This window comes from Adiantum capillus-veneris, chromosome 24 (genome assembly GCF_014529385.1).
Source record: "Adiantum capillus-veneris isolate H3 chromosome 24, ASM1452938v2, whole genome shotgun sequence".
Classification (NCBI taxonomy): domain Eukaryota; kingdom Viridiplantae; phylum Streptophyta; class Polypodiopsida; order Polypodiales; family Pteridaceae; genus Adiantum; species Adiantum capillus-veneris.
This window is the reverse complement of record NC_140954.1, coordinates 4,527,385-4,771,177: the sequence shown is the minus strand read 5'-3', so window position 1 is coordinate 4,771,177 and position 243,793 is coordinate 4,527,385. Positions and strand designations below refer to the sequence as shown.

The 243,793-nt window shown below is 43.6% G+C and overlaps 1 protein-coding gene across 1 annotated transcript; it reads right to left on the bottom strand.

Moving 5' to 3' along the window:
* Positions 1–6,817: 6,817 nt before the first annotated feature.
* LOC147425867 (4/1 protein short form protein) lies at positions 6,818–127,421 on the bottom strand. The gene is made up of 9 exons (XM_086498443.1): positions 127,269–127,421; positions 127,074–127,179; positions 73,667–73,722; positions 8,307–8,384; positions 8,163–8,236; positions 7,851–7,984; positions 7,615–7,743; positions 7,304–7,538; positions 6,818–7,149 (listed from the first exon to the last, which is right to left on the bottom strand). Exons 1-8 carry the CDS (start codon positions 127,365–127,367, stop codon positions 7,393–7,395), a joined length of 822 nt encoding a protein of 273 aa, XP_086354569.1. The 5' UTR covers positions 127,368–127,421; the 3' UTR covers positions 6,818–7,149; positions 7,304–7,392.
* Positions 127,422–243,793: the final 116,372 nt, after the last annotated feature.

Genomic DNA, 243,793 nt, shown 5'->3' with positions numbered 1-243,793 from the left:
CCCAATACCCAAAGTTAGATCTTGGGCAAGTCACCAAATCATCTTGAAGAAACATCCTACATGACTCAATTACCCTAGATTGAGTCCACCCAAGGGTAAAGCGAATGAAGATTACGTGCTAAACACTCTCACAGAGGCTATTGATATCTTCAAGAGGATTCCATATATCACCTGCATTATGTTCATAAAAATAGCCAAAATGATTCTCACATGTATCTAGACATTTCACCAAGCATAGCAAACAGATGCTCCGTGGATGCTCCGTGGATGGCATTCCTCAAAGGAAATCAAGAGCTCTACTATGACTTGTTAGGTCAATCGTCTGATGAAGCTCTCTATGGTTTCTATGGTAGAGTGATGTTTCTGTCCTCCTTTTTTTTTTTTCTGAGAAAAAGATCCTTCTATTAGTTAATGAAACTGCCCATAGGGCTACAACCGCCTCTTCGAGAGAGGGCTACAACAACCATGAAGGGGAGACTCTCCCAATGCAAAAACAGCATATGTACAATCGGGCTAAATCAAGAAATGGGAGGAGGTATAAGCCACACAGGTGCACGGTAGTGCCATCTGAGTACACCCTGCACCATGGTGAAAAAAGGCCCACGACGCCAGAGTCAAAGGAAGGCCTCTCTACGCTCCCACATGCGGTCGGAGCTGCCCTGGAGTCTCTCTAGCTGTCCTCTAAGAGTTTGTTTTAGCTCTAGCCAAAGATCGCGAACAGTCTCTGCTAGTGGTACAGGGCGAGCCTCAAAGGTGCGGAAACAGCGGGCCCGCCAGATGAACCATAGTGTCAGGCCACTGATGAGCTCCCAGCACTCCTCTCTCTCACTGCACCACTCTTGTGGAGTAAGCTCTGTGGCAGGCTGGAATGTAGGCTGCCCCCCCTGCATCACTATCATCCTGCTGGTGGAAGATAGCTCAAACTGAAGTGCCGGGCCCGTGAGTGTGGATTAAGCGGCTGCCCCCAAGTGTACTGCCGAGCCGTGGAAAGGGCAGGCATCAACCGAAGAACATGAAGCCACACCTGCTATGCCAAAGGGCAGTCCCAAAGACAATGACGCTGACTCTCTACAAGGTGGCCACCAGCTATACATGAGACAGAGAGACCACTATGCACCAGCCAACTCCCAATAGCTGTAGCTCTGTGTGCGACCAACCACTGAAACAAAGTGACTCGCCTCGGCTGTCTGGAGTCCCACAACCTCTCCCAAAAAGCTGCCAAAAACTCAGCTGTGAGACCCTCCTCCTGCCAATGAGGTGCTGCAGCGGGGCGAGCCTCTCTCTGTGCTGCCAGTATGTGACGTCCCAGTCGAACAGTGTACTGAAAGAAGGGGACGCCTGGGTGGTCTGCAGAAGAGAGGGTCCCTCCAAAGTCACTCACCAGGGTCCTACTGTACTCGTGCCAGTGGACAACACTCCCAGGCCCACAGCCTCCAATGTCCACTCTCAAGAGCTGCTGAGTCAGGATCGATGACACAAGTCCTCCCACAGATGCCCACCACTCACATCCTCTGAAAGCAGCACTCTGCCACCTGCAGGGCCTCTACTGCAACTCGCTGTAAGAGTCCCTCTCCCTGCAGCTCGAAGAACAGGGAGGGAACAATCTCTGAGCAAGCCTGAATAGAGATGAGAACCTCCAGTCGCATAAAGGCCCCCATTCATTTGGGCGCTGCTGACTCGAGAGGCGTGAGCTACTCAGCTGGTACTGCCTCTGAAATGTCCTGACACATGCTCTGCACCCCTCTCATGCCTTGTAGAGCTGAAAGCTCTGTAGCTCCTCTGACAAGCCTGAAAACTGTAACCAGTCACCTAAAGAGCGTGCTGGACCCGCTGCCATGGAACCCCAGGAAACCTGAGGCCGACTACCAACTAAGTGCTCTCTTTGAGTGCTAACGATGGGGTTCCAAACAAGTGGCTGTCGCGCAGGCGCTCCTCCGTGCAAGTAGGCTGGAGCTGCTCCAAGCCTCGCCGCAAGTGCTCCCAAGATCGAAGCAACCCCCCAACAAAGCGATCCTCCAGTCTCCTGCTCAAACCAACTCTACGCATCTCTGTGAAGATCCATCTGGTTGAAGGTTGCCAGGGGCCTCCTGCTCGAGGCACCCTAGCACGAAGCCGCTGTAACAGGAGCTCCTTCCAGGGCTCCTCGCTTGGAAGAAGACCTCGGACGATGAACTTCCCAAAAGGGCTCTGCTCGGTTGTGCTGGGTTAATGATCCCAAGCCCTCCCTGCGAACAAGGAAGAGTGATGACCTGCCAAGCCACTTTGGCTCGGGCATTCAAAGTGTCTTGCCTTGACCAAGGGAAATTCCTGATCAGCCGCTCTACCTAGCTGATACAAGAACTCGAGAAGATCCAACAAGAAGTGATGTACCACATAGTAGCCAACATCACATGGTTGGCCACTACAACTCTGCCAGCCAAAGACAGTCGCGCGGAGCTCCAATGTAACAACTTCCTCCTGATGGACAGGAGGAGGGGAGCAATCTGCTGCTCGGGAGACAAGTCCAAACCAACCTGACAGCCCAAGTACCAAACTGCAGTCCTTGGCCACTCACCCGAGGCAGAAGAATGACCTTCGAGAGCGTGTGAGTGTCCCTAACCAGAACGCAAACTGACGGAATGCCAGCCGCCTTGGCAGCTACTAAGGCTGCCGTGCGAGGTGTCTCCAGGACAGTCCCAAAGGTTGAGCCTATCCTGGACAAAAGTGGTAGGTACTCCCTCCGCAAACCAAGAAAGAAGACGAAGATGGGGATGTCTGCCTCCTCTACCAGAACATCCGAAGAAGGGTCAAAACCATGTCTCCACTGTCGAAAGTGGGCTCGAACATGCTCGGATGGTCAATGGACTAATGGCGATGACCTTGGACGCCATCTCGGAGGTCTCAAACTCGATCTGATAGTAACCTCGTCTGAGTATCTGTACGTCCAAGATCTTGCCCACCTCTGCGAGAAGGCGGGCTTGGAGAAGGTCACGCAGCTCTCCTCTGCTGGGTCAGGTGCCGAGAATCTTGCAGATGACAGAAGTCGCTTGCAAGCGGTCTACCTCTGCGGCTAGGCTCGCTTCCTCTGTCGGTGAAAGAACAAGTCGAATGGTGGGCTCAACAGGGTCGGGCGAGGGGGCTTCGGACGAGTCTCTCTGTGGCGGAGCTTGAGCCTCCATCTTTGTCTGCTGCTGTGGCGGAGAAGCGGATGGAGGAAATTCTTTGCAACAAACTATGCCGAGCACCGTCTAAAATATCAGCAGTGCCAGAGCCAGTTGAAGGGAACCTTCGGGAAGAAAAAGGCGGAGAGCGACGTGGGGGGGGGGGGTGGCAGCGGGCGGGGGATGGCAGCGTGTGAGGGCAGCGGGCAAGCAGCGGATATGGCGGGCAGGGGCGGGCTGGGATGCCACGCGCGAGAGGTGAGGCAGGGGGGCAGCGCGAGAATAGTTGGGGGGGGGGGGGGGGGGGGGGGGGGGGGTAGCGAAGGGTGGGGGGGAGGGGGGGAGGCAACGATGGTGACAGGGGGTGGGGGTGCTAGCAGCAGCAGCAGCAGCGAGCACGCGATGTTTGAGAAAGTATTGTTTTCTCTGTCCTCCTATTATATGCAAACATTTGAAGAGGCTTTGTACACAGGTTCTTTACCTTCATATCACATATCTTTGGCCCCGTGGTAGAAAACCTACGTGCAAGATTTGTGGGCTATACCACCATGGAGCTCAAAACTCTCATTGACTTACAGTTTCTGGCAGCAGAGGCAAACAACAAGCTCTGCATCAAGTACTATGAAGAAGCAACGAAGAGCCCGGAAACCAGAACACTACCCAATACCATATGTCGTGGATGACCCAGCTAGAAGGGGGAGAAATGTCAGCCACCTTGCTAACAATGGAGCTTATATACAACCTATGATGTGATTTTTCATCTTTTTGAGCAATCTAGACGTCTCTAGCCTAAAGTCTTTGTAATTTTCACATTGAAAATGTAAAGAATTATGTGATTATGAGCCAGACAAAGTGGGGCTAAATGCTTCCAGATTGTATCAATGAATTTTTATGCTATGACAGTTATCATTCCGATTTTAATCCAAAACCTTTGGCTAAGATATAAAAGCCAACTTTTATAAAACTTAAGTTAAGTTTTTGGATAATAAGTGTTACGACATTTTTGCAGAGCTCTGTGTACTCTCTTGCTTTCTTCTCAAGCTCATAACTCCCTCGTGAAGTGTCTGTTTGAAGTGTCGTTTGATTCATTGCATTCACAGGTGAAAGCTCTTTGCGACATTATGCTTCTCTCCCGATAAAATTGTGCAGCTAACCTCCATTTGAATTTGCTCATAACTCAAGATTTACATAACAAAACTGCATTGAAGAGGTGTTGGGGCATCATTGCTAAGCTTTAGGGTGCATTTGGGGTTGAAAACAGTTAGGTCAAATCTGCCCTGTAGATAATAAGCGCGATTTTGAGGAGTGGTCAAAAGACCTATAAGTTTCGTTTCGCTTGGACTTCGTTTGCTTAATGAATCGACGAGATTTGCTAGCGGATGTCATAGTGCCCGACATACAGTTGAGTGTAGCTTTGAGTAGATAGGGATTGAGTGTGTTCTTCAAGAGCCTGACAACTACTTGTAGCCTCAATACACTAGTCGAGTCGGCTTGGTCCCATTGTATGACATTTATCTTCGCGGTTCTCATTGTCACTACAATAAGATAGCGAGGCTTGACAACAAGGGCGTGAGAAGCAGGAAACATATATCGACAGTCTCAACATTGTCCAATGCTATGACGTGGAGTAATAGGTGCTAGACTCCGCTCAAATGTCCATGATAGAAGCTAATCGCCTCGTTGTATTCCACCAAATTCCAACACTTCACTTGATTATCTACACCAACAAAAAACAAGCGAGGATGTATGGAGCTCATGGCGAGGCCATGAACTACAAAAACATGAAAGTTAGAGTTAGACTCAACCTCAACTATCCCAAGCCAACATCCTACATTTTGATGGTTTTGTCATCTGATTTCGTGCTGAATTAGTCATTTTCGCAATTTAAAGCGATGGACCTCATGCATCCCAAGTGGCCTAGGAGTAGTACATGGTGCCACCCTACACTTGCATGCCCTAATTGTCTTCTGCTCATGTTCGCGTGCTCATGCTGCATCATCTGGCAGTTTTTTGGTTGATTTGGGACTAAGCTGAAATGGAGGTAATTCAAGCCTTAGTTTAGTCAACTGTTCCGGCCCCAGCGTAACCGTGAAACGGGTGAAACGGCCGAAACGTTTCACCTGCAGGGTGAAACGCCTGAAAAGAAAAAAATCCCTTAAGAGAATTTAGTAATAAAAAAGTTATTTATTTATATGTATATGCTATTTCAAGGTTAACATAGCATGTATCTCTACTCACTACATTGTGAACACCTATTTTGTCTATACATAACTCTATATACACACAAAATTGGCGTTTCGGTCAGACGTTTCAGTGAGGTCTTAGCCTAGAGTGAAACGTTTCGGGGTGAAACGCCACGTTTCGGGTCTGAAACGTTTCGCGGTTACGTTGTCCGGCCCTGTTCCTGTTCCGGGCCCCCCTTCTCCTCCTCGTTCCCGTCCCGTTCCGGACCATCCCGTTCCCATTCCCCGTTCCTGTTTTTGGTAACTATGCCTGCCATGCATGCTGAGCTTCTTGAGTACTTTGTCTAAAGTTTGTACACAAGCATTCGTGTTGTTCTTCCTCCTAAAACCAAGATTGCAAACAAGGATAGTCACAAAAGCGAGCATTGATTCAGCCTTCCCGCTGCTTTCTGTCCGTGATGTCAAAGGGTGAAAAGATCTTCAAAAGGAGCTTGAGCATGAGGCTTAGTGGAAAGAAGAGGAACAATACAAGAATAGCGGTGACGGTAGATACAATAGCAGAAGTGAACGCGACAATCGACATGATAGCAAAAGTCGGAGAATAGGCACTGACTTAAAAAAGAAACAGAGCAATGTATGCCGCATTTTTGCAGCATACCTTGCTCTTCTCCTTTTGCCATTGCGTCTGCAACCTTCTTCTCTCCTTTTCTCTCTCAAAACTCACACCCCTCTCTCTTTCCTTCACACACACAATCAATCTTTGGTGGAGAGCTTGCTCGCTCGACAATCGTTGGAGAGGAGACGATGGACTGCAAGAGAGGACCGCAAGAGGTAAGCTTCTAACACCCCCCCCTCCGCGGCTCTTTCCAACAAACAACCTATTGTCTTACAAGTCCTTTTGGAGGGGGGACCAGCTCCAAGCAAATCCAGTCCTCATCGAGTTCTCAATCTTAATTGGGTATTCTCTTTGAATTATGTGCATGGTTATAGTGTTTTTAATGTGTAATTGTGTAAAGAAATCAGCCCGGCGCAACCTATAATCTCGTTGCTATCTTTATCAACAAATTGCAAGGACCCACTCTCCTGCTCTCCCTGAATAGGGTCTGCTGTGAGGGGCACTTGTGACCGAGTCTCCAGAAGATCTGAAGCCTGCTGGGGTCTCCTATTCTGGGGCAGCTCGATTTGCTCCTGAATTGCTATCGACTGCTAATCCTCCTCTATCTCTCTGTCCAACTGCCTAGGAGTGTCCTGTCTATCTTGGTCTGATAACCTTTCCTCTGGAGGTCTGTCTGGTGGCTGCTCTGCGTTTGTTAACCTCTGTCTCACTATCCTTTCGTAGACAAGAATAGGTTGTGCCTGTACCTGTCTCTGTCTCTGCATCTGCACAACACTGTGTTCCTGCTGAGCACTCTGAACCGGCTCTGATGATTTTCACTAAAATGATTTTGTAGAAGTCAAACACCTAATTTTATCAAAGAATACTCAAAACTTAAACATTCCTGAACATATAAACCTTATATTGCACATAACCCATGATATTTTTAGCATAGAAGCACTCTTTTTGGCCTACACAAGGCATTAAGTAGACCGTTGAATAAAGCTTGTCGATTAGTGCCACATGGCAAGTTAATGATGTGAAACCTTTCTTTTGCCTTTTTCTTGTAAGTGGGGTATTAACTTAGCATAGTCTTATCTATGCGTAGGCCACTCTAAAATATAGTTGACTCTTGTTTTCCTATTTGTATAAAGGACTTTCAGTAGTGGGTCACACACACTCTTCCTCATCTTCTTAAGTAGGGGTGATTGTGACTTTTCGGTACAAGTACCTGCAAAGAGAGCCCCTTATAAATTTTTCTCCAAGTGCAAAAAAGCCTCAGCCTTCTTACACAGATCACAAACTAAAAACACTTTTTAGTAGAAAACTTGAATTGATGCTGATGCTTGGAGTTGCTCTTAGCTTAATTAAGTCAGGTTAAGTACCTGTTATCATGCTTGCCCCAACCAAGAAGCTTTCCAAAAAAGCATCTGTTAGTCGTGGCACACCAACAAGCTTTTCAATGCTGACAAGCCTAATTGTGGACAACCCCTTGCAACTGGCGTCTCAGATCCTCATTCTCTTTCCGCAACCTCATGATTTTTTGCTTATAAACCTCTGAATGTCGACTGAAGCTTGACTCCCTCACACGTTTTTCAAAGTCTGCCCTTTCTGTTATGACTGTCAGCACAAGGTTTTTGAAGACGCTTACAAAACGGACTGTGGAGCAAAATCTAATGAACCACACATTACTTACCTTGTTTCTCAACACTCTGTAGCTGGCTCTGCAGCACCTTATTCTCTTGCAAAACACGATCCTCCAGCAAATTCTTGTCATGTGTCAGCATATCAAGCTTGTGCTTCATTTCATTCATCTCCTGTTGGTCTGTTCAGGTAAAGCAGACAGTAAGCATTTCCAAATGCATGCAGCAACACAAAGAGCCACATTACTATTTGCCAACAGGTTTGCTGAATAGAAAATAGGCATCCTACATTTCAATGTGGCACTCTGAAATTCCACCTCTGAACTTTGTTGCATCTCTTGCATTGAGAAGCGCAGGCATGAAAGCTCCTGCTCAAGGTGAGCAACTGCAGCATCTCTGAGCGTTAACTCATCTTGGCTCTGCCTGCTCCACAACAACTAAATTAGTTTGACAAGTATGCATCCCTATAACTACTTGCTGGATAATAAAAAATGTAATGTAACACTCAAAATTAATAAGCGATAAGGCAACCTCTAGCCTAAAAAGGACCAGTACAAGTAAATCATGCAGGTCTCTGCCATGCCACAGATGATGATTTTACCTGATTTGATTCTGAAGAGCATCAATTTCTGCAGAGTACTTATTGCTAAGTGCTCTCAACGACATTGTGTGTTCCTGAGATAAAATCATTGCAACAATCACGAGGTCTCTACAAAAGAATTCAACAGGCAGTGAGATAACTTACTTCCTCTTTACATCCTAGTTGCAATTTCAAGCATTTCAACTCATGGCGCATATCCTCAAACTGTGAACGACACTCCAGCTGAACATAAATAGAAAAAAACTGTCAGAGGATTCTTTCAGAAACTCCACGAAGCTTCTGCACCAAGAACTGCACGTCCACAAGAATCACCTTCAGTCCATCGACCAATTTCATCTTGGTAAATTTGAACCACATCGTGATAAATAGAGAAATCTATCACATGCACACTATTGGCAGAAAAGCTATGCAGCTGTCTTGGCTGCACATACTTCACAAGATTTGGTAAGCCTTGATGCATGGGAGCACAGAGACTGGGGTTGAATATTGGACCTCATGATTGATGTGAGACAGCCGACAAACTCGGGGACTAAATTTAGTATGAGGACAAATTATCATAGGATGGGCCTTCCTTGGTTTCAAATGTCATAGGATGGGCCTTCCTGGGTTTTGAATATAAAAGGTCCACAAAAATTTTCTTCATCTGATTTTAGGTTCATGAGCCTTTTCCATGGGAAGGGATCAACGATATTGCTGCATAATCATCAATCTTAATCCAATTTTAGGGGAGAACAACAAAAATTACTAGACTGTAACCCAAACTGAAACTTGTCATGAGATGGGCCCTGTAGCTGGCAGCTTGACTGTTCATCCATCTCAGTTGTGCAATCAAAATCTGCATTGACAGTTTATCCTTATGATTTCTTTTTTAGATTGGGGGAGAATCAGCAATACTTCAGACAGCATCGTGAGCACAAAAATAGACGTGTCATAAATTGGACCTAACTTTCATATTCGTTGCTTATGGTCACTCCATTATTCATCAATTTAGCTTCTTTTCATAACCACTAAATGAGAAATGCATCCAGCAGGTAGGAAATGCCAGAAGAGTAGGGGGAACTTCTACAAGCTTTTCTGGAATTGAAACGTCCTCAAAATGGCCAATTTTTAATGCCAGGAATCTTACAAAAGTGGAGGAAGTGGGTCTGAAGGGTAAATTACAGTATAGAGAAGTGACTAAGGGAGTCCCACCCATTCAATTCAGTCCTCCCAAAAACATTTAAAATGGACTAAGTGCTTCCACCAGTAGACTCACTCAAATGCATTTTATCCTTAACTCCTTGATTTCATAATTACACTGGTACTTGCCAATTGCTTGAAGTCAATTAGAGAGGCCGTCACAATGCAGACGGAGGTAATGCCTGTGGTAATTTTTAGTTCTCCAATAGTTGAATGAAAATGTGTGTATAGAATCAGACTCAGACGAACCGCTTAAAAATGACACAAACAGACCAATGGCTACATACAATCCAGTCAAAATTTGAGAAATATTATTAAGAAGGAAAGGGAATATATGCAACAGTAGAGGAATTATTTCAAAGCTTATTTAGGACTATTAAATGCCTTGGATCATAGAACTGCGGCTTTGGAAGGTTTGACAAGGCTGAAGAAAGAATTTAGTAGGGCCCCCCATTCCCCCCGTCGCTCATCCCTGCCCTCCCTCTCCACCCGCTAGCCCCCTTGCACCCTCACCTTCTCCTACTCCTGCCCTATAGCCGGCTCAGGGGGTAGGACCTTCATCGTCTGCTAGGAGGTCTCTTGGCAGTGCTTCTGCCACGAGCCGTCTAGTGAGAGAGGAGCAGACTTTCTTATGTACCCCCCTTCTGGCCGCTGTCCCTCAAGGGTTACGAGTTTCGACATCCGTTGCTGATGGGACTTCTTCGCCTACAATTTCACATGCTTCCTCGGCGACTCTTCACCAGACTTTGAGGCGGCTTGCTTTAGAGTCCATGTTTTGTTCCTTGTAGCTAGAGGGATAGAGGCCCTAGACACAGCGGTTGGCTTCTCTTTTCCTCTGTGTGACAGGGACCAGTCTGAGTGGACTCTGGACTCCGTGTTCCTTGCAGCTAGAGGGATAGAGGCCCTAGACACAGTGGTTGGCTTCTCTTTTCCTCTGTGTGGCAGGACCAGTCTGAGTGGACTCTGGACTCTGTGTTGGATTGGCTTCTACCTCAGGCTCTTGAGTTCTCTCACCACATGGGAGACTTGGGGGTTACAGATCTGGTACAGACCTTGTGGCCGTTGGCCAAGTTCTCGGTGACACCCCCCGATACAACAGGATGTAGACACATTATGGTACACTTCTTTGCTGACACCCAGAGCCCACTGTGCTATTTATATATACATGAGGACTCCCTGGATAGAGGAGGTAGCCCGACAAACGGTACGCTCTTCTTGGGCCTGGGTTGGACAATCTTTATAGTCACGCCTATCTCGGGGTCGCTTCGATGCGGATTACTCCCCATCCAAGCCGGCCACGAAGAAAAAATAACAAATTAATCTAAAAATCTTTGAGATAATTATCAAAGGTAAAACATATCTTAAGAAACCCGTGATGATTATCTTAACCACACATAATTAGTTTAACTAATTATCTCAGAAGAAAAACACTATTTTTAAGGGAAAGGAGAAAAATAGCAAATTAATCTAAAAAGATTTGAGATAATTATCAGAGATAAAACACATCTTGAGAAACCCGTAATAATTATTTTAACCACAAATAACTAGTTTACCTAATTATCTCAACAGAAAAACACTGTTTTTAAAAGAAAAGTGAAGGGAGAAAATAACAAATTAATCTAAAAAGATTTCAAATAATTATCAGAGGTAAAACACATCTTAAGAAATCCGTGATAATTATCTTAACCACAGATAATTAGTTTAACTAATTATCCCAGCAAAAAAACATTGTTTTAAAGAAAAAATAAAAGAAAGAAAATAGCAAATTAATCTAAAAAGTTTTGAGATAATTATCAAAGGTAAAACACATCTTAAGAAACCCGTCATAATTATCTTAACCACAGATAATTAGTTTACCTAATTATCTCAGCAAAAAAACACTGTTTTTAAGAGAAAATAAAAGAAGAAGAATAGCAAGCTAATCTAAAAAGCTTTGAAATAATTATCAGAGGTAAAACACATCTTAAAAAACTCGTGATAATTATCTTAACCACAGATAAGTAGTTTACCTAATTATTCTCAGTGGAAAAACATTGTTTTTAAGGAAAAATTAAAGGGAAAAAATAGCAAATTAATCATAAAAGCTTTAAGATAATTATCGGAGGTTTAAACTACTGTTAAGAACCCGAGATAAATAGATCATATCCAAATAATTAGTTTAGCTAATTATTTTAATTAATATTAAAAGATTTTGTATATAAATTAGAGAAAGGAAATTAGTAAATGAATTTATATAATTACCCGATAATTACTAGAGATAAGAATCAACTTTAGCCCCAATTAATTAGTATAACAAATTACCGTTGTCCAATATTGTGTAAATTAAACGATAAATCTAGAAGGAAAATTTATAAATCAATTTTATGAGTTAGCCAGAAAATTATTAGAGATATAACGTATCAAACTACATCTAAGATAAATATTCCACTAGCAGATAGGTAACTCATAATTTACTAAGGCCAAAATAGGATATTTTGAAACATAAATTAAAGGAGAATTTAGTAAAATAGCTCCAATAATTATACGATAATCATGGGAGAATACTAATAGTACCAGGAAGCTACAAGAGAAATATCTCATCCAAATATTTAACAAGGATACCTATTTACTCCGAAAATCCTTATTTTTGGATAAAAGGAATAAAAGAGATTATTCATTTAATTCTCTAATCGATTAAGTCCTTTTATAAAGGCTGGCTCCAAAAAGAACCAGAGGAAAATCCTCTTTCGGAGGAAGAGGATACAATCCACAAAAGGAATAGAGCAACTCATGACCATGAGGTTGGGCATAGTCATAGGCCTACGGAGGAAAGTCTGCAGGTGCCAGCACAGCAGCAAATGGCTGACCAGTCTCACAGGTGGATTTCCATTTGCTCACTTAAGTCTTTAAATAGATTAAAGTTCGTTTATAAATTAACATTTCATACGTAAGGACTAGGAAGGATTAACTGGCCGTAAATGGAAGGTGACTTCCAAGAAACCAACGAGCAATGGTTGTAAATAGGAAAGAAATGATTGGGCTATAACAGATTGACCTAAGCAAGAAATGTTTGATCATTCTTAAGACAGCTTGTCTCAAGACACCTCTGATTCCTTGGGATATTTTACTCCATGTAATGAGTAATGATGGCGACTCCGCCCTGGATGAGTCGGTTTCCTCAATGCACGTGGAGTCTTTACATGATGCTTGTCTGTGCTTGTGGATATTACTTAGGATATCGAGTTTATCCTAGAGAAACCGCCCGGCTGTATAGGCAACCGGGTGGCGTATGGGCACCCAGACTTTGGGTGATGACTTTTTCCACCCCAATTTTTATAAATAAGGAATGGGTGCCGTTTTTGAGACAAGCCAGTACTGGTCAGAGTTACTCCAGAATGACAGTACCTTGTCTTAAGACTAAAGATGTCTATTTGGTAAAAGAATGTTTTCAATACTATTTTCAAGGGCTGTTTTAATGAAATTCAGTTATGAAAGATAAAAGAAATCATTATTTTAATTGTGACAAGAATGTGGTAGTAATTAAATAACAAAGCAACATGTGTGAGTGCGGGATGGTAAGTGGGGATTGACTAAGGTTGCCAATCATGGACGGGTGGACCTGATTAGTCAGGTAACTATCCATTCCCGCGCACTGAAAGCGTCTAGAAACTTCTCCACTTGGAAGAGGAGCCCACCAGCGGCTGTGCCCTCACATATGTTAGCGGAAAAAAAGCGTTGGCTAAGGAAACCTTAATCCGCATGATGAAAGTTATACGGCCTGAATAGTTTTTTTTTATTCAACAAGTTGTCCCGTTTCCACTGTGAGACAAGACTAGGTCTCCTTCTATGGTTATAACCCTAAACCATTACTAATGGTAAGGGTGAATTCCCTGGATTCTTCTTGTTTAGGGACTCAGATTTTATTAGGCTTAGAGACCTGTCAAGGATCCCATCCCGTTTTTTAGTATCGGCGGGTTTGGGGACCTCACATAGATCACAACAAAATCGCTCTATTTGCTGCTTGAACGTAATTTCCTTGAAAGAAGAGGCCGGTGAGAAAGTGTCCTAAAATCTATGGCAGTAAGTATCTAGAGTGTCCTTCTTGGTCATCCTCAGATGATTCCAAGTGGTGATCACATCAAGTTCATATTCTTGAGTGAGCCATGAAGAAGAACTGAAGCCACTTTGTTGGTGCCTCCCTCCGTAGAAGCAGGGTAAACCACCAAGTCTGTGCGTTCCCCTTGAGGTAGAATGCTGCCCTCCAGACTTTGGAGTGCTCTGAATAGCGTCCTCCATAGTATGCAATATCAAACTATTGAATGAAAGTGAGGGCTAGGTAGGTATTCTTGAAGCTAGAAAAAGTGTCAAACTTTATTGCTTGCCCGCCCTCCTTAAAATCCATGGGTTTCTTTTTCCTATCCTCGAGGAAATCATATTGGTGGGCTTTGTAAAATTGCTTCCTCTTTGCAAACATCAACTCATCAGACTCTGAACTGTCCGAGGAGGAGGAATCCTCGTCTAAGCCGTCAAAGTACTTTTTGGATCTTCTATGGGATCGGCTCTTCTTTGCCTTCTTCTTGCGTATGCTATGCCTTTGGATCCTTCTCCTCTTCTTGCCCTTTCTTCCCTCGTCATTGGACTCGGAGGTGAAAGCACTGCCAAAGCTATCAGAAGAAGAAGAGGACGAATTGAAATCATCCTCAAATCGAACTCGTTTCTTTGCCTTCTTGGTATTTTCAAAAGTAGATTTCCGACCGAAGTAGCCTGGATGGTCGGCTGCTCTACTGTGCCTTCTGAGCAACTTCTTGGTCTTCATAGAGTCGACTTCTTCAGTGCCAACTTCAGAGGTGATGTGATGTCACGTGTAGCAGAAGTGTTTATGGATTTAGCTCGGATCGAGTACTCCGCACAAACACAAGGGACACTTTAGTTCACTTAAAAGAACTGAACTGAACTGAACGAGAGAGAGAGACACAAAAGAGAGAGAAAAGAGACGACACCGAATGTCGAGTCCCAAACCCTCAAGGGACCCCTTGCTTTGTTGCCAGAGCAAGTACTTTCTTTATTCTTGCACAATGCCGATACAATGATGCTAAATGTTGAGATGCTGATGTTAATGGTATTGATGCTACTGATGTTGGGTAATATTGGGTACTGATGGGTACTGAGGAGTGTTGCGGGGTACCAAGATACTGCGCGGTACTCAGGAGTGCTGATGTAACAGACTTGGACACCCCAAGTCGAAAATCTGGCACGACACATAATACTTTACAACTTTAAAATCATAGTTCAATTTGGTCAACACGGCCCGGCGTAGTTCCGTGCCCAGAGAGATTGGCCCCAAAGACTGTTGCCCCTTTTGGTATTGTTTTCATATTAATACTTGAGCAAAGTACAACTCCTAAGGGGACCTCTGCTCTCAGACTCTGCGTCTAGATGCTCTGAAGAGTGAGGCCTCAAGGGTCTATTTATTCTTACAAGGGATGCCCCAAAAGCTTCCAAACTTAAAAGAATCTGGTCAAAAATCTGCCGGTAAAAGCAGCCAGTGCAATATGTGGAAAATCCGTACAGTCTGCCATGTCACCAGCTGCTGGCAGCACAAATTGCGGAAGGTCGTACAAGCTGCTACGTCAGCATGTTAGCTCAGTTTTCGGAATTTCTGCCACGTCAGCATTTGTCCATACTCTCTACTCGGTGATCGTGCCATGTCATCTGTTTGTGACATACCTCCCCCCCTTGAAAGAATTGTAATCGCCCTCGATTACGCCTCCAAAATCAGACATAAGCCATGAACTAGTTCAATAGACACTGACTCTAAGTACCGACGCACTAGACGACACAAATCCAGCACTTGTACAAAGATGACAGTCACATCACATCACATTCAAATCTCATTCATATCACATTCATATCATATCACATAGAATCTAGGACCGTGACTCCTGGCAACGTATCTAGCAATCGCATCTAGATTCGCACCGTACCTCACTGATGTCGATTTAACTAATCCCATATTGCAATCACGTCCATAGAGTTTGTTCTGATCTAGGACCATGATTCCTAGCAACATATTTAGTAATTGCATCCAGATCTATCCCAGATCTCACTGATGTCGGATTGAATCCCATATTGCGATCATGTCCATTGATTTCCGAGACCTAAATGCTGCAGTCATTTGGTCAATCATTCCATTTGCACCCAAGCACTGTCACGTACGAGTAATCATTTCAGGGGATCCCAATCCATCAATCACACATTGAGTTCATATTGAATGATTGAACAGAGTGGTTCAATCATTCAGTTCTAGCTATATAGCCATAATCTCATCCCGCAGAAACTCTTGATGCGCTCACGGCAGTTCGATTGAATAATTTGTGATTCAAAATTAATGATTCGGTATCAGGTTCATTCGGGAGTTGTCATTGCTCCAAAATCATCACCATCTCATTCTCAATCCTGTTATCTATTCACAAATAACAAGTTTTTCCATAGAACATTAGTTTCATACATAAATCTGTAGCGCAGATAGTGTGTCGTGCTCTCTACAGTGGATGCTCCTTTGTGCGTGACAATCTCACTCAAAACAGACTGAAACAGGAAACAATAGACAACAAGACAACAATTGAGCTCACAGTGACACCCAGCAGCAGACCACAACAAATGACTCGACTATCTCAAATAACTGATACAGACTCTGGCGTGGCAGCACACTCAGCTCCAGCCCAAGACTCTCAGGTACAATGGGGTGTCGAGGCTCAAATGTGCAGGGATAGTGAAGACGTGCTCTGTGTATAGACTCAATCTCTAGACGACGATGCTGGACCATATATCTAGAAGATGATCCGATGACCCAACGGCCCATAAGTGTCAGCCACCTAAGCCAATCTCCAAAGTGAGTGGTGGTGGTGACCTGGCCATGATGTCCACTAGACCACCGTCTGTATCCTGCCACGTGTCACTGCCCAACCCAGAGAGTCCGTCCAGTGTGAACCAAACCAGACCAACTGTACTAATTGAGTGTCCTGTGAAAGTGACACTGTAGCCTGCTACAGCTTGCCCGCCACAAGACCGCTCACCGTCTCAGTGAGAGGATTACTGAAACTGTGAAAGAGAAGCACTAGGTACCGCGTCCGTACATCTTTCGTGAAGCAGGTTTTAGGCCCAACCATAACCTTATATGCCTCAAAAGTGGAGTTAAAGCACTGCACTGCTTGCAAACTCCTTAAGCCTTTGCATAGGCCAGAACCCAGTATGATTGCGTAGTCCAAGAATCCATATCGGCAAAACACAATGAGGCTCCACAGCAAAGAGATAAGCTTGGTTTGGATCATGCACATCTTTATCCTCCATAACCATATTGATAGAAAAATGACCTGGTCCACGCTTACAGATGAACCTTGCATCTTATTGCAACAACACTCTTCTCCAAAAGAGGACTAAGCCTGAGTAACGCCGCAATTAAGGTTAAGCTCCATAATGATTGCAGAACAAAAAGCATTCACAGCAATAGGATGACCGCGAGGTGGATGCTTGAAAGCCACAAGGAAATACAGAAAACGTGCTCTCCCCCTTTGTGTCGCTCTCCTGCTTCTGTGAACAAGGAAACAATGCCACAGGTCCGCTTGATTTTTAAATAATAGAAGGTTTGTCTCCTCAAGCTGAAGACAAGAGGTTACACACTGTGAAAGTACCCGGGGGAGAGGGTGATGAGAAGCAGCAAGCGATTTTTCCGGGCCATGTGTGGCAGGGGCGAGGTGGCACTAGGTAGGGACGAGGGCTGATGAGGGGGGACTAGGGGTGGGTAGGGGGTGAGATAGCACTAGGTAGGGGCGAGGGCTGATGAGGGGGGGCGAGGGGTGGGTAGGGGGCGAGATGGGAGAAGATAGGGGTGAGGGGTGGGTAGTAGGGGGTGGGTAGGGGCGAGGTGAGAGAAGATAGGGGTGAGGGGTGGGTAGTAGGGGGTGGGTAGGGGCGAGGGCAAGGGAGGGGGTGGGTAGGGACGAGGGATGAGTAGGGGGTAGGGGGCGAGATGGGAGAAGATAGGGGCGAGGGCAAGGGAGGGCTGAGTAGGGGGTAGGGGCGAGGGTGAGTGGTAAGGGGTGGGTAGGGGCAAGGGGAAGGGAGGGGGTGGGTAGGGGCGAGGGCAAGGGACTAGGGGGTATGAGGGGCGAGGGCAAGGGACTTAGGGGCGAGGGTGAGTGGGCATGGGGACTAGGGGCGAGGGGAAAAAATGTAGGCGGGCGAGGGGGTGGCAGATAGCAATTATTAATCACCCATGCAAAGTATGGCCGGAAGAGTCCGTGTTCCGTTGCAGACGAATTCCATGGTCCACTAATTGAAAGTTGAGATGCTACAGAGCGCGGCAGTTGATGGAGAGCAAGAGCTGAAAGTTTAGTTGCTACAAAGCGCGGCAGTTGATGGAGAGCAAGAGGAGGCACCATGAGCAAGACAACTATCAAGAGCAGGGAATTCATCAAGCAGGCTGGGCTCTGTGAAGGGAGAGCTTCGTTCTGGTCGTAGAAGCAGACACCACTGAGGCTGATGTTTGAAGGCGGGTGAACTCTTGTAGTGGTGATTTCTTCCCGCTTCTATGATTCTTCATAGGCGTACCAAATTCAAAGGCGTCCACCAAGGAAACATTGGAAGAGGGTGTACCTTCCGGCAAAGAGTGAATAGATACTCCATAACAAGGCATAGATTTGGTAGCATCCAACCACTCCAACAGATCCTCATCTGACCCTTCAGGTGTAGTAGGCTGTTCTTGTTTAGGGTTGGTTTCCATTGACAAAGAAACTTGCTGCACCATGGGATCCATACCTCCTTCTAAGAGAATGGGTTGCATCGGGGAGCCAGAAGTATGTATCCATATTGCATCGTTTCCCCAATCATGAAGTGCTTTAGTGTGTCGCAGCCATGGTCTTCCAATGAGCAAAGGAAATCCGCCCTCAACCTGGGGAAGACGAACCACAACAAAATCCAAGTTAAAAGTAAAGCCTTGTACTTGAAGAGGCACATTGTCCACGATGCCCACTGGGTATACTTTCCGTTGGTCGGCCAATGTAACTGTGAAGGGAGCAGGGCGAGTAGGCTGTTCACCTAGAGATAACATAGTGAATTCGGGCATCAGGTTGATGCCAAATCCACCATTCACTATCACTCCCGAGAATTGCCGACCCAAAACGGACACTGTCAGATGAGGGCTTCTATAATCAGCGAGTGGAGCAGCGGGATTGGATATCATATAGGACTCTGACGGTCGCACTGGGAGGTGCTCGCCACTAGGACCTGCCCCAGGGTAAAGTGACTGGATAACTGCAAGGGTGTCACTTCTGAAGCTCGCATCTAGCCGCAACATGTCATAGCGGGACACTTGTTGGAAGGTGTTCTTCAAGACTGTCTCTGCTGTAAGCTCTTCCTGTTCTACAAGTGGTTTCTCGGGTACCTTGATCTTTTGTAGATCCGAAACTCTTCCAAGAAAGCTTCATCCATATCGGAGAGCAAAGATTTGGATTCTTTCATGGCACTGGGGGATGGCTTGTTCACAGCTGAAGGCAAGGTATCCACTGGTGTCAGAATGTGTGGGGGAGTTGAACTTGCTGGCATAGAAGCTTTGAGGTGATGAGGGAGCATGGGTATGATAAAAGGTCTGAGACGGAAAAGTACTTGGCATACCTTGCATAGGAGGGGCTGTCAGCAAAGGTGGCATATGGTGTGGATGGCCACAGGGAGAAACCATGTTGGATGCAGGTGCTCGCCCTTGTTGAAGAGTAGGACCAAGACTCTGTTGTATTTTTCGCAATCCCTTGAGGTACTAGTAGTCTTTGTCCTCATGTCCAGATTTTTCACAGAAGTGGCAGTAAACCCGAAGGGGGCATTCCTGTGGAGTGTGCCCTGGAGAGCGGCATGAGCTACACCAAACCGTAGCCTTAGTCTCTTGCTGACACTTAAGCTCTTCTAGCTCGCGCTTGATCTGTTCCAATGCCTCGTGATGTGGAGGCTTCTCCTGTCTAAGAGAGAAGGACCTCTCCTCTTGAAGAGCTCGCTATAACTTTAGGGCTTCCAGTTCCCTGCGTAAAGAAGTTAATGGATCAACAGGACTTTTCGAAAACACAGAGGGGTTCTCTATGTGAGGGGAGTTGTTGAACAGCTTCCTAGCCCACTCTATCCTAGTAGCAACTGCGATGAACTCCTCCAGAGTGGTGTCGGGTCGGAGACTCTCTCGGAGTTTTTGCTGAGAAGTTTTGGGAAGCGCCTTCTCCATCCACTTCTTAACCATGAATTCACTGGGTTGCTAGGGAAGCTTGGCAACCAAAGACTTGGTTTTAGTCATAAGCTCTGCAAAAGTCTCCTCTGGCTGGAGCACCATGTTGGCCAACTCATCCAACACCTTCTCTTGGCCTGAAAGCTGCACATAACTGTTGTCTTAAGGCTGCCCAAGTTGCAAAATGGTTCTCTGCAAACAGGCTGTACCATTTGTCTGCTAAGCCATCCAAGGTGGATGGAAAGAGTACCAAATAAGCATTTTCCCTGTTAAGACCTCGACCCCTACAGAGAGATACAAACCTCCTTGCATGGTCGTCAGCATCTTCTTAAGAGAGTCCTTTGAAGGTAGGGAACTTTTTTGTTTCCGAGAAAAAGATCCTTCTATTAGTTACTGAAACTGCCCATAGGGCTACAACCACCTCTTCAAAAGAGGGCTACAACAACCATGATGGGAGACTCTCCCGCTGAAAAAACCAGCAAATGTACAATGGGGCTAAAGCAAGAAATGGGAGGAGGGAAAAGCCACACAGGTGGTCGGTAGTGCCATCGGAGTACACCCTGGACCATGGTGTAAAAAGGCCCAGAACGCTAGAGTCGAAGGAAAGCCTCTCTGCGCTCCCTCATGCGATCGGAGCTGCCCTTTAGTCCCTCAAGCTGTCCTCTGAGAGTATCGATCAGCTCTAGGAAAAAATCGCGAACAGTCTCTGCTGGTGGCACAGGGCGAGCCTCAAAGATGCGGAACCAACGGGCCCGCCAGATGAACCAGAGTGTCAGGCCACTGATGAGCTCCCAACACTCCTCTCTCTCACTGCACCACTCTCGTGGAGTAAGCTTTGTAGCAGGCTGGAGTGTAGGTCGCCCCTCCTGCATCACTATCATCGTGCTGGTGGAAGATAGCTCAAACTGAAGTGCCGGGGCCTGTGAGGGTGGACCAAGCCGCTGCTCCCCAAGTCTACTGTCAAGCCGTGGAGAGAGCAGGCATCAGCCGAAGAACTCGTAGCCACACCTGCTGGTCCGAGGGACAGTCCCAAAGACAGTGACGCTGACTCTCCACAAGATGGTCAAAAGCTGCACATGCGGCCGAGAGACCACTATGCACTAGCCAGCTCCCAACTGTTGTAGCTCTGTGTGTGCGAAGAGCCATTGAAACAAGGTGACTCAAGTCCTCCCACAGATGCCCACTACTCGGATCCTTTGAAAACAGCACTCTGCCACCTGCGGGGCCTCTACTGCAACTCGTTGTAAGCGTCCCCCACCCTGAAGCTCGAAGAAAAGGGATGGAATAGTCTCTGAGCAGGACCTGACTGAGATGAGAACCTCCAATCGTGTGAAGGCTCCCATCCACCTGGGTGCTACTGGCTCGAGAGGCGTGAGCCACTTAGCTGGAACTACCTCTGAGATGTCCTGGCACATGCTCTGCACCCCTCTCATGCCTTGTAGCTGGAAACCCTGCACCTCCTCTGACAAGCTTGTGAACTCTAACCAGTCACCTAAAGAGTGCGTTGGACCCGCTGCCATGGAACCCCAGGAAACATGAGGCCGACTACCAACCAAGTGGCCTCTCTGAGTGCTAACAATGGGGTTCCAGACAAGGGGCTGCCGTAGGCGCTCCTCCGTGCAAGTAGGCTGTCTCTGCTCGAGGCCTCGCCGCAAGAGCTCCCAAGATCGAAGCAAACTCACAGCGAAGCGGTCCTCCAGTCTCCTACTCAAACAACTCTGCGCATCTCTGTGAAGATCCATCTGGTCGAAGGTTGCCAAGGGCCTCCTGCCTGAGGCACCCTAGCACGAAGCCGCTATAGCAAGAACTCCTTCCAGGGCTCCTCACCTGGAAGAAGTCCTCTGACGATGAACTTCCCAAGAAAAGCTCTGCTCTGCTGTGCTGGGTCAATGATCCCAAGCCGTCCCTGTGAACAAGGCAGAGTGATGACTTGCCAAGCCACTTTGGCTCGGGCTATCTGAGTGTCACATCCTGACCAAAGGAAGTTCCTGATCAGCCTCTCTACTTGGCTGATTCAAGAACTCGAGAAGATCCAGCAAGAAGTGATGTACCACATAGTCGCAAACAACACCTGGTTGGCCACTACTACTCTGCCAGCCAAAGAAAGTTGTGTTGAGCTCCAATGTAACAACTTCCTCCTGATAGACAGGAGAAGGGGAGCAATCTGCTGCTCGGGAGACAAGTCCAAACAAACCTGACAGCCCAAGTACCGAACTGTAGTCCCTGGGGGAATCCACCTAAAACCCTCTCTTGGAATCCAATCGGGTGCAGGAGCACTACCAACCGAGAAAGCCACTGTCTTTCTCCAGTTGATCAGTGCGCCCGATGCACAACAGAAGGTCTCCAGAGCCTGCTCACACCAGTGAAGGTTGGCCTCCTGGCCATCTACGTACAAGGCTGAGTCGTTGGCAAACTCAGCGTCCAATAGCTTATCTCCCCGAATAGGGAGTGCTAAGCCCCGTAGACCAACCTGCTCTGCGACACCAAAAACCTTCTCATCGCCTCCGCATAGAACAGAAAGAGGAAGGGGGCAAGAGGACAGCCCTGTCTAACCGAATGTGTGAGCATGAAGCGATCATCTCTACCTCCTGCCAGTCAACTCTGTCGTATGCCTTCTCAAAATCGAGAAAAAGAATCACTAGGTCCTCACCACGGAGCCGTGCTAGAGCAGAAGCCTCCCAAAAAGTAAAGATGTTGTTAAGGATACTGCGTTCCTTGACAAAAACTGTCTAAGTCCCATGTATAAGGCTCTCTAGAAGTGGCTGAATCCTCAAATTCAAAGCCTTGGCAAGAATTTTGTAGGCTGAGTTGAGGATGGTGATGGGGCGCCACTGTCGAATCTCATCCAAGGAGCCACCCTCCTTGGGAATGAGGTAGATCAGGCCCTCACTCATGCTGTCAGGCATCACTCCTGTGTGCAAAATGTACTGAAAAGCACTACAGAGATCTGGGCCAAGCAGGTCCCAGTACTCCAAGAAAAAACTGGGAGTCAGCCTATCCTCACCTAGACAGCTATCACGGGGAGGACCCTAAGAGCCGTGTGCAGCTCCTCAAGCTGAAGTGGCAGCTCAAGCCTCTGACGCATCTCCTCAGTCACAAAACAAGGAATCTGTGCCCAAAGCTGCTCCTTGCATGCATCATGACGCTCTGACTAGGACTATGTAGACAGTAGCTCACGGTAAAAGTCAGTAGCAACTGCACGCATATCCTCAAGCTCAGAAGAAACTTACCCGTTGGGCCTCCTTAACTTACTGACCTTGGCATGCGAATGCCGAGGTCCCACTGCCTCAAAGAAAGCACCAATCACTCTGTCGCCCACCGGGATCCATTGAGATGCCAGTCGGTGGAAAGCAAACTCATGTCGCCTCTCCTCTGTGCTAACAAACTCGTGTCGAGCCTGCTGTAGCTGCTCCTCCAACCAAGGACTGTCTGGATGCTGCTCCTGCATCCTCTGTAACGAAGCAATGCCCCGTCTGAGACGCTGCGCCTCCTCTCGCGCTGCAGCCCCCGGCGAGCCAGAGACTCCCGGAGAAAGAATCGGCTAATCTGAGCTAGGCCTGAGGCCACTCTGTCAGCAGGAGAATCCTGCCTGTCCAAGCTCTCTGTCCAGAGAGCTTCTACCCGCTCTCTGAGTGATGAGTCCAACAAGACCCTATCTGGGATGCGAAGCATCGTGCTCCCACTCCTCTGCCTGTCTGCCACTGTGAGGGTCACTGGTGCATGGTCCGAGAAGAAAGTCCCTACTAGAATGCCCACTGTCCCTCCCAAGTCACTGAAATGGTCACTAGTGTAGAAGCGATCTATCCGCGATAGATTCACTCCTCCCACTCTGCGGTCGGAACGAGAGAAGGCAAGGCTGTCTAGGGGCCTCACAAAACCAGAGTGCTGCCAAACATCCGAGACCCTCAAAGTCATACAAAAGCTCTCCCAAGCTGCCAGCTCAACTCCATGCACAGTAGCATGGCTACCACCAATCCTGTCAGAAGGGTCCTCCAACATGTTGAAGTCCCCTCCTATGCACCAGTGTTCTGCCTGCGACAGACTCAACTATTTGTGACCAAAACTCTGCTCGAGCACTCGCCACTTTGGGTGCATAGATGTTCAAAAAGCCCACTAGGCAACCCTGAACCTGCATAGTAATCCACTGAGCCCTGCCTGGCACAATAATCCCTCTGCCCACAATGGCCTGCTGTGCAAAGAGTCCGTAATAGTCATACATACCCCACCCTGGATGCCTCCAGGTCCAAAAGCAGCTGACCAAAAAGTATCATATTGTCCACGCAAGAGCTGACCACAACGTCTAATGCGGCTCTCACACAGATGGTGCTCCTGAAGCATAAGGAGATCAATCTCTTCTCCCACAAGGCAGCGCTGAAGCTCTTGACGCAGTCGGCCCCACTGACACTGAAACTGGGGCCCACCTACTCCCTGCACGTTCCATGAGACGATCCTAATGGGGAGCGAGAGAGAACAGATGCTGCCGCAACAGCTAGACGGGCTATCTTCGAGGCTGGCTTGGATGGGGAGTTATCTGTATCCGAGCGTCCTCTAGATAGGTGTGACTGCAACGAGTGCCTGGCACAAGCCCAAGCAGAGCGAGAACAGATGCTGCCGTAGCAGCTAGACGGGCTATCTTCGAGGCTGGCTTGGATGGGGAGTTATCTGTATCCGAGCGTCCTCTAGATAGGTGTGACTGCAACGAGTGCCTGGCACAAGCCCAAGCAGAGCGAGACGTACGTAAAGCAACGTCCTCTGTCCAGGAGTCCTCATGAATGTATACATAGCATGGCAAGCACTGTGTATCGGCAAAGAAGTAAACCACAATGTGTCTACATCCTGCTGAATCTGGAGGTGTCACCGCAAACTTGGCCAATGGCCACAAAGTCTGAAGCATGTCTGTAACTCCTAGTTCTCCCATGTGGTGAGAGAACTCTAGGACCTATGTGTGCAACCATCCCAACACTGAGTCGAGAGTCCACTCAGTCTGGTCCCTACCGCAAAGGGGAAAGGAGAAGCCAATTGCTGAGTCCAAGGCCTCTGTCCCCCTAGCTGCAAGCAACAGAACATGGACACTGAAGTAGGCTGCCTCATGGTCTGCTAATGGGTCGCCGAGAAAACGAGTGAAGTCGTAGTCGAAGAAGTCCCATCGGCGCCGGATGTCAATGCTCGTCAGACCACGAGGGATAGCTGCAAGGGGAGACGTCTGTACCTGTAGAGGGGGCCGCAAGAAAGGCTGTCCCTCTCTCGCCAAGCGACTCGTGGCAAAGGCGCTGCCAAGAGATCTCCTAGCAGCCGGAGAAGGCCCTGCCCCCTGGGTCGACTGTGGAACTGAAGCGGGAGGGGAGGGAGGAGCAGGGGGAGCGGTGGCGAAGAGGGGCGGGGGGGAGCGGTAGAGGTAGAGGGGCGGGGGGAAGAGGCGGCAGGAGCAGGAGGCGGGGGGGAGGATGATGGGGAGGGGGGGAACTCTGGGGGGGGAGGGGCTGTAGAGGGTGAAGCTGGGGTGGGGGCTGGAGCAGGGACCTCATCCTGCTCAAGAGGACCAAACCGGTTCCCCGTGGGAACCCACTGCTGGTGAGTAGGCGCCTTAGGACCACTTTGAGTGCTAGGCTGTCGTTGTGGCCCCTGTCGTCGTCGACCACGGACCTGCTGCCATCCCTCCTCCGCTCGAGCCCCAGGCTTAGAGGGTGGCTCTGCATGTGTGTGCTGTGTCTCTGTCTATGTCTGCTGGAGAGCCCTTGCAGGCTGGGACTGAGGCTGTGATGTAGGTCGAGGCCTTCTCTGTGGACAGGCCTTCGCTAGATGGCCCATCTATCGACAAATGAAGCACTGGTTCGGGAGGCCCGAATACTCCAAATGAACCATTAACCTGAGGCAAAAGAATAACCTTCGGGAGCGTGTGAGTGTCTCTGACCAAAACGCGAACTGAGGGAATGCCAACCATCTTGGCAGCTACTGAGGCTGCCGTGTGAGGTGTCTCCAGGATAGTCCCAATGGCTGAGCCGATCGTGGACAAAAGTGGTAAGTACTCCCTCCGTAAACCCGGAAAGGAGACGGAGATGGAGATGTCTGCCTCCTCTACTAGAACATTCGAAGTAGGGTCGAAACCATGTCTCCACTGTCGAAAGTAGGCTCGTGCTACTCGGATGGTCAATGGACTCATGGCGATGACCTTGGACGCCATCTCGGAGGTCTCAAACTCGATCTGATAGTAACCTCGTCCGAGTATCTGTACGTCCAAGATCTTGTCCACCTCTGCGAGAAGGCGGGCCTGGAGAAGGTCACACAGCTCTCCTCTGCTAGGTCGGGTGCCGAGAATCTTGCAGATGATAGAAGTCGCTTGCAAGCGCTCTACCTCTGCGGCTAGGCTCGCTTGCTCTATGGGTGAAAGAGCAAGTCGAATGGTGGGCTCAGCGGGGTCGGGCGAGGGGGCTTCGGACGAGTCCCTCTGTGGTGGAGCTGGAGCCTCCATCTGTGTCTACTGATGTGGCGAAGAAGCGGACGGAGAAGAAACTTTGCAAGGACAGGCGGGCTGGGCTGGGCTGCCGCGCGCAAGGACAGGCGGGGGCAGCGCAAGGGTAGCGAGAGGGGGGAGGGGGTCTGCGATGGCGCAGCGGGGGGGGGGAGGAGGCGTTTAGCAGTAGAGAGCAGCAGCGCGCGCGATGATATAGAAAGCAATTGTATTTGCTCTGAAGGTAGGAAACTTGATGTTTACCTTGGCCAAAACACTAGCCAACGCCTCCATAGTCCCTTGCTGAGCATGTTGCTCAATAGCCTGCTGTAGCAGAATAGGAGAGACCTTTACTGGAGAAGGTGATCTCGAAGATGTGGAACCGGATCGAGGAATGGGTGATGTCGTATGTGGAGGTATGGGTGATGAGGTTGATGGACTTCTACTAGGTACCAAGGGTCATATTCTGTTGTAGTACTTCAGAGGGCTCAATAGTGCGCTTTGACGCTCGACTGGCCGCCTTGTATGTGTCATGCAGTGACCACCAATCCAACTAAGCTTTGGGCAAGAAAACCTTGAACTAGCTGAAGACTGGTCTAAACTCTACTATACCAGGCAAGTGACTAGACCAGGCTTGACCAGGGACGAGGAGGACTAGACCAGGGTCGAGGAGAACTAGACCAGGACGAGGGTCGAGGAGGACTAGACCAGGACGAGGACTGATTGGACCAGGGCGAGAGATGACTAGGGCGAGAGAGGACTAAACCAGTTGGACCAGGCGAGAGGAGAACAGTGCAAGGCAAGGTAGGCAAAGCTAGATAGACCCAACCAGCTTCAAGATTTGTACCTCATAGAGTGGGATTTCACTTGAGGTCCCACCGTGATCGCCAAAATGAGAGCACCTGTAGCGCAGATAGTGTGTCGTGCTCTCTACAGTGGGTGCTCCTCTGTGCAATGTGCGTGACAATCTCACTCAAAACAGACTGAAACAGGAAACAATAGATAACAAGACAACAACTGAGCTCACAGTGACACCACAGCAACAGACCACAACAAATGACTCAATTATCTCAAAGAACTGATACAGACACTGGCGTGGCAGCACACTCAGCTCCAGCCTAGGACTCTCAGGTACAATGGGGTGTCGAGGCTCAAATGTGCAAGGATAGTGAAGACATGCTCTGTGTATAGACTCAATCTCTAGACGACGATGCTGGACCATATATCTAGCAGATGATCCGATGACCCAACGACCCATAAATGTCAGCCACCTAGGCCAATCTCCAAAGTGGGTGGTGGTGGTGACCTAGCCACGATGTCCACTAGACCACCGTTCGTATCCTTCCACGTGTCACTGCCCAGCCCAGAGAGTCCGTCCAGTGTGAACCAGACCAGACCAATTGTACTAACTGAGTGTCCTGTGAAAGTGACACTGTAGCCTGCTACAAAATCAAAGTCATCTTCAAAAAGTCCTATTTCATTCATAAATTTATAAATTCATAAAGCAATATAATGCTAGTTCAATCATAGATTTCTATCTAATATGTGTTCTGGAACAAGTATCTCCTCGCCCCGTTCTATCTGTCAGTGATTCTCATTCTTGTGCCTTGTTGGGGCATTGTGCAGAAATATGTCCCTGTTCTGCACATTCAAAACACTTTCCTGCTTTGAAATATTCATCTCTCTGGTCTTCTATCAGTCGCGATCGTGTATCTCTTTGTCGTCCGCTTCTGTTTTGACTTGTTGAAGTTCATCTGGTGGGTAAGTCAAGTTATCGGAATGCATAGCCAATCCCCGCTTAGCATGTCTCATCAATGGTTGTATGGACTCTGACTTCTTCTCAAGACAGTAGTCTCAAGTTTCTTTGGGAAGTCCACAACAAAACCGCTCAATTTGCTCCTTAAAACTGACTTCCTAAAGGATGAAACAGGTAGAAAAGTATCCCAAAATCTCTCACAGTAAGTATCCAAAGGTTCTGGCTTGACCATCTGAATATGATTCCAGTAAGTAAATACGTCTCGTTGGTATTCTAAAGTGAGCCACGAAGAAATAAAGAGTTTCTTAAATTTTAACCACTTGTCGATGCTTCTTTTCTTAGCAAAAGAATAGACCACCATGTCCATGCATTGCCTTTCAAAAAGGATGTTGCCCGTCTACTCTTGGTGTGGTCTGTATAGCGGCCTCCACAAAATGCTATGTGAAACTGTTGGATAAAGGCTAAAGCCTTGGGAGCATCTCCAAACCCTGAAAAGTTCTCAAACTTCATTGTCTGTCCACCCTCTTTGAATTCCTTGGCCTTTTTGCCCTTGTCGTCGAGAACATCATACTGATTGGATAAGTAAAAGTTCTTCCTTTTTGAATGAAACGTATGGTCCTTTCGTCGTTTCTTGCCCTTCTGTCCTCATCACTCGAGTCAGAAGAGGATGAGCTGTCTAAACTGTCAGAAGAAGATGAGGACGAACTGGACAATCCTTCAAAGCGTACACGCTTCTTCTATTTTTTGGCCTTCTCAAAAGAGGATTTTCGGACCAAGTAACCAGGAAAGTCAGTTACCTTGTTGTATTTCTTTAGTTGCTTCTTCTTTACCCCCAACATTTAGTTGACTCGTCTTTCAACCACATCCTCTAGTTCATCTTCAGTAACATCCGTGGGGCAGGAGGTTTCTTGAGGGCTGACTTTATTGGGGAATCGATGGATTTCTACAAATGGGAATGCACCTCATCAATTGGGTGCCGGGTAAAAAAATTGGCATACTGGGGATCCTTTGCAAACTGAAGCATCTGCTTTGCACAATCATCCACCTGTTGTTGACATTGCATTTCCATCAATTGATATCCCGTAGGCCGAGGGGGCCCGTACTCTGGACCTCCTGGTTTATTCGAATTTCAAGTGCTGCCTCCCGTTTCAAAAACGTCAGGAGGGTTCGCCTAATTCTTGCGGGATCATTGTTTGAATCCACATGTGTCGCGGTAAGAGGATCGGATTTTCCGGTAGAAGAGAAATCGGTTGTGCTCTGATACCATTGTAACAGACTTGGACACCCCAAGTCGAAAATCTGGCACGACACACGAGGGAGAATCACTTAAAATACTTCACAACTTTAAAATCACAATTCAATTTGGTCAACACGGCCCGGTGTAGTTCCGTGCCCAGAGAGATTGGCCCCAAAGACTGGCGCCCCTTTTGGTATTTGTTTTATATTAATACTTGAGCAAAGTACAACTCCCGAGGGGACCTCTGCTCTCAGACTCTACGTCTAGACGCTCTAGAGAGTGCGGCCCCAAGGGTCTATTTATTCTTGCAAGGGATGACCCAAAAGCAAAGCCCCACAAGCTTCCAAACTTAAAAGCAAGAAGTCCCAAAAGCATCTGGTAAAAAATCTGCCAGCAAAAGCAGCCAACACAATATGCGGAAAATCCGTACACTCCATAGAGTCTGCCACGTCATCAACTATTAATGAGAATTGCGGAAGGCCACACAGGCTGCACGTCCACATGTCAGTACAGTTTTCAGAATTTTCGCCACGTCAACATCTTTCCGTACTCTACCCGGGTGGTCGTGCCATGTCATCTGTTTGTGACAGCTGAGGCATTGATGGGTTCTGTGTCGACGACGATGACAAGGTGCTGATGGGTTCTATGTCGATGAAGATGACGACGAGGTACTCCTGGGTTCTATGACGACCACGATGGTGATGACGATTTCGAAGCTAATGGGCTGAATCTGAAAATGCTCTTGATGCTCGTGGCTGAAACCTGGAATCGCTAGGAAACTGCTAATGCGGTGAGGCTACAGGCTGATCAGCCGTCATCGGCAACGACGATGGCTGAAAACTGAAAAATGCTAAGTGATCTGCTGGCTAAAAACTGATCCGCTGTATTGGGAGCAATGGAAAGGGCAACCACGACGAGGGAAAGGCTGATCTGCTGGGGTTCCGTGGCGATACAGCGGGGAAAGCAAAAGGCTGCTGCTGGCTGAAAACGTTGATGCCAAAACGCTAGGTAATGCTTGAGGAAACGTTGGTGATGCTGATGATCACCGGGTACTTGGTACTGCTTGATTCTTGAGAGGCTCCTTCACTGCTCCTCTACCTGATACAAGTGACCTAAGTGTTGTATTTATAGGTACAAATGCCTGGGTCGGGCAGCCATCCCAACATGGGTAAATGATAAGTCACTTATTAATAAAATGAACTCTAAGAGGTGGTTCACGCGCAGTAAATGCCGAAGTGCTAAAATGCGGTACTTTGCAAGAGAGGGTATGCAACTACCATTGGCCTGGACATGGACATCCTGCTAGAGGCTCACAAAGGTGCCAGGCTAGGTCCTAAACTAAAACTCATGCTAGACTGTAGCAGAAGCATGTCCACGTAGCGCAAGTGAAGTGCGCACGTGACACCCCCCCTGTCAAAGGTGAGGCACAACTGCCAAACTTCTATTCTTGAATTCTTTCTGGACTTCTGATGTTGACTGCTTCCTGACTCTGCCTTGCGAGCAAGTACGACCACTCAAATAGTCCTATCATGAAAACATTGCGGGTGAAGCTGAAAGGTAAGGGTCCTCAGAGGTATTTCCAAGGGTTGCTTGTCGACGGAAGTGGATGCATGCTACATGCGAATGCGAATGTAGAAGAGGATCTTTTGTCCAATCCCTTCCATATCCACATACAGGGCAAGTAGATGTTGGTACTCAAGATCTGGATTTTCATGTATCCGATATCGATCTTCCTTTCTGACATGGCAACGAAGATAGGAGCTGGTATTGGATGCTTGATACTCAGGGTGCTGAGAGGCTAAGAAGTTCGGGGTAGGGATGTGAAGCTTCTTCAAGGGAAAAAAAACCTGAGAGAGGTTCTTTGGGTTCTTGGTGGTTCTGCTAGGGTTCTTCTTTAGGTTCTTCCCTTGAGTTCGCGAAGCCAAAGCACGCACTGATCTCTGATACCAACGTCATGTGCAGCGCACAAAGAGCTCTGATACCAATGTCACGTGCAGCGGAAGTGTTTACGGATTTAGCTCGGATCTAGTATTCCACACAAACACAAGGGACACTTTACTTCACTTGAAAGAATTGAATTGAACTAAATAAGAGAGAGAGAGAGACACAAGACAGAGAGAAAAGAGACGACACTGAATGTCGGGTCCCAAACCCTCAAGGGCCCCCTTGCTCTGTTGCCAGAGCAAGTACTTTCTTTATTCTTGCACAATGCTGATGCTAATGGTACTGATGCTACTAATGCTGGGTATTGATGGGTACTAAGGGGTAATGTGGGGTACTGAGGTACTGCATGGTACTGAGGGGTGCTAAGGTACTGATGGGTTTTGTGCTGGCGATGACAACAAGGTATTGATGGGTCCTATGTCGACGACGACGACGAGGTATTGAGGGGTTCTATGTCGACGACGATGATGACGAGGTCTTGATGGGTTCTATGTCGACGACAATGATGAGGATGACGAGGTCTTGATGGGTTCTATGTTGACGACGATGACGAGGTACTGTTGGGTTCTATGTCGACAACGACGATGTCGAAGCTTGACTGCTCCATATGACACACGGGGAGGTTTATTGGAGTGTGTGACATATTTCGCACCTTTGTATGAAGCCTTTCCCTAGCCTCTTAGAGTGTACCCTGCTTGGCAATTGCCCTTGGGGAATAAAAGTTTTGTCCAAAAGCCTGTTCAGTGCTATAGAAGTAAGCATGTCTTGTCAGTTGTCAAGAGTACAACAATTGATTCTAATGAGTATATGTTGACGCATTTTTAAACTGCTGGTTTATTATGCTTGAAAGGATTCGAAGTGTACTAAAAGTTATGGACTCTATTAAAGCCAGTGGCACAATGTGAAAGCTATCCACTATATCAATGAAACAGTCTCACAGGTAGACCATGCATGAGTTAACAAGTGTTGAATACACAAGAGTGTTAACTATGAGCATGTATGTCTCGTACCATGTTAACCAGGTGTGTACACACAAAAAGATTGACAGCATGATACGGTGTCCACGAAGTGCTGTACACACTAATGGATTGATATTCATGCAAACGAGCATGTTCGCGATTTCAAGAGGGGGGTATGTCACGAGTCCGTGGCAACTTTACTTATTGATTTCTTTTTGGGGGAGTTTTATTTGACTTGTTTTAAAGCACCCCTCTGGAAATGCCAATGCCCGAGTTGCATGGTGTGAGGCGGACAGTGAGAGTCTAGGCTGGAAGGCCAGTGAGCACTGAAGTTGGGCAAATGGACTAAGGTTAGCCACGGTGGGGCTACGAGTGTAAATCACCTGATAGCTGGCCGACATTGCACTTTTCGATGTGGTTCCAGTGGTGATTGATGGTCAGATGACCAGTGTGAGTGCCATGGAAGCATCTCCTAAAATTTAGGGAATTGCTATTTTGGACGTGAAAATGTATTCGCATCATTACCTCCAGTATGACAAGGGGACATTTTATTAGTGTGCCGCGAAGTCAATTGGGCAACCGGTCGGGAGATTTTTAGGCGGCAACCCCAAAACGGGAAATGGCCTGTAAACGTGCCAAGTGGCACATTTCTGTGCACTTTCCTCATGCAAGAAGAAGTGGCGCTGAATTTATAGCTGGGAGGCTCATTTGCAAGTCTTTGTCACAGGTTAAGAGCTATGGAGTGCTTCCTTTCCCTCTTATGTACAGTGCGGTGCCAGGAGTGATGCCGTGCACGCTACGCATTGCTCTCTCTCTCTCTCCCCTAAGAGCAGTTATGTTATGCCCCACTAGTGGGTTTCTCATTTAACCAATGTACAGTTGTGTGGGTTCATGGGCAATTGCAGAGGGACTTCTCATTTAACCAATGTACAGTTGTGTGGGTTCATGGGCGATTGCCGAGGCAAGAGCCACTTGCATAGGTATTGGATTAGCTAGCGGCTAATCCCCCGTAGGTATAGGTGAATTCGGAGAGGTTTCACGTGCGAAATCTCGTCCGATTCAAAAGGGCAAGTAGCCCTACAGGTGCGGGAGCTCGAGGACTTGCTATGGATGCGACCGGCACGCGAAACGGAGCCCGAAACAGGGAATTACAGCCTGCTGTGTATTTTTGCAGGTTTAGGGTTTCGGCCCTAAACGGTCCCTAATACCCCCAGGAGGTTCGGGGACGCGAGGGGACCGCTGTAGAGGTGATCTGGTGCATTTTCGGAGCAGAAAACAGAGAATTCAGTGTGCTGCAGATTCTCGCCAAGTTTTGCAAAGTGTCCGTATGCGTCGGGAAAGCCCTCTATTGTGTGGGGATACTGACTGTGAAGTGACCTAGTACAGTTATGCTGCCGAGATCGGGTCAGAATAGGTGCAATTCAGCCCGGATTATGCGGGGCAGCTTGTAAGAAATTCACAGGTTTTTATTCCCTCTGTTAAAGAATAAAGAAATATCGAAAGGGGCGCCAACCTTTGGGGCCTACAGGTGTCGCTGTCTGCTTGGGAGCATTCTAGCTTCCTGGCAATGCTTTTGTTTCGAAGTGTAATCCTATCCCCAGATACAGGCTCCATTTAAGTCATTGCTTTGTGTCATAAAGTTAAGTGTTAAAGAATCGGGTGAAAGATAATGTCTACCGCCCTACGGCCCGGTTTCATGGTTCCGTTGCCGGGACAAGATCACTTTTTCCTTAAGAAGTGAGCCTTGGTTGGTTTGCGGCGAAGACACAAAGCATTGTAGCAGGCTACAGTGTCACTTTCACAGAACACAGTTAGTACAGTTGGTCTAGGTTGGTTCACACTGGACGGACCCTCTGGACCCTCTGGGCTAGGGAGTGACACATGGCAGGGTACCGACGGAGGTCTAGTGGACCTTGTGGCCAAGTCACCACATGGCTGACATTTATGAGCCGTTGGTGGCTCTTTATGGTGGTACATAGGAGTGGTAGCGGTGGGTGATCGTTATCATCTTCTTCACCTTTGGTCCAGCATTGTCCTCCAGAGAGTGAGTCTAGACACAGAGCACGTGTTCACCATCCCGGCACATCTGAGCCTTGACACCCCCATTGTACCTGTGAGTCCTGGGATGGAGCTGAGTGTGCTGCCACGCCAGAGTCTGTTTAGTCTTTGAGATAGTCGAGTCATATGTTCTGGAGCTCTGTTGACGTCTATTGTTTCCTTTCTGTTCAGTCTGGGTGAGGGAGATTCAGTCTGTTGAGTGAGATTGTCACGCACATTGCACTGAGGACCACCCACTGTAGAGAGCACGACACATTATCTGCGCTACAGGTGCTCTCATTTTGGCGATCACGGTGGGACCTCAACTGAAATCTCACTCTGAGAGGTGCAAATCTTGGAGCTAGTTGGGTCTATCTAGCTTCGTCGACCTTGCCTTGCACTGTTCTCCTCTCGCCTGGTCCAACTGTTCTCTCGCCCTGGTCCAACCTGCCCTCGTCTCTGGTCTAGACCCCCTCGACCCTAGTCTAGTCCTCCTTGTCCCTGGTCCAGCCTGGTCTAGTCACTTGCCTGGTCTAGACCATGGTCTAGTCCTAGTCCTCGTCCCTGGTCCTTGGTCTTTGGTCCTGGTCTAGTCCTCGCCCTGGTCCATCCCTCCTCGTCCTGCCAGCTAGGTGGTCTAGTCACTGGTCTTGGACCAGGTGGTCCAGTCACTATCCTCACTTGTTCTGTGGTAGACCTGTGTTGTTCACTGCATGACACATACAAGGCGGTCAGTTGAGCGTCAAAGCGCACTACTGAGCCCTCTGAAGCACTATAACACAAGACGCCCTGTGGTATCTAGTAGAAGTCCATTAACCTCATCAAACATACCTCCATATACGACATCCCCCATTCCTTCATCTGGTTCCACATCTTCCAGATCACCTTCTCAAGTAAAGCTCTCTTCTATTCTGCTACAGCAGGCTATTGAGCAACAGGCTCAACAAGGGGCCATGGAGGCGTTGGCTAGTCTGTTGGCCAAGGTAAACATCAAGTTCCCCACCTTCAAAGGACTCTCCTCGAAAGATGCGGACGACCATGCACGGAGGTTCGTATCTCTCTGTAGAGGACGTGGTCTTAACAGGGAAGATGCTTATCTGTTACTTTTTCCATCCACCTTGGACGGCTTAGCAGACAAATGGTACAGCCAGTTTGTAGAGAATCATTTTGCAACTTGAGCAGACTTAAGACAACAGTTCTGTGCAGCTTTCAGTCCAGGCTACTACCAAGAGAAAGTGTTGGATGAGTTGGCCAACATGGTGCTCCAGCCAGAGGAGACTTTTGCAAAGCTTATGACCAAAACCAAGTCTCAGGTTGCCAAGCTTCCCCAGCAACCCGGTGAATTCATGGTTAAGAAGTGGGTGGAGAAGGCGTTTCCCAAAACCTCTCAGCAAAAACTCCGGGAGAGCCTCCGACCCGACGCCACTCTAGAGGAATTCATCGCAGCTGCTACTAGGATAGAGGGGGCTAGGAAGCTTTTCAACAACTCTCCTCACATAGATACTCCCACTGTGTTCTCGGAAGGTAGTCCTGCTGATCCTTTGACTTCCTTGCGCAGGGAACTTGAAGCCCTCAAACTACAACGCGCTCTCCAAGAAGAGAAATCAATCTCTCTGAGACGAGAGAAACCATCGCACCTTGAGGCTTTGGATCAAATCAAGAGAGAACTAGAAGAGCTTCGGTCTCAGCAGGAGACTAAAGCTATGGTATGGTGCAGCTCTTGTCACTCTCCAGGACACCCTCCACAGGACTGTCCCCTTCAGGTTTACTACCACTTCTGCGAGAAGTCGGGGCATAAAGACAAGGATTGCTACTACCTCAAGAAGTTGCGACAAATACAGCAAAGTCTTGGTCCTAGTTTTCAACAAGGGCAAGCACCTGCATCCAACATGGTCTCTCCATGTGGCCATCCGCAGCACATGCCACCTTTATTGTCAGCCCCTCCAATGCAAGGTATGCAAAGCACTTTTCCCTCTTAGAGCTTTTATCACACCCATGCTTCCTCCTCACCTCACAGCTTCCATGCCTCCACCTCCAACTCCATGGAGCAAGGACCACCTCGTCCTTCGACTCGTCCATTGAATTGGCCCATTTTGTGCTACAGATGCGAGGAATATGGTCATTACCAAAGCAAATGCCCTTTGCCCGAAGGGTCCCCTCCCTGCCGTCATTGCCATGGTAGAGGGGCAGGAGCAGGAGGCGGGGGGGAGGATGAGAAAGAGGGGGGGAACTCTAGAGGGGGAGGGACTATCGAGGGTGAAGCTGGGGTGGGGGTCGGGGCAGGGACCTTATCCTGCTCAAGAGGACCAAACCGGTTGACCGTGGGAACCCACTGCTGCTGAGTAGGTGCCTGAGGACCATTCTAAGTGCGAGGCTGTCGCTGTGGCCCCTGTCGTCGTCGACCACGGACTTGCTGCCATCCCTCCTCCGTTGGAGCCCCACGCTCAGAGGGTGGCTCTGCAAATGTGCCATGTGTCTCTGTCTGTGTCTGTTGGCCAGCCCTTGCAGGCTGGGGCTGAGGCTGTGGTGTAGGTCGAGGCCTCCTCCGTAGACAGGCCTTCGCTAGATGGTCCATTTGTCGACAAATGAAGCACTAGTTCGGGACGCCCGAATACTCCACACTCTGTCTAAACCAACCCCCACTCACCCGAGGCAGAAGAATAACCTTCGGGAGCGTGTGAGTGTCTCTGAGCAAAACGCGAACTGAGGGAATGCCAGCCGCCTTGGCAGCTACTGAGGCTGCCGTGCGAGGTGTCTCCAGGACAGTCCCAATGGCTGAGCCGATCCTGGACAAAAGTGGTAAGTACTCCCTCCGCAAAGCCGGAAAGCAGACAGAGATGGGAATGTCTGCCTCCTCTACTAGAACATCCGAAGCAGGGTCAAAACCATGCCTCCATTGTCGAAAGTGGGCTCGTGCTGCTCGGATGGTCAATGGACTCATGGCGATGACCTTGGACGCCACCTCCGAGGTCTCAAACTCGATCTGATAGTAACCTCATCCAAGTATCTATACGTCCAAGATCTTGCCCACCTCTACGAGAAGGCGGGCCTGGAGAAGGTCATGCAGCTCTCCTCTACTAGGTCGGGTGCCAAGAATCTTGCAGATGACAGAAGTCGCCTGCAAGCGCTCTATCTCTGCGGCTACGCTCGCTTGCTCTGTCGGTGAAAGAGCAAGTCGAATGGTGGGCTCAGCGGGGTTGGGCGAGGGGACTTCGGATGAGTCCCTCTGTGGCGGAGCTGGAGCCTCCATCTGTGTCTACTGCTGTGGTGAAGAAGCGGACGGTGAAGAGACTCTGCAACCGAGCATGCCGAGCACTGTCTGAAGAAACAGTGCTGCAGAGCCAAGTGCAGGAACCTTCGGGAGCAACGAAGACGGGGGGGAAGAACGGATAAGGCAATGAGCGAGATTTCAAGAGGCAGCGGGCGGGGGGGGGGGGGGGGGGGGAAATGGGCGGCACGAGAAGGGGGCAGTGCAAGGTGAGGGCAGCGGGCTGATGCGCGCAAGGAGGGCGGCCGGGCTGGGCTGGGCTGATGCGCGCAAGGGCAGGCGGGGACGAGAGGCAGCAGGGGGGGGGGCCAGTAGCGAGCTCGTCCTTCGTGTCAATAACCTTGAGAGTTTATTTTGAATTGAACACTTCAAGAACCTTAGTCATTTTAAGTATAAAAATCACCTCAAGCTTTGGGCAAGGTTCCCACAAACATTTTAAGCACTTTCGTTAGCAAGCCGACAAGCACCTCATGCTTGGGTAGGGTTCCCACCTCAAGGTCCGCCCTAGCTTGCCTAAGGTCAAAGGACTTTTTAACACTAACTTTTGGAGGTCTTTAATGAAACTAACCCTAAGGTCTTTTAAGCTCCATTAGATGCACGTTGCTCTTTGATAGACTACCTCCTTTTGGACCCCTATTGAGATGTATATCTCTCCTCTTGGTCCCTTGCTGAGGTAAATCCAGAAGCACTTATTGCACATTGCTCTTTGGTAGACCATCTCCTTTTGGACCCTTATTGAGATGCAACAATTTCTTCTTTTGGTCCCCTGTTGAGATAGGTCTAGAAGCACATATCTCCATCTCAACTCTTGTTCCTCTTTTATCTTCCCATATTAAATGATCAGTTTAATATGAGAAAATCATTTGGTAAAGTTAGATATTATATTTTATGACATGACGTGGCATGGCCTAAAGGACAGAGGCCGGTCACAAAAGGGCCAACCCTAGTGAAGGAAGCAACAGAAGAAGTTGCCCAACATATGGAGTCTTGCCGAGTGGCCTAAAGCTATTTAAGAAGTTGTTCCAAGTTACTGTACCCCAACCAAGGGGCCTAAAACCTTAAAAATAACGCAGACGCCCAAAATTGTGTGCGAACTGATGATGTGACAGGCTACGGACCTCCGGCACAAATCGCGTTGACATGCTAACGTGGCACACCATACGGACAGCTCAAGAGGGCGCTAGCTTTTGGGCACCAACATGTGTTGTTTTTGGCCAAGGGCCTCTATAAGAATTGCTAGGGTCTTTTTTCCGGCAGATTAACTTGGGAGCACTGCGGAGAGAGTAGACCCTCGGACATTGTACTTGTTGAAGCATAATAATGAAGAATAAACCGCGAAGGGGCACCGCTCTTTGGGGCCAGTTCTTCTCGGCACGAAACTCTGCCGTGCCGTGTTGTCTCTCTCTCTCTCAATTTTGTTCAGTTCTTTTTGTTTCTCTCGCGTGTGTTGTACTAGATCTTTGGCTTGGATTGTCAAAATCTATTACAAGAACATAAGCTTAGAAAGCTTCGAATGTCATGTACAGACTTAATCTGGCCATGACTTAATTGCTTTCATTTTAGCAGGATCCATACGTACCCCATCCTTTGAAACAATGTGCCCAAGAAAGTGAATGTCTTCCAGAATGAATTCACTCTTCTTTGCATTAATGAGTAGCATGTTCCTTGTGTAGCTCATTGAAAACTGGGGTTAACTGATTCCTATTCTCCTCTTCAAACTTTGAAAAGACAATCATGTCATCAAGACTGTACCCACGAAGTTTCTATTTGGTCTAAATATTTTGTCAATCATTCTATTGAACGTGGCAGGAGCATTTGTGAGACCGAATGGCATGACTAGAAACTCATGAAGACCAAATGTTGTCCAGAAAGCAGTCTCGTCTAATGCGTATCAGATGGTACCTACACTTTAAATCTATCCGCTAAACAATGACTCTCCCTCAAGCCGACCAAGAATGTCATCTATCCTCGGTAAGGGGATCCTATTCTTGATGGTATTGTTATTCAAAGCGTAGGAGTCAATGCGCATTGCCATGAACCATCCTTCCTCTACACTAGGAGTATAGGCAAACAAAAAGGGGATGAACTTAGTTGAACCAGCGCCTTCTGTCACAAATTGCTGACGTATCAAGCCACTAAAGAACGGAGCCGACTTGCAGATCCCGGCCGAGGGGCCTAAAATCTAGAGGAAGCAGAAGCAACAGAAGAATTTTGACCAACACACAGAATTGCGTCAAGGCTGATGAAGTGACAGGGTTGTACGAAATCTCGCATTTTACGTTGACATGATGACTTGGAGACTGTATGGACGCCCGGATTTCGCGCTGACAAGTGCTGACGTGGCAATGTACGAATTTCCGCGTTTTGCGTTGACATGTGCTGACGTGGCACTGTACGGATTTCCGTAGTTTATGCTGGGCAGCTTTTGGAAAAGATCCTTTTGGACCACTTGCTTTTGAGTTTGAAAATTTTTCATGTAATTGCTTTTTATGGCCAAGGGCCTTAATATATGTGAAAAGGGCTTAGTCTCTGGCATGCTTCAGTTTGAAGGTGCAGAAGGTGGAGTACCGGCATAGTACTGAGTTCAAGTAATATAAAGAAATACCGAAAGGGACACCAAGGTTTGGGGCCAATACTCTTTGGGACGGAACTTCGCCACTCCCCGTGTCGTCTCTCTCTTTCAGTTCAATTGTTATTGAAGTGCTTAAAGTTGTTCACTCTGTTCTTTTCCGTTGGCAGGTGGTGCCCGTCCCGTGACACCTTCTCTAAAAGCTCACTGACCTGACTCTTTGTTGGGCTGCACTAACCCTATACGGTGGCCTATTCAGTGGACTAGAACCTAGCACAAGATCTATGCTATGATCCTCAAGTCTCTCAGGAAGTAACTAGCAAAGAGTCCAAAAAAACATCACTAAAACCACTCAAAAAAGTTGTTCTATCTTTTTGTAAAGTAGGCAAATTAGATACAGGTTCATGTACTTCTTTTGCAACGATCAAGTACGCAGAAAGATGATTCTTTATTACAGATGAAATAGCATAAGCCGAAACAGCTGGAACAGACTCACCTTTAAGCTATACATCAAGAACATAAGTCCTTCCTCTATGTAAAAGGACAATCTTTTTGTTGTAAGTATTCACCATAGCATGCAACCCGTAACACCATGGGATACCCAATAACACATCATAGCCCTCAACTGGCATGACATGGAACTCTTCCACATCCACATAACTCTAAATGTGCAAACGAAGCTTCCCTAAGATGGGAGTAACAAGCTTTGAATGACATGCACTTGCCAAACATGCTTCACCCATCATGCCCATCTCCTATGGATGACACGGGCTCCTAGATCAAAGAAAACCAATATTGCACATTTCCGTGGCATCTGTGTTTGATTGATCACCAACCAAATCTGGGACAAGTCCCGCACTGGGCTTTGGCTTCTTTCCTTTATAATCTAACTTGTCATCCTTATCCTGTGACTTCCTTATGGGCATCCATTTGCAAAATGTCCCTGCTTTTCACAAATGTAGCATTTCTTGGCCGCTCTTAGAGCTTTCCTTTCTTCAAAAGATTTGCTAGGAAAAATGTCTTTTCTATCCTTGTCCTCGCCCAGAAGAAGGTTTAAACTACTTCTTGGACTTGTTACCTACATTAGTGGAGGGTTTCCTTGTGATGAGCGTAGAAGGCTTTGCTACAACATTTCCCTTGGCTGAAAACTATTTTCCCTTGGACTCTTTCTTGTTGCCCTTAAATCCATCAAAATTTCCTTTCGACAAATTATTGGCCACTGTCGCATTTTCAATCAACTGCGCCATATTCATGACATTAGTCTTTGTACAATAGTCCCTCATTCCCTTGGGCAATCCACAACAATACTTCTCAATCTGTTCTAACAATGGCACAAACCTGTAGGAGCTTACTGCCGACAATGCGGCCCAGAACTGCTTATTGTACTCTTTGTCATAATAATCAATATCTAATTCTCCTAAATGATTTTCTCATGTTAAACTGATCATTTAATATGGGGAAGTGCCAAGGGAGAAAAAGCTAGAATATTGGTTAAGCTAGCAGACCGGCCACAGTAGGGATCCAAAGGGGGGGGCATCTGCAAAAGAGCCATGTGCAACAATGGGCTAAAAAGACCCTAAGGTTCAACCCATTAAAACTTCCAAAATGCTAAGGTTCCAAAATTCAAAGGTTGTGTCCAAAGGTCAACCATAGGGGAATTGGATGCTTTGTGTGTGTCCAAAAAAGTCTTTACCAATCCCTACTTAGGAGGGGGCGAGCCTTGCTTGTAGGGGATGAGAGAGAAAGCCACACACACACACACACAAGCTCCCTTTACACAAAGGGAATGAGGGACACATGTCAGCTCCCTAGGCCAGATGCCCACAAGGTGTACCCAATTCCTATTGGATGGCCTTGGAGGTGCACAATGAGAATTAGGCTAGAGTAAATCTAGTTTAATTAATTTAAAAACACTTAATAAAAGAACCAATGAGAATAAAGTCCTCTAGAAGACTATTGGACAGTCTCCCAAGGGGTCCAATGAGCATTCAGTAGCCCAATGGCTTGCCTGATTCCTATTGGCCAGGAGGCAAAGGGGTCCAATGAGAGTTTAGTTGAATTATTAAATTACCTAAAGCTCTCACAAAAGGGGAAAGGGGGACACATGTCAGAAGGCTATCACTTATGCTTCTTAATTATCATTGGCTAGCCCTAGGGAGGTCCAATGAGAGGATAGCAAGAGCAAATAGCAAGAGGGGTCGCCCAAGAGAGAGAGGGGGCTGATTTTTGCAAGGCATTATCACACACACACTCACACAATCTCATGTGTGAAGTAATGAAGACTCTCTCTCCTTCTCAAGCTTGTGAGAAGGGAGGCCTACACCAACAACTCTTGGCTTTGTGATGCAAATCCAACCAAGAGCCAGCTTCAATGCATGCTCATCTCCTCTACCATGCTAATTACTAAGCTAAGCTATGCTAATATGAGTGATTATGTGAGGAGATGTACATCTTTCTCGTAAGACTACTCCTTCCTCTCAATCTACTCTCATACCCTGCTAGCTCTCACCATCTTCGAAGGTGTGTGAGGTCTTGGGTCTGAGACCGGAGATAATTGATGTTGTGTTTGCTAAGTGTTTGCTTAGTGCATGAAGCTTTCATCTTCATTGCACTAGCTAGTCTTGAAGGAACACAAAGAATTGTATTGTACAATGTCTCTCTTGATGGGAGAAACCATAATACAAAGCCTTTTGGAGGGGGGACCGGCTCCATGCAAATCCGGTCCTCAACTGTTGTCAATAGCTTAATTTCTCTCTCTTTTGAAAGTATTGTTCATGCTATCTAACTAGGTGTTATGATTTTTGTTGCTCTCTCCACCCAAGCACTCTTGTAATTCTCATTAGGAATCTATTCTAATGAAATGCCCACTATGTTCATGCTAATTTCCGCTACACACAAGTTTTTAGGCCATTAAATGTTACACTCTTCAAGGTTCGCACAGTTTGCCGCATTTAACTCGTGCCATGCCATTATCACATCCACTTCAAAAGTGATTGTAAGCCACGTACGTGTGAAAAACTCTTTGAACTAGACCCGTGTTGTAGGTGTTTGAACAATGCCGTCTACAACTGCATCACGTTTCTTTTCAAGAAAGTAGTTGCATCAAACTGTTGTATGAAGGTCAAAGCCTTCACTTGGTCCTCTATTCCCTTGAAAGTTTCAAACTTCACTACCCACCCACCTTCCTTGTAATCCTTAGGTTGACTCAAAGGAGTCGAAATGTCATAAACAGGTGCATCACCTATTTTACCGGTCATACCTGCATTTTGGGCATATGGCTGTGAAAAACCAGCCACACCAAAGTGTGCTTTTAGGATTTCGAAAATGGCCATAGACACCCTGAAAACCTAGTTGGACACCTACGATTCCATATATAGGGTTAACCATGCTTGGTTGCATTGTCCCAAACACATTCCCTGGCATATAACCTTGCAAACCTCTGGAAGGTTCAGCCATAGCCTGAAACATTGAACCACCTCCAAAATAACAAGGATATGAAGTAGGCAATGGAAGGATCTCACGCATAGCCTATTCATTACTCCCTTGACCATTCACAAACAGTTCTTCTCCAGGTAGAGCAAGTTGCTTTGGATCAATGGACACTGCTCGTTGCTTAATCACATGGGTTTTCCCTCGAGCATCAATAGACTCCTCTACATGAGAAATCTCCTTTTTTTGCAACAGCTCAGACATACCCTGTGTAGGAGCCTGTAAACCTGTGTAAGAGCTTGTAAAACCTGTGTAGGACCCTATAGGAGCTCCTCCATCCTTGGATTCTTGACCAACTGCTGAAATATTTCCATGCAGCTAAGTAGTTGAGCTGCAAACAACCTGTCCTCTTCTTGAAGAGTTGTAGGAACTTTCTCCGTTCCATGTGAAGAAGATCCCTTTTAAGTACTTGGTCTCTCTTCTCTGCCGTAGTGATATGCTCTGTGTTTCTTTCACCTACAACAATCCACACTGTACTCTTTGGAAAAAAAGTGACTATCCCGTTGATGGAACCATGAAACTAGCCAATACACACTAGAGACCGGTACTAATACAATTACCTCTTAATTTCACATGGAGGATTGAGAGAAAGAGAGAGCACACATGCATCCGGCAACTAGATTGTCACTACACACACGAGGACTGACACCCTAAAGGCCCCAAAGACTGGTGCCCCTTTTGGTATTTCTTCATTCAATTGGAAACAAACGATCCGAACACTTAGACCAAACTCCCACCAAGCTGTCTAAACCTGTCAAGGGCTGAAATTGCAAGTTTTTGACCCAATTTTGGCAACATAACGATGCCAAAATCTCTGTAGGTCAAAAGTACAAGTTTAGGACGGATTCCCTTACATTTTAGAATCTTTCCAGTGAGTTGTCAACGTGCTATAATTTCTTGTTTTGGTCACTGACACGTGTCGAAACTCTTGTGTAACCACACCAAGGCTTATCCAAAGCTTACCATATTTGTAAGGGGGAGAGTGAAATCGGCCCGTGGGGCGGTAGGCATTGGCTTTCACCCGAAATTCTTTACTTTAAACACACAGAGAGAAAACGTGCGAAGGAAACCTGTGACGGGAATTAAAACTTGAATACACACACGGCTCGGAAGCTAGAATGCCCTGAGCAGACATTGACAACCTGGGAATCCTTTGTCTATATCCAACTAGATACCACTTGATTTGGCCAAATTTCGGCAGCATAATAACCCCAACACTTGTGCGAAACCAATTCCCCTGTTGGAACTCACTTTCATCGGCATAAACCCTCTGATTCTTGCCCAAAAACAGTAAATTCAACACGCTGTATTTACTGGTTTTTGCCCTGTTTTCAACCCCAAACAGTCCCCTAACTGTCCTTTGCCAGTGGGACACTATTCCCAATGGTTTTGGCATCCGTATGGCTGAAAAACAATCAATTTACAGCGCATACACGGCGCTGAAAACGCACTTGTACGGTGAGGTAATGACCCTCACCGGTGCCTGCTTTGGAGTAGCAGTTAGCTACCCCTGTTCCTGCTCAAGGAGGCTCTTGCCTCAGCACAAAAGCATGAAACCACACAACTGTACATCAGTCAAATGAAGAGCCCACTTGTGGGGTATCACATAACTACACGTAGGGGAGAGAGAGAGCAGTGTGTAGTGTGCAGGTCATCACTCCTAGCACCACACTGTACATAGAGAGGAAAGCAAGCACTCCATAGCTCTTAACCTCTGTGACAGGTTCTCAATTAAGCATCCCCCCAGCATAAATCGAGCGCCCCCTCTGCTGCCCTTGACCTGTAATGCATCTGTGAACAAATAGATGCAAAAAGGAGAAGATTTTCATGGCTGCCAAAACCTGCGTATCGCTGAAAACGCAGCAAAACAGGCCTTTAAACACGCATCTGATGCCTTCCAATGCTGAAAATGAGCTCCTTCGTCCAAGGTAAAGTCATGGGAAGCTCAAAAATGGAGAGAAATGGCTGAAAATCATAGTTATCAACCTCCAAAACTGCTCCAAAGAGTCAGTTACGAGTTCTATTGTCCCAAACTTGGTAAATTGGCCAAAAAGTGCCACTTGGCACTCATGCATGCAATTTCCCGCAGTGGGCTTCCCGCTTTAAAATCTCTCAACTGGTGCATCAGTTGACTTTGCAGCAGAGTACTAAAATGTTCCCCTTGTCATTCTGAAGCTAATGACGCGAACAGATTTCACGGCCCAAAATAGCAGTTCCCTAAATTTTAGGAAATGATTCCATCGGGCTCCCAATGGTCTTTTGACCATCTATCCTCATTAGGACCGCATCCAAAAATGCAATGTGGCCCAACTGTCGGATATTTTCTGTTGATAGTCACACCTTGACTTAAGGCCTTTATTGAGTTCACTTCCTCGTATCCACCAACTTGCTAAGTGCGACAGGGGGACCTATATGATCTTGTTCTGAGCCTAGACATCCTCTTACCATACAAATTCCAGTGCCGACCACTACCCATCTGCGGGTGAAACTACCGTTCACATTGGCCATACAATGTCCGACCATTTGCTACTTCAAGAAGAGGGTCTCAAAAAAAAACAAAACCCATTGGAAAGTGGAACCATGAAACCGGTCCGTGGGGCGGTAGGCGTTGGCTTTCAAAACCAAAATTCTTTACTTTAGACACACACACAGAGCACTTTGCAAAGGAAACCTCTAACGGAGATTAACACTTAAGTACACACACGGCTTGGAAGCGAGAATGCTCCGAGCAGACGCCGACAACCTATAGGCCCCAAAATTGGCGCCCCTTTCGGTATTTCTTTATTCTTTAACAGAGGGAATAAAAACCTGTGATCTCCTACGAGCTGCCCCGCACAATCTAGGCTAAGAAACACCTAATCTGGCCCGATATTGGCAGCATATCTGTACTAGGACGCTTCACAGTCAGTATCTCCACGTAATAGATTACTTTCCTGACGCATACGGACACTTTGCAAAACCTGGCGAGAATCTGCAGCACGCTGAATTCTCTATTTTCTGCCCCGAAAATGCGCCAGATCACCTGTGCAGCGGTCCCCTCACGTCCCCGAACGTCCTGGGGTATTAGGGACCGTCTAGGGCCAAATCCCTAAACCTGCAAAAATACACAGCAGGCTGTAATTCCCTGTTTTGGGCTCTGTTTCGCATGTCGGTCGCATCTGTAGCAAATCCTCGAGCTCCCGCACCTGTAGGGCTACTTGCCCTTTGAATCGGACGAGATTTCTCACGTGAAACCTCTCTGAATTCACCTGTACCTGCAGGGGATTAGCCACTAGCTAACCCAGTACCAGTACAAGAGGCTCTTGCCTCTGCAAACGAGCATAATTCCACAACACTGACGTACCACCCACGACCAAGGAAGCTCAAATTTCAAGATGATTTACCAATGCGTCATAGAATCCAAGCAATCGCCTCAGAGAATCGGCAAGCAGCGTGTCACCTGGCAGACCCACATCACTCCCGCAGGAGATCTAGTGGCCAATCTACCACCGTGAGACCTCTCCCTATCTCATCTTGGTTCATACTTGCAAACCCTAAAAACGCAACAAAAAATCAGCCCTAATTTGACTACTTTTTAGCAGGGCGTACGTGCGGAATTTCCTGTTTGTCCTGTGAAGAGGAACCCTCTTTCATAATGCCCTTGTCTTTGTCGACCATAGTGTAATCTCGCGTTCCTGTACTCTGTGTCTTTACCCAAAACAACCGAGGCTCACTCTTCGAGGAAAAAGTGATTGATATCGCGGCAATGGAACCATGAAACCGGCCCATGGGACGGTAGGCGTTGGCTTTCACCCGAAATTCTTTACTTTAAAGACACACAGAGAAAACGTGCGAAGGAAACCTGTGACGGGAATTAACACTTGAATACACAAACGGCTCGGAAGCTAAAATGCCCCGAGCAGACGCCGACAACCTGTAGGTCCCAAAATTGGCGCCCCTTTCGGTATTTCTTTATACTTTGAGAGGGTAAATTTACAAAGTAGAGTCGTGGGAATCCTTTGTCTATATCCAACTAGATACCACTTGATTTGGCCAAATTTCGGCAACATAATATCCCCAAAACTTGCGCGAAACCAATTCCCCTACTGGAATTCACTTCCACTGGCATAAACCCTCTGATTCTTGCCCAAAAACAGTAAATTCAACACGCTGTATTTACTGGTTTTTGCCCTGTTTTCATCCCCAAACAGTCCCCTAACTGTCCTCTGCCAGTGGGACACTATTCCCAATGGTTCTGGCGTCCTTATGGCTAAAAAACAGTCAATTTACAACGCATACACGGCGCTGAAAACGCACTTGTACGGTGAGGTTATGACCCTCACCGGTGCCTGCTTTGGAGTAGCAGTTAGCTACCCCTGTGAGACAGGTTCTCAATGAAGCATCCCCCAGCATAAATCGCCCCCTCTGCTGCCCTTGACCTGTAATGCATCTCTGAACAAATAGATGCAAAAAGGAGAAGATTTCCATGGCTGCCAAAACCTGCGTATCGCTGAAAATGCAGCAAAACAGGCCTTTAAACACGCATCTGATGCCTTCCAATGCTGAAAATGAGCTCCTTCGTCCAAGGTAAAGTCATGGGAAGCTCAAAAATGGAGAGAAATGGCTAAAAATCATAGTTATCAGCCTCCAAAACTACTCCAAAGAGTCAATTACGAGTTCTGCAGTCCCGAACTTGGTAAATTGGCCAAAAAGTGCCACTTGGCACTCATGCATGCCATTTCCCGCATTGGGCTTCCCGGTTTAAAATCTCTCAACTGGTGCATTAGTTGACTTTGCAGCAGAGTACTAAAATGTTCCCCTTGTCATTCTGAAGCTAATGACGCGAACAGATTTCACAGCCCAAAATAGCAGGTTCCTAAATTTTAGGAAATGATTCCGTTGGGCTCCCAATGGTCTTCTGACCATCTATCCTCATTGGGACTGCATCCAAAAATGCAATGTGGCCCAACTGTCGGATTGAGTTCACTTCCTCGTATCCACCAACTTGCTAAGTGCGACAGGGGGACCTATATGATCTTGCTCTGAGCCTAGACATCCTCTTACCATACGAATTCCAGTGCCGACCACTACCCATCTGCGGGTGAAACTACCATTCACATTGGCCATACAATGTCCGACCGTTTGCTACTTCAAGAAGAGGGTCTCAAAGATAAAACAAAACCCATTGGAAAGAAACCAACAACTAAAGTTAGCAGTTGCCACGTCCTCGTGACATAGTTAACAGGTGTCACGTCCCCGTGAAGAAGAGAGATGCACGAGAGCAAAATCATCATGCTACATGAGACAAGGGAGAATGAAAGCTTTCCATTAAAGCTATGAACCTGAGAATCCACTCACAAAGTGACAAATTCAACCCTCTCTCTCTGTTGGGCGTTGGGCCTGAGCTTTCGAGTGGAGAGTTGTCCAACAGGTAGCTCTCCGATTGACATGTGTCCATTATGCCCCTTATCGTTCAGTTTTCTAACCCCTCCCAACTAATAAAATAGTCAGTGACTTTCTGCGTGGCCCAAATTCCATTTAGGCACACACATGCTTCTGTACTTATCAGAATGCACTGCTAACTCACTCGACCAGTCACCGACTAGATTCTCGATGTGAGAAGCCTTTTTGGTTGCAACCGTTTCACACTAGCTATGCATTGTCCTCTTGCACCGTTTCACGGGTTTCAAGGGGAAACAAGCAAAAATAAAATAAATAAAAATATGTAATACATATTTAAAGAAGGCAGCAAGAAAAATACACCTCCTAGTGACTCTCTCTCTCTCTCTCTCTCTCTCTCTCTCTCTCTCTCTCTCTCTCTCTCTCTCTCTCTCTCTCTCTCTCTCTCTATATATATATATATATATATATATATATATATATATATATATATATATGTATGTATGTATGTATGTATGTATGTACCTACCTACCAAAAAGTGGGGCATGTGATCCTTTGCATTACATAAATCAACTATAGGTCCAAATACAAGAAATATGAAAAAAACCCTGAAAAATATACAATGAGATCATGGAGAAAATTCCCATACAAACCACAACACATGATGAAGCTCTTGGGCTGTAAGAGACCTACACAAATCTGCCAAAAGCTTTGTCTGCCTATGGCAATGTAGCAAAACCAACATATCCATTGCTATCTACGTGACTAATATAAAGTATCCATCGTAAGAAACCTCAGGTAGCAACTCGTCGAGGTCAAGGGACTGTAAAACCCCTAAGATATGTGTGACAAGTCAATGACGTGCACCACCAAGTTCCAACCAATGAAATAGATCTCGGCCGAGGGCCTAAACCCTAGAAGAAGAAGAAGACACAGAAGACTTTCCCAACTTATTAAAGATTATTGAAAGGCCTAAAAAAACAAAAGGGGTATCCTAACCCAAATAGCTTATAGAACCTTGGCCGAGAGGCCTAAACCATAAATAAAGTAGATGCTTTTAGACTTCAGTGCTAGTGCTTTTTATGTACAGCTTTTAATTTTGGGCCAAGGGCCTTTAAATACATAACTAGGGGTCTCTCTCCGGCATTGTTCTACCACATGAAGAAGCAGAGGAGAGGCCCAAAAATTGTACCTTCGCGAATCAATAATAAAGAAATACCTAAAGAGGCACTAGTCTTTGGGGCCAGTGCCGCCTAGGGGTGGAACTCCGTCGCTCCATGTCTCGCGTGGATTCTCTCTCTTTGAAGTTGTTTTGAAGTACTAAGAGTGTTGCCAAGTGTGTAGATTGCAATTCTCTCTGTGTTTCTGTCCGATCCATCATTGAAAGTGATTACAGTGGTATCATAGCTCAGCTTGCATCCTTGGCCTTTGCAAATCGAAGCACGATCCTAACAACATGAGCAGGAGATTCTACAGATTTTTTTTTTTCTTTCCTTTTTCAAGAGAAAAACCAATCCTGTATTAGCCTACAGATGGAAGCTATAGAGTTGGATGAAGAAGAAACGACAAGAGAACAAGGAGGAGAAGAAACAAGAGTTCATTTTTGCTCTAAAAAGCTCTAAACACATGCTTTTTAATGTTTTCCTGTGTTGCAGAGGCCTCTAAAAATCTCTTCAATGGTTGAGAATTTGCATATGCAACAGAAGTCAATGTTGATCCTCGCAATGAGCTCTACACAATGACGCGAACGGATTTTGATTCAGACAACTTTAAAAAATTAGGGTTTTCAGCATCAAAGTAGAATTTCTGAAAAAAATTCAGCATGTGTTAAATTAATGTTTTTGGAATCTCTTGTTATTTGTTTACAGCTAGGCACAGGTAATAGGAGTAAGGAACGTGCTTCTGAATGCGATTTAGAACGACGACAGCCTCGGAATGAATCCAATAATTTTTTGATTGACGATAAGAACCATGAATTTTGTTTTGTTTTATGAAATTTGAATGGATGTATGATGATAAGGAATGATGAACGATGGAATGAGATTCTAGTGCATCAAGATTCCTATTTGGATGGGATGACTAGATATTGTGGTCAGCGCATCAAAAGTTCCAGAAGGATGAGATGGTTGCACAGGGATTTAGGTGCATCAAGAGTTCTGGATGGGATGAGATGGCTACATTGAATGGTTGAAACACGGTGTTCAATGTGGACTAAGTGTGTGATTTGAGGACTGCATGTTTTGTGGATGTACTGTTTTGTGGACTCTAGTACATGGGTATATAAAGTCAGTGTCTAGTGAAGAAAGTTGTTGCCCTTTAGCTATTTTGCAAGTGTAGTCGAGGACGATAACTTCTCTTTAAGAGAGGGGTCTGTGAAAACGTCAATGACGTGGCACCACCAAGTTCCGACCAATGGAATAGATCTCGACCGAGGGGCCTAAACCCTAGAAGAAGAAATAAGACACAAAAGACTGCACGCTCCCCCCCCCCCCCCCTTGCGCCATCGCTCCCCCTCTCCTTCTAACCCTCGCGATGCCCTCAGCCACCCCCGCGCTGCCCCCCCCCTCGCCCTCGCGCTGCACCCCCTCCCTCCTCCCGCCTTCGCGCTGTTTCCCCCACCCTGCCCAGCCCGCCACCTCCTGCCCCCTGCTGCCCACCGCCCTCCCCCCCTAGCCCTCCCGCTGCCCCCCCCCACTCCTTGGCTGTTTTCTCCTGCCCCCCCCCCCCCCCCCCCCCCTCCCCGCAGCCTTTTGTACCCGTGCTCGCCTCCTTTTCCTTCCCTCCATCCCCCCCCCTTTTTTTTTTTTTTGTCCGCATTATCTCCGAAGGGTTTTCTGCGCCTGGCTCTGCAACACCTTTTCTTCGGACAAGTGTTCGGCATTCTCGGCTGCGGATTGTTCTTCTCCGTCCGCTTCTTCGACTCAGCAGTAGACACAGATGGAGGCTCCAGCTCCGCCACAGAGGGACTCGCCTGAAGCCCCCTCGCCCGACCCCGCTGAGCCCACCATTTGACTTCCTCTTTCGCCGACAGAGCAAGCGAGCCTTGCCGCAGAGGTAGAGCGCTTGCAGGCGACTTCTGTCATCTGCAAGGTTCTCGGCACCCGTCCTAGTAGAGGAGAGCTGCGAGACCTTCTCCAGGCCCGCCTTCTCGCAGAAGTGGGCAAGATTTTGGATGTCCAGATACTCGGACGGGGGTACTACCAGATCAAGTTCGAGACTTCCGAGATGGCCTCCAAGGTCATAGCTATGAGTCCACTGGCTATCCGAGCATCACGCGCCCACTTTCGACAGTGGCGACACGGTTTTGACCCGACTTCGGATGTGCTAGTAGAGGAGGCAGACATCCCCATCTCAGTCTGCTTTCCGGGTTTACGGAGGGAGTACCTTCCACTGCTCTCCAATATTGGCTCCGCCATCGGGACTGTTCTGGAGACACCTCGTACGGCACCATCAGTAGCTGCCAAGGCGGCCGGCATCCCTTCAGTTCGAGTTTTGGTCAGAGATACCCACACGCTCCCGAAGGTCATCCTTCTGCCTCGGGTGAGTGGGGGTTGGTTTAGGCTTCGTGCCAGGGTGCCTCAGTCAGGAGGCCCTTGGCAACCTTGGACCAGATGGATCTTTACAGAGTTGCGCCGAGTTGGTTTGAGCAGGAGACTGGAGGACCGATTCGCTGTGAGTTTGCTTCGCTCTTGGGAGCTCTTACGGCGTGGCTTAGATCAGAGACAGCCGACATGCACGGAGGAGTGCCTACGACAGCCCCTCGTCTGGAACCCCATGGTTAGCACTCAGAGAGGCCACTTGGTTGGGAGTAGGCCTCATGTTTCTTGGGGTCCCATGGCAGCAGGTCCAGCGCGCTCTCTAGGTGACTGGCTAGAGTTCACAGGTTTGTCAGAGGAGGTGCAGGGTGTCCAGCTACAGGGCATGAGAGGGGTTCAGAGCATGTGTCAGGACATCTCAGAGTCAGTTCCAGCTGAGTGGCTCACGCCTCTCGAGCCAGTAGCACCCCGATGGATGGGAGCCTTCACACGACTGGAAGTTCTCATCTCAGTCAGGGCTTGTTCAAAGACTGTCCCAGCCCTGTTCTTTGAGCTTCAAGGTGGGGGACGATTACAACGAGTTACAGTAGAGGCCCCGCAGGTAGCAGAGTGCTGTTTCCAGAGGATCCGAGTTGTGGGCATCTGTGGGAGGACTTGCGTCATAGACCCTGACCCAGAAGCTCTCGAGACAGGACACTGGAGGCTATGGGCTTGGGAGTGCTGTCCACTGGCACGAGTACAGTGGGATCCTGGTGAGTGGCTTTGGAGGGACCCCTTCTCTTCTGAAGACCGCCCAGGAGTCCCTTTCTTTCAATACACTGTTCGGCTTGGACGTCATATACTTCCAGCGCAGAGAGAGGCCCGCCCCGCTGCAGCACCTCATTGGCAGGAGGAGGGTCTCACAGTTGAGTTCTTGGCAGCTTTTTGGCAGAGGCTGTGGGACTCCAGACAGCCGAGGCGCGTCACTTTGTTCCAGTGGTTGGTTGCACACAGAGCCACAGCAGTAGGGAGCTAGCTTGTGCATAGTGGTCTCTTGGCCGCATGTACAGCCTGTGACCAGTTGGTGGAGAGTCAGCGACACTGTCTTTGGGACTGTCCCTCGGCCCAGCAGGTGTGGCTACGAGTTCTTCGGCTGATGCCTGCCCTCTCCACGGCTCGACAGTACACTTGGGGGGCAGCGGCTTGGTCCACCCTCACGGGCCCGGCACTACAGTTTGAGCTATCTTCCACCAGCAGGATGATAGTGATACAGGGGGGGGCGACCTACACTCCAGCCTGCTACAGACCTTACTCCACAGGAGTGGTGCAGTGAGAGAGAGGAGTGTTGGGAGCTCATCAGCGGCCTAGCTCTCTGGTTCATCTGGCGGGCCCGTTGTTTCTGCATCTTTGAGGCTCATCCTGTGCCACCAGCAGAGACTGTTCGTGACTTTTGGCTAGAGCTGATCCATACTCTCAGAGGACAGCTTGAGGGACTACAGGGCAGCTCCGACCGCATGCGGGAGCGCCGCGAGGCTTTCCTTCGACTCTGGCGCCCTGGGCCTTTCTACACCATGGTCCAGGGGGTGCTCAGATGGCACTACTGTCCACCTGTGTGGCTCTTCCCTCCTCCCATCTCTTGATTTAGCCCCATTGTATATATGTTGTTTTTTCATTGGGAGAGTCTCCCCATCATGCTTGTTGTAGCCCTCTCTAGTAGAGGTGGATGTAGCCCTATGGGCAGTTTTCATTAACTAATAGAAGGTTCTTTTTCTCGGAAAAAAAAAAAGACTTTACCAACTTATTGAAGACAGAGTTACCAGGGAACGGACATTTCGGGCCTTGGAACGTCGGAACGGCGTTCCGGCAAGCTGGGATTTTCTGGAACGCGTCGGAATGGAACGGCGTTCCGGCTGGAAACTGTCACCGGAACGAGACGACCGGAACGGCCATAAACGGCAGTTTTTGAAATTGAAAAAAATGACTGTTAGGCAGCCAACGGCCATTTTCAGCAGTCAAAAAAGTATATAATGCCCCCCTCCTCCCCCATTCTTCACACACTCATCAAGCCTCAAGGCCCATTCTCCCTTGCTTGAGCCTTGCTCTCAACTCTCAAGCCAAGCTCATTCTCCCTAGCTTGCTCTCAACTCTCAAGCCATAGTGTGGCGCTGCGGCATGCCTCAAGGCTCAAGCTCTCAACCTCTCTCTCTCTTGGGCTAACTTCTAAGTTCTAACCCTCAAGGCTCAAGGCTCAAGCTCTCTTTCAAGCTCTCACGGAATCAAGCGGCAAGCCTCTCTCTCTCTCAAGCCCTCTCTCTCTCTCAAAGTTCAAGATCAAGCTCTCTCTTTCACGGATAATCTATCATCCATGGCCTCTTCTTCTCGTTCAACCCCCTCCGTTCATGCGGGCAACACTCAAAAGGCGAAGGAATGGTCGTGGTGGGATGAAGTGACCTCGGAGGGCACCTTGTCAGCGGCGGGAGGTTCTCGTGCATGGGGATGCAAGCTATGCTCTTACACGCGGAAAGGGGGGCATGACAAAGTGAAGGCACACTTTCTTCGAGTGCAGGGACATGAGGTGAGATTTTGTGCCAACGTAACCATCGAGAAGAGGAAGGAGCTCGAGGAAAAGGATCGGCAATTCAACCATAAAGCCAAGCCGGCACGCAAAGGTATTGATCCAAAGACCCTCATTTTCCCTTCTTCCTCTCTACCCGGTGTAGGTGTTGGTGCATCTTCACAAGGTCCAATTTGTCGCCAAAAGACCCTTGCCACCTCTTGGGACCCAAAGAAGAAGGAAGAGGTGGATGCGGCCGTGGCCCGATTCTTCTATTACGACCATATCCCATTTGTCGCAGCGAGGTATGTTCATTGTTTTATAATTTATCAATCTTCTCTCTCATTTCTTCCGTTATCGTCGTTTCCACCTTTTTGATACTAACCTCTTCTATGTTTGATCGAAATAGGTCGGAGTATTGGAAAGTTATGGTGCAACGGATAGGAGAGTATGGCACCGGCTATGTGCCGCCATCTTCAGAGGCTCTCCGAACCACCTTGCTCGATCGAGAGAAGGCTATCGTGGAGCAAGCAACCCTCAACATTCAGCGTCTTTGGGCAAAACATGTCGTTTCCCTCATTGCCGACGGGTGGAGCGATCCAAGGAAGAGATCTATCCATGGTCTCGTCGCATACTCCAGTGGAGAGATGTACTTTGTGCACTCTCATGATGCCACTGAGAGTGGCAAGTCCGCCGATGTCCTCTCTGCAGAGTGGACAGTGGCCATAGAAACCATCGGTGAGCAACACGTGGTGGCCTTTGTCACAGATGGGGAGGCATCAAACAGGGCAGCAGCAGCTATCATAGAGGGCCACTATCCGCATGTGACAGTGTGCTTTTGCATGGCACACTGCTTGAACAACCTTCTAAAAGACATCGGCAAGCTAGACTGGATTGCTCCAGTCATTGCTGATGCAGTGAAGATGGTTACTTTCATCAACAATCACAACTTCGTTCGGAGTGAGTACCTCAAGAGGTCGGGCGGCAAAGTGCTTCTAAAGTGTTCAGATACCCGCTTCACATTCAACTTTCTTCTTGAGTGTAGGCTGTCTGAATGTCAAAATGCGGTCCGACAGGTCTTCATCAGTGATGAGTTCACCACCTCCCCCTATGCAAAGAGAGTTGCAAGGATTTTGTGCAAGGATAAGGCAGAGGATCTTGAGTTCTGGAAGGAGCTCAAGAGTCTAGACGCATAGGTAAAACCGGTGGTTCATTTGCTTCGAGTTCTGGATGGCATGGATCCTTGCATTGGCAAGATTTATGAGGCGATAGACCGCATGATTGAGCATCTTGCACAGCTTGATCCGAACGCAGAGCGATATGAGGAGATCCATGCGCTTTGCAGCTCGAGGTGGAATTCATATGCCTCTCCTTTACACGGGGCAACGTACATAGTGGATCCAGAGTTCCAAGGTGCAGGGCAAGAGACAGATAGGGAAGTCATGAACCAATTTACAGAGATCTTAAACAAGATGGTTCTAGACAGAGATGGGCGACGCATTGTCAGAGATCAGCTGAGACAGTACAGAGAGATGCGGGGGTCATTTGGCAGTCCAGATGCTCAGATTGATCGCAGGAAATAGGTTCAATGCTTTGGTGGGAGGACTATGGCTATGATGGCCCTGAGCTTCAGAGATTGGCGATCCGTATTCTCAGCCAGTCAGTTAGTACCTCATGCTTGGAGCAATTGTGGAGTACCTTTAGCCACATTGCTTCCAAGAAGAGGAATCGGCTTGGAGTGGAGAAGGCTAATGATCTTGTCTTCGTCAGCGCAAATTTGAAAATGCTTTGCAAGAGTACAGACAAACAAAAAGATCCTTTTACACAGTGGGAGATGGAGCAAGAGGCTTCTCAGGCAAGTGGAGATGCACATCCACCAACACCAGGTACTTCATCTGTGGCTGAGATCGAGCCGGACCTAGACCTCGATGATGAGGAATGGGAGGATGTGCATGATTTACAACCGGCTACTACGGATTCGGAGGCCTCTCAGGCTAGTGGCTCTTGAGTCTTGAGTCTTTGCCATTTATCCTTACCTTTTTGTATGGCTGCTTGAGCCTTTCCCTCTTTGCCATTTGTAGCTACTAGCATCTTTATGGTATTTGTCACCTTCAGTCTTTTGGTATTGTGGTCACTGAAGTCTGGTTTGAACTTTGCCCCCCTTTGGTTTTTTTGTAGCACCTTGGCCGCTGGCGGCCCTTGAGGCTTGTTACTATGTTAGCCATAATTAATTCCAAAGTGTTATCTCTGACTACTACTCTTGCAATTATTTGAGAGCATTGTGTATGTACTATGGGCATTGTGTTTGCTCATTGTTGTTCATCTGGCTATGTACTCTGGGCGCCGCACATCCCAATCAAGTCATAATAAGGTTAAATGGTCTTCGAATCGTGTTTTTTGTGGGTATTAGAGTCAAAGGACTCTAATACTACTTGTATTCAAACACATAACGCTAAAAAAAATAATATTTGGGTGTTTTTTTAGCCTCCCGTTCCGCGCCGTTCCCGTTCCGGGCCCATTCCCGTTCCCCCGTTCCGCAGGGAGGCCCGTCGCCATTCCCGTTCCGCGTTCCGGGTAACTCTGATTGAAGATGGCCGAGAGGCCTAAAAGATCACGAGGGGTTAGGATTAGATCACGAGGGGTTAGGATTAAAAATCGTAAGTTAACTAACTTATAGAACCTTGGCCGAGGGTCCTACACCATAAATAAAGTAGATGCTTTTAGACTTCATTGCTTTTCATGTACAGCTTTTTGACTTTGGACCAAGGGACTTTAAAAATTAAATATGAAACTAGGGGTCTCTCTCTAGCATTATTCTACATCGTGAAGAAGCAGAGGAGAGCCCCATAAAGAGGGGAGTTTGTGTCACCAACATGTGACTACTATCTATCCTTTTTGTTGATTTCTTTCTTATTATTTATTTATTTTCACTTTTTGGAAACACCCCTCTAGAAATCTAACTGCCCTACATTGCATAGCTAGTGTGGAACTGTTCAGAGGGAGTCCAGGCCTGAGGGCAAGAGAGCACTAAGGTTGGACAAGGACTATGGTTAGCCAAAGTGCGGTCATTGACTAGCCAAAGTGGAATCCTTTGCTACATAGGCTACATTTCAGTTCTTGGTGTGGCTGCAGTGTACAAAGAGGGTCAGATGACCTAGAAAGATACAATGGTAGCATCTCCTAAAATTTAGGTAACTGCTATTTTGGACCTGAAAATGTGTTCGCGTCATTAGCTCTGGAATGACAAGAGGAACATTTTATTGCTCTGCTGCCAAGTCAACTGACGCATCAGTGAGATATTTTTAGCCCAAGTTGGCCAAAATCGAAAACTGGGCGAGGTGTCACTCTGTGAGCACTTCTGCCACTCTGAGGGGAGTCTACAAGAGGAAGGGGGCGCCATTTTCAGCTGTAGGTGGATTGCAACAGGTTGCAAGAGCTACGGAGTGCTTCCTTTCCCTCTTATGTACAGTGCGGTGCCAGGAGTGATGCCCTGCACGCTACGCACTGCTCTCTCTCCCCCCTATGAGCAATATGTTATGCCCCTCTAGTGGGCTTTTCATTTGACCAATGTACAGTTATGTGGGTTCATGCGCGATTGCCGAGGCAAGAGCCTCTTGCACAAGTACTGGATTAGCTAGCGGCTAATTCCCCGCAGGTACAGGTGAATTCGGAGAGGTTTCATGTGCGAAATCCCGTCCGATTCAAAGGGCAAGTAGCCCTACAGATGCGGGAGCTCGAGGACTTGCTACGGATACGACCGGCACGCGAAACGGAGCCCGGAACAGTGAATTACAGCCTGCTGTGTATTTTTGCAGGTTTAGGGTTTCGGCCCTAAACAGACCCTAATACCCCCAGGAGGTTCGGGGACGCGAGGAGACCGCTGTATAGATGATCCGGCGCATTTTCGGGGCAGAAAACAGAGAATTCAGCGTGCTGCAGATTCTCACCAGGTTTTGCAAAATGTCCGTATGCGTCGGGAAAGTCATCTAATACGTGGGGATACTAACTGTGAAGGGTCCTAGTACAGGTATGCTGCCGAAATCGGGCCAGAACAGATGAAATTCAGCCCAGATTGTGCGGGGCAGCTTGTAGGGAACCACAGCTTTTATTCCCTCTTTTAAAGAATAAAGAAATACCGAAAGGGGCGCCTATTTAGGGGCCAATCTGGTGTCGCTCTTCTCATACAGGTGCAATCTAGCAACCTGTATCCCTTTCCCCTTTGTTGTGTCTTGAAAGTACAGGTAAAGTGGGCGACAAATTAAATGGGTGAAAGCAAATAAAGTTTAAGTTTAAAGTCTATCGCCCTTTTTGGATTAAACAGGCCGGTTTCAGTTTGAGACCTCCGAGATGTCCTCCAAGGTCATTGCGATGAGCCCCTTGACCATCCGAGCAGTTTGAGCCCACTTTCGACAATGGAGACATGGTTTTGACCCAGCTTCAAATCTTCTGGTAGAGGAAGCAGACATCCCCATCTCCGTCTGCTTCCCTGGTTTGAGGAGGGAGTACCTACCCCTTCTGTCCAGGATAGGCTCAGAGATTGGGACTGTCCTGGAGACACCTCGCACGTCAGCCTCAGTAGCTGCCAAGGCGGCCGGCATTCCCTCAGTATGGGTTCTGGTTAGGGACACCCACACTCTCCCGAAGGTCATCCCTTCCTCGGGTGAGTGGAGGTTGGTTCCGACAGAGAGTGGAGTATTCGGGTTTCCCGAATCAGTGTTTCATTTCTCGATAGATGGGCCATCTTGCGAAGGCCTGTCCACAGAGGAGACCCCGACCTCAAGGGCTGGCCAGCAGCAGCAGGCAGAGTCACAGAGTACACAGGCAGAGCCACCCGCCGAGCCTGGGACTCAAGCGGAGGAGGGTTGTCAGCAGGTTCGTGGTCGACGACAGCATGGGCCACAGAGCCAGCCTGGCACTCAGAGTGGTCCTCAGGCTCCTGCCCAGCAGCAGTGGGTTCCCACGGGGAACCGTTTCCGCCCTCTTCAGCAAGAAGAGGTCCCCGCTCCAGCCTCACCCTTGACAGCCCCTCCTCCCCCTGAGTTTCCCCCCTCTTCCGCCCCCCCACCTCCTCCTCCTACCTCTGCCTCTCCATCTCGCCCCCCTGGGACCTTTGCCGATCCCCATCGCCCCTTCTCCCCCTGCTCCCTCACCTCCTCCTGCTCCCGTCCCGCAGCCGTCCCAGGGGGCAGGGCCTTCCTCGGCTACTAGGAGATCTCTTGGCGGCGCTTTTGCCACAAGCCGCTTGGCGAGAGAGGGACAGCCTTTCTTGCGACCCCCTCTTCTGGTGCAGACGTCTCCCTTTGCAGCAGTTCCTTGTGGTCTGACGAGCTTCGACATTCGTCGTCGTTACCAGACCTTGAGGCAACCTGCTTCAGAGTTCATGTTTTATTCCTTGCAGCTAGGGGGATAGAGGCCTTGGACTCGGCGGTTGGCTTCTCTTTTCCCCTATGCGGCAGGGACCAGGCTGAGTGGACTATAGACTCAGTGTTGGAGTGGCTGCAGACACAAGCCCTAGAGTTGTCTCATTACATGGGAGACCGAGGGGTTACAGACTTGCTTGAGACTCTGTGGCCACTGGCCAAGTTTGTTGTGACACCTCCAGACGCAGCAGGATGTAGATACACTGTGGTTCACTTTTTTGTTGACACCCATGTTATGTACACATACATGAGGACTCCTGGACAGAGGAGGTCGCTTTACGCACAACTCGGTCTACTTGGGCTTGGGCTAGACACTCTTGCAGACACGCCTATCTCGAGGGCGCTCGGATGCGGATTACTCCCCATTCAAGCCTGCCTCGAAGATAGCACGGTTAGCTGCAGCGGCAACATCACTTCTCTCTCACTCTCCATGAGGATTGTCTCATGGAACGTGCAGGGATTAGGTGGGTCCCAGTTTCAGCGTGAGAGGGGCCGACTACGCCAGCAGCTTCAGCGATGCCTTGTAGGAGGAGAGATTGACCTTCTTATGCTTCAGGAGCATTATCTGTGTGAGAGCCACATTAGACGTTGTGGTCAGCTTTTGCGTGGACGATATGAGACTTTCTGGTCGGCTGCATTTGGACGTGGAGGCATCCAGGGCGGGGTATGTATGAGTATTGCGGATTCTTTGCAGCAGGCCATTGTGGACAGAGGGATTATTGTGCCAGGCAAGGCTTAGCGGATCACTATGCAGGTTCATGGTTTGTCTCCTGGGCTTCCTGACCATCTATGCGCCCAATGTGGCGAATGTACGTGCAGAGTTTTGGTCTCAGATTGTTGAGTCTCTACCGCAGGTAGAGCAATGGTGCATAGGGGGTGACTTCAACATGTCGGAGGACCCCTCTAACAGGATTGGTGGCAACCATACTACTGTGCATGGAGTTGAGCTGGCAGCTTGGGAGAGGTTTTGTATGACTGCGGGTTTCAGATGTGTGGCAACATTCTAGCTTTGTGAGGCCCTCAGAGAGCCTGGCCTTCTCTCGTTCGGACCGCAGAGCGGGAGGCGTGAATCTATCTCGGATACATCGCTTCTACACTAGTGCCCACTTCTGTGACTTGGGTGGGACAGTTGGCATTCTGGCAGGGACTTCCTTTTCGAACCATGCTCCAATGATCCTTACAGTGACTAATAGGCAGAGGAGGTGGAGCACGATGCTATGCATCCCTGAGAGGGTCTTGCTGGACTCTGCTCTTAGAGAGCGAGTGGAGGCTCTTTGGACAAAGAGCTTAGACATGCAAGATTCTCCTGCTGACGGAGTGGCCTCGGGACTTGCTCAGCTTAGTCGATTCTTTCTTCAGAAGTCTTCGGCTTGCCTGGCTGCAGCGAGAGAGGACAAGCAGCGTCTCCAACGGGGCGTTGCTTTCTTGCAAAGGATGCAGGAGCAACACCAACACAGTCCTTGGTTGGAGGGGTTACACAGGAGCTTGTCAGCACAGAGGAGAGGCGCCATGAGTTTGCTTTTCATCGACACGCATCTCAGTGGACCGAGGTGGGTGACAGAGTGATAGGCGCTTTCTTTGAGGCAATGGCACCCCGGCATACGCATGCCAAGGTCAGCCAATTGAGGAGGCCCGACAGATCAGTTCCTTTCGAGCCAGAGGACATGTGTGCAGTTGCTACTGACTTCTACCGTGATCTACTGTCTACAGAGCCTCAGTCAGAGTGTCAAGATACATGGAGAGAGCAGGTGTGGGCACAAATGCCTTGTCTTCTGACTGAGGAGATGCGCTAGAGGCTTGAGCTTCCTCTTCAGCTAGGGGAGTTACACAAGGCTCTTAGAGCACTCCCCCGTGGTAGCTGTCCACGTGAGGATGACTTGACTCCCAGCTTTTTCTTCGAGTATTGGGATTTGCTTGGCACAGATCTCTGCAGTGCTTTTCAGTTCATCCTGCACACAAGACAGACGCCTGACAGCATGAGTGAGGGCCTGATTTACCTCATTCTCAAGGAAGGTGGCTCCTTGGATGAGATTCGACAGTGCTGCCCCATCACCATCCTCAACTCATGTAGCAAGGCTACAGTGTCACTTCACAGGACAAACAGACAGTTGGACAGTTAGTTACAGTTGGTCTGGTTCACACTGGATGGACCCTTTGGGCTGGGGAGTGACACGTGGCAGGGTACCAACGGTGGTCTAGTGGACATCGTGGCCAGGTCACCACCACCACTCAGTTTGGAGATAGACTTAGCTGACTGGACATTTATGAGTCGTTGGTGGCTCTTTATGGTTGTACATATGAGTAGTCGTTTTGGGCCAGTTGCATTATCTTGTACGTAGTCGTCTAGAGTGAATCTATGCACAGAGCATTTCTTCACCATCCCTGCACATCTGAGCCTCGATACCCCCAATGTACCTGTGAGTCCTGGGCTGGAGCTGAGTGTGTTGCCACGCCAGAGTCTGTATCAGTCTTTGAGATAGTCGAGTCATATGTTCTAGTCTGCTGTTGTGTCTTTGTGAGCTCTGTTGATATCTATTGTTACTTTTCTGTTCTGTTTGTTTGAGTAAGATTGTCACGCACATTGCACTGAGGTGCAAATCTTGAAGCTAGTTAGGTTTATCTAGCTTCGCCGACCTTGCCTTGCACTGTTCTCCTATAGCCTCTAGCCTGGTCCCAACTGTTCCCCTCTCGCCTGGTCCAACTGGTCTAGTCCTCTCTCGCCCTGGTCCAACCTGTCCTCGTCCCTGTCTAGACCTCCACGACCCTGGTCTAGTCCTCCTCGTCCCTGGTCCAGCCTGGTCTAGTCACTTGCCTGGTCTAGTAGAGTCTAGACCAGTCTTCAGCTAGTTCAAGGTATTCTTGCCCGAAGGTTGGTTGGATTGGTTGTCACTGCATGACACATACAAGGCGGTCAGTCGAGCGTCAAAGCGCACTACTGAGCCCTCTGAAGTACTATAACAGAAGACGACCTTTGGTACCGAGTAGAAGTCCATCAACCTCATCACCTATCCCTCCACATACATCACCCATTCCTTCATCCGCTTCCACATCTTCGAGATTTCCTTCTCCAGTAAAGCTCTCTTCTATTCTGCTACAGGCTCAGCAAGGGGCCATGGAGCCGTTGGCTAGCGTTTTGGCTAAGGTAAACATCAAGTTCCCTACATTCAAAGGACTCTCTTCAGAAGATGCTGACGACCATGCAAGGAGGTTTGTATCTCTCTGTAGGAGTCGTGGTCTTAACAGGGAAGATGCTTACTTGGTACTCTTTCCATCCACCTTGGATGGCTTAGCAGACAAATGGTACAGCCAGTTTGCAGAGAACCATTTTGCAACTTGGGCAGCCTTAAGGCAACAGTTCTGTGCAGCTTTCACGCCCGGTGACTACCAGGAGAAGGTGTTGGATGAGTTAGCCAACATGGTGCTCCAGCCAGAGGAGACTTTTGCAGAGCTTATGACTACGACCAAGTCTCTGGTTGCCAAGCTTCCTTAGCAACCCGGTGAATTCATGGTGAAGAAGTGGGTGGAGAAGGCGCTTCCCAAAACTTCTCAACAAAAACTCCGAGAGAGTCTCCAGCCCGACGCCACTTTGGAGTTCATCCAAGCTACTACTAGGATAGAGGAGGCTAGGAAGTTGTTCAACAACTCCCCCCACATAGAGACCTCCTCTGTGTTTCCGGAAAGTCCTGCTGATCCATTGACTTCTTTACTGAGAGAACTTGAAGCCCTAAAACTACAACGTGCTCTTCAAGAGGAGAAAAATATCTCTCTTCGCCAGGAGAAACCCCCACATCTTGAGGCTTTGGATCAAATCAAGAGAGAGCTAGAAGAGCTTCGGTCTCAACAAGAGACTAAGGCTATGGTATGGTGCAGCTCGTGTCGCTCTCCAGGGCATCCTCCACAGGACTGTCCCCTTCGGGCTTATTGCCACTTCTGCGAAAAATCTGGGCACGAAGACAAGGATTGCTATTATATCAAGGGGTTGCGGAAAATACAACAAAGTCTAGGTCCTTCTCTCCAACAAGGGCTAGCACCTGCATCAAACATGGTCTCACCCTATGGCCATTAGAACCCGTTGCCACCTCTGCTGACAACACCTCCTATGCAGCAAGGTATGCACAATAACTTTAAATCTCCCATCTTTTATCATGCTAGTACTCCTTCAGTTCCCGAAAGCTTCTACACGTCAGCCTCCGGTCCCATGCAGCAAGGGCAGAGACCACCTCGCCCCTCAAATAGGCCAATTTTGTGCTACAAGTGCGGGGAGTATGGACACTATCAGAGCAAATGTCCCTTACCAGAAGGGTCCCCTCCTTGCCGACATTGCCCTGAAGCTAAGGATCACTATAGTAAGGATTGCCCAAAACATTGACCGTCCACATCTGCAAGCACAAGCCAGAACCAGCAGGAGTTTACATTTCCATCACAGTAAGCTCCATTCCACAGGCACCGCCTTCCACTCTTGTAGTTTCCTCTCAAGAAGGGTTGAAGCAAGTGGAAGAGCCGGCTGGGGTGCTCACACGGGCACAGAGAGCTGCTCTTGGCCTCAGCCTCCCTAGTGGTCCAATCTTTCCATCTCCTGTCACACAAATGAGTCAACCTCCAGTAGTAGCTGACAAACCAGCAGGTAGTGTCAAGAGCCAGCCTACCTCGCTTCTATCAGATATTGATGGTGCTTTCATCGAAGCAGTAGAGGACTTGCAAAAGCTTAACATACCAAAGCAAGCTCTAATAAAAGGAAACAAGCCCACAGCAGAGTCTATCTTAAAAAACACTTTTCAACAAGTGTCACTGTACGACATGCTTCAACTTGATGCAAATTTTAGAACTGACACCCTTTCCATCATCCAATCTCTGTACCCTGGTGCAGGGCCTAGTGGCGGGCACCTACCTGTGCAGCCCTTGGAGTCCTACATGATTTCATATCCAGCTGCTCCCCTCACCGACTATAAAATTCCTCGTCTCATTGTGTCTATTCTTGGGCATCAATTCTCAGGCGTCATAGTGGATGGTGAATCTGGGATCAATCTGATGCCAGAATTTACTATGTTGGCCTTAGGCCTGTAGCCTACCCCCCCTGCTCCATTCACTGTTACATTGGCAGACCAAAGGACAGTCTACCTTGTGGGCATAGTAGAGAAGGTGCCTCTGATGATACAAGACTTCGCATTTAGCTTGGATTTTGTGGTGGTCAGTCTTCCTCAGGTGGAAGGAGGATTTCCTTTGCTGATTGGTCGACCATGGTTGAGGCATACTAAGGCACTTCATGATTGGGGCAACGACGCCATGTGGATACATACTCCTGGCTCCCCCATGCAACCAATTCGGCTCGAAGGAGGTATGGATCCAGTGGTTCATCACAGCTCATTGTCAGTACAGTCCAACCCCGACCCTGAGCAGCCCATCCCCCCTGACGGGTATGACGACGACCTGCTGCAGTGGTTGGAAGCTACCGCCTTGATGCCATGCTATATGGTCTCTATTCAAAACTCACATGTGCCGGTAACACTCTCTCTTCCAACTCCTCAGGCGGACACAGATGTCACAAATCCTACACTAGACAGTAGTCCTACAACAGACAGTGGACCAGTCCAAGCAAGATTCAGATGATCCTCCTATGGAAGCCCTCGGCCTCGGGGAACCTATCACACATCACCGAAGGGGGAAAAAATCTCCTCTGCATGAACTCGCCAATGATTCCCCCCTTCCTCTAACATCTCCCAGGTCGGATGCCCCGCCCACTCTAAAGCACCCGGCTATGTCTGTGTCTGAAGATTTATCTTTCGATGAGCTTCCGCCTGGATGGTTACAAGAAGAGTATGCGGAATTTCCAATCGATCAAACGCCAGCACATGATTTCTCGAAGCTCCAAGAGGCAGCTCATGTTTCAACTTCTGAAGTACCCTCCACAGTTACACCTCCTGACCCTGTCAAAAAAGTCAACCTGGGTGACCCTGACAACCCTCAGCACGTCCTCTTAGCAGCTTGGTTATGGGAGCATCCCGCATTACTCAATCAGGTAGTCTCTTTAATACACTCTTTTAAAGATGTTTTTGCTTGGTCCTACAAGGATTTCGAGGGGATCCCACCAAAATTGGGTGTCCACACTATACCTCTTGTGGAAGGGGCTAAGCCTGTAAGAGGCCGAGCTTACAAGCTTAACCCGAAGTATGCCGAGGCGGTCAAGTCAAAGTTGGAAAAAATGCAACAGGCAGGGATCATTGTACCTATGGAGCACTCTGAGTGGTTATCACCCATGGTGATAGCGCCTAAGAAGCAGTCCAACAAAATCCGTGTGTGCGTAGATTACCGTGCTTTGAATAAGGTAGCTATCCCAGATGGTTTCCCAACACCTTTCACTGAGCGTGTGCTCGAAGATGTAGCAGGGCATGTATTGTACAGTTTCATGGATGGGTTTAGTGGATACAATCAGTTGGGCATCCATCCAGGTGATCAGCTGAAAACGGCCTTTGTGACTCCCTGGGGTATTTTTATCTACACTAGAATGTCTTTTGGGTTGAAAAACGCTCCACCTTCTTTCAATCGAGCGGTGTATCTCATCTTTTGTCCTCTGCTTACGGATCATCTTCGCATCTTCATGGACGATTTTTCGACCTTCTCAGGTGCTCAATGTTCAACCCCAGTGGAAAATTTAGAGGAACACCTCGCTCAGCTCTCTGCTGTCTTCCTCGGGTGCAAGAGAGGCACGGCTAAAACTCAATCCTAACAAATGTCACTTTTTGGTCACTAAAGGCACACTTCTAGACCATGTGGTGTCTGCCAAAGGTTTAGCACCAGACCGAGAGAAGATCGTGGCAATCTTGAAGTTACCACCTCCTATCAATCCGAAAGGTGTTCAGAGATTTGTAGGCCACACAGGATATCATCGTAGGTTCATACGGATGTATGCACAGGTGGCTCAACCATTGACCCGACTGACTAGTGCTACAGTACCCTTTCAATGGTCAAAACCTGAGGCTGAAGCATTTGAATACCTCAAAAAGCACCTCACTGAAGCACCTATTTTAGTATCTCCAGATTGGTCTCTTCCTTTTCATGTGCATACGGATGCCAGTCAGCTGGCTGTGGGGGCTGTGCTGACTCAGCCTAGTAAAGAGTACAACCTGGATCGCCCTGTTCACTATGCAAGTCGCCTACTCACCAAAGGACAGCGCAACTACAGCACCACAGAAAGAGAAGGTTTGGCTATGGTGTATTCTTTACAAAAGTTTCGTCATTACTTGTTAGGGGTTCACTTCACTATCATCACGGATCATCATGCGCTACGCTATCTTCTAAATAAATCCCAAGTTGCAGGACGAGTGTGGAGATGGCTACTCATATTCCAGGAGTTCGACTTCGAAGTAGTTCTTAGTCCAGGCAAGCGGCACGTCATGGCCGACCATCTCTCTCGCATACACACAGGTGAGCCCAATACTGGGGTTGATGATGATTTTCCTGACAATCATCTTTTTAAGGTGGACACAACCCCAGAATGGTATGGAGATGTGTTACATCTGCTCTCTACTGGCCTATATCCTGAGAATGCTTCTCCCTTGCAAAAAAGAAGACTCTTGTTGAAATCTAGACCATTCTCTTTGATTGGTGGACAGCTCTATAAATCAGAGCCAGATGGTGTGCTGCGAAGGTGCGTCTCCCCTCATGAGGTAGACCACATTCTAGAGGATGCACACAGTGGTCCTACAAGTGGCCACTATCCAGGTCACATCACGGCACAAAAAATCTTACGAACGGGCTTGTGGTGGCCCTATATATTTCGAGATGCTATTGCTCATGTCAAGATTTGTGATGTCTGCCAGCGATGTGCGCCTAAGCCTAGCAAGCAATCAAATCGCCCTCTCCAGGTATCTATGGCGTGGTTGCCCTTTGAGAGATGGGGTTTGGACTTTGTTGGTCCAGTTACTCCATCTGCTCAACCAGGCAATCGTAAGTATCTCTTGGTAGCAACAGATTATGCAACGAAATGGGCCGAAGTGGTGGCTACCATCGACTGCACAGCCGCCACTGTCGCAAGATTTTTGTATGAAAATATTTTTTGCAAGTTTGGGTGCCCTCTGGAAGTCACCGGTGATCGAGGTAGTCATTTTGTCAACGACTTGATCTCCACTCTCCTCACGAATTACAAGATTTTTCATCGCAAATCTTGCTCTTACTATCCTAGAGCAAATGGGCAGGCTAGAAGCACTAACAAAGTGCTAATCGCGCTTCTTAAGAAAGCTTGTCATCTGCATCCAACCTCTTGGGCTCAAGCTATCCTCGGCACAATTTGGGCTTATCGCACCTCCTTCAAGGCAACCACTAACTACACCCCATTCCAGCTAGCTTTTGGCTTAGAGGCAATTGCACCATATGAGTTCAATCCAGGTTCAGCAAGAGTGGGAAGCGTTCGTGTCACAGCTGGGAGTGCTTCAGCAAACCTCTCGCGACTCTCAATGTTAGAAGAAAGCAGGAGATTAGCTTCACATGCTCTCCAAGCGGAGCAGATTCGTCGCAAAGCGTGGCATGATCGCCATCTTCGAAGGACGAAAATAATGCAGGGCTCGTTGGTGCTACTCTATCAAGCTAAGTATCTGAAGAAAGCTAAGAAGTTGATCCCAGCCTGGCAAGGGCCCTTCAGAGTACAGGAGATTTTGCCACAGGGGGCTGTCCAGTTAGTCACTTTGGAAGGCATTCCTTTGCCACTGGTAAATGGCTCCAGAATCAAGTGCTATTACTCCTCTGAGTAAAGGGTCTGCAACTATTCCGCCATCTGTAGGTTCTATGTCCCATCTCTCTCCTCCCCACTATCTTTCCATCAGAACGGGTGTTCTGTTACTGTCTCAGTTTCTGCTATGTCTGTAACTTTCCGCCTTTCCTATAAGATATCTTTTCTCCACTAAGTCTTGGTAATTGGGTATTGTCGTGAACTTCTACAATCCAATCACTCCTCCTCTAATTGTTTCTATCCTCAGTGTTATTTGCCGTTAAGTACTAAGGTCTTTCTAGTTCGGGAGTCTCCAAAAGTTGTGGTTTTGTTCACTTTGAACAAGTGGAATCTGCTTAGATGGCGATTGAGACAGGGAACAATATGTAATCAAAAACTTGATGAGGCTCACAATGCAATAATGTCTATGAATGGAATATGGCAGAGTTTATGTCAAAAAAAAAAAACTTTTAATCCCATTAGCAGCAGAAAACCTTTGGTTCCATTAGCAGTGTAGCTAGTATTCTAGCTGCAGGAAGGGGCCATTAGAGTTCTGTACTTTTGTGCTCCAAAACTTGCTTGCGAACCTAAACTTGTCTTCTGTTTGTATCTGCCCACTGCGTCCTTCTCTTCCGGTTATCTGCACCCTTACTCTCTCCCTGTATTTTTGAAATTGAAAACAGCACGATATCAAGTTGAGACACATTTTTCCCGAATACTGCGCAGGCGTGATACATGCGTGATACAAAGAGAGAGAGAGAGAGAGTCTGAGAGAGAGAGAGAACCGGCATTTTTGAAATTGAAAACGACACGATATTAAGCTGAGAAGGAAATTTTAGAAAATTAAGTTTATTTTTCGGGTTTTTACACTATTTTTCTCTATTTGGGGGCAGAATATCTCCATTTCCCCTTGCCCTCAACTGGCATTTTTGAAATTGAAAACGGCACGCTATAAAGCTGGGACACATTTTTCCCGAAAACTGGGCCTGTGTGATAGAGAGAGAGAGAGAGAGAGAGAGAGAGAGAGAGAGAGAGAGAGAGAGAGAGAGAGAGTCTCAGAGAGAGAGAGAACCCGCATTTTTGAAATTGACAACGGCACAATATTAAGCTGAGAAGGAAATTTTAGAAAATTAAGTTTATTTTTTGGGTTTTTGCACTATTTTTCTCTATTTGGGGGCAGAATATCTCCTTTTCCCCTTGCCCTCAACCGGCATTTTTGAAATTGAAAACGGCACGATATTAAGCTGAGACATTTTTTCCCAAACACTGCGCAGGCGTGATAGAGAGAGAGAGAGAGAGAGAGAGAGAGAGAGAGAGAGAGAGAGAGAGAGAGAGAGAGAGAGAGAGAGAGAGAGAGAGAGAGAGAGAGAGAACCGGCATTTTTGAAATTGAAAACGGCACGATATTAAGCTGAGAAGAAAATTTTAGAAAATTAAGTTTATTTTTTGGGTTTTTACACTATTTTTCTCTATTTGGGGGACAGAATATCTCCTTCTCCCCTTGCCCTCAACCGGCATTTTTGAAATTGAAAACGGCACGATATTAAGCTGAGACACATTTTTCCCGAACACTGGGCCTGTGTGATAGAGAGAGAGAGAGAGAGAGAGAGAGAGAGAGAGAGAGAGAGAGAGAGAGAGAGATAGATAGATAGTTCTATTATCGTCCTGGGAGGTCAAATATGGCCTATGGGACCAAATGAACATGTCACGTGGTGTGAGTGGAGTTCATAAGTGACTCTCGATGCTCAAAAATGGCTGAAATGAGCGTCGCAATAGAGAGTCCACATCGTGGTTGGGAGAGGAAGGTATGTAGGGAGAGATCATGGCTGAATATATGGTGAAAAGAGGACCTAATGTGGTCAAAAGCTGAGCACTCAAGTAGTGTGTGGTACTCACTCTCTTGCGCTTGACGAGGGCATAAGGTGCAAAGTCTATGACACTCCTCGCCAGTGCCCCAACGTCCTGTCTCGCAACGTAGAGAATGGGAGCTAAGACGAATGGAGGCAATGGTGCGGATCGCACTCAACGGGATGGGCTCAAGGATGTAGGAATGGGTTCGGTTACCTCGTTCCGAGAAGAAGAGAGATTTGTAGTTTGGGGCAACGTGTGTGGTGTAATGGCTGAAGCGAGAACCTCCGGATTTCTCCCAAGCCGTGATACATTGGCGTTGTAAGAAGGCCTCATTAACTTGGGAGTCGATCGACGCATCCTTGACCAAGTGACATGCATCCCATCTTCCAAACCATTTCTTGATATCAAGCATCCACCCCGAGCTTAGTATTTTGCTCTTGCATGTCTTTTGAACCATTTGACTTGCTTCATATGCGATTCTAGGAAGTCGATGCAAAGGGCTACGTTGTGTCTTACACATGTACTCCACAACCCTTTGCACGCCCAAGACCTCAATGGGAAGCAATCCGGACTCAAGAAGTAAGAGCATGTAGGGTGTTTGTGTCTTGACTTGGAGAAAGTTGGTGAGAAAACGCTTTTGGACATTCTCAAACTCTTTCGAAGTAGACTTCCCGATGCTTCCACCCCACACCTCCACTCCATAAAGAAGCACCGGTGTCACCAATGTGTCAAAGAGGTACTTTTTGAGAGCCCAACACTTGATCTCTCCTGCATTGCACATGTTCTCAAATGCATAATAGGCCCTCTTTCCAGCTTCCAAACGACGCATTGCACAATCCTTCCATTTATGATTGGATGGAACCTCAAGGACAAGGTACTTGAAGTGATCTACCACTTCAAGTTTCTCATTGTTATATACAATGCATGGATTTTCATCATTGAGGGTCTTTACAAGCATAACCTTGGTTATGGATCCATTCACGATCAACCCGCTATGTACTTGGGAAGTTTATCGTCAGAGGACTTCTTCCAGGAGAGGAGCCCTGGAAGAAGTTCTTGCTTCAGCGGCTTAGTGCTAGGGTGCCTCAGGCTGGAGGCCCCTGGCGACCCTCGACTAGATGGATCTTCACACAGATGCGCAGAGTTTGCTTGAGCAGGAGATTGGAGGACCGCTTCGCTGTGAGTCTGCTCTGACCTTGGGAGCAACTGTGGAGAGGTTTGGAGCAGCGTCAGCCTACTTGCAGGGAGGAGCGCCTGAGACAGCCCCTTGTTTGGAACCCCATGGTTAGCACTCAGAGAGGCCACTTGGTTGGTAGTCAGCCTCATGTTTCCTGGGGTCCCATGGCAGAGGGTCCCGCACGCACTTTAGGTGACTGGCTACAGTTTTCAGGCTTGTCAGAGGAGCTTCAGGGCATTTAGCCTACAGAGCATGAGAGGGGTGCAGAGCATGTGTCAGGACATCTCAGAGGCAGTACCAACTGAGTGGCTCACACCTCTCGAGTCGGCAGCGCCTAGATGGATGGGGGCCTTCACGCGACTGGAGGTTCTCATCTCAGTTCGGGCTTGCTTAGAGACTATACCCTCCATTTTTTATTCGAGCTACAGGGTGAGGGACGCTTACACCAAGTTGTAGTAGAGGCCCCACAGGTGGCAAGTGCTGTTTTCAGAGGATCCGAGTGGTAGGCATCTGTGGGAGACTGTGGGCTTGGGAGAGCTGTCCACTGGCACGAGTACAGTGGGATCCTGGAGAGTGGCTTTGGAGGGACCCTTTCTCCTCAACAGACCATCCTGGTGTCCCTTTCTTTCAGTACATTGTTCGACTAGGACGTCACATACTGGCAGCGCAGAGAGAGGCTCGTCCTGCTGCAGCACCTCATTGGCAGGAGGAGAGTCTCACAGCTGAGTTCCTGGCAGCTTTTTGGGAGAGGTTGTGGAACTCCAGACAGCCAAGGCGGGCTGGTTGCACACCGAGCTACAGCAGTTGGAAGCTGGCTTGTACATAGTGGTCTCTCGGCCGCATGTGCAGCTTGTGACCATCTTGTGGAGAGGCAGCATCATTGCCTTTGGGACAGTCCTTTGGCACAGTAGGTGTGGCTTCGTGTTCTTCGGCTGATGCCAACTCTTTCTACAGCTCGGCAGTACACTTGGGGGACAGCTGCTTGGTCCACTCTCACAGGCCCAGCACTTCAGTTTGAGCTATCCTCCACCAGCAGGATGATAGTGATGCAGGGGGGTCGACCTACACTCCGGCCTGCTACAGAGCTTGCTCCACAGGAGTGATGCAGTGAGAGAGAGGAGTCTTGGGAGCTCATCAGCGACCTGACACTCTGGTGCATCTGGCGGGCTCACTGCTTCCACATCTTCGAGGCTCGCCCTGTACCACTAGCAGAGACTGTTCGGGATCTTTGGCTAGAGCTGATCCATACTCTCAGAGGACAGTTCGAGAGACTCCAGGGCAGCTCCGACCGCATGAAGGAGCGCAGAGAGGCTTTCCTGCGACTCTGGCGTCCTCGGCCTTTTTTCACCACGGTCCAGGGTGTGCTCAGATCCCACTACCGTCCACCTGTGTGGCTTTTCCCTCCTCCCATCTCTTGATTTAGCCTCATTGTACATATATTGTTTTTTCATTGGGAGAGTCTCCCCATCATGATTGTTGTAGCCCTCTATTGTAGAGGTGGTTGTAGCCCTATGGGCAGTTTCATTAACTAACAGAAGGATCTTTTTCTCGGGAAAAAAAAAATCAAGTTTTGATGACATCCCTGTTGCTTGCCAAAAAAATCCTTGCAAAAGACAGTGCATGACAACACTAGAATGCATGGCAAGCTATCGCAGCTTTTTCATCTATTGCAATCATAATGAACTGTGTCAATGCACCCCTCACATGGCTAAGATGCAAGCAGCTTGACTCGCCACAAGGACTTATGATGCAGACATACACTGCAAAAAATTAGCACTGACCTGTTGTACCATTTTGCTGAAAGTCTCCCCTTGTGCCTTTGACAGTCGATGGCTTTCTATCATAAGTCCACAAAACAAAGTTTCAGTCAAATGAAACCCAAAAGTAATTTGTTGCATCTAATGTTTGACTGCTGTTTGAGGACATTTGTAGAACTTTGACCATGCAATTTATCAATGGTTGACCAAATGCAATACACATCAGTAAGTTCACAGTTCACATACGATCCTATCGTTGAGAGGTAATGATTTGTAAACCGTCCAAACATAACAAATAGTGTAGGCATGAATCCAGGCACATGAGCATTCTGACAGAAAGTGAGCTCCTTAAGGCTTCTTACTCTAATAAAAAACCTCTTTTTGAAATTATTCAAGAGGTCTCACAAAACTACCAAACAATAAAGCATTCTTTACTCTTCTGCTCTATTTATTGATGTTTGCTTCTCTACTTGTGTGTGCGCGTGCGCATGCATCCCTATTTTGTGGCTTGCCTCAAGATGCACAAGTGTGTAATATTTGGCAACCGTTGCACATCAAAAGCCATAGATACAGACTTTGCCATTCAGAAGCAATTCAAACCTGCACTCGGACTTGTTATCTCATCATTATAAAATTGTAATCTCACTGACACATTTTTATTCCAATTTTTTGGGAAGGGCGTGCGCAAAAGGGCCTGCCACTGGGGATAGGGTTTGTTGCATTTTTTGGGGGGGCACCTTGACAAGGCTCCAAAAACAAAATGTGGCCATCTTGTTCTGACATATTTTTATATTGGACCTTTTTCCGCCATTTCAGATCTAAAATTGAGTTGCATGTGGCCGTTCTTTACCTCCCTTCATAATTTTATAAGCCCCCATCCTTTACTTTTAGGGTTTTCTATGAATAATTGTACTCGTGTTGATAACTCATCCATTTTATCTTTGTAAGAGCCATCGGTTTCTTGAAGGAATGAAGAGCAGCAAACGGACAGAGAAGACAAACAGTGATAGAGAAATGAAGTGAAATATTCATTTACGTTTGCACGAGGCCTGTCACAAGTTGCTGACATGGCATGGTTGGGCCCTCAAGGAACCCCCTGCTAGAAGACACGCCCTGCAAGTGGACCAAAACTCGATAAACCCTAAATTGGCGAAAATGATGCTGATGTCACATGCTGCCGCAAATCACAGAAATCTGCTGATGTGGCAGGTTTCCATATTGCCAGCTTTTGGGCAGGTGTTTGCACAAGTGTTTTAGAGTGCCAGCTTTTTGGGCAATTGATGTTAGAACCTGATGCTTTTCAAGGGCTCTGTTTTTAGGCCCATGTACTCTTTATAATAAAAACATGCCCTGGGGCCACTCTCAGACACAGAAGATGTGAGAGCTCGCGGAGAGTTGGACCCTCAGGAGTTGTACCTTTGTGATTGGCAATAAAGAAAGAAATACCGAAAGGGGCGCCTGTCTTTACTGCATCTGGAAGTGGAACTCCACCATTTTATTTCGACTCTCCTCTTCTCTCTCTTTTTCTATTCAAGTTCAGCTTGTTGTAGTTTTTGGTAGTGTGTTGCCATTCATTTCTCGCTTGGTTCTCCACGCCTGTTACTGTCTGGTGCAGCGGAATTGAAATAGTGAAGATCTAGGTTTCACACTTTCACAGATTGGAGAGGGAGAGAAATGATGAAATGAAATGATATATTAACGTCTTCAAAAGGCCAAAATGTATATATACTCAGATGAATCCAGGATAAGCCCAGATTCACCCTTGAAGGAAAGTGCAAGGTATAGACCTATGGTAGTCACCCAAATGACCTATGAGACCAAGCTGTTACAGCGTAGTGAATCTGATACCATGTCTAGAATCAAAAGGAACTGAAACAAAAAATACAACTACTACAAGCTGGAACTGTATGGATGTGCCAGCTAATACAAAAGGTGCCCAGTACAAATGTGTAGTAAATTGAGAGAAGGGAGTTGGGGGGGGGGGGGGGGGGGGGGGGGGGGGGGGGGGGGGGGGCAGGGGGGTGGGAGGGATATGGTAGAGATCCATCCTCATCTGCACTCTGGACGTCGAGAAAGTATGGCTCAAATCCTCTATTGTAGTCTCCGTCGATACTGTGTAGCTCCTCTCCTCAATCGCGGTCGTCTAGATCTCCCTAGCTCCAATGCTCGGTCTATGAGAATGCCAGTAGTGGTAGTATGAGTGCGGGCAGAGCTTTGCAATGGTGGCTGCTCCTCTGGGTGTCCAATATCTAGTGTAAAGAAATCTGTAATCTGTCTCTGGGACTCTCTCTCTCCAGCTCTCCTCAGTAAAGTGTCTCTATGCCTGTGTAACTCAAGTAGATACAGTCCAAGACGTCTCTGATCCTCATAACTCACGACCCTAGATAGAGGCCCAAAACCCTCTCTGAATAGACAATGAAAACAGCCTCGTATCTCATAGTACACTGTGCAATGACATATGTAATGTAACTCTGTCTCTCCTGTACCGACTCTATCCATGTCCTCCTCGTGTCCAGCTGGGTCAGATCCTGACAAATGAGTCTAGTAATCTCTACCCATGTCAGAGACATCAAGGGTGCCTGTAGAGAGTACTGAAAAGGAGGCAGACAGTCCATGGTGAATCCATGTGTCTGAAACCATGACATCATCTGTGCATACCAGCATGATGTATTCCCCTGTAGAGGTAACTGTCTGGAGGACTCTAGGGCCAACCTGGCATATCTATCTCTAGTAGTATCCCATAGGCTGTGTACAAAGGCGACTGATCTAGTAAGCAGCTCAATCTCCATAGGGGGGGCAGCTAACTCCCCTCGAATGATATCATGCGGTACGGAGGCCTTGGCTCTAATCAACCGAGAGATCATAGATACCAAGGGACTCTCCATATGTCTCCAACCATCCTGGCCTACAGAAGGTCCCCAAACCTGCACCCCATATAGCATAGTAGAGGCAACCAAAGTATCAAAGAGCCATAACTTTGCCCTAGGTTCTTGAAACTGAACCTGCGAACACATCCTCTCCAATCCTCCCAAAGCCGCATAAGCTCTAGTCAGTCTAGTCTCTGCTGCTCTTCTCAAAGAAAATCTCACCGCTCGGCCAAGTAAAGACTACCCCCAAGTAAGTGTATATACATTTGTATAATCCACAATCTTCTGACCATATGTGAAAGTAGGTGCTGATCTCCTCTGCAAAACTGTGTAGTGCATCCAAATGTCATTGCATACCCTCTGGTGAGTCAGATATCAGCACAATATCATCAGCGTATAACAACAATGGGATCCACGCCCCTGCCGGTTGGGCACCTCTGTCACCCTCTCTGTCAATGTAATCAGACACCTCATCAACATACATACCAAATAGAGTAGGAGACAATGGGCAGCCCTGTTTCATCCCAATAGTAGAGTGAACTAAATCAAATACCCCTTCCAGAGTGCGTACATGTCCCATCACTGATCTGTACAAAGCCATAATCCCCCAAATCAACTCTATGGGCACCCCCATCTCCTGCACATCAATCGAGCTCTCGGTACCATGTCAAATGCTTTGCAGAAATCCACAAAGATACAATAAATCCATCTCCCATGTGACCTGCCCTCCTCAATGATGGCTCTGAGTGTCAGAATATGATCAAAAGTGGAGAAACCCCTCCTGAAACCGGCTTGACCCTTTGCTCGTACACCCTCACCCTCTGCCCAATTACTCAAGTGTTGCTCAAGAATGGATGCATACAACCGTACCAATGTGTGTCCAACCATAATAGTGCAGTAGTTCCCAGGATCTGTAGGATCACTTGCCTTGAAGATAGACACAATAGTAGACAACCTTCAAGTCTCAGGTAAACCCCTCACACATGGCACCACCTCACACATGGCACGATTGAACAACACTGCAAGAACCTCCATCAACATATCCCTAGCATGTATAAATTACTCCGCTACTAGACCGTCATGATCATATGTCCTCTCGGTCCTCATCCTGTCAATGGCCCTCTGTACCATCCCAGTGGTAAAGAAGGTGCTCGTAGCTGGGCATGGCTCTGTAGGGTCTGAAAGGGGTTCCTGTCCAGGAACCGTATATAACGATGTCACATATTGGCCCCACACAACACGTGAGGTAATCACTGGGAGAGGGGAGTGCTCATTAAAGTGTCGCCATGCTTGTCCTGAGTCCCTACTCAAGAACATCTGATATAAGTCTCGCTCCATCTGAGCCAGATAAGCTCGCTTCTTCCGTCGCACAAGGCGCTGGGAAGCAATCCGAGATTGTCTGTAAGTGATGACTCCTAAAAGAAGATCCCTCTGAAGCTTGGCTCTCATCTCTCTACACTCCTCATCATACCAACTATTATGGGGCATGCTCCTAGAATGTCGTCTCTTGCCCGGCTGAGTGTGTGGGTATGCCACTGATGCAGCACCATGCAGTGTCTCAGTCAGTAGAGTGGTGCACTCCTCCACTGAGAGGCCTGTACCAGTTGTGCCTTCCCATAGACGGTCCCAAATCTCCTCTGTATAAACGGAATCAGTCTCTAGTGTAAATGTATAACGGGTGTGTGACCTGCCTCCTGATGTCTGGGCTGTACTATACTGAAATAAAACGGATAGTGGAGAGAGAGAGAGAGAGAGAGAGAGAGAGAGAGAGAGAGAGAAATGAAATGAAATGAAATGTAACATTAACGTCTTCAAAAGGCCAAAATGACCTATGAGACCAAAAGGATACATGTGGTGAATCTAATACCAGGTCTCGGTACAAAAAGTACAAAGAACTGAAACGAAAATAGTGGCTAGAGAGAGAGAGAGAGAGAAGAAGAAGAAGAAGAAGAAGAAGAAGAGGATTTTAACGTCGTAGGAAGCTATCCCAAGAGACCTCACATATCTATCTGACGAGAGTTGAACTCTAGACCTGTTATTCAAGAGGGAAATGGCATAACCAATCTACCACACTTGGGTGATATAAAGTTTACACCATCTTCCTCTTTTATTAACACACTCACACACACACACACGAGAAGAAGAGGATTTTAACGTCGTAGGAAACTATCCCAAGAGACCTCAAAGACCTATCCGACGAGAGTTGAACTCAAGACCTCAAAGATCTATCCGACCAGAGTTGAAGTCAAGAGGGAAATGGCATAACCAATCTACCACACTTGGGTGATAGAAAGGTTATACCGTGTTCCTCTTTTTATTAACACACTTACACACACACACACACACACACACACACACACGCACACGCACACACGAGAAGAAGAGGATTTCAACGTCGTAGGAAACTATCCCAAGAGACCTCAAAGATCTATCCAATGAGAGTTGAAGTCAAGACCTGTTATTCAAGAGGTAAATGGCATAACCAATCTACCATACTTGGGTGATAGAAAGGTTATACCGTTTTCCTCTTTTTATTAACATACTCACACACCCACACACACACACACAAGAAGAGGATTTTTGTAGAAAACTATCCCGACAAGAGTTGAACTCAAGACCTCTTATTCAAGAGGGAAATGGCATAAGCAATCTAGACACTTAGGTAATAGAAAGGTTATACCATTTTCCTCTTTTTATTAACACACTCACACACTTTTTTTTTTTTGTAAATCAATTTGATTTAACTATCTGTGGGAAACCTCAAAGAGAGGAAAACCCACCAAAAAGATGTACAAGGAAAGGAACAAAGAGTGTTCGGCTGTGTAAAATATCTAAAAGCATTCATAAGAAAGCTGATGTATCGTTGCCGTGATATCACCAACTTCCAAGGCAAACCGCAAAGACTGCCGAAGGGAAATCTTGAAGAAAGGTAGAGGATCCGTATGAATGGCGATGGAACATATAGCCATTACGCAGTCGCCACAGGCTCCAGTATGCCCAAAATCTGACCCACATGAAGAAGGCTGCAAAGCACTGCAACGCCGGCGAGAAGATACAAAAAATCCAAAACCGCTTATGGAAGACCGTCGTGGGAAAACGTAGCTGCATACACGCAGAAACCCGACAAAGGAATTCTCGAGTGACACAGCAATCCCACAAGAGGTGACAAACATCCTCCTCGGTAGACAAGCAACAGGCACATGATGAAGAGCGGATACGGCGCATCCTAAGAAAGGTACCCACTGGGAGCACACCAAGCAAACACCGCCAAAGAAACAAACGCTCTTTCTGTTCTATGCGGAGGCAATGAGCAGGTTTTTGGTGTCGCAACAGGTTGGTCTACGGGGCTTACCACTCCCTATTCCGGGAGATGAGCTACTAGACGCTGAGTTTGCCGACGACTCAGCCTTGTACTTAGATGGCCAGGAGGCCAACCTCCACAGGTGTGAGCAGGCTCTGGAGACCTTCTGTTGTGCATCGGGCGCACTGATCAACTGGAGAAAGACTGTGGCTTTCTCGGTTGGTAGTGCTCCTGTGCCAAATTGGATGCCAGGAGAGGGTTTCAGGTGGATCCCCCAGGGACTGCAGTTCGGTACTTGGGCTGTTAGATTGGTTTGAACTTGTCTCCCGAGCAACAGATTGCTCCCCTTCTCCTGTCTATCAGGAGAAAGTTGTTACACTGGAGCTCAGCAGGACTTTCTTTGGCTGGCAGAGTAGTAGTTGCCAACCAGGTGTTGTTGGCGACTATATGGTACATCACTTCCTGCTGGATCTTCTCGAGTTCTTGTATCAGCCAGGTAGAGAGGCTGATCAGGAACTTCCTTTGGTCAGGACGTGATACTCAGATAGCCCGAGGCGAAGGTGGCTTGGCAGGTCATCACTCTTCCTTGTTCACAGGGAGGGCTTGGGATCATTGATCCAGCACAGCAGAGCAGAGCCCTTCTTGGGAAGTTCATCGTCAGAGGACTTGTTCCAGGTGAGGAGCCCTGGAAGGAGTTCTTGCTACAGCGGCTACGTGCTAGGGTGCCTCAGGCAGGAGGCCCTTGGCAGCCTTCGACCAAATGGATCTTTACAGAGATGCGCAGAGTTGGTCTGAGCAGGAGACTGGAGGACCACTTCGCTGTGAGTCTGCTTCGATCTTGGGAGCACTTGCGGCGTGGCCTGGAGCAGAGACAGTCTATGTGCACGGAGGAGCGCCTACGGCAGTCCTTCGTCTGGAACCCCATGCTTAGCACTCAGAGAGGCCACTTGGTTGGTAGTAGGCCTCATGTTTCCTGGGGTCCCATGGCAGCACGTCCAGCGCGCTCTTTAGGTGACTGGCTAGAGTTCACAGGTTTGTCAGAGGAGGTCCAGGGCCTTCAATTACAGGGCATGAGAGGGGTGCAGAGCATGTGCCAGGACATCTCAGAGTCAGTTCCAGCTGAGTGGCTCACGTCCCTCGAGCCAGTAGCACCCCGGTGGATGGGAGCCTTCACACGACTGGAGGTTCTCATCTCAGTCAGGGCCTACTCAGAGACTGTCCTAGCTCTTTTCTTTGAGCTTCAGGGTGGGGGACGCCTTCAGCGAGTTGCAGTAGAGGCCCCGCAGGTAGCAGTGTTGTTTTCAAAGGATCCGAGTAGTGGGCATCTATGGGAGGACCGTTGTCATAGACCCTGACCCAGCAGCTCTTGAGACTGGACACTGGAGGTTGTGGGCTTGGGGAGTGTTGTCCACTAGCACGAGTACAGTGGGATCCTGGTGAGTGGCTATGGAGGGATCCCTTCTCTTCTGCAGACCACCCAAGAGTCTCGTTCTTTCAGTACACTGTTCGACTGGGACGTCATATATTAGCAGCACAAAGAGAGGCCCGGCCCGCTGCAGCACCTCATTGGCAGGAGGAGGGGCTCACAGCTGAGTCCTTGGCAGTTTTTTGGGAGAGGTTGTGGGACTCCAGACAGCCGAGGCGAGTCACCTTGTTTCAATGGTTGGTCGCACACAGAGCTACAACAGTCGGGAGCTGGCTAGTGCATAGTGGTCTCTCGGCCGCATGTGCAGCTTGTGACCACCTTGTGGAGAGTCAGCGTCACTGTCTTTGGGACTGTCCCTCGGCCCAGCAGGTGTGGCTACGAGTTCTTCGGCTCATGCCTGCTCTCTCCACGGCTCGACAGTACACTTGGGGAGCAACGGCTTGGTCCACCCTCTCAGGCCCGGCACTTCAGTTTGAGCTATCTTCCACCAGCAGGATGATAGTGATGCAGGAGGGGCGACCTACACCCCAGCCTGCTTACGCTTACTCCATAGGAGTGGTGCAATGAGAGAGAGGAGTGTTGGGAGCTCATCAGTGGCCTGGCACTCCGGTTCATCTGGCGGGCCCGCTGCTTCCGCATCTTTGAGACTCGCCCCGTGCCACCAGCAGAGACTGTTCATGACTTCTGGCTAGAGCTGATCCACACTCTCAGAGGACAGTTCGAGGGACTACAGGGCAGCTCCAACCGCATGCGGGAGCGCAGAGAGGCTTTCCTTAGACTCTGGCATCATGGGCCTTTCTACACCATGGTCCAGGGTGTACTCCGATGGCACTACCGACCACCTGTGTGGCTTTTCCCTCCCCCCATTTCTTGATTTAGCCCCATTGTACATATGCTGGTTTTTTCATTGGGAGAGTCTCCCACCATGGTTGTTGTAGCCCTCTCTTGAAGAGGTGGTTGTAGCCCTATGGGCAGTTTCAGTAACTAATAAAGGATCTTTTTCTCGGAAAAAAAAAGTAACTTTGTCCTTGTCTTTGAAGGAATCAAAAGAGAAAGTTACAATTACCGTTGGCCGTCTTGAGCTTACCCTTGTTGTGCTTCATCTCTTGGAGTTGAGCCAAGCGCATCGCTTCTTGCAATGTCATTGGATCACTGTCTTCCACGTCAAACTTGATCGAGTCGTCCAATCCAAAGAGAAAGGCCTCCAACCATTCCTCATCCGATTTCCTCAATTGTCCACCTAACTGAGACACACGGTTAGCATACGACATCACAGGTTTAGCTTGTTGAGACAAAATCCTCCTTCAATCGCTTCAAGTATTGTCGAGGTAAGAAGCGAGCCTTTGAATCCTCCGCACTCTGTCAAAACCTTTTTCCTCAAAGGCTGTGTAACACACAACATCGTTTTCCGCATCAAATAGCCGTCTCGTATGGAATATCTTGCAATTGTCTCTCCACTCTGTACCCGATGAAAGATATCTGCAAAATCAGGATCTGTGGCGTACTGATCTACCATATCCTCAAAGCTTCGATGATGTATCGCGGAAATAGCCAAAACCAAGGGCTTTCTAGACAACGCATTTGCCACTAAATTCTTCTATCCCTAAACATGTACTATTTGGAAATGAAACTGCAACAGATAAATATCAAAAGCTCTTTCTCATAAATATGTGCAACCCGTTGAGGAAGTGAAAATGTCGTGCTCTCATAAGCTATGACATGGCCTTCTTGCATAAAGACTGCTCCCAAACTGCGACCACATGCATCGCAGTAAACGTCAAAGGGCTTTGCAAGTCTGACAAAGCCAATACTAGTCCGGTTGTCAACTTTTCCCTGATAATCTAAAAGATTGCAATCTCTGACTATCCCCAAGTAAAAGAAACCCCTTTCTGAATCAACACATGCAAAGAAGAAGCTATCTCTGCAAATTTTCGAATGAACCGCCGATAATAGGAGCGGAAACCTAAAAAGCTTCGAACTTCATGAGCATTCTTCAAATCGGGCCAATCACAAATGGTCTCAACTTTGCCCGGGTCCATCTTTACACTTTCACTGAGACGATGTGTCCCAGAAAGTGTATCTCTCGCAAGAAAAACTCGCTCTTTTTCGCATTTCCAACCAGTTTATGTTGCCGCAGTGTCTGGAAAATTTGTAACAGATGGTGTTTGTGCTCTTTCTTACTCTTAGAGAAGACGATGATGTTGTCAAAGAAAGTGCCCATAAATGATCGGTACTCTCTAAAAATCCTATCCATCATGCGGTTGAATGTCACTGAAGATGTAAGGCCAAATGCCATCACCAAATATTCGTACAAACCAAAAGTCGTCTTGAGAGCTATCTTGTAGATGTCTCCAGGAGCAATTCGGATATATGATAACCACTCTTCGGATCAATTCAGCTAAAGCAAGTAGAACCCTGAAGTCTATTGAGTTTATCATAAATCCTCGGATTGGGAAATCTGTTCTGGTTCATTATTTCTTCATTTTGGGTTGGGCTAACTCGGTAAGGTGGCCGGTTCGGTGGTGTACTATCGAGAATCAAATCAATCGTATGATCTTTCGGACGTGCAGGAGGTACCTGTCCTAATAAGCCTTCAGGGAAACAGTCAGCCTGAGCTTGCACAATTCTTGTCGTTCTTTGTCGAGGTCAGACATATTTGACCTTTAATCATCATTCAGTTCTTTTTTTGTTTTGTTTTCGGAGTCCGGTAGGGCACACCCGGCCGCTCCCCTCATACACCAAAAAAGTATACAAGAAGAACGACCAGGACTATGCACCCAGAAACCGAAGGCAGACGTTTTTGTCAGTAGTTTCCTCTGGACTACGAGAGGTTAGAATTATCTACACTCTTAGGGCCATGACTAATCCCTTGAGAGACCCATTTCCCCAACTTGGTTTGGGAGTGACAGCGACCAAGTACCTCTTTTAGAAGCCCAGGTACTACCGGACTTGCTTCGGTCTTCCCTTTGGAGTTGCCTCCTCCAGGTAACTTATCGCTCACCTCACTAAACTGCCTTTGAAACCCGACGGTTTTCCCCTAGGAAATGCCATACCTGCTTGGAAGGGCGTCGGCTCATAGGTGGCGTCCGCTGAGGTTGGTGGTGTCTCCCTTTTGCACCTCCCAACCCCTTTTAGGTGAATTTGACCCCCCCCCCCCGGGGGGGAATGGCACTTGGGCGCTCTTGTAACTCATCTGGCTTCACTTGGGGAGAATTACGTCATTTCCCCCGGAAGGGATCGGATTCAAAATAACAGCATAGGAAGGGGAGCATTATCTCCCCATCCGCCTATGCAGAGCACCCAAATACCGGGGTACAACTTCACCGAGGAACTTCGCCACACAAGCACATGCCCTGCGGTTCCGTCCCTCGAGTGCCGATCACGGCGTACCCAGAAGGGCATCCGCTTCTCGCGAGCCTCCCCACCAAGGAGGATAACGGTCCTTTCTTCGGGGTCCAGTGAAGGGTCGATTACGTTGAAGGTGGAGTTGAATCAGTCCAACCACCTCCCCCTAGATTCATCAACCGCCGAACAGTTCATAAGGAAATGCGAAAGCGAACGACCCTCTAACTGGGAGCACAACATGCAAATGCTGTGTCCGCGCATGTAGCTATCCGCCAGTTTGAGCCCACCTATTCTCGCGAGAGCCGGCATTCTCTCCTCCTTCCTATTCACTATAGTGCTCCTATTGAGCTGCAGCACGTATCCACGTGTTTGTTCAAAGCCAGCCTCCTTATAGGGCTCCAACGCCAGGCACGAATGCCTCTCGTCCCACTTGTCCCATGTGTGGTAGCAAACTGAGCTAAAGTCAGCCGCTAGGATATACTTATTCATCCAGTTCTGGGTTCTTGTCGTCCAAGTCCACTTCTTGAACGGTTGGTTCTTAGGCTTCTTGTTTACCAAGGAGCCTATCCAGGTAGATGAAACCAAGCGGTACTTGTCAAAAGCCCTTGCTCGTTGTCCCCCACAAAAGGCAGGTATGGGTGGTATCTTAAACTTGTGATGGAGAGTTGCTGTCCCTACAGAGGTTGACCTTGCTCCCTTTCTGAGTAGCATTCGCATCACGATGGCGACAAGGCGCTGCAGAGAGTGAAGGACACGCTGATCATGGACCCCCATAATTTCCGCGCCATAACAAATCACTGGATATACGCACGCCTTAAAAACAGTCAGTCGAGACCATATAGGGATGACTCGGTTCGCTAGTAGGTGCTGACATGCGAATAGACTTTTCCTCCCCTTGTCCGCTCGCTCCTTGACGATGCGTTCAATGGAAAAGGTCGAGTCTACGTCGATGCCAAGGTACTTGTACGTTTCACCCACTGCAACCATCTCACCACCCAGAATAAAGATCCTCATAGAGAGATCCTGCAGGTCTCCGTGGAACACCGTGACCATGCATTTGTCAATTCCAAAGGTCGTGCCCCAGGTCTTTGCCCATTCACTTACCTTGTCAAGGCTCGTTTGTAGGCTTTCAGGAGAGTCAGCAAGTAGAACCAGGTCCTCAACAAAAAGGAGTCCTTTAATTCTTTTGAGGAGGTTAGGTACTTCCAGGCCCCATGTTTCCCCATCTGCGTCTAAAATATCGTTAATGTTAAAATTGAATAGACAGGGCGATCCCGGGCATCCTTGGCGGACTCCCCGCTGCACCGGAATCGAATCCGACAGTTGTTCCATGTGCCGGACTTTAATAGAGGTGGACCTGTAGAGCGCTTGGAAAAATCTAAGTGCTAGACCTTGCAGGCCAGCCGCAGCGAGCTTTAGGAACAACACCTCGTGCAGTACTATGTCGTACGCCTTCTTGAAACCAATGTAGGCCGCATAGGTTGGTTTCCCATCCTTATGACGGAGTTTCACGATCTCCTTCAGACACGCGACCTGCCCTATGCATTCCTCATTAGTACGGAATCCTGCTTGGCCGGGATTGAAGAAGTTCCTCTTTTCAAGTATCTTAGTGATCCGCCTAATCACGACAGTAGTGAGGACTTTTATGGCAACGGAGATTAACACGATCCCGTGATAGTTATCAGTGTTGGTCAAATCGCCCTTCTTGGGGATTGACACAATCACTGCGTCGCTAGCGCCGGCCGGGATGTCTCTAGTGTCGTAAATGCCCTCAATCATGTGCAAGTATGCCTTGCCCATCTCCGATAGTGGCTTACGCGTATCCGACCTAAGCCCCTTATCTTTCACAAGCAGCTTAAAGAATTCGGGTGGTAAACCATCGCCACCCGCTACCTTGTGCCTCTTCAACCGTCGACAGGCCTCCCGTACTTCATACCAGTTCAACGGGTCACACTTCAGGCATACCAAGCCAGATGTGCACGTGTTTGTCATACCATGCAAGCCGATCCTTGCTGGTACCGTCCATATCCGCGAATACCTTGGAGTAGTGACCCTCCCATACCTCTCTGGTTCCATTACTAGCTCCCCATTTGCGTTCAAAGGTTGATTGGCAATAGTTCCTTGCCCCTTCCCAACTATTTTCTTGAGGTGGGTAAAGAATTTCTTCATTTGACCCTCCCTGAGGAGCTCATTCCCTTTTTCCACAAAGCGCTCGAAGGATCTTTGGTTACTGTCACGGACAGCGGCCTTCGCACGAAGTGCTATTGCTTCTACTCTCTAACCGCTTGCCGGCCAGCCCCAGTGTTCGCAAACTTGTTCCTCACCTTATTCCAGGCTTTCCGGCGCGCATTAATGAGTTTCCGAGCCCGAGGTTCAAGTCGACAACCTGACCTTGGCCTCAGCGGGGGCTTCGTGGAAAGAGCTCCTGCCTCTTTGGCAATTGATGTAGCAACGGAAACAAACTTGTCATAGCACTGTTGGGTCGCACGTCCGTCCTCATGCTCGAGGTGCAGCAGAGTATTCCATCGATTGTCATCGAGGAACAACCTGCAATTCACATCCATCTTACATGCGTCCAATTTGGGTACGGACGGCAAAGTAGCTTTGGTTGCTACTCCCGAATCCACAGAATGTAGGTGGCACACTAGTGGCCAATGGTCTGACAAGTCTATCCCCCTCTGTACTGTATTGTTGAGAAGTTGTCTCGCGGCGGACTCGTTCAAGATAAAGTGATCGATGTCCGACTTTCCCTTCCCCCACTTGGAATGGTATGTGAGGTTCGAGCCTCGAACCTTTAAGCTCTCGAATCCTCTTCCGCATCTCAGTAGCCACTTCTTCAGTGCCCCCGATTTCATGTTGAAGTCACCTCCAACAATTACCGGTAGGTTTTTGTTCGAGATGGCCCCCAACGTTCGGGCGAGGGTCTTCAAAGCAACTGTCCTGGCTTCACCCAATTGGCGCTGCGGAATGTACACATTTCCATGAATCCAAGCCCCTAAACCTTTGGAAAAAAATTGTATGAAAATCTGATTCGGGGAAGAGAAGTTGAGCTCAAAGGGCCTGAGCTCAATTGCGACTAGAGACGCCATTCCACGTTGTCCTGGTTTTGCGGTGCCTAGGGCATTGAAGACCACGTGCCCGGGGAGTCTAAGAGGCCAACATCCTTGGAACATTCGGGGTTTCTTGCACCCCGACAATGTTCCATTTCCCGGTTCCCATCAATGATCCAAGCTCGCTCCATTTGTTTTTGAGTCCGTTAACATTGAAGGTGGTTACCTTAACGTGGTTGACGGACTGCTCCCCAGCGGCGGAGGTGAAACTTGGTCTACGGGCCCAGTCTCGGTATGGTCTCGACAATCTGCATCTCCATCTGCTGAAGCGTTGTCCTGCATCTAGCTTACCTACGAGCGCTTCAGCTGTGCTAAGAGAGTGGGTATAGAGATCAAAGCGTACCCTCCTACATTGCAAGCTGGTAACTTTTCTAACTTTGATCACACTAGCTCCCACTCTCGCAATCTCCAACTGCCTCCAAAAGCTGTGGACACTATGATTGTCCACTCCCCATACACATGCTAAACCAAATTCACCAAAGGCTACTCCACATTTCAACGATGCTAGTGTCAGACGTGTCATGCACACTCTTTCCATTTGCCTGATGTCACTGGCTCGGGCCTCGCAGGGTGGTCTATCCACCCCAAGCGTGGGGGGTCCAATCCCCCCACTCGAGGCAGCATCAACGAAGGCTAAGGTAAATTCCCCCACCCCATGCAGTGATTCGATCCCCTTGCTTGAGGTGCTTCACAAGGTAAAATCCCCCACCCCGCAGGGTGGTCTATCCACCCGAGGCGCAGAGGGTCCAATCCCCTGCTCGAGGTGCTTCGCAAGGTAATAGCTGACTCACCTGATTGTTCCCGGGGTTCGTGCCTCCCGGGTACCCTACCTGATCGCCTCTAAGGTTCGTTCCTCCCAGTGGGCATTGTCCGTGTTTGCCGCTGGACGTTCTTTCCAGTAGAGGTGTACAATGTGCTCATAGCACTCACTGAACACAAGTTCGTCATCGCTTTGAGAGTATAGTAAGCTTTGAGAGTATAGCTAGCTTTGAGAATAGTTGAGAAATTTGGAGAATTTGAAAGAATGAGCGCTAGAAAGCAAGAGCGTTTATATATATGGTTGTACTTTTCATTAAGGGCCCCTGAATACTCTCTCCCACGGGGCCTGGGAGAGAGACCACTTGCTTCCCATCCCCTCGTGGTGCAGGGGTGGGCGCCAATTATTTCCCCTCATCCCCGGCACAAGGGGAGGTTTACACAACATACCCCACTTCCGCACTTCAAAAAGTGGAGTTTGGATCTCACCATGGAGTAAGTCCTTTTAATTTTTATGGTTCATGATACACGCCCCTTTCGCACTCGATTGGGGGGTATTGCTCGAGACTCATCCCTTCGCAGCTCGAGGGGAGCCACCACTCCTTTCTCCCCCCCCCCCCCCCCCGCCCCGTGGCCCTAAGGGGGAGCGCCTCTGACCCAGGTCTGGGGGGAGAAAGGCTTTTACACCTCTCTCCCAAGTACCCTGTGGGGTGGGCCCGAGATGTCCAAACCCCCCCCCCCCCCCCTACGGGGCTCTTCGCCAACTTCAGGAAGGTGAGTTACCCCACCCTCCTGAAGTCCTCAAGAGACTTACCTTTAGCCCAGGCACAAGGCGTAATGCGTTCAATACCCATAGGACAAACATCGGGTGTAGTGCGTTCAAAAGCCACAAGGGGTGAGTTACCTCATCTGCTTGGAAGCTAGATCTTTACGGGTTGGGAATCACCCCATCCGGTGGAAGATCCCTACCTTTAGCCCAGGTACAAGGCGTAATGCGTTCAATACCCTTAGGACAACCTTTGGGTGTAATACGTTCATAAACACAAGGGACGAGTTACCTCATCCGCTTGGAGGTTAAATCTTCAAGGGTTGAGTATCACCCATCCGCTAGAAGATCCCAAAGAGGCAATGGAGAGTTGTCAGTTAGAATCCAGTCCCGCCATGTGGAGGCGACTCTCCGTAGGGACCATTCAGTTCTTTCAAGAAGATCGAATAAACAAAAAGACTAGATTTCATTAAGTGGGACGACTCGCCTTTTAGTTTTACATCAAGTACAATCTCTTTGCCCTTCTCATTCTTCAAGATGGCCTTAAGGCCTTGCCTACAATCGACCACGCCTCTCTTCTTGTGGGACCAAGGGATTCCTAGGAGGACGACACACCCTTCCTAAGGCATGATGTAAAAGTCCTCGTGCCCGAAATACCCCTAACAATGCAAATGTAGTTTACCAATGAATGGCCAACTTTTCAAGCCCACCGCATACATCCTCAATAGTAAAAAAAGACGGCATACATGGGAGTGAACCATAAAATGGTATTTTTTCAGTATTTGTTTGCTCATATAATTGCCTACAATGTGTGTACATATCCACTAGACTCAAGTTACCAAAATTCTCAACCCGCTTGCCTCTCAAGTTTCTCCAAAATCTTCCATATGCATGTGCCTTTTCTTGGACTTGAAATTCTTGTTGCTTTACTTCCCATTTTCTTCTCTTCTTTTGAATCAATGCCTTGTATGTATGCAAATGACTTTGATAGTTGTCTTTGTCCATAGTTGCATCAAGCTTTATCAAGAACTTTCAAGCATCTTCATATTCAAGTAAATAAGTTAGTTATTTACAAAGACTGACATTGTTACAATGTGCATTGACTACAAGGCTCTCGATAAAATCACCATCAAGAACAGATTCCGGATACCCAGGATCGATGATATACTGGACAGGTTACAGGGTTCTACTTGTTTCAATAGAATCGACCTGAAAAGTGGCAATCATCCAATAAGGATTGCTCCTAGAGATGTATACAAGACCGCGTTTGTACAAGTATTTGGTGATGCCTTTTGGTCTCACTAATGGTCCTCCAACCTTTAATAGAATGATAAACAGGATTTTTTAGAGTATGCATCATTCGTGGGCACCTTTTTCGACGACATCATCATATTCTCCAAGGATGGGGCAGCATTTGCTTCGGGTATCACACACACTAAGGAAACATCGATTGGTGGTGAATGGAAAGAAAAGTGAGTTTTTCTTACCAAAGATTCACTTTTTGGGACACATCATCTCTCCGGAGGGTGTCAAAATGAATCCGGCCAAGGTTGAGACCATCACAGATAGACCAAATTTGAAGAATGTTCATGAGGCTCGCAGTTTTATGGGCTTGTGTTCTTACTATCGACGTTTTATTTGAAAGTTTGCGGAGATTGCTTCTCCTTTACATGCTTTGACATAGAAAGGGTTCCTTTTACTTGGGGACCATATGAGATTGCAGCCTTCAAGACTCTCAAGGAGAAGTTGACGATTGACCCAGTATTGATTTTGTCCAACTTGCAAAAGACGTTTGAGATATATTGTGATGCATGTGGCCGCAGTCTTACACAACCGCACACTGCACTCAAAGCTGGCACCTACAGGAGAGGAGCACACTGCACTGTACCTGTATCTCTGCTAAAACCAATCGCTCTCAGCTGCAGCAAGGCGTTTTTCAAAAAGAGAGGCCTAATCGGCTGAAATAGAGCAGCCTAAGGGGAAAAGAAAACAAAAAGTGTATGGATCCTATCCGTACTGTACGGTTGTACGTACGAATGCAACCTTGGGACCGAAGAATATGGTGGCGGATGCATTGTCTCGTAAGCCTTTGGTTTTGGCTATTTCGGCAGTTCATCGTCATAGGTTCGAGGATATGGTAGATCAGTACGCCACAAATCCGGATTTTGCAAAGATCTTTAACTGGTTGCAGAGTGGGGAAGTAGTTATGGGCTATTCACTCAAGGAAGGCTATTTGATGCGGAAGAATTTGTTGTGTTACACAAGCACTGAGGAATATGGTTTTGATAGAGTGCCACTGTGCACCTTTTTCGGGCCACCGCGGCATAAAGACCACTTGAAAGGTGTGGAGCGGTTTTTCTATTGGCCAAGGCTCAAAAAGGATGTGGATGAGTTTGTTCGCAATTGTTTGATATGCTAGAAGGTCAATTTCGACAGGCATAAGGCACCAAGTCTTTTGCAACCTTTACCTATACCTAGCCTGTCACAAACTGGTGACGTGGCATGTCCGGACACACTCACAACAGGCTACAGACCCGGAAGACGTGGCGGCATGATACGTGGCAGACAGCCCAGAAAACCCGCTGACAGGCTGACGTGGCACCTGTGCGACAGCTCCATGATTTACGACGCAAAAAGCGGACAGGCTGTAGGGAATTCCTGCTTTTTGCGCTGGCTAAAACTTACACTGGCTAAATTGAGAAGCTTTTGGGAACATTGCTTTATTTTCAAAAAGCTTTTAAAAAGTTGATAGCTTTTGGGGCTCTGCTTTTGGGCATCCCTTATAACCTATAAATTAGTGGGCACGGCCTCACTTCTCAGAGCATCTGGACGCAGAGTCTGAGAGTGAGAACCCTCCCACTCTCTTGTACTTTGAACACAGATTAATACAAAAAGAAATACCAAAAGGGGCGTCAGTCTTTGGGGCCAATATCTCTAGGCATGGAACTCCGCCGTGTGAGAGTGCGCGTGTGAGAGAGAGAGAGAGAGAGAGAGAGAGAGAGAGAGAGAGAGAGAGAGAGAGAGAGAGAGCACAAACGCTATGTGTAGGAAAGGGGACGATCAGCCCCCCGCTGACTACCAGAGGAAGAGAACCTCCATACAACAGATGTGTGATCTCTATGAGATGAGAGATGTGGAAGTGGGTACCTCCTGGCCCTATAAATAGGTGTCCAAGGGGAGGTAGGGCAAGGCCTGATAAAAATCCCCACGACCCAACAGAAAAATGTTATATGGAAATATATGTGGGCACCCGGACAAAATGCGCGGCCGGCCCCAAAATCGGGTGGCCGGACCATGTACAACCTAGACTATGGGTGGCCAGCCCGTAGACATACTAGCCGTACAAGTATGCCCTAGACCTGTGAAGCAGCAGAGTGGTGTAAGTTTAAGACCCCCTCTCAGCACCTGATGTTGAAGAAAAAGCGTGAAGCCGAAGATGTGAGGCAAACGATGAAGATGTCTGCTGCGATGTCCACTGAAGGACAATCCTCCGGCGAAATCCACGAGTGTAGCAGCAGTCTCGGGTGTCACGATTGCCAAGAAATCTCCATGGTAAAGTGCCGTCACAAGCAGTGTAGCAAACTGATGTACTCCACTAATGCGGGGTGAAGATACTGCGTGAAGGTCTTGGACTGAGTGTGAAAACAACTCCTTGTCATGAAACTAGTGCCAATAGACCTACAAGTGTCCTACCCAATAGGATATGTGGTGTCTATAGTCAAAACCGTCTGGAGAAAATGGAGAAGCCCAGGAACCGTCATGAGAATGACCAGAAGCCTGTCAATGATCCTGCATCCGAGTGTGGCCAGGTGGCTAAGCTGTGTAAAACTACTGGAAGGCCAGATGTGGCAATCTGCGCCATAAACTCCTCCGAATCAAGGAAAGCTAGACTAAACAGTCTGCACTGTAGAAGCTACAGTAAGCCAAACTGAGAAGTCTGCGCTATGAAGATCCTCTGAGAAGAGGAAAGGCCAAACCGATGTGTATGCGCCGTCTTGTCTGCATCTCCTGCCTCCAATCCTTCGGTGTCAACCAGAACAGAATCGGCGCCAACAACGCCACCAAACCGCATCTCGGTGTGGCTCTCAATGTGAATAAGTTGGGAGTGGCCTACTACCCAGGTCAGGGGATAAGTCTGTTGTACGGTTACCGAGGGTGAGTGTAAGCAACTTTGAAGGTAGCAATCCAGATGATCAGGAGTGTAGAAGAGCTACTGCACTACCATCCAAGCCAAACTCTGGGTGACTCCGGAAAGAGAGTCCAAAGAACTGAAGTTCCACTCCAGTCTGTAGATCCAAGCAATGAACCTGTCCAAGAAGAGATCCAAGATCCTCTCCCTAAGTCCATGTAGATGCTCCTATATAAGCAAGTGATCTGACATGTCGAGGTCAAGTGGTAAGTGTCTATCCACCCATGATAGTGGTGTCCTCTCTAGGAATGTCGGAATCCCATATGCCATGAGCATGGCCATATCTCGTGTGAACTCCTCTGATGAGTGCATAGGTGTGTCGATAGCAAACCACAAGTCACCACCCCCTCTGGAGTGCGCAACCGCCAAATTATGGCTGGAATGAATGGATCTCCCAAGGATTGTACGCCCGTAGATGATCAAGCCGATGTCGAAACTACCGTGTACTGCAGCGGTCACTGAGAGACCGCACAGACCACCGAATGGGGTGTCTTGTCAGGAGGTAACTTCATCCTCTGTGAAAAACTCCAACCAAGTATTTGTTGTCCGCTGTCCAGCGAGTTTCAGCGTGCTTGTCCGCTCCCGGCAGGGTCCGGAGCGGTGTAGAGGGTGGAGGAAAGGATGGTGAATCAATGTCACTGCCCCAGATGGGCTGAAAACAGAGAAAACAGCAGGGCGTAATGGCTGAAATCTGTAGATTTGAAGAGGAACTTCGCCGGCAAGGCATCAGATGCCAAGGCCGGGTAGGTGGTGGCAAGATCCGGGGTCCAGAAGCTGAGCGCTGCCCTCCTGCTGCAAAAACGCAGGTCAATTTGCAGGCCACTTTTGCTGCACTTTTTGGCACCAAAAACCTTCTGTTTGCTGAAAAACAAAGGCTTGATGGGTACCCTAGGTGCCCAGCAACTTGTGGAAGGCGTCAACGACACAAAGTGACCAATAAAACCATCGAAATGGGCTGAAAACAGATGAAGGTCAAAAACACAAATGGATTTGGAGGGGTTTTCCGCGACAAAGATGTCCAGAAATGGTAGCGCTAGCAGGAAAATCAATAGATCTGATGTTTCTTGCAAAAACGCACGTGGCAAAGCATTCCTTCGCGATGGAAGCTGTCCAAATGTTGGCGCCACCCCCTCTTGCAGGCAGATTTGCAGAAATGTTGATGCTTTCCAAAAACGCTGGCTGTTGTGATCCCTTGGGAGGAGAACCTTTGCAGGTGATGAGGCGTTGGTCCCATGGAGAGCCTGAAGCTGCTGATACCATGTGCCCTGGCGACTGATACCATGTAAGAATGTGCGTGCACAGAAGCGTGTGTGTGTGAGAGAGAGAGAGAGAGAGAGTAGACCACAAACGCTATGTGTAGGAAAGGGGGCGATCAGCCCCCCACTGACTACCAGAGCAAGAGAACCTCCATACAACAAATGTGTGATCTCTGTGAGATGAGAGATGTGGAAGTGGGTTACCCCCTAGAAATATATGTGGGCTCCCGGACAAAGTGGGCGGCCAGCCCCAAAATCGGGCCGCCGGACCAGGTACAACTGTAGCGCGGATAGTGTGTCGTGCTCTCTACAATGGGTGCTCCTCAATGCAATGTGCGTGACATCTCACTCAAAACAACAATAGATAACAGCTGATCAACACAGAGACACAACAAAACATGTGGACTCGACTGTCACAAAGTGATGACATGGCTACCGACAGCAAAAACCCTAATTTCTGCCAAAAACCCTAAAAATCCTGCAAGTCCTAATTTCTGCCAGAAACCCTAATTTCTGGAAACCCTAACCCTAACTGCTGGCTAAAGCCCTAAGTGGCTGGAAACCCTAAAATCTGGCGCCAGTGCCACGTGGCAGTAGTGTACGGAGGTCCCACAAATTATGGAAGTTGAGAAAAAAGAGCAATTAGCGACGCAAGTCCTGCATGCTTTTTGCTACCCTGATTTGATGTGAGAGAGAGAGAGAGAATGAAACTTGCTTTATTTTATTAAAGCCACAGAGAGAGAGAGAGAGAGAGAGAGAGAGAGAGAGTTTGTGAGAGAAACTCTTTGCTTTTAATTTTTAAGCTTTTGGGGCTCTGCTTTTGGGCATCCCTTGTAATCTTTTACTAGTGGTTTAGGGCTCCCTTCTCAGAGCATCTGGACGCAGAGTCCGAGAGTGAAATCCTAACCGCTCTTTGTACTTTGACAATTGATTTAATACATAAAGAAATACCAAAAGGGGCGCTAGTCTTTGGGGCCAATATCTCTAGGCACGGAACTCTACCGGGCCAGTGCAAATCTATTGTGATCTGTGAATTGTTTTGAAGTGGTTATTTGGTGTTGTGGTGATTGATTCTTGACTTGGAGTGTCCAAGTCTGTTACAGTGGTATCAGAGCAACCCAGAGAAAAAGGATGCACGACCCAAGCTTACTCCTGAGGAGAGAGCTCGCTTCATTAGAGAAGGGAAGTGCTTTGGATGCGGGGAACATGGACATATCTTCGCGAAGTGCCCTAAACAGGCACCAAAAGAACAGAATGATAAGGACAACGACAGGCCTGAGAGTTCGAGAGCAGCTGAGGAACGTGGCAGAAAAGGCAAATAGAAAAGCAGAACTGATACCACATGGCGTGGCACCTGCACCGAATCAAATGAATGAAAGTACAAACTTTGCCGCTTTTTGGGGCAAAGTGAAGGATCAAGAAGCTCTTTTGAAGGAGCCAAGGCCAACTTCTTTTCACTTGGAATTGGCAACTCGATTTGGAATTACGCCCGACAAACTGACGCCACACGCAGAGGTAGTTCGACTGGCACCCAGATGGGATGTTGCCATTACACCGAGCATTGGCAAACTTCGTTTGCAATGACAGGGGTGTTCAGGGCACGCGAGTGACGTTCTATTCGGAATCCCTTGGTACCACAAGAACTACGCCGTGGTTGACTACCTGGCCGAGAACGCGACTTTGATAAATGAAGGGCTCAGAGATTGTACTTGATGAACTTCACTTTCTTTACTCATTCTTTTGGGAAAGAACTGAACGATGGATAAAGGTTGAATATGTTTTGACCTGAACAAAAGAACGCTAAGATTTTTCTCCACACCCATGCCGATTGCTTTTTAGAGGGCCTGAAGATCTGACCATTGACCTGATACCTGGAAGCACGTCACTGAACCGACCACCTTACCGTGTGAGCTCAGTACAAAATGAAAAGATTATGAACCAAGTGAAAGCCTCTGGGAAAAGGGTCTTGTCCAGCCTAGTACTTCACCATATTGCTCTCCAGTGTTGTTGGATTTTAAGAAAGACGGATCTTGGAGAATGTGCATCGATTATAGAACTCTCAACAAAATCACCATCAAGAACAGATTTCCGATTCCTAGGATCGATGATATACTCGACAGGTTACCAGGATCCTCATGCTTTAGCAGGATTGATCTGAAGAGTGGATATCATCATATCCGAATCGCGTTGGGAGACGTCTACAAGACAACCTTTCGGACTACTTTTGGGTTATTTGAGTTTTTGGTGATGCCTTTTGGCTTAACCAATGCTCCTGCGACATTTAACTGGATGATGGACGGGATTTTTTGAGAGTACAGGCTATTTGTTGGCACTTTCTTTGATGATATCATTGTTTTCTCCAAGAATGAGGCAAAACACAGAGATCATCTGCTTCAGAAATACACTTTTTGGGACACTTTATCTCAGCAGCAGGAGTGCAAATGGATTCGGCCAAGATAGTGACTATACGTGATTGGCCCGATTTGAAGAATGTCCATGAAGTTGGAAGCTTCTTGGGACTGTGTTCGTACTACAGGCGGTTCATACGGAAGTTTGCAAAGGTTGCTTCCCCTTTGCATATCTTGATACCGAAAGGAGTCCCTTTTCTTGTGGGGATCCACAGAGGTGAGTACCTTTCAGACATTGAAAGAGAAATTGACTACAGGACCAGATTTGACTTTGCCAGACTTGCAGAAGTCATTTGAAGTATTTTGTGATGCTTGTGGTCGTAGTCTGGGTGCGGTCTTGATGCAAGAAGGCGATGTCATTGCTTACGAGAGCCGATTGTTCTCTAGGCCGGAGATGACAGCACAGATTTATGAGAAAGAGCTTTTGGCGGTTACCCATGCTCTTACTCAGTGGCGGCACTACCTACTCGGAGCGGATTTTACTGTCTTTATAGACCATCAGAGTTTGCGCTACTTCTTGTCACAGAAGCACCTTCCGGAAAAGCAGATGCGACGGGCGAACATCTTGTCACAGTTTCACTTCCAGATTGTCCATGTGCAGGGACAGAAGAATGTGGTGGCAGATGCTTTGTCTCGGAAGCCGTTGGTTCTGTGTATTTCCGCGATACATCATAGGAGCTTCGAGGATATGGTCGATCAGTATGCCACAAATACAGATTTTGCAGATATTTTCACACTAATACGGGATGGGGAGATAGTAGCTCGATACTCCCTTCGGGAAGGCTACTTGATGAGAAAGACTATGTTGTGCGTTACACAGTCGTTGAAGGAAAAGGTTATAACTGAATGCCACTGTCCACCTTTTACGGGTCACCGCAGCATTGCTACCACCATGAAGGGGGTAGAGAGATACTTCTTTTGACCGAGACTCACAAAGGATGTGGAAGAGTTTGTGCGTAGTTGCTTAGTATGCTAGAAGGTCAAGTTTGACAGGCATAAGGCACAGGGATTGTTATAGCCTTTACCCATACCCACCCGCCCCTGGGAAAGTATTGCAATGGATTTCATTTTTGATCTCCCGAGAACACAGAATGATCACGATGATTTTCCAATTACATGGCACGTCTGAGACGATTGTCTCAGACAGAGACCCCAGATTTATGAGTGTGTTTTGGAAGGCAATTTGGGAGAACATTGGCACGCGGTTGCAGTTCTCGTCATCGTTCCACTTGCAGACTGACGGGCAATCTAAGATTGCCAATTCAATGGTTTTAGATTTATTGAAGTCTTGTATCTCGGATCAGAAGACTCAATGGAAAAGTACTTTGGAATTTGCCTACAATAACACGATACACTCTTCGACGGGAAGACGCCATTTGAGATTATTGAAAGTGCTGCGAAGGTTCCATCCTTCCTAAGCATGAAAGATTAGATTTTTGAAGCGGATGAATATAAGCGAGACTTGGATACGGCTTTTGCCAAGGTTCGCGAGACTTTGCAGAAGTCTCAAGAACGACAGAAAAAGGCAGCGGATCGCCATCATCGCGACTTGAAATTGAAGGAGGATGATTGGGTGCTCTTACGTTTTGAGAAGGCACGCCTAAGAAAGAAAAAGGGAAAGGAGAGGCTTTTTTTAAAGCTTAGAATGCGATACTACGGACCTTTCCAGATCACTGAAAAGATAAATGATGTCTCCTTCCGATTGAAACTGCCAGATACTTGGAGGATTCACAATGCATTGCATGTGAGTCTCTTGAAACCTCTTAAGGGTGATGTGCCTGATGATGGGGAGCCTGATGAGCAACCCGAAGTGGAAGAAAACGAGGAGATCCTTGTTCCTGAACAGATTTTGGCACATACGGAGAAGAAGAATAAAGGTAAAGTCCGAAGGCGGTTCTTGGTTAAGTTCAAGAACTATCCTGCATTGGATGCGAAGTGGATGGAGAAGGAGGACCTAGCAGATACTCCTCAGATTGTGAAACTTTACCTCGATGCTTTTGGTTTAGCATAGTCTATTCCAAATAGAACCCAGAATTCAGCTTGGCCGAAGATCTGGTGCAGTGGGATGCACAAGAGGGGAGTCACTCCGCTCCTTTGTCAACGGATGCCTTGATTTTGATACTTAAGTCATTGATGTCTCTTTGAGCTTCAGGGATACTAAGAGCTGACAGTATTCTGCTGGATGACTTTATGAAATGGAATTCCTGATTATGATACTGATTTGTTCTTGACTTCTTTTAAGTGCAGGAACTGATAGACGAAATGACTGCAACATTTTCGTCTGATTGATCTCGAATAGACATGGTTGCAATAGGGGTTAGTCAATCGGACATCGATGAGGTCCCGATTGGACCTAGATGTGATTGCTAGCTACATTGCCGATAAATCATGGTCTAAGATCCAAATGAATGTTGAATGTCCTGTGACGTCCTGTGATGTCTAGTGATGTCCTGTGATGTCATGTGATGTGACTGTCAATTTGGTACATGTGCTAGATGTGTGTTCCTAGTATGTAGGTACTAACAGTCAGTGTCTGCTAAGATGGTTTATGCTTTCTGTCGGTTTTGCAGGCGTAATCGCGGTCGATTACAATGCTTTCAAGAGGGGGGTATGTCACAAAGTGATGACGTGGCTACCGACAGCAAAAACCCTAATTTCTTCCAAAAACCCTAGAAATCCTGCAAGTCCTAATTTTAGCCAAAAACCCTAATTTTGCAAAAACCCTAATTTTTGGAAACCCTAACCCTAACTGCTGGCTGAAACCCTAAGTGGCTGGAAACCCTAAAATATGGCGCCAGTGCCACGTGGCAGCAGTGTACGGAGGTCCCGCAAATTACGTAAGTTGAGAAAAAAAAGCAATTAGCGACGCAAGTCCTGCATGCTTTTTGCTACGTCGATTTGATGAGAAAGAGAGAGAATGAAACTTGCTTTATTTTATTAAAGCCACACACACACACACACACACACAGAGTTTGTAAGAGAAACTCGTTGCTTTTAATTTTTAAGCTTTTGGGGCTCTGCTTTTGGGCATCCCTTGTAATCTTTTTATTAGTGGTTTAGGGCTCACTTCTCAGAGCATGTGGACGCAGAGTCTAAGAGTGAAACCCTAACCGCTCTTTGTACTTTGACAATTCATTTAATACATAAAGAAATACCGAAAGGGGCGCCAGTCTCTGGGGCCAATATCTCTAGGCACGGAACTCCGTCGGGCCAGTGCAAATCTATTGTGATCTGTGAATTGTTTTGAAGTGGTTATTTGGTGCTGTGGTGATTGATTCTTGACTTGGAGTGTCCAAGTCTATTACACGACTATCTCAAAGAATTGATACGGACTCTGGCGTGGCAGCACACTTAGCTCAAGCCTAGAACTTACGGGTACAATGGGGGTGTCGAGGCTCAGATGTGGAGGGATGGTGCAGACGTGATGTGTGTATAGACTCGCTACCCTAGACGACGACGCTAGACCATATATGCAAAAGATGATGCGACGACCCAGCAGCTACTACTCATATGTACCACCAAAAAGAGCCACCAACGGCTCATAAATGTCAACCATTTAAGTCTATCTCCAAACTGAGGGTGGTGACCTGGCCACTATGCCCACTAGACCACCGTCCGTATCCCTACCACGTGTCACTGCCAGCCCAGAGAGTCCGTCCAGTGTGAACCAAATCAGACCAATTGTACTAACTGTGTGTCCTATGAAAGTGACACTGTAGCCTGCTACAGGTTGCCCGCCACAAGACCGCTCACCGTCTCGGTGAGAGGAAATACTGACCACTACGTAGCCTATCTGTACGTCTTTCTTGAAGCAGGTGCTAGGCCCAACCATGACCTTACATGCCTCAAAAGTGGAGTTAAAAACACTGCAATGCTTGCAAACGCCTTAAGCCTTTGAATAGGCAGGAACCCAGTATGATTGCATAGTCCAAGAATCCCAATTGGCAAAACAGAATGAGACTTTAAAGCAAAGAGATATGCTCGGTTTGGATCCTACACATCTTTATCCTCCATAACCATAGTGAGAGGAAAATGACCTAGTCCATTCTTGCAGATGAACCTTGCAACACCTTCTACAACAGCACTCTTCTCGAAAACAAGGATGACCAAAAGCTCGAGTAACACCGCAAATAAGGTTAAGCTCCATCGTGATGGCAGAACGAAAAGCATTAACAGCAACGGATGGCAACTAGGTGAATGCTTGAAAGCCACAAAGAAACAGCCAAAAGGCTCTTCAGCAACCCAATCCAAAAATCTTCTGAAGTGCAGGGAAGTCAGATTGAGGAATAGGAGGGACCGTTATGCAGCTTGCTAAGGGGCGGATCAGCGGGTGGGGGGTGATCAGCTTGAGGCTGAGGGGGTTGGGGAGGCGGGAAGTTAAGCTAGATAGGGGCGAGGGGGCTAGGGGGCTAGATAGGGGGCGAGGGTGGGTAGGGGGGACGAGGGGTAGGTAGGGGGGCGAGGCCTAGGTAGGGGGTGGGGGTGGGTAGGGGGGCGAGGCCTAGGTAAGGGGTGGGTAGGGGGGGAACCAGGGGTAGGTAGGGGGTGGGTAGGGGGGGCGAGGGGTGGGTAGGGGGAACGAGGGGTAGGTAGGGGGGGAGGAGGGAAAGAGTGTAGGGGCGAGGGTGAGTAGGGGACGAGTGAGTGTGAGGGGGAGGGTAGGGTCGAGGAGATAGGGGGTAGATGGTGGGGGACCAGGGGTAGGTAGGGGGTGGGTAGGGGGGTAGGTAGGGGGAGGCGAGGGAAAGAGTGTAGGGGCGAGGGTGAGTAGGGGGCGAGTGAGTGTGAGGGGGAGGGTAGGGTCGAGGAGATAGGGGGTAGATGGGGGCGAGAGGGTGTGAGTAAGGGCGAGGAGGGAGGGAGGGGTGGTGAGGGGAGAGGGCAATCCAGCAAATAGATATCATGATCAGGTAATTCATCAAGCTTGAAATCAACATTGTTTTTGCTGTATCCCGTCTTGAGGAAGCTTTGTGAAGGGAGTTTGCTAGACACATAGGAGAGCTTTGTTCTGGTCGGAGAAGCAGACACCAATGGGGGTGATGTTGAGGGGGGCTGAACTCCTGTAGGGGAGATTCCTTCCCGCTTCTATGATTCTTCAGAGGCTCACCAAATCCAAAGGCTTCCACCAAGGGCACACGGGGCGTAGCTTCTGTGACCCTTACCCTTTGAGTTGGCTCAGCTGGCTCATTAGGTTTACATATTGTGGAAACATTGGAAGAGGGTGTACCTTCGGGCAAAGAGTGACTAGAGACTCCATAACAAGGCATAGATTTGGTAGCATTCAACCACTCCAACAGATCCTCGTCTGACCCGTCAGGTGGAGTAGGTTGATCCAACTCAAGGCTGGTTGCTAGAGACAAAGAACTATGTTGCACGACAGGATCCACGCCTCCTTCTAGGCAATGGGTTGCATCTGGGAGCCAAGAGTATGTATCCACATGGCATCGTTTCCCCAATTATGAAGTGCTTTAATGTGTTGCGCCCATGGTCTACTGATGAGCAAGGGAAATCCGCCCTCAACCTGGGGAAGACGAACCACAACAAAATCCAAACTAAAAGTGAAATCTTGTACCTGCAGAGGCACCTTTTCCACTATGCCCACAAGGTATACTGTCCTTTGGTCGGCCAATGTTATTGTGAAGGGGGCAGGTTGAGTAGGTTGCAAGCCTAAAGCCATCATAGTGAACTCAAGCATCATATTGATGCCAGATCCACCATCCACAATTACTCCTGAAAATTGCTGCCCCAAAGCGGACACTATCAGGCGAGAGCTTCTATAATCAGTGAGGGGAGCAACAGGATTGGATATCATATAGGACACTGATGGTCGCACTGGGAGGTGTCCGCCACTAGGACTTGCTCCAGGGTAAAGTGATTGAATAACAGCAAGGGTGTCACTTCTAAAACTCACATCTAGTCGCAGCATGTCATAGAGGGACACTTGTTGGAAAGTGTTCTTCAAGATTGTCTCTGCTGTATGCTTTTCTTTTTCTTCCAGTGGCTTTTCTGGTACCTTGATCTGCTGTAGATCAGCCACTGCTTCCAAGAAGGCTTCATCAATATCGGAGAGCAAAGATTTCAATTCTTGCTTGTCACTGAGTGAGGGCTTGGCGCCAGCTGAAGGCAGAGTATCCACTGTTGGGAGAATGTGTGGGGGAGTTAAACATGTTGGAATACTAAGACCGAGAGCAGCTCTCTGGGCCCGGGTGAGGACACCCGTTGGCTCCTCTACCAACTGCAACTTCTCTTGAGTGGTAACCACATGGAGAGAAGGGGGTGGTTGAGGAGTGGTGCTAACTGCTATCAAATTGAGCTTGGGAAAGGTAAACTCATTTTGGCTTTGACTTGGGTACGCAACGGTGGATGCACGAAGTTTAGGGCAATCTTTACTGTAGTGATCCTTCGTTTCAGGGCAATGACGGGAGGGAGGGGACCCTTCTGGAAGGGGGCATTTGCTTTGGTAATGACCATATTCCCCACATCTACAGCACAAAATGGGCCGATTCAATGGGCGAGTCGAAAGGCAAGGTTGTCCTTGCTCCCGGTGCATGGAGTTGGAGGTGGAGGCACAGAAGTTTTGAGGTGATGAAGGAGCATGGGTATGATAAAAGCTCTGAGACGGAAAAGTACTTTGCATACCTTGCATAGGAGGGGTTAGCAAAAGTGGCATATGGTGTGGATGGCCACAGGGAGAAACCATGTTGGATGCGGGTGCTGGCCCTTGTTGAAGAGTAAGACCAAGACTCTAATGTATTTGTCGCAATCCCTTGAGGTAGTAGCAGTCCTTGTCCTCGTGTCTAGACTTTTCATAGAAGTGGCAGTAAACCCGAAGGGGGCATTCTTGTGGAGGGTGCCCTGGAGAGCGGTATGAGCTACACCAAACCATAGCCTTAGTCTCCTGCTGAGATTTGAGCTCTTCTAGCTCGCGCTTGATCTGTTCCAATGCCTCGTAATGTGGAGGCTTCTCTGTCGAAGAGAGAAGGACCTCTCCTCTTGAAGAGCTCGCTGTAACTTTAGGGCTTCCAGTTCCCTACGTAAAGAAGTTAACGGATCATAAGGACTTTCCGAAAACACTGAGGGGGTCTCTACCTGAGGAGAGTTGGTGAACAGCTTCCTGGCTCCCTCTATCCTAGTAGCAGCCGCGACAAACTCCTCCAGAGTGGCGTCAGGTCGGAGACTCTCGGAGTTTTTGCTGGGAAGTGTTGGGAAGAGCCTTCTCCACCCACTTCTTAACCATAAATTCCCATGGTTGCTGAGGAAGTTGGCAACCAGAGACTTGGTTTTAGTCATGAGTTCTGCAAAAGTCTCCTCTGGCGGGAGCACCTTGTTGGCCAACTCATCCAAAACCTTTTCCTGGTAGTCACCTGGCTTGAATGATGAACAGAACTGTTGTCTTAAAGCTGCCCAAGTTGCAAAATGGTTCTCTGCAAACTGACTGTACCACTTGTCTGCTAAGCCATCCAAGGTAGATGGAAAGAGTACCAAATAAGCATCTTCTCTATAAAGACCACGACCTCTACAAAGAGATACAAACCTCCTTGCATGGTTGTCTACATCTTCTGAGGAAAGTCCCTTGAAAGTAGGAAACTTGATGTTTACCTTGGCCAAAACACTGGTCAACGCCTCCAAGGCCACTTGCTCAGGAGCCCGTTGCTCAATAGCTTGTTGTAACAAAATGGGAAAGAGATTTACTGGGGAAGGTGACCTGGAAGATGTAGAACCGGATGGAGCCGTATGTGGAGGTATGGGTGATGAGGTTGGTGGACTTCTACTTGGTACCAAGGGTTGACGTCTTCTGTTGTAGTGCTTCAGAGGACTCAGTAGTGTGCTTTGACGCTCTAATGAACCCCTTGTATGTGTCATGCAGTGACCACAAACCCAACCAAGCTTTGGGCAAGAAGACCTTTAACTGGCTGAATGAACATGGGTCTAGACTCTCTAGACCAGGGTAAGTAACTAGACCACCCGGTCCAAGACCAGGGCAAGTGACTAGACCACCTAGTTGGACCAGGGACGAGAAAGGCTAGACCAGGGACGAGGACTTGGAGGGATGAGGGCGAGAGAGGGACAGACCAAAAGGGCGAGAGACTAGGTCAGCTAGAATTAGCTGTCTAGGACCAACTGCAGGCTGCAGTGGGCAAGGCGAAGTAGGCGAAGCTAGGTAAAACCCAGCTAGCTCCTCGATTTGCACCTCAACAAAGAGTGAGACTTCAGTTGAGGTCCCATCGGGCATGCCAAAAATGAGAGCATCTGCAACGCGGATAGTGTGGTGCTCTCTAAAGTGGGTGCTCCTCAGTGCAATGTGCATGACATCTCACTCAAAACAGAATGAAAACAAAGGGAACAATAGATAACATCTGATCAACACAAAGACACAGCAATCTCAAAGAACCAATACGGACTCTGGCGTGGCAACACACTCAGCTCTAGCCCAAACCTCACAGGTACAATGGGGGTGTCGAGGCTCAGATGTGCAGGGATGGTGCAGACGTGCTGTGTACACAGACTCGCTATCCTAGACGACGACGCTGGACCATATATGCAAAAGATGATCCGATGACCCAACAGCTACGACTCATATGTACCAACATCAAGAGCCACCAACGGCTCATAAATGTCAGCTATCTAAGTCTATCTCCAAACTAAGGGTGGTGACCTGGCCACGATGCCACGTTTGTTACAGTGGTATCAGAGCACAGAAAGATTCTTCTTCTACATAGGATCCGATCCTTTTTGCAGCGCACACAGCTTTTGGGAATGAATCTTTGTGTCCCAACCCCGGACTTATTAGCAACTCCCACCCTTCATACATCGCGCATCGGGCGCGCTCCCGTCTTCATCGCTCTGTCTTACAGGGCATAAAGCCATAAAGAATCCTAGATTACACGTGGTTTCTCGTAAAGAATCTGACAGAGACGACACCTCTCAGTGGAAGGCAAAGAAAAGTTGAAGATTCAGCGCGGGAACTGAAGAAAAGAATGAAGATTTTGGCCAAAAAAAAAATCGGACAAGTTTGCCAGAATGGAGTACAACGTCAACTATAGATTGGCATATGAACAGATTGATTAAGTACTCCAGGGACCCGAGATTGGCGAAACACCTGAAGAATTACCCGATTGATAAGAATTACTCGAGATGGCGTGTGGCCATTGCTTCTCCTCTCAAGTAGGGAGGAAAGCCGAAAAGATAGACGAGTGCAGAAAAGTAGAACCTGTACTCGCAGAAGGACATGGACAAGCACTCTTGAAAAGAAGCACTTCTACAGAGCCAACCAGTATGACTTCCTCGAAGATAATAGTAAGGTAGAGAATTTAAAGAAGGTGGACAGTCAATTAAGTTTGACACTTTTTCTGGATTCCGAGATGCTTTGAGGGCTTTGGCCTTCATACAACAATTTGACATAGCTTTCTCTGGAGGGCATTACTCAGAGCACTCCAAGATTCGGAGAGCTACCTCTTTCTTCAAGGGAAATGCTCGAACATGGTGGTCCACACTTCTACTGAGAAAGGAAGCACCAGTTAAATGGCTGAAATTCAAAAGGCTCTTTAGTTCTTCTTGGCTGACTCGAGAGTACGAACAAGATATACGAACCGCTTGGAATCATTTTCGGATGACCAAGGCTGATTCTTTGGACGCTTATTGCGAGAGATTTTGGAACTCTTTTCTACCAACCCCTTCATTTACGAAGGTCTTGTTTAAGGAGCAGATTGAGCGGTTTTGTGTGCGGACTTCTTACACAGATCAGGGACTACTGCTTGGAACAAAAGTCGAATTCTATTCAAGAATTGATGGGTCATGCGAAACGGGGTTTTGCCATACACTCGGGCAATCTGACTTACCCCACTGATGAGATCTTGACTCAGAGAACCCAACAGACCTCCCACAATGAAAGTAGAAAGAGAAAGAGTTCTCAGGACAAAGAAAAGAAAGATACAGGTCCCCGACAAACTCTTAGAGAAAGGGCTATTAATCTCAAAGAGGGGAAGTGTTTTGGTTGCGGGAAATTTGGACACATCTTCACAAAGTGCCCCAAAAAGGAACAGGAAGAGCAGACTGAAGACAAGCCAGAGATTTCTAGAGCAGTAGAGGAATGTGGCAGAAAAGGCAGATGAAAACAAAACACATTGTGTGGGGCCCAAACCGAGTCAGATGAACGAAAGTACAAAACTTTGCCGCACTTAGGGCAAAGTGAAAGATCAGGAAGCCCTCTTTGTTTTTATGGAAGAGCCAAGGCCAATTTCTTTTCACTTGAATTGGCGGTTCGAATTTGGAATTACGCCCGACACGCTGAGGCCACAGGCGGAGGAAGTTCTAACGGCACCTGGACGGGACATTGCCATTACACCAATCATTGGCAAACTTCATTTGCAATGCCAAGGATGTTTAGGGCACGAGGACTTCTACGTAATGCCCTTAGGAGGTTGTGACATCCTCCTCAAAATCCCTGGTACCACAAGAACAACGCCGTGGTTGACTATCGGGCTGAGAAAGCGACTTTGACAAATGAAGGGCACAGAGATTGTACTTGATAAAATTCAGTTTCTTTACTCAATTTTCTGAAGAGAGCTGAATGATGATTGAAGGTCAAATATGTTTTGACCTCGAAAAAGAACGCCAAGATTTTCTCCTCGCATGTTGATTGTTTCTCCGAGGGCCTGCCAGGAGAGTTGCCACCATCTCGTCCTGAGGATCATACCATTGATCTGATACCTGGAAGCACACCACCGAACCGTCCACCTTACCATGTGAGCCGAGCCCAGAATGAAGAGATTATGAACCAAGTGAAAGACCTCTTGGAAAAGGGTCTTCTCCAGCCGAGTACTTCACCCTACTGCTCTCCAATGTTGTTAATTTTAAAGAGAGACAGATCTTGAAGAATGTGCATGATTATAGAGCTCTCAATAAAATCACCATCGAGAACAGATTTCCGATTCCGAGGATCGATGATATTCTTGACAGCATCAATATTTTTGACAGATTACAAGGCTCCTCTTGTTTCAAGAGGATCGATTTGAAAAGCGGATATCATCAAATCCGAATCGCACCGGGAGATGTCTACAAGATAGCTTTTCGGACGACCTTCGGTCTATATGAATTTTTGGTGATGCCTTTTGGCCTTACCAATGCTTCAGCGACTTTTAACCGAATGATGGACAGGATTTTCAGAGAGTACAGATATTTTCAGCATGGGCGAATCTAGTGCAGCGGGTATGCACAAGAGGGGAGTCACTCCACTCCTTTGTCGACAGATTGCTCCGATACTTTGATTTGATATAGAGTCACTGATGCCCCTTTGGGTTTCAGGGATAGTGTTGAGTTAACAGTATCCTGTTGTATGACTTTATGAAGTGGAATTCCCGATAACGAAAATGATACGGATTGTGCTTGACTTGTTTAAGTGCAGGAACTGATAGACGAAATGACTGCAGCATTTCGGTCTCATAAATCTCTATAGACATGATTGCAATATGGATTAGTTAATCGGGCATCTGTGAGGTCCCGACTGGATCTGGATGCGATTGCTAAATACGTTGCCGATTAATCATGGTCTGAGATTTGGAATGATATTTTGAATGTGATTTGTCATGTGATATCTTGTGATGCAAGTGATGTCCTGTGATTGGTACATGTGCTAGATGTGTTGTTCCTAGTGTGTCGGTACCAACAGTCAGTGTCTGCTAAGACAATTTATGGCCTATGTCTGTTTTGCAGGCGTAATCGAGGGCGATTACAATGCTTTCAAGAGGGGGGTATGACACAAACTGGTGACGTGGCATGCCCGGGCACACTCGCAACAGGCTACAGGCCCGGAAAACGCAGCGGCATGACACATGGCAGACAGCCCGGAAAACCCGCTGACAGGCAGACGTGGCACCCGTACGGCAGCTCCGTGATTTGCGGCGCAAAAAGCGGACAAGCTACAATGAATTCCTACTTTTTGCGCTCGCTAAAACTTACGTTGGCTGAATTGAGAAGCTTTTGGGAACATTGCTTTATTTTTAAAAAGCTTTTAAAAAGTTGATAGCTTTTGGGGCTCTACTTTTGGGCATCCCTTGTAACCTATAAATTAGTGGGCAGGGCCTCACTTCTCAGAGCATCTGGACGCAGAGTCTGAGAGTGAGAACCCTCCCACTCTCTTGTACTTTGAACACAGATTAATACAAAGAAATACCGAAAGGGACGCCAGTCTTTGGGGCCAATATCTCTAGGCACGGAACTCCGCTGGGCCGTGTCGAATCAATTGTGAATTGTGAACTGTTTTGAAGTGAATCTCTGCTGTGTCGCAGTAGAATCTTGACTTGGAGTGTCCAAGTTTGTTACATAGCCGACCTTGGGAAAGTATACCAATGGATTTTATTTTTTATCTTCCCAAGACTCAAAGTGGGCACGTGGCATCTGGACAGTCATCCGCAGATTTAGCAAGCAGGCTTACTTTATTCTAGCCAAGAAGACAGTTAAGCCATATCATTTGGCTAAACTGTTTGTCTCGCAGATATTTCGACTTCATGCCATGCCTCGGTCTATAGTTTCAAATAGAGATCCCCGTTTCACTAGCATGTTCCATGAAGCAATCTGGGAGAATACTGGTACTCATTTACAATTCTCATCCTCTTTCCACCCGCAGACTGATGAACAATTGGAGATTGCGAATTCAGTAGTTCTGGACTTGTTGAAGTCTTACATCTCTGATCAGAAAGCTCAGTGAGAGAAGTTTTTGCCCTTGGTGGAGTTTGCCTACAACAACGTAGAGCGTACGTCTACATGGAAGGCGCCATTTGAGATCATTGAGGGTGCTAAGAAGGTTCCACCTATTCTATAATTAGCAATCACATCCAGACCTTACCGATCTCTAGCAGATGTCGGGATTGACTAAATCTTGTTACTATCATATCCACATCATCCCTTAGGTGAATCAAGACCGAATTGCTGCAGTCATTTCGTCTTTCAATCATACACTCAAACATCACACAAATGAGAGAGCACATACATCAAAATCATTTAAGGAATTCCCATTACAAAGTACTTCATTTCTTAAAGTCATACAACAGGAATTCCCATTACAAAGTACTTCATTTCTTAAAGTCATACAACAGAATATTGTCATCCCATCAGTACCCCTGAAATCTGAAAAGAAATCAGTGACTTTAATCCATCTGGATAATATGTGACAAAGGAGCAGAGTAACTCTCTTCTTGTGCAGTCGGCACCGCACCAGATTCAACCCGCTTATCATCGGTAACTCTTGGAATAGTCAAAGCTAGACCAAAAGCTTCATGGTAAAGTTCTAATATCTAAGGAGTAATTGCTAGGTCCTCCTCCTCCATCCATTTTGCTCGCATCCAATGCCGGATAGTTCTTAAACTTGACTAAATACCGGCGTACCACTTTACCTTTCACTTTTCTTTCCTTGTGAGCCAGTATCTATTCTAAAACGAGAATCTCCTCGGTCTCTTCCACTTCAGGTTGCTCCTTAGGTTCTATGTTCATTGGCATCTCGATTCTCACCTTTGAAAGGTTTCAATAGACTCACATGAAATGCGTTGTGAATCTTCCAAGTAACTGGTAACTTTAGTCTAAAAAATACATCATTTATCTTTTCTTGAATGTGGAAAGGGCCATAGTATCTCATACTCAACTTTGGAAAAATTCGCTCCTTACCCTTTCGTTTCTGTAGGTTTGCCTTCTCAAACCGTAGAAGCACCCAATCATCTTCCTTCACATGCAAGTCACGTCGATGCTTGTCCGCTGCCTTGCTTGAGACTTCTCAATAGCCTCACGCACCTTTGCAAACGCACCTTTGCAAAAAAAGTCTCCAGATCGTAAATATATTGATTTGCTTCAAAAATCTTATCCTTGGTGCTCGTTATGATGATCATGATTCTTATTAAAGATCTCGACACGGATAGTGATGTGAATGTCATATGAATGTTCAGTGACTGTCGTCTTCGTGCAAGTACTGGATATATGTTGTCTAGTGCGACGGTACTCAGTGTCTACTAAACTCATTGTTGACTTATGATGAATGATAGTTCCTTTGACTTTCCCTAAAGAGAGGGAATGAGAGAGAGCCGTAGAGAAGTGTGTGTGTGTGTGTGTGTGTGTGTGTGCGCGCGCGCGCGTGTGTGTGTATAGAGAGAGAGAGAGGAGGAGGAGTGACACCTGATGGAGTCCCAACCAACCCTCTCAAGGGACCCCACACCGTTGCCGATGTGGTTATTGCTTTTGATTGTGTAAATGAAATGTACACACATGCAATACCTCAAGTGCAGACTCTACTAACTTTAATGAAGAATGTTGTCTCGGTAACTCTTCAAGATGAAGCACCTCCGGGGCTGATTGATGCACCTTTGGATCCATCTCGATGTGGGATTGCGGATGGCCACCAAGGGGTTGATCTGGGGCTGAATTGCGCTCCCAATGTGAGAGGAATGAAGGGCTGAAAATGCAGATGTCGATGATGCCGATGATGGACAGCAATGGGAGAACTCAATGCCGGTGAGGGAATGGCCAAGGAGAGGCTCGATGGGCTGCCGAAGTACCGGACCGCAATGGAGAGGCTAGCGAAGGCAGTTCCAAGCTACTCCAGCGAGGGAAAGGGCTGAAATCTGAAAATGCTAAGGCTGATCTGTTGTAGATTGCAAGCACTACCCTGATCTTGCGTTGCCAAGCAAAAACGCTTGGGCTGCCAGCTTGCTGCAAAAACGCCAAGGCTGATGTGAGCAAAAACTTTGGGGGCTGAATTGCTCCTCCTACTAGCGCTCCACATCTGATGCAAAACGCTAGCTCCCTGGCCTCCATTATAGGACCAAACTGCAAGTTATAAACTCCTTAAGGTGTAGGTAGGGCAAAATCTTTGTCAAACTCTTAAAAATAAATCCGTAAGATGATTTATTAATATGTTGACCGGGGTTCACTTTTGGATGAAATTGTTGCACATCTGCCTACCTGCGAATCAGATTGACGCGGGGAATGGCTCATTGGATTCCTCTAACCTAACACTACATGCACGTCATGTCAGATTCCCACCGTACTCTAATAGCATCCGTCAAAACGGATGTACAAACCAATTATGCAAGAGGGTTCAAAAACTAGAAAACCTAATCTAATGGATTCGTCCGGACATGCAGGTCCTGCGAACAGGCTCACAAAATTGCCGATACTAATCCTCCTAGGATTCTAGACAGCCCTCCTATCGGTGGAAAAATCGCTCTGGAAGTCGATGAAGCATGTCCATGTGGCACACAGAGCCATGTGCACATGACAGTTACAAAAACATTGGGCTTAATTGCTCCTCCTACTAGAGCTCCACATCTAATGCAAAAGGCTAGCTCCCTGGCCTCCTTTTATAGGACCAAACTGCAGGTTATAAACTCCTTAAGGTGTAGGTAGGGCAAAACCTTTGTCAAACTCATTAAAGTAAATCCATAAAATGATTTATTAATCTGTTTGACCGGGGCTCACTTTTTGGATGAAATTGTCGCACATCTACCCACCCACGAATCAGATTGACACGGGGAATGGCTCATTGGATTCCTCTAACCTAAACCTACATGCACGTCATGCTAGATGCCCACCGTAGTGTAATAGCATCCGTCAAAACGCATGAACAAACCATTTATGCAAGAGGGTTCAAAAGTTGAAAAACCTAATCTAATGCTTTCGTCCGAACATGCAAGTCCTGCAAACAGGCTCACAAAGTTGCCGGTACTAATCCTCCTAGGATTCTAGACACTCCTATCTAGAGATAGGTGGAAAACTCGCTTTGGAAGTCGATGAAGCAACACAAAGCCATGTGCACGTGACAGGTACAGTGATATCAAAGCTCACAAAAATCCGATCCTTTTTCTGTAGCATAGATGGGTTCTAGCAGTGAATCCAACAAAGGACAACCCCCCTCCAACTACGTGTCTGCAGAAGATGAAGAGCACTCCAATCCAATGAGGGGATTTCAATAGGAGAAAGCCTCCTTCCGAGAAATTGGGAGAAGACCATGGAAAGTTTCTGATGGGAGATCTCAACAAGACAGAGTACCAACATCTACTCCAGGTTGACGGGTGCGCGAAGAGAATGATCAAGTACTCCAAGGACCCGAAGTACTTGAAAGAATCGTCCACTTGATGAGGTTCACTCTAGATGGCGAGAAGCCCTCCACTCACCTCTCAAGTCGGCCATGAAGACAAAAGCAAAGCCGGGTGTACAAAACCAGAAACTATACTCGCAAGAAGACTTTGATGAAGCTCTTGAACCGAAGATCGGTCAGTTGATGAAAAGCAAAAATCACTCTCAGAAGAAAAGAAAATCAAAGGATTACCTCGGTTATCTGGGACGGGAATCGACTTTCAAGGCAGCTAGTCGATCCAAGAAGGTGTCATTTTGAGGATCACCCCAGTTCTTCTTCGTCTTCAGAAAGTTCCGACAGTTCCTCTTCCTCTAGTTCCAATGAGAACGAGAAAAGGCATAAGAAGGGGAGAAAGACCAAGAAAAGAAGACTGTCACGTGCACATAAAGCCTACGTGCATGTGGGACAAGCTAACCCTTACTTCTAGGGTTTAGGCAACCTAGGAAGTGCTTTGGCACCCTTGTGAGCCTATATGAAGGACGTGTATGAAGGACGTGCATGTCCCGGCACTTAAGCATAGTTGCATGCCCTCTGATTGCTTATGAGCACCGCCAGTGTCTGCTAGTAGGCACTCGGGAGTGTTCCCATAGAGTAGTATTAGTACCTGACCTAGGTAGTATAGCATAGGAAGCACCTCTTATCAGTAGGTTTATTAATGTATTGATAATTGACATTTATAAGGCTAGCATTACCAAGGCCTGGGGTTTTAAGGGCCTTTGTCCTACCTCACCTACATAACCTATATAGATGACCCTAGAGGTCATCTCTCATGGCATAAGTTAGTACCTAGTACCAGCACCTCAGGTAGGATGCAGAGCATGCCTAGCATTTTTACTCCACAATAGCAACCTTAGATTCCTCTTGTTTTTGCATTAGCACCCTCAGCGTTTTCAGCCCTAAAACCTCCGTCAGTACCTGTAGATCCAGATCAGCCGAAGCGTTAGCAGTTTTCAGCCATCAGCATCAACGTTTTGTACCACATCAGCTACCGCATCAGGTCAGCCAGCATTTTTCAGCCCATTCCTATCGTCATCATCAGCACCATCGACATCAGCATTAGCAAATCAGCCCAATGCCTCGTCGCAATTGCAAATCCCTAGTAGTTTCCCTAACGTTTTTCATTTTCAGCCCTTAGCCTCTTAGATCCAAACACCCACCACATTATCCCATTAGCATCTCAGCGACCATTGTATCAACATTTGTGCAATCTAAAGCAAATACCTCTCTAACGATAGAGAGGGGGGCCCTTGGAGGTGGGCTTGGGACCCCATCCGGTGTTAATCCTCTTTCTCTCTCTCTCTCTCTCTCTCTCTCTCTCTCTCTCTCTCTCTCTCTCTCTCTCTCTCTCTCTCTCTCTCTCTCTCTCACACACACACACAACCTTCACTCACAGTATCTGTTACACGCTTGGACACTCCAAGCAAGAAATTAATGGAAACACACGAATAAAATCTGCAAATAACTGAACTTGAATAGAGAGAGAGAGAGAGAGAGAGAGAAAGAGAAGAAGAGTCGACACGGAACGGAGCAGTTCCGTCCCCAGATGCACTGTCCCCAAAGATTGGCACCTGTTTCATTATTTCTTTATCATGTTAGAGTTTTGGCATCTCAAGTGAACTGCTCAAAGTGATCCCATTATTTATTTTGGCTTTTAGGTATTTATTACTTATTTGTCAAAGTCTGGGTAGGGCAATTTACTAAGGCAGCTATATATGCCAGAGTTACCCGGAACACGGAACGGGACCGGCGACGGGGACCCTCGCAGAACGGGGGAACGGCCAGGGGTCCAGAACGGGAACGGCGCGGAACGGGAGGCATAAAAAACACCCAAATAATGCTTGAGAAGGGAATGGGTGTGAGGGGGTGCATTTTAATTTTTGAGTCCTTACACACTAAAAAAACACCTAATGTTCATTGCAAATTTGCAAAAAACTACCTATTTCTTCCCATTTTTGAGAGTTGGCCGTTCCGAGGCCGTTCCGGAGCCGTTCCGGAGCCGTTCCGGCCGGCCGTTCCGGTATCAGGTGGTCACCCGGAACGGCAAAACGTTCCGGGGCGTTCCAGCTTGGCAAAGGGGGAGGGAACGGCGTTCCGGCCTTCTAGGGCCTGCGGAACGCGTTCCCCGGTAACTATGATATATGCAACCCCTTGCCTCCATTGTATACACATTCAGTTATCCATTGCTAAGGTTGATTGGTTCAGGAGAGTCTCTCTCGTGCTCACTCTCCTTGGTCTCTACGCTTCTGCATCGTCGACTTTGACATGGTATCAGAGCCTTGGCGGAGGAGGAGTTGCACTCGTGAAGAGAGCTCATGAGGAGCCTTCCCTCCCTTTGTCGCCGATGCCTAACCCTCCCCGCAGCGGCGTTCACACGACCCTCTAACGGGGCCGGATAGAACCCGCTGCTTCCTGTTTTGGAACCCCCTCTCCTGCCCTTCGCTCTCTTTGCGACGAGGCCCTACCTACAGTGTTCTGAAACGCTCGTCGCCCATTAGCGACAACCACGACAAACCCCCCCCCCCCCATTGTGCATAGCGTTTTAAAATGCTATATGCAACGGTGTACTAGGCGCCTTAGGGCTGCAGAGAGGGAGAAAGTGGACTTGTCTTGGAGGCTTGAAAAGAGGGACATTGGCACCCAAGAGAGGGGCATCGGAGGAGACTCATTGTGTGTGGCTTGGCGAACCTTTTGCTGCTTAAAAGAGGTGGAGGTTGGAGAAGGCAATAAAGAAGTTTTTGGAAAATCGGCTTGGAGTTTATTTTACGGCTTGGTTCATGCGGCCACCCTTGGAGTGCGAGAAGGATTACAAGATTTCCAGATCTTGCAACTTCAACATGCCCCCCCCCCCCTTGCTCGAGCGCCAGCGACAAATTGAACGGCAATAACTACGCTCATTGGAATTTGATCATGCGGCTCTGGTTCTCACAAAAAGGCTTATAGGATATTGTCGACGGCTCGGAGCCCCGTCCCACGAGGGATCCAACAATAGGTACACCCGCCTTCAAGATGACGAATATCTCAAATCGTGTGTCGATTGGGATGCGGCTAATGCGAAGGCATGTCAACCATTGCGGAATCTCTTACAAAGGACATTTCTCCAGCCATTCAGACTTTGAAGACTACCAATGATATGCGATTCAAGCTCGTTGGAATGTTTAATCGGGATTCTACGATGCGAGCAGTCACCCTTCTTGGACAGTTATTTGCCATCCACTTTCCAAGAGGAAGTTCCATGCAATCATTCCTTATGAAGGCTAAAGTTATTCATGATCAACTACCGGCTATGAAAAGTGCAGTGATGAGTACTCAGTTAGCTGCTTGGGTTCTCACGAAGTTGCCTGAGGCGTATGAAATGGTGGCTAGAAAAGCTGGAATTTGATGATCTCAGCTCTTTTCTCATTGAGGAGGAAGCCGTCTTGATAACTCAAGGCAAAATTCAGATTTCTAAGACAGGTGGGGTGTCACAAAGTGATGACGTGGCTACGGACAGCAGAAACCCTAATTTCTGCCAAAAACCCTAAAATTCCTGCAAACCCTAATTTTTGCCAGAAACCCTAATTTCCGGACATCGCGGTGGAAAAAAAAATTTTGTGGTTTTTTTTAGCGACGCAAATCTGCTGGCTTTTTGCTACGCAAGGATTTGGAGATAGAGAGAGAGTTGAATTGCTTTAATTTGCCCTCTCTTGAGATAGAGAGAGAGAGAATCTGCTTTTGCTTTTAAGCTTTTGGGACTCTGCTTTTGGGCATCCCTTGTAACCTTTAAATTGGTGGTGAGGGCCTCACTTCTTAGAGCATCTGGATACAGAGTCTGAGAGTGAAACCCGAGCCACTCTCTTGTACTTTGAACTGAAGAAATACCGAAAGGGGTGCCAGTCTTTGGGGCCAATATCTCTAGGCACGGAACTCCGTCGGGCCAGTGCAAATCTATTGTGATCTGTGAATTGTTTTGAAGTGGTTATTTGGTGGTGTTGCGATTGATTCTTGACTTGGAGTGTCCAAGTCTGTTACAGTGGTATCAGAGCACGGTCGATTTCTCTTCTACGGGAAATCCGATCCCCCAAAAAAAAAATTCGCGGCACCTATGGCTTGAGGCAAGGATCAGTCGTCTCCCTCTGCATCTGGAGATGCGGGCAGGGATCACAACAAAGATTCAGACAGAGTATGGCCCGCCTCGGCCTACTCAGGCGGAGCAAAGAGAGATGAAGCGTCGTCAATTGATCGGCGATGCAACAAAGATGATGCTCAATTTTGCGAAGGATCCGAAATTGGCAAAATATATGAGCGAGACTTCTTTTCAGGAAGTGCATGTGCAGTGGCAGAAAACCACTACACCACCCCTGAAACCCGCTCTCAAGAAACCTTCTGATCACAAACAGTATTCAGAGAAGGAATTACAAGAGGTGGTTAATGCATGGATTGCTCAGCATTTTGACGCGCAAAAGAAAGCCAAAAAGCACGGCAAAAAGCAAAAGAAAAGCACTGACTTTCCCGGGATATTTGGGTCGTTAGTCGACATTTTACAAGGCAAAGAAACAGAAGAAGCGTGTTCGATTTGAAGGAGTACCCAGTTCTTCTTCTTCTTCTTCTGACAGTTCTTCTAGCTCTTCAGATTCGAGCGAAGAAGACAGAAAATGCAAAAAGCGAAGCAAGACACAAAGCTTCGGAAAGGGCAAGAAAAAGGCAAAGAAGGATAAATCTCGCCCAGAGCCTGACAATTCTACTGAGGACTCGTCTACAGACAGCTCAGATTCTGATGATGGAAACTTTTATTCGAACAGAAGAATTTTTACAAAGCCAACCAGTATGACTTTCTCGAAGATAAAAGCAAGAAAGTCCGAGAATTTAAGGAAGGTGGCCACTCGATCAAGTTTGATACTTTTTCAGGATACTCAGATGCTTCGAAGGCTTTGTCTTTTATATAGCAGTTTGACATCGCTTTCGCGGAAGGACGCTGTTCAAAGCACTCCAAGATTCGGAGAGTTGCCTCTTACTTTAAGGTGAATGCTCGTACTTGGTGGTCCACGCTTCTTTTAAACAAGACTGCGCCAGTTAAATGGTTGAAATTTAAGAAGCTTTTTATTTCTTCTTCGTTGACGCAAGAATATGAACAAGATGTACGAGCTGCTTGGAACCATCTTCGGATGACCAAGAACCATACAATCAATGCTTACTGTGAAAGATTCTAGAGGTCTTTTCTACCTGCCTCTTCATTCAAGAAGATCTCGTTCAGAGAACAGATTGAGCGGTTTACCTTGGGTCTACCTACAGAGATCCGAAATCACTGCTTGGAACAGAAGTCAGCTTCTATTCAGGAGTTGATGAGTCATGTGAAGCGGGGCTTTGCCATTCACTCTGGCAGTCTGACCTACCCCAGAGATGAGGCCATGACACAACGAGGCGAACAGACTTCTCGGAATGAAAGTAGAAAGAAAAAGAGCAACCCAGAGAAAAAGAATGCACGACCCAAGCTTACTCCTGAGGAGAGAGCTCGCTTCATCAGAGAGGGGAAGTGCTTTGGATGCCGGGAACATGAACATATCTCCGCAAAGTGCCCTAAAAAGGCACAGAAAGAACAGAATGATAAAGACGACGACAGGCCTGAGAGTTCGAGAGCAGCTGAGGAACGTGGCAGAAAAGGCAGATAGAAAAGCTGAACTGGTACCACATGGCGTGGGACTTGCATCGAATCAAATGAATGAAAGTACAAACTTTGCCATTTTTTGGGGCAAAGTGAAGGATCAGAAAGCTCTCTTGAAGGAGCCAAGGCCAACTTCTTTTCACTTGGAATTGGCGGCTCGATTTGGAATTACGCCTGACAGACTGACGCCACAGGCGGAGGTAGTTCGACTGGCACCCAGATGGGATGTTGCCATTACACCGACCATTGGCAAACTTCGTTTGCAATGACAGGGGTGTTCAGGGCACACGACTGACGTTCTACTCAGGATCCCTTGGTACCACAAGAACTACGCCGTGGTTGCTACCGGGCCGAGAAAGCGACTTTGATAAATGAAGGGCTTAGAGAGTGTACTTGATGAACTTCAGTTTCTTTACTCATTCTTTTGGGAGAGAACTGAACGATGGATAAAGGTTGAATATGTTTTGACCTGATCAAAAGAACGCCAAGATTTTTCTCCACACTCATGCCGATTGCTTTTCAGAGGGCCTGAAGATCAAACCATTGATCTGATACCTGGAAGCACGTCACCAAACCGGCCACCTTACCGTGTGAGCCGAGTACAGAATGAAAAGATTATGAACCCAATGAAAGACCTCTTGGAAAAGGGTCTTGTCCAGCATAGTACTTCACCGTATTGCTCTCCACTGTTGTTGGATTTGAAGAAAGATGGATCTTGGAGAATGAGCATCGATTATAGCGCTCTCAACAAAATTACCATCAAGAACAGATTTCCGATTCCTAGGATCGATGATATACTCGACAGGTTACAGGGATCCTCGTGCTTTAGCAAAATTGACTTGAAGAGTGGATATCATCAGATCCGAATCGCGTCGGGAGATGTCTACAAGACAGTCTTTCGGACGACTTTTGGGTTATTTGAGTTTTCTTGGTGATACCTTTTGGCTTAACCAATGCTCCTACGACATTTAAATCGGATGATGGACAGGATTTTTCAAGAGTACATGCTATTTGTTGGCACTTTCTTTGATGATACCATTGTTTTCTCCAAGAATGAAGTAGAACACAGAGATCATATGCTTCAAAGATACATTTTTTTTGGGACACTTTGTCTCAGCAACAGGAGTGCAAATGGATCCGGCCAAGATAGACACTATCCGTGATTGGCCCGATTTGAAGAATGTCCATGAAGTTGAAAGCTTCTTGGGACTGTGTTCGTACTACAGACGGTTCATTCGAAAGTTTGCAGAGGTTGCTTCCCCTTTGCATATTCTTGATACAGAAAGGAGTCCCTTTCTCGTGGGGATCCACACAGGTGACTGCCTTTCAGACATTGAAAGAGAAATTGACTACAGGACCAGATTTGACTTTGCCGGACTTACAAAAGTCATTTGAAGTATTTTGTGATGCTTGTAGTCGTAGTCTGGGTGCGGTCTTAATGCAGGAAGGCCATGTCATTGCTTATGAGAGCCAATTGTTCTCTAGGCCGGAAATGACAGCACAGATTTATGAGAAAGATACAGATTTTGTAGATTTATTTTCACACGGATACGGGATGGGGAGACAGTAGCCGGATACCCCCTTCGGGAAGGCTACTTGATGAGAAAAACCATGTTGTGCATTACGCAACTGTTGAGGGAAAAGGTTATGACTGAATGCCACTGTCCACCTTTTACAGGTCACCGCAGCATTGCTACCACCATGAAGGGGGTAGAGAGATACTTCTTTTGGCCGAGACTCAAAAAGGATGTGGAAGATTTTGTGCGCAGTTGCTTAGTATGCCAGAAGGTCAAGTTTGATAGGCATAAGGCACAGGGATTGTTACAGCCTTTACCCATACCCACCCGCCCCTGGGAAAGTATTGCAATGGATTTCATTTTTGATCTCCCGAGAACACAGAATGATCACAATGATTTTCCGATTACATGGCACGTCTGAGACGATTCTCTCAGACAGAGACCCCAGATTTATGAGTGTGTTTTGGAAGGCAATTTGGGAGAACATTGGCACGCGGTTGCAGTTCTCGTCATCGTTCCACTTGCAGACTGACGGGAAATCTAAGATTGCCAATTCAATGGTTTTAGATTTATTGAAGTCTTGTATCTCGGATTAGAAGACTCAATGGGAAAAGAACTTACCTTTGGTGGAATTTGCCTACAATAACACGATACACTCTTCAACCGGGAAGACGCCATTTGAGATTATTGAAAGTGCCGCGAATGTTCCATCCTTCCTGAGCACGAAAAATTAGATATTTGAAGTGGATGAATATTCGCAAGATTTGGATACGGCTTTTGCCAAGGTTCGCGAGACTTTGCAAAAGTCTCAAGAACGACAAAAAAAGGCAGCGGATCGCCATCGTCGCGACTTGAAACTAAAGGAGGATGATTGGGTGCTCTTACATTTTGAGAAGGCATGCCTACGAAAGAAAAAGGGAAAGGAGAGACTTTTTCCAAAGCTTAGTATGCGATACTACGGACCTTTCCAGATCACTGAAAAGATAAATGATGTCTCCTTTCGATTGAAACTGCCAGAAACTTGGAGGATTCACAATGCATTCCATGTGAGTCTCTTGAAACCTTTTAAGGGTGATGTGTCTGATGATGGGGAGCCTGATGAGCAACCCGAAGTGGAAGAAAACGAGGAGATCCTTGTTCTTGAACAGATTTTGGCACATAAGGATACGAAGACTAAAGGGAAAGTCCGAAGGCGGTTCTTGGTTAAGTTCAAGAACTATCCTGCATTGGATGCGAAGTGAATGGAGGAGGAGGACCTAGCAGATACTCCTCGGATCGTGAAACTTTACCTCGATTTTTGGTTTAGCATAGTCTACTCCAAACGGAACCCAGAAATTCAGCTTGGCCGAAGATCTGGTGCAGTGGGATGCACAAGAGGGGAGTTACTCCGCTCCTTTGTCAACAGATGGCTTGATTTTGATACTAAAGTCACTGATGTCTCTTTGAGCTTCAGGGATACTAAGAGCTGACAGTATTCTGCTGGATGACTTTATGAAATGGAATTCCTGATTATGATACTGATTTGTTCTTGACTTCTTTTAAGTGCAGGAACTGATAGACGAAATGACTGCAACATTTTCGTCTGATTGATCTCGAATAGACATGGTTGCAATAGGGGTTAGTCAATTGGACATCGATGAGGTCCCGATTGGACCTAGATGTGATTGCTAGCTACATTGCCGATAAATCATGGTCTAAGATCCGAATGAATGTTGAATGTCATGTGATGTCCTGTGATGTCTGGTGATGTCCTGTGATGTCGTGTGATGTGACTGTCGATTTTGTACATGTGCTAGATGTGTGTTCCGAGTACGCAGGTACTAACAGTCAGTGTCTGCTAAGACGGTTTATGGCTTTTGTCGGTTTTGCAGGCGTAATCGCGGTCGATTACAATGCTTTCAAGAGGGGGATATGTCACAAAGTGATGACGTGGCTACAGACAGCACAGAAACCACCATAAACCCTAAAATTCTTGCAAACCCTAATTTCTGCCAAAAACCCTAATTTCCGGAAATCGCGGAGGTGGAAAAAAAAATGAGTTTTTTTTTTTTGCGAAGCAAATCTGCTGGCTTTTTGCTACGCAAGGATTTGGAGATAGAGAGAGTTGAATTGCTTTAATTTGCCCTCCCTTGAGACAGAGAGAGAGAATTTGCTTTTGCTTTTAAGCTTTTGGGGCTCTGCTTTTGGGGCTCACTTGTAACCTTTTCAAAAACATGTGACTCATTAAGCGTAAAAATGTGATAGCTGCATTGTTAAACCAAAAGGATGACAAGAAATTCATAATTACCAAATTACGTTCAAACTGTTGTTTTATGAACATCAATTTTTATCATACGTACTTGGTGATAACCCGATTTAAAATCTATTTTATTGAAAACACAAGCATCACGAGAAACTAGAAACTGATTCTTTAATGTGATTTTAGTGAGTACTTTATAGTCGATGGACATACGATAAGGACCATTCTTCTTTTTGACTAAGAGAACTAGAGTGCCAAAAGGTGAACTACTTGGCTTAATTATCATTCTCTAATTATTTGTTGAATTTATTTTTGTTCGATTTAATTTTGGGGATATGGTGCTCTACAAAGTGATGCACTACTACGTGGAATAAATTCCATACTATTGGTGGTGAGGGCCTCACTTCTCAGAGCATCTGGACGCAGAGTCTGAGAGTGAAACCCGAGCCACTCTCTTGTACTTTGAACTGATTAATACAAAAAAACATACCGAAAGGGGCGCCAGTCTTTGGGGCCAATATCTCTAGGCACGGAACTCCGCCGGGCCAGTGCAAATCTATTGTGATCTGTGAATTGTTTTGAAGTGGTTATTTGGTGCTGTCGCGGTTGATTTTTGACTTGGAGTGTCCAAGTCTGTTACATGAGGAAGCACTTGCTGCCGGATCCCAGAAGGAGGACCAAGAACCATTGTTACGATTGTGGAAAGCGTGGTCATTTGGCCAAGGATTGCAGATTAAAAGGCAAAGACAGAGATTCTACAAAGGACAAAGGTACAAGCAAGCATCATGAGGAAAGCAATGATAGTGATTCAGGGAAGGACAACAAAGAGATTGCTTGTATAGTGGAGTCTACACTAGCAAGGTCTTCTGCCTTCTAGTCACATGGAGATTAGTGCCACCACCAGCTTCAGCCAGAGAGAGGCTTGTGAGTGGCAGAGGGGCAAGAAGTGCTCCATATAGGTTATTGGTGTTTGAACCCGTAGGTCGGAATTCAAGGCACATGCAACTGGCAGGGAACCAATTAGACGTATCTAGAACACTATGGATGAGTGTACCAATTCATTGTTGTTGGTCGGATCATGGACAAGATGTGTTTCACAGTTCATTATCTTGGAATATTATATGTTGACGTGATGTGTTCACAGTTCACGAATGGGGATTCTTGGACGTAGTGTAGTCTACAGTTCAATTTTCTAAAAAGGAAACCGATGCTCAAGATGACATTCTTCTAAGGTACAACGTTGAGGGTACCAAAACCAAGGTGTATCCAGTAGTCCAAGGCCTTCTACTGGGGTGTCCATGGTAGCTTCTTCATCAACTTGGTCTCACTATTGATGTCCACTATGAGCTGCAGAGAGGGTGTTAAGAGTTTTGGCATCTCAAGTGAACTACCCAAAGTGATCCCATTATTTATTTTGGCTTTTAGGTACTTATTTTACTTATTTGTCAAAGTCTGGGTAGGGCAATTTGGGTAATTTACTAAGGTTGCTATATATGCAACCCCTTGCCTCCATTGTATACACGTTCAGTTATTCATTGCCAAGGTTGATTGGTTCAAGAGACTCTCTCTCTCTCTCTCTCTCTCTCTCTCTCTCTCTCTCTCTCTCTCTCTCTCTCTCTCTCTCTCTCTCTCTCTCTCTCCCTGGTCTCTACACTTCCACATCGTCAACTTTGACATATTATAGCTTCGCAAAGGTACAACTCCCGAGGGTCGAGACTCTACGTCCAGATACTCTCCGAGAATGAGGTCCCCAACGGTCCTTATAAATAATACAAGGGATGTCCAAAAGCAAAGCCCCAAAAGCATCTACTCTCAAAAGCTAGCACCTGCTAAAATCTGCAAACATAAATTGCGGAAATTTCGTACAGCAATGCCATGTGGCATGTCACGTAAAACACGGAAATCAGCTCCAGAGTTCAAGCTTTTGAGTTTGGGATTTAGGCCCCTCAGCCGTGCTCTGTAAGTTCTTCAAGTTGGAATGGGGTTAGGTTTTAAACCCTAACCCCTTAGGCCTCTCCGCCACATTTTCAAGGTTCAAATCTTCTCAATTGAAGTTTTTAACCTCTAGCCCCTTGTCCTCTCGGCTAGTCCTTCCAGTTGGGCACGCCACGTCACCAACTTGTGACATTCCCTCCTCTTGAAAGAATTGTAATCGCCCTCGATTACGTCTGCAAAACAGTCAAAGGATAGAAACTTCCTTCTAGAGACACTGACTCTATGTACCCATGCACCAGACTCCACAAATCCAGCACTTAGCTTACCTTTCTGTTCTTTTCTTGTGTCCCGTGACCTGTTGGTAGCCAGCTGACCTCCCCTATCCATTGGCACCTCATTCTGAATCGTCGAAATTCTTTGATGAACCATGAGCTGATTCCTTGCTTCTTCGGAACTCTTTGATAAATTATTAGTTGATTCCCTTACTTCTTCAGAATGCTTTGATGAACTATCATTTGACTCCCTTGATTCTTTCTTTTCCTTGGAAGACCCTTGCCCCATTGAGGTGGACACTCATTTGTCCGTAGGATAGGTCAATGAGCCGGCATGCATACCAAAACCTTCTTTGGCATGTCCCATAAGTCTTTGAACGGAGTCAGACTTCTTTTGCTCACAATACCGTCGAATCTCTTTGACAACAATCTTAGTCCTTCAAAGTGACCCTTCAAAACGAGGACACTCGCAAAGAGGTGTCACAAAACCTCTAGCAATAGTCACCCAAACTGTCTTCCTTATTCATTCTCAGATGATGTCAAGCCGTGATGACATCTTCCTCATATTCTTTCGTTATCGAGGCAGAAGTGAAAACTCTCTTGAATTTTACCCACTTCTTGCTCAACAACCGAGTAGACCACCATGTCCATGCGTTTCCTTTCAAGCAAGATGCCGCCCTTTGTACCTTGGGGCGTTCTGAGAAAACCTCCCAAGAAGGTGATGTTGTATGAATTCAAGGGCTCGATGGGTGTCTTGGTAGCCTGAAAATGTGTTAAACTTGACTGTTTGACCCCCATCCTTGAACTCCTTGGTCTTCTTGTTCTTTTTCTCACTGTCTAAACTGTCAAAAGAGGACGAGCTGAACTGCTAGATGGCTTACAGTGCCTTCTAGACTTTTTCAAAAATCTTCTTTTCTTGCTTTTTCTCCGTTTCTTCCACTTTTTCTCATCTCACTGGAACTCGAGGACAACGAACACAACGTTCCCTTCACCAACTAGGAGGCTCTCTCACGCTCATTCTGACCTAGCACTCCTAGTGGCCACAGACCATGCTACAAAATGGCAACTACTCGGAATTGCACACCTTCTACTTAGCAAAGTTCTTGTATAAGAAGACCTTTGCAGGTTTGGATGCCCACTAGAGATCTTGAATGAACCAGATCTTTGTCCACCATTTTCAGCTCATGCAAAAATTTTCATGGCAGGTCATGCTTCTACTACCCACGGGCAAGCCGACACCACCAGCAAGGTCTTCATATTCACCCTCACACCTAGGCTTTCTTTTTTGGGCACCACCTGGGCAATAGGACATCATTCAAGCCCAAACACAGACTATTACTCCATTTCAATCAGCCTTTGGCCTAGAAACCATTGCCCCACTCAAACTCAACTCAAACTCCCGCAGGTCAGCTCTTTGCAAATTGCCTCAACTACTGCCTCACTCCTTGGATAGTAGCTCCACTTGCATACTCAATTGATGTGGACTGTTGTATAAGTAGGACCTTGGTGTGTGCGTCACTGCCTAGAGGCTTGTACAAAATCGAGCTTAATGCTTCTTGTATGTGCATGCATTAGTCTCATGCCATCTATGTTGGATAAATCCTAAACCAAAGGTGCTCGACTCTTCTTCATTTTAACAATTTACATATGTCTATTCATTATGGTTTAAAAAAAGGGGAGAGAGGGAAAAGAGGGGCAATCAAAGCAAAAGAAACTTTACGTGCAATCAAAGATTACTGAGAGGCTCTCTCTGCAAAATAAAACGTATGTGCAATCAAAGCTTTGTAAGAGGCTCTCTCTGCATCAGACGTTCATAGTTCCCCGCGTGCAATACGGTGCTGATGGTTATTAGTCTCATTGCAAAAAAATTATTGACGGACCCCCATTGATGTGCATTGCCCTCCTACCCAAATGCTCTTTACTATAAAAGACGATTACAAACTGATGAACACTAAAAAAGTTGCACGTGCACAAAACGGTTTCAGAGGCCTCTTTACTGGTGTTACAGCATGTTATGATCTTCAATCAACTTAATATATTGGACCATGTTCGAGTCAAGGTATGCTCACAGTGACAAATTTCAAGGCCTGGCGTACATGACAACTGAAATAAACTAGCTATGTCTAGGGAGGATTTGCACATGCACGCAATGTTTGTCCCCGTGCCCGTGCATGTGTGCACAAGCACACACGCACATATGCCATGCAATTTGTAACGGTGCCTTGCTCAATCTGCGCGTGCGCATGTGGCATGGGTACACGTGCACTTTGTAGTCTGTTAAAGTACCTTGCTCCATGCTGTGCGCAAAGGCCTCCGCAGCTTCACGCTTCTGAGTTTCCATGGAAAGCTTCGCTTTAAGTTTGCGAATGTCAAGCATTGCTTCCTTGTAGCACTTGATACACAAGAACGATAAACACTTGCAGGTTTGTGAAGCGAATTGATGGGACTCTTAGAGGACGTCATGCTGGTAAAATCCCTCACCTTGTGCAAAAGATCAACTTGAGCTAGAAGAGAAACCATATCCTCGTCTAAAGCTTCCAGCGCTATGGATTTCGAAAGAGCGGGGTGGACTGCGGCCATGGTTGCAAATTATGTCGAGACCATGCAGAATTGACTGGCCAGCCTACAGTAAACACTAATATTCACTTTAATTTTGGATGAATCCCTCGAAGCAAAAAAATTTCAAAGTAGACGATGAGGGTTAGTAATAAGTTATTGGTTCTTTGAGGCATGGCGACAGATGGGTGTGACAGTCTGTGAGCAAACACATGTATGCACTTCTTCGACTTGCTCTAGGGTAAATGTCCCAGTTGGCGGGCGTGACCCAGAAAAGGGGCGTTTAAAATTTCAGGAGTGCTTGTATTGAAGGTTACTTGACGTTTAGAAAAGCACACCAAAAATCTAGCTTATTTTAGCGCCATCAATGCCATGTAGGTGGAAGAGTATTCGTCAACTGGAGCCTCAGGATGCACACAATCGGAGCATTACCATACGAACACACACACACACACCATAGCTATTGCCTGCACACAACACGGAGCATTTAGCTCTACACACTCATACGAACACACACACACACCATAGCTATTGCCTGCACACAATATGTAGAACTCCTTGGATCCTCCTTGAGGCCAATCAACTCCAAACCCTTCCCAATCAAGGGTCAGAAATCCTTTAGGTAGGATCAACAAAAGATCAAGGGCCTATTTCAAATGTGCAAAGCAGACTAATGGCTCACAAACCTAAATCTATTAAAGCATTTCTGCATACACAATGCAGCCTCTGTGTGTGCCTCTCCAACTGTATTAGCATTTGTACTAGCCTCTCTTCTATTCGCATTTGTATTGTTGCTGGTTATCCAATGTACAACATGCTTTGTGAGTGTAAGAGTTGCCTCATTGAACGCCATCCACAACTAGCCCCTTTTTTGTGTATTGCATTGCTAATAGATCGGAGAGGATGGAGAGTTTGCACTTGCGGTAAGGTTCATGTCGCACCATCCTTTGCGTGTGCCATAAAATCTGCCAAGAAAGAGAAAACTACCATACCCAAAGCCCCACTCAAGGAGGCTCCATCCAACTCACTCCAAGCTGGAGAAGGAAGCTGTTGTGGAACCACCTCTTTAAAAGAAGAAATTTTATTGTAAAGACTACGCATACTTGCTGAAGGAGTATGAGTAAGGTAATCTTCTGCGCATACTTGGTTGCATGCATTGATTCTTCATAATGCAATATGTTATTCTTAATGCTAATGTTTTGTGGGCACATGATTCCTTCAGCATTATAGTGTTTTTCAACACTAGGTTTCTCGTTTTTCGTCAACATGTAGCTCCGTGCAAGTGTTACATCCACACGAAGGCAGCGCAACAATAGAAAGTTTCTTCCATCACGGAGGTGCATAGCAGACACAACAACACCAACTCAAAGCAGAAAAGAAAGAGTCCCACGCAAGAACTACGGCCATGTAGTGATCTCTCGAGAACCTCGAGAACGTGATTTGGGGCCACCCACCTCAATGAAACGCACCACCTCAGTGAAACGCAAGCGGATATCTAAAAATTGGACAGAGGATGACATGAATGTTGTCATTCAAGCAGTTGAGGATGGAGTGTCTATTAGAGGAGCATGCCTACAGCAGGGAATGTGTCAATCCTCATTGGCAGCTTGGATTGAAGGTAGAACAACAAAGAAGCGGCATGGCCCAGCAACCATACTTACAACGGCTGAAGAGGGTGCCCTCATCCAATGGTGCTTCCAAAAGCAAGAGTCTGGTCATGGTGCAACTACTCAAGACCTTGTCTTGAAGGTGGCGGAGCTATGCCAAACTCGTCCTAATCCCTTCAACAATGGAATTTCCGGTCGAAGCTAGGTCGATGGCTTTCGAAGGCGCCACCCCGAACTTACAATTCGTGTTGCTGAGAACCTTGAACATTCCAGAGCAGTCCACCTAAGGCCTGATGTCGTTAAAAGTCCTATGACAACCTAGAGGCAATGTACAATTAGTGGCAATATGCACCTAGCAACGTATGGAATGCGGATGAAACAGGATGTCAATGCTCTCGAGATGGAGGGATGAAGGTGCTTGCCAAGAAGGGAACAAGGTATGTTTATGGTCTGACACTTGATTCAAGAGAGCACATGACTATCTTAAGTTGTATAAATGATGAAGGTAAAGCTTTGCCGGGCTATTACATCTTCAAAGGTAAGAGAGCCTTGCTAAATTACTTGAGTCAATGCGAAGAAGGTGCAACAATGTCGATGCAAGGTAAAGCATGGATGACAATGCAATTGTTTTCAGCATGGCTAGAGCACTTCAAGCAGATGGTACCTGGTGGTGTGTCACCTGAACATCCTCACCTAGTTATCTTGGATGGGCATGGTAGTCACACGGCTATCGAACTTGTAGAGAAAGGAAGGTCATGGGGCATAGCTATAGTGACATTACCATCTCATACCTCCCATCGTCTTCAACCATTAAACCATTCAAAACACACTTCAAGAAAGAGAGAGCTTTGTGGCATCTTCGCAACCCAAACTCTCATGTAGGGATAGCATCTAGATCATTAGGAATGGCCCTCATTGAAAACAACATTCAGTCTGGATTTAGAGCTACTGGGATATGGCCCCTAAATAGAAATGCCATTGATTTCAGCTTGCTGCCATGTGCACATATGGATGTGATGGTGAACGAAGGCTCTATAGAGATCAATGAAGAAGAATGTAGCCAAGTCCCGGAGACTCCAATGTCAGAAGACCTTGAGGGAGAAGTTGTACACACCCTCTCAAATCTTGTGGGTGTATCATCAGAGGACGATCAACATCAACGAACAATGGAGTTATTGAGGATTCCTCGAGTTGAAGTAAGTGTCCGCAAAGCTCCAGGTGAAGCTTTTGTAGATTACACACACTCCCTCATTCTCACATCCGAGCAATATATTGAAAGCATGAAGGCCAAAACTGCCAAGAAACTTTCTATTGAGGTAGCAAAGGAAGAGAAGAAGATCCAACAAGAGCATAAGCGAAGGGAAATCAAAAGTGCTACTGAAGAAAAGCGTCGACAATGAGATCAAGTAAAGGCAAATTGAGTAGCATGCAAGGAGTGGGAGCTACAACAAGCTGTCTTCAAGAAGAGATTATGGGGCATCTTGTGGGCAGGAGAACAACATCCATTTCTTGGGCATCAACTTTGCCCTTTGCATGTGTCAAACACTACACAAACGATGGCTAGAGCAAGTAGATTGCAAAAATTGAAGGCATCAAGAACTTGTGTTGCGAGCATGATGGCATGAGTGTTAAGAGGGCTCGCTCTATTGCCAGCATGAAGGTCAGTGACATGCTTGTTGTACTTTACTATTTGCAGTTTTTTTGTTTGATGTTTGCTGAATGGGTGATTGCAGTTTTCTAATTGTTGTTTGCATGTTTGCAGTTTGCTGATAGCAATTCTCTGATTGCTGATTATTGTTTGATGTTTGTTGTTTATAGTTATGCCTAGGCAACAACTATTTGTCGTTTGCAGCTTTCGATGAAATCCAGGAAACGACATGCTGATTTTTTTGTTGGATAGCAACGAGGTCATCAAATCAAAGGCACTCCTCATGCTGGAGGAATTTTGTATGCATTGGAGAAATCTTGTCTACTAGTAGGTTTTGTAGCTTTCGAGATGTATGCTGGAGACATTGTGTTTATTGTAATACATGGCTTGGAATTTTTACATTGTCTGGAAATTTTGTATGATGAAGTAATCTTGTATGCTCGGATCTTGTTTGTCCATCTCATTGGCTGAGCCTCTTATTTATATTGGAATGTGCCACTAGTTGGATTGCTCAGTCGTTTATGCACCTTTGCGAATTTGGTTCTCTGCCTTAGTGTTCTCTGAGTGTATTTGGAGATATAGAGACATGAATCAATGTCGCTAGCTGATGTGTGTGCGTGCGTGTGCGCGTGCGAATCTGGTTCTCTTTCTTTTTTTTGTCCCTTGACTGTATGTAGAGACATAGGTACACATGCACCCTCCTATAGGGTCATCATTAATGCTAAAGTAGAGCATATGCAGCTCATAAATCATAAAATTGTAAGTGATTTAAGACCCAAGTCTGCATGCTCATGCAACCAGATTTTAGGAACATAGCAAATAAAAAAATCTATTTTAGTCTGGTATTTTGAGAAGCTTTTACTCCCAAAGTTATTTTGCAAGCTCGCCTTGCAGTGCTAAACACCACAAGGTGTGTCATGTGCACTGCTTGCGGGTAAATTGGTCTCATGTTGGTCCATAAGTTAGTTGCACGCTAACTAGCACGTTTACCCTAGAGACCAAACTATCAAATCTCCCCTTTTTACCCTTGGGGACCGGGGCCCCTCCTACAACTGAGCTACTTCTTGGCGTCTCATAGTTGTTGTTGCTTCTTGCTTTGCTCCATGAACTAAAAAAGTTGAAAATTTTGAAGGTTTTGTAGCAAATCAAACTTGTGAAGGTGTCTAGCAATCATAGGCAATTTTGACTTCCGTCGATCACGAATAGTGACAATTTATGCAACCCGCTATGACAGGTCATCCTGGTGCATTGATAAGAACTCTAATGCATTGGACGTCCCTCAAGCACTTAGGGGGGTTGTAGCTCTTACAAGTGCTCATTTTCCATGCCTCTGCCGCCACCACAAGTAGGTGTATTAGATTCGATGAATTATGAACACATCTTAAAGGTTGAACACACAGAGTCTAATAAGCTCTTCAGGATTGGCTCTAGCAAAAGCATGAAACTAATGGTGGGGACCAGATTGCCCAAGGTAAGTTAGCTAGAAGAGCTTGGTATCATTCTTATTGTCATGCTGAGACGAGCATGTATGCTCACTTGCCTTTTCCTCTTGTGCATTACGAATGAACTCATTTGTCTATGATGATTGCATCACTTGTGCTTGTTGAAGAATGAACCGACGACTTGTAGGCGGTGACTTAGTTATGGGGGAGAACCCTGGGAGCCATAGCGAAAGACGTGCAAGACTCAAGCCTATTTGTAGAGGAGCACATTATTGCCAAACATTATATGTGTGTCATTCATATGTGTGTGGTGCCTTAGAGAGCCATAAGCCTACTAATAGCACAATTGGAGGGCCGTAACGTACAACCCCATAGTACTTTTGAATTTTGGAGGAGGCTTTGCAAAAACTTTGCAATTGGAAGGCCGTCATGAAGCCAAGGTGCAACCCCATAGTACTTTTTGAATTTTGAAGGAGGCCTTGGAGGGCCATAAGCCCGCTAACAGCACAATTGGAGGGCCGTCATGATGCCAAGGTACAACCCCATATTACTTTTTGAATTTTGAAGGAGCTTTGCAAAAACTTCGCAAACATACCCTGCTTTTTCGTTGACGGGTGCTTGAAGCACCCCTCTACATCAAAGCAGTGCCTTTTAGCAAGCTGAAGCCAGTTCATCATGAACTTTTTGACAGATTTAGACTCGTTTATAAGCAGCTGCAATGACACGATGCCACATATGGCTAGTTCAAGGACACCACCAAACAATTGAAGAAAAGAAACAATCAACAACAAATAACAATAACAACAACAACAAAAACAAAATGGCAAGGACAATAAAATGAAACCATTTGCAAATTTTAAGAAGGTAACAATCTCTCTAACACAAGCCAAAAACATGCAAATATATGTAGCTTTAGTTTTTTGCGTCACCATCTTTGTGTAGGGGAGGAGTGTGCTCTCAACCCTAATGTGTGTGTAGGGGAGGATTGTGAGTCCCTCCACCTACTAGTATGTGCTATATGTTTTGTGTGCCAACACCCATTGTGCTAGGGGAGGCAATTGCATATCTCATCCTTGTGTTTTTTGAGGAGAAGTAGTTTATGTGAGTGTTACTACCTACAACCATACCTTATGCAACAAAATCCAGAAGGAGAGGATTGTTGGCTGTTGAATTTGTTGCACCTTTAGCAAGTGTGAACCCTCTCTACATGTCATTAGTCTATGTGTCAAACCATGTAAGCAAACTAAGTCATATACCATTGTGTGTAAACTTCCTCTTCCATGTAGACAAGCCATGTGTAAAGCATGGACCTTTGAATCGTGCATGAGGAGCCACATGTATGCTATATGTGTCAATAGGCTATCCCTTTGTAAATGCCTATATAGAGACACATTATGCTTAAAGAATCAAAATTATTTTGTAGTTATTTCCTTTGTATATTGAGCTCTTAATTAATCTCTAAATTAACTGTACACTGAATATGTGTAAGTTATGAATCATTCATTTGTGTACCCAACATAGTCAACAGAGATAGTGTGATTGAATGTTTTTAGAAGCCATCTTGGATTGCATACAAACTTTTACAATTGTCCAATGGAATCCATAATTGGATCACAAAACCTTATGTATAAATATCAAATGTATGAAGAGACCCACACGTGTAAACTCCAACCATAGGACAAACATCCTTATGCATAGACTTCAAATGGACACCTATGTATATTGATATGGTTGAGCAAACATTACAAAAGATAAAGCTCCAAAGTGATCCAGTAATTGAATGCAAGTAGGAAGTTTTCAAGCAAGTGAATTTGTTTTGTGCAAAAGAATGCTTTGTTGTGAAGCACATGCCTTGCAAAGGTGTTAATAAACATAGCTATAAAAAAAAAAAGGTGTTAATAAACATAGCTATAAAAAAAAAGGTTTGATACAAAATGTAAAAAATCACAAAAGTATTTGATGATTTGGATGCAATCAAAGATAAGGAAGACTATCAAAAGCATTTTCATGTATGCAAAGCGCTTCTTTGAAACATAGCTCAAAGAAAAAAATGGTTTGATACAAAATGTAAAGAATCACAAAAGTATTTGATGATTTGGATGCAATCAAAGATAAGGAAGACTATAAAAAGTGTTTTCATGAATACAAAGCACTTCTTTGAAAAAAGAGGTGGGAAACCAATCTAAGATTTTTTTTCAAGCTCAAGAGAAGGCACAAGCATGTGGTAGACTTTGGAGAAATATAAAGGGCAAGCATCCCAAAATTTGAGGAAAACCACCAACAATTTTACCATTTGCATAAGATGTCTCTTTCTGGAGCCCCACAAGAAGTGTCACTTTCAAATCTCTTTGAAATAGGTCCCTTTCCCAAAAACTCTCCCTCTCAAAGTATCGGTTTTTCCTTTCCCCTACTTAGCGCTATCAAGCACCTTCCTTTTTACCATATCCAATCTCATCATCTTCTTCCTCATATCCAAGCTTTGACCTTGCTATTACAACCATGGACCCTCCTAGGAGATGTATTTATCATGGAAGATGAATATGTATCTCTTTGAAAAAGAAATAGGGTTTTTGAAGGTCCTCCATGTGTAGTTCAAGCAATGAGATCAATAGCATGAAAGGAGCACATTGAGTTAGGGACATATGGTAGGATCCATTGCATAAACCCATCACCAAAAGATTCCTACCATTCTTCACTTGTTCTTCATTGATGAGGTTTGTATGAGAATTGATATGGCATTAAAGGACTATTAGGCTACTCATAAAATCTTGTGGTAGAAATGAACATTCTTAGGCTATAAAATGATTCGATGCAATAATTTCAGGATTCTCTCAACCATTAACTTGAAGAAAGCAAGAAGAAAATAAAGTTTCTCTTAACCATCAGCTTAATTTATCATAGCTAGAATGATCATGGCTAGAATGCTCTCTACTGTAAGAGGTGAAAGTACTATAAATGTAGACATGTAGCTCAGTTGTCAATGAAAATCGAGTTGTCGTATAGCCAATAATTGTACCGGTTGAGCCTAAACTATTTCTTGATTAACAACTTGAGAATGTCATGTCTAACCTTGGGAATGAGACATTCATGTGGGCTAAACAAAATATCATGAACCATGCAAACCTGTCATTGCCACCCATTGGCTCCTTGTTTCACATGTTGTCTTCTCTAGCTTTAGCTGGGGCAAAGTGTAGGAGGCAATGACAAAGAGCCTTTCAACATGACGATCGAGAGCATGACACACATATGAAGGAGGGGGGTCATGACTCAGACCCCATAAGTCATAAGTTTAGAAATGAGTGTAGGAGGATTTTCCCTATCCCAATTTAGAAAGCTTGGAATCAGAGGCGGTGGGCAACAAGAATGAGAGACTCAGTATTGATTGAGCATTAGAGCGGAATGTAGTGCCATATGTATGTTGCACATCCATTTTCTTTCATGCAAGCTGCAAGGTGGAGAGAGAGAGAGAGAGAGAGAGAGAGAGAGAGAGAGAGAGAGAGAGAGAGAGAGAGAGACAAGTAATTGCATTTTCTATATATATATATATATATATATATATATATATATATATATATATATATATATATATATATATATATATATATATATAGAGAGAGAGAGAGAGAGAGAGAGAGAGAGGCTTGTAATGCGCTTGAATGGCAAGGCCCTTGCGGTCCTATTAGAGTAAAGAAGGCAGTCACACATAGATACAAGTGAGAAAGTAGAAGAGGAAGTGGAGCATGCATTCTCAATAGAAAGATGCCCAATCTTGAGAGGAGGATGGAAAGATCCCAGTGAATTTATTATTTTTTGAGTCAACTAAATGAACATAACGTCTTGCCAAAATCATACATTTTTATTTTTGAGAGCATCACCCACCACCTAAAGTCATTATAATCCTATCTCCAAAGCTTACAAAAATCAAACAAACAATAAGGCCTTTGGCACTGTGGACCAGAAAGGATCTATTTTCATTAGCAATTAAACAATCAACTAGAGAATGAATAAGAACCTAATGATAGACTTGGAGGAAAAAGAGAATATATCATTGTTGTAAGATTTTCTTCTCGAGTATGCCAATAACCCCAAGTGATGAACGTCCACAAACTCAGTAAATAAGCAACATGACTACCATTTCATGAATAGAGCATGAGGATAACATCATCATGAGATTACATTCCTATTAGTCCACAAACTGAATTCTTTTACTTTTGCATAAATCCAAAAAAATAACTAGTAAAAAGAGGGGGCAAAAAGAGCACCCACATCGTTTTTATGCATTTTACCAAATTCTCTTCTTTCAATTTTTAAATTGGGGGATTGGAACGGAGCGAGCTTTGGAACGAGTGTTTTTTCTCTTTTTCTTAGATTTTGTGTTTAACAAAAAAAGCTCGCTCCAAGATCTTTTAAAAAGAGTTTTTTCCCCCTTTTTTCTCCTTCTCCCTCTCCCTCTCTCTCTCTCTCTCTCTCTGACTCCCCTTCTGTCTCTCTCTACCTCTCCCTTTCTCTATCTCATTTCCCTCAATCCCTCTCTCCCTCTCTCTCTCTCTCTCTCTCTCTCTCTCTCTCTCTCATCCTATATCCCCCCCCCCCCCCAAGATTCCTTATAGTACATTTTTGGTAGAATCATAAAGTATGCATGATCCTGACATGGGGCATGGTGCTTATGAGAGGCTACAAGATCCTCATGAATACATTGTTTGAGAAGGGGCCAAGGTAGTTGAGATCCATACGTCTTTTTCTCAAGAAAAATAGAGTTTTGGGTTGACCATATGAAGGTGAGCATCCATGCTTGCATCGACAACAAGATAATCAAGAGGGCTGAATCTGCAACCTATATCGTTCCAAATGTAAGGTGATATTTAGTAACCTTTATTTGCCAGGCATTATTCCAAAGGTCGTGTAAACCAATCCATCATTGATGCACCTGAGGGAAATTCCATAGCATGTGTCACATGTTACCAGTTTCCCACATTGAGGGCAAGGCTCCATTCCATACTCTCCATAGAAATATTTTATGATGTAGAGGGTAAGGTAGTGACCAAACTTGAGACAATTTATTGAGCCACCACTTAGCAAGTCATTATAGACTCCACATTTGATTGCATTTATTGTGAATGTTGAAAGGGGGAAGGAGCATGGAGTAGAAATTGGCAATTTTACATGTCCACCAGTTGGCATTGGTAGTTGTGAGAGCCCAGTCTCTGTATCGCTGTGATCAATTTTCTATAAAAGGGACTTGGAGGCGAGATACATGCCCACAAATTTGTCCCCAGGTGGTTCAAAAGGAATTTCCCAACCTATATGTTTATCAAATCTGAAAAAAGGGAATACAATGGTTTTTAGAGTCCTTGAACACAAAAGTCCAGTACACATTCTCCATAGCTAAAGAGTTACCAGTGTATCGTAGATGACTGTTCCATATAAGATGAGACCATACCATTTTCCAATTGTTAACTAGTACTTGGGCAGTTTTAAAGGGAAGTTTGATGGGGATTAATATAAAAAATTTATCCCAAGATACATTCCATGTCCCGTGATAGTACACAACAGATATGTCGAGTAGGGCCCACACAATTTTGGACCAAAAAATATCTCTATGAAACACATGCTTCAACATTGTGGCACTTCTAGCATGTGTATGTGTGTGTAGATCCAAAGTGCCCATGCCTCCTCAGTTAACGCGCTATTGAATGTGTGATCAAGCAATTCATGCAAAGTTGGACTTCCCCCAAAAAATTGTGCAGGGTATATACATTTTCTCAAAAAAGGAGAGAGTTTAATGGCAAGGGTCTTATACAAAATTTTATTGGGCATCATAGTGGAAAATTGTGCAAGGTGAATACATTTTCTCAGAAAAGGAGAGAGATTAATGGAACTGGCCTTAGACAAAATTTTATACAGTATGGGCATCATAGTGATGGTCCTCCAAGAGCTAGAGTAGTACAAAAGATCTATTTGGGTAAAAGATTGACTCGAGAGATAACCCTTCCTAGTGGTCTATGCACAAAATTCACAATTTACACTTTTATACAATTCTCAATATACAATTTCAATATACATCAGACTTGCAAAAGCGTTTTCATAGGGGAGGAATTCTCAACGCCCAACCTAGCATGGAATTTTGGCCATGATCCAAATTGCATCCAGTGGCACTTAGCGACGACTAGTGCTACCTCTAAATGGGTGATATGAATGAAAGCGTACTCAAGAAAAAAAATGTGGAGGGTGATCATCAGTCTGGTTTACATGTCTACTTAGCTCACTGGCTTCATTGGCCTCTCTGACTTGTTTCCACAATTTGTCAAGACCATCTATTTCTTTGCAATCCTTAGGTATAGCTAGGTTAAATCCCTTGAAAGATTTATTTTTGGTATTCAACACTATCCTTGGTTCTAATGCTGATTCCTTGAGCTTTGGTACATGCTTGTGCCTAGAATCTGACTCTTTTTGTTCCTAGTTTGGTGGGACTACTGGTGTAGATGGGACAAGGATCACATCCTCAGGTTTTCCAATTGGTGGTTCTAGTAAAGCTTGGGCTGTTTGAATCACTGTCTTGAACATTTCAAGCCTTTGCTTTTCTAGCTCCCCATATGGATGTGTCATTCACCTTTGTTCTTGGGTTTTGTTGTTTTTTAGCCGTACTTCATAGGCTTTCAATAGGGCGTCTAGGGGTTCGTTGACTTTTTCTACCAAGATTGATCCTCCTAAACTAGTAATCCTTGATTTCTCCTCCATGGATGGTTCTTCTGTAGGTTGAGACGTCTGTATAAGAGAAGGTGCAATCCTTTCCTCATGTTGTCTTATCTTCTCTTTAGCTCGGGTAATCTCATCAAGTACACATTTTTGCTCTCGTTCCCTATGTGCTTTCATCTTAGCTATTCCATTTACTCTTGGTTTTTTTATTAGATGCCTTGGTCTTTGGCTCACCCATCTTTGTACTCACGTCTATTTCCATTTTCTCTGTCTCTGGGTTCTCATCAGCTTCCTTTTTGAGCTTGCACTCTCGTAACTACTTGAATGGGTACGACATTTTTGTTTTTCAAGCTACTGGGTAGCTGAACAATTCTTGAGACGTCTGATCTTTCTGATTTGGTTTGGGTTTTTTGGACAGTCAGTGATCTAGTGAATGACACCATAGTCAAGACAATAGGCATTCACTTGAGTGATCTTTGTCTTAGGACATTGTTTGACCAAGTGGTTGGCACGCCTCTTCTTGCATTTCCTCTTGGCTGTAAACAGGCTCTGACCTAGCTAAGCCTCTATTCACAATGAACCGCAATGTCCTTTTGTCCATCTCATACTTTCTTTCTTTAGGTTGGAACATAGGAGGTAGAGGTTGTACGAGTCTCACCACTCCATGTGTTTCTCTCATCTTCTATCACTTCAAAGGGCAGTACCCGCTTTGGTTGTCATAATACATTGTAGTTGATACTAGCGCTTGTTTATTAGACGCTTCCCTCATCGGCATGTATCTCATGTCTACAGGAATTCCAGTGGAGGTTGTTTTCCTAAGACAAGATGTGGTCTTGAAACTCCTACTCAACCTGGTGCATTTCCCGTAATGTATCTAGGTGGGGTAGGTGCTACTGGAATAAGTTGTACATACCTCTCCCTAGCATATTCCATGCTATAGTAACACTCTTCCCTCGTATGGTTTGTCCATTTTCTCTCAATTTCGCACCTTAACAGAGGAGTTAACCTCTTAACCATTTCATCGATAAGCTTTTCTTGATCGATAGGTGCCGCTAATTTTGCAATGGACTCAGTCATCTGTGAATCACTGTGCTGAGAGGATGTGTCGTCGACTCTTACAATCCTTTTCTTTATATTCCTCATCCACTAGATAAAGAGTTTCTTTGATCAATTCATTTAGCGTCAGGTCCCTTATCATATGCAAATCCTTCTGAAGACCCGCATGCCTCATTCCCTAGATAAAGATCATCATAATCATGCTTGTGTAGGTAGTTCTGCTCTTGGATAGAACTTGACATATCTCTTGAGTTGTAATACCGCTTTTCGCATTGATTCATCCTCTTTCTATTTGAATCCATGGATTTGTGAGATCGTATTGTGAGCTATGCCTTTTTGCAAGAATTCTTCGATGAATTCTTCAAACAGCGCATCTAGAGTCTCAAAATTGTGTCTTTCCACTGAATCAAACCATGTAGTAGCATCGTCTTCCAAATTTAGTACGAATTCCCCAAACTGTGTCGCAAAATCCAAAACTTCGTTTGCTCTAATCACTCTTCTGAAATCTACTACATGATCTCTCGGATCTTTATCTCCGAAGTATTTTATATTTACCCATTTTTGGACTTGGGACGGTCTAACTTGCTGATTGTCTACAAGTCTAACCATAGACTCTCCCAATCCTTCTCTTGTTATCGCTCTAGGAGGGAATCCAGGTGGCTCTCTTTGTGGAATTCTCATGTTTGGTAGAGGTATTTGTGGTCCTTCATTGACCAAATATCCACCTCTTTCTAACACGGTCTGTGGATTTGTGCTTTCTACAGTTCTATATTGTCATCCATACTTGTCAACAATTATAGATTTGCATTGACAATCAACTCCGTATGTATAGACATATAAGAGCTTGTAATCTGTCTGCTCTTCTGGGTATGGCTCTGAGCACTTATAAAGGTTGACCTCACTCCCGTCAACGTATCTATACAGTCCTTCACTCTCATGATCTTTCATCCAAACTCTCTCAACAAAATTGGTCTTTAAACTACAAGTTTGGAAATCCATTACGGGCGGATGCTCCTATATCGATGGGATCCCTAAGCTTGTATAGGTTGAATTTGAAGCTAGAGTAGACATGATCTCTGGGCTTAAAAACTCTAGCTTGACGTAAGAAGACTTATTCTAATATGTTCAAGTGCATTGGTTAGGGAAAAGTCGAAACTACGTCCAAAACTGCGATTGTTTTCTCACAATTCTCTCAAATTGTCACTTTTAGACACCCCTAACTTTCGGATGCATTTTGAGGCCTTAAAAAACGTTTTTTTGGACACTTACCAACAATGAATGACTCGAAGGGTCTTTCATTGTTGTTCAGGGGGTTACACTGAACCTTGTAGAGCTACTTTGGAGCTTCGTTTTGATAAAAAAAGTTTCACGCGTATGATGTCTTTTGTGGCAAAATGAAGTGACTTTTATCCCAAACACTCTTTATTACTCAAGCAACGCTTAGCAACTTTCAAAATTCAATTTGAACACTTTTTGTGCAAGCTATGGTCAATACAAGCATGAACCTTGCACAATTCTTGTCTTTTGGCACTTTTTAGCCCAATTGTGCTCCAAATGTAATGAAATTTTGGGTGGGGACTTCTTTTATGCCTTAGGACACTATGGTATACTCAAATGTCTGATTTGACCCAGATCTGTCCTCTAAGACATCATACACATATGATGTCTTTTAGCTCAGATTTCATTCTTATTTCTACCCAAGGTACTCCTTGATGCATACAACAAAAATATGTGATCACAACAAATTTTGGATGTCAAAATTGCTCAAAATCACTCCTTTTTCACCTTTACCTTCTTGGATCTGCAAAAATATTCTTAGACTCAAAGATATGTGTCCAAATGAGTTGAAATTTTGTAAACAAGCTTAACACATCATTTCCAAATCTCCTATGTGGTCAAAAGTGCAATTGGACCTTTAGATCTTGACCTGAGACATCATACGCATATGATGTCGATGTGCTCAAAATTAGCCCAAATTTGGCCTCTAAGCTTGTTTTGTGGTGCTTAACACCCTAGTATGCTCTGAATTCATCTTTGGTCCCTAAAATTGCCCTTTAAATATCATACACACATTATGTCTAACTGGTCAGAATGAGGTGAAACTCACTCCAGAGGTCCCTCACTATAATGGTAACCCACAACAACTTTTAGAATTCAAATCCAACACTTTTTGTGCTAGATATGATCAATTCAAGCATTCACTTTTCTTAGATCCACCTTGTGGCCTTTACAAACCCAAAAATGCTTCAAATTCAATGAAATTTGGCCTATTCGGTTCCTAAATGCTCTAGATCAGAAGGGTGCACTTAGATGTATCTTTTAACCTCAAATTTGGCCTCTAGGACATCATACACATATGATGTCTAGGTGGTCAAAGTAAAGTTTTGTTTCTACCCCAAGTGCCCCTTGGTATGTACTACATGCACATGTGCTCACATCAAATTTTGGACATCGAAATTGCACAAAATCACCACTTTTTGACAAGGAAATCCTCTCTCTCTGTGTAAAAGTATCTGACTGCAAATGAGGGTTACCTTGTCCTATTTGCATATATGTGCCTGTCTTTCCTCAAGTGCAATGTGAATACTAATCTTATTTGCCCACATTTCTCATGTTATATCACGCTTGGCTCAAATGGCTCATCATTTGGACACCTGGTCATTAATTTTCCTTGATTTTGCAGTTCTGGTCCGTTAAATTTTGACATGTGCCAAATCCTTCCTTATTTGAAATGCTCGAAGCTCTCACTTTGTAGATTCGGCGTTTGCTTTCAAAACTTGAATCCAAAGTTTTTTGGTTCTGTTTATTAATCTTTTATTATTGTTAGGTTAAAAAGGAAAGAAAATTATTGAAAATTATTATTAGTTAGCCAAATTTTTTTCCAAAATTATTCCTCACACTCATACGTACATACTCTCATCCTAGACATCTTGCCCGTCGAAATTTGTCAATATGGCTCAATACTATGCTTGATAAGAGAAAGATTTTGCTAAAAGGTCGACAAAAAGCAAAAACTAAAGTGGGAAAACACACTTAATACATTGTACACATAATCTCTCATCATCTTGCAGCTTAGGATCCTACAATATCTCTCATCATCGTGCAGCTTAGGATCCTACAATATGGTGCTTTAGCTACTATACATTGTACACGTAATATCTCATCATCTTGCAGCTTAGGATCCTACAATATGCTGCTTCACCTATTATACATTTTACACATAATCTCTCATCATCTTACTGCTTAGGATCCTGCAATATGCTGCTTCAGCTATGATTACTCCCCCCTTCCCATTTTGACTTGTCCCTTATGAATATTTGTGCAATGTGCATGGGTTGGTGTTTTGGCTACTTGGAAGCTTAGCTTGATTGATTTGGAAGACCGATTGGAAAGCACAGCTTTGGGTATCCATACCTGTTTTCAGTTTGGTTTCCATGATTGACTTTTGTACCCAAACTTACTTAGAATTTCTCCCAAGGATCCTTGTAGATTGTTTTGGGTGGATAGCTGACTTTGGCTCTTTGGATCCTCTAGCTCTAATGCTTCTAACTGAGACTATACATTCCAAATGTGATCTGTTTGGGCCAATGGTGTAACATATGCTTTATCCTTGAGGTTGTACTTCAGAGTTTCATCCTGTCAATTTGGTACTGCTTTGTAAGTGCGCATCCATGAAACTCCTAAGATGATTTTCTCATTGAGGTCCGTATCTGTCATGATGTGGAATTGATGTGGGCAATTGTTACCAACAATGTTGATTGAGACATTGGTTTGTCCCAAACTAACCATTGTTCCTTTGTTAGTTGCTCTAATCTCTATTTTGGTTGTTGTATCATGGAGTTAGATAGCTTGAGGTATGTAGAATACCTGTTCTAGTCTATCGAAAAACTCATGTCCAATCCATCTTAACTCTTGTGCAACGTGTAGTGTAGGAATTAAGAATTCCATAGGCAGTATGCTATTTATCCCAAACACCAAGTTGAAATGTGTTGTATCATGTGGCATTTTGTATGCTACCTGATATGCCCATAAAGCTGAGTGTAATTTGAGATCCCAATCAGCTCTTGAGCTAACAATTTTTGTGAGCACCGTGCACATAATTTTGTTTGTGCTCTCGGCTTGCCCCTCTGCGAGCCTGTTTTCTTGAGGGTGGTATGGTACTATTTTCAAATGAAGCACCATAAACTCTCTCAATAGATAGTCAACCATATCGTTGATGAAATGCATCCCTCGATCACTCAATATCTCAATTGGAAGCCCATATCTAGTGAAAATGTCCTCATAAAAGAATTGCAATGTCATTCTAGCATCAATATTTTGTGTCGCCTTGGCTTCTACCCATTTAGTCAAATAATCTATGGACACTATGATGTATTGAGCATGCGATCAATATGTCGGGGGTGAGATAAGTCCAACAAAATCTATTTCCCATTTGGAAAATTCTTTACCTCCATCATTGGTCTTAACAAAATTTCATCACGGTGCGATCGATACTTTGTTCGTTGGCAACCATCAAGTGTTTGACATATTTCTCTACATCCATGTACATAGTACGCCACCAGATTCCTGCAAGAAGTATTGATTTTGTGGTTTTGTCGGTTGAAAAGTGTCCTCTTGCCAATTCGGCATGTGCTTGCTTAAGAATTGTAAGTACTTGTCTTTCGCAGCACAGATTCACAAGTTGCTATATATCCCTCTCCGATAAACATTATTTTCAATGATTACATAGTTATTCGCTTCTCTATGAATTGAGCATATTCTGGATCTACTCATGTTTGTTGGAAAGGCAACCTGTTCGATATAATCCACGATGTATTTCCCACACTTGGGTGCTACTATTATCGTGAACAGTGTAGCATGTTCGATTGGCTTCTGAATGGCGCAAGTATCGCATGAAGTAGCATAGTCATGGCCACTCTCCTGTATATGAGGCCAATACACCCCAAGTCTCATCAGTCTTTGAAATGTTTGTGTTGTGAAATCCCATCGTTTGTATGTGAGCTTGTTTCAAAGTACAATTCTTTCTCGGATGGCTCTATACATAGCCTAAGTATTTTGTCCTTTCCTTGCTTATATAGCCATCCTGCTATAAGCAAAAGCAAGCATGTTTTCATTGATGATTAAATTTCAATCTGTAGAGAACCAATGGTGAGCAATGGAATCACATGTTTTCTCCATCCCGGTACCATATGTATGTTGAAAAGATACGAGTCTAGGAAGTCATCATCAACTCCAAGAGGTGCTTCCCCATGTATCAATCATGACAAATGGTATGCCCTCTAATGAGTAGGCCCTTTCTTGAACACTACGGTGAAATCAAACTCTAGCAGTATAATGAACCATCAAACTATGTAGCCAATATTGCATGGTTTGTTCACTAAGTACAATAGTGTCTGGTGATCCACAAAAATACAAATTTGTTTGTGAAAAGGTAATGAATAAAGTTTTTTACTGAATAGATCATTCCCAAGATCTCTCTTTCTGTGGTCGTGTAATTTTGCTCCGCATTATTGAGTTGTCTAGTGGAGTAACAGATTGGAAAATCCATAATGTTCTCTCTAGGTTGTGCTAAGTGCCATCCAATAGCGTATGCCCATGCATCTACATGCACATGTGGTCGTGTAATTTTGCTCCGCACTATTGAGTTGTCTAGTGGAGTAACAGATTGGAAAATCCATAATGTTCTCTCTAGGTTGTGCTAAGTGGCTTCCAATAACATATGCCCACGCATCTACATGCACATGGAAGATCTTGTTCCAATCAGGAGCTTTCAAAATTGGAGCAGAAAATCAACCTTTGGTTCAATTGTTGAAACAGTTTCTCACATTCTTCATTCCACTCAAATTTGTGATGAGAGCATCGATAGCTTGAGCAACAATTGCATACATGTAAACAAACTTTCAATAATAGCCGCAATGGCCCATAAAGGCTTGCACCTCCCTCACTTTGGTGGGTCTTGGAAGAGCAATGATCACTTGTATCTTCTTAATATCTATATAAATGCCATTTTTTGACAGAATGTATCCCAAAATCTTGCCTTGTCTTACCATGAAGACAATTTTTTAAAAGATTTAGGCAAATGCAATAAGTTTTGTACTTCTCAAAGATCTTTTTCAAGTGCTCAACATGTTCATCTCTTTGTTGAGAATGCACATACAAGTCATCCATATGAATCTCTAAGAATTGTCTTAGATACTCCTTGAATGCATGATTCATTAGCCTCTGGAATGTGGCAGGTGCATTGGTTAAGCCAAATGGCATCACCCGATAAGAAAATATGCCTCAGTTGTGGCAAAGTCCATTTTGTGCCTATCCTCTAGTTTTAAGGCGAGCTGATTGTATCCTGAAAAGCCATCAAGAAAGTTGTAAGCTTCCTTGCCCACGACTCTCTCAATCAAATGATCTGTGATGGGTAAGGGATAGTTGTCTCTAATCATGGTAGCATTTAACTGCTTGAGATTTATGCACACTCGTAATTTGACATTCTTTTTGGGTACTACCACAATTGGCAACACCACCTCCTAGTTTTAAGGCGAGCTGATTGTATCCTGAAAAGCCATCAAGAAATTTGTAAGCTTCCTTGCCCGCGACTCTCTCAATCAAATGATTTGTGATGGGTAAGGGATAGTTGTCTCTAATCATGGTAGCATTTAACTTCTTGAGATTTATGCACACTCATAATTTGACATTCTTTTTGGGTACTACCACAATTGGCAACACCCACTCCATGTGTTTGATCTCATAGATAAACTATACCTCTTTAAGCTTATCTATCTCCTCTTTGATTTTCTTCACAAATGTTTCATTGTATGTATAGGGACATTGTCTACATGACTTACCATCACTCTTAAGGGATATCATATGTTGACATATGTTTGGATCCATGCCCTTAAGATCTTTGCATGACCAAGCAAACACATCTCTATATTTCTTAGAGTAGCTATCAAAAGCTGCTCTTGCTCTTTCGTGAGATCTGTGGCTATGTAAGCCGGTCTTGGTTCTTCCCTTCTTGGTTCGGCTAGGCCAATTCTCTTTGTGTTCTTAGGCCCAACATACAATGTTTCCAATTCTTTAGGTTCTCTCATTGGTTGCTCAATCACAATACGTCAGTCTTGAATGTTGTAGTTTTTGTAGTGAGAGAGTGCGTCAAAATTTTCCATGCCAGAACCCCCTTCACTTTCCATTTCAATCGTCCAAACCTCTTTTAGCGTCTGTTTTATCTTTTGGTATTCGCTTTTTTGTTCATTTTTGGATATTTTGGTTGATGTTTTAGCTGTGCCCTTGGTTTTCTATTTGCTTTGTTTCTTTGGATTTGCTCAAAAAGTTGTCAATTTCAATGGTTTTCTAGTTATTTTGTCTTGGACACAGTCATCTACTCTCACAAGCATGAGATACTGCCTTTTGGTCATCAATCTTGGCATTGTCTTCTCGGATTTATTTTGTTGTTTTCTTGCTCATCTCATTTGATATCTCTTTTGTCTCGTCAATTATTGGTTAGAAAACTCGTAGAAGATTGGCTCATCTTGTTTGGGCACATTTTTGTTTTTTGAACCACTGGAGAGCTCGTCTTCAGCCTCGTTCTCAAAGTCATCACTCCGTGAATTGTGGAGTTCATCCTCGTCATTGTCATTGAGATCTCGTACAAAAACTTCGTTCATAATTTGTTTGCAATTGATGGTTTTGTTGGTTTTTGTTGTTTTAGTTTTCTCTTTTGGTTTCAAGATAGCATTGACCATCTAGAAAGGCATTATGTCATAGCCATCTTTGTCGCAAAATGTAGTGGGGTTTAACTCGTTTACTCAAACGTCGAGAGTTGCTAGTATTTGCTCCATCCAAAGGGTCCAAAAAACTCCTCTAAAAATGGCTCTTTCACATAATGATTGTCTTCTATTGGGTGCTCTAGGATGCAATCCTCCTTTTTGAGGCTCCCACACTAATGCTCCGCTCATCCAAATATGCGTGTCCTTCATAAACCAAGCATAAAATTGTGTTTCAAATCCGTAGTTACACCAAAGTCTTCTACTGGGATTCGGTTTACATCTTTGTAAAACTAAGATCCTTCTTGTTGACCTTGGTTGTGATACCCTTATGCCGTAAGTAGAGATGGTCATAGCTCCAATCTTGAACCATTTTGAGTTGACACATGATTGGCCGTCCCAAAATAACCTCAAAGTTGTTGCCTTTTTCGAAGTCAACTACAATAAAAGTGTGCTCATACTCTATTCTGCATGAGGACACATAATTTGTTCCAGCATTCCTAAGGGTCTCTCCACATATTTGTCTGCTAGTTACAACTTCATGCGCATTTTTCTTAGAGCTGGTCTTTTCCCATCAATTTTTAGCCACAATGCTAACCCCAGTGCCACCATCAAGGATTCCCTTCATAGTTAGTCCCTTGGTAGTGATTGTTATGGTCACATTGGATTCATCGCCTTCAACGTATTGTTCCAACTTGTTAACAGGTATTTCAACAAGAGAGTTCTCATGTAAGTTGGGTCGTGGATCTAAGTGTTCCTCCTCTATTGGCACCTCCCTAGCTCCATCCATCTGTGTGCAAATTGTGTCCAGCTTTTAGTTCTCCATTGAGGAAAGATCGAAGAGCTAAGAATACCTTGGGGTCTCCATATAATTTGGACATGATGGTGGTTCTAACTTCTGAAGCCATGAAATCATCTGGCACTAACATAATATGTTAATACTCAGGGAAGTGACTTAGATGGGGCACAGAGACTCTTTGAGGTTGTCAATCTCAAGAAGTGAACCTAACAAGCAAGCACACCAACTCAACAAGCAAACCACCACTCAATGATGAGGAAAATCTACATATATCCTTTCTCACCACTTTAGGTCATCACGCCGTTTTGACACTCGGACGAACTCGAAATTCAACAAAACTTTAGAAGGAGGTCTAAAACACCTAGGGGCACTATCCTACCAAGTCTGGTTTCAATCTAACAAGGTACCAAAATCACGATCCATCATGTAAAAGGTCCTAAAAATTGCAACAAAACTATCCAAAATGGTCTCCCTTGGTCTGGGAACACTCTCCTATGGTCAAAACATCAAAAAAAAGTGATTTAATTAAGCACTCAAATTGGCTATCATCAAATAAAGTTAGTGAATTATCCTAAAGACCACGTTTCGTACAATGTTTGGTCTTTATGAATATCTAGTCATGCCTTTTTGCGTGACTAATGCCTAACCCAAGGAATCTATATGAGCTAAGAAACTTTATTGGTATGTGTACATACTATAGACGCTAATTCTCTCAAATAGTAGGACCATTATATGACTTAACAAAAAAGAACGTTAAGTACTCATGGACTGCTAAGGAGAAAAATTCTTTTGATAACCTCAAAGAGAAGGTTACTTCCCAACCAGTTCTTATGCTTCCAGATCTCCATGGCAATAGGCTATGTGTTACCCACTCCCTTTGTGAGAAATTCATGTATGAATCCCATGATCCTCCCTATGTGGGGCATAGAGGCATTCAGCCTACTCGCTGAGGAGTACATACATACTTCTATTGGCCTACCATGAAAGTGGGCATACAAGAGTATGTTTCAAAATGTGTGGTATGCCAAAAGACTAAGTATGATAGAGGGAAGCAACTTGGATTAGTCCAACCATTGCCAATCCCTAATTCACCATGGGAGAGTATATCCATGTATTTTATCTTTGGATTACCCAATTCTATTAATGGGAATACACGAATATGGACAATAGTCGATAGGTTTAGCAAGCAAGCACACTTTATTCCTATCAAAAAGACTACTAAGGTACACCAAATGTCAACTCTCTTCATATCTCAGATTTTCAAACACCATGGATTTCAAACATCCATCGTGTCAATAGAGATCCTAGAATGACCAATAATTTTTGGAAATGACTCTTTGAAAATCTAGGTACAAGATTGAGTTTCTCTTTGGCCTATCACCCACAAACGGATGACCAAAGTGAGATAGTAAATCTTACAATACTCGATCTACTAAAGAATTATGCTATAGAAGTAGATCAACGCTCACAATGGGAAAAGTACTTACTCCTTGTAGAGTATGCTTACAATAATACTGTCCATATTCCTACAAGAAAAGAACCTTTTGAAATCATAGAGGGAAGACCTAAAAGTCCCTTCTACGTAAAGTACATGGGAAGATATTCGCTGCCGATGAGTATGACCTACAAAAATATTTCCAAAAGATTAAGGAGGCTATATCCATCTCTCAAAAAGGCAAAAAGCTGCTGCTGACAAGCACAGAAGGGCCTTAACATTTAAAAAAAATGATTGGTTCTTACTTAAGTTTCCCAAAGAGCGATTGAGGCAAACGAGGGCAAAAATCCTATGGGCCATCAAAAGTATTATGCTAAACTAGCAAAAAGATACTATGGTCCTTTCCAAATCTTGAAGCCAATCAATGAGATGGCTTATCAACTCAAGCTTCCCAACCATTGGCTCATACACAATGATTTTCATGTCAGCCTACTTAAGCCCTACAAAGGAGAGCCACCAAGTGAACCAATTATTGAAGACCCTCCCAAAATTGAAGACCAAGAAGAGGTGCTACAACCCAAAGCTATCCTTCGGCATGAAGACAAGGTACTACGACATGGTAAGATTATCCAACGGCATCTTATTAAGTTCAAAAATTATCCTTTTGAAGATGCTAGATGGATGCAAGGAATACATCTTAAGGTTTGTATGAACCTTGTCAATGTTTATAATGCTACATTAGAGTAAGCAAATGTACAAATTTCTCTTAAATGACCAATGTTTTTATCTTGTAAGACTAATTCTATTTTTATTGTGCACAAATTTAAGTAGTATGCATGCTTAGAATCATGTTTGTAATGACGACGTCTCTCAAACACCAAGTGGAATTTGTCACTCTACTTGGGAGAATGAAATGGACTAAAGAGTAGACATGCTTGCGGCAGCTATGTCTCCCAAGCACCAAATGGACTAGTCATCCTTCTTGGAATGATGTTGTAGGGTAAAAAGGGATCCTCTACCCACTAAGAAACATTGACTAAAAGGCTTTATCTCTTCTACCTCATAGTGGAGGACGACTACGATTTCAAGAGAGAGGTAATGTTATAAAATGTAATATCTAACCAACCCAAATAATTTTCTCATATTAAACTAATCATTTAATGTGGGAGAATAAACGGGAACAAGGGTTACAATATAGACATGTGCTTACGGGTCTATGTCAACACGGGGCCAATGGTAAAGGGGTCCAAATGAGAGATGATATGTCAAAGAGCAAGGCTAGCTAATGGAGCTTAAATACCTTAGGGTTAGATTCATTAAAGACCTCCAATGGTTAGTGTTAAAAGTCCTTTGACCTTAGGAAATCTAGGGTTGTGCTTGAGGTGGGAACCTGGCCCAAGCTTGAGGTGCTTGTCGTGCTTGTTGACTAAGGTGCTTGAGGTGCTTGTTGTGTTTGCTTACTAAGGTGCTTGAGGTGCTTAATGACTAAAGTGCTAAGGTGCTCCATGACTAAGGTGCTTAAGGGGCTTGAGGTGTTCCACAAAGTCAATATGATCCCTACTCATAAGGGGGCGAGCCCTCTTTGTAAGAGCTAGAGAGAGAACACACACACACACACACCCTCACACAAGGCAAGCTTGGTACAAAGAAAGCAACTAGGACACTTTTCAACCTCCTCTCCATGTTGCTCTCATGGTGTGCCTAAAGCCTAATTGTTGGCCTCCCAAGGGATCCAATGGGATCCAATGATAATTTAGCTAATTTAATTAATTGTTTTTGCATTTATCAAGTCCTCTCTCTTGAAGGGGAAAGGGAACACTTGTCCCAAGGCTACCCTTGTTGCTTGATATGCACTAGGCATGTTATTGCTTGAGGAGGTCCAATCATGTGCAAGATAGTGCTAGAAGAGGGGGTCTACCAAAGCAAGGAAAGGGGCTAGCTTGGGGGGTATACTCTCCCACACACACACACACACACACACTCATTGTGTGAAGTGCAAAGTGCAAAGTGCAAGAGCTCCATGTCCTTCTCCAAGCTAGTAGATAAGTTGAGAGCCTACACCAACACTCTTGGCTATGGAATGAAAATCCAACCAAGAGCCATACTCCAATGCTTAAGCTTGTCATCTTCTCCATCTTCATTACTATGCTATTATGTATGCTAGCAATAAGAGTGATGATAAGTGAAGAACTATTTATTTCTCCTATGAGTGTTTCTTCTTCCTCTTCCCTACCCTCATTCCCCGCTAGCTCTCTCCACCTTTGAAGGTTTTTGAGGCCTTGGGACTGAGGCTGGGGATGGTTAATACTTTTTACAAAGTCTATGTTATGCTCGTGATACATGAAGCTTTCCATCTTCATTGCATCACCTAGGTCACAAGGAACACAAAGATTATATTGTACCAAGTCTCTCTTGATGGGAGATTTTATAATACAAAGCCTATTAGAGGGGGGACCGGCTCCACATAAATTCAGTCCTCAACTATTGCCAAGTTCTCTAAACTCTCTCTCTTGCAAAATTATTGTTCATGCCAAGTTAATTAAGTACTATGGTTATGATACTACCGCTAATTAAGTGCACCCTTTATGTTCTCTCACAAAAATGCTCACTCTAATTCTCTTAATTCCGCTATTCTCAAAGTTCAAGACCCATTTCCATTACAAGAGCAAAGAGAGAGGAACACAATGCAAGTTTAAAAATTAAAAACTGATTACCCAATAATTAGAAAAGTTGATTACAAGTTGGAGCAGCTCACTCGCTTGAGCGTACATTTTACAGAGCTCCTTTCTTCTTCAAAGATAAGACTCCCATTTACATTAAAGATATTGACTTTTATACCTAGGGCTTTTTAAATGGCCATTGGCCGGCTCACATGGACCTTTACAAATATCATGATAGAATTAAAGCTCAGGGAATTGACTTGCTACTCTGGAATCAGGTGAGAGATACCCCTTCACCGGGGGTCTATGCACAAAATATACAATTTACACTTTTATACAATTTCTAATATACATCAGAGTTGCGAAAGCATTTGCATAGGGGAGGAGTTCTCAGTGACCTACCAAGCATGGAGGTTAGGCCATGAGCCAGACTGCATCCAGAGGTACCTAGTGACTAGAGCTACCCCTGAATGGGTGTTATGAATGAAAGCGTACTCAAGAAAATTATAACATTGTGGAGGGTGAATATTTGTGTACACTGCCTTGCGGGAGAGAAAGAGAGAGAGATAATATAGTGGAGGGTGAAATAGAGTGCACAGAGACATGAGAAAATGACAATAGAGAATCTTTAAATGCCCCGTCTAAAAAAAACAAGCAACCATGTATTAATGCAATGACAAAATCTGGGTATACCATAACATCAAAAAGTTTATGACAAAATAACTAGCAGAGCACCGGACCCTGTGTAGGGATCGACCAATCCACCCATCCACTTCCACTCTACTACGGACAGAGAGAATTTCACTTCACCAGGAGCAAGCCAGAACACCTCCAACCTACCTGAGCTAGCATAGGCTGAGGCCGCTTTGCCTCCCTCCATGAACCCAAGCAAGCTCTGAAAGAATCCCAAGTACCAGTAGGTGGTAGGGTATTAATGCCAACCATACCAATTTAGGCGCCATGTCTCTTCGATGCCCAACATCGGGTGTTTAGGCAAAGCCAAGGAAAAATCCCCGACCTGTTAGTCGTGTAGGTCATTTAACCCGCGACGCACTAATCGTGTAGATGAGCTTAACAAAAAGAAGAAGACCTAGGCAACGCCCTCGATCCAGCAAAGCCCCAGGTCAATGGCCCTCTTAGTCTAAGGCTAAGCGATGTAGGTGATCATAGTCTTGTAGCGATGCTGCCATAAAAAACATAACACATGAGTCCAATCACAATGGCACTTTCCATATGCACAAACAATCTTTTCCCGACTGTACAGGGTCTCTACCCTTACACGTCTACCATCAACCATCTAGATCACTTCATGATCCATTTCAAAAGACATAAACCATAATCCAATCATATCACACGGGTGAGCACTTCACCCAACTTAGGTGAGGCATGACCAATCCTGTATAACCACTTTAGAACATAACATGGCTGTAAAAATTTCGACAGCATAACCAATATCTAGGAAAAAAACCATGAGCTGCACCGGCTTCCACCATAAAATCACAACCATAATCCATGAGAGAATCTCAGTCCTTAACCATAAATCATTACCACACTGAACCAACTCCCACACTTGGAGTTTGACATATCCCCTGCAAATCAATCGGAGTCCACACACCTGTGACTCTTAAGACGTGATTCTTTCATGCATAAAAAGAGTCCAAATAGCAACTAATCATGATATAAAATTCCAATTTTTGACAACATCCAACTATGCAAAGTTGATGCATCACATCTGCACTTCACCTCCGTAGCACATAGAGCTAGTTTTGACCTAGGAAGGTGGAAAGCAATCATAACCATGCATATAAGGAATCCACATCAATCCATGAGTTCCCATACATCATATGATAACATTAGATTACCATAAACATGATGCAAAACAGCTCTGACCTTTAGGTCAACCATAAACCATATAACTTCATACATATGCAAAAAACAATTTTTTGGCCTTTTCGGGAGTATGCAAAACATGCAAATGAAAGTATTTGACATCAAACCAATGCATCAAGCTCAGCTCCATAATATAGAATATCACTCTATCATATCACTTCACCCATATGGTACTCACACCACAAACGGTAACCCCAAAAGAAAGCCACTTTAATCATATCCGCCTATGTGGTTCGGGATGTTTAACCATATACTCTCACATAAGTTTATGGTCATTTAATAGTTGAAATCAACTCACCAAAACAAACCATAAAATATATAAAAATAGCTCATTTAACTCACAACGTCATATGGTACCCCCCCCCCCCCCTTGGTAGCACCCCTACACGTGTAGGTAAAAACGGTTATAGAACGATTAATAACTCGCATTTCCAAGGTGATAATGGAGACCTAAACTCATTTATCATCAAGTTTCATCAAGATTTTTAATTAATCAAGTGGATTTTCCCATCCGATTAATCTATATAGTGGTTCTCCAAGGAGCCTGGACTCAAAAAAATTGGTTTGTGCAGTGGGCAACAAACTGTTTTTTGACCATATCTCTTAGCTTGTGCGTGTTTTTCACATGACACCTAAGAGACAAAATGTTCTAAATGATGTGTTTTATATCTGGAATAAAGGGTTTAGGCTGATTCATAGCGGTTTCTGATTTATGACGAAACCAATGTTCCTACCGCCTCTATGACGTGAAACAAGAAGCACGTTTTATGCACGCACGTGACCATAAACGCATCATGTGCATAAATCAACGTGTTAAACATGATAAAATAATCATGGAAAAACTTCATACGTACTCATTTAATCCATACATGCACTCGTATGCGAAAAAACAATCACTGAGAGGGTGACTACTCAGAAAAACGACATAGAGAGAGAGATGATGGATATGGAGTTTAGAGCTTCTCACCGTGCTTTAGAATCGATTAGGGGTTGTCGAAAGGCTCTTGCTTTTCCGCAAGAGAGTGGTGAAGAGAGCTACCTAAAGGTATTCACCACGAAAGCTTCCGGAGAGCGCGTACACCGTGAAACGAGAGAGAAGATAGTAAGTAAGTAGAGAGAGAGTGACCTGAGAGAGAGAGAGAGAGAGAGAGAGAGAGAGAGAGAGAGAGAGAGAGAGAGAGAGAGAGAGAGAGAGAGAGAGAGAGAGAGAGAGAGAGAAGAGCTTATGGAGATGGGGATGAAGAGCTTGCACCACTCCGTATAATAGATACGTATAGCCTTGGTAGTAAACACAGCAGACGACACTGAAAACTGAGCACTCTATACCAATTTATAGGTTTTGCAGAGCTGCCCAGAGTGTGCCCCAAGCTGAAGGTAGTGCTACCTCTTCTGCTTGGAATAGCTGCACAGCTTTTGGCACTTTTCTAAAAACAAGCCTTTGCTTTTGGTGGTCAACTCTCCCACTTACCATTCAATTTTTATAGCAAAATTGGCCAATTGAACAGTATCTGGCTAAGTAATGGAAACTGTAGCTCAACTATGCCGCACAGTAATGTCTTGACATAATTATGACTTTTCCGTACTACCACTGCGTATTTACGACACCGCTTTTTATAAAAATAATTCTCGTAAAAATCCTGTCTGGTCACGTTTTTACTCTGGGTGATCATTTTTAAATCCGACGAAGATTAAAATTAATATTTTTATGTTTAGGTCATCACGAAAGCACATTGCTTTTCAAAAAACGCCGAAAAGCACAAAAGCTAAAAATAGTGTAAAAAGCAAAAAAATAAAATAATAAAAATCTAAAATTGAACCACGGGTTCCCCTCGTCCATTGGAATAAGAAAGCGGACTCGCTTTTCACTAAAAAGCATCAAAAGCTAAAAATAGAGTGAAAAGCACTCAAAAAAAGCAATTTTTTATGAAATTGAACGATAGCTTCCTTGGAATACGTAGATTAAGGATCGGACCTTGCTTTTTGCAAAAAAGCACCTAAAAGCATAAAAAGCATGAAAAAGCTAAAAATATCGGATTTGTCCAAAATTAAACCAAACGTTCGTCTAACCTACTAAAACATGGAAACGACCTTGCTTTTTACTTTAGAACCTTCCAATACTGTCAATCAAGTATCATAAGTCAAAATTTGGCAAAATAGATATTGAAAGCTAATTTTCTTATTTCTAGAAGAGACCCAAAAAGTGGGGATCTTACATCCTCCCACACTTGAAAAATTCGAAGTGTCCTCACCTCGCATGAAATTTGAATTAATTTATTCATTACTCTCTCATCTTACCTTGAACTGTCTATTATAATTGGTTTAAGGACTTCAAGCGGATTAGAATACTTTACTAAGTGTGACCTTGGTTGATGTGGTGCAGTAAGTTACCATGCCTCCTAGAGGAAATGCGACTGCTGCTAACGCAAATGCATCTATTGTTCCTCAACACACCATCATCGATGTAAAGACGCTTCATTAACTTTTGAAAACGACCAAAACTCTAGGTTTACAGTTACTGGGAAACGGGGGAAACCTAAGCTCAGCCTAGTGAACTTTACCAAACTTATGAAGAGTCATAGGAAGAATGAGAGGATTTACGTAGTAAAACTTAATCCTTAGAAGAAGAAGATAGATTCACCTCAACCCAAACGGATAACAGAATTTGTATGATACCATGTGACAGATACCCCTCAACGCAGGTCTATGCACAAAATATACAATTTACACTTTTATACAATTTTCAATATAGATAAGAGTTGTGGAATCATTTGCATAAGGGAGGAGTTCTCAGCGCCCAACCAAGCATAGAGTTTAGGCCATGAGCCAGACTACATCCAAAGGTGCCTAGCCATTAGTGCTACCCCTGAATGGGTGTTATGAATGAAAGCGTACTCAAGAAAAATATAACATTGTGAAGGGTGAATGTATGTGTGCACCGCGTTGCGGAAGAGAGAAAGAGAGTGAGAATATAGTGGAGGGTGAAATAGAGTGCACAGAGACATGAGAAAATGACAATAGAGAATCTTCAAATGTCTCGTCTAAATGAAACAGGCAACCATGTATTAATGCAATGAAAAAACTGGGTATACCATAACATCAAAAAGTTTATGACAAAATAACCAACAGGGCACCAGACCCTATGTAGGGATTGACCGGTCCACCCATCCACTTCCGCTCTACTACGGACATAGAGAATTTCACTTCGCCGAGACCGAGCCAGAACACCTCCAACCTACCTGAGATAGACATAGGATGAGGCCGCTTCGCCTCCCTCCAAGAACCCGAGCTTTGAAAGGATCCTAAGTACCAGTAGGTAGTAGGGTATCAATACCAACCATACCAGTTTAGGCGCCACGCCTCTTGATGCCCAAAATCGGGTGTTTAGGCAAAACCAAGGCAAAATCCCCGACTTGTTAGCCATGTAGGTCATTCAACCCTCGACGCACTAACTGTGTAGATGAGCCTAACAAAAAGAAGAAGACCTAGGCAACACCCCCGATCCAGCAAAGCCCCACGTCAACGACCCTTTAGTCTAAGGCTAAGCGATGTAGGTGATCGTAGTCTTGTAGCGACGCTGCCATGAGAAACATGACATGTAAGTCCAATCACAATGGCACTTTCCATATGCACAAACAATCTTTTTCAAGCAGTTAGACTGTACAGGATCTCTACCCTTATACGTCTACCATTAACCATCTAGATCACTTCCTGAGCCATTTCCAAAACTATAAATCATAATCCAATCATATCACACGGGTGAGCACTCCACCCAACTTGGGTGAGGCACGACCAATCCTGCATAACCAATTTAGAACATAACATGGCTGCAAAAATTTCGGCAACATGACCAATATCTAGAAAAAAAAACCATGAGCCCCACCGGCTTCCACCATAAAATCACAACCATAATCCATGAGATAATCTCATCCCTTAACCATAAATCATAACCACATTGAACCAACTCCCACACTTGCAGTTTGACATATCCCCTGCAACCAATCGGAGTCCACACACCTGTGACTCTTTAAGACGTGATTCTTTCATGCATAAAAAGTGTCCGAGCAGCAACTAATCATGATATATGCAAAACATGCAAATGAAAGTATTTGCCCTAAAAAACAATGCATCAAGCTCAGCTCCATAATATAGACTATCACTCTATCACATCACTTCACCCATATGGTACTCACACAACAAATGGTAACCCCAATAGAAAGCCACTTTAATCATATCCGCCTACGCAGTTCGGGATGTTGAACCATATACTCTCACATAATTTTATGGTCATCTAATAGTTAAAATCAACTCACCAAAACAAACCATAAAATATATAAAAACAGCTTGGTTAACTCACAACGTCATATGGTACCCCCCCCCCTTGGAAGCACCCCTACACGTGTATATAAAACCGGTTATAAAACGATCAATAACTCGCATTCACGAGGTGATAACGGAGACCTAAATTCATCTATCATCAATTTTCATTAAGCTTTTCAATTGGTTAAGTGGGTTTGCCCATTCGGTGAATCTATATAGTGGTTCTCCAAGGAGCCTGGAGTCAAAAAAATTGGTTTAGTGTGCAGCAAACTGTTTTTTGACCATATCTCTTAGCTCGTGCGTGTTTTTCACATGACACCAAAGAGATAAAATGTTCTAAATGATGTATTTTATCTCTAGCATAAAGGGTTCAGGCTGATTCATAACAGTTTGTGATTTATGAACAAAACAGTGTTCCTACCGCCTCTATGACGTGAAACAAAAAGCGCTTTTTATGCACGTCCGTGACCATAAACGCATCATGTGCATAAATCAGTGTGTTAAACATGATGAAATAATCATGGAGCAAATTCATACATACTCGGTTAATCCATACATGCACTCGTATGTGAAAAAAAACACCGAGAGGGTGACTACTCAGAAAAATGAAAGAGTGAGAGAGAGAGAGAGAGAGAGAGAGAGAGAGAGAGAGAGAGAGAGAGAGAGATGATGGCTATGGAGTTTAGAGCTTCTCACTGTGTTTTAGAATCGATTAGGGGCTATCGAAAGGCTTCTTGCTTTGCAACAAGAGAGCGGTGATGAGAGCTACGTAGAGGTATTCACTACAAAAGCTTCCGAAGAGTGTGTACACCATGAAACAAGAGAGAAGATAGTAAGCAAGTAGAGAGAGAGAGAGAGAGAGAGAGAGAGAAGAGCTTATGGAGATGGTGATGAAGAGATTGCACCACTCCATATAATAGATACATATAGATACGTATAGCCTTGCGGTAGTAGACGCAACAAACGACACTGAAAATTGAGCACTCTATGCCAATTCATAGGTTCTGCAGCTGCCCGAAGTGTGTCCCCAGCTGAAGGTAGTGCTACCTCTTCTGCTTGGAATAGCTGCACAGCTTTTGGGACTTTTCTAAAAACAAGCCGCTTTGGTGGTCAACTCTCTCACTTACCATCAATTTTTACAACAAAATTGGCCAATTGAACAGTATCTAGCCAACTAATGGAAATCGTAGCTAGACTATGCCGCACCGTAATGTCTTGACATAATTATGACTTTTCCGTACTACCCAGCGTATTTACCATACCGCTTTTTATAGAAATAATTCTCATAAAAATCCCGTCTGGTCATGTTTTTGCTCCGGGCGATCATTTTTAAATCTGACGGAGACTAAAATTAATATTTTTATGTTTAGGTCATCATAAAAAGCACATTGCTTTTCAAAAACGTCAAAAGCACAAAAAGCTAAAAATAGCGTAAAAAGCAAAAAATAAAAAATAAAATTGAACCACGGGTTCCCCTTGTCCATTGGAATAAGAAAGCGGATTCGCTTTTCACCTAAAAGCACTAAAAAGTATGAAAAGCTAAAAATAGAGTGAAAAGCACTCAAAAAGCAGATTTTTACAAAATTGAATCATAGCTTCCCTGGAACACGTATATTAAGGATCCGACCTTGCTTTTTGCAAAAAAGCACCTAAAAGCATAAAAAGCATGAAAAAGCTAAAAATATCGGATTTTTCCAAAACTGAACCAAACCTCCGTTTAACCTACTGGAACATGGAAACAACCTTGCTTTTTGCTGTAGAACCTTCCAATACTGTCAATCAAGCATCTTAAGTCAAAATTTGGCAACATAGATATTGAAAGCTATTTTTCTTATTTTTAGAAGAGACCCAAAAATTGGGGATCTTACATTAGGATTTACATAGAGTATCACTAGCTAGCTCAGAAAAATAATAGAGCATAAATGTAGTGTCCGGCTACGTGTCCGTCCAGGTAGGCGTCTGTTCCATCAATCCGCTAACGTCCTCAAATAAAAAGAAGAAAGTCAGGTGTATTGATAACCCTTAACTGATCATACTCTATTGAAATTTTGGAAACACTTCAAAATTCAAAGAAAGGGGGGAAGGAAATGTGAATGGTCGGAAGAGCCTCCAAACAGAGATTCAGATGGGTGACTGAGTTGGTTGGAATGCTAACTATTGGGGCCAATTATTGTGGTAATTGGTGCAGTGTACAATTAGTCAGAGACCCAGTCCAAGGGTGATAAAAAGGACTCTACATACTACATTAGATATGCTTCGCTATCACTACTTTGTATCTTGAAGCTCCTTACGCTCTTGTAACTCTAATCAAGTCCAGAGCAAACTTGGCTCATCTTGTTGTACTTGTCTATACTGATCTAAATTTATTCCAGTTCCAATCTCCAATTTCAATGTTCAGTATCATTTTCTAGTTCAATCTATATTTAGTTGCAATCCTTACATTTCATTCCAGTCTTGTTTGATTTAAAGTCATGACCTGATTTGAATGAACTTTAAATACCAACCTGGAATAGCTATCATAAGTGTTCAATTCATTCTAGTGTCACCCAATCTTCCTTGTTTTGCATTTGTTTCTCCACCTCTCACCTAATTCTCATTATTGAAGTGAGTTCATTGGGCTGCACTGCCCTATTGATTGGCCATGTTGCCAAAAGCTCTTTCTGGCAATCCAAATTTTTGGTCAATTTCAAGTCCCATTCCCATGATCATGTCCTTAATCAAGTAGCCATAATATTTGGTCTGTTCAACCTCTTTTTAAGTCATCGTAACAAAGTCATTGTTATAGCGATTCCTAAAGAGGTATACAAGAAGGTTTGCTTCACCTTACTCCGTGATCTTGAAATATACATGATCTTTAAGGGTGTTAAATGCTCTAGTTTTTCATGAGCTATCCATAGCAAATCTATCACATTATTGTCCTCCCAGTAATAGCCTCCTAGTCTTGGGTTATCAATTGGTATAGCTTTAGAGTTACTCAACCTGATCATACCCTTCTAACTCTAACATAGGTGGTTCCTCTTTGGTAGTCATGTCTGGAATCAGTGTATTACCTTTTAGTCCTCATTTGTTCACAGTGTTAAAATTTATGATCTTTAAGTATTGCACTTTTTTTTGGTCCGTGTAGAAGGTTTCTTGCTTATTGTCTCTAGACTCATCTTCAAATTCAATAGTATGGTCATCAACTAACCACATTCTCCTCATTAGGATCAAAATAAACTTGAGTCCCATGCTTGTTGGTCTTATAAAAGATCAATATATGCATAAACTTGAGCGAGGTCCCAATACCCAAATGGGTGGAAAGGGAATACATCTCTAAAGTGGAGCGGTAGTAAGTGTTAGGCAATCTTTCAACTATGGTCTCTAATAGTCTTCCTTGGGTGACACTCTCCTCCGTGGACACTCTACTTTCTGTTTCTTGGTTAGAACCTTAATTTTCTAGTACATGGTGTGATCTAAGGTACGTAAAGACCAAAAATGCTAAATGAAATTGAATATCTAGCCTTTAGAACCAACACCAACCCATTTCAGTTGTCGTAAATCCAAACTAACTTTAAGCGCAAGTTTGGTCTCGATCAATCCTATAAAATCAACAATATACAAGTTAGTATATTACTTGCATGTATGTACATGAAGTGTTGGTAAAAAGAATTAGTTAATTTTGCAAAAATAGCAAAATAATCAATCTGCAATCTTCAATTCCAAACACTCAATTTCAAGTAGCAAACAATGTCCATATGACTCTAAATTTCTCAAGATATGTGTGTGATACATCTTCTACCGTCGGCAACCAAATTTTTTAAATATGACCTCTCTGACTTGCAAGATATAATAAGCACAATTTTTATATAATGGCTCAAAAAAGCATGATTTTGCACTCCATGATTCCCATTTGTTAGCAGGTCATCGCAACGGACGTTTGTAGCATAGCTATCTAGTACTAACGTAATGTCAATACTTAGGGAAGTGACTCAGATGGGGCATGGAGAGTCTTTGAGGTTGTCAAACTTAAGAAGTGAATCTATCAAGAAAACACAACAACTCAATAAACAAACCACTACTTCAATGATCGAAAAATTTGCCTATGTCCTACCTCATCGCTCTAGGTCATCACGTCATTTCAACACTCAAACAAAGTCAAAATGCAATGAAACTTTAGAAGAAAGTTTAAGACACCTAGGGGCACTATCCTACCAAGTATGGTTCCAACCTGACAAGGTACCAAAATCACAATCCATCATGAAAAAGGTTCCAAAACCTACAACGGAACTATCCAAAAAGATCGCCTTATAGTCTAGGAACACTCTCCTATGGTCGAAACGTCAAAAAATAGTGATCTAAGCCCTCAAATTTGAAGGTTAGGTTCACTAACTTGTAATCAAGAACCTCAACAAATTGACAATGCTTAGACTTGAATGAAAGAGCAAAGAGAGAGGAACACCATGCAAGTTTTGGAATTAAAAATGGATTACCCAATCATAAGTTGCAATGATTACAAGTTGGAGCATTGTAGCCGCTTGAACGTATGCATAGTAAGCTCTTTCTTCCCTTCAAAAGGTAAGCCTCCCTTTCACATTGAGGTTATTGACCTTTATATACCTAGGGATTTCTAAATGGCCAGTGGTTGGCTCACATGGGCCTTTACAGAAATCATGAAAGACTTACAACTCAGGAATTGACCTTTTACGCTAGAATCAAGATTTACACACAGAGTAGCTACACTAGCTTATAAAAATAGTAGAGTACAAATGTGGTGTCTGTCTACATGTCCGACCACGTGGGCACCCTTTTGGTTAATCCGCTAACATTCCCCCGTTCCTGGCTCATGGCGTCCCTTGAAACGACCATGTGCAAGCTTGTTGTTAGGGTTGTTGTCAGCTTTGCCTTCAAGGTTGGTCTTTAGCCTTGTATGCTTTGTCGTGGATGATGCTCCCTTGTTCCTTGAGTTCTTCATATCTGCTATGTTCTGACGCATGTGTTGGGCTTCAATTGTTGAAGCAATTTTACATCCTGTTGCTCATTCTTCTCTTTGTTTCCACTTTTGGCCGTGAAGATGGCTTTTGATGTGCCTCCGTTTATCAATGACTTGGTGATGGAATTGCTCTTGGTATCATATAATACTTCACTAACTTCAATATTATTGAGCTCCTTCTGCTTGTTGTTGAGAGATTTCTTGCTGAATTTGTCATTGTTTGTCCATTGTCTTTTTATGCCTTTCTTCATTTTGCCTGTGTTTCATGAAGCTTGGTTGTTGTCCTTGAATGTAAGATTTTCTATTGATAATTATGTTGGGATATGCACTTGTAGCTCTAAGTTGTTGTATAGTGATTTGGGTAGCCATTTCCTATTGTTGATGTAGAAGAAAAATGTACAAGAAGATGATGATGAGGGTTTCTAGATTAGGGTCTAAAACTTGGATGACCAAAGGGAAAAAACCCGAAGGAAAAAAAGTGCCTTTGGTATACACTCTTATTGGAGTTGAGCATTTGGACTTATAGTACATGTTCATGCAAGGTGAGTGTTTGGGAGAAACAAAGGAAGAGTGCTTAATGCAAGTGCCAATTATGGGACACCCTTTATGCATATGTGAAATTTATCAAACAAAAGCATGTAGTGTGAAAGATGGAGTTGATGGGTGCTTCAAGGAACAAATGTAGCACATGTGACATCAAAGGACGTTGCAATAGCTTTCACATTTCCAAAAAGGGTTTTCAATGTAGAAGCTTCTCCACTGATACCTCATTATGGTCAATGCATGAGTGTCTTTTGGATTTCCTCCTTCACTTCACGAGATGCAAAAAATACATAGATTTCGATTCTTATACTCACCTATACCAGCATGAGAGACACAATGTAATTATGCTCAACTCTTCTAGTTGAGCAGTAACTAGAATATCTAAGACGCTTAGAACAAAAAGAATATTACTTGAATATTTGGGACGAACGCCTGCTCATTTAGTGGCTTAGTTGCCCGACTCTGACTTTTATGCCATGTATTTTTAATGGCAACTTGGAGGTACCTGTTCAATGCCAAAAACCCAATTCCATAAGTTCTTGGAGATTTATGCCTCTTTCATTATGTTGGTCCATGGATGCCACCATTTTTTCTAATAGATTGGCATATTTTGGCTCCTCTTGACTTGCTTGTCGTATAATGACAGTGCTTTGTGGAACAAGTCCTAGGATTGTGGTAGGGACTAATGGATCTTGCGTTTTGAGAAGCGGTTGAAGATGTGTGTGGGTTCTATGTAATTGAGTTTATACTAGCAATTTTGGAACCCACCTTATCTTTGGTCCTTGTGTGACTATCCTTTGAATTTGCTCAATTTGCTTAATGGCTCGATGGACACTAGGCTTTGATATCCATATCGGATTATTAGAAGCCTTGCTTTCTCATAATTCACAAGGATTCAAATTATGTTAGTAGCATATTTCAATGGCTGCCTAGCACGATAGATATTGTAGGTGATATACTATAATTGACACACAAGGTTTTGTGTTGCATGAATGAGGAGAGAGAAGATTGTTCTTAAATCCCATGTCTCTCTTACTAAAGGACATTGTGCCATCCAAGCTACATTTAATGTTATGATGATAAGGTCTTAACTTGAAATACTTGAGAGCAAGACATATTCTTGAATATGTTTCTCAATATTTGAAGTATCACAAAGTGTACAAAATTTTCTACAGAAGAGTATGTGTGTGATCTAGATATTATTCTAAAGATAAAAGCACACCAACTACATGATAGCAAGGATAAAATCTTTGTCTAGAGCATGAGAGTTCTTTTTAGATGCATGTAGACGGTGGGAATAACCTCTAGATGGAAAGTCCAAACTGGCAACTGAACTGCTAATTACAGGGGCTCAAGAATACAATAATTGTACATGAGAAAATTAGTCAGAGGACCAATTTGAAGGCTATAAATAGGACCCACTATTCATTTTGTGGGTTATGGTTTCACTATTAAAAAGTCTAGTGTCTTGCAGCTCTTAATACCTACTCTTGTAACTCTTTTATCACTAAGTCCATAGCAGACTTTGGCTCCTACTATTGTACTATAGTTATACTGATATAAATATATATTCCAATACCAGTTCTAGTTTCCCTTTCATTTCCAATCTATTATCTCATTTTATTCTTTGTCTGTTATGATATCTAAAGTCTCTATCTGATTTTGCTTATCTGATTTGAACTAACTCTAATTGGCCAACTTGGAATAGCTATCACAAGTGACCACATAATTCCATTTTGGTGATCACGGTGGCTTGACCTAAGTTTCTCTTGACAAACGAACTATCTCTTAGTTGGTGTTAGAGCTAGCTGAAATTCCCCATGCCACCTAGAAGAGTTCCGCATGGCAAGAGGCCAGTGACAAGATTCAAGGATGATCCGGATTGGGTCAATACCCTCCAAGAGGAGTCAGAGCGAGGTGCTAATACTGAGAGAGAACCTGTAAGTGAGATAGATGTTCCTCCAGGTCTAGGGATAACTGAGGAATCCATGGATTCTCAGCACTTGACTCATTCCAGAAGGCGACATGCAAAGAGAATAGACCAACAAACTCAATCCAGTGGATCTCACAAAAGCAAACAACATATTGATGACAGTGAGGGCAATAAGTGGAGTCACAAATCCACAAGAAAGAAGCCAGCAAGGAAGCCTAAAATTGATACAATGAATGATACTAATGATAACAATGTTTGGGAAGCAAAGATAGACCATTACAATAAAAGACGGTCCAGAGACAAGAAACCACTTCAAGAAGCTAGATCTATTCATCACTACTAAGCTGAAGGTTTCTTTTCCAGTCTCAAAGGAAGAAGGAAAGACAACCCAAATATACACATTCAGGCAATTGAGCAGTACGCTGAGCTGAAGGACATATATGAGGATGAATGGGGAGAGTATTTTCCTCAAACTTTGAAGGAGGCAACTAGAAAGTGGTATTACTATTATCCAGTGTGCCACCTCAGATTGCACAACAAAGTGATTAAAGCATTTCGCATGGAGTATTTACACAACAGAGGAGATGATCACATTTTGTGCAAGCTGGACAAGATTAAAACAAGGCAAATTGTCAATAAGGAGCTATGTTAAGAAGATCAAAGATTTGACCACAAAAACGGCCATAACTTGCGCTTTGATTGGAAGAATTGAGCAACTTATGACTCAAAAGAAAGCTCTCTTTAAGCTCTATGTGTCTATGGTATTAGTTTCATGTTTTAACCGTGTTTAGTTTTTTTTCTTGCGATTTGCTTGCTAATTATTCTCACCAATTGCAAAGAAGATACTGGAGAAGTTATTTGCCATGCATGAACCGTGCATGGAACTCTATAAGTAAAATTCTTCTAAAGAGAAGCATGCACATGTTTCTAAGAGTTTTGTGTGTGTTTTTTTAAGCTTCTATAGGAGGAGGAAGAGCTATCGAGGAAGGAAGTAGATGATGCTTCTCCAAAGAGAGGAGTTGATCTATGAGTTTATGTTTCTGATAAAAAATTGTTGGCTTGATTGGAGAAGGCCGTTATGTTGGCACAATAAAAAGGCCACCTTATGTGAAACTTGATGTATCATGATTGTATTTAGCTTTGCTGAAAGCTTCTATAATACAAAAATCCCTATGGGTTTTGGCCATTCCAATTCTCAATATTGTGACGTCTCTCTCTCTCTCTCTAAGGTTCTACTTACGGTCATGTAATTATATTATAATTCTCTTATTTTTTTGAATATTTTCAAGTGATGGTGGTAGTCCATCTCTCCCAATTTCATTAGACTAATGCTCAAGGTCAACGTTAATGATTGCATCGTGTTGCACAAGCTTTCTGTGTTGCCTACACGAAAGCTAGTAGATCAGGTTTTTCTTGGAAGAGCATGGATTAGAAAGCACAATATCTATGTGAATTGGGCTAAGCAAGAGGTTTAATTCCATCATGAGTGTGAAAGTATAAAGGGAAAGTTTAACCACTCAAGAAATTCAAGGGTTTTCAAGGACACTATATTTGGTGAAGTTTATAGGACACGCCAATGGAACTACAAGCCAATTGATAAGACACTATCTATGCATAGTGTGAATGGCTACTCATGTACTGATACAAAAGTTTTGCGGCGGTACAGAATGCTATCATGCTTTTGTGACTTTTGTATCCAAAACCCATGGAGCAGGTGCGTCAATAAGGAGTATGTTGGGTAACGGGCCTATGAGAGCATTGTGCCTGTAGAGGATTGTCAGGGCGGCAAGGAGCATGAAGCTGTATAAAATATCATGCCCTCGGAAATGTAGCTCAAGATACAAATAGAAATTTAACATGGGTCTTTAGAGCTTCTCATGTAGCAAACAAGGAGTGAGTCAAACTTTAAAGCATGACATTCCACTTTAAAGTGTATGCACTATGCTTTAAAGCACATACAAAAATCAGTGAAGCGTGCAATGATTTTACACAAATTGGATCATACTTGTGCCATGGTCAATATTAGGTCCTTTGACCAAACTTACTCTCAAAAATTTCAATCTAAGTGTTGTAGATAAAATAATTACAAAACGAAAGCCCTTGGCCCCAATCTAATTAATAATTTCTCATATCTACAATCTTAAAAATTATGAGTAAAGTTGTGGGCACTATAAAAATATGGGACAACTCTACATATGATGAGGAAATTAGAAAATTACCACATGAATAGGCCTAGTTTCTACCTCAAGGGTGCAATAAAAGTAGAGCATCCCAACGCCTCCAACCTTGAAATCTCATATGCTTTTAAATTCAAGAGGCAACTCTATGTCAAAGGTTAGCACGATGAGAGTTTCTTCACTAGCTTCAAGGAACAAAGCACCATAGGTCTAGCATTACCCAGCGTTCCACATCAACCATCAATCTTCAAGCTCAATTACTTCATCTTTTACTCCATGGTAAGATCAATTTCAAAATAAAGTAAGTTTGCTAGTATTTCAATGAGAACCCTTTGGCATAGTCTAAATGAGGCAACTCAACCACCAAATGAGCAAAGTGTTAGTCCCAAACTTCAATTCATATTAAACTTTGTGCTAAGGGTCATAGATAATAGGTTTATGCTCAAGATAAAAGAATTAGTTGCTCATGGTTGAATAGGCGAACATAATAGTTCAAGGGTACTATCTTAGAGTCAACACATAGGACTTCAATACCTCTAATATGATTTTTAATTTGTAGAGTTGGAGTGTTGAGGAATATGGGAGTCACCTTGCAGCAAAAGGAGCTAGAAATTTCCATAGAAAGACAAGAATTTGGTGACCTCTTAAGCTAGGTTGGATTTTGTTTCAATTTCAAGTGTAAGCCAGGTTGGATTTTGTTCCATTGTCAACCATCAATTCTCTAAGAATATGATGATTATCTAGAGTGTTGCAAAATCCAAAATCATTCTAAGAGTAGAGTGTCTACTCTAAGGATCTTCTTCGCTTTCCTAGTCTATGTCAATAATTAGTTGTACCTCTTTAGCAAGCTACTCTTGCAAAGTAGAAATCATTCGATATTATTTTTTGTCTTGTCCTTGGTAGACTCCCTTTGGCATATGAGGATGATTGGTCTACATAGCCATGATCTTCTCAGAGGGAGCTCTACTTATTATAGCTATCTTCACTTCATGTTGAATACAGCCTTTTGGGCTCCTTGGTTGCTGTCAAGAAATACATCAACTCGGATGCACATTTCAAGCGTCCCATCTACCTTCAGCTTCTCATGAGTGAGTGTACTTTTTATCACAACACCGGCACCATCATGTTGTCCCTCTCCATGGTCAAAACCAGCAATTTCTAGCACGTCTCTTTGCCTATTAGTTGGAAGTACCTGATAAAAAAATAGAATGGCCGCTTTGGCTTGAATTGGGTGGTGCCACTGTTCGACCATACCCAATGACACTTTGGCCTCTAACCACTATCATTCAATAGAAGGCAGTGCTGCACAAACAAGGTACCATGAACCTTGTCATCTGAGATATAGAAATGGGTTGTCTTCAAGACCTCTCCTCCCAAATAAGCGGTAGTAGATAATGTGGACCAATGAAATAACTTGGCTGGAGTACAATTGCATGGACCATATTTCATGTTTCTCATTGAAGGAGTAATTTTCTGCAAAGGAATGTTCCAAGACACAACTTGAACTGTTCTTCTTGCCACATCTATAAGCAAGGTTGTGTTGTATGAACTGCTTTATGTGATCCTTGAACCAACATAGGAGTTTTGTGCAACGCATCTTCTTATGCAACACATCCTTTCTAGTCTTCTTCTTGCCATCTTCATCAATCCCTGACTCCACCTCGTGAAACACCTTAACGCTAACTTGCAAAATATTGTCTTCTGTCATTTCTCTTCGGCACACCTGAAATTTATGCATGCCACAATTCTTGTATTCTCCCATAAGACAAGGGTATGAGTGATACTCTGATCCCTACTTTTTGGGTTAAAGTATAGACTCCCAAATAGTCGTGACACTTGTGTATTTGTATTGCATACCGCCACACGTAATTGGCTATGATGCAATATGACAGACATGGCAAAAACACCCACATGATGCATTGTGAATCCCAAATTGAGGACGATGTACAAGTTTTAGTGCATCTTTCATAAACATCATCTGGACATGTGATGCACAACAACATGTTATATCAATCTTTCAGCTTGCGTATGAACAAGGGCTTTAAACTCTCAAGGTTCTGAGTGATTAATTTGTTTTCGTATGTACTTTTTGAAATCGATTGAAGATTTGAACCTACAGCAAAATAAATAGGTCAGCTATCATCTTACAACCACATTAAAGTAGTACTCTGGTTATTACTAGTAGTATGCTTTATAGTAGCGGAGAAATCTAATGTATTTTAGAGCAAGCATCTGCTATTTTTAAGCACAGGGCTTTAAAGCATCTACTACCTTAAGCATATGGTTGAGGACTTTAAAAGCATTGAAAGATCCATAGCTTTGTTGAAATCTATTGCTTGCTACTTTGATAATTTAGGGTTGTTCTTTAAAGCAAGTTAGCATAAAGCTCATTAATCTGCTTTAAATCAAACTATTTTCAATTAAAAGATTCAGTAGTATGCTTTAAAGCAGTGAAGAAAGCTAATGTATTAGACCAAGCATCTACTACTTTTCAGCATATTATGGCTTCAAAGCATGTACTACTTTTAAGCACGTCACACCATGTGCTGGGTTGAGTGCCAGTAATCTTTAAAGCAGTGGGAAAACTTATGTATTTTAGAGCAAGCATCCATTACTTTTAAGGATATGACTATAAAGCACTGAAAAGATCCATAGCTTTGCTTGAAATATGCTTCTTACTGCTTTGGTAATTTAGCTTGGTGCTTTAAAGCAGCAACATGCTTTAAATTGGACTACTTTTTAGCATAGGGCAAAGTATTATGCTTTAAAGCAAACTAATTTTAAGCATAGGGCTCAATAGTCTGCTTTAAAGCAGACTTCTTTATAACACAAGGCTCAATAGTCTACTTTAAAGCGGACTACTTTCAAGCACAGGGCTTTAATGTACAAAAGAAAATTATCAAAGCAATAAAAATCAGGTTTGAAGCAAAGCTATGTATCTTTCAGTGCTTCAAGGCCTTGTGCTTAAAAGTAGTAGATTTGATCTAAGATACATGTATTAGATTTCTCCACTGTCTTGTAACTCAATCATGACTTTCAAGCAGTCAAATAATATATCAAGCCTAAGTGCATTGTTTTAATGCAAACATTTGGGTTGCATACTTCACAAAAATATGGAGAGCTAAGTACATTAACAAACTCCATTACTCATTAGATTCACAAAACCATCAAAGCACTCAAGTAATAAGTAAAGGTAGCACCCACATAATTTTAAATAAGTAGGCAATATGGAGCAGCTATTTCTTTATAAAGTTGATTTACACATCTAAGCTTTGAACTATGTACAGTACAACACACATTTGGATGCAATGAAAATATACATGAGACTCATCCAACAAGTGGATTGGATGGATATTGCACATATGTGCATGTCCCAATCCTCATGTTGCATATGTCCTTCTTGTTGGGGGAAACCTCTGTAATTTAGAAGGAGGCAACAACATCCCTCATATCTCTTGCTAAACGGCATGTAGCCAGCCTCTCCAACACATGAAGATAGGAAGCATGTCTTCATTCTCGCTAGACAAATGTAGCTTAGCTTGCAACAACGTTTGCTGATCAACGCCAAGGTATCTTGCTACTTGAGAGAAGTTTATATGCTTGGGGTCTCCATCCCTGAGTTCATCAACATCAGAATTGCAAAACTCTTCACAAACATCTCATCTACTGAGTGAGGCTACTTAATGTGAGTTAAAGTGTGTTTCACATTTGCAAGTAATTTAACTTGATGCATCATGTAGCCTAGAGATACAAGGCTAAAGGATGAGTTGTTGGAGAACTTTCCTTTGGCTTGCTATGTCCAAAACTCATGTCTGCCTTCGAAAGCAAGTGACAACAGGCATGCACATCTTCAGCACTTTGGTCTCATCTGCTTCAACACTCTTTCCATCGACCTGCAATTTTTGTGTTGCTTCTCTTACACGATGCTCTCTTTTCTTGGAATCCCAATAAGAACGTAAATGTTCTCTAGTTTCCATGCTAGCAATTTGTGTGTTCCAGTTTGAAATTTTTCCATGGGGAGATTCTAACAAGGTTGAAAAACCACATCCTATTGAATTCATAGGGGTCCCATTGAAACCTGCGACCAACAACCATCTAGTTTTTAGACTTAAATGCGGAACAATTAAGAGAGAGAGAGAGAGAGAGAGAGAGAGAGAGAGAGAGAGAGAGAGAGAGAGAGAGAGAGAGAGAGAGAGAGAGAGAGAGAGATCTGTAGATTTTTTCATTTCATTAATACATGGTTGCTTGTTTTATTTTGACGGGGCCTTTAAAGATTCTCTGTTGTCATTTTCTCATGTATTTGTGCATCTATTTCACCCTCCACTATATTCTCTCTCTCTCTCTCTCTCTCTCTCTCTCTCTCTCTCTCTCTCTCTCTCTCTCTCTCTCTCTCTCTCTCTCTCTCTCTCTCTCTCTCTCTTCCCGCAATGCGGTGTACACATATATTCACCCTCCAAATGGTTGTTATTTTTTTCTTGAGTATGCTTTCATTCATAACACCCATTCAGGGGTAGCACTAGCCACTAGGTACCTCTGAATGCAGTTCGGCTCGTGGCCTAAACTCCATGCTTGGCCGGGCACTGAGAACTCCTCCCCTATGCAAATGCTTCCGCAACTCTGATGTATATTGTAAATTGTATAAAAGTGTAAATTGTATAATTTGTGCATAGACCCACGGGGAGGGGTATCTTTGAGTTCTAGAGGGTAATATGAATCAAGTGGAGTCAATGGGGACTCGCAACACCTCAATCGGAGCCCGGACTAGAGGAATATTGCACATTGAGGTTGGCGTTTGTTCCCAACGTCATGGTGCAAGCTTGATTTTGGCAATTTGGATGGCTTTGGGAGGAGGGCTCAAGAAATTCAAAGTGCAGCAAGCACGTGGAGGTTTGAAGTCAAGGACTGACTCTACCGGTCGGGCTTTGCGGCTCTAAGATCCAATGATTGAGTAGGACATTGGAAGGGGTTGAAAATAAAGCAAATCAAGGGTTTTTTTGGAAAATTTTGTAAAGCTTGGGGGAGTTTAAAGGGTGAGACCTTCACATGCTACCACGTGGTGCAAAGAGGAGTCCCACAGGTACAACATGGAGCTCACAAGGTGGTGTACATACGCTGGGCTATGAGGCCTTAGATAGTCACTTGAAGAGAGAGAGAGAGAGAGAGAGAGAGAGAGAGAGAGAGAGAGAGAGAGAGAGAGAGAGAGAGAGAGAGAGAGAGAGAGAGAGAGAGAGAGAGAGAGAGAGAGTGGCTCTTGGCAATGGCACCTCCTCGCTGGTGCTGCGCAGGTGGGGGTTGTGGCCAGTTGGGCGCACGACGGCGTTTGGGTGGTGGCGGCTCGCTAGTTGGCAGGAGTTGGTGTGGTGGTTGACGCTGGTTCCAACAGGTGATGATGTGGTGGTCAGAAGGGTTTAGTCCCACGACCGTCCAAGGCCCCTCCTTTTATAGGTAAAGTCAAAGCGCCCCCCCCCCCCCCCCCCCCCCCCCCCCCCCGAGGGAGGTCTTGAGAGAGAGAGAGAGAGAGAGAGAGAGAGAGAGAGAGAGAGAGAGAGAGAGAGAGAGAGAGAGAGAGAGAGAGAGAGAGAGAGAGAGAGAGAGAGAGAGAGAGAGAGAGAGAGAGAGAGAGAGAGAGAGAGAGAGAGAGAGAGAGAGAGAGAGAGATGGCTCGTGGAAGGTGGCAGTCAAGGGCCGGATAAAGTAAGCAAAGGGGCAAGTCAAAGGCCCATCAAAGGGGTGGTTCAAGGAGAATATGGTTGATCAAGAGGGCAAATCTAGGGTGGTTAGAGTTGGTTCAAGGGAGACTAGTGTCAAAGTGGAAAGGAAAGAGGTGAAAAAAAACAACAGCAACAATGGGCACTAGCGACATCGCTAGTGCACCCCCCCCCCCCCCCCCCCCCCCCCCCCCCCCCCAAAGTTCAAATGAAGAGAGCCGATGAAAAACAAGTCGGCTACCCCTCCCAAAGTTTCCAATTTGAGATGCCAAGTGGACCAATTGGGGTGTAGTTTCCAAAGTTGAAGGTCCCCTACTATAAAAGCCCTTTTTTAAATCAAAAGAAGGCCTTTTTTTGTGTCGTCTGAAACGTGCAGAGTGGAGTTTTTTGACATAGGAGTGTGCTTGTCAACCTCATTTGTAATTTTTCATGAAAATGGCCATTGTGATGGCAGTGCAAGCTTTGTATGTGCCTTCTGCAGTGTAATCAAGCACTATTGCCTAGTCTTGCTCTCGTTTCCCCTTCCCCCTTCTCTTTGTCCTGCTCTTATGTTTCTCCGCGGTGTTGACAATGTGGATGTGTGTGCCCCCCAGACCGACAGTGCTTTGTGTGAGAGAGTGAGATTGAGCGTCTGTGTGCCTGTGCAAGGGTGGAGATAGACTGTGGTAGTGAGTGTGCATTGTGTGGTGGTCTTGTGGAGTGCGTTAGGCTTGGGAAGTGAGCATGTGGTGGTCTACTAGTGTAAAGTGTGTTTTTGAAGGTGTTTTCTGAGAGGATAGGGGTGTTGTGATACCCTGAGCTATAGATAGGCCTTTGTTTGTGTGTCGGGTGTATTCCCCCATTCCCCTTTCCAATGCTGATTATTCAGGGGCCCAATAGGAGAATTCAGATAAAGATTGACAACACTAGAAGTTGGAAAAAGGCAATGAGGCCAGAAGAAGTCTACAGGAAAAGCAAAATGAAGAAGATCAAGCATATGATTGCATTGTGAAAAGCTCTCGAAACATGGATCGTGATCCATTTCCCCCTGTAACAGAATGAACCTAGAGTGATACCACACACACACACACACACACACACACACACACACACACACACACACACACACACACACATATAATCATAAGAATTGCATAGGTCTTCTCAAAATTGAATTGGGGCATCATTAGAGGGTTTTGAAAGCCAAGATAGATTTTGTGCAAAAAGTGCAATTGTTTGATCAATTCATGAATTTTTGACTAATAGAGTGGCTATAAGCTCATAGACATCAAGTGTTTATTGTGCAGATTGTGAAGGTTAGAGTGCTGCAACTTGAGGTGATTCCAATTTGAAGATTTTTGAAGGGACCGAAGAGGTAACAAGTTAGGATTTTTGCAAGAGTGATTATTTCTTGATGTATTTGAGATCAGGTATATCTTACCTGATTAGAAACCCAATTGTAGGAGACCAAGTGAGCATTATCTTTACTGAAGCAAGTGTGAATCAGGGACCTTTGGCTCCTTTAGAGCTGATCATTGAGGAAAGATTGTCTGATACATCATGAGAGAGATCTAACACCACCATGGCTGAGGGATTCAACAAGGTGAATTTTAAGGAGGGATCAAATGTGGAAGAAGGACCATCCCAACAAGCACCCAAAACAAAATTATTGCACTTAAATTATTAATTCAAAAATAATGAGTGCAAAGATCTACAAAGATGGCATGGATCGCTATTACATGAAATTATAGAAAAGGCCTAGTGAGTTTAAGGACCTAGGAGAAAGTTGATGTAGAGACAGAGGATGAGCCGTCTAAGTTGGACAAGCCAGATGCTAAACTAAGGTGTGTGCACGACTTGAAACGAGTCAACACTGACAATACCCACATAGGGATGTATAAATTCAATAATGATGAACAAATGCACTATGAAAAATGTGATGAACCCCCTACATAGGAGAGTTATCAAAGCACAAAAGGTTGTATGCTTTTACATACAATAAAGGGACATAGGTGCTCAATGATAGACCAAAAAGAACTTAAGAGATATACATTTTTTGGATGCCCACTCCATCAATATTATAACACTCCTAATGCAATCAGACCTATTGTATCAAATACCAGACTAGAGATAAGAAGATTGAGTCTAAAAAGTCTCTGTCTAGTAAAGAAATTATTTGATTGCAATCCAACTTTTGCAAGCTTTTGGGTGATTTTTTGTCAGGTGACCACACTCTGTGTATGTACACTACTGGAGTTATCTATGTTCCAGCTACTTCAGGTTTCTAGGGTACATGAATCGCGATATGTGTTCCAAGTTTGAGACTTTTTCAGTTTTTTTACTGTGTCTATGTTTAGAGAATCTCCAATGTTTCATGTCAATTTGACTCCCTACTTGTGGATTAAGCCAGAGTTCTAGGTCTACAAGGAGGCTTTTGACTTTCTATTGTATTTTTGGATCTTTACTCTATTTTTTAGGGTTTCTCTGATGACGAAATCCAAGCTTTGCTTTTTCATAGCAGCACTATGTTGTGGATGGCTTTTAGGCCCAAAGAAGTACATGAATTGCAATTCAGTCCTTGCAAGATTTGGACACCATATTTTAGTAGCAGCTTGGAGAGGCTATTTGTAAGCTATTTCCCTATTTTGTGTCTATTTTGGATCCCAAAATTGAATTTTGCTTTGTATTTTTCTATTTTTAAGCTATGTTTTTGAATTTCTTGATTTGATGGAGATTTCTTAATCTTTTTGGGCTCAAAATGTTGGTTTTGGTGTAAGCAAATCATTATGTTTTAGTATGCATATAAGTTTTGCATTTTTTGATTTGAGGTACATGAATCATGATTAGTGTTCCTCAATAGTTTGCACTAAGATTTTCCAATTCTATGCTACAGGGCCTTTGGAAGCTATATTGTATGATACTTTTAAATTTGGTCATTGTTTGTCCTATTTACCAACACTTCTTTAGATTTCAAAGAGTTATGGTCTCTTTGGCCCAAAGATGGTTTCTTGACAGATTCCTGACTTGTATATCCCAAAGTAATGGTTCTCTAGCTAGCTAACCTACTCACATGAATTGAAAATATAAATATAAAATAAAATGAACAAAATAGGATAATATGATTAATGGGATAAGGTGTACCACACTGTGAAAGAAACAAGAAATTTGATGATTGAAATGGTTTAAAGTCACTCAATCACAACACTCTTTGCTATCAAATGGAAATTCTAAATAGTCCTCGATCTCTACTAAGTGACAAAACCTTGTTCCACCACTATGTTGCTAGTGAAAAATAGGGTGGTTTTAAGGTGGCTCTTTTTGGAAAAAGAGAATACGGTCACAAAATCACTCAACCATCATAAGATCCAATCCCCAACAACGACACCAATGCCATGATGGACGTCTATAGAATAGTTATCTAGAACTAGTATACTCTATGTCAATACTCAAAGAAACGATCGAGATGGGGCACGGAGATGCATTGAGTGTCAAACCAAATGGAGCTACTATGAATAGACATACACTACCAAGAAATCACCTAATTATTTCAAACAGTCAATAACTATTGCATGCTGAATCCTCGCTCCTATTAACTAATTGATGATTTCCTCAATCGAATGAGCTCTGAGTGCTACAAAACTCTAGGAAACTATAGGCAAGGACTAATAGGGTCTATGTAGACTCTATTATTTAACTTTTGAAAGGTACAAACATCATGATTCATAGATTTATAGGTCATCAAAACACAAATAGAAGTGGTCTTATAGCATCACTCAGGCTTAGGGCTAGTTTCCCATAAAAAATCGCATCTAAACTTCATTATACCATAAAAAACCATCAAGTTTATGACCACACAACATTTTTACAAACTTAAAACAAAGTGACAATGGGTACAATCAAATTAAAAGAGCAAGAGGAGACAAACAAGATGCAATAGTCCAAACTTGATTCTGATTACCATAGAAAGAGTTATGTTGATTACAAAGTTGCTCCGAGTAAGCAACTCATTCATATAGTGCTATCTTCCAAAAAGATCCCTTCTTCACTTTTACATTTTGTCATTTATATCTAGGGTTAATAAAAATGGCTTAAGGTCATGTTCCCATGGATTACAACTTTATAATAATGAGAAATAGGTTTACATATCCAAAACCAAAAGTTGGGGCTTTTGCGATTTGATATTACAATGTGACTTTTACATGGGAATCTTAAATAGAAAGGATATCCGGGACAACATCTACAAACACTCCCCCCTTCCATGAAATGCTCATCCTTGACATTGTTTAATTGAGGTCACAAAACTTAAAGGCATCCAGTGTATCAAAACCATGTCCATACTTTGCATCCCTTACTTCTATGGTATGTGCTATGTACTTCTGTTCGTGAGATCCCATCATAAACCTTTATTGCTTTCAATAAATACCATCCAAGTGTTGACAATCAAACCAAACAGTCGGCCTTCAAGTCCACCCCTTCATTTTGAGCCCCAGATATCAAAGTTCACGACAATGCGTTAGTAGGCTAAATCTGCTGCATTGAGTGTGTCAATGATTCGTTTTTGACGTTCCATCCATAGGAGAGCATTCCTAAACCCTAGGGTGACCTTTCTGGTATGTTCTATTGCAGTTTATGTGAGGTCCCCAACCCATCAACACTTTTTTCTATGAGGTCAACCAACGCTTTCCTCCCCCTAATAGATTTGAGAGCACAGCCGCCGCTGATGAACTCCTCTTCCAATTGGAGAAGTTTTCTAAATGAATTTAGTGCGCAGGGATGGATAGTTACCTGACTAATCAGGCCCACCCATCCATGATTGACAACCTTAGTCAATCCCCACTTACCACCGTGCACTCACACACGATTCTTTTGTTTTCTAATTACTATCACATTGTTTTAACATTTAAAATAATGGTTTCTTTTAAATTTCCGTCACAATGATTCCTTCAATCAAGTATTAAAGACAGCATTGAAAAGCATTTTTTTAGCAAACAGACATCTTTAAACTTAAGACAGGGTACTGACCATCAAAAAGATTGACCATAATAACCATGAACAGTACTCTTCTTGTCTCAAGACCACCTAAGGGTGAAAAAACGGCACCCATTCCTTATTTGTAATCCAGGGTGGAAACCCATCACCCAAAGTTTGGGGTGCCCATACACCAAACCAGTTGCCCATACATTCGGGCGGCTCTCCTAGGATAAAAAACAGCATCCTAACTTATGTAGAAACATCAAGGCATGGCACGGAGTAGAAACTCATCGTTCATGGGGGTAACCGACTTATCTGTGGCTGGAAAGCCATCATTATTCATCAATCTATACCAAGGAGTCGGAGGTGTCTTGAGACAAGTTTTCTTAAGGATGATCAATCATATCTTTCCTAATTCAACCAGCCTTAAATCAAACAATTCTTTCCCGATTAACAACAAGTGCACGTTGGTTTCTTGGAAGATGTCTTTCGTTTTCGACTAGTTTTACTTTTCCTAATTTCTTACTCCCTCCTTTACATATGCAATGTTAACATTTAAAGAAAAACTTGAATTATTCAAACTTAAATTATTATGAAGACCCACTTGGGATTGGTCGGGCATTTACTAAAGTGTTGGGACCTGATTACTCTCATCAGTAGGCCTACTACTAGGCCCGGTCTCGTTGTCGTGTGACGCTCTATGTCTCTTGGGAATACTACCCTCATCATCAGATGGAGGATTGGCTTGGGTCCTTTTTGGTGTCATGACTTCTTAGAATCCTTATAAAAAAGGACGTCTATTTATTAGGTAAATCAACCAAAAACTTGACTTGACCTTTGTATTCAATCTAATTTCTCTTTTTTACCCCAACTAAGGTTAAATTTGTAGTCCTAGATGTTGATTGCCTGACCTAGTAATTTCTTATTTGCTTATATAGGTAAAATAACTTTATCAGAGCTTTTGTAAGGGTTTTCTAAGCTCCCTTAATTTTCTTATAAATTTTTGCATCTTTTTCCTAATTTCCCTATCTTTATTAAGCTTGAAATCTGCTTATTTTTGGCTTAATATTTATTAGATTCATTATATTTGAAAGGTTAAATTTCCTCCGCTTTCTATCAATGGTTTATACTTCTAGTAATTTTTTAAGAAACTTTTAATAGTCATTTGTATTTATCCCAATGAATTTTCAACTTAAAATAGGGTTTTTGATCTATTACAATTACTTAAACTAAATAACTAATTATGCTATAATTTTGACAGCTAGATGATAATATTTCCTAACTCTTGTAATTACCTTGTAGTTATTTAAATTAATATTATAATGTTTCCTTTTAGTTTTTAGCTAAAATTAGTCTATTTTGGCTTTATTAAATAGCTAGATTGACTTTTTGGCCATAAGCTAATTATTATGGTTTACTTATGATGTTTTAATAACCTTGAAAATTATCTTATAGTTATCTAATTTGATTAGCTAATTTCTCTCTCTTATTTTTAGCTAAAATTAGTGTGTTTTGGTTTAATTAAATAGCTAAATAAACTTTTTGACCATAAGCTATGTTTTCTAAGTTTGACAATTGTTTTTAAATTATCTAGCTTGATTAGCTAATTTCCCCTTTTATTTGATTTTAGTATTTTCAGCTAAAATCAATATGTTCTGGTTTAATTGAATAGCTAAGTTAGTTTTTTGACCATAAGCTAATTATCACGGCTTTCTTATGATGTTTACTAACTCTGATAATTATTTCACATTGTTTTAACATTTAAAATAATGGTTTCTTTTAACTTTCCGTCACAGTGATTCCTTTGATCAAGTATTAAAGATAACATTGAAAAGCATTCTTTTAGCAAACAAACATCTTTAAACTTAAGACAAGATACTAACATTGACCATAATAACCAGAACCAGTACTCTTCTTGTCTTAAGACCACCTAAGGGTGAAAAAATGACACCCATTCCTTATTCATAATCCAGGGTGGAAACCCATCACCCAAAGTTCGGGGTGGCCATATACCAAACCAGTTGCCCATACAACCGGGCGACTCCCCTAGGATAAAAACCGGTATCCTAATTGTAATGAAAATGGCCTCTGATTTTTGAGAATAGCAGAATAGTGAGCATTTTTGTGAGATCACTTTGAGAACATAGAGGGTGAACTTAATCTATGGTAGAAACATAAACATAGTACTTAATTAACTTGGCATGAACAATACTTTTGCAAGAGAGAGAGTATTAGATAACATGACAATAGTTCAGGACCGGATTTACTTGGAGCCGGTCCCCCCTCCAAAAGGTGTTTGTATTATAGATTCTTCCATCAAGAGAGACTTGGTACAATACAATCTTTGTGTTCCTTGTGACCTTGGTGATGCTATGAAGATGGAAAGCTTCATGCATCACGAGCATAACATAAAATTTGAAAAAAGCATTAAGTATCCCAAGCCTTAGTCCCAAGTGTTACCATATACATGTGGTAGTGATGTGTGTGAACACACTAGGACCGCCAGGGCATGTTTCCCCTCTTTAGGAGGTTTTCCCCCCCGTGCATTGTATAGATCTCCAAGTTGTGTGTATTTTTCTGCAACCCTAATTCCAACAATTGGTATCAGAGCAGGTTGGATCCTCTTGGGCTTAGTCGCTAGCAGCTCTAGTACACACCTGCTCACTTTCTCCAATTTCTGTGAGCTTTGGCGAGAGTTTGCAGGTCGACAAAATTTTTGGGTAAGCTCGTAGAGTTTAGTCTGCTAAGATTTTTGATTCGGGCTCATTTCGACCTCCGTTTCCACTACAACCAGGTCTGCATAGACAATTTTATCATTTTGTGCAGAATTTTTGTCAGCAGCAATTAGTGCATAACAGGTCCTATACAGTCTTCTGTGGGTTGTGCTATATAGCACGTACTGGTGCATGCATTTTCCATGGCTGAAAACAACACAGACATGTTCAAGATGTTTGCTGTTGAGGATAGATTGGATGGGGACAATTACCCTATGTGGGCTTACATGATGCAACATGTTCTTCTGTCAAAGGGCGTCTAGAATATTGTGCAAGTCATTGATGTACATCCTGGTTCTGAGGATGTAGGCGACGTTGAGGACGTTGAAGGTCTTGCTGCAAGAGTTGTTTTGCCTACTGCAAAACAAGCTCGTTGGGATATAAAGAATGATCAGGCTCATGCATTGATTGCATTGTCTGTGAAGCACACCATTACTCCTCACATTTGTTTAGCAAAATCTGTAAAACAGGCTCGGGATATTCTAGCAGGTCTTTATGCAAGCCACAATGAGGCTAAAATTGCATTGCTGTGTAAAGAGCTGGAATCGAGGATTATGCATGAGGAAGATGATATGGACACTTTCTTCGCCGGTGTCAAGGATATCAATGAGCAGCTTATTTTTGCAGGTGATCATTTGGACTAGTTCCCTTGTGCAGACTATTCTTGATGCCTTACCAAATTCTTACCAGACTTTTTCTAGTACTTGGAGACTTATGACCCAAGGAAATCCTCAAATTGTCAAGTTTGATGCATTATGCACATTGATGTTGCAAGAGTCACTTTCCAAAAAAAAACAGGACTAGGCAACGTGCAGTTGAACAGGCTTTTATTGTTTCTCAAAGAAAGGGTGGTAACAGGAATGCAGCCACTTCTTATGGTTCTGCTGCCAGTGGCAAACTTCTGCTCCTAATGCTTCTGCTGACAACAATTCGTCTGGAAATTCTGGTGATCAAGGCAAAAAGAAGATGTGTTGCCATTATTGTAAAGCTAATGATCACTTGATCAAACAGTGTCTTAAGTTGAAGACCAAAGAGGCTAAGAAGAAAGAGGGTGGTTCATTGCAAATGTTGGTTCCACTACAAATGCAGCCATTGTTAAGTCTTCTATGAAAGGAGAATGTGATGCTGATGTTGATGCAGAATGGGCTTTTAGTGCAGAGTGCACTTATAATCCTACTGTCCATGATGCATGCATGTAATTTTTTGCTGCAGATTTACATGTGTGGTATTTCAACAGTGGTGCTACAAAGCACATTACCTCACATCGTGAATTGTTCACCTTTCCCGAGTCTATCCCTCATGGGAATTCACTCACTTCTGCCAACAATGCCTCTTATCTGGTTCAGGGAGTTGGAAAGATTGTGCTTACTGCTGCAAATGGAAATTCCTTCACACTTGTTGATGCACTTTATGTACTTGAGGTCAAGAAGAATCTTTTGTATGTATCCGCACTTGTTAGACTTGGACTTGTAGTCAAATTTGTGGATGATAGATGTACAGTTTATGATCTTAGTTTTGGTGATGAAATTGTTGCATCTAGCCTTTTGTGTCGTGGGTTGTATAAGCTCACTTTGTATAACAAGTGTGGAAAAATTCTTACAAATGTAGTTGCAGATTCAAGGGTTGTTTCAGATGCAAAAGTGTGGCATGCACGTTTTGGGCATCTGAATTTTACCAATTTGCTACGTTTGTAGAAATCTGATATGGTTGCTTCTTTGCTCCTCTTGAAGCACCTGTCAAACATGTTTGTGAAGGCTGTATTTTGGGTAAAATGCAGCGTTCTAAGTTTCCAAAGGATGGTTCAGTTAGGGCCACATGCAGGTTGCAGTTTGTGCATAGTGATGTTTGTGGGCCATGCAAATTCCGTCCTTGGGAAATTACCTTTACTTCGTGACTTTCATTGATGATTACTCCAGGCATGCATGGGTATTTCTGCTTAAAGTGAAGTCAGAAGTTTTTATGTGCTTCAAACAATTTCTAGCTATGGCTGAAAATGTCTCAAAATGTACTATGGGCACCCTACGTTCCGATCGAGGGGGGGAGTATATGTCTCATGAATTTAATGCATTTTTGGCTAGTCATGGGATAAAACACCACTATACAGTGCCTTATACACCTCAGCAAAATGGTGTTGCTGAGAGGAAAAATAGGTCACTCATGGAAATGGCACAATTTATGATCAAAAGTCAAGCTTTGCCACATTCTTTTTGGCTTGAGGCCATTATGTGTGCCACTTATGTACTAAACAGGTGTCCTACAAAAGCTTTGCAGTCTATTACTCCAAATGAAGCATGGCATGATAGAAAGCCTTCTATTGAGCACATGAGTGTTTTTGGTTGTTTGGCATATGCTTTGGTGCCACAAACACAACGCAAAAAATTGGATGATAAGGCTGTCAAATGTATTTTTGTTGGTTATACTGCTGAAAGCAAAGGTTACAGGTTGTATCATTCGCAAACAAAGCGTACTTTGGTTTCATAGGATGTGGTGTTTGTGGAAGATTTTGTTCAACCCTTGATGTCATGTACTAGAGACAGTAATGTAAGCTCACAAGACATTTATGACACTTTGTTGCCTCTTTTTAGTGGTGGAAGTTCAAATGTAAATTCCAATGAGGCAAATGTACAGCCTATGGGGGTTTTCAAAAATGTTACAGATCAGCCTATTCCTGATGCAAATGTACATGATGTACCTATGAGGAAAGGGCTGAAAATGAGCAGGCTAGAGGTATGCCAAAATGGCTGGTGCATACATTGCGTGATAGTAAATTGGATGCACCCTTGTCTACTTGTACTCGTTCAGGCTTTGGCCATGCATCTTATGCATCAGATTGTTATGCTTTGGCTGTGTCTAGCTTACATGATGTTGAGGAACCTCTATCTTTTGATGAAGCACAAAATTCAAAAAATTGGATGGCTGCCTAGAATATGATGCACTTATAGAAAATGACACATGGAATTTATGTGATTTGCCTCCTGGCAAAAAGGCCGTTGGTACAAAGTGGGCTTACAAGTTGAAATGCAAGCCGAATACTGAGATCGATCGCCATAAGGCGCGACTTGTTGCAAAGGGTTATGCACAGCAAAAAGGCATAGATTATGAAGAAACTTTTTCTCCCACTTATCGTATGACTATTGTGAATTTTCTATGTGCATTGGCACCTCATTTTGGATGGGATGTACATCGATCAGACATTGTTACTTCTTTCTTGAATGGTGACATATTTGAGGAAGGTTATGTAACACAGCCTCGCGGTTTTATCAAGAAAGGACAAGAGGACAAAGTGTGCAGATGTAAGAAGGCTTTGTATGGGTTGAAGCACTCTCCTCGTGCTTGGCATGAGAAAGCTGACACTCATTTGTTCAAACGAGGCTTTTGTAACAGTCCAACAGAAAGCACATTGTATATAAAGCGTGAGGGTGATGTACTTCTCGTTGTGGTTCTTTATGTAGATGATTCGCTGATCACACTGGACCAAATGAGAGACATATTATTGAATCTAAGGCTAATTTGAATTCTACTTTCAAGATGAAAGATTTAGGGCTGTTGCATCATTACTTGGGCATACAATTCAAGCAATGTGATGGTGGTATTGCCTTGTGTCAAAAAAGTTACATAGAGACATTGCTATGTAAGTTTGGACTTGAGGATTGGAAACCTATTGCCACTCCCATGGAAACAGGTTTAAAATTGAGTCTTCATGATGCTGGTGATCCTACAGATGTCACTCTTTACCAAACTATTGTCGGATGCCTCATTTATGTATGGAACACGAGGCCGGTGCAGTCTCACAGGTCAACAAATTTATGCATAGCCCAGGATCTAAGCATTGGCAGGCTATCAAGAGAATTTTCCACTACCTTAGTGGAACTTTACATCTTGGCATGTTCTATCCCAAGGAGGGATCATTGCTGCCAGACTTACATGCTTTTTCGGACTCAAAATTGGGCTGGTTGTTTTGACACGCTAGTGTCCACAAGTGGTTTTTGTTTCATGCTTGGTAATTCATGTATATCATGGTTGAGCAAGAAGCAACCTACTATGGACACTTCTAGTTGTGAGGCTCAGTACTTCAACTAGAGGAGCGACCTTAGTTAGTTCACTAAACTTTTTCAATTGTGGGTCCAATGTGCGTAGAAAAAGGTAATGCTTGCTCGATTATGCGCGAAAAAGGGACCTTAAGGGGCAGTACAATCGGGAGAGATTTCTACTAATGTTTATAGGTTTACTGCATTCTTGGAAGCCGGGCTCTATAGTCCCATCCATATTTTTTACGTGTTAGATGTCAAGAAACTCCGACTCGTGGTCAAATCATCAGCGAACCCAACCTCGTCGGAATTTGCTGATATTAGATTGAGTCAATTTTGGAGAATTTTTTCAAAGATAGATTAGACTCAAGAAATGGTTTTCCCACGAGTCGAGTCTATCAAAACGGGTTGTCTATTGAGTATTTTTGGGAACCGGAAAAATTACATGGCAGTCTTCACAGGCTACGGTTGACTGTGTATGGCTCAGGTGCCTTATGGATGATTTGGGTGTTGGACACGACAATGACAATGCTATCTACATTGACAGTCAGAGCGCATTAGTAGTTGCAAGGAACCCAGTTTTTCATGCTCGCACAAAGCACATTGAGGAGCATTACCACTATGTCAGGGAGAGGCTCTTAGTGGGGGAGATCAGCTTGGCTTATGTGCCAACACAGGACAACCTTGCAGATTTTTTCACAAAGGCATTGTCTCGTGAGAAGCTCGAAGCTTTTCGCAAAGCTTTGGGCTTACTCCCCCTTGTGGACTGATCATGTCCTCAGGGTATGGCACTTTCCTTTACTCATGTGCTAGTTCTCATTCACCGCATCACTCCAGGGGGGATGTGTTACCATATACATGTGGTAGTGATGTGTGTGAAGACACTAGGACCATCGGGGCATTTTTTCCCTCTTTAGGAGGTTTTCCCCCCCGTGCATTGTATATACGCCCATCACTCCAGGGCTATCTATCTTTCCATTGCACACTAAGTAACATACTCTCAGTTGTGTGCCTTGAGCTTCCTTCATCTTCTCCAAGTTGTGTGCATTTCTCTGCAACCCTAATTCCAACACCAAGGCTTCAAACACCTTCGAAGGTGGAGAGAGCTAGCAGGGAATGAGGGTAAGGAAGAGGAAGAAGAATTATTCATAGGAGATAGAAATAGTTCCTCACTTATCATCACTCTTCTTGCTTAGCATACCATAATAGCATAGTAATGAACATGAAGAAGATGGAAAGCTTAAGCGTTGAAGCATGGCTCTTGGTTGGATTTGCATTCCATAGCCAAGAGTGTTGGTGTAGGCTCTCCACTTCTCAACAAGCTTGGAGAAGGAGATGGAGCTCTTGCACTTTGCACTCCACACAATGAGAGAATGTGTGTGTGTGTGTGTGTGTGTGGGAGAGTTTACCCCCCCTCCCCTCCCTCTCTCTCTCTCTCTCTCTTGTATTATTAAGTTATATCATTTGAAGATGTGTTCTCTTTTTTCTCTTTGAGAGAAAGAACTAAATTATTTATTTTTATGCATCTAAATTCTCATTGGACCCCTTTAAAGCTATCCAATAGGATTCAAGCACATCATGAGGTCCACATATGGAGGATTTTGACATGTGTCTTTTATGCTTCTTAAGTCATTTGGTTTGAATTGAACACTTCAAGCACTTAGTCAATTATGTGTCTTTTATGCTTCTTAAGTCATTTGGTTTGAATTGAACACTTCAAGCACTTCAATTAAGCATGGAAACCGTTTATTCCTCTAGAAAGTTTTTCTTTGAATTGAACACTTCAAGAACCTTAGTCATTTGAGCATAAAAATCACCTCAAGATTTGGGCAAGGTTCGCACAAACACTTTAAGCACTTTAGTTAGCAAGCTGACAAGCACCTCATATTTGGGTAGGATTTTCACCTCAAGGTCAGCCCTAGCTTGCCTAAGGTCAAATGTCTTTTTATCTCTAACTTTTGGAGGTCTTTAATGAAGCTAACCCTAAGTATTTTAAGCTCCATTAGATGCATGTTTCTCTTTGATAGACTACCTCCTTTTGGACCCCTATTGAGATGTAACCATCTCTCCTCTTTGTCCCTTGAGGTAAATCTAGAAGCACTTATTGCACATTGCTCTTTGGTAGACCATCTCCTTTTGGACCCCTATTGAGATGCAACCCTTTCTCCTTTTGGTCCTCTGTTGAGATAGGTCTAGAAGCACATATCTATATCCTAACTGTTGTTCCCCTTATATCTTCCCATATTAAATGATCAGTTTAATATGAGAAAATCATTTGGTAAAAATAGATATTATATTTTATGACATTATCTCTCTCTTGAATCATAGTCATCCTCAACTATGAGGTAGAGAAGATAAAGCCTAGTCATTAGTCCATGCTTCTTAGCGGGTAGATTGTGGGACGCGTGTCGAGCCTCACTATCCTATCTTATTGCGGTATTAGCAAGAATCACGATTAAATTGTCAATCCATGGGATGAATTTGACTCGACTAGTGCATAGAGACTACAAGAGGGTGTCAATCTCTCAGAAAACAACTAACAAATCGCATCTAACTCATGCTACACTCAAGTGATAGAAATCACTAAAAGCCAATCGCCAAACAAATCACATCCATTGCAGCATCAAATGACATCCAAACGTAAAGAAACTTCTAGGACATGTTTATAAGACCTAAGCACACATGCTTATGGTCTCAAACCCCACTTTAGGTCAAGTGCCAAAATCACGATTATTAACAACAGTGGATTTTTGACCTAGTTGTTTTCGACCCAGAATGAATCTAAATGCTTAGCAATGATGCCCCAATACCCCGCCTATGCTTATTTTTTTATTTTCAAGTGTAAATTCCTAGTTATGATGAAATTAGGCCGCGGGTCGGCGATGCCAAAAGCTACGAATTATTGTGATGTGCTTACGTCAATGCGTGGAGCTCTTACTTGCGATTGCAATGCAAGAAACGTGACTGCAATGTGACAACCGGGGAGAAAGTAGGAAGCGCGAGAAGGAGAGGAGTGAGCGCCGTTAGCTCACACTGTGTATTTCATTATCCAAAACTTGATAATAACTTACAAAAATTGGCTTTTATACCTTAGCCAAGGTTTTTGGTGGTCAGAACTAATAATCTGAGAGTTCTACCAAAGATGGGTAATGACAGTTTGATACAACCTGGAAGCTTGTAGCCCCGACTCATCAATTACAAGGTTTATCCAAAAAATAGGAGTTACAATATTCTCGACTTATCAAAATAATAAGTGTTTTTACAATGAAAACTCCGAAAAATGGTATCCTTGGTATCTGGATTAGCTTGCTGCTAACATTCCCTCCCTCCTTGCCTGTGTCATTCCTTGACACAGCTTTATGGACTGAAGTAGTCTTCGGGTTGACGGATGGCGAGGCGGTCTTTAAGCGCATTGAGTGCCTTTTGGTATTTGTTTTTTTGCATTTTATCGGGCACTTGCAAAAACTGCATGGTGACTTTGTTCTTCAGTTCCATTGCTGAGTAGCCCACAAACCTTGATGTCAGGTTGCTGATCAGTGGCCCAAATTTTTTCGTTCACCAAGTGAAGAATCCCGTGTAGAACACTTTCTCAAATGCTAGCATATTGTGAGAAGGTAGAAACATACACCTGGCGTAGAAGCCATAGAGGACTTCTTTGGAAGGTTGGGCACTGAGATCATAGCACAACCCTTTGTTACCCTTGAGGAATGACATCCAAGGGGCGCTTGCTTTCTCTGGCTCATTGAACACTTCAATGCAGGTGAGCAACATTCGAAAATTTTTGTATAACATAGCACATGAAAAATATGGTAGACTTTTAAAGAACGACATGGCACCCTTTAGGGTTTTCACCATGTATTCTTCAATCGGCTGTCTCTTTTTTGGAGCAAGCAATCTGGGGTAATTTTTCCAAGTTGGCCGCTTCTTTAGTAGTGCCTCATGTGCTATCCAGGTCCTTCTTACTCTTGGTATAGGACATAAGGTAGGATCCTTTTGCAAGGCTGTAGGTGCTCTTGTGAACAGAATCAAGTACCTTGGATTTTTGTTCAGCCAGCTCAACCTCCACTTCGGGTGGTCTTGATCTACGCCCTCGACTTTCATGTCGGTGTAAAGCCTTTCTTTTACTTGCAGCAACTCTACTTTAATAAGAGGATATGGCAGGGATTGTTGGTGCCATTGCACATTCATTTGATTGAGAGTGAGTTGTGTGACATTGACGGAATGAAGTACTCTCAGCTCCCAATCCATTGCTGCCTTCCGCTGCTCATCTACCTCTTGTGTAATTTTTTATTTCAGTGCATCTTCTTCAGCCTTTGAGAGCTGGACCATGGGTACTCTGTCTGCTTTGGTAATTGGTACTTGAAACTCCTCCTCGCCACTTAGCTCTACTGCTAGCTGTGTCTCCATGTCAGTGAATGAGACTGAGGGGATTTCTATTTGAGTTTTCTCTGAAGTGCCTGCCTCTTGTTGCGTTTCCAGGCATCCCTCTCTCAGTAGTTGGTTGACTCTTTTGAGTTCAGCTATCTCCTTCAGCAACTCATCTTCTCTTTGGACCCGCATCAAGGCCAGGTCTCTGCGCTGAGACTGCTCTAATTTCAGCTCCAACTTGAGGTCTTTATTTTTCTTTTCTAATGCCTTGTAGACCTCGTCTATTCCCTTGATCAAGGCGACGGCGGGATTTTCTTGTATTTACCTCAAGAATATTTCCTGATCATTGATTCGTTGTTCCGAGTACTGTAGGGAAGCATTGGCTACATCTAGTTGTACCTGGATCTTTTGAGATGATAGGGTTGTAGTTAGAAGTTCATTTGTAATTTCCGTCATTTGATCATCCTTTGCTTTGCATGCATTTGACAGTTTTGTGAGCAACTCACCCAGTTCCTCCATTTCTTTATGTTGCTCATCTCTTGCGAGTTGATGTTGTTCAGGTTCCACTCTCAACTCCTGCACTTGCCTTTGTAGATCGATGATCACATTAATTCTGTCGTCTAGCTCCCCTTGGAGTGTGTCAATCACCATCTCTAACTCTTTGGCCCTTGTGTTATGACCAAGTGCTGTTGAGCGAAGTCGTTCTGTCATCTCTTGCATTTGCTTAGCATACACATTTACTTGCAGGATGACTTCATCATTCAATTGTCAATCTTTGATTTGTGTTAGTTGTCTTGATGTTCCTGCAGATTCTTTTACCTTTGGCTGCATCATGGCTGCTGGTTGCTGCTGTTGCCCTTGTGGCTGCTAATGTTTTTCCGTTGAGGTAGAGGGTGGTGACTCGGCCTTCTCTTGCTGTGTTGAGTTAGAGGGTGTTTCCTCGGTCTCTTGTTCTCTTGTGTGCTCAAACTTTGCGGTGTCCTCTTCTAGTGCAAGACTCGCTGCCTTTTCTGCCTCTGGCTCTTTCTCTATTTGCTGCTCTTGAGTAGATACATCTGCTTTTTCTTGTTCAGGTTCTGCTTCTTTTGTTGGCTCATTTGTTGTGGTTCTAATTGCCGGTGATGGTGGTGGGCTCGGCATTGGGTGATCTTGGTGTTCAAAGACAGGAGAAGAGATGCGGGGAGACACATCACCTTGAGCATGTTGTTCTTCTCCTTGTGCAGTGGCTTCCTCTGCTTGCTCTTGATGTTCTGTCACCTCTTTTTCTTTTCTCACCGCTTCTTGGGCTTCCTTTAGCTTGAAATCTTCTGCTTCTTGGTACATCTTTTCCAAGGATTCCGTGGGATCTTCAAACTGCTTCATGGTGTGATGCTTGGTTCTAGGCCCTTTAAGCCCGATAGGCACCCACTTTTCTGGGTCCTTTTCTTGTGCTTGGTGGCTGCATTGGTATGAGTGTTTCTCTCTTTCAAACCGGGCTTGCTTTTGTACGGGTTCCTCTTGGTGTGCTGCCACGGCTTTTCTCTTCATTTCCTCCCGTCGTGCTCTTTTTTCTTCATTATCTAAGCTATCACTGCTTTGCCATTCTGACGAGCTCTCAGCCGATTCTTCATCAAACTTGTAGGATCTCTTGGCAGATCTTGTAGCTCAAGGAGATGGTTGAGCTAACACTATCCAAGTGTTTTGATGTGGGGCGGGTGGTAGGTTGTCGGCCATGCCGATGGCTTGGTATGCAATTTTGGTCAAAACTTCTGGTGCACCCAGGTATGTGATTTTTCCTTCCTTCTTTGTTCCTTTCAAAACATATTGTGCGTGGTCAATCGGCTACCTAGTTGTTGACTTGAGGACTTGCATAAAGGTGGTGGCAATTGCATGATTAGGCGTGGTATATCTTAGCGGCCTCTTAGCAAGGAAATGGAAATGCTGATGGTATAACGTTGCGGGCTCCTCCACCTGTTTGTGAAAAAGGTTTGCAAAGCTGGCTGCAGTGGTTTCTGTAGTGAAAGTTCCGGTCGTTTTCCTGTCTCTTGCCCTCATTGTCATTCCTTCTGTGGGAAGTCTAAGTGCTTCTGCCACTATCTCCTTGGTAATTACCACTTCAACTTTATTACCTTGGGGGTCATAAATCTGAGAGGTTCCAATCTTCTTTGATCGTAGACAAAAGCTCGTAAGCTTTCTGGAAGTCCACTCCACACGGCTCTTGTTCATAAAAATCTCTGATCCCTAGCCTTAGCACGACATCATACACTTCTTTTGGTAGAAGTTGCAGCTCTACCTGATGTCCTTCCTCGCTCTTGAATCTGCGGGTGAACACTGTGGTATTGTGCTCCTCAAGCTGTTTCTTTGAGAGATATATCGCTTTTGCATTCTTGACTGAACCAGGGTCTAGTTGGTATGCGGGTAGCTCTTGCAACTTTTCTTTTTGTTTGAGCTTCTTCTTGGCCCTCTCTGCTGCTTGCATGGCTCCTGTTCAGTGAATAGAGTGTCAAAGTTAGCAGATTTGACAGATTTTTCTCTGAAGTGTCCTTCAGTGTTGACAATTTTGGTCCAATTTGCTTCAAATCAATTTTTGAACAAGCATAGATGCATAAAAACATGTAAGGAATAAAATTGTAAAGTCAAAACAAAAAATTGCAACAAAAGTAAATAATGGCGATTATTTATAACTGAGTAATTTTTTCAACTTTTTACAAATTTGGCATTGCAGGCTTGAAGTATATACCAAATACATACTCTGAGTAAAATATTGGCTCCGTTGGATGCATAGGGTGAAAATGGTACCAGATTTTGGTCTTAGGTCTCTGAAACAGTAGATATAAAGGAAATTTGGGATTTTAAGCTCCAAATTGGTTCAAACTTGGCTAGTGGGCTTAGCACATCATGTACTTTGGATGTATGATGACAAAATAGCAAAATTCTCCCATTTTGGCATGAAAGTAAATAATCGTGATTATTAACTTTTCTACCAAAGTGAACATTTTTTTGATACAACTTGGTTCTAGGCATTGTATAGACCCTGTGTATGTGATATGAGGTGATTTGGATTAAAAAAAAGTGGTCCATAACTCAAAATTTAGCTTGCAAAGACTTCCTTGCGTTTTTTTTGGCAATTTTCCAAGTATATGTGATCATTTTGGCTCATACTTGATTTTTGGCATGGAATAGGGTGTGTACAAATGATAGGTGAGGCGATGATACAATTTCCATGCAAAAATAGTGCAAAAGTAAATAATCACGATTATTTACAGCAGTCACAATTTTCTTGCAAAACTTAAAAATTTTGACCTAAACACATTCTATACACCTAAAACCAGTCTTAAATTGAATTTGGTAAAGTTTGGTCTTGCCGGCACCACTTTGTGCTTTGTGGACTCTGAAATCTCTGATTTATGTGACTACACTGCCTGTTGAGTTGGTTTGTCACTTGCGAGGCTTTGGCCTTGTCCGCAACATAGTTGTGAAGCAACTCATCCAATTTTTGCTCATTTGGAGTCAGTTTGACGTCGTATGTCGAATTTGACGCTTTGTAGCCTTCAAGCCATTCTCTTCTTTTCGAGGCTTTGCTTGATTGATTTCACGAAACCAATCATATACATTGTATATAAACTGTATATGGAGTCAGAACCAAATTTTGGCATCTGCCAAAAACCTAGCTTTTCTACCGGGGACCCCCTCGACCCCTGCCAAATGGTCAACTGAAGATATAGAAAAGTTCTATTATGTTAGGGCATGCTACAGTTCAAATCTCATCCGATTTGGTCGAGTTGACAGGCCGCTATGGTTAGTTTTTGGTCGTAGGTCTTCGTGTACTGCTTGGATTCTTTGGATTCTAGGGTTTTTTTCTAGGGGTTTAGACTAGCTACCGGTCATACAAAATGGATCATTGATGAGTAAAGAACTTACCCCTCATGTATTATGTGAGACGGTGCTGAAACGGGCAACTGTAGACTCCGAAAAGTACGCGCGAAAGAGGTTGAAAAGATCTCTGTGCAAAGGTAACAAGTGGAAATGAGGTGGTTTTAGCCTACCTCAGATATCTATACCCGGATTTCCCGAACCATTTTTCCCCAGATTCCCCCGTTAGTCCTACTAGGTTGTGAATTTTATGTTACACTCAAAAATTTTCCCGATCGGATTCCTGTAGCTCATTCTGCAAGAATTTTGCAAAAGTAGGTATGGCCGCCTAATTTAGGCTTCCTGCTTCCATCTTCAGATTCATTGAAAATTTTTGTGCTTGTTTGCCTTGTCTTTTTTATCACCAGCGTGTCTTCCGTTTTTCCATATGAGCTCCTTTGCTATTTATTATTAATTTTTGATATGTTTATTAAAAAATCAAAGAAAATAACAAAATGCGCTAAAAAAGCAAATTGAAAATCCAATAATTAAGAAAATCCATTAGAAAACACAGCTTTATTGTTTTTTAATGGATTTCTCCATTTTTAAGTCTCGTTATCAAAAAAATGATAAAAAAATAACCAAAAATGACTTTTTTGATGATTTTTTGATAGTATATACACTATTTACACTCATCGGGAAGATATTATCCTTGATGATGAATTATAAGGGCATTATTAGGTAATTTTGCAAAAATTCACATGTTAACATAGAACTTTTTCCTCCCTCTTCAAACATTGCCCTTACTTACTTAGTGCCCTTCCACCCCTCCTAGATGGCGTACTCCGGGACGACTGTGATCATGGGTTGAACAATCATGTCTTATGCATAGCCATGGTTGGCTCTCCCATGCTTTGAAGATCAATGCAGTTCAAACCACTATACTGTGCAAGAGCTGGGTCTTGAGTAATTAACTCAAGGATTTCTAATGTCGAGGCTTTCTGATGCTGTCTTCCAAAGAGCAAATCTTGTAGCTTGTGTGCTCTCTATTTGATTATACCATCAGGATACGTCAGCACGCTAATTGTCTGAGCTTTTGGTACTACTTTTGACTGTTATCGAGCTTTTTCTCGCCATTGGTAGGTTGTTGTGCTTGGTGTGGTGGAGTCTTCTGAGACTTAACTCTCCATTGCTTGATTGGTTTTACGGTTTGTGGAGAAGATAAGTGCTCCTTTTTCTGCCAAATCCATTTCAAGTTAGGTTCCTTGCTCAAAGAAGCTCGTCTCTGTGTTTTGACCCTTGAAACCTTCTTTGGTTTTGTCTGTGATGTTTTGGGGACCCAGATTTGAATCAGCTTGTTCTTAAGCTGTGCTTTTGGTACCCAAATTTGCCTGACTCCTTGCATGATACTTGTAGCGTTTTCTTGTCGAGAGGATGTAAAAAAAAAATTACTTCGTGGTTTGGTCTGCTGATTGCTTCCTTTCCATTCCTCCTTGCTTGGTGCAATTAGAACAATGAGTTGCTCGTCTTCAGGTGATAGCTTGAGTTGATTTGTATCCCAATCTGGTACTGCTTTTGTATGTCTGCATCCAGGGAATTCCAAGGGTCATCGTCTCATTCATGTGTTCATCTGGTAAGCATACAAATTGATGAGGACATGAACATCCATGTACTATCACGCTCAAGTTGACTACTCCCAATGTTGGTGTTGGGCTCTTGTTGCATCCTTTTATTGTCGCTATTCCTACTGCCAATGCTTGACTTGTTGCTTTCTTGTACGTGGAATAACTGACTGCATTTACTCTAGCTCCTGTGTCGGCCAAAGCATGTGCTATGATTGTTAAGCTGTACTTTGATGTGCAAGTCCATTCCGTCTAACCATTCATCATCTGTTAACACTGCATCTTTAGGCAATTCCCATTGTCGGTCATCTATTTCCAAAGTGTTGATGGGAATCGGTATCTGTTGGTTCTTGAGAGCAGCTTTCTATTTGAGTATCCGAAGCTGAGCTTCCTCTTGAGCTTTATTAATAACCTGCTATCATTTAATCCTTCTTTGCTTGGCTGCATGCATTCTTTCTAGCAATTCATTGGTTAGCGGCAAATTGTATTTCTTTAAACGGCATCCACTAATCCAATTAGCCATTGGTTCACTATCTAGGGGCGACAACTTTATTGCTCCACTTGGAGATACATCTTCAATAATAAACGGTTTATTTCCCTTTTTCTTAAACTTGGGAATGTGTTGCTTAAGGGAATAGACCAAAACTAATTCCCTTTCTTGAAGATTTTTGTGATTAACCCCTAATAAATACCTCAAAGCATTTTGAATCAATTTGCTAATTTCCCCCTTTTAATTTGTCCTGAAAACAGTGTAATTCTGCTAAGGTAATCAGGTAAATTAGTTATCTAAGGTTAACATAATTATCACCAGTTCCTTAGAATGTGGTTAACCTTTGAAAAATAACTCAAAGCATTTTGACTTAATTTGCTAATTTTCCCCTTTTAATTTGTCCCAAAAACAGTGTAATTCTGCTAAGATAATTAATTAAATTAATCATCTGAGATTAACATAATTATCACAAGTTTCCTAAGATGTGACTAACCTCTGATAAATAACTCAAAGCCTTTTGAATCAATTTGCTAATTTCCCCCTTTTAATTTGTTCCAAAAACAGTGTAATTTTGCTAAGATAATTAAGTAAGTTAATTATCTGAGGTTAACATAATTATCATGGCTTCCCTAAGATGTGATTAACCTCTGATAAATAACTCAAAGCATTTTGAATCAATTTGATTATTTTTCCCTTTATGTAGTCATATCTGATAACATTTATCTTAGAGATTGAGGGACCATGGCTGGACAAATTATGGGAATCCATCAGGAATACAAATGAGGGGAGCACAACCTACCAATCCACTTTAATCCTAGAGATAAACATGGAGCACAAGCATCAAAATCTTGATATCCAGTCCCTTTATGGTGACATGGGATCTATTGCTTTAGGAGATAGAAAAACATGCATCTTGGAAACCTTTACCTCTTTCTTACATAGGAGAACAAGAGTCCAAATTGAAAGTGATATTTGTACCATTGCAATAGAATTCAACTCCTAGAATGGTTGATTCTAGGATTTTACAAGAATTGATGTCTACGCCCATTTTGTGTCCCATAATGCTAAGAGAGTTGCTAAAAATAAGACCACATATCTCAGCCAAAGTGGGAAAAGACTTGGAAAAAATAGGCATATTTTTTTTGCTCAAAACCATGGAACAAAACCCAAGAAAACAAAATGTGTGAAATTGAAGAGCAATGAGCCGGTACCTATAAACAAAGTGCGAGATTGTCATGAAGGAGAAGAAGGGAACACCACCTTGCTAGTAGAATACAAAAAGGTCAAAATGATAGCTAGTCTTGATAGTGAGTAAGAGTAGCCATATCTACAAAGAAATTATGGAAAAAGTGGAGAAAACTAGTCCTGAGAAAAACCTGCATGAAACTAAAGTTAGCATATGGAGATGTTGAAAGACCCATACACTATTGGATCAAGTGGTAGTCACTTCATGTGGAATAGAATACGAGAATACATTAGCAATATTGGATTTTGGGAAAACCAACAATTTTGACATCATTTTTGGACGTCCATTCATGAGGCAGCTTAAAAGGGTCCAAGATTGGGGTTATGACCACATTTAATGAGACTTGAAAAACCTACTAGGGTGAAATTGAAGGATCATTCCTATAGAGATGTTATGAGGATACCTTTGAGGAGTTTGATTTAACTACCAATGGTGAACTGGAGGTTCTTGCATGGCTATAAACAAAAGAATACATTTGGATGTGTGGCACATTTGAATGTGGGGATCTACTTGAGGAAGACTATATTTTGAAGACGATGCTAGAGGATATACATCCTAGAACCCTTCCCCCATCAGCCTTTTAAATCCTTTGGATGGGATTAGATACTTGCCACACTAGATGTATATGTAGATGAGGTAACTCATACCAAGTATTGTGATAATGATAGGTATGCTATAGTGTTGTGATGAGGTATGTATATGTAGATGAGGTAACTCATACCAAGTATTGTGATAATGATAGGTATGCTATAGTGTCCGTAAAATGGTTTAAATGATGCGAGAAGATCCAAGTAACATAGAAAAAGATTGCATTAAAAATGAAACATAATGGTTGCAAGTGATAGATAAAATATTTATAAGAGATCCCTCTAAAGTGGATAAAACTTCTATGATCCATGTGAACATACACCTTTGCTAGAAGACGTAGATAATGAAATGATGAGTCCTTTTGAGACTGAGAACATTCTTTTAAGAATAGAGGAAAGATTTTATGATTTTCCAAACCAAAAATCCAAGAAACAAGAATGATACAAAGCCAAGCAAGCCAAGCGACAGGGGAAAGAACTAAACAAAAACCAATGTCAACATTAAAAGGGAAGACTCAGTACCTAATGCTTGTAGGGGAAATAGACTATGTGAAAAACAAGATCAAGAAGAGGTATGAAAGCTCCTTAGCTGAGGGAAGAAAACATCAAATGAGAAAGAAACAAAATCCAAACCCAAACCAACAAAAGACACCAAGCTAAAATGACCTGAGTGGAACAACAAAAGAAATATCAAGAATTGAAACAAGCCTTGAAGGAGGTATGGACAACCAAAATGGAGAGTGAGGAGGACAATCACATAAATCAAATCATTGTTCCATCTCACTACAAGAAGTACATGGTTCAAGATGGACAGATTGTCATATAGCAACCGTTGCAAGAAGTAAAAGAACCAGGAATGTCATACAATGGGCTTTAAAATGCCATGAAATTCAACTCAGCAGAATCGGGGGAAGAGCCTTAATTGGCATACATTGCAATTGAGCTAACCCCTAAGGAGAAAGAAATATTGATTTTGATGCTTAAACAATACAAGGATATGTTTTCTTGGTTTTACAAAGATCATAATGGGGTGGATTTGTCAGCACATCATACCTCTTAAGAGAAATGCCTAATCCTAGTAGACAATGTCCATATACGTACAATGAAACATTCCCAAGAAAACCCAAGGCAGAGATAGACAAACTAAAGGAAGTAGATTCCATGAAATTAAGCATACGGATTGGGTTTCACCTAATGTAGTGGTTCCCAAGAAAAATGAGAAACTTAAAGGGTGTGTGAACTTCAAAAGTTAAATGTTTCTACCATTAGGGATAATTATTATCTTCCCATTACGGACTATGTGCTAGAAAGAGTAACAAACAAAGAAGCATACAACTTTTAAGATGGTTTTTTTTGGGCTATAACCATTGGCTATTAAACTTGAACACCTATATAAAATAGCCTTTTCCATAGTATGGGGCATATATGCCTATTGTGTCATAATAATCAATATCTAATTCTCCTAAATGATTTTCTCATATTAAACTGATCATTTAATGTGGGGAGGTACCAGGGGAGAAAAAGCTAGAATATTGGTCAAGCTAGCAGACCCGCCACAGTAGGGATCCAAAGGAGGGAAAATAGGGATCCAAAGGGGGGGGCATCTACAAAAGAGCCATGTGCAACAATGGGCTAAAAAGACCCTAAGGTTCAGCCCATAAAGACTTCCAAAATGCTAAGGTTCCAAAATTCAAAGGTTGTGTCCAAAGGTCAACCCTAGGAAAAATTGGATGCTTTGTGTGTGCCCTAAAAGTCTTTGCACATCCCTACATGGGAGGGGGCGAGCCCTAAAGGTAGGGGATGAGAGAGAAAGCCACACACACACACACACAGGCTCCCTTTACAAAAAGGGAATGAGGGACACATGTCAGCTCCCTAGCCCAGATGCCACAAGGTGTGCCCAATTCCTATTGGAAGACCCTTGAAGTGGACCAATGAGAATTAAGCTAGAGTAAATTTAGTTTAATTAATTTAAAAACATTTAATAAAAGAAACCAATGAGAATTAAGTCTCCTAGAAGACTATTGGGCAGTCTCCCAAAGGGTCCAATGAGCATTCAGAAGCCCCATGGCTTGCTTGATTCCTATTGGCCAGGAGGCAAAGGGGTCCAATGAGAGTTTAGTTTAATTATTTAATTATCTAAAGCTCTCACAAAAGGGGAAAGGGGGACACATGTCAGAAGGCTATCACTTATGCTGCTTAATACCCATTGGCTTGACTTGGGGAGGTCCAATGAGGCAAAAGCCAGACCAAATTAGCAACAAGGGCTCGCCCAAGAGAGAGAGAGAGGGGGCTGATTTTTGCTGGAATTATCACACACACACTCACACAAGCTCATGTGTGAAGAAAGAATACTCTATCTCCTCCCAAGCTTTAATGGAGAGCTCATCACCTACTCCAAGCTTATGAGATAGAAGACTACATCAACATTCTCTTGGCATGTGGATGCAAATCCAACCAAGAGCCAAGCTTCAATGCATGCTCATCTTCTCTACCAAGCTAATTACTAAGCTAAGCTATGCTAATATGAGTGATTATGTGAGGAGATGTACATCTTTCTCGTAAGATACTCCTTCTTCCTCTCAATCTACTCTCATACCCTGCTAGCTCTCACCATCTTCGAAGGTGTGTGAGGTCTTGGGTCTGAGAATGGGGATAATTCAAGTTGTGTTTGATTAAGTGTTTTGCTTAGTGCATGAAGCTTCCATATTCATTGCACTAGCTAGTCTTGAAGGAACGCAAAGAATTGTATTGTACAATGTCTCTCTTGATGGGAGAAACCATAATACAAAGCCTTTTGGAGGGGGGACCGGCTCCATGCAAATCCGGTCCTCAACTGTTGTCAATAGCTTAATTTCTCTCTCTTTTGAAAGTATTGTTGATGCTATCTAACTAGGTGTTATGCTTTTTGTTGCTCTCTCCACCCAAGCACTCTTGTAATTCTCATTAGGAATCTATTCTAATGAAATGCCCACTATGTTCATGCTAATTTCCGCTACACATAAGTTATTAGGCCATTAAATGTTACATATTGCGTTATTACATTTGGCCTAACTAATGCTCCAACCACATTTCAATGGTTGATGAGTCATGGATTCAAAGAATATCAATGGATATTCTTGGAGATTTGTATGGATGACTTGTGTGTTCATTCATTTCTATAAGAGGACCACATCAAGAACTTGAAGATGGTATTTTAGAAGTACAAAACCTTTAGGATCTGCTTAAACCCAAAGAAATGTGTTTTAATGAGACAAGGAAAAATCATTGGGAACATTGTGTCAAAAAATGGCATATCAACTAGTCTAGACAAGATCCAGGTGACCGTAAACTTGCCTACGCCTACTACAATATGGGAAGCACAATACTTCATGAATCATTGTGGATATTATTGAGGATTTATCTACATGTATGAAATTGTTTCACAACCCCTTTGCCAATTGATTATGAACTTTGATTGGTCCACCAAGGAATGTGAAGGAACTTTTCAAAAGTTGAAAAACTAAGTCATATCTATCCCACACTTGAAGGATCCTAACTAGAAATAGAACTTTCATGTCCACATTGGTGCATCAGCTTATGCTATAGGGTGCATACTGGCTCAACTAGGTGAGGGTAGCATGGATTTTCCCATTTCTTATGTCAATTGATAGTTAATTAATGCTCAAAAGAACTACTAAGAGGAAATGTTTATGAATGCTCTATGCAATAAAAAATTTTTGACGCTATTTATTGGCCAGTCAACTTTCATTTTTGAGAGATCATTGGGCCTTATTGTACCAAAATACTTTGCTCCTACATGACCTTGTCATGTCTCTAAAGAGAAAAATGGATGAAAGCATTCAAGCTTATTCATCCAACTTGCAAGTCAAGCAAAGAGAATTCAAAAAGGGAATAAGATTGAATCATATACATACTTGGAGGTTGAACATAACGCTCACTTACCTGTAGTCATGCGCACTTTGCAAACCTAAAAGATACAACTAGAAAAATGCCTAGTACCATAAAAGCAGCCTGAAAGAGGTAATTTATTGGTGACATGTTGAACACTAAATGAAAGATTTGTGAAAAAAAAGCAGTAGAAACCGATAACCCTGTGTGTTACCCTTGCGATCCAAAACCCTTGGTTAGATTCTTAATGTCAAACTACTTGGTTAGACTTTGCATGAAAACTGCTCAACCTAGCAGCCAAAGGTGACCAACACAGTCTACCATGTCTAATAGTGATTGAAGTCAACTTTGAAAGTTGAACTTATCCACTACCCCTTGGCAGCTTGTGGACTTCTTTTTTTGAAAGTGCACGTGTGAAGGTTCCAAGAATTGACCATCAACACTTAGTAAGTGATTTAGTAATCATGAGCTGGGTTGTACCCCAAAAGTGTGCTCGGATAAACACTCTCAGTGCTATAGACAAAATAGGAGATCCTCTTAAGTTGGAATCATATTCACAATTAGATCTTTTGTAGACCTAAAAGTCCATAATCTTAGGTCTTTGTAAACAGCTGTGCTGTCTGAAATGCTTGCTTCATCTATACGCTTTGGTAGAGCTAAGCTTTACAAGTTTAGAATTTTCAAAAGGTCAACTTGATCTTTACACTTAAAGTATGTAGTGCTAGAATAACACCCAAAAAAAACAGTAATGGCAAGACTCTTGCTTGTCCATTAGAATTGATGGGTACTCTATTGGATATAATTGTTCAATCTTGAAAGCAATCATTGATGGATTATAAACAGATGGCTCTTAGCCATACCAAAATAGATGGCTCTTAGCCCTTCGTGTTACCATAGGGTGCCCATAGTACATTTCGAGACATTTTCAGCCATAGCCAGAAATTGTTTGAAGCACATAAAATCTTTAGAATTCACTTTAAGCAGAAATACCCATGCATGCCTGGAGTAATCATCAATGAAAGTCACAAAGTAAAGGCAATGGCCCAAGGATGGAGTTTGCATGGACCCACAAACATCGCTATGCACAAGCTGCAACCTACATGTGGCCCTAACTGAACCATCCTTTGGAAACTTTGAATGTTGCATCTTACCCAAAATACAACATTCACAAACATGTTTGACAAGTGCTTCAAGAGGCGACAAAGAAGCAACCATATCAAGTTTCTAGAAACGCACCAAACTAGAAAAATTCAGATGACCAAAATGTGCATGCCAAAGTTTTGCATATGAAATAGCCTTTGAATCCACAACCGCATTTGCAAAATTTTGCTCACACTTGTCATTCAAAGTAAGCTTATATAGACCATGGCATAAAATGCCAGATGCAACAATCTCATCACCAAAATTGAGATCATGTACAGTACATCTGTCATCCACAAATTTGACTACAAGTCCAAGTCTAGCAAGTGCACATATAGACAAAAGATTCTTCTTGATCTTAGGTACATAAAGTGCATCAACAAGTGTGAAAGAACTGCCATTTGTAGCAGTAAGCACAAAATTTCCAACTCTCTAAACTGGATAAGAGGCATTGTTGGCACAAGTAACTGAATTCCCATGAGGGACACACTCAAGAGAGGTGAACAAATCATGATGTGAGTTAATGTGCTTTGTAGCACCATTGTCAAAATACCACACATGTGAATCTGCAACAACTGACATGCATGCATCGTGGATAGTAGGAATATAGGTACACTCTGCACTAAAAGCCCATTCTACGTCAACATGAGCATCACAGTCTCCTTTCATAAAAGACTCAACAATAGCTGCATTTGTAGTGGAACCAACATTTGCAGTGAAGCCACCCTCTTTCTTCTTTGCCTCTTTGGCCTTCAACTTAGGACACTGCTTGATCAAGTGATCATTAGCTTTATGATGATGGAAACGCATCTTCTTTTTGCCCTTATCACCAGAATTTCCAGACGAATTGATGTTAGCAGAAGCATTAGGAACATGAGATTTTTCACTCGTAGAAGAACCATAAGAAGTGGCTGCATTGTTGTTACCACCCTTTCTTTGAGCAACAATAAAATCCTGTTCAACTGCACAATGTCTAGTCCTTTTTTTCCTGGAAGGTGACTCTTGTAACAACAATGTGCACAATGCATCAAACTTGACAACTTCAAGATTTCCTTGCATAAAGACGAGCCATAATATCCCAAGCCTGTTTGGCAGATTTTGTTGAACAAATGTGGGGAGTAATAGTGTGTTTCACAGACAACACAATCAATGCATGAGCCTATGCATCTTTTACATACCAACAAGATTGCTCAGTTGTAGGCAAAACAACTCTAACAACAGCAATCCTTGCAGCAAGACCTGCAACATCCTCAACATCGCCTACATCCTCAGAACCAGGACGTACATCAATGCCCCTGCACAATATTCCAAACTCCCTTTGACACAAGAACATGTTGCATCATGTAAGCCCACATAGGGTAATTGTCCCCATCCAATTTGTCCTCAACAGTAACATCTTGAACACATATGTCTTGTTGTCAGCCATGGTAAATAATGCACCTGATGTGAAAGTTGCCCAAAAAGGGGAGAAACGAAGAGGGAACAACACGTGATATATAGAAAAAACCATAGAAGACTATAAGGGACCTGTTATGCAAAAAATGACATTGACAAAAATTTTGCACAAAATGACAAAATAGCATGTGCAATACTGCCTGAAGTGAAAATGGAGGCCGAAATGAGCCCAAATCAGAAATCTAAGCAGACGAAGCTCTTTAAGCATGCCCAAAAGTTTTTTCGACCTGCAAACACTCGCCAAAGCTCACAAAAATCAAAGAAAGTGAGGAGGCAGGTGTTGGAGCTGCTGGTGACTAAGCCTGGGAGGACGCAACCTGCTCTGATACCAATCGTTGGAATTAGGGTTGCAAGAAAACACATACAGCTTGGAGAAGGCAAAGGAAGCTCAAGGCACACAACAGAGAGTGTATTACTTAGTGTGCAATGGAAAGATAGATAGCCCTAGAATGAAAATGGAAAGCTAGATAGCCCTAAAATGAATGGGCGTATATATAATGCACAGGGGGGAAAACCTCCTAAAGAGGGAAAAAATGCCCCGGCGGTCCTAAGTGTGTTTACACACATCACTACCACATGTATATGGTAACATGGTATATTGCTAAAGACTATCTCTTTCTCCAAATGATACAAAACAAATGTGGGCTTGGACAAGGATTTCACACAGGACATGAGCAAGTGTGGATACCAACCGAAATGGAAATACAAAAGAGCTACATGGAGATGTCAAGAGCTCAAAAGGACCCCAAGATAGTGAAGGTCAATGAAGATGCTACAAAGGTAATTGGAAGATTTGGATTTCTAAGTCTTTCAATGATCCAGGTTAAAAGTTGAATGGATACAGATAGGCAAGGCTTGCAACACCATCAAAGGCTCCTTTCAATAGGCCTATTTGGAGAATCAAATGGACAATGGAGTCTTCCCAATCAAAGAGAGACAACACAACCAAAATAGTTATAGATTGAAGGGGATTAAATAGGTATACAAAATAAACCCTCATTGCCAAGTTGGTCCTTCAATATTCCACTTTTTGAGGATTTGGGCTTATCTATACCCGAATAAATGTTTGTGGCAAGCACAAGAATGTAAAAACTCAAGATGTGAGGGTGCAAAAAACACTCTTTGGTAGCATAGTCAAAGTGGGGCTACTGAACTGCAACATGAGCAAAGTGTCAGTCCTTATGCTTCAATTCCTAATAAACTTTGTGCTAAGAGTTGTAGTTATTAGGATTAACCTAAAAAAGTTGAGCTTATCTAAGTCATGGTGCGCATGTTGGAAGAGACGATCATAAGAGTCGGCCTTTTAACTTAACCATGCTCGAGTGTCATAGAGTCCTATACTCATGCACAATGCACAATAAATTGAGAGCAGAGATCCTCAACAACAAAAACCCCTTCTTAAAGGGATGCCAGTTTACAAAGCCATGTCATATGCTTTTATAGCTACGCTTTCTTTTTAAAGAACCACTAAAAAATATTTCATGTGAGACATGCAGTACTACAAAGATACACAAGTCTATGCACATGTTTCAAGTCATTGTAGCACCCTAGTGGAGCATTATAAACCACTGAAGAACTAGAACATTTCTCAAAGAATTGAGTAAAACAAGGTGAAAGTATATTGAGAGAGAAGCCCAAGATTATGAAATCATCTCTATAGAAGGGGACAAGATGGGCATTTCAAGATGTGCGCCACAAAAAATGAGTGTATACGCATCCTAGAGCAAGCACACGTAGGTGAAGTGGGAGGCCATTTCTTTGCTTACAAGATGGCCAAGGAAATCCTCCTTGTTGGGTGTACATCGTAGAATAGCTGTAGTGGATCAACACAAAATGTCAACATGGAGATGAGCTACCCGATTAGGGCATGGAGGCACTCACACACAATTAGTGAGCTAATCATGGCAACATGAATGATTAACTCTATGAGGTTCCATTGGCCAATGAAGGAGCTAAGCCACAAGATTGGCAATTTCCAATTCCAAATCTCTTTACCTAAACCAACTCAATCAAACATGCATATGATTCCGATGATCCAAAACATCGTTAAGCCTATCATGCAACAAAATAATCACATGTGCATGTAAGTAGATCTATCAAGCAAGCAAGATTCAATCAAGTCATACATGCACACACAAAAGATAGAGAGAAAATACACAATATTAGGAAGTAATAAGCCACTAGTTAGTTGAGATCTAGCTAATTAAGGCATCAAAGTTTCAAAGTCGATGAAGCTGAAGTGTAGAGCAATGGGGAGAGAGAGAGAGAGAGAGAGAGAGAGAGAGAGAGAGAGAGAGAGAGAGAGAGAGAGAGAGAGAGAGAGAGAGAGAGAGAGAGAGAGAGAGAGAGAGAGAGAGAGAGATTGTTGAACCAACAAGTTGGGCAATGAATTAGTGATGTACAATAGGGGAAATGTGTTCCTTATAAACTAGCCTAGGGGACCTTAAGTATCCCCCTCAGTAAATTGCCCTACCCAAAACTTTGACAAAGAAGTAAAAGACATACCTAAAGTCAAAATAAATATTGGGATCACATTGGGCTAATCACTTGAGATGCTATAACTTTGGTTCCATCTCTACAACTCATAGTGGACATCTGTAGGAATACCAAGTTGATGAAGAAGCTATCATGGACACCCCAATAGCTGATCATCTACTAGATACACCTTGATTTTGCTACTACTAAGTTTTTACCTTAGAGGAATTCCATCTTGAGCACCATTTCCTCATAGAAATTTAATTGTAGACCACACTACATCCAAGAATCCTCGTTCGTGAATTGTGAACAATATCATCCAAACATTTCTAAGTGATGAACTCTGGTCCATAATGTGACCAACAACAATGGATTTGTGCACACATCCATGGTGTTTTTATATGTGGTGTTGGTTCCTTGCCAAATGCATGTACATTGAACTCCGAACTATGAGTTCAAACACCAATAACTTTAACTCCAGCACATGGGTCCAAATCATTTGTAGGAAGCACTATTGGCCCCTCTTTCTTGTTACCATATACATGTCGTAGTGATGTGTGTGAACACACTACGACCGCCGGGGCATTTTTTCCCTCTTTAGGAGGTTTTTTCCCCCGTGCATTGTATATACGCCCATCACTCTAGGGCTATCTATCTTTCCATTGCACACGAAGTTATACACTCTCTATTGTGTGCCTTCAGCTTCCTTCGTCTTCTCCAAGCTGTGTGTGTTTCTCTGCAACCCTAATTCCAACAATTGGTATCAGAGCAGGTCACGTCCTCCTGGGCTTAATCGCCAGCTGCTCCAGCACACGCCCGCTCACTTTCTCAGATTTCAGTGAGCTTTGGCGAGCGTTCGTAGGTCGACAAAAATTTTGGGCGGCTCCTAGAGCTCGGTCTGCTCAGAATTTTGATTTGGGCTCATTTTGGCCTCCGTTTCCACTACAGGAAGTACTGCACAGGCTATTTCGTCATTTTGTGCAGAATTTCTGTCATTGCCGTTTTTTGCATAACAGGTGCCTTACAGTCTTCTAGGGTTTGTGCTATATAGCACAGGTTGTTCCCACTCCGTTTCTCCTATTTTCGGGCAGTTTTCACATCAGGTGCAACATTTACCATGGCTGACAACAACAACACAGATGTGTTCAAGATGTTTGCTGCTGAGGACAGGTTGGATGGGGACAACTACCCTATGTGGGCTTATATGATGCAACATGTTCTTCTGTCAAAGGGTGTCTGGAACATTGTGCAGGGCATTGATGTACATCCTGGTTCTGAGGATGTAGGCGATGTTGAGGATGTTGTAGGTCTTGCTGCAAGGATTGCAGTTGTTAGAGTTGTTTTGCCTACGGCAGAACAAGCTCGTTTGGATGTTAAGGATGCGCAGGCTCATGCATTGATTGCGTTGTCTGTGAAGCGCACCATTGTTCCTCACATCCGTTCAACAAAATCTGCAAAGCAGGCTTGGGATATTCTAGCAGGTCTTTATGCAAGCCGCAATAAGGCTAAAATTGCTTTGCTTCGTAAAGAGCTGGGGTCGAAGATTATGCATGAGGAAGATGATATGGACACTTTCCTTGCTAGCGTCAAGGATATCAATGAGCAGCTTCTTTCTGCAGGTGAAGTCATTTCAGACAGTTCCCTTGTGCAGACTATTCTTGATGCCTTACCAGATTCCTACCAGACTTTTGCTAGTACTTGGAGACTGATGACCCAAGGAAATCCTGAAGTTGTCAAGTTTGATGCATTATGCACATTGCTGTTGCAAGAGTCACTTTCTAGAAAAAACAGGACTAGGCAGCGTGCAGTTGAACAGGCTTTTATTGCTTCTCAAAGAAAGGGTGGTAACAGTAATGCAGCCACTTCTTATGGTTCTGCTGCGAGTGGCAAAAATTATGTTCCTAATGCTTTTGCTGGCAGTACTTCGTCTGGCAATTTTGGTGATAAGGGCAAAAAGAAGATGCACTGCCATTATTGTAAAGCCAATGATCACTTGATCAAGTCGTGTCCTAAGTTGAAGGCCAAAGAGGCTAAGAAGAAAGAGGGTGGTTCCACTACAAATGCTGGTTCCACTACAAATGCAGCCATTGTTGAGTCTTCTGTGAAAGGAGACTGTAATGCTGATGTTGATGCAAAATGGGCTTTTAGCGCAGAGTGCACTTACAATCCTGCTGTCCATGATGCATGCTTGTCAGTTGCTGCAGATTCACATGTGTGGTATTTCGTCAGTGGTGCTACAAAGCACATTACCTCACATCGTGAATTGTTTACCTCTCTCGGTCTGTCCCTCATGGGAATTCAGTCACTTGTGCCAACAACGCCTCTTATCCAGTTCAGGGAGTTGGAAAGATTGTGCTCACTGCTACTAATGGCAGTTCCTTCACACTTGTTGATGCACTTTATGTACCTGGGATGAAGAAGAATCTCTTGTCTGTATCCGCACTTGCTAGACTTGGACTTGTAGTCAAATTTGTGGATGACAGATGTACAGTTCATGATCTCAGTTTTGGTGATGAAATTGTTGCATTTGGGCTTTTGTGCCGTGGGCTGTATAAGCTCACTTTGTATGACAAGTGTGGATAAAATTTTGCAAATGCTGTTGCAGATTCAAGGGCTATTTCAGATGCAAAACTTTGGCATGCACGTTTTGGTCATCTGAATTTTGCCAGTTTGCTGCGTTTGCAGAAATCTGATATGGTTGCTTTTTTGCCGCCTCTTGAAGCACCTATCAAACATGTTTGTGAAGGCTGTATTTTGGGTAAGATGCAGCGTTCTAAATTTCCAAAGGATGGTTCAGTTTGGGCCACATGCAGGTTGCAGCTTGTGCATAGTGATGTTTGTGGGCCCATGCAAACTCGTCCTTGGGCAATTACCTGTAGTTCGTGACTTTCATTGATGATTACTCCAGGCATGCATGGGTATTTCCGCTTAAAGCGAAGTCCGAAGTTTTTATGTGCTTCAAACAATTTCTGGCTATGGCTGAAAATGTCTCAAAATGTACTATGGACACCCTCCGTTCCGATCGAGGGGGGGAGTATATGTCTCATGAATTTAATGCATTTCTGGCTAGTCGTGGGATAAAACACCAATGTACAGTGCCTTATACACCTCAGCAAAATGGTGTTGCTGAGAGGAAAAACAGGTCACTGACGGAAATGGCACGATGTATGGTCAAAAGTCAAGCTTTGCCGCATTCTTTTTGGCTTGAGGCCATCATGTGTGCTGAAGTCGCGGAGCGGAGCGTGGGTCGACTCTCTCTCTCACACACACACACACAGTGAGCTTACACAGTACACAGTACGCAGAGATCTGTTAGAAGGGTTATCTCCCAAATCCTTAGTATTCACAAAGAATATGTTAGTATATACAAAGAGTTAGAGGTAAGTGAGTTAGGCGGGCGGCCGGCCATATCCGCATAAGAGGCCACTTGGGCTTTAATCCCAACAACCTCCCACTTAAAGTCCAATGTGGCACTTTAAGTAACTGTAAATCTATGAACATAAATGTACAAAGATTTACATGGTTGCCATCTATCCAATGCCCAATAACTCACGACAATGCACAAAGCCCTCTCCTGGAAGTCCCTTTGTGAGTAGATCAACAGGATTGTCCTTGGTGTGGATCTTCAGCAGTTGTATCTGCTTGTCTTCAAGTACTTCCCTAATGAAGTGATACTTCACATCAATATGCTTAGTCTTCGAATGGAACACTGGATTCTTTGCCAATTGTATAGCACTTTGACTATCACAATATAACTCTGGCATATCTGCATTGATTCCCAAGTCTGCAACCAATCTACCAAGCCAAATAGCTTCTTTGCATGCCTCATTTGCTGCAACATACTCAGCTTCTGTAGTAGACTGCGTAACACAATCTTGTAATCGAGATCGCCATGATATGGCACCTCCAGCCAATGTAAAGACATAGCCTGATGTAGATCTCCTCTTATCCAAGTCTCCTGCATAATCTGAGTCAGTGTATCCTCTGACACTCAAATCCTGACTACCATAGCATATGCGCATACTCTTTGTATGTTTTAAGTATCTCATGATACCTTTCACTGCCTCCCAATGTTTCTTGCCGGGATTTGACATATATCTGCTAACCACTCCCACTGCAAATGCAATATCCGGACGTGTAGCAATCATTGCATACATCAAACTACCCACTGCAGACGCATATGGAATCTTATCCATTTCAGCCTTTTCTTCCTCAGACACAGGACAATCTTGTTTGCTAAGTTTCACATATGGTGGCAATGGAACACTCAATGCCTTTCCCTTCTCCATATTGAAACGTTGCAAAACCTTGTCAATATACTCTGTTTGAGATAACCAAATCAACTTCTTTGATCTGTCTCTCTCAATGCGCATACCAAGTATATGACTTGCCTCACCCATGTCTTTCATGTCAAACGATTTTGCCATCTTTGACTTCAAAGCTGAAATTTCTTCCAAGTGTTTGCCAGCAATCAACATGTCATCCACATACAAAATAAGGATCAGCCAACTGCCATCCTTAGCCTTCTTTGTATATAGACAGTGATCGAACTCACTACGTTTGTAGCCTTGAGAAAGCATAAACTGGTGGAACTTATGGTACCATGCCCTCGGTGATTGTTTTAAGCCATAAAGACTCTTTAACAACTGGCATACCAAATGTTCCATGCCTTTCTCAACAAACCCTTCTGGCTGCTGCATGTAAATTTCCACATCTAAATCACCATGCAAGAACGCTGTCTTGACATCCATTTGGTGCAACACCAAATCCAATATAGCAACCAATGCAAGAAAGCATCTCAATGTAGTCATCTTGACCACTGGAGAGAAGACTTCATCAAAGTCAATGCCTTGTTCTTGCTTAAAGCCCTTGGCAACAAGCCTTGGTTTGTACTTTGGCTGACTATCATGAGCGGTGATCTTATACCTGTAAACCCATTTACAAGGTAGAGCCTTTTTGCCCTGTGGTAATTTAATCAACTTCCATGTCTGGTTTTTATGCAGAGCTGTCATCTCTGACTGCATGGCCAACTGCCATTTTTTCGAGTCAACCACTTGTAATGCTTCCTTGTAACAAGATGGTTCTCCGCAATCTGTGAGCATGACATAATTTAGAGATGGCACATAACGATCAGGTGGTTTGGAGACACGCTCAGAACATCTCACCACAACTGATTCTGCCTCTCTAGCCACTATAGGCTGTTCCTGAGCCTGACCATGCTGTCTTGATGTGCTAGCACTAGGTCCATCTTCCCTGAAGACAACTCTTCTGATCTCCTCTGTCTTCTCTGGCTTAGCGTGAAACTTGGCTTCATTGAAATGCACATCATTGCTACGAATAAGCTTTCTGGACTCAGGATCCCAAAGCCGGTAACCCATCTCGCCCGATTCTCCGTAGCCAAGAAATATACACTTCTTGCTCTTTGGTTCTAACTTATTTCTGAACTCCTTAGGAATATGGCTATAAGCTTCACAACCAAAGACTCTGAGATGCTTATATGAAGGTGCCTTGCCTGTCCATAGCATCTCGGCCACTGCACTCTTATCCAGAACCCTACTAGGAGACCTGTTGATCAAATGGACTGCTGTAGCCACTGCTTCCGCCCAAAATCCATCAGGCAACTCAGCATTTGACAACATGCTTCTGACCTTCTCTTGTATGGTCCTATTCATACGTTCTGCAACCCCATTCTGTGAAGGATTATATGGTGCAGTAAGTTCCCGCTTAATCCCTTTTGCTTCACAAAAGTCTTGAAAAGCTTTGGAAACGTACTCTCCACCATTGTCAGTTCTCAAGCACTTCAGCTTCTGACCACTCTGATTCTCCACCAGCTGCAAGAATGTCTTAAAGACCTTGAGCACCTCATCCTTGTGCTTCAAGAAGTAAACCCATACTTTGCGAGAATAGTCATCGATGAATGTACAAAAGTACGCTGCTCCCCCTAGTGACAAACTAAGCATTGGTCCGCATAGATCACTGTGTACAAGAGCTAACCGTTCGTCCCTACGATTCCTCTTTGATCTGTGCGGTTCCTGTGTTTGCTTACCATAAACACAATGCTCACAAAACTCAAAATCTTGAAATGAAAATCCAGGCAAATAACCATAATGAGAAAGTATTTCCATTCCTCTTTTTGACATATGTCCCAACCTACGATGCCACAGTGACACACTTGGCTGCTCAATCACATTAATTACATGGTTTTTAACCTCTAAAACATGTAAAGTGTACAGAGTTCCTGACTTGCTGCCATGTGCTACAGTCATCGAACCTTTGGAGATCTTCCAAGCGCTGTTCCCAAAAACTGTCACATAACCCGCATCATCCAACTTCCCTGTACTAATCAAGCTCTTTCGGATTGCTGGAACATGTCTGACACTCTTGAGCCATAAAGAAGAGCCATTCTGAAACTTCAACTGCACATCTCCCACTCCAAGTATGTCACAAACCTGCTCATTGCCAAGTCTGACATAATCTTTAGTAGCCACATATGATGTAAACCACTCTTTGTGCAGAGAAACATGTAAAGATGCCCCTGAGTCGATAATCCAATCACTCATAGCATGTCCATCCTCTGCAGTCAAGAAAACAGAATCAAGATTGCTTGTAAGGAAGATGTCACCACCTGCTATACCAGAATCACTGTCTGAACCAGATCCTGTGACATTCACCTCTTCAATCTTCACTGAACTCTTCTTTTCATCTTGCTCATAACTCTTTGTTTTGCCTTTTTCTTGTTTCCACTTCGTACAGTCTCGCTTCATGTGACCCTTCTTGCCACAATGGTAGCATTCTATGTCATCCTTTGACTTCGAATCACGAGACTTACTTCGGTTTTGTGCCTTCTTACCCTTCTTCTCTTTAAACTGTTGTCTCCCTCGAACGACCAAAGCACTATTGCCTTTGCCTTTGTCAATGTTCTTCCTGTTCACTTCCTCTGTGAGCAAGCTGCCTTCTACATTGGCACTTGTAAGACCTTCTGGCGCGACAGAATTACTTAACGCTGTACGAAAAGTATCCCAACTGTCTGGCAAAGTGATTAAGAGAAACATAGCCTTCACTGAATCTGGAAAGACTATCTCTTGTGCTGTTAACTGGCTGAAAATTGAGTGAAATTCATTCAGATGATTTGACATGGCTGTCCCTTCCTTCATCTTCAAATCCACCAATTTCTTGAGCCAGTAAATATGAGAAGCAGCACTTTGTTTCTCGTACATATCACATAGCTTTTGCCATACGCCATACGCTGTAGTCTCTTCTGCTACGTTGAAGTAAACATTTTCTGCCAGTGTCAGCATGATTGTGGAACAAGCTAACTCGTCAAGCTCTTCCCACTCATCTTGAGCCATAAATTCTGGTCTCTCCCCTTTGAGCTTCAGTGGCTTCACTTGTTTTTTCTGCACCAAAACCTGCCAAATCTGCTTCTTCCAGAATGGAAAGTTTGTGCCATCCAGCTTCTTTATGTTGTAAAGAGTCTCACTTTGAGAAGATGCCATATCTGCCGAACTGTTTACTCCTGAGAAAAATCCGGCAGAGTTTCCCCTGTAAACTGGCCTCTGTACACAGTAAACAAGCTATAATCAACAAGCTGAACACCTCTCCTCAGGAACTGTCAGTATTTTTGAAAATTTTTGACAGAGTCTCCCCTGTAAACTGAGCTCTGGGAACCAAAAGATAGCTCAAAAAACAATCATAAATAGCTGACCAATGACAAATCTAAAAAATCCCTGTAATATGCTGTCCTGTAAGCATACACTGTCTCCTCTCTGGGCGATGACAGAACCTGTATCTGTCTCAAGACTGAACCCTGAACAATGCCTCAACGGCCTGACGCATAAGATGCAATCCAGTGTCTACACAAAGTCATACATCCTAAGGGATAAAAGTCGCCGAAGAGGATGCGTGTAGAGGGGAACTCCAGCAACCTAATCCACCTCACACTGGGTAACCCAGCCCCCAGTGCTTGGCTTCAAAAAACCTCACACACGACCCTCTCAGATGGCTCAGCAAACTGCCCAGAACTAGCATACATCCTATAATAGACCAATCACTGTCCTATGACCGCTGCGGCGGTCTGTCTGCTAGCGTGACTCACAACTAGCAGACCCACAATCACAGTACATCAATCTGCAATACATGCCAGTGGTGTCAAACCGTCGTATGGCCACACCTCCCCTGGAACCTGGCAAGCACAAGAAGTAGCAATGCAAACTGCAATATATATATCTGATGATATATATGTGTACCTGGTCTATAGATGATGCTCTGAAGACGAATAAGTGATGTATGTCGATGTCGATATTGATGTCGACCACCTCCTGCTTGCCAATCTACACAAGACGGATTTCTTTGCGGCTGAAATCTATCTTCTGCTGTAGTGCTCAGAACGAAATTCTGAGGGCATAAACGGCTTCGAAAGGGGGGTAAAACCCCAGGTCGCCTGATGGAAACGCTCCCGGAACGCCGAGTGTGAATTTTCGAACTCCGGATCCAGAATCTGCCGAAAAAGTGCGCGCGCGCGCGATTGCGCAAATCCGTACTGAACCAAGGCTCTGATACCAATTGAAGTCGCGGAGCGGAGCGTGGGTCGACTCTCTCTCTCTCACACACACACACAGTGAGCTTACACAGTACACAGTACGCAGAGATCTGTTAGAAGGGTTATCTCCCAAATCCTTAGTATTCACAAAGAATATGTTAGTATATACAAAGAGTTAGAGGTAAGTGAGTTAGGCGGGCGGGCGGCCATATCCGCATAAGAGGCCACTTGGGCTTTAATCCCAACATGTGCCACTTATGTACTTAACAGGTGTCCTACGAAAGCTTTGCAGTCTATTACTCCATATGAAGCATGGCATGATAGAAAGCCTTCTATTGAGCACATGCCTGTTTTTGGCTGTTTGGCATATGCTTTGGTGCCACAAGTGCAGCGTAGAAAACTGGATGATAAGGCTGTCAAATGTATTTTGTTGGTTATAGTGCTGAAAGCAAAGGTTACAGGTTGTATCATCCGCAAACAAAACATATTCTGGTTTCTCGGGATGTAGTGTTTGTGGAAGATTCTGTTCAGCCCTTGCTGTCATGTACTAGAGACAGTAATGTAAGCTCACAGGACATTTATGACACTTTGTTGCCTCTTTTCAGTGGTGGAAATACGAATGTAAGTTCCAATGAGGCAAATGTACAGCCTATGGGGGTTTCTAAAAATGTTTTAGATCAGCCTATTACTGATGGAGATGTACATGATGTACTTGATGAGGAAAGGGCTGAAAATGAGCAGGCTAGAGGTATGCCAAAATGGCCGGTGCACACTTTGCGTGACAGTAAATTGTATGCACCTTTGTCTAGTCATACTCGTTCAGGCTCTTGCCATGCATCTTATGCATCAGATTGTTATGCTTTGGCTGTGTCTAGTTTACATGATGTTGAGGAGCCTCTGACTTTTGATGAAGCACAGAATTCAGAAAATTGGATGGCTGCCATGCAATCAGAATATGATGCACTTATAGAAAATGACACATGGACTTTATGTGATTTGCCTCCTCGCAAAAAGGCCATTGGTAATAAGTGGGTTTACAAGTTGAAACGCAAACCGGGAAACGCAAACCGGATGGTGAGATCGATCGCCATAAGGCTCGACTTGTTGCAAAGGGTTATGCACAGCAAAAAGGCATAGATTATGAAGAGACTTTTGCTCCCACTTGTCGTATGACTACTGTGTGTTTTCTATGTGCATTGGCAGCTCATTTTGGTTGGGATGTACATCAATCAGACATTGTTACTGCTTTCTTGAATGGTGACATATTTGAGGAAGTTTATGTAACGCAGCCTCGCGGTTTTGTCATAAAAGGACAAGAGGACAAAGTGTGCAAATGTAACAAGGCTTTGTATGGGTTGAAGCAATCTCCTCGCGCTTGGTATGAGAAAGATGACACTCATTTGGGCAAACAAGGCTTTCGTAATAGTCCAACAGAAAGCACATTGTATGTAAAGCGTGAGGGTGATGTATTTCTCATCATGGTTCTTTATGTTGATGATTTGCTGATCATTGGACCAAATGAGAGACATATTGCTGAATTTAAGGCTGATTTGAATGCTACTTTCAAGATGAAAGATTTGGGGCTGTTGCATCATTACTTGGGTATACAGTTTAAGCAGTGTGATGGTGGTATTGCCTTGTGTCAAAAAAGTTACATAGAGACATTTCTATGTAAGTTTGGACTTGAGGATTGCAAACCTATTGCCACTCCCATGGAAACAAGTTTGAAGTTGAGTCTACATGATGCTGGCGATCCTGCTGATGTCACTCTTTACCAAACTGCTGTTAGCTGCCTCATTTATGTATGCAACATGAGGCCAGATATTCAGTTTGCAGTCTCACAGGTTAGCAGATTTATGCATAGCCCAGGGTCTAAGCATTGGCAGGCTGTCAAGAGGATTTTCCGCTACCTTAGTGGCACTTTACATCTTGGCTTGTTTTATCCCAAGGGGGGATCATTGCCGCCAGACTTACATGCTTTTTCGGACTTAGATTGGGCTGGTTGTTTTGACACGCGAGTGTCCACAAGTGGTTTTTGTTTCATGCTTGGCAGTTCATGTATATCATGGTTGAGCAAGAAGCAACCTACTGTGGCCACTTCGAGTTGTGAGGCTAAGTACAGGGCAGTCTTCACAACTACGGTTGAGTGTGTATGGCTCAGACGCCTTATGGCTGATTTCGGTGTTGGACAGGACACTACCAACACTATCTACACTGACATTCAGAGCGCATTGGGAGTTGCAAGGAACCCAGTTTTTCATGCTTGCACAAAGCACATTGAGGTGCATTACCACTATGTCAGGGAGAGGCTCTCAGTAGGAGAGATCAGCTTGGCTTATGTGCCAACACAGGACAACCTTGCAGATCTTTTCACAAAGGCATTGTCTCGTGAGAAGCTTGAAGCTTTCCGCAAAGCTTTGGGCTTACTCCCCTTTGTGGACTGATCATGTCCTCAAGGCATGGCACTTCCCTTTACTCATGTGCCAGCTCTTGTTCACCGCATCACTCCAGGGGGGATTTGTTACCATATACATGTGGTAGTGATGTGTGTGAACACACTAGGACCGCCGGGGCATTTTTTCCCTCTTTAGGAGATTTTTTCCCCCGTGCATTGTATATACGCCCATCACTCTAGGGCTATCTATCTTTCCATTGCACACGAAGTTATACACTCTCTATTGTGTGCCTTGAGCTTCCTTCGTCTTCTCCAAGCTGTGTGTGTTTCTCTGCAACCCTAATTCCAACATTTGTCACTCACAAGACTCTCCCTAGCTAAAGCTAGTTGCAGCAATGACCAATTGATTAGAAATTAGGTGTCATGTCCACTATGGACACCACCACATGTGCCATGCCAATTTACTCTATAAAATCTTTATCCTTGGTAACTCTATCAATCTTGCCTTTGCCTTTGTCCTCTTGTGAGTTCTTGCTTTTGCATTTGGCTTCACATTCTGGAGCCAAACAAAGCGTCTTTATTTCCCTTGAGGACTCCAATTGTGCTGAGACAACTAATTGAGTATTATCCCTACCAATATCCTTGTCAAGCTTGCCTTTGTCTTTGTTTTCTAGCAAGCTCATGCATTTGCATTTGGCTTCACAATTCTGATCCAAACAAATTGATGGATTCCTTGAAACTTCATCCATGCATAGGTCGTTAACTGGGTACTAGTTGATCCATTTTCCATAGCTGATCGTTGGTGTTGTTCTTGGTTCTCCTCTATTGCTCAACATGCCAATGATAGACTTTTATGATGTTTTAAATCCCCAGGCACTGAGGTGCCTAGCACATAGTCCATGCCTCCCCCATACAACATTTCAAAATGCTCTAGTGGGAGAGATTCTGTTGTGGTCTTTCCTTGGCTTCACATTGATATAGCGCCATTGAGCATCTCAAAATGCACGGGCTAGAGGCTAGTAAAACCATAGTGGCTAAACCCATCAATAGTGGCCTTGATAACAGCATCTCAAAACACTACTCCATCTATTGTAGTCATTGGGTAGTATCAAAATGCCACTTAAGAAAATTTTGGCAGGAACCTCTACCTCCTAGGTTTCCAAATGTTGACGGTTTTCTTCTCCTCTACTTCATGGTGCCGGTGGACCCCTCCTTGATTCCTTTCAATGGCACCACCACTCCTCTCCCATGCATGCTCTTCTCGTTCACAATGATCAATGAGCCAAGCAAAAGCATAGAGCAATGGGGAGAATGCATAAGAACATGAGAGAGAGAGAGAGAGAGAGAGAGAGAGAGAGAGAGTACTAAATCAGCCAAGTAGGCAATGATTTAGTGATATGCAATGGGGGGAAGGTGTTGCTTATATACTAGCTTGGGGGATCTTAAGTACCCCCCTCGGTAAATTTCCCTACCCAAGACTTTGAGAAATAAGTAAAATAAATTTTAAGCAAAACAAATATTGGAATCACATAGGGCTATTCACTTGAGATGCTATAATTTTAACACAAAGAATATCAAAAGAGAGTAAGAGAGGCATAGTGGAAGATAATTAAGACATTGATTAGTTGAGCATGAAAAATCTCAAGGACTCCATAACCATACACTAAATGAGCTCTCATAAGAGGTGCTCTCAACAAATGAAGCTGAGAACCCTATTTCCATTTATACACGGCTTTATATACCTAGGGTTAAAAATGTGCAATGTTTGGGTGCCCAAGGTTTTTAGGGCTTCATTCTTACTATATTTGCTACCTAAGCACACTAACTAACATTTTTTTTATAGCTTGGAACTCTTATTGAGTATGTATCACATCATAATAGCTACAAGGACTGAGAGTTAATTAAGAAATTACAATGCACAATCATATTGGAAATATGTTTAACTTCAATCTTTGTTGTTTCTTCATATCCATCCTTGATGTGTAGCTGTTAGGCTTGGGCCTTTACTAGAATCCTGCTAACTAAAATTGGCTCAATTAGCATTTTCCCCCTTCCAATTTTAGTGCCTATCCATGGGCATTATTGAGAAGTGTTTATGGAGGTTGGAAGGTTATTGATTGGTTGTCAGTGGTCTTTGTCTTTATTGGTCGATAAATTTGTTGGTGAGGTTTATTTGGCTATAGCATCTGGAAGGTCCAAATTGTGGAAAGCTCTAAAATATGTGTCAATGTCGTAGCATTGTCTATTGTAGTAGTATAATGTCTATTAGTAGCATTGTCTATTGTAGCAGTATAATGGTTGGGTTTTCTCATTATTTATTAGAAGTATGTACAATAGAAGTAGAGAGGTGGGGGCTGTAAATTAGGGTCTAATACTTGGATAACCAAAGGGAAAAAACCAATTGGAAGAAAAGTACCCTTGGAATATGTGCATTATGGTAGTCTTAGGGGGTTCACTAAAAAATATGTAGTTCAATAGAAGGTGTTAAATCTCTCTAATGAACTTACAAGAAATATACAATACATAAGGGTGTTTTAAATTGAAAAAGTGAAACTTTTTGCAAGTAAGGGGTCTTTTTATTAAGAATAGGGGTACACAAGGGGTCTCTAAATACACCAAAAAATCTAGAATATGCGGTTTTATGAATATCTCTTAAATGCAAGTGCTATACAAGATCTCTGTATAATGAACCCCCCCCCCCCCCCCCCCCCCCCCCCCCCAAACAAAAGGTGGTAGTACTATATTAGCATGGGAAGTTTCAATAAAGTATTGGAGTGATTATTTTTTTATGAAGATAGGAATAAAATGGCAGGAAATATAAGGATACTAATATGGGAAGTTTGTTTGTCTATTGTAGTCCACTCAATGTGCATGGGTGGAAGCAAAAAACAGTGTCTAATGCACATGTCCAATGATGGGACATCTTATATGCATACACAAAAATTCATGGACAACAATATGATGTGTGTCATGTGTCATCCTTGATAGATGGTCAGCTCTTTGATGTGCTATGCCCTTTTTTACTACAACAATGAAGTCAAATTCTAGCAGTATAGTAAACCATCAAATGATACATCCAATGTTACAAAGTTTGTTTATCATCCTCTGTGAAGACTCCAGGTACAAGAAGGATGCAAGTAGGAAATAAGGCACTTGTAAGTGATCTTGGACCATGAAGATCTGAGAGATTAAGAAATCATGTGTAGAGATTGACTCATGACAGCATGTGGCTCGTCCTTGTGCATATATGGTGAAGATTATAGAGGAGATAGAACCCACTTGTTTTGATGCTGTTAAAGATGCAAAATGGAGGCAAGCTATAGATAAAGAGATGGATATCCTTAATGAAAATGGAACATGGGAGTTGGTGCCATTACCAAAGGGAAAGTAGTCAATTGGATGTAAGTGGGTTTACAAGATAAACCACAAGTTTCATGGTAGTGTAAGTAGGTACAAAGAAAAGCTTGTGGCCAAGGGTTATGCAAAGGCATATGGGATTGATTTTCAAGTGATGTTTGTCCCTATAGCCAAGATGGCTACCATTAATGTGTTTATTGCAATGTCTATAGCTTTAGAACAACCATTGGCAAACTACCCTTCCAATGGGGAAGCCTAATAGCATTTATGCACTGAGAGTGGATAGTTACCTGATTGATTGAGTCCACCCGTCCCTGATTGACAACTTGAGTCGATTCCCACTTTCCATCCCACACTCACACATGATCTTTTATTTTCTAATTACCACCACACTCTTTTGACATGTAAAATAATGGCTCGTTTCTTATTTTCACAACAAAGCTTCTTTGAAATACCTCTTGAAAATAGCATTGACATCGTTTTTTATTAAATAGGCATCTTTAGACTTAAAACAAAGTATTATCAATAGAGGTCTTCTTGAAACAATTTTTCTTCAAGATGATCAAGAAATTCTTTCTTATCTCATTCACATTGTCTCAAGCAATTAATTGCATGGTGTTTTTTGAAAGTTAACCTTCCGTTTTCAAGTATTTTTATCATTATTAAAGTATTTACGTATTATATAGTAGATACAATGTTATAAATTTAAAGAATTTACACTAAGTGAGGAATTTTTAAAGACTAAAGATCCACCAAGAGTTGATCCGAGGTTGGAATGTGTTGCAGTTCTAGTGCATGAATGCTCTCATCGGTAGGGACACTACTTGGACTCGCTTTGTGATTACATGTGCATGAATGCTCTCTTTATTTGTGCTTGTTCACAAATGCTCTCATCCGTAGGGACACTGCTTGGACCGGCTTTGTGATTGCGTGTGTCTTAGCTCTCTTTGGATCAACTTCTTCCTCTAAATGAAAACTCAAATGCATCCTTTTTAGAACCATATTTACTATCCTTTTCTAAAAGAATACTTAATCATTAGGTAAATTATGAAAACTTGTAGAAATTTCTATTGAAATTCAAGTGACTAAAATTACTATTTAATATAGAAATTGTATTTTTTCAATTTTTCAAAAATCTTAATCTTTTATTTTATTATAGTTCTATATATAATAATTCTTACTATGAAATTTTTATCGTGGTTTTCTAACCTATTTAACAAATTAGTTTTTTCCATGATATTTTTTGTTCAATTTGATTGTTGTAGATGTTACCTAACCTACTCCTAATTGCAGAATTGAATCCTATGACTAAACAACAACAAATGGTACAAAATTGGAAAAAAAATGAAACAATACTTTCAAAGCATCAGAGAATATGCAGAATGAAATGCTTTTGTATCTCACTCACAACTGCTAATACCTCTCAAGAGTAGAGACCTAGCAAGTCCTCAACTTCTAGGCTTTACCAAGCACTAAACCCCATGTCTAGCTGTTTGAATGCTAATGTATAAATGAATTGGAGATCAAAATCAAAACTTTATAAGTAAAAAGCTATGACTAGGTTACTCACCACCTAAGGATTGCTATCCCCGACAACGATGCCAATATTAGCATGTCACCACGACAAACGTCTATAGCATAGCCTTTTAGCACTAACATAATTCCATTACTTAAGGAAACGGCTCAGATGGGACATGAAGACTCTTTGCGGGTGTCAACCTCAAGAAGTGAACCTATGGAACTATGATATCTCTAACACTAGCAAATCTATCACTCTTGGATCAGGCAACCTACCTATGTCCTATGTCACTGCACTCAATCATGAACACATTTTGGCACTCGAATGAAGTCCAAATGCTATGAAATTTTGGGTGGATATTTGCGACACTTAGGGGCATTAACCTACCAAGTTTGGTCACAATCCAATGAGGTACCAAAATCACGATCCATCATGATCAAGGTCCGGGAAACTATAAGGTCTCCACCTTTCTACTAGCTGTAAGGAAATGAACTTAAAGCTTTAGGAGAAAGCCTTGGGCTTACAAACAGGTAAAACACTATCTGAAAAGCAGTTAAAATCGGTATTCTTAAAATCTTAAGCACACCAAACCTATAGCTAGGAACTTTCATAACTAAATTCCATTAAAAATTGATACCGCTACCCTCTCTGAAAAATTCACTGCCACTTTAAATTGTAAAAATATTTGGATGGTTTTTAGTAATCATTAAAGTTAAAGACTTTACCTTAACCTCCTAGATATTTACCAGATAATTATAAAAAAACATAAAATTCACCCAAAAATGGTAAAATTTACTAACCAAGTTGGGCAGCTGCTAGGGGAGGCCATCACTAACCTGCCAGCAGCACAATTAGCAGTAGCAAGTGCCATCTTGAGCTTGGGGGCTGCTTGAGCTGCAAGCAAGTGCCATTTTTAGCCTGTAAGAGCCTATGAGAGCCTGTGAGTGCCAGAAATAGCTATAAACAGGATCCTAGGCTTCTCATTTTCACTTAGACTCGGAGTCCTGGCAAGAAATCTCTTGTGCAAGAGAGATGCTTCACAAAAATCACTAAGAGAGAAAAATCTAAGTTATTAAGCAAAGTAATTATGCTAATCTCCTTAAGACAGCTTGTCTCAAGACACCTCCGACTCCTTGGTATATTTTGATGATAATGATTGGTTTTCCAGCCCCACGGATAAGTCTGTTACCCCCATGAACGATGAGTATCTACTCCGTGTCATGTCTTGATGTTTCTACATAAGTTAGGATACCATTTTTTATCGTAGGGAAGCCGTCTGATTGTATGGGCAACTGGTTTGGTGTATGGGCACCCGGAACCTTAGGTGGGGATTTATCCATTCCGGATTATGAATAAGGAATGGGTGTCATTTTTTCACCCTTAGGTGGTCTTGAGACAAGAAGAGTATTGGTCACGGTTATTATGGAAAATGTTTTGATTGACAGTACCTGTCTTAAGTTTAAAGATGTCCGTTTGTTAAAAGAATGTTTTCAATATTGTTTTCAAGGGCTGTTTTTTAAAAAAAATCATGTTATGAAGAATAAAAGGAATCATTATTTTAATTGTGATAAGAACGTGGTAGTAATTAAATAACAAAAGAATCATGTGTGAGTGCGGGGTGGTAAGTGGGGATTGACTAAGGTTGTCAATCATGTACGGGTGGACGTGATTAGTCAGATAACTATCCATCCCTGCGCACTAAAACGTTTAGAAAACTTCTTCACTTGGAAGAGGAGTCCACTAGCGGCTATGCCCTAACATTTTTTAGGGGGAAAAAGTGTTGGTTGAGAATACCTTAATCCAATTGTGGCAGTTATAGGGCCGAAATAGGTTTTTAAACTTTTAATACATTGTCCCGTTTCCGTTGCGAGATAGGACTAGGTCTTATAGTCTTCTATGGTTTTTTTTCCAACTGCTGTAGAAAAAACCATAGCCATCATATGTTATGTAATCAACAAAAAATCATTATATGATGGATGAGAAATTTCTCATGTTCATAGCTAACCAGAACTATAAACCTAGGGATCTAGAGACCTGTCAAGGATCCCATCCCGATCTTGGTATTGGCAGGTTGGGGATCTTACAAGTGGTATCAGAGCCTGGGTTAGTTTGGAAAAATTTCGTACTGTCTAAAAATTAAATTTTAAAAAAAATCTGGTTAGCTAACCAAAGGCTTATGCGTCGATAATTCAGGAAGATCCTGTGATTGAATATCGCAAATTCCAAGTCTTTGAGCTTATTTATGAGAGTGCTTGTCGTTTTCCAAACTATTTTTTCCGACGGAGCGTGATGGAGCTACTGATGAAGGCTCACAGTCCTCATTTGACTTGGATGGATAAAGGCTGGGAGCTCGAATGGAGCAATGAAGGCGGGACTTATTACATCAATGCTTGGAAGCTGGGATGTCTTACCACGGATTTAAAGAAACTACGCTGGGCTGAGGAATTGAGAGTGGTTCAATTGTACTACTTCTTGGGTACAAACTCGAGTATCACTGTTCCCACCTACCCAGGAGGCACGGAAAAACCCCTGAACGAATGGGTATGGGATAGAGTGGTGGAGATAATTCCATATCGAAGAATCAAACTTTTTCTCAGAATATCCCTAAGAATTTGGACCTTGTAATTTACTTTCTGATTTCCAATGAGTATAAGAACTATTATACCAATCAGTTAGAAGATTGTAGAAATTTGACTACAAACACCCATCATTTGTATCACCAGATTCCAAATCAGCGAGCTATGCGGATTCTTTAAAGGCCGCAAAAATTTACAACAAGTTAGGATGAGATACCTAAGGTTCTTTTGTAAGGCTATCCTTGTAAATATTCACCTTATAAATAAAGAACCAAATCTTTTGAATTGAATATCTTGATCTTGTGTCTATTCTGAAGTTAAATCTTAGCCATGTCATAAGTCTTTAAATTGTCAGTCCATCGATCTTACAAAATCACGTAGATACCTGCTTCTGTTCTTTATACCGTGCTTGTTTCTTCTCAAACAAGCACAACCCCCCAACTTCAAAGGTAAAGTGGTCAACGTGGAACGAGATGCAGAGGTATGGATCAAAGCCATGAGGCATATATCAATACAGGATGCCCTTCTCAGGGCTAAGCCTCTTGCAGCTGAAAAAACCAACTCTACAAAGAACTATAATGGATTTAGTAACTTTAGGGGAAGAGCCAGGGAAAATTCCAACCAGGGATATCAACAACGTGGAGTAGCTACAGCAGTGGACTTAGAGCAGACCTTCTCAAACGTTAGGTGCTATGCATGCAATCAAATGGGGCACTATAGAAATAACTGTCCAGAAGAACAAAACCCTCGAATTAATGCTAGAGCCATTCCTCAAAATCAAGGAGATAATCTAAGAGGAGGTAGAAATGGCGGACGAAGTAGAAGAAGAGCAAGAGGAACCAGATCTTATGCAATCATAGGAGAACCAACCTTATGAATAAGAAAGATAAAAGAGCCACTCGCTTGGCCATAGTTAGCAATCTTAGAGTTTTGTAAACTACTATAAATCAATAATGTAAAAACTTGAGTTACTTATATATTATAAGGGTATACATGATTTTATTCTCCAAAAATTACTTAATGAATCTAAAGTTAAGTTAGTATTCAATCAAGAATTAAGGGTAGATCTAGCAAATGATAAAGAAGTTCTCGTTAGGAAGAAAAAAATTGAATCTTAGAATTGACGTAGTTATCAAGAAACAAACTCACATTCTTGTGCACACGATAACCTTCCTTGGAAAAAAAAAGATACGAAAGTATTAAGGTACGAGACTAATAGGAAGCCGAAAAGAACTCTTGGTATGATACTTCTTAAAACCCTTTACATATTGTTGGTCAACCAGGTTAGAGCACAGAGGGGGTACCTCTGGTGCAAATGGTGGGAGCTTGTGCCGAACGTAGATTGCTCAGAATGGTAAGAACACGCTAAGCGCGTTCAGATTGGCAAAGCTGAAATACATGATACTTGTCGAACGCTGATTTCTCTGAATGGTCAGTTAGGCCGAGCGCGTTCATGTTGACAAGATGGATATATGGATCTTTTATGGAATTGATTAAACCTGGTTTTTGAGATGATACGAATGGTTTGTAAAGGTTTTTAAGATGGGCTCAACACTAAGAGTTTCTTGAGGAAAAATTGACTAGCAAACAACTCCAACCAGAAACTAGAAAGAACTCTTAGAGTAATCGGTAACATTTGGTACAGTGGAAAGGTTATCCCTTCGAAGATGCCACTTGGGAGGATGAATTTCTCTTCTCAAAGATTTTCCCAATTTCAGTTGAGATGAGGGCATCTCAAATTCTTAAGTTGGGGTGATTGTAAGGTTTCCAGTTTCTGAAACCTTAAAGATTGTATAAAGTCTAATCAAACTGATATGATTATTGAAAAAGCAATGTAAAATTGTCCGACCATGGCAAATATTGGTATTTTTGGAGTCTTAAGCACAGCAAACCCCGGGCTAGAAATTTTCAGATTTAAATTTGGACAAAAACTAACCCCGCTAGTCCTTGCAAAAGATTCAATGTAAATTAAATTATTAAGAAAAATTGAAGGGTTGCAGTAATCATTTAAGCATAGACTTTATTAAAGGCCTCCCAGATATTTACCAATTAAGCAAAAATAGGTCAAAATATAGTAGAATTGATATTTTAAAAGCTGACAGGTAATGGGAGGGTCATCACTGACCTGCCAGGGACTCATTTAGAAGCAAGGGGTGCCATTTGGAGCTGTAGGGCTGCTTGAGCTGCAAGGAACTTCTTTTTCCAGCCTGTGAGAGCTTATGAGTGCCAAAAAACTATAAATAGGACCTCTTGCTTCACAATTTCGGACAGACTCGGAGCCTTGGCACACTCTCTCTCATCTAGAGAGACCGTTCTGCAAAAATCACTAGAGATCAAGCTCTAGTTGGTTAATTAAACGATAATTAGCCTAATCCTTCTTAATTAACAAAGCTAGGTTAACCTATTTTCTTAATAAATTAAAGATTAATCATATGTATACTCAAAATTCCTCTCTTAATTAAATATTCTCTACTGGTTGTTGTAATTAAGCTTAGGGATATTAAGCTAATTAATTATTATATCATATTAGGGCTGAAGTTATCCATATTAACCATGAATTAATGGGAATTATATTAATTAAGTTTAGATTAAGTTGAGATAATTATCAGAGCTGTGTTATACTGTCATTAAGCTAGGAAAATTATCTTATAATTTTTGTAATAAATTTTAATAATTATTTAAGCAGAATTACACTGTTTTGGTGTTTGCAACTACACGTTTGTCAAGTTGAATCTTGGGCTCACTAATATTTTGTGGAGGGGTTTTTTCTTTGACTCCCCATTGCGGTCTTGGTGCACTTTTCTACCATTTTGCCTTGTGTGGCGGGATTGTTTCAAAAGGTTCCATTCATGCTTGTATTGTCTATCAATTTTTTACACATTTCTCATGTTTGTTTTCAAATTTTTGCATAGGGATATGTCATCTATCTTTCCTTTACCATTTGGTTAGTCTTGAGTTTGGTCTTAAGTCTAGCCTCATGTGCTTGCAATATAGCATTTAATGGCTCCAAGACTTTGTCTACCAACATTGATCCTCCCAAACTAACTGTAAGGGTTTTGTTGGGCTCTATAATAGGTGTTTCTTTCTTCTCTTGCTATTATCTCAATTAATGTTGATCTTGAGAGAGCTCTATGGCTATGGTTGCTTCTTATGCTCTCATGTGGCTTTCACATTTTCCCTCTTGACCTTCCAAGATTTATGTTGAGTCCTTATCAGTGTAACATATGTTTCCATAGGGTTTATCTCTACATTCTCTTTTGAGTAGTTCTCATTGTTCATGGCTTCTCAAGCTTGGGCTCTTGTTACCAAATTAACGAGATCTATTTGCTTTGAATCTAACCCGTTGGAACTTGGTAAGATGGCTATCATGTTCATTGGTGTCTTTCTTGGTTTATCAAGAATTTTAGGGCGATCTAGAGTGGTGTGTGTTTTGTTACAATCCGGAAAATGCCTAAGAATGTGAACATCTCTCCTTTGTGTGGACAATTCCTAGCATAGTGGTCACCTCCACACTTATAACATGGCCCCATGGGCTGAAAAGGATATATCAATGACACCGGTTGTCCTTGCCTAGGTGGATATATTGTAGGTTTTGGGATGGCTATGAGCATTAGAGCGCTTTTTTTCCTAGGTAGTGATCCCTTGATGGTTGCGGCATACATGATGGTAGGCAATGTTTGGACATGAATCATATGGTGTTTCCTCATACAGAATGGCTTTTGCCACAACATTAGAAGACTCATTGGGTCCCTCAAAGTAAGTTGAACTAGGAACTAGTGCTTGACTTTCCTAAGTTTTGGTTGGTTTAGTGTATCTCATAGAAACTCGTGGTCATTAGAAAGAGGTGGCCAACTTATCAACACAAGTTGAAACCTTTTGTCCCTTGGTGAAACATTATTTTGTCCCACTTGATATCTTGGTGGTAGTGGTTGGTTCATGGGTGGAGGATTATATGTACACGCTCTCACCAAATTGAATTGTAATAATACGCATTGGTTTCATGATTGTTCCACTTTTTTTCAAAGGCACAACATTATGGTTGTCATGGTGCATTTGGCATTGCAGGTCTTGGATATGTATAACACTAAGAGTGATATGATGATCACCTTGACAAATATCACACTTTCTCATCTATGATTGCTGGATGTTTTAAGTTTGTTTGAAAACCAAATTTGTCCTTCTTACCACTTCCACTTTGATTTGCTCTACATGAACCACCTATTACACAATGTTTGTTCTTCCAAATGTGGTCCCACTTCTAGTCAAGCTAGTTTTAGTAGTCAAGGAGTCTATTTTTTCTATTAATTTAGCATAGGCTTTGCAATTGTCCACAAGATACGAGGTTTCTTTTGTTACTCCTTCCAAAAAAGTAAAACCTTTCAAATGGAGATATTTTTTAGCGGTTCCTTACTGAAACTCTCAATAAATAGCACTATCAATCTATCTTATTGTTGCACCTCTCACGATGGACATCTCTAAAGATATTTCTTGAAACATAAAAAGAAGTGTCTTTCATTTTCTCATTCTCTCTCTGCTTGAAAGCATATATGTGCAAAATAATGTTATGCTTAATTCCAGCCTTGTGAATTCCTCTGCAAATTCCATGAGCAAGTTTTCTATCGTAGGAAAGGCATTCCAATTTAATGGTTGGAACCATGTCAAGACAGGTATTTTAATGTCAATCTAAATCCCCCATATTGTGTATAGAAGTTGTACAGACACTCTACCCTTAGGACTTGTTTATATATAGATACATGTGCATGAGGATCTTCCAACTCCACCATACTTTTTGCTCATGCATTTGGCAACCTGATATGGTTGCATTTTCTGTGGTTTAGCCAAACATTTGATTGATTCCTAGATCTCTCATAAGAGAATCTCTTCCTGTTTCTTGTGCTCTTGGAGGAAACCCTAGTGGAGTCCTCCTTGTTACATGGACTATGTCTCAATTCTAAAAAATGTAATCCTCTTGATCTCATTACAACAGTATATCCCCATGTGTGGTTCATAGGATTGGTGTTTTGGCTCCCATGGAAAGTTGTCTTGGAGGTATGTGATCCCATTGATCGTATAGGTTGAGCCCCTGAAACATGCATATTCTCCTCATGGTTTGGGGACCCCTCAGACCCTGTTAATTAAAATTGAATCTACTTGGTGGGTTCATGCTTTATAAAATGTAGTTGGAAAAGACTAGAGCTTGCATATGCATGTATTTCTAGCTCTGTTTGGTCGACTATCGTGTATTCCCTCCCATGCTTGTCAACTAAGAGGATCTACACTCCTTGCATGTCTGAGTAAATGATTGCATACAAATTTTTATAGTCCAACAATTCCCTGGGATTGGGCTCAATACATGAATAGAAATTGTTCTAATCCCCATTTCCAAAGTTATAGAGGCCCATATAGACATAGTCAATCTACACTATGACGGCCTCATTGGCCTTGATAAACCTAGCATTTGCCTCATGGATTAGACGAGGTTTCTCTTCCCACTTTTCATCTACCTTTGCCTTGGTTCCCATCATGCCCCACTTATTGACAATGCAAGGATCAAAGACAACCCTATACTCCACTTTTCATCTACCTTTGCCTTGGTGCCCATCACGCCCCACTTATTGACAATGTAGGGATCAAAGACAACCCTATACTCCATTGCATCATCATCAAAATATTTGTCCCCATTATAGTCCACATGCATTCAGTCCCTAGACTCATTGCATCTATAATCCACTTCGATGCAATAACACTCCATTGGATCCTTGTATATTTTTACTCCTTGGTCATTGTCAAACAACTTCAACAACTCCATGAGTATTGAACTTAGGTTTGGCACTAGAAGTTCGAGTTAACTCATCTCCACTCTTATAGTTCACTAGGCTTATCTTTCCAATATGATTTGGTCGGATTTGTCAGAGGAAGTATACGATAGAATTACTTCCAAAATAGCCTCTAATTTCTAGATACCCCCTTGATTTACAATCTCTTTAGTGGAAACCATGCCAATACTATCTCCTTTAGTGGAAACCATGCCAATACTATCTACTGATAATAAACTTCACGACCTCAATGTTGTAGTTTTGGTTGCCTCCTTCTTGAGTATAAAGTGAGCTGAAATCCTTGAATCCCACCTAAAATGTAGCTAACACTCAAGGGTCCTTCAATTCCCCTCTATCTACAACAGATTTTGATTAAATGTACAATTTTTTGATTCCAAGTTCTACAACTCTATTCAGAGTGGTTGACACACATTTATTGAACCAAATTCAGTTTTGAAGGCACTATTAGCGGCTCGTTGTCTATAGCATAGCTATCTGGCATCAAAATACTCATGTCAATACTCAGGGAGGTGACTCAAATGGGGCATGGAGACTCTTTGAGGGTGTCAGTCCTCAAGAAGTGAGCCTAACAAGAAAACTCATCAACTCAACAAGAAAATCACCAACTCCCAGATCGAAAAATATACATATGTTCTATCTCACTTCTCTTGATCATCACGCAATTTTAATGACTAAAGGGACTCAAATAGCCACAAAACTTTAAGGGGATCTATATCAAGTCTAAGGGCACATACCTACAATCTGGTGGCCATCTAACAAGGTACCAAAATCACGATCCATCATGTACTAGGTCATAAAAACTACAAGGAAACTACATAAACAGGTCACCCTTAGGTCTAATAACACTATGCTACGGTCAAAATGTCAAAAAACAGTGATTTAAGCACTCAAAATTCAAGATATGGCTCACAAACATGAAGTCACATACCACGAAAAAACTTGAGATTCTTACACTTGAATGAAAGAGTAAGAGAAGAGAAACACAATCAAGTTTTGGAATTGAAACCGGATTACTTAATCATTAGAAAAGTTGATTACAAGTTTGAGTTGCTTGGTTGCTTGAGTGTACGTACACAGAGTTGCTTCTTTCTTCGAAGATCCCCTTCATACTAAGGTTATTATCTTTTATACCTAGGGATTTCCAAATAGTCAATTACTAGGCTCACATGGTTCTTTAAAAATATCATGAAAGAATTACAAATCATAGAAAATATTTGCTACTCTGGAATTATGATTTACATACAATATAGCTACAACAGTTGGAAAAATAATAGAGTACAAATGTATTAAAAATGTAGTGTCCAGCTAGGTGGGTGTCCATATGCTAAAATGGCCAAACACTCCCTCTTCTTAGCTCGTGTCATCCCTTGATATGACCATCTGCAATCTTGTCTGGAGGGTTGTCTTTAGGTTTGTCATTAAGGCTGGTCTTTAGCTTTGAAATTTCTTTGAAGTTGATGACACTCCCCCCTTCCTTGATTAATTTATATATGCTATGTTCTACTTGATATGTGAGTTGGGCTTCTATTTTTGAGGCAATTTTGCATTTTGTTGCACATTTTCCTTTTGTTTGCCACTTTTGGCAATCAAGATGGCTTTTAGTGTTGCTTGCCTCTTTGGGAACTAAGCCTCTTTGAGTAGTTGACTTTATGATGGATCTTTCCCCTTGGGTTTCACTACAATGCAAATCCTATGCAATATATCAGCAACTTTGAATCACTCTGTGAGCTCCGCATGATTGTTGTTGATAGCTTTGATGAATTTTTCATTGCTTTTCATTTGTATTTGTATTCCACTCTTCAACTTGCCATTGTTGAATGGATCTTGTTGTTGTCCTTGAAGATAAGAGCTGCTCTTGACAAGCATAGTTGAGATTTGCAGTTGATGCTCTAATTCTTTGACAATTGATATGAGTATCAATTTCCTTAGATCTAGAACACAATGTGGATTAGATACAAGAGGATAGTGATGAGTGTTTCTATATTAGGGTCTAAAACCTGGATGATCAAAGGCCAAAAACCCGTTGGGAAAAAAGTGTCTTTGGTATACGCTCTTGGTGGAGTTAAGCAGTTGGACTTTAAGTACATGTTCATGCAAGGTGAGTGCTTGGGAGAAACAAATGAAGAGTGTCAATTATGGGACACTCAAGAAATTTGTCAAACAAAATCATGCAGTGTGAAAAATGGAGGTTATGCGTGCTTGAAGGAACAAATGTAGCACATGTAAGATGTTGCAATAGCTTCCACATTTTCAAGAAGTGTTTTTGATGTAGAATCTTCTCCACTCATACCTCATTATGATCAGTGCATGGGTGTCTTTTGTACTTCCTCTTTTACTTCATCATACTTAAAATACATAGACTTTGACTCTTTTGCTTACCTATACCAACATGAGTGACACAACATAAATATCCTCAACTCTTCTAGCTTCAATAGTATGTAGACTAGCTAAAACTCCTAGATCACAGAGAATATTACTTGAAGCTTTGGGACTAATGTCTCTCTCATTTAGTGGCTTAGCTACCCAACTCTGACTCTTATACCATGTATTTTTAATGGCGATTTGGGCGTACTTGTTCAAGGCCAAAAATCCACTTCCATAGGTTCTTGAGATTTATGCCTCTTTCATTGTTTTGTTCTTTAGATGCCACCATTTTGTCCAATAGGTTGGCATACTTCTGCTCTTCTTGATTTGTTTATCGTATATTGATACCGCTTTGTGAAACATGCTCTACGGTTGTAGTATGGACTGATGAAGCCTTTGATTTATCTACCATGGGAAGTGGTTGTAGATGTTTGTGGGTTCTCTATGATTGAGTTTCCAATAGCAATTTTGGAACCCACTTGACTTGATGGACACTAGGATTTGGTATCCATAGTAAAAGCCTTGCTTTTGTAGTAGAAGACGAGGTATGCATCTGGAATTGTACCACCCTCGGCTGTGATTGGTTTTTGTTCACTCTTGGTTATGATCGCGTGCCTTTGGGTAGATCCTTGTGCTACATGATTGATCCTAGTTGTTCAAGGTGAGCTACTACTTTTGGTAACCATATTTGAGAGTTATCTATTGCTTCACATGTCTTTGTTGGGTAGCTTGGTAGAGGTCTAACTTTGGTACTTATACTTGTTGCATTGCTTGATTCGTTGAAGGTATTTTCTTTTGCCTTTTGTGGTTATTGTTTCTCTTGGTTGAGGTGTTTGTCTTTCGTTGATAGCTTGGCTTCCTCTTTATAGAATTTTTTTCTTGAGGTGAGTAGGTCCATGCTATTATTTTAGGCCTTTTGGACCAAAACATTATTGTTTTCTTCAAAGTTGTACAAATGTCATGATAGAATTACAACTCAAAGAATTGACTTGCTACTCTGGAATTAGGATTTACACAAGTATCACTACACTAACTTGAAAAAAAAATAGAGTACAAATGTGGCATCCACCTACGTGTCTGGCTAGGTGGGTGCCAGTTCGGTCAATTTGCTTACATTTCCCCCTTCCTAGCTTGTGTCATCCCTTGACATGACCATGTGCAATCTTGTTGTCAGGGTTGTCTTTAGATTTGTCTTCTACGCTAATGTTTAGCTTGGTAAGTGCTTTGTCATTGATGACTCTCCCCCTTTTTTGAGTGCTTCATATCTCATGTGATCTGGTTGATGCATCTGTTGGACTTCAATTGTTGAGGTGATTTGCATTTGGTGCAGATGCTCCCTGCTGTTTCCAGTGTTGTCCGTGAAGATGAATTTTGATGTGCCTATCGTTACTGTTGACTTGATGATGGACCAGCGCTTAGTATTCTGCAATACTTCACTAGCTTCAGCATTGTTGAGCTTCTTATGTTTGTTGTTGAGCGCTTTCTTGCTGAAGTTGTCATTGTTTGTTCGTTTTTTTGTATGTCATTCTTCTTGTTGTGCATGGTTGATGAACCTTGGTTGTTGCCCTTGAATGTAAGATTTTCTCTTGATATGTATGTTGGGATCTGCAATTGTAGCTTCAAGTCATTGTCGATTGATTTGGGTAGCCATTTTCTTATTGATGATGTAGTTTGGTCAGATGTATGCATGTACCCTGTAGACGTTAGATTTCCACTTATTTTTGAATTTGGATTTCGAAAAGTCAGAAAGGCCCAATTTTTGTCTATTTTTAAGGTTTTTGTGCTTCTTTCCTAATTTCTTGATTTTGATGAGTTTTATGTGTCACTTTTCCGCCAAAAGGGTATATTTAATGGTCTGGCACCTCACAGGACCCTTTGGTATCAATTTTTTTTGCCCAGATTGCCTCAAGGGGTCATGGATCACGATCCATGTTCCTGCACCTTTTGGCTTGAAACTTTTGAGATCAGCTCTCCCTTGCAGAAAAAAAATATACAAGAAGATTAGGATGAGGCTTTCTAGATTAAAATCTAAAACTTGGATGACAAGGTTTGAAAAAAAGTGCCTTTGATATATGCTCTTATTGTAATTGAGCAACGCCACTTGAAGTACCTGTCATCCGAGGTGAGTGCTTGGGAGAAACAAGGGAAGAGTGCCTAATATAAGTGTCAATTATGGGACACTCTATATAGATATGAGATTTCTTGAAAAAAAGCATGCAGTGTGAAGAATGGAGTTGATGGTTACTTCAAGGAACAAGTGTAGCACATGGACATCAAAGGACGTCGCAATAGCTTCCACGTTTCCAAGAAGAGTTTTTGATGTAGAAGCTTCTCCACATACCTCATTGTGATCAGTGTGTGAGTGTCTTTTGGACTTTCTCCTTCACTTCACCAGACTTAGAATACATAGACTTTGACTCTTATACTCACATATACCAGCATGAGATACACAATGTAATTATGCTCAACTCTTCCAGCTTGAGTAGTACTTAGAATAACTAAGATTCTTAGACCATAGAGAATATTAATTCAAGCTTTGGGACTAACGCCTCGCTCATTTAGTGGCTTAGCTTCCCGACTCTGACTTTTATGCCATGTACTTTTAATGGAGACTTAGGCGTACCTATTTAAAGACAAACACCTTATTCCATAAGTTCTTGGAAATTTAGGCCTCTTTCATTGTGTTGGTATATGGATGCCACCATTTTGTCTAGTAGGTTGGCATACTTCGGCTCCTCTTGACTCGCTTGTTGTATATTGACACTGCTTTGTGAAACATGTTCCGCGGTTTTAGGGGTTGGTGAAGCCTTTGCTTTATCTCCCATAAGAAGCGGTTCAATCTTTGTGTGAGTTCTTTGTGTTTTGAGTTTCCAATAGAGATTTTGGGACCCACATTGTCTTTGGTCCCTGTTTGACTATCCTTTGTATTTTCTCCTTTTGCACGATGACTTAATGGATACTAGGTTTTGGTATCCATATCAAATTAAGTTTATTTTTTAAGCCTTGCTTTTGTAGTTGAATACAAGGTATCCATTTGGAGGTTGTATCACCCTTGCTTGGGATAGGATTCTGCTGGCTTTTGGTTGTCGTTCCTTGCCTTTGTGTGAAGCCGTGTGTGACATGATTGAGCTTCATTGTTCCAGGTTGAGCTACAACTTGGGTAACCATATTTGAGTGTTACCTTCATTAAATCCTTGGACTTTGAGTAGCTTGACTGGAATCATCTGTTGCTTCACCTGTCTTTGCTGGCCAGCTTGGTTAAAATATGACTTTGGTACCATACCTGTTGCATTACTTGTTTCTTTGATGTTTTATTTTGCCTCTTGTATGTGTTCTTTCTCCTTGTTGAAGTGCTTGTTTTTTGTTGATAGCTTGGCCTTTTCTTTGTAGAACTTTGTCCTTGAGGTGAGTAGGTCTAAGCTGTTACTTTAGGCTTTTTGGCCCAAACACTGGTGGTTCCTTGGAAGTAGCCTTGAGCAGTGATTGACTCTTTTGATGCTATCCACCTTGTCACATTCTATTGTTGAGATTGATTGCATTCTTTAATGTGGTCTTTGGATACCAACACTTGGTTGATTCTCTCACGCTTCTTTTGGAGGCTTTGTTGCAATGGAAACTTTGGTTGATAAACTTTTTGCTTGGGTTTCCATTGCATTGTCGATGGTGTGTCTCTTGATGTAGAGGTTGCGTAGGAAGTTTGATGGAGGATTGTTGAAGGTAACATTGACTTACAATATTGATCAAATTTAGTGGTTGCTTTAGCTTTACCTTTCTCTATGATGGTTGGTTGTTTCTTGTTTGCATGTACTTGAGGTGCTTTTGGGGTTTTTTATTGTGTTGTTGTTGAAGCTTTTCCTTTTGATTGAAAGAAGATGTTCCTCTAGATTTCTGTAAGGACCAAACTCTCTTTTGTGATGTGAGTCATTATGTAGAATGTATCATTAAACTCCCCAATACTCAACTTGAGTACAACTTCTACCACACCAAAGCTAGAAATTGGCAAATTTTTTAATTTGTGTACACTGTTTCTTCTAGCTCTTTGATTGGTGGCTTTCCCATCATTATCCACGCTCCATAAGACATTAGATTCTTTGTTTCTTATGAATCTATCTCAGCTGAACAATATGTGAATTTAAGTCTTCTTTCTCCATATATGTTGAATTTGATCTTCATAAGAGACAATCGATCTTCTTCCTTATCCGTGTTCTTCTCTTGATCTTGCATTTGTTGAACATTTGAATTTGAATTTGGATACTTTGCTCCTCCACCTACTTTGGGATTTGCATTTTCTGGAGTCGCTTGTTTGAAACAACTTTTGTTGATTCTTTAGGTATGTTGATGATCACATATTCTCATGGTTGCTGTGCTTCCTTCATTTGCACTTTGGCACCATGCTCCATGATGTAGCTATTTGTCTCACCTTTTCTGGTTTCATACTCACAAACCTCATTAGCTTCATTCAACATCTTTATCTGTAAGGTCCCCAATCCCGCCGACACCAAAAACGGGATGGCACCATTGACAAGTCTCTAGGCCTACTAAAGTCAGAGTCCTAAACAAGAAAAATTCCAAGGAATTCACCCTTACCATTGACAATGGTTTATGTTTATAGCCATAGAAAGAGACCTAGTCCTATCTCACAGTGGAAACGGGACCATTAAAAAAAAAATCCAGCCCTATAACTTCATCATTCAAATTTTGGTTTCCTTAGCCAACGCTTTTTCCCCCCTAACATATGTGAGGGCACAACCGTTGGTGGATTCCTTGGATTCCTCTTCCGAGTGAAGAAGTTTCTAAACGTTTTAGTGCGCGGGAATGGATAGTTACCTGACTAATCAGGTCCACCCGTCCATGATTGACTACCTTAGTCAATCTCCACTTACCACCCCGCACTCACACATGATTTCTGTGTTGTTTAATTACTACAACATTCTTTTCACAATTAAAACAATGATTCCTTTTAACTTTCACAACTGCATTTCATTAAGACAACCTTTGAAAACAGTATTGAAGAAATTCTTTCAACAAGCAAACATCTTTAGACTTAAGACAAGGTACTGTCATTCTGAAGTATCTCTGACCAGTACTGGCTTGTCTCAAGACCACCTATACAGGGGTGAAAAAACGGCACCCATTCCTTATTTATAAAAACCAGGGTGGAAAAAGCCATGACCCAAAGTCCGGGCGCCCATACGACAACCGGCTGCCCATACAACCAGGCGCCCATACGACAACTGGCTGCCCATACAACAGGGCGCCCATACGACAACCGGCTGCCCATACAACCGGGTGGTTCCTCTAGGATAAACTTGAAAGTACTATCCACAAACATAAACAAGCACGGGGTAAAGACTCCACGCGTGCTGAGAAAACCGAATCTTCCATGATGGTATCGCCATCATTACTCATTACCTAGAGTAAAATATTTCCAAGGAATCAGAGGTGTCTTGAGACAAGCTGTTTTAAGGATGGTCAAACATTTCTTTCCTAGGTCACTCAGTCATAACCCAATCATTTCGTTCCTATTTACAATCATTGCTCGTTGGTTTCGTGGAAGTTACCTTCCATTTACAGCCAGTTTATCCTTCCTAACCTTACATATGCAATGGTAGCTTAAAAATGAACTTTAAAAGATTTTAAGTGAACAAAATAGAAATCCACCTGGGACTGCTCGTCCATGTGCTGTGGGACGGGAGCCTGTAGACTTTCCTCCGTTGGCCTATGGCTAGGCCCAGCCTCATGGTCATTAGTGGCCTTGTTTCTTTTGTTGCTAACATCCTCTTCCTCGGTAAGAGGATTTCCCCTGGTTCTCTTTGGAGCCATGTCGGAAGCCTTATAAAAAGACTTAATCCATTAGAAGTTTACTTGAATAATCTTCTTTTTTCTTTTTTACCCAAAAAAGGATTTTTGGAGTAAGTAGGTATCTTCAATAGTCAATTTGATGAGATATTCCTCTTGTAACTTATTTATGCTATAAGTAATTTTCCATAATTACCATTTAACTTGGGAAGCCCTTTAACTAGATTTATCCTTAGTCTATATTCCATTTTAGCCTTAGTAAATTATAAATTTCTATCGGCTAATGGATTACTCACCGTAACTTGTAATTGAATATGTTTATCTTTAGGAATTTTCATAAATTTGATTTATAACCTTTCCCTCCTATACTTATGGTCTAATTTAAGCATAATTTTTTAGATAATAATTTATTATACCAACCATTTATGCTGAGGTAATTTTCCCACCCTTCAATAGTGATTTTGGACCTCAGGTATTTATTTGATAATTAGATAAATTCATTTACTAATTTCCTTTCTCTATTTTATACGCAAAATCCGTTACTTTTATTGAAGATAAATATCTAAACTATTTATTTGAGGTTGGGGTATTTATCACAGATTCCTCAAGGTGTCTTCTACCTCTGATATTTATATCAAAGGTTTTTGGATTAATTTACTATATTCCCCCTTTTATCACAGATTCCTCAAGGTGTGTTCTCCCTTTGATATTTATATCAAAGGTTTTTGGATTAATTTACTGTATTCCCCTAAAAATAATGTAATTTTTTGGGATAATTAGATAAACTTATTATCTGTGGGTAACATAATTATCACGGTTTTCCTGAGGTGTAATTAACCTTTGATAAATAACTCAAAGCATTTTGAATCAATTTACTAATTTTTCCCTTTTAATTTGTCCTAAAAATAGAGTATTAGGTAAACTAATTATCTGAGCTTGATATAATTGTCATAGGTTTCCTAACATATATTTAACCTCTAATAAATAACTCAAAGCAATTTGAATCAATTTACTAATTTCCCTCTTTTAATTTGTCCTAAAAACAGAGTATTTTTGCCAAAGTAATTAGGTAAATTAATTTTCTGAGCTTGACATAATTATCACAGATTTCCTAACATATAATTAACCTTTGATAATTCAAATCAACTTGAATCAATTTACTAATTTCCCCCTTTTAATTTGTTCTAAAAACAGAGTATTTCTGCTAAAGTAATTAGGTAAATTAATTATCTAAGCTTGAAATAATTATCACAGGTTCCCTAACATGTAGTAAACCTCTGATAAATAACTCAAACCCATTTGAATCCATTTGCTAATTTCTTGTCCTAAAAATAGAGTAATTTTGCTAAAGTAATTAGGTAAATTAATTATCTGAGCTTGACATAATTATCACGGATATCCTAACATATAATTAACCTCTGATAAATAAAACAAATAAATTTAAATCAATTTATTAATTTCCCCCTTAAAGGATTATTCACTTGAGGATGGGCTTCTCTATTACAAGTATCGGCTTTACATTCCTAAGAATCCAACCTTAAAGGAGTTAATCCTTTATGAAGGACACAACACTCCAGTTGCGCGGCCATCCTGGTTATGCAAAGACCCTTAATGCCATAAGGAAAAGCTATTTCTCGCCAAGAATGAAAGGAGATATACTTCGCTACATCAGACAATGTCTTTCTTGTCAAAGGATTAAGGCTGAACGAGTAATGATACCAGGGAAACTTCAACCTCTGGACATTCCTCAAATGAAGTGGGAACTCATTAGCATGGACTTTGTAACAGGCCTTCCCACTATTCAAGGGGGTTACAACTCCATTATGGTGGCAGTGGATATGCTGACTAAAGTATCCCATTTGATGCCTGTAAAAACAACTTACAGTGCATCAGACATAAGCCGTCTCTTTATCAAAGAGATCTTCAGATTACACGGACTTCCTAAGAGAATAGTCAGTGAGACAGAGATGCAAAATTCACTTCAAAATTCTGGAAAGCTTTATTTGAATCCTTAGGAACTCAGCTATGTTTCAGTACATCCTATCACCCTCAGACAGACGGACAGACAGAAAGAGTGAATCAAGTTATTGAAGACGTCCTTAGAGCCTATTGTGGTAGAGAACCCCGGAAATGGATCGAGTTTCTTCCTCTGGTGGAATTCACCTATAACTCATCCTTTCATAAAAGCATTGGGATGTCACCATTTAATGCTCTTTATGGACATGAATGTATACCACCCCTAAACTTTTCTGACCCCACTACAAGAGTAGACGCTTCAAAGCAAATGTTGGAGGAGATGGATGCCCAAACCAAAGCCATAAGACAAGACATTCAGGCAGCCAAGGACCGCCAAAAACAATATGCTGATAAAAAACGGTCTGATCGGGTTTTCAAACAAGGGGATAAAGTATTCCTAAGGGTACGGCAAAAAAGAAGCACTTTATCCTTGGGAAAATACAAAAAACTAAGCCCCAGATATTGTGGACCTTATGAAGTGATTAAAGTAATCATTGATCAAGCTTACAAACTAAATTTTCCTGAGCACCTCAAGGTCCATAACGTATTCCATATCAGTCTTCTAAAACCCTACATCCCAAATCCAAATCACACTCTAGATGACGAACAGATTGTGATGCAGAAGCAGGGAATTCTTGAACTCCAACCAGATTGTATTCTCGACACTAGGGAAAGGAGTCTAAGAAACAGAGTTATCAGAGAACATTTAGTAAAATGGAAGGACTACCCCACTGAAGACGCCACCTGGGAGGATGAAATATCACTTCGCAAAGATTTTCCCAATTTTGGTTGAGATGAGGACATCTCAATTCCTTAAGTTTGGGTGATTGTAAGGTTTTCAGTGTCCGAAACCTTAAAAATTGTACAAAGCTTATAAAATTAACTTAAAAACCACTGTTAAAGGATTCAAACACGGCTAATATTGGTATTTGGAATTATAATCAGGGCTTTACTATGGTTAGTAATTTTCAGAATCAAAATCCGATAAAAACTGGAAAAGTTACAGGCCCTGGAAGGTTACAATAGGAATTCAATTAGTTAATAAAAATTGGATGGTTTCAGTAATAATTATTAACAAAGACTTTCTTATCCTAAGGTTCTAGAATTAACTGATATTCAAATTTTCATCATTAGAAATCAGCAAAATCAACCAAAATCGATTCTGGAAGGTATGGGGGCAGAGTGGAGCTGGGGGGAACCTGCCAGAGACTAATTTAGCAGTAGTTGGCGCCATCTTCAAGCTGGGGGTCTGCTTGGGGTGTCAAAACCTACCAAAAACTACCCGGGGCCCAAAAAAACTATAAAAAAACCCCCTTCCCTTCATAAAAATTTAGACTTGGAGCCTTGACACACTCTCTCTCATCTAGAGAGACCGCTATGCAGAAATCACTAGAGATTAATCTCCAATCGATTAACTTAAACGGTAATTAGCCTAATCCTTCCTAATTAGCAAGGATAGATTAGTCTAATTTCTTAATAAATTGGTTATTTTCTTTTTCAAATTCAACTACAACAAAATTGTGTACGTACTCTATTCACAAGAGGATATAATAATTTGTTCTGACATCCCTAAGGGTCTCTCTACATATCCATCTGCTAGTCGCAACTTCATGTGCAATTTCTTGAGAGCTGGTCTTTCCCATTTCTCCCAGATTCCCTTCGTAGCAATGGCTATTCTAAACCCACTATCAAGTATGGCTATCATTTTTACTTGGTGAGCCCAAGGATCTTTTTGCAATATCTGAACACAAAAGCCACCACATGGCAATAGATTTAAATTTATCAAAAAAAACATCACTCCCATGAAAAGCTCTAAAAAAAACTCTGCCATGAAAAGCTACCAAGTGAATGAAATAAGAAAAGCACTCTACGTTGCTCAATTGCTAAGCAGTTTGTAGGTTCCCCAGAAGAGCTTTGTCTGTAGGTTTTTTCCTAGCCACTCTTTGTGTTTGTGTGTGTGTGTGTGTGTGTGTGTGTGTGTGTGTGTGTGTGTGTGTGTGTGTGTGTGTGTGTGTGTGTGTGTGTGTGTGTGTGTGTGTGTGTGTGTGTGTGTGTGTGTGTGTGAGTGAGAGAGAGAGAGAGAGAGAGAGAGAGAGAGAGAATTTTCGCACACACATTCTAATGCTTGCATGTAAATGTTTGCAGCAAGTTCACTGTGGGTAAAGAATCCTTGACTTCCCATGAGTAATTACTACTCACATGAGTAATTTCTATAGGCTGAGGCTACAACTTCTTTCTAGCTAGTACTACAAGAAGATGATAAGCATTGCTGGACGTGGCACGTCTACAGATTAACCTTCTCTTTCCATGTTTTTCTTCTATGCTCCAAAACAGCTCGCATTTACCCTACGCTAAGCAGCTTATTAGGAGGCTAATTAGCAGTTGATTAATGCCCTAACCACGCTTTGAGCAGATTGAGAAACTTTTACTCACATATGAAGTCATAGGAAAAGCAATGGAGACAAAAGTTTAAAGTACTTGCTCGTGCATGAGCTTTAATGGAACCATCAAATACGAACCCTACTGCCTTCTCATCCTTTGATCTTATATGGTG

What these genes read in the sequence shown, in the direction of transcription:
- LOC147425867 (XM_086498443.1), bottom strand. Translation starts at nt 127,367, where the DNA reads ATGGCCGCAGTCCACCCCGCTCTTTCGAAATCCATAGCGCTGGAAGCT. An exon ending in AAGTTGATCTTTTGCACAAG is followed by an intron (nt 127,180 to 127,268) that starts GTGAGGGATTTT and finishes TTGTGTATCAAG; the next exon opens with TGCTACAAGGAAGCAATGCT. An exon ending in GCTCTTCAGAATCAAATCAG is followed by an intron (nt 7,985 to 8,162) that starts GTAAAATCATCA and finishes GTTGTGGAGCAG; the next exon opens with GCAGAGCCAAGATGAGTTAA.